General features: G+C 42.8%; 10 protein-coding genes and 1 long non-coding RNA gene across 22 annotated transcripts; 7 read left to right on the top strand and 4 right to left on the bottom strand.

Annotated features, from left to right (window-relative positions):
- The first annotated feature begins 1814 nt into the window (after positions 1-1814).
- Positions 1815-7831, top strand: LOC117897452 (probable sodium/potassium/calcium exchanger CG1090). The gene is made up of 7 exons (XM_034806297.1): positions 1815-2460; positions 5060-5281; positions 5341-5578; positions 5645-5934; positions 5991-7047; positions 7234-7422; positions 7495-7831. Exons 1-7 carry the CDS (start codon positions 2458-2460, stop codon positions 7503-7505), a joined length of 2010 nt encoding a protein of 669 aa, XP_034662188.1. The 5' UTR covers positions 1815-2457; the 3' UTR covers positions 7506-7831.
- A 3734-nt stretch (positions 7832-11565) lies between these two features.
- On the top strand, positions 11566-13961 carry LOC117897937 (sideroflexin-1-3). 2 transcript variants are annotated; one of them, XM_034807028.1, is made up of 6 exons: positions 11566-11640; positions 12330-12670; positions 12798-12915; positions 12983-13144; positions 13212-13339; positions 13412-13656. In XM_034807028.1, exons 2-6 carry the CDS (start codon positions 12358-12360, stop codon positions 13654-13656), a joined length of 966 nt encoding a protein of 321 aa, XP_034662919.1. In that variant the 5' UTR covers positions 11566-11640; positions 12330-12357. The 2 variants fall into 2 exon arrangements, with proteins under 2 accessions (XP_034662919.1, XP_034662918.1); XM_034807027.1 differs by lacking the exon at positions 11566-11640 and having other exon boundaries at positions 13412-13961.
- Positions 13962-15632: 1671 nt separating this feature from the next.
- Positions 15633-18405, bottom strand: LOC117897754. Its single transcript, XM_034806795.1, has 3 exons — positions 17786-18405; positions 17163-17715; positions 15633-17092 (listed from the first exon to the last, which is right to left on the bottom strand). Exons 1-3 carry the CDS (start codon positions 18266-18268, stop codon positions 15888-15890), a joined length of 2241 nt encoding a protein of 746 aa, XP_034662686.1. The 5' UTR covers positions 18269-18405; the 3' UTR covers positions 15633-15887.
- A 175-nt stretch (positions 18406-18580) lies between these two features.
- LOC117897143 (putative cyclin-dependent serine/threonine-protein kinase DDB_G0272797/DDB_G0274007) lies at positions 18581-20763 on the top strand. Its single transcript, XM_034805812.1, is given in 4 exon segments — positions 18581-19610; positions 19613-19696; positions 19759-20220; positions 20296-20763. Coding segments are annotated over 4 exon segments (1605 nt in total). The 5' UTR covers positions 18581-18677; the 3' UTR covers positions 20422-20763.
- On the bottom strand, positions 20675-22218 carry LOC117897144. Its single transcript, XM_034805813.1, has 3 exons — positions 22007-22218; positions 21502-21918; positions 20675-21427 (listed from the first exon to the last, which is right to left on the bottom strand). The coding sequence occupies exons 1-3, from the start codon at positions 22146-22148 to the stop codon at positions 20787-20789; spliced, it is 1200 nt and encodes a 399-aa protein (XP_034661704.1). The 5' UTR covers positions 22149-22218; the 3' UTR covers positions 20675-20786.
- A 635-nt stretch (positions 22219-22853) lies between these two features.
- LOC117897831 (acylphosphatase-2) lies at positions 22854-23551 on the top strand. Its single transcript, XM_034806893.1, has 4 exons — positions 22854-23043; positions 23096-23112; positions 23167-23276; positions 23335-23551. Exons 1-4 carry the CDS (start codon positions 22857-22859, stop codon positions 23450-23452), a joined length of 432 nt encoding a protein of 143 aa, XP_034662784.1. The 5' UTR covers positions 22854-22856; the 3' UTR covers positions 23453-23551.
- A 116-nt stretch (positions 23552-23667) lies between these two features.
- Positions 23668-28915, top strand: LOC117897830 (dipeptidyl peptidase 9). The gene is made up of 8 exons (XM_034806892.1): positions 23668-25327; positions 25395-25629; positions 25684-26240; positions 26315-26930; positions 26998-27309; positions 27397-27619; positions 27704-27896; positions 27970-28915. Exons 1-8 carry the CDS (start codon positions 24330-24332, stop codon positions 28169-28171), a joined length of 3336 nt encoding a protein of 1111 aa, XP_034662783.1. The 5' UTR covers positions 23668-24329; the 3' UTR covers positions 28172-28915.
- A 740-nt stretch (positions 28916-29655) lies between these two features.
- LOC117897827 (chromosomal protein D1) lies at positions 29656-31579 on the top strand. 2 transcript variants are annotated; one of them, XM_034806891.1, is made up of 3 exons: positions 29656-29756; positions 29903-30443; positions 30497-31579. In XM_034806891.1, the coding sequence occupies exons 2-3, from the start codon at positions 30047-30049 to the stop codon at positions 31153-31155; spliced, it is 1056 nt and encodes a 351-aa protein (XP_034662782.1). In that variant the 5' UTR covers positions 29656-29756; positions 29903-30046; the 3' UTR covers positions 31156-31579. The 2 variants fall into 2 exon arrangements, with proteins under 2 accessions (XP_034662782.1, XP_034662781.1); XM_034806890.1 differs by having other exon boundaries at positions 29659-29756; positions 29898-30443.
- A 6510-nt stretch (positions 31580-38089) lies between these two features.
- Positions 38090-258875, top strand: LOC117897826 (maternal protein pumilio). Of its 9 annotated transcripts, none has more exons than XM_034806880.1 (13): positions 38090-38161; positions 41707-42978; positions 43714-44466; positions 66378-66619; positions 66801-66927; positions 66987-67105; positions 75099-75474; positions 75849-75935; positions 249332-249787; positions 250118-250334; positions 255917-257164; positions 257229-257397; positions 257474-258875. In XM_034806880.1, the coding sequence occupies exons 2-13, from the start codon at positions 42661-42663 to the stop codon at positions 257991-257993; spliced, it is 4632 nt and encodes a 1543-aa protein (XP_034662771.1). In that variant the 5' UTR covers positions 38090-38161; positions 41707-42660; the 3' UTR covers positions 257994-258875. The 9 variants fall into 9 exon arrangements, with proteins under 9 accessions (XP_034662771.1, XP_034662774.1, XP_034662770.1 ...); XM_034806883.1 differs by lacking the exon at positions 38090-38161 and adding an exon at positions 38993-39131 and having other exon boundaries at positions 75099-75426; positions 257474-258592; XM_034806879.1 differs by lacking the exon at positions 38090-38161 and adding an exon at positions 38993-39131 and having other exon boundaries at positions 257474-258592.
- Positions 38647-39785, bottom strand: LOC117897828. 2 transcript variants are annotated; one of them, XR_004649111.1, is made up of 2 exons: positions 39360-39785; positions 38647-39035 (listed from the first exon to the last, which is right to left on the bottom strand). It is a non-coding gene; the product is annotated as an uncharacterized LOC117897828 (long non-coding RNA). The 2 variants fall into 2 exon arrangements; XR_004649110.1 differs by lacking the exon at positions 39360-39785 and adding an exon at positions 39098-39342.
- Positions 131579-133125, bottom strand: LOC117896916. Its single transcript, XM_034805455.1, has 3 exons — positions 132969-133125; positions 132114-132904; positions 131579-132052 (listed from the first exon to the last, which is right to left on the bottom strand). The coding sequence occupies exons 1-3, from the start codon at positions 133085-133087 to the stop codon at positions 131616-131618; spliced, it is 1347 nt and encodes a 448-aa protein (XP_034661346.1). The 5' UTR covers positions 133088-133125; the 3' UTR covers positions 131579-131615.
- Positions 258876-272676: the final 13801 nt, after the last annotated feature.

The raw sequence follows: 272676 nt of genomic DNA, 5'->3' as shown, positions 1-272676 counted from the left end.
TCAAACCTGAAGAAACATGTAGAGCATGAAAGACGGATATTAACATGAGTTTCGGCTTTTTTTTTTTCATTTTCAAAAAATGTACTACCCTTTCATTGAACATCTCTTTGCATGTGTATTTTTGTGAAGTCATGTAAAAAAAGACGATGGAATGCAAATGTTCAAGGATTCCTTCGGGTTTCTAGTATGCACATTTCAGGCTTTCTAAAACGGTATTTATTATTAATTTGGATGATTGAAAATGACTTAAAAATAGTTTTGAAAGTGGTGAGTTGCGGCACTACTATTTCATTGCACACAGCTGTACATACTTATGTACATATGTAATTGGGTAATTTTTTGGCCATCCGACAGAGGTTTATTTATTTAAAAAATCTACTATTCGTATTTTAAACAAATTATAAACATTCGAAAGAGATATTTTTATTAGAAATTTGCATTAATATATGGAATCAACTTTCGCTCAAATCGGAGTTATGCATAATTGATCTCCAGATAGCAAATCTCTTGGTTTTTTTCAAAATTCCGAAAAAGAAAGTTGTCCTGGAGACTTCTAAAAGTCTCCACAGAGACTTTTTGCTGAACCTTTTGATCTAATTTTCAAAGTTTTCTGTGTAATAAATGGAAACCTTTTTTGACTGAAAGCCTTTGATATGTTTGTACAAAGATCCCGTGATTGACTTTGATTTACAATCCCTTTAAGGACTCCCTTAACGAGTGACGGCTAACAAAGCCTTAATAGTTGCACGGCATTTGACACTCTATGAAAGAGAGCCAAGCCCCTCATCCAATGGCTGAGGTTCTTGAATCAAAGTCATATTTCTGCGTTACTTCTGTCAACTCAAAGCAGCAGCCGCTCTAATTTCCGGGAACTACTGCGCTCAGTTACCCGTCAAGCGAGTTTCGGAGACTGAACGTCTGCCCGACCCCGCCTTTCGGTGAGGTGATGGAAAGTGAGCAGTCCTGTGAAGTACCGACTAATAATTGAGCTATTTAACCTGTTACAATTGAATTCGGGAGAGCCGTCATATTTCTTGGTGCTGCTGGGCCGATTCGAGCCTCTAGAGCGCTCCCATTATTAATTAGCAGAATTGTCTATTTGTGAGGTGTCAACAGGTAAATCCGTCATTGTGATGCCGATTTCCACAAGTGACGATCGAAGGTGTCCTCCCCGAGCTGTCTTTGTTTTTGCAAGGGGCCCTAGTCCCGTCGGGGCACTAGCTGGCGGCTAGATCAGAGGGTGCGGCATCTAGCCATGTCACGTTGCACATCTGAGAGAGCCGATCCCGATCATCGGCATTGATTGCCGATCGTATGGCCGCAATATAAAGGATAATGTGGCAAAATCCAGACAATTGATGTCCTTTGCGGCACTTCAAATGGTGCGTCGGCTGGGAAGAGCGTTTGTTTGCTGTTTGCTATTTGCTATTGACCAGGCCAATGCACTTGACGCTTGTGGCCGAGGGAGGGCGCATATAAATAATAACCAAACAAATAAATGCGAAGCCGGGCCTTTGTTTATCTCCGTAATGCAAACTGTTTGCACGGACGGAGAATTTCGTTCAAGTTTCAGTTTGCAGCCGTTGCGCAAAGCTCCAACAGAGGGCGCGCTGCGTGGTTTCAGCCCGGCAAGTTGGCAGCTCCGCCTCAGCACCCACACCCACCCCATACAGCCAGCGCCAGCCACCACAGTCTGACATTTCCTGCCAACGCGCTCGGCTGTGGTGGGTTTCTGACACCACCTGCCTCCGCCTCCGCCTCCGCCCCAACCCGAACACGAACCCTGTTCGAAGTTGTGCGGCAGACTTGGCGACGCGCCACTAGTGCGCATTGAATTTCCAAAACTTGGCGGAGTCGGTTGACGCTGCTGCTGCTGCTCTTGATACCCTAGCATTTGAACGCGAATAAGTGCACATCGCTCGTGTCGAACCACACATACACTCACACACACCAGACACACAGAAGCACACGCACACACACATCCGCCCACCCCACCACAAGGCATAGAAACAGAATCAGAAACACCAATACACAGCAGAGCACAGCCCGTTCTCGTTCTCGTTCTGCAAATTAAAAAAAATACGGAAAAGTGAAAAACTAAATAATAACTAAACCGTCGCGTCGCGTTGCGTCGGTGCAAAAATGCATTACTAACTGTTGTGCGAAAAACAGCTGCAGCGAGTGGATCGGAGTGGAGTGAAGTGGAGTGGAGTGCAGTGATTAACGGAATAGATAGCCGAGGAGAGAACGAAAAAGTGAACTGAAAATCTCTGGCCCGGCCACATTGCCTCATATGTTTTCCAATGCAACGGTTTTCTTCTGTATCTGTTTTCCGATTCGAAATCCCATCTAACGACTCCAACTGAGAAGAGCCTGAGCGAAGCACGGAGAGAGCCTCAAGCCGAGTTTTATTGAAAAGTTTTGGCTCCATCGACAGCGCCAGCCACAATCAGCAAAATGGTAAAAAGTGATTATGAAATGAGTGGGCCTGCTCGGGGAGCGTGGGGTGTGTACACTGTGAGGTGTGGACCTAATCAGCTGAGCCCCTGTTTATCCATTCAAATTCCGAGCCCCATTTCGCCCCGTACCTTCCCCTCTGGCCCCTTTGGCTTTATGCAAATCGCAAGTCAATTGTCTACTTTCCTTTATTTATGTTCCTCCACTTGCTTTTACATCCTTTTCACGAGAATCATCTCCATTGTCTTTGCGCCGCTGAGGAAAACACGAGTGTGTATGATGTAAGCCAAGGCGCCCCAGTCCACGCCACCAACCCTGCCGACATTTCCTTCCTCATCTATTTAGTTAGCGCAGCCATTTATTTTTATAAGATGGTCGGAGGGTCGCTCGGCTGCAGCCTCCTTTTACTTTTGCGAGCGTCATTGACGACGACATCATCGTTGCCTCTCCTCCCACCACCTCCACTACCAACACCAACACCAACACCAGCACCGACACATCCCCACGACATCAGCAGCAATAGCAACAACAGCAACAACAGCAACAACAACTGTAACTAGCAGCAAAAGTCAAGCGAAAAGCGCTCCAGTCCACTCACTCGGCAGGCAACCTTACCCAACAGCGCGTAAGAGTAAAAGCTTCGTGGAAGAGAAGAAGGGGAGGGGGTCCGCGAATGTGCGAGTAAATCGATATTGTGCGGCGTGACCGAGTGGCCCACAAGGCAGGCGGCGCCTGGCCTGTGCTCTGGGTGGGGAAGGGATCACTGTAGCGCCACCCGCCCTGTGGTGGCTTTGCCAGTCACTCTCCAGCCAGACGCCGACGCCACACCATTCATCGTTTGTATATTTTTGTGGTGAGAAACGCCACTTTCTCTCGCTCTCTCTCTCTCTCTCTCTCTCTCTCTCTCTCTTCTTGTACCCTCTGACATCTGCTGCAAATTTTCGCTGTTATCACACCAGAAGCAGCAGCAGCAACAACAGCCAGAACAGCAACAGCAAAATCTGCAACAACAGCAACCAAATTGCCAATAAGAAACAAATTTATTCAAATACATTTACGAGCGTTGTTTCTACTGCCTTTCCCCGTATACTTGTCCTAGCAGTGCGCGTCGTGATTGAACGATTCCCCCGACGACGACGACTTGTAGGATATGATGTCATGCAATTTCTGTGGATCCAGACAAAGACGCCACGGAGGAAGGCCTTGGAGAGTGTGTCGTTGTAGTCTCGCTCGTTCCTGCCTATCCGACTCGTCTCGCATCGCCTCACCGGCCTTGAGCTTACTGGCTGCTGTGGGTTCAGCGCTTATCACTCTGTGCCCACGGCATTGACGCCTCTAATTACTGCAGCAAACAAATCGAAGATTTGCCATGCCTCCCCTGGCGACGAGTGTCGGGTGCGTTTGTTCCACTCTTCAAAGCCTTTGGCATTCTGGATTTCCTTGAGCCCACAAGAGCAAAGTGTGCCGTATTGAGTGTCACATCACACAACTTCAGTGGTCTCTGGCTGCACAATGGCAAATCCCTCTACCATATTCAATTTCAAGTCGGACCTATTGGTCAGCCAATCGGTCATTGTCCACGTCTGCGTACCGTACTGCGTTTCTCTTCTAGACACAAAGAAGCACTTCAGAAGGTGCATACGTTTCAACTCCGACATTGTAACTAGGGTAGCTAAGACCATCTCGTAGGCTCGTAGTTACCCGATAGATATATTCGAGATCTTACCATTTCAGAATGTTTAATATCTATGTAGCTTTCTTGAGTTCCTTAGTTCTCTGTCCATCTTAGTCAGGCAGTCAGAAGACAGTGTTTCCTTGTTGGTTTATTTTTAAACTTGTCTCTCAGGTCGGTTTAGTGTACGCCAAGAAGCGATTTCCAAATTATATATCTGACATGGGAACAATCGATCCTGCAATCTTTTCTCGTCACTTTATGTGTAATTTTTTGATAAAAAATAGTCCTACAGTATTTCTACTTTATTCTAATGCGCTAGTCACAAGGGGCAAAATCAGGAGAGACATGCAACTTATCGTTGAAAATATAAAACAAAGTTTCAGCTGCGTTCTTGATTTTCCTCTGGGATTTCCTCCCAATCAGAAACAATTTGCTCCAATTGGGGCGCTTGTTTCATCTCGGAAGAAAAGATGATGCTGTCATCCAGGGTATCACCACACCCGCAGCAAATTGACAACTTTGTTTTGCTTTTTTGTTTGCCTTATTCTACATTTGTCATAGACGTTCAGTTGGCTGGCTGCTGCTCGGTGCAGCTCAGTGCAGATGCCGGGCATGGTATCCAATTTCCACTGTCAGGCACCCAGACAAGAGCCGGCACAAAGGTACCACAAGCCAAGCCAAGTCGGTGGCAATAAACCTTATAAGCTTGCCATTTTATACGAGCTGCGAATTGCCCCCAGTCACACACTGCACACTACCCTCGCAGACCTGGATGAGTGTGCATGCACTCGGGACTGACGCCTCCAGGTGCTGCAATGTGCGCTGCGTACATAAGCCGCTCTTGTCGGAGAGGAGGTGTGGGTTGTTGGGGCTTTCACTGTCTTTGGCTAAAAGGTTGTAATCCGTGGCCTCGATTACCCTGCACAGATCGTACGTCGTCGGTCCCGTCGCGCCCGCATGTGGAACATGGGTCTGCTCTTCCTGATCTACTATTGCGTGAGCATCTACTCGGCCAAAGGCGACACCAGGGAGGGATCGGCACTGCCACTGGACGTAGGCAGCTTGGCCGAGGACGAGGGCGATGCCGAGGCTAATGGAGAAGTGAATACCGAGCTCAACCCGGAGCTCGAGACCACCACGCCGTTCTATGTGAGTACGGTATGGTTGGCATTCCACTAGCCAACTTCACCCACTTATTTCGTCCACAGGCACCGGACGCCACCGAGGCTACTCACCACCTGCATGGGGCCGTCCCGACTTGGCGTCCCAAGCGCGACAATTGCACACCGCCGGCCATCGAACAGTTCCCACAGCCCCTGATGAACAAATGGGCGCGCCAGCACGGCGGCCTCATCTTGCATATCCTGGTGGCCGTCTACACCTTCTTCGGCCTGGCCATCGTGTGCGACGAGTACTTTGTGGCCAGCCTGGACCGTTTGTGCGAAGGTGAGGACCTGCATGCAGGACCTGCAGAGATCTGGGCTCTTTACTAGCTTGAATTATTTGTTGTAGAGCTGAAGCTATCGCCGGATGTGGCTGGTGCCACGTTCATGGCTGCCGGCAGCTCGGCCCCCGAGCTGGCCACCGTGGTTATAGGTGTGTTCTTCGCCAAGGACGACATCGGCATCAGCGGCGTCATCGGCTCGGCGGTGTTCAACATTATGTTCGTGATATCCGTCTGCGCCCTGTGCTCGGGCACCGTTTGCCAGCTGAACTGGTGGCCACTGGTGCGGGACTGTTTTTTCTACTGCGTTTCCATCCTGGTCATGCTGATCATCATCTTCAACGACGTCATCTCCTGTGTAAGTGCATCGAAGCTCGCTTGTGGGCCACAACTAATCCCTGACTTTGTTCCCAGTTCGAGTCCGTGGTGATGCTGCTCTGCTATGTGGGCTACTGCGTGGCCCTACACTTCAACACGGAGCTGGAGCGCTGGGCCCTCGGCCTCAACCTACCGTTCAAGCTGCCCAGCAAGGAGGAGCAGTCGGCTCTGGTGACCTACAAGAATGTGCCCGAGAGCTCCTACACCCAGGGCAGCGCAGGACAGGGGCAGCAGCAGCAGACGAGTCTGTCCAAGGAGTCCAGCGATGTCTTGGACGCCACCGGCACACAACCCCAGAGCGACTATCAGAACTACAGCGACCCCAATGCCGGCTGGGACCCGAATTCCGCCTGGGGCGAGGAGAATCAACCGAAACCAGCGGCTGCCAGTGCAAGACCTGCCCAACCGCAGGTCGACGACTGGGGCATGGGGCAGTTTACCCAGGGACAGGGCCAGGGCCAGGAGAACATGGCCTACAACTCCGATCAGCCCGAGTCTGTGGTGACGGGTGAGGCGGCTTCGGCAGCATCGGCAGCATCGGCGTCGGCATCCGCGGGTGCTGGTGCTGGTGCGGGTGCGGGTGCGGCCAAGGGGCAAGTGGTGGCAGCCACTGAGTACTACAAGTCGACGGACAAGCAACGTGAGCCTCGGCCAGATCCGCTAATGCGACCCACGGAGGGCGGCCTGCCGGCACTGGTGGCCTGGTATGTGGTGTATCCGATCCACTTCCTGTGCAAGAAGACGATGCCCGACTGCCGGCAGCCACAGTTCCGCAACTGGTATCCGTTCACCTTCCTGCTCTCCATGGTTTGGATCTCGTTCTACTCGTACTTCATGGTGTGGATGATCACAGTGATCGGGTCCACGCTGGCCATCCCCGACACCGTGATGGGCCTGACGTTCGTGGCTGCTGGCGTTTCTGTGCCGGATGCCCTAAGCTCAATAGCCGTTATCAAAGAGGGCTACGGCGACATGGCCGTGTCGAATGCGATTGGCTCGAATGTCTTTGATATCCTAGTGTGCCTAGGTCTTCCATGGTTCATACAAACGGCCATCATAAAGCCCGGCTCGCACGTGAATGTCATCTCCAAGGGTAGGTACTCCGTATCCCCAGTGTCCCAGTGTCCCAGTGTCTGTGTCTCTTTTGTGTCTCCTTCCCCGCCCGAAGTACTGGTGTCTGTGGTATCCTGGCATGTGTGTTCTAGCTGACGTAGCAGCAGCCCCTGCCCGTCGCCTGGTCTAATCTTCGAGTGCCCTCGCCTCTCTTCCTCCATTTCAGGTCTCGCCTACTCCACACTCTCTCTCTTCTCCACGGTCGTCTTCCTGATCCTCTCGACGCATCTCAATGGCTGGAAGCTGGACAAGCGCCTGGGCATAATTCTGATGCTCTGGTACCTGTTCTTCATCACGCTGGCGTCGCTCTACGAATTGAATGTCTTCGGCTACATGAACCCACCCGAGTGTCCCAGTGAGTATCCATAACCAATCCCACACTATATATGACCAACCCCCCTAATTACTCAATTTTCCCCCCGGTCAGGCACTTACTAAGTAACCAAGAGGATACCAGCACTAAGTACCACACACACCCCATGCACATTCACATACATATTTATATTCATATTCATACCATCAGAGGAGAGTCGTGCATCAGGAACAAAACGAAGCCACCATCCACAGCCTAGCCACAACCACATGAGGAGGAGTGCAGGTTCGTCATTGTAAGAGGAACCGGTAGAGGAACTGCTCGGTCATCATTTAATGTTAATTAGTGGACAAATGGAATACTCAAATCGCGTTTTACATGGATTTTTACATTGCACCAACCGAAGAGAGAAACGATAAACCAATAAGATGATTATACATATACATATATACAGATATATAGTATACAACTATTATACATTTATTACAAAATATATATACAAAATATTTAATGATACTTAGGCAAATAACATCCCATACATATGTATGTATGTATGTACATATGTACATATGTATGTATGTGGTACATACGAGAGTATGTACGAGAGAGTACAACCACAATTAAAGTACACTTACCGGATAAATAGCACTGTAGATAGGGAGACAAATGCAATTTAAACAGAGGAACAGATTTATTTGTTGCAACTTGCAAATGGTTTTAAGGAACAAGTCGAACAGAACAACGCAGAACTTCTCACACCACAATCAAATTAATATTGCCTATGTACATACATTTATGTACGATCATTATATACATATGTACATAATAATGTGTATATCTTATAAGTATTTATCTGCATGTACATATATACTTTTGTATCGCATCGCTTTGTTACACAGTTCAACAGATCACGCTTAGTTCTATATTTTGTGTGTATTGTACCTCTTGAAGGATCTCATCTCTCTTTCACTCTCTCCAATCAATATTATTTGAATCTGTGCAATCGATACTTTGGCCGCCGGGCTGGTCGATGCAGACCAGGAGCGCATTTCCCTGCGCCACGGAACAAGAGCAACGAATTTTGTTACGTTTTCGGATGTTTTATTTTCGTTTTCATATACAACATGAAGAAAAGAAAACCAAACACAATGTATGTACAATGTATGTGTGTATATTTTGTATATTTAAATAATGCTTATTTAAACAATATTGAATTAACTTCGATTCAAACACCCCTGAAAGGTTTTGGAGTATGAGGGAAAATAGAAAGTTCAAATAGCAAAGAACAGAGGGTTTAAACGAAAGAAAATATAAGAAAAGAAAAGAAAACAATACCTTATGGCAATTAATCGCGTCAATTTTCGAATGTATGTAAATATGAACGGGAGCATAAATACATAAATACATTATAAGAATTACATACCTACATACATTACATCCCAACCTATACATACATACATACAAACATATATTTGAACACGTGAACAGTGAAAATTTAAAGTCAATTTTTGTGCAAATTGTTGTGCATAAATCGAAACAATAATTTCGAATAATTTCGAATGATTCTTGGCATAGCAAATTACTGGTTCAATTTATCGAGCTGCATTTACCACACTTTGCCCAGAACTGCTTTGCCTCTGGCCGCAAGTTCAGACGGACCTGGCCACGACACAGAATCAGTATCAGAATTAGCTGCAAGCAACGTTTAAGACAAATAAAAGTATATACATAAACATAGCATACCAAATACCTACATACATACAACATACCAAAATATATAGCATGAAGAGCACTGCACTGCTATAAGAACGCGCTCAAAACATAGTTACATACCCACATGTCTAACTAAACATAAACAAACATATTTACATAAACACACATGCATAGTGTACAAGTAATGAAACAGATACAGAAACAGATAAAAGATTGAAGTGCTTGTATACGAGGTATACGAGTATGTACATATGTATGTACATGTATACATATGATGAAGGAGCCGAAATGGAACCCCAATTAATCGAAGCCAACTTCCCAAAATCGAATTAAATGCATGCTAACGATAGTTGTAGATGAAAAACTAAGACACAACCAGATAAAATGTACGAACAATCGCCGGCTGAAACTCCCCACAAAGACAGAAATTACTATAGACATATAACTTACTACCATAAATACAATAAAATGCACACCTACTTGAACTGCTACGGCCACTACCCAGGTACAACGTTCTTCCTCCCGACCATTATCCATAAAGACAGAGTCAAGCCAGAAGTTATTCCGAACAAATTGTACATATTAAGTTAAATATGGTGCACAATCCTGTCCCCAATCTAACCTCAAGTTGCGAACTGCAACTCGAGACGAGTATGTACGCTTCCACAGGACATTATTGCAGTACTAAACAAGTTAAGTAAACAAAACTAGTTTCAGTGTTAGGTGTTTCGATTACAAACTTCAGTTAGCAGTCAGCAAACAGTTGAACAGAGTGTTACACAGTGGTATTAACTTATACGTCAGTCAGTCAGGGTTCTATTGAAATTATTTGATGTCTACCTACATAATTATATCCTTGACAGACTCAAATCAAATATATTTCGCGTTACTTTGAACTGTATCTAATGCAAATTGCAATCTATAAATGGAGTACTATATACGAGTATTTAGCAAAAATTATGCAATGATTGTCGATCATGTTTACTTAAGAGTTAAAAAAAAAACAAAAAAACACTCACGCCACACATAAGTATGTGCATACTTACGTTTATGTACATATGTATGTATGTATTTGTACAATAATTGTTAAATTTACTATTACAACTAAAATATACTGCATATACAACAACAACAACAACAACAACAAAAACACAATACACAATATATTGCCTACATATGAATGTATTTACATCCGACATTTGTGTTAATTACGACTATAATTGTTTGTGAAAACTATATTGAACCTATCAAATTTAATTATGAAGCGCGTTTAAAAATAAACTGCACACTAAAAAAACAATAAACAACATAATGAACTATTGCTAATACACAAAACTGTTGATGTTATGTTTAGTCTAACAATGAATTCCGGAAATAAATGCATAAATATACACATATAGCGTCCCAAGTGTTCTTCGTCAGCTCTTTGTGTAATGCAAAATATGGGGCTTATCAAGATAATAAATGATTAAGCGAATAATTTATTTGTAAAGAGGATTAATGCAGCTTTCACAGACTGCGCCTTGAAATCCAAGGCTATTCGAATTCCGGAAATAGTTCACGGAGCAGTTTTTCCAAATGTTTGCTTGTATGCTTTGTATTCCATATTGAGACGTGCTCAGCTATCCGGACTCCCTTTTTGAGCACATTGTAGACATTTATGTCCAACCTTCCTTCTGGCCACTCAGGATACCATCTTTTAGCCTAAATTAAGGACTTCCGTGATCTTGAACACTTCAGGGTAATACAGCTTTGACCAGTCGCCTCTATTTAAGGGGGTATCCCTCGGAATACTCATTTTAGTTTTTATGATGGCATTATTCATCAAAACAGATGAGTACCATTTCTATCGGTTTCTGTCCTGGTCGATATGTGCACTGAAGAAATAAAAATGAATGTATCCCACCATTGGGGGAGAACTGAGTAGTCCAGGCCATGGGTGGGCCATTCGCTGTTCGCAGTGGCCTCAGCAAGGCCGCCCTCTGACCCATCTCACCTGCTCGTTGGACCAAATACACATACATACTTAAGTACATATGTACATGCATACATCCATATGTGCATACTTATGTACATAGTTCTAGATTCTAGAACAATAAATATGAATATTTAATGTTATGTTGTAGTGCAAAGTATAAAAGCTCAAAAGCGTTTGGTTCCATCATAATTATCTGAGCATGAAATGGGAGGGTTGGGGTGTCTGGGAGAATGGTGAATATGCTGCTGTGATGCTTGCCAGCAGGCTGTCTAAAAGCTGGGACAACTTAAAAGTCCAGCCGCAGTTACAGTGTACTGCTCGCGCAGAAAAGCTCTCTCGCCCTTTTCCAGAGTTCTCAATGTCAACGAGGCCGAAATACAGTGGTCTCCAAAATAACCGTTACACACAAACCCCCCGTAGAAAGAACCAAACGAAAGCTTTCTGGATGGAGCAAGCAAGCAAGCAGCCGACAGCCAGCTGCTGGCCGGCGGAGGGTCGGGTCTCATTCGTTTTTCAACGGTCAAAGTGGTAGCAACTAGCAACTGTTCGTGAGTGCTGTGCGTGTGTGTAAGTGTTGTCGGGTGGAAAGATTATACAATTTGTACGCAAACACACACACCAACATTACGTAGTACGTACGGGAGTGTAAATTCAGCAACCTGTTCTCTAGTTGTGTTGAACCGCATTCTGGGCCTGGGCCCCACTGATAAGGCTTATGGATTTGTCGATTATGTTGTCGTAGCTTCCCAGTGAAATTATATAAGGGGCACGCACAGATTTCAATTCTGCATAATCGAACTGTCGATGGCAACCGAGCTGACAGCTGACAAACAAATTCAAAAATCACAATATAGTCGTAGTAGCTATGCGGTGCTGTAGAAATGTAGAATCAGATGTAGATACCAATGTGCAAATGTGTGTATGCGCACATAAACCTATACATACATAAATAGTATGACTGTATTAATGTATGTATACATGCATATGTTTTTCGAAAACAGAATCGAACGGCTCCCCGGCAGAAACTTGTTTACCAGCGAGATAAGGCAGGCCAGCAGCGTTGGGTCACAAACATCCACCGCCTCTGATAAGAAGAGGTTTGCCAGTGGAGACTGTTGCGATTTAAATAAAAACGATTTAGGAGTAAATTCAATTAGGGCAGACCAGCAGAATCCAATCCTGAATCCAATTTTAATTCCAAAGTGATATCTTATCATGTGGGAGTTAGGTTTAAATTAAATTTGTCTTATCTCAATAGGCGGGACCAACTCGCAGACTTTCCGAAAATGACCCCACTGCCCCGTGTTGATATTGATCAGCCCAAGTATGACCAGAGCACCTACGTGGGCAGGGCCAAGCATTTCTTGCTGGTCACCAATCCACTCAATGTGCTGGCCACCAACACGAAGCTGGAGCAGGCCCGCCAGATTGTGCTAAGGTACAGGGCCGGCAAGGAGGTGCCCGAGTGCCGATCCATTGAGGATGTGTGGAAAGCAAAGTACCTGTACGACTCGGCCTTCCACCCGGAGACGGGAGACAAGCAAATCATAATTGGCCGCATGTCGGCTCAAATGCCCATGAACATGCTCATCACTGGCGGTGAGTGGAACAGTAACCTGTCCAATTGTGATTCAATTGTACCATTCCGAAATTGCTTCCGCGCTCTGATTAATAAAATGAAATATGTACGAAAAATATGTTGTGAGCTAATGGTGTATGATTTTAGGCATGATGGCTTTCTACAAGAGCACAGGCGCCGTTGTCTTCTGGCAGTGGATGAATCAGACCTTCAACGCCATTGTCAATTACACAAACCGCTCGGGCACGTCGCCCCTTAGCAACTCGTAGGTACCCCCCAGTTCTGATTATGATTCGCACATATTGAGCATGTTTACCGCTCCCTCTCCGCAGGCAACTATTGACCTCGTACTGCCTGGCCACCGGCGGAGCCCTGGCCACGGCACTCTCCCTCAACCGGGCCGTGAAGAACATGAATCCACTGGTGGGTCGCATGGTGCCGCTTGTGGCTGTTGCAGCCGCCAACTGCATAAACATTCCGTGCATGCGGATGCAGTAAGTGGATCTTTAACACGAGAGGACCTACATACATAGATCCGTAATGCACTCGAAATACTTTCAGGGAGATTCGCAACGGAGTGGTATTGCTGGACGAGAAGAACGCCGAGGTGGGCGTGTCCCAGAAGGCCGCTTGTGTTGGCATATCGGCGGTAATAGTAAGTCGAATTTGCATGGCTCTTCCAGGAATGAGTAAGTCCAGTCCACCCTCAAATACATATAAGTACATACATAATAATTAATTGGCAATTAATTCTACTCAAGCTCTGACTCCAATGCTCATGAACGCGCTTGAGCGGAGGGGATTTTTAGCCAAATACCCGAAATCAAATGCTCCTATCCAAACGCTGTTCTGCGGCTTCGTCCTCATTTTTGCCACACCCCTGGGCTGTGCGTTCTTCAAGCAGCGGGCTGCCATCAAGGTGGCAAGCTTGGAAACCGAGGTGCGCGAAAATATTGAGAAGAAGCGTCCCGAACTAGACACCGTGTGGTACAACAAGGGCTTGTAAGCCGGCAAACTACGAGCTTAAAGAAGACAATATCTTGGTTAAGACTTTTTATTTATTTACTCATTGTGCATTTAGCAGGCATTTTTACGGTCATACTTATAAGGGATCATTTCTTCGCACAGCGTTTAACTTTACGTAGCCATGCATTTAGGTATGCAGTTTGTTTTACTCGTAATATTACTGCTCCTCATTGTTAGTATACCTTATACGAAACCCAACACTGATACTCCTGAATTGATGTTGTCTGTATAAACAAAAAAACAATTTGAACAAAGCCAATAAATTTCTGTTACTCGTTGAATTTGAATTGAAAAATCCAACTGGAATTGACTACGTGTTTAAGGTTTTGAGTGTGTCCATTTACCAACTCGCAATGCATTTGTCGGATGTTACACCGATGTAAAATGCATGTCGAAAGTATGTAGAAATTACATTTGCAGCAAGTAAGTTCAAACGAAAACGAGAAGGGACGTGTGAGACGCTTCTTACGCGTCACAACTTTTATACCTGGCACTCAGTACTACATCTGCAACTTAGCGGTTATTTGTCAAATTTTACATTTTTTCTTCATCTGTCATCTACCTCAACAACACTACTCACGCCAACACGCTCCTTTAGCTCGCCACCCTCCCCTAGAAACACACACTGCAGAGTCAGGCAGAGTCGCGGCAGAGGCAGCGGCAGAGGCAGCGGCAGAGACGTGTCAGGGGCAGAGGCCATAAACTGCGCGAAGCAGAGTGTGCTGCTATTAGCTGCGGGACGGGGTGGGTTTGGCCTCTGCAAATTAATTTCTTCATTGTGGCTATAATAATGATCCAATCGGATACCAATTTGGTGATCTGACAGATATGGTAATTCCCTACGGAATGGCGTTTTTAGTTTTCTGTTATCTTCAAAATTGTTTTCGCACTTTTGCGGGGGCGGAAGGGGGCGGGGCTTATTTTTGAAATACACTGGTTTCAGTGTGAGCATACAGCAGTCTGGTGCCAAAATTTGGTGGCTCTAGCTCTTAAAGTCTCTGAGAACTAGCCGACAAACAAGACGGACGGACGGACAGACGGACAGACAGACATGGCTCAATCGACTCGGCTATTGATGCTGATCAAGAATATATACTATACTTTATTGGGTCGGAAACGTTTCCTTCTGTGCGTTACATACAACCGTTATCCGCACAAATACAATATACCCTATTTACTCTTCGAGTACCGGGTATAAGAAGTTTTAGGAGAAGTAATATGAATTTCTTCCGATTTTTCATTATTTAAATGTTTCGAATTGTATACGTTCCGAACTATTTTCGCGTTATGGATATTGCAATAGTCGACATTGGCCCTCAACATTTGTATTTGCGTTTTGATTGCAGGCAGACTAAAATAATTATATAGCAGCACTTTTGCTAGACAAGAACAAGAGATGTGGTTTTTGCATATTTTCACTTTTTCTCCGTCTTCTCTTTTTAATCAACTCACATAAATAAAATAACTTAAAGAACAACCAACATAAAACTGTTCGGAAAGATGAGCTTCCGACAAGGTGGATTTATTTATATTCTGCGCGGTGAATAAGTTATTGGTCTTCCTAACAGCGTTGAGCCAAATTAAAAAGATTGATCCAAAGAGTGCAAGTATACTAGCAGACTTGCAATCGTTATACGTTGTAAGGTTACGAATGGTCTTAGTTCGTGTCCATCGAATGTAATACTCAGTAATTAGTCAGCAGCAGTCAATTAGCATTGGATCCCAGATGGCAACGCAAGCTGAACACGGACTTTAACATCAACACAAACTGGCATCAGTTCCAGCCGCTAATGCAACGATTTCTTGTGCTTTATTAGGATCACTTAGTCTGCTACAGAAAATGCATGACACTCAGCCTGAAATAGTGCATTTGTCCTTATTATTTTTGGGAATAATGCGATGCAAGTTTTTAAAATTGTAACAAATCTTCAAAATCTCGAAGTAAAAGCCAAGTGCTGCTGGTTCGACCGAGTCGGAATTCGATCAATTTAATAATCTTGTTCTTTCAATTTCGATATTCACACATTACATATGTATATGTTCTATAGCAACAATCTTCAATGCACTGTACGTATTTTCGATACAATTCAATATCTTAATGCTAAAAATTCATTTTACTCATACAAATTCTAGTTGCTCCCGGCCATAAGCCCTTTGCGCTAATTTGGCGTAAACAATGGCTATTGTACGATGCGAAAGTAATCAACATGCTTATAAAGACAGGAACTCCTCCTCCTCCTTGAAGCTCATTAACTCATCCTCGCTTAGTGGCTCCAATTTGGGTCTCTTGCGGTTTGGCTCAACCCCTCGGTTGACATGGGACACTTGCGGGGCTGCAGGTTCCTCCTGCGTCGGCCTTGCCCCGGATTCTATGTAGATTGCCAGAGGTCGTGGCAAGGCCACCAGGCGGGAGGGCAAGTCATCGAAGAGCTGTGTTTCAAGTCGGCTCAGCAATGTGGTGCGATAAAAGAGGGCTCGCAAACGTTGCCGGAACTGCTGGATGTGCTGCGAGGACTCATCATAGGATGGCGGCTCGTCGGATGGGATCTTTCGACTGTCGCCCGATACAATGCAAATAGCCCGGAATCCCATCATTGTTGACCAGTTGGGCGGCAGGAGTAGCTCGCCATGGGATGCCTGCTTGTCCCTTTTCTTTGGCAAAGTCTTCAGCATTTGGTTGTAAAACATACTCAATTGCAGGGGCATTGAAGCGCTCTGAATGGACTTCAAGCTCTTTGCCGCTGGTGGTTGATAGTTTAAGGCCTTGACCACGTAGGCCAGATTCGAGCCATCGCTGGGCATCGAAAAGAGCTTCGACGACGGTGATGACTTCAGTTGGAGATCGTAGCTATACTTGAAGTACTCATAGAACTGCAGATCTATTTCTTTTGGGTATGCCACATGGCCGTTGCTTTCGCTGGCCTCGCCCTTTCTGTTGGATATCCTTCTCGCTGCTGGTCTCGGTGGACGAGTTTGGGGCTTCGATGGATCGATGGACTCCGGATCCTTCTGCCACACTTCCAGACACTCCGCCCAATTTTCAGCCGTGACGATGTTATTTTTAAAACACTTTCGCCGAGGACAGTCCCTGACCGTTGCCGAGGGATTCTGCTCTAGGAAGCGTTTTATTACCAAAAAGCGCGTCCTGCAACTGGTCCGCGTGTGATTCCCAAGATGCGCCGCACAGTTCACCCACTGGGCATCGCCGTGCTCCGTGACAAAATTCATCAGTTTGGTGTCGTCCACCACCGACCACGGGTCGGTCTTGGTGCGTTGGGCGAGGACATTGTGGTATCGGGTACGGAGTTGCGCCAGCGAACGGTTGGGAAACAGTGTGCGTGGAAAGCTGGGGAACTTACCATTGTACTCCTCCACGGCGGCAAACAGCATAATGTCCTCGGTGGTGCTGAAGGGTGCTGCAATTAAAATATGTCCAAGATAATTGGAGAAACATTGGGGGAAGCAAGTGCATTGCGTGGTACTGACCATGGCTGATGCTTGGATGCAGGGCATACGTATAGCGTCCGATCAGAGTGGACTTGGACCTGCCAGGGAAGTGTTCCGACACCAGCTGCCAATTGACCTGGCCATTAACAGTATTCTTTTCGACGAGACGCTTTAGTGTCTCGCTGTCCTTCTCGGTCCATCGTACACTAGAGGATGGCTCTAGGTGCTGACGGAACGCCATCTGAACACGCACGAAACACTGGTAGTCCGATCGTCGACCCAACGCCGAAGCTACCTTCTCCCAGTTCTGCATGAGATTCGCTTTGGCCGCCGCCACCAGAGCTGCGTCCTCCGACGCACTCCAGTCCTCACGGCTCAGCTTCGGATGTAGATAAACCCGCCACATTGCCTCACAGCTGTAGTTGGAATGACGGAACTCCAGGTCCAGAGTACTGATCTGGTTCCAGTCGATGCTAAAGCTGCTGTCGGCGTTGACCAGCAGACTGGCCAGCGAGCGAACATGCCGCTCGATGGGCCTTCGCTTCAGAGCGTTTTTGTTTGTGGCCTTTTTACAGGCCTCATGGTCCAGCAGCTGTCAGTAGGGATATCAATTAGTCTGTGAAAGTTACTTAAAGATGGGGCTCGTTCGGGCAAAGACTCACCTGTTGCTTAATGCCCATTATCAGGTTCTTCTTGTCCAGAACTGTCCACACATGTTTGGAGCGCATATCAAAGTCCGCAGGAAACATCTCCGTGTGACTACGCGCATCGTAGTCCCCATTATTCGGACAGCTGCGGCCATCAATATCGCGGAAATACAAATTTCCCTTGAAGTGGAAGGTGGCTCCACGGCGGATCGCTCCACATATTCCATAGGTTTCAGTGCTTCCCTTAGTAGGCCTGCTAAGAGAGTGAGTTCGAGGCTTTAGGCGGCGTATTAGAATCTCCTCGTTCCGTGCATATCGAACCCGCACAGAATTCAACAGTGCCAGAACCTTAGCCCGCACTTGGTGCAGTCGTCGCTGTAGCTCATGGTTGAGCACCAGGGCATTGGACTCGCTTGGGTCTAAGGTGGCTTCCAGCAGCGATGTGATTTCTGCTAAAAGTTGATTGGGGTTTAGGTTTGCGAGGTTCTCGACATCCATCGCGCGTACATTGCTCTATTTGGAATTCCAAACTAAAATTAAATTATTTTTTTATATTTAATCGCTACAGCGAAATTGGTTGGTCGCAGAGATGAGTCCGCATTGACCAGATACTTCAGTTTTGTGTTGAATATTATAAAAAGTTACTGAATATTTTGAACTCAAAAAAGAGTTTGCCGATTGCCGAACGAACACCGAAATATAATGAGTAATATTATTTGGCTATATTTACAGCATATTTTCAAAATGAAAGGGTATATTTCGGTATATTTTTGGGTCACACGGTACATTTTATCAATAAATCCGCGGTCACACTGGCAACAACAAAAGAAAAGAGAAAAAAAACGCGTAGAAGGGAAGTTGGGGCTCATTTAATTAACAAAATTCGCTGTAAATGCGTTAACATAACATGGATGATGTCCCGGTGAAGATAGTTGAACGCTATAAACCTCCGCCACCCGTCTACCAGCTGCCACAATCGACTGTGAACCGACTGGGACTATACAAAGAAAACTACTACGAAGATCAGCCTGACTACCAATATGACTTCCAACTGGAGCGCGCCGTCCTGGGCAAGGCGCACCGTTGGCAACAGCTGCGTCAGCAGCAGAGGCAGGAGCGTGAGAAGCGTCAGGATGGACGCAAGGTGGCGCGCCAGCGTGCGGTGGAGGCCAAGCAGAAGGAAATGCTGGGAGCTGTCGACTACCCCAGCGCCGATGACTTGTCATCCTCCGATGACGAGGAGAAGGTTGAGGTGTTGGAAGATAACGAACAACAACCGACGCATCAGCGACATCCACCAGTGCCGCAACCATATGAGTCACCCGGCAACGACTCCCACTCCCACGAATCAAAGTCAATAATCTTGTGCAATTTCCACAACATTTTGCAGCCGACGATCCTGAGCACGGCACCAGTGGCCATCGCCCAGACTTTGCACAAGCGCAACAATTCGCTAAACTATGCCGACTTCGAGTACAACATGAACTCGACGCCCTTTGATAATATTGAGTTGAAGACCATCAACGATTTGGATGTGCTCGCTCAGGTGCTGCATCAGACCAAGCTGCAAGAACAGAATGAGCAACGCCAGCTTCAGCTGCAAGTGGAACAGGTTGAGAAGGGGGAGCAGGATCTGCAGAAGGAGGAGCAGGATCAAACTCAGGAGCCGAAAACGATGCGAACGTCTGCGGAGCTGACTGTAACGACGTTGGCGGAAACCAAAGCGACTCTCGACAGCGTCAATTTCCATGTTCACTGTGATGATGAATATGCCCACAAGCATGAAGATAGCAACATTCCAGCCAATGGTCGTGACCAGGCGCAAACTGTAATCACGTCCCCTATCAGACTCCTCTCTATGGAGTTTCCCAGCAGCAGCAAATCCAGTCCCATCCACAGCAACAACAGGAACAGGAGCACTTCCAGGTACCAAAAGCTACCTTTGCCGTGTGGTGCACGGTACCAAGAATTTTGTATTTCCATTGCAGGTCTATCATATGCAAGGCTACAGCAATTCCTATAGCTATCACCAACAGCAACCGCAGCAGCAGCAGCAGCATCAGGTCTACAACAATCAGAATAACTATTATGCTAATGGCTTTGGCACCCCTAAACATGTGATGCCGTCGCCATCTGTCGTGGCTTTGAGCCAGGCAGAGGCAGAGGCGGCCACCAAGTCCAAGAGTGTTCCCGACATCCTGCGGGAGCTAAAAACAGAGCTGCAGCAGGCAGAGAAGCGCCGAACCCGCCTACACAGTCACAATGAGGATCAGCAGCAGCCGCATCAGAAGCCACATCTGCCATTAAGTGTGCCTCAGCGAATGGAGCAGAATGCCTTCGGAGAGCTGGCTGGGCCGGCACAGAAGCTGGTGAAGCGCATTAGCGGCATGGGATTTCCCCTGGAGCGTGTGGCCAAGGTTGTCAGTCTCTGTGGCATCGACGACAAGAAGGTGCGGACGATCATCAGTTGTATAATCCTGCTCCTTAAAGCTAATCCCCTTCACCATCACTTCACACGTTTGCAGATAATCGAACACCTCATTCCCCTGGGCGAGCTAATGGATCTCGGCTTCGATGAAACGAAAATCTCGGCGGCGCTTATCAAGTTCGACAACAACAAGGACAAGGCGCTGGACTATTTAATCAACTAGTAAACAAATTGCAAGCTCGAACGCCACTTACCGAAAGCCATCCTGTCCTCCCTATTCCAAGACAACCGCAACCCGATAGGCGCCAGGCTCTGTTAAATATGTTTGTGTTTTTAGTTAAATGATTGCAAGTTCTCATGAGATGTTCATTGTATAAGGTGAGAGAGAGAGAGAGAGAGGGTGTGCAGCAGCCTACAGAGATGTGTGGGAAGGGGGAGGGAGGGAGGGCGATAAGTTAAACCAAATCAAAGAAAGCTAATGCTAAACGCCTAAATGTATTTCTTTAACATCATCGAAGCACCAGCAGAAATACCAGAGTAAATATATATATAAGTCCATACAGTATACACAGAATTCGTTTATAGAACTCAATTCATGCCGAGCATCAGGAGATTAATGGCATGCTCCACGTTTCCATCGGCCATGGTGAGATAGTTTACGTTCTGTGTGTGATTGATGAAGCCCATGGCGGCCATGGTGCGCAACTGCTCGGTGAAGCGATGGCGGCGATAGCATCGCGGCAGGACATCGCTGTCGTCTCCACCAGCATCGTCGTCGTCATCTACATCGTCGGCTGCTGCCTCGGCTGCCCCTGCTGCCGGTTCCACTTCCATGTTCTCCGCTGGCTGCTGGGCCAGAGACTGAAAAGCTCTGGCCAGCTCATTGCGAAACAGCTCCGAGGATATTGAGCTGCTGCCACTAGCTCCTGCTGCAGAACTGCTATTACTGCTCCCGGCAATGGGCGCAGAGGTGGTGCGTGGTCTCTCGTCACCCTGCTGGGCTTCATCCGCGTTCCGCTGAGCGATGTTTGACAGCGAATTGAACGAGGTTACATTAGCCAGAGCATTGGCCAGCTGTTGGCGGCTGATCTGTCGGATATTGGCCAGCTCATCGCGGCGATTGGCGGCGGCGGCCACCGTACCACTGCTGCCGCTGCTGCTGCTTCCGGCTCCAAGGGAATTCTCCTCTTCCGACGAGGTGGTAGACTCCGAGGCCGCTTGCTCTTGAACTACGGACATTGAAGAGTGAGATTAAGATTGAGGTTGGTATGAAAAGGGGCAGATGGGGAAATGCTTTGCTTACATTGGGTGGCAGAGCTGTTGCGGGCTAGCTCCTTGCGTATGGTTTCCACGATGAAGGGGGCCGCATCGCAGATCAGGGGATAGTCGCGCACCAGATTCTGCACTACCTCCGGCTCATGCAGCATGTTAAACAGCACAGAGTCGCGAATGAGGGCCTGTGCGCCCAGATTGCGACGAAATTCCGGGTACTCGGCCAGGATCGTCTGGAGAATGTTGAACCTACAGCTGACACTCACCTGCAGGTGCGAGGTCAGGGAGAAGAGCTCTTGTATGTGCTTCGTGTTGATCTCGGTCGCCGCTGGCGGCACATACGGCGTGTAGCGCTTGGTTTTTCGGAAGCAGTGTATTACCGCATTCGGTTTGATGGCCTTGCTCAGCGTCTCCACATCGTCGAGCACTTGTCCATGATGGCAGATCTCTGCAAGTGCGTAGTTGATGATTGAGCACATACGAAATGGCGATGCGCACTACGCGCATATGTGAAAAAGGAACGGTCGGTCACTCACCCAATTCGCTGGCATCGAACTGCAGCTGCAGCTCCTTTGTTATGATAGTCTTCAGGTATGCCACATTCTGGTCCAAATCGATGTTGTGCAGGGGATGCACATCGCTCAATTTGTTCTTCAGCAGTGCGTAAACTGTATGCATTGTTTTTATCTTTATTTTTTCTTTGATATTTAATCGCACAGCGAAATTGGTTGGTCGCAGAGATGAGTCCGCATTGACCAGATACTTCAGTTTTGTGTTGAATATTATAAAAGGTTACTGAAAGTTGTTTGCCGAACGAACACTAGAATTAGATTGTATTATTTATTTTCTTTTTTTTTTAATTTACAATTAGGGTGTACATGCAGTAGAACAAACATCGATTAATTGTATCGATACTTTGCGGGCAGAAAAATAATTTTCGAACTAAAAATACAATTAACCGAAAATTTGTATAAAAAGTAATGAAACAAATGAAAGAAATCTCAAATTTTAAAAGATTATTTAGTTCTCATAATCCGCAACAAGGATATGTTTGTCGATATACCGCCTGACACTGAAAATTAGATCGAAATATACGTTCTGATTTTCAAAATATACCGTAAATATACAATATATAATTTTTGAAATATATAAATGAAGTATTCTGAATTTCGAAAAATCAAGTGGAGACTATGTTTTAGGTGACTGCGGCCCTAGAATGAATTTTGTGGGGATCCGCCATCAACAACATCAAAAATACTTTTATTAAATTAAACGATACAAGAGACGCATCTCTAGCTCTTTTTGATCGGGTACCCGCCATATCGGTCAGTAGGCCTATCGAATAGTCGTCAGAAAAGAATAATTTTTTACAAAACAGTCATGAAAATGAATGAAAAGGAAACTCAAACAAATCCGAAAAGGAGCAAAAAGAAAATGGAGGATGAGCCAATACCGACGAACGATGTGAAAATACAAACTACGCCACATGAGAAACCGAACCCGGCGAAACCTGCCCTAGAGCAAATTCAAAAGATATTTGATTGTAAATTCGAAATATTTGGGATTGTGCAAGGTAAGGGGAGCTAAAACTATCACACTCAAAACTAAGTGCAGTTGTTTTGCAGGTGTTTCATTTCGAATGGTAAGCTTCCTATTCCAATCACAATGTCATAGATTCCTTTTCTTTCATTTCCAGTACACGATGCGGAGGGCCGAGAAGCTAGGCGTGCGTGGCTGGTGTATGAACACCCCACACAACACGGTCACGGGCCAAATACAGGGCTATGAAACAGCGTTTGAGGCCATGTATATATGTGGAAATGGCGGTAAAGTACAGACCAGTACTAAAGTATTCTCCCTGCAGGCGTCTCTGGCTTGAACACACTGGTAGTCCGACGAGTCGGATTGACAAGTGCATTTTTGGTATCACCAATGAAGTGGACACCTTTACGTTTGATTCTTTTACTATTCGAAACGAATGAAATTTACAATTGGACCATTAAAATGGCATTCAAAATATGTTTTTGGGTTCCCGTGAAACTATCGTGGTACCATCGAGCATATCGATGCGATACCCAAGTGTGGCCAAACTGGAATTTGAACAAATCCCTTCGGGATTTAACATCGTATCTTTCATTCATTGTTTTAATTTACCTGGGCAGCAAAATAATAAAATCAAAATATAATTACTTTAAATAGCCAAAATTTGACTTGGTGCAACAAATCAGAACGCTGGACGCCAGCGCTTGAGCTTGCCGCAAACGTCACCGTCTCACGGTGCGCGACTTTCACTTTTTCCTTTTTGCAAAAGAGAAGATATAAAAAAACAACAACAATATACATCAGTCGACGAAGAGCAGAGCAGAGCAGAGAGACAAGACAGAAAAGAAAGGAAGAAGAAAAAGCCGAGCCAGCATGAGTGTGGAAAATACCAGACGGACAACGACTGGACAACAAAAGCAATGCGATCCAGCTAAGAGAATATAGTGGACAAACTGATTCGAATCGCGCCCAGATTCGGCTGCAGTGCCGAATGTTAAGTGAAATAACAACAAACCATCAGCAGGCCAAGCCAGCCAGCGTGTGAGCAGCACTCGGTGTCTGTGAGTGTGTGTGTGTTATTGTGTTCGTGTGTCCCGTGTATGCGCGCGGGTGTGCGTGCGTGCGTGAGTGAGAATTTCAAAAATCAGAAGAGGGCCGCCTGCATTTTCTGCTTGTGGTGTGTTGTGCTGTGTGTGTACGTGGTTGGAGCAAAACTGCATAAATTAGGTCAATTTTTGGATTGTGGATTTGCAGCACTAGAGGGCGAGAGCGAGAGCACCCGGAGCCCAGCACAGAGCCCGACCAGAGCCAGTGAGGATGGAGAGCACTGGGAGTAGAGCCCAGTCAGCGCAACAGCAACGCAATCGTCTGGCCTCGTCCCCTAGTCCACCGTTGAATGTGAATCTCGGCGGCGGACCCAACGCAAACAGCACAAGCACCATGTACATTGAATCAGATGCGTTGTCACACCACCACCAGCAGCAGCAGCAGCCGCATGGCAGGAACAACAACAACAGTGGACACCACCGCAGCCACAGCATAACGAATGCCGCGGCCACCTCCTTTGTGAATCTCCTGGACGGGTTCACGTCCCGCGTCTCTACGGCCGTTAGTGTGGCGGGGGGAACCAGCTCGATGAGCCTGATGAGCAGCCAGAGTGCGTCCAGCACTCCGGGATCGACGCATTCCATAGCCAGCCTGACCAGCATGGGATCACTGGGGACAACAGCGAATGCCCTGTACTCCTCGATCGGCAGTGCCCTCAACTCCATAACATCGCCGATACAAGCGGCCGCTGCGGCTGCCACCGCTACCACAACCGAAGTGGTCGTGGCTGCCGCCTCAGTGATCACCAATCATCTGAGCTCCCCCACCAGCGGAACGCCGCCACATGGCCTGGGCGGAGATGATGACGAGGACTGCGACGATTGCGAGGAGGATGAAGACGATGCTGTGGACAACGATGGACACATTGCAGCGCCCACACCATCCAAGAGCTGGGCAGAGAACAAAATCATCGTTCAGGAGATGCGCAAGAAGCTCTCACCCCTCTCCTCGATGGTGCCCACCAACGTGCAGTTCCGCCATCTATCGGATGGGCGAGCCCGTTGCTACTTCGTCGGCTCGCCGCCCCAGAACTGGGAGACGACCCTCCTATTTGCCGACATCAACATGCAGCAGCAGGAGGAGCAGCAGCTGCTGATACAGCGTCAGGATGGCGACTCCGGCGTCGGCATTTCCACCACCTCCGCAGGATCCCCAACTGGAGGGCCCAGCCAGTCGTCCTTCCACTTTGGCCCTCTGCATAGACCCAAGTAGGAATTCCATGCTCCAATTTCAGGTCCGTTCTCTAGCTCAATACGGTCGCTCATTCTGTTGCAGATTATCGTGGAATCCGCTTCTGCAACAGCCCATACCCAGCGCCCATGTGAGCAGCACAAGCACCAGCACAAGTGGCGGCAGCTCCTGCCCCTACGCCAGAGAGTTTCAGCTGCTGCAGGAGCGCAAGCGTCTATCCACATGGGGCATCACCTGCTACGAGCTGCACAAGCCCTCCGGCAAGCTCGTCTTTCCATGCTTCAACGATCTGTATCAGTGTCTAGACACAGGCTACAATGTGAGTAGAGTACCTTGAGATGAGGCTGCCAATCTAACTTTCACCTCCAATCAGTCTGGCCTGCTGTTTCCCACACAACTACGCACCTGCCCGCAGTGGACCGCTTTGGATCCGCAGATTTGTCCACAGAACTCTGACATGATTGCCTACATCAGTGACTGCGATCTGTTTGTCACCCACACGCTGAGCGGGCACGAGAAGCGGCTGACGTACACGAGCAGCGGCCGGCACTCCTACCCGGACGATGCGCTAAGCGCCGGAGTTCCTTCGTATGTAATGCAGGAGGAGTTTAGTCGCTATCAGGGCTTCTGGTGGCAGCCGCACTCTGACGATGGCATCTACCGTATTGTCTACGAGGAGGTGGACGAAACGGAAGTCTCCCTGTACACGTTCCCCTCGTCAACGGCCGTCCATGGCCGGGTGGACGAGTATCGTTTCCCACGCACTGGCAGCACCAATGCCAAGTCGAAGCTCAAGCTCGTTCAGTTCGTCCTGAACGAGTCGCTGCAGATCAGCGAGATTTGCATCAAGGATCTGCCTTACTCCCTCCTGGCCGTCTTCAGTTGGCTGGAGTACATTGTTCGCGTCGGCTGGACACCAGACGCCAACTAGTGAGTAGATTTGCATTATTATTTACCGATTACCGGTTACCGATTGCCATTGACAACTGTATATTCACTTGCAGCGTTTGGGTTCAGGGACTGGACAGGAAGCAGCAGCGACTAGACCTGTTTCTCATACCGCTGGACAACTTCTGCGAGTCGTACAGCAGCCAGGTGTCCACACCCACAGACTCGATTGGGGACCACAGCTGGCGCAGCCTCTACAGTCGCACCATCACGCCGCTGCAGGTGATCTACACGGAGCAATCGGAGAGCTGGATCAATGTCCACGACATGCTCTACATCCTTGAGGTCAGCGACACTAGTGTCACCTACGTGTGGGCCTCAGAGGAGACGGGCTTCCGGCATCTGTATCTGGTCACATCCAGCCTGGTGCTGACCAATGCCAATGGTCAGTCCGATGCTGGCACACCGTCTGCTCCCCAGCAGCAGCAGCCCAGCTTTGTTGAGCAGTCGGCCCTCCAGCCGCGCATCGTCAACAAGGTGGCGCTGACCAGCGGTGAGTGGGAGGTGCTGGCGAGGAACATCTGGGTGGACAAGCCCAATCAGTTGGTCTACTTTGTGGGTCTGCGCGACACCCCCCTGGAGAAGCATCTGTATGTGGTTAGCCTGCAGAGGCCCGAGCACATACGCCTGCTAACTGAACCGGGGTACTCGTATCTCGTGGAGTTTGATGATGTACGTCCCATGATTCGGTGTCATCCACTTCCAATCTCGTTCTAATGTTCTGCCATGTGCTCCGCAGGAATGCTCGCTGATGCTGCTGGTGTATTGCAACATCCAGAGACTGCCCAGCTGCAAGGTGATGCGGGTGAATCAGACCTGCCAGAACGGCGGCGTCAACGGCATACAAATCTCGCTGATGGGATACCTGCACGAGGGCGGCAAGCCGGAGCCACAGTATTGCCCGCAAATCTTTCGGCCGCAGCTGCCGTCGGGTGACATCGTCTATGCCATGGTCTATAAGCCGCACAACTTCGAGATGGGCGTCAAGTACCCCACGGTGCTCAATGTCTACGGTGGGCCTGAGGTCCAGACCGTAAACAACACCTTCAAGGTGGGTTCGGCTGGGTATCGCTTTGGCTATCGTTTTAATCCATTGGTAATTCTGTGTCTCTGTGCATCTGTGTCTTTTGTCCGCCAGGGAAAGCATCAGCTCCGCATGCACATGCTGGCCGCTCAGGGATACTGCGTGATCTGCATTGACTCGCGCGGGTCTCGGCACCGTGGCAAGCGCTTCGAGAGCCACATACGCGGCCGGATGGGACAGGTGGAGCTCCCCGATCAGGTCGATGCCTTGCGCATCCTGGCCGACCAGCTGGGCTACATCGACATGGAGCGTGTGGCCATCCACGGCTGGTCCTACGGTCAGTCGTTGTTTATCCATTGTTCAATTAAATGGCGACAGTCGTAATGATTTCTTTGTTTGTGTTTGGTGTTTTTATTTTTAGGCGGATACCTCAGCCTGATGGGTCTGGTGCAATTTCCACAAATCTTCAAGGTTGCCATTGCCGGGGCGCCGGTCACCGATTGGAAGTATTACGACACGGGCTACACGGAACGCTATATGGATCTGCCGCACCAAAACGAAGCTGGATACGCGGCCGGATCGGTTCTCAACTACATCAACTCCTTCCCCGAAGAGTGAGTGCTTGCTTGTCCCCAATCTGCGATAGGGCTTCCCTAACCGTCACATCGATTCGATTCTCTCTTGCAGGGAAAATCGCCTGCTGCTGATCCACGGGCTGATCGACGAGAATGTGCACTTCCATCACACCTCCCGGCTGATCAGTGCTCTGAATAAGGCCAACAAGCCGTACAGTCTGCATTTGTTCCCCGAGGAGCGCCACTCGTTGCGTAACCTGGAATCGAATAAAAACTACGAAACGAAATTATTATCATTCTTGCAAAACTTATGAGACTCAAAAGGCAACAACAAACGAAAAAAGATTATCTGCTAAGGCAGACGCAGCGGCTGGGTGCGAGCAGCACTCCCCTAGCAGCAGCCAAAAAAAATCCAACCCCAGGCCCAAACTCAACCCCAAGGACCCTCCCCTTCCCTCCCTTCCATGCAAAAAGTTTTACATCAATGTCTTTATTGTTTTAATTTTGGTTTTTTGTTGAAAACTTTTTTTATATGATAAAGAAACGAGAAAAGCAAATTTGATTGGAAATTTAGAAGACGTGAAACATCAACTGTAAGTATCAGATGGAAAGGACTCTGCGCCCCGCACTCTACTTTGCCCCCCCTGCCCAACAAGTCGCATACTGTAATTAATTTGTATTTATATGTTCTATCCTGTCCAAGTTCGCCTCCCCTTCTCCTTCTGTACCGTCATACTATTAATTTGTATTTTTTGTATCTTTTGCGTAAATGTAAATTTCTCCTTTTTTTGTAATTTATAATCCTAAGTTCTGCTCTAATGTATGTGGATGTATGTGCGTGTGCGCGCGTGTGTGACTGTGTGTGTGCAAGAGAGTTCCTTAAAATAAGATTAAAAAAATATACCACAAACTTGTCATGCCCATGGAGCAGGCCATCAGTTGAAAACACTATATTCATACATATACACACATATTTACACGAATATATCTCTTTGATTAACGACTTGCAATATATACGATACAATACATAAATAAATGTTTGAATGAGTTCATGATAATAATATGTACATGCAAATATAGATATGTATATTTTTTGTTTAACAATTAAATAAACAGCTGTGTGTATCCCCAATGCCTTCTCCTCAATGGCTTCGTTGCCTGGGTACACGCTTATTTGTTTTTGGGACGGGTAAAGAGAGAATATGTTTGAAAACGACTATGAACTTACTTTCAACATAAAATAGGTCCAGCCAAGTGCAACCCATTGGTTTCTTTTGCAACTTAAACAGTAAACAATACACATCGCTTGTTCAAATAAAGCCAAGTAGTGCTTCATTCAATTTTCGAATGTCACGACAACTGATTCTCTTCGCTTTCGTCGATTCATTTCGGATTCTTTTGCATATAGCAAGCCATTGAAAAAGGTTTGATTGTCAAAAGGCATGTTTAAATTTGGATTATCATTATGGTTTTTTTCTGAGCATACTTTATCTTCAACAATTTACAAATAATTTTACAATTTAAATAAGTGGTTCAAAACGTTCGCGCGTTATTGCATTTTGGTTTCTATGCACACCAGTCGCGCATTGTTATCGGTTGCATTATTATCGTTTATTACCGGCCGGCAGACTGAAGTGCAAAATCTACAAACGAAAACCTACATTTAGGCCTTTTCCAGTTTGTTATAGGCGACATCCACTCAAATTCTGCGTGAATACACCCTTAAGAATTCCGCGCTTGGTCCAAAACACAATTATTTTCTCAAGTCGCTGAAACCTCGCACAGGCGATAGTCTCCCCTGCATATCGATAGGGAGCGAAGGCAGTGGGAAATAGAAAACAGCGAAAACCGACTCCATTGGACCATTGGTGAAGCGTGCTCGAAAGAAAAATCTGCGAGGTAAGGATATAAAGCGGGCAGGAAAATCTAGAAAATTCCGTGGACGACGCAGTGCATCTGAGCGAACTAATTTATTAAAAACTGTTTGTGCAAAGATAATACTAACTGCAGATTTTTTTCCCCTGCTTAAACCATTCGAAGCGAAGACGCACAGTGAAAGACGCAATCGAAAATAAGCGAAATTTGCGTGCGTGTGTGTGTGTATTTGTGGGGGACGCCACTGCAGAGCCGAGAGAGCGCGCGCATTCAGCGAAGAAAACACGAACAGCAATAGCAACAGCAGAACAGCCATGGAAGAGGTCGCGGTTTCGGTGAAGAAGCGCGGCAGGCCTCCAAAGAACCCTGCTGCCGCCACTAGCCAGCTAAATGCAAGTCAGAGTGTGGTGGACGCCGCAGCCACGATTCCGAAGAAGCGTGGCCGCCCACCAAAGAGTGCTAAGGTCCAGGACCAGCGCGGCAGACCGGCCAAGAAGCCAGTCAATCTAAGCGAGAGCGAAGCTGATGGTGATGACGATTCCACTGAGAATGTGGCAAAGACTGTGGCATCTCCCCAACTCGCGCCCAAGGGACGCGGTCGCCCGCGCCTCAACAACTCAGATGCTGAGGTCCCAGCCAAAACAAAGACCGCCTCGACTAAGCGCCGCAAACTGGGGCGCCCCAGAAAGCACCAGCCCAGTGAGAGCGAAGGTAAGCCAAAAAGGTGGGAGATTTCACTTTATTTTAATTTCCATATACCTTAGATGAGAAAAGCGACGATGACGATGATGATGAGATTCATCGCCCAGTGGGCCGTCCGCCGTCTGGATCCGTAAATCTCAACATTGTTCGCACCGGACGTGGCCAGGGCAGGCCTAAAACGATTAAGGATAAACGTCCAGCTGCCCCGGCAGCCGAATGGACCGGCGATGGAACTCCGCCCAAGAAGCGCGGTCGTCCTTCATCGAATAAGCCAGCCTATGTGCCAACTGGTCGTCCTCGCGGACGCCCAAAAGTCAACAAGCCTGTTGAGGAAGAAGACGATGACGACGAGGACGAGGACTCCATGGAGGAGCAGCCTGAGAAACCAGCAGCCGTTGCAACTCCACCTGTAGTCAAGAAGCGTGGACGCCCTTCAGGAGCAAATAAATCGTTGAATAAGGGAACTCCCAAGCCGCGCGGACGTCCGTCAAAAGCTAATCACAGCGCCTTGAACCACGATCAGGACGGAGACGACTCCAATGACGATGCTGCTAGAAAGAAGCCAGCCGATCCTGACCGCGGCTTTAACGACACCTACGAGGATGCATCCTTTTCGAAGGAGGACTCCAAGTCAACATGCGACGGCGACGCCGCCAATGATACCGCCGAATCCGTTGAATGTATCTCCGATACCGCAGGCCCCGAGTCGGCCACTGCCTAAGCACTCCGACACCCACATATATCAATCTTAGGAATACAACAAAAATAAGAAACAAAACCTTCGGCACGACAGATTAAACAATGCAGACAAGGATCACACAACTTTCACCACTCTGTTCAGGACAACATCCCTCTATAAAGACAAACAATAAGAAATTTGGAAATGAGAAATGTTTGTCCGTCTAGTGGTTTTGCATATTTAATTTGCTATTATTGAAGACTTTTAATTATCGTTTTAAAACACAAGTGCACAATACATACAGACACATTCACACAAATATGAATGTATTTAATTACATCTTATTTCTAAGAGAACGGAGACGAGGAAGGAAACGAAAAATGTATTTCCTTTATAAATCACTAAGAAATTATCAAAATTACATACAAAAGAAATCGTTTAAAAATTAAAATACACAACACATGTATATGTACTAGAAGACATTGTGTTTTGTTTTCTTTTTTGGTATTTAATCGCTGCAGCGAATTGGATGATCGCACGACGAACGACGATGAATCCGCATTGACCAGGTACTTCAGTTCGATGATGGGGCTGTCGATATTTTCTTGAAAAGGAATGTTCGGTGTTTCTGTCGATATTTGTTGATGAGTGTTGCTATCGATGGTTGTTGATTGTTGATGAGGGCTTCAAGGTGTTGCATTGGAAATGTTCTTTTAATTTAAACAATATGATGCTTAGTTAAAAGCGTGGTCGTGTGTAAGAGTTTAACAATATAAATAGTAGTGAAATGTCATTTAATGTCTTGATGTCTAAGTGTAGGGGTTGGTGCAAAGGCAACAGAAGGCTGCCCCAGAAAGTAGGAACAACTGAAGGTTGCTCCTCAAGATGACTTCCGTTGGCACCGAGTTAACCCGACCTGAATTAATCCAGTGTGTTTCGATTCACAACTCCATATTAGCCTCATTAATAAATTTGGCCAATTCTCTTGAAGAAAGAGGCTCTTGTGTAAGCACTAACTCCTTTGGGTCTTTAAACGATTATATTTTTTCCTGATAATATCATGTTGCTGCCAGGAGAAGATTTCGTGTTCCGAATTGTCGAGAACGTTGCAAACTTCGCAAATGCCGGTGTTTATGGCTTTGATTTTGTGTAAAAAAACGTTATCATAGGTTCGATTTATAAACAGTCTATTTATGACCTTTATGCTTTTTGCACTCCAGTCGAGAGCCCAGGTCATGGTTTGATAGGAATTTCATTATAAATTGGACCAAAATAAATTCCTTTGGATTTTGATATTTCCTTGTACTCATTGTTCCAATCCGTCTGAACTTTTATTTTAACTTTTCTGATTACTTTATCGAATGTTAGAGGTATTAAATACTTAGCCTACACTAGTAGCTGATTTGGCTAATATTTCAGTCTTTTCATTAATGGCAATGTTCTTGTGACCGGGTATCCAGTGCACAATAAAGTTGCTCGTGAAGGAATTGTCCATTTATTCATTGCTCCTCAGAGACTTTGAGGCGCCTTGGCTATCACAGAGAATTACAGTTTTAATGTATCTTTTTATATTAGTTATCTTTACTGCCGTTAACATACCTACAAGCTCTGCAAAAACAGATGAACTATTTTTAGTCCTAAACATAAAGCTAATGTTGCTAGGGTAATCTAGGATTCCTATGCCTGTCTTGTCTCCATCGATGGTTGCAATAGTGGAAACAATGTTCAATCTTGCTTAGCTTAGCTTGAATTGCATTCGCATTGCATTCTTCGTTTGAGATATCGGTTTTTTCCTGTCAAAGACTTAGAGACAAATTAAGGCTTTGGGACTGTTGTTTTATTGTTTTATTATAATTGTCGAAAAGATCACTATATTCTTGGTACACAGCTGAGTAAGCAGTCATTGCATTGGATCGAGTAACTTCATTAAACAAAGTCGGGTTCAGAAACTTTACTTTCAGTAGTTCTCTGACTGTGAGAATTTTAACTCTGTGTTCGGGAGGTAAAATATCAGCCAGACCAAAAATCAGATATGTTGATGTTTTTGGACGCACTCCCACACAACGGCGATGGCAGTCCGTCTGTGCAGTGTTAAGAGACTTGCTGTTGCTAATGTTAAGATTCGAAAAACTAGAAATGGCATGTTCCTGCTGAGATCTGAAGAAGGATTTGAAGAAGTTGGACAAAATCTTGGGTTTGAGACCCGATTTTATGATAGTTACAGCATGTAACAGAAGCTCACGTTTGTCTGATTTGTCCCTGACTTTTTGCAATGTGCGATTTGTCTGACATGCTGGCACTAATGACCCTGCCAAAGAAGGTAATTGATTCCATAATTGGGAATGTAATATTATTGCATATAACTGAGATGGTATCACGTCTTCCCCTACTCCAAAACATAACTGGCGTTTGTTGGGGTTGAAGTGAAGGCCTAGATCTTGACAGAGAAGATGAAGGCGAGAGACAAGAGCCTTGAGGCAACCCACCATTGACCTTTCCACTGAAGTTACCCAGTTTTAGGAACCTAGATGAAAAGATATTGACAATACAGTCTTTACATTGCGGGGGAATGTGTTCAAAATACATTAGCATTTGTAAAGTTTGAAGATTAACGCAGTTATATGCATTATCAATGTCTACTACTATATTTACAAAGAATTTTCACTTTTTCTGCTCACAGGCCATGGGGAGACGCTGTTTTGAGTTTTTCGTAGGCATACGACCGTTTGGGCATGCTGTTACGTTTTCCTAAGAACATATCGAGGCGACTCTTGATCATAAGATTGAGAGTTTTAGCCAATACCGAGATAAGGGAGACATGTCGATAGTCTTGATAGATATGGAGATCCTTACCCCTCTTTGGGATGGGAATGACTTTGATTGTACGCCATTGATCAGGGACTCCACATTCTGTAAATAACCTGTTGTATTCTTGTAAAAGATTAGTCAGTGAGGGCTCTTATCATGTCATACGTAATTCTATCTGTTTCCGCCCCTATCGAGAACAGCAGACAGGTCACTTAAGTTAAAGGACTCGATGTTGAGTGAAGCTGGCCTAGCAGAAAAGGTATGAACTTTCGCCAACACAGAGACCTGGCCAGAGAAAGCCAGGCTTTCCTTGAGTTTGGCTTCTGCTCAAGTAAATCGATCTTGCGGGCGTAAGCGTTTCTTTTCGCAACTTTTACTGCCTTCTTCCATTCTAATGTCAGGTTAACCGCTTTTATGTAGTGTGTCAGACTTGGAGCTCTTTGGGCCTGGATTTGTGCTTCGATATAGTTAGAGTACAACAGTTGCAATTCTGGGTTCCACCAAGTCTTGGGGCATCTATTGTTGCTCAAGGAGTAGGTGGAGGCCCTTAGGTTGTTTGTAAAGCTTTACGTGATATTTTAAATGTCTCCTAAAGGCGTAGCACCTGTTAACCTTTGAAGCAGTCTATTCTTAGCAAGAATGAACCTATGCTTCTCTTTGCCTCTCCGGAATTTCTATGGAAATAGGATGATGGTGGCTGCCTCCAACAAAAATAGAATTGCAGCTCCAGGTGACATTAGCGCTGCAGTTTGAGAAGGTCGAATCCAAAACTGAGCCACTTTGACTGTCGGTGTGACGTCTAAAGGTGACGAAAGCTGACACCAAAGAACGTGTTTCTGGCGTGTTTCCCCAGCAAAAATCACATTGCTCCTGCCGTCCAATTTCTCAACTATGTTTTGAATAGCATTTGGAAAGGTGTTTGTCTTGATGGAGGGTTCAAAATAGACTTAGACATCATCTCTATGCTTTTCCAATAGATCGTAGTTGATAAGATTTCTGTATGAGAAGATGTATGTTCTGAGAAGATGGCTATGCCATGTCCACCAAAGTTCAGGGTGTATTCTATATAATTATACCCGGTACTCGAAGAGTAAATAGGGTATATTGTATTTGTGCGAATAACGGTTGTATGTAACGCACAATTTTGCATCCAGACTTCATAGACGTGAGTACACAGACTCACACTGTTACAAGTGTATTTCAAAAATGAAAACCTTCCAAAGCTACAATTTTGAAGATACAAGAAAAACTAACGAGAAGGGACGTGTGAGACGCTTCTTACGCGTCACAACTTTTATACCCGGCACTCAGAACTCGTGAGAAGTGTTGTAGATGTAGATGACAGATGAAGAAAAAATGTAAAATTTGAGTACTGAGTACCGGGTATAAAAGTTGTGACGCGTAAGAAGCTTCTCACACATCCCTTCTCGTTTTTTTTGTATTTAATCGCTACATCGAAATTGGTTGGTCGCAGACGATGAGTCCGCATTGACCAGGTACCTTATGTTTAATCTTAGAAATATTAGTGTTTATTATTAAAAGATACATATTATTGAAAGAATGCTACAAAAAAATTGGAATTTTAGATGATATAGCATCAAAATACCTTATTCGACAAATTAATTTTCTCAGTACAAGTTCTCGACTTAAATTTTTTAAATTGGCATACAAAATGTTTTTGTTTTGTCTGGTATATATCCAGGCATCCATGGCATACATATATTCGACAAGAAAAACCGGGACTTTGAAAAGATTTTTAGAAAATAAACGGGTTTTTCTTTGCCATTTTTTCCCTGTCCGATTATGCGTTGAGTCTCAAAACATGACTTTTTTGGTTTTTCGATTAAAACTAACGGTTCTCACTTAAAAGTATGACTTTTGTTTATGATTTGGATAGGTAATACTATAAAGTTGTATAAAAAGTGAAAAAAAACGGTTGGTTTAACGCATTTCTATATACTTTTTGAGCACATTCGTACAGAGGAAATTTTTGTCCGATTATGCGATGGGGCCACTGTATATAAAGCTAAGAAATTTGGAAATGGGAAATGTGCTTGATTACATATTATTTCTAAGAGAACGAAGACGAGGAAGGAAACGAAAAATGTATTTCCTTAATAAATCACCAAGAAATTATCAAAAAACATACAAATGAAATCGTTTAAAAATTAAAATACGACGATGGAACTAACTATCGATCAAATAAACCGCCAGACCTCGGAAATATACCCTTTCATTTTCAAGATATTCCGTAAATCTTAAACCATTTCCTCAACTTTGATATTCTGTTTAATATTACCTGCTGGTTAGGACTCTCAGCTTAAACACTGTAATTTTACTCGAATCATCATTCCATTCTCCACAAGATTGGCTGATTTGTATGACTTATCTTTATTAGATTGATTGCAAAACAGGGCTAAAACAAAAAAGGTCAGCAAAAAAAAAGCGTTAAAAGTTACGTGGGTGGGAATGAAATGTTACGTCATTTGACAATTTGTTGCTGGCCAACCGATATTATAGTATAGAATGGGTACCCTATTTGCCATAACTAATATTTATATTCCAATTAACCAGCTGTTCTTAAACATTAACAATGACTTCGTCTTAGACTGACATGCTTTCCATGTATATATGTATGTATGTACCATATACCGATCTAGATACATTCTCGGCATCTATAATCAGGAACATTTCGTTGAGATGGTTTACCAACACAGATTAATTTGTTGTTGCATTGATAAGAGACAGAGATTTCCAAAAATTTTCTCAATTTGAGGATATTTTTTTTCGCAAGGAGATCATAATTCTGCTCAATTCGTGCCCATGTTGGGGAACAGTGCACTTTTAGCAGCCTGTTGCTGGCCCATATTAATTATGCTGCCATCTGGAAAATACGTAAGTAGGGATAGAATAAATCCCCATGTTGCGAGAGAGCTACATCATCCAATGGAGAAGAGAGAAAATCCTCAAGGAACAGTTCAAAAACATGCGTATGGGAGTTTCGATATCCTATATTCTGGAATATACTTTAAAAAATGTAATTTAAGAGAAGGATAAAATTCATGATATATACCATTATATACCGATATACCGTAAAAATACATTAAATATATTATTAAAACATCCCCAAAAAAGCAGGAGGGAAGGTTATTCTTAATAGCATTGCTGTGACTACAGTACCGGCACTAACCATATAGTATAGTGTCAACAGCTGCTAGGGCCATCACAATGCTTTGTTTTAATTAGACAGTCGGATTCCAAAAGTCCGTGCCAGTTCTGAAATTATTGTTAATTGATAATCGTTATAAATAATAAGAACTAATTGGTTTTACCCAATTAGTATTCTTAAAAATTTTAGAAAGTTCCACAATTGGCTACGTAACTAAACTATCCGGGAACAAGTAACTACCATAAATGATGGAAACTCTGTTTACCCAGAACGAGCACATAAACCATGTTATTGTTTCCCAATCAAGCCCGACTATCTCAATCTTCAGAGCCAATCCTTATCCCGAAGTTACGGATCTAATTGGCCGACTTCCCTTACATACATTATCATATCGACTAGAGACTCTTCACCTTGGAGACCAGCTGCGGATATTGGTACGGCCTGTTGAGAAGTTTGCGTGTCCCCACCGTTAAATTTTCAAGGTTCGAGGAGAAAATATCGACACAACAGTATATGTCATAATTCCATGCTCTTCTAGCCCATCTACCATATTTCTCTGCGAAAGACTTCCATGGAAGTACGGCTACAAAACAGAACAGAAAACTCTTCCGATATCTCTCGACGGCTTCTTTATGGTCGTTCCTGTTGCCAGGATGAGCACGAGGGCCATATTTAATAACAAACGGATACTCAACAGGTTACGGAATTGGAACCGTATTCCCTTTCGTTCAAAATTAATCAAGTGTTTCAAAAAAATCATTAAAGATTTGACAAAGGAGTTTGTACCAAAAATTAGGGTATCAGTACACCATATGGTTAGTGGTACCGGGAAGAAGCACAAGGAACTATCGTTGGAATACACTTTTGCCTCTGATATCGATTGGTCTGGCGACCACTTTCGATATGCGGCCACACTAGCCCAACAGCTGGTACGGCTCTTTTTTGGCATTTTTCCTTTGGTGGTTTTGTTTATCGTTCTCTCCGCTTCATTCATTTCAATCGTGTATCCGTGTAACAAGCGGGACAGAAAGCAGCGTTTGTAATATGTAAATTTTGTTCAAATAAGCTAAGGTGTGTGAATATGCAACGTCTAGAATATATATCCAATAATATAGAGAGATAACTCTCATGCATAAAGTTGCACTATTGCATTCATGAAACAGCAGCAGAACAGAACGAAATACAGCATGTCGTACAAACAAATTTAAAAGAGAGTCCAAATTAAAAATACTAAACAATCTATGTTGAAGTAATTGTGTGTGTGTGTATGTGCGTGCGGGACAGAATAAGCAGCAAAAGCCGCGTGCTTATGGCAAAAAAAAGTAGCTGTCGGCTGCTAAGAAGTTGATTTAAAAAAAGCCGCAAACAAAAACAAAACAAACAAATGGGCATGTATGTATGTGCGGCTCTGTGTGTGTGGCTCTCTGGCTTCTAATCAAATTTAGCATGCCTCAAATCGATTGATAAATAATGTATAAACAATTTGAATGGCCAATGCATGGCAAATTTCAATTAATTTTGAGAGACATAAATGTTGCAATGGATTCGGTTTTTTATGATAATTTCATTAATTTGTAATGATCTTTTGCATTCCGAATCGGGTGAGAATAGCACCGTCTCAGTCGCTCCCTCATGTGGTTTTTACCATAAACCATAAATGAGTATTACATTTTTAACAATTTTATGCAAAACGCCGTCTGTGCTCTTTCTCCCGTTCTCATCTCATGCTCTCCCTCTTTCGCTCTCTCTTGTTGGACATGCTCCGTTCTCTGTTGATTTCGCACGTTTGACAACACTGCTCAGGTTCTTGTTCTCTCAGCGGGTTCGTTCTGTTCTACTCGTATGTTGTTGTATTTGCCCCGTGTGTCTTTGCATTTCGCTTTTATTATCGTTCTGCGACGGACGCGACGTTGAAGAATTCTTAGCCGTATTCTTCTTCTTCATCCTGTGTAAATAATTGTAATTTAAATAACTTAAATTAAATACAAAAGCACACATTAACAGAACTTAAGCGTGTCGTGAATGGTTTTTAAGTGCATGTGTAAGTGCCAAAAATGAAAAGAAAAAGAGTTAAATTGGGTTCCCTTTCCGTATTTTTTCCTCCTGCCTCTTTTTACATTGTCATCATCAGGGTTTCCTTTTCGACTGCGGCAACCAGCGGCGGCGGCGACAGCGTGTGCCATGTGTGTGTCAGAGTGTGGTGTGTGTATCCAGACCGCTTTTTATATTTAAAAAAGTATAAAAATAGTTTGGTTTGCAATAAAGCTACAAGAAATCAAATTGTTTTTCCCCAAAAGGTAAAAATCAATTAATTTTTTGGCCGGGTCGCTGCCGACTGCGCGGTCAGAACGACTGCAAACACTGAGAAAAGAGGAAAATAATGAATATTTTATATTTTGGTGAAATATTTTTCGATTGTGCGTTTGTGTGCCAGTGCCTGTGTGTGTATATTTATCTGTTTTCTTGGATGTGTCGCCTCATTACTCGCCTTGTGCCTTGTTCCATCATTTTCTTCCTTTTCAGCGGCGGCGGCGGCCATTTGGCTTCTTCTTCTTTCTTCTTACATTTGCACTGTGCGCTCTCGTCTATGTGTGAGTGTTCGTGTACTCTCTCTCTCAATGTCCTCTCCCTCTCTGGGGACGCGTGTATTTGTGTACACGAATTTTTCCCAATAAGAACACATTGGTCGCCGTCTACCGTCTAACAACCAAACAGTAATGAAAAGAAAGATTAAATAAATAAATCAGTTCTTGATCCAATATTCAATAATTCAGTTAAATATTCATCAGCTGTATCAGAGCCTCCCTGAGCCAGCCACGCCCCCTCCTTTGCGCACTCACACTGCTCCTGTTTCGTTCTCGTGCCTTTGTTTTTCACATGTCTCTTTTACGGTTTATCTTTATGTTTGTTTTTATATTCAATGTGTGCGTGTGACTGTTCCTGTGCGTCTGTGTGTATGTTTCCAGGGGCCCTAGCAGCTCGCTCTCTCGGAGGGAGGAAACTTCTGCGATTTTCGCATTTTACTGCTGCTGCTGCACTTGCTTGCTCTGCGCTCCTCCTCTATCCATGCCATGTTGGGGCGACCTGGGCAGGAGATGCTCCTCATAAACAAGCCGACCCACAGACGACAACGTTTCGTTTCGCATACTTTTTCGTAACGTAACCTCAAAAATTGCGGCGCCCTGCCTTCTTCGTTTGCCTGCCGTAGTTCGTCGTCGTTCGTCTGCCGGCGTCGTGGTCGCTGTAGTTGCGTCTCCTTGTTGTTGTTCCTCTGTTTTTATGTGTATGTTAATTCTATATGTTTTCCATTTTCTACCTCCCGCCACCCCCTGCTTATTTGCTGCCTCTGCCAGTCGCCTCGCACTGTTTTTTCGCATTTCATTCACTATATGTGTAAAAGTATAAGCTGTAAGGAAGCCCATGTTTTAGGCTAAAGAATATTAATTATTTTGCTTAGCAACAAATTCCAGGAACGAGTGGAATAACTCTTTCCATTCAATTTATTTAAATGATGTCAGAGAATACTGTTAATTCCTACTTTTAAACCTCTGTGTAGCGGGGTATCCCATGGTCGAGACTAGCATTCCTCCCTATACTTTTTTATTTTCTGTATTTTTCGCGCATGATTCAGCTTTGCGTTGTTCTTGTTCTCTGCTTCTTCTTTTTCTCTGACTCCCTGCATTCCTCCACTTGCCTACCTCTTCTCCCTTTACAGTTTTGTTATTGTTTTCATAATGAGGAAATCAGTTCTGGCATTTGTTTTACTCATCTTTCAGTCTTAGCCTAGTGCTCAGATGCGCCAAATGTTCTTCCGACAGAAAGTTCCATACATTGTGCTGTGTGCACACCCTCGGTGCACTGTTTTACGTTTGTTTACAATAGGAAATCCGTTAAAAATTCAAATGTTGTATGTGGTTATTTTAGAGTGCATATGGACTTAGGACACAACAATGCATGCAGAACGCACCGCATTATTGAACAAGTTCATTCCGGCGGTACAGAAATGCAATAAACATGTGTTTTTTATCATTATATATTGATAAATGAGTACCGAGTATAAGATTAAAAAATTATAGTATCCACAAAATCAGTTTTGTTTGACTGCCTTAATAAGCTTAAATCGTCTTTATTTAATGCTCGTTACTAGTTTTCTTGCGCTTGTTTCGCTTGTTTCCTTCATTGTTTCTGTCGACAAATGAAAGATAAATATATTCTTACTTTCGCTGCGGTATCTTAGTATTTCATCGGCTGGTCTTCTGGTATATTTTCTGCTGTTCTGAGACAACTGCAGAAAAAGCTGGCTGCGAAATTTTGGAAAAAAAACGGGTTTATTTCGTTATCGTTTGCATGGGAATATCATCCCTAATTCGGTTTAAAGCAATTTTCTTATATGTTGCTACTGCCCCTATGCCATAGTAGGGTGGCAATAGATTGGTACTACTACTATCCCAACCAGTTTGAGGCATAGTGGAGCCTCGTTTTAAGGTAGATTTTTCGTGACTTTCCTATTTTTCCCATCTCCCCCTCTTTTTCTACAGGTACGACAGTGTCCTAACTTGACTATTAAAGATTTTAATTAATTGACATACGTTTTTCCACCGTTTTTCTCATTTCAGTTTGTGTATATTTTCATCATTAAACGTCGTGTAAATTAAAATTCATCCTAATTATAAATAACAAACAACTTCAATTCAAAACGAAGCAAATTCCACAATTCTCAAATAATAAAATCTGTAAAAATTCAACCAATTTTAACCAATTTTCCATACGTAATTACATGATAAAGTTCATTTTTGTTAAGTCCCAAACCACAACTGTGCAACTGTGTAAAATATTATTCTTAAAGTTTGTGTTTAATATTGTAAATTTTTGTAAAAAAAAAAAAAAAAATAACTTCCCGACAACAAAATAAATATTTTTTTAATATGATGTGCAAAGAATAAATAAATAAAAGCGAAGAAATCTCAAGCAAATTCTGCAAATTAATGTTTAATGTTATAAGCTAAAAAGTGTGTGTGGTTTCCCGAAAACAACAAAATCAATGAGAGAAATAATTTGTGTATAATACAGTTAATTCAGTGCATGCCAATGTGCAGATTTTAAAACGATCGAAAGTTTGAGAAGCACTAAAAACGCGAGATTGTAAAGGAACGTAAATCGTAACGGGACCACTTAAAATACGCGCCCGCTCGATCGTCCGTCGTCGTCGTCGGCGGTGGTCGTCCTCTCGTCGTATTTCTCGCAGTCTTCTTAGTTATTCACAGTTAGCAATACGCGCCCCACGTCAGCTGCGTCAGCTTTAAAAATCCGTCAAAATTGAGCTCTTAACTGCGCCTACCATTTCCATATCGACGCCCTCGCCGCAACACCATCCGCAGCAGCAGCAGCAGCACCTCCAGCAGCAGCACCACCAGCAGCAGCAGCATCATCAACAGCAGCAGCAGCAACAGCTCTACCAACAACAACAGCAGCAACAACAACATTACGGTCCAGCACCACCCTACTTTCAACACCTTCAACAACAACAGCAGCAGCAGCAACAACCACACCAACAGCAGCAACAACAACACATGAAGTTTTTGGGTGGTAACGATGATCGTAACGGACGCGGCGGCGTCGGCGTTGGATCGGAAGCTATTATAGGGTCGTCCCGGGGCGGCGGCGGTGTGTCACAGGATGCCGCCGATGCAGCCGGCGCCGCAGCTGCTGCTGCCGTCGGCTACGTCTTCCAACAACGTCCCTCGCCGGGAGGCGGTGGAGTCGGAGTGGGAGCTGGTGGCGTAGGCTCGACCTTGCACGAGGCAGCCGCCGCCGAGTACGCGGCCCACTTCGCCCAGAAGCAACAACAAACGCGTTGGGCATGCGGCGACGATGGTCATGGCATTGATGTAAGTACATATGACAATGAGTTACAGAGGGGAAAAGGATCTTTTATATGTACAATGTACATAGATCCTTGCATGTGGTTATTGAAATTCTGTTAAGAAGGCTAAGATTCTCAAGTTGTTCCGTTTATCTGGGGCCAAGTCAGGAGGATCGATCAATTGTTCCTATTAACCTCATCTATTTGTATCTATAGATTCGGTGGGATAGGTTTTGGGGTTTCGTAACCATTTTCTCTAGTGAACATTTTAGCGAGCATTTCGCTTTCTTAGCCTTCATTCTTGCTGCCAAAAACAGTCGCAGTTTCGCAATTTCTGTATGGAATGTTGCACCCACAAGGGGCATGCTAAGCGGCGGGTGGTGGCTTGTGTAAGTTCCGAAAGGTCGCTGCCTGCCCGAAACGGTTGCATAAACAGCGTATGGCACTTCTTTTCTTATTTTTATACCCGGTACTTGAAGAGTAAATAGAGAATGTATGTAACGCACAGAAGGAAACGTTTCCGACCCCATAAAGTATATATATTCTTGATCAGCATCAATAGCCGAGTCGATTGAGCCATGTCTGTCTGTCCGTCTGTCTGTCCGTCCGCCCGTCCGTCTTGTTGAGCGCCTGGATCTCAGAGACCATAAAAGCTAGAGCCACCAAATGTTGCATCGAGACTTCTGTGTGCTTACACTGTTACAAGTGTATTTCAAAAATGGTTTTTATCAACAAATATCTCTTCTCTACATTTTTTCAGAACCCGGATAAATGGAAGTACAATCCCCCCATGAATCCCGCCAACGCAGCTCCGGGCGGACAGCTGCAGCCTGGGAACGGCAGCAACGGTGGACCTGGAGCCATCGGAACCATTGGCATGGGCAGCGGACTCGGGAGCATGGGCGGTGGCAACAGCGGAGGAGGTGGTGGCTCGAGCTCGAACGGCGGACTCCACCATCCGTCAATGGCAGCAGCAGCCGCAAACATGGCTGCCATGCAACAGGCTGCAGCCGTGGCCAAGCACAACCACATGATGTCTCAGGCAGCCGCTGCCGTGGCGGCCCAGCACCAGCAGCAACAGCCACCGCATACGCAGCAGAATCAGGGGCCACCGCATCATCTGATGGGCGGAGGAAACGGCCTGGGAAATGGCAATGGCCTGGGGGTTGGTCTCAGCAATCATCAGCATCCCGGCCAGCAGCAGCATCAGCAGCAACAGCAGTCCGGCGGTCATCCGGGGCAGTACAACTCGAATCTTCTTAGTCATGCCGCTGCCCTGGGGCACATACCCCCTTACGCACAGTCGGGCAGCATGTACGATCACCATGCCGGAGCCATGCATCCGGGTATGAATGGGGGCATGCCCAAGCCACCACTCGGCCCGCCCGGCGGACCCCAAGATTACGTCTACATGGGCGGACAGCCCACGGTTCCAATGGGCGCTGCCATGATGCCGCCCCAGAACCAATACATGAACAGCTCCGTGGTGGCCGCCGCCAACCGGAATGCAGCGGTGAGTAACCGTAGCCCCTGTCCTCAGTGGCTATGATTGGTCCCTGACTGGAGTTTTTGTTACCCCTTTTGTCCCTGTGAATTGATAACTATGATTGTGGCATTCCCTGTGTATTTCAATCAATAATATTTGTCCATACGGAATAGGCCCATTTATATCGATAATACAGCTATGTTTGGTGGGTAGGAGTGTGAGAGGTAATAGCTACGAGTATTTTCCTTGATAACATGTACATATGTACATATAATACTTGAACATATTTCTGTATGGTGTTGTATGTATGTATACTCAATCGATGAGTAATGTGAAATTTGTACTTTTAATCAGCTGAATCTATTTGTGGGAATAAGATCCTGTGGGAATAATATCGCAATGTATCGTATCGGTTCGGCCAGTCCTAATCATAATACGTAGTCATTAAGCAAGCGCACTTACAAGAACTAGTGTCTGAAATGTATTACTTATCCGCTGATCAAGTTGTCCAGGTGAAAGTACTGAAGAAAGCAGGGATCATCATTATACATACCTGGTACTCTAAGTGATCACAGACTGCTGGGATTTCAAAATATTTTTTCGCGCCGCTCACTTCCGAAAAATTACGAAAATCTGTGGCTTCCACCATAAGGAAGATAAAATATACACATACAAGATACCCACTGAGTACCGGGTATACAAGTAGTGACGCATTTAAACGCGTCTCACATCGTTCACTCTCCATTTGAGGGAGAATCATTCATTATTGGAACACTTATCTCAGGCAATAGATGGCCTATAACAATAATTTTATAAGTCTCAAACATATATGGAACATTCATGAGGGGTTTCAATAAAACTTAATCAACAACGAGGAGGGACGTGTGAGACGCTTTTTACGCGTCACAACTTTTAGATCCGGTACTCAGTAGGAAATCTGTACCTTAGTGGTTTTTTTTAGTTTTTCATTTTTTTTACATATGTATGTCATCTACATCTACATCACTTCTCACGCCAACACACTCTTTTGTCTCGTGGCTTGGTGGCTCTAGATTTTATAGTCTCTGAGATCCAGGCGCTCAACAAGATGGAGGGACGGACGGACAGACAGACAGATATGGCTATATCGACTTGGATATTGATGCTGGTCAAGAATATACATATATACTTTATGGTGTCGGAAAAGTTTCCTTCTGTGCGTTACGAACATCCGTTCTTCCCCACAAATACAATATACCCTATTTACGCTTCGAGTATGTGGTATGAAAGTTGTGACGCGTAAGAAGCGTCTCACACGTCCCTACTCGTCTTTATTGGCTTTTTTCTGTTTGTTCATTTAATATGGAAAGTATTCAACGTGGTTTCAGGCGATGGTGAGCGGACTTAATGGATCATTGGTCCATTTCTTCGTCAACGTAGGAACTCAGTCTGGGGATGGTTGCTCCAGAAGTAGGAAATTTAAAAGGTATCATCATTAAACATGGCCTGGAGTTCACTTATACAGCAAAATCGCTTTTGGATTTTTCTCGCTCTGAGTCCTGAATTCCGTTTTTATTAGACAAAAAAAAAAACACTTGAATATTGAAATTCGAGTACGAAATTTGTATGTGTTTTTGTGTGCAGTACCCATGTTCCACAAGAAACAGTCATTATAGGAAGGTGCGTTTTACAAGTTAGAAATTTTTCTGAATGAATTTTGAATTCCATGGGGAGTGGAATCTAGCCGGCATAATCTGCGAATGTGAATGAGCAGCTAAAGGAACTGAGTAGTATAACATAATTACAAAAATATAAAAATGAATATAAAGATAACTCAAGAAAAAAAATGATTAGAGTAGAATATTTCATTGCTAATTTAAGAATTTTTCCACTTGTGGGCAATTGTTCTTTCTCTGTGAGTTTTCTTTTGGTTAGTTTTTCTTCTTGTTACATGGGGGGTTTGTCTTGCTGTTCTGCCTGCCATTTGTTGTTTCTTTGGATGTACGTATGTATTTTCTCGAACTCTGCGTGGTTTCTCTGCTCTTCTACTGCTAATGAACAGAGAGAGAGAGAGAGAGAAGGAGAGAGATACCATTCCGGTTGCAATATTTCAACCTTATAAAGCCAAAACATTGCACATGCCATACGGACCAGACACCAGACAGCACACAACACTTGGAGCACTCCTCAAATGTCACTCGGTGGTTGGTTGGTCAGCTTGATAACTTGAGAACTCCCTGGCCAAGTCCCCGAACCAAGCCAAACAGACTATTGGTATTTTACCTATAAACCAACAGACCAGACCAGACCCCAGCAGGCACGGCAGAGAGCACCGACAGGCATTCGCATTCAATTCACTTTGCAGTTAATGAGCAGTTTCTGCTCCTCTGCTTTCTGCTCCTCGTTATGTCACAATTGTTTATAGTAAAAACAATTTTAATTAAAGAATTTCGCTCGTTTGGTTCTTCATTCTACAAGCGCTACCTTCATCTTCCTCACTCTCTCGTTCTATCGTGCCGGTCCAGGTGATTCACATTGCACTGCAATTTCCTTTCCACTTCCTTCGCACACAAAAACACAGATAGACTGTACAAACATCGACGCAGCACGTGCATGAAACACCTTGTGCATGAGTTCAAGAGTTGGTTAGCGCACATTCGATCATGTTTTTATCAATCAATTTGTCGAGAAAAGGGTTTTAGATGCTATTTGATATTCTTTCATTCTTTTATTTGATATTCCAAAGACTGCTGTAGGGAAAGTAGGGAATCGGAACCTCTGCTGAAGCGAAACTAGGAAAACGAATGGAGTTGACAGAATTTATGCAAATTAAAATGAATGTTCACTAATAGTTCGAATATTATTATTACAAAAAAACCTTAATCACCTTAATCTTGCATTTTTCTACTTTGAAAACTGAATACAAAGAGTATGTGAATACAGACATGTATGCAAGTACATATATATTTTTGATACAACTTCCTCTGTGAAATCTCTCTCTTCCCTCGCTTAAGTAAAAATATTATTGCATTATTGCGAGACTGAAATGGCAGAAGGTAGCAGGATAGACTTCCAAACAGGACGGCAACAAAAAGCTGTTAGTCTCTTCCTGCCTCATCTCTTCGTGTTGCAATCCTAAAAAAATGTTCGCTAAAGAGAGCTTTGACAAAGTTATTGTTGCTGGTGTGTTTTCAGCTCCTGCTGTTCTCAGTATTTCCCTTTTCCTTTTGACGCTTCGCGCTGTTACCCCACTTTTGTCGAGCTTAATTTTTATACACTCTACTCAAAGAGTAACGAGAAGGGACGTGTGAGACGCTTCTTACGCGTCACAACTTTTATACCCGGCACTCAGTACTACATCTGTACCTTAGCGGTTATTTGTCAAATTTTACATTTTTTCTACATCTGTCATCTACATCTACAACAGGAGCCAACACGCTCCTTTAGCTCGCCACCTTCCCTAGAGCCAAACACTGCAGAGTCATAGCAGAGGCAGAGTGTGAATGAGAGAATGTGCAAAAAACAAATATAAGCTGCGGGACGGGGTGGGTTTAGCCACTGCAAATTAATTTCTTCATTGTGGCTATAATAATGATCCAATCGGATCCCAATTTGGTGATCTGATAGATATGGTCATTCCCTACGGAATGGCGTTTTTTTTATCTTAAAAATTGTAGATTTGGGAGGTTTTCGCACTTTTGCGGGGGCGGAAGGGGGCGGAGCTCATATTTCAAAAATACACTTGTAACAGTGTGAGCATACATAAGTCTGGATGCAAAGTTTTGGTGGCTCTAGCTTTTATAGTCTGAGATCCAGGCGCTCATAAGGACAGGCGGACGGACGGACGTACAGACAGACATGGCTCAATCGACTCGGCTATTGATGCTGATCAAGAATATATATACTTTATGGGGTCGGAAACGTTTCCTTCTGTGCGTTACATACAACCGTTTTTCCCCACAAATACAATATACCCTATTTACTCTTCGAGTACCGGGTATAAATAGGGTACATTGTACATATGTATGTATGTGTGCTCGACTGTTGATATACAATGTAACACATAGAAGGAAACGTTTTCGACCCAATAAAGGATATACATAAATATATTCTTGATCAGCATCATTCTTGATGCATTCTCAGTTCTCAGAGACTATAAGAGCTAGAGCCACCGACTGCTGTGATATCACACTGATAAAAGTGTATTTAAAAAATCTGTTTGAAAAATTTGGTGGCTCCAGCTTTTGTGGTCTCTGATATCCAGGCGCTCATCATGAATATATGCGGGTATATAAATTCATCAAGAACTATTGCACGAGGACAATTGACAATTCGTTTTGTTCCATTTCCTTTTCTTGCGAGTGCTCACTGTAGCTGTTTGCACTTGTTTGTAGAACGGGTGGTGGGAAACAGCAGCATTTTTCTAAACCGCCCCGATACCTCCTCCTACCATGTGTTTTTCCATCTCTCTCTATCCATCCCACTTCCACAAACTTGTATCTTTGCTCTCTCTGCGTGTGTCTGACGCCACTGCGCTCTCTTGTTGATGTCGTAGGTCATTGATTTGCGCTTAACAGTGGTGTATTAGGGCTGAGTGAGGTGGAAGATGTGCAAAAGAGACAAGTCGAGTGGAGTCTCGTCCCCCTTCCTCTTTTTTTGTTTGCTGATTGTTTCAGTTTTACTTTGTTGTTGCTCCCTGCATGTGGTGCATTCACATTTCTGAGCTTCTTGTTCTTCTTCTACTTCATAGTCGTCGTTGAGGCACTCTCATTACTTGCGATTCTTTCTTAAATATTCCCTGCGACTCATACCTATCCACTGCCCATTCGTTTCCTTCCTCTTCTTTATTACTTTTTTCGAATGCTGCAATGATTTATGTGTGCCTGATTTTGAGCAGAGCTTTTCCTCTTCCTCTCTCAGTCGGGGTACCATTCTGTTCTGCCAGCTTTTTCTTTCTAAATGGATAATGGTCGAAAGCGGCGTCAGCGTCGGTTTACTAATTGGAACATTTCTGTTAAGAAGCTTTTTGGAGCGTTTTCATCTCCGTTTTGTGTTGTTTGAAATTATTGTTTAACTCAAAATGCAAATATTCTTTGTTTGAGTTTTCTTTGCAAATTGATTTAAAGGCTGATTTTTTCAGAGAAAATTATAATATAACAATAAAAGAGTTACGCAAGATTTAATTAAAACAAATTAATTCTTAAATATTATTCAGTTTTGTTGTACATACTTTATAATTATACAAGAAAACTATGAAAGTAAACAGTGGTCGTTGTCGATTCTACGAAGTTCACCGAATGTGGAGTTAAAATTACTATTCCGTTCTAGGCTTAAAAACTATGTATGTACATATGTAGATACATACATATGTACATACATACATATGTACATACATACATATGTACATACATACATATGTACATACATACATATGTACATACATAAATTCATATGTATGTACATACATACAAACATATGTACATACATACATACAAACATATGTACATGCATACATACAAACATATGTACATACATACATACATATGTACATTTGTATGTAAGCGTAAAGGAACCCCTTGAATACGAGGTCTTTCTTCTATAATAGTTTGTGCGGTTTTGCTATTCTATATGTTTCTTTCGCCAACTTCTTCGTTCGCTCTTTATCTCTTTTTCTCTGCTTTTACCTTCCCTTGCCACACTCTGGCTCTCCAACGATTACGTTCCAATTGAACAAACGCCGCGCTCTGCTCTTTCTCGTTTATTCCTCCTGCTTTCCGTCTTTTCTTCGCTCTCCTTCCCAACTAATGATTGCCAATTAGCTGGAAATACTTGCAATTTTCCAACATCTAAGACGGTTGTGATGATAATGACGGAAAAAGTGATGTTTTCTTGTTGTTGCGTGTGGCCAACCAACGCGCCAAAGGCAGTGGCTGTGGGCAGAGGCACTGATTGATTTGCATTGCCGGCTAGACCTGGTTTAGTTCTCATTCTCCTGCTCGTTGCTCTCTTCTGGTTGCCACGCAAATAAATGTGAGTATTTCAGCTGTCTCTTGGAACGTTCTTCGGTACTATTTTAAAGCTGCGTTTAGATAATGAGTCTGAATCGCGTAAAGCTCTTATGTATAAGAGGAATCACGCTTTGTTCACACGCTGAATTATTTGGCATGAATCGTGGATCATAGCTGAGGGCAAAATGAGAGAAACATAGCCGAAAAGCTCAGGGCGCATGACCTTGCGCAAATATCTAAATCGATTTTATATTCTGTGAATCATTGAGATTGTATGCGTGATAAGAGATTGTGAGCATCACACGTACAAATGAATCTGCGATTCAGGCTCATCGTCTAAACGCAGCTTTGCCGGGTGGACAAGGTTTATTTTTACAAGGTTCCCGCTACTCGCATACATTTTTTCGTATCCATTTATCTCGCTTTATCCTGTCCCTAAAATCGCAGCTGAAACAAAACAGGCGACTATCGGAGGAGCACACTCTTCCAATGCCTCACCTTGTATAAATAGCCTCTGCTATTGGACAGATGCTGCGCTGCGTCACTTACAGTCTGTCTCTCTATCTCTCTGTAAGCTACCTACCTAAACACAGCGGCGAAAAAAGCCAAAACAGGACTCTGATGATGGAAGGGAGAAAACGGTGTTTTGTATGTATGTATGTACATATCTAGGCTGACTTAAGTGTAACTAGCTCCCTTCTCATTTGAATTAATTAAATACAAATTTGAACTGCAGCGGCAAATTGTTTGACAAATTAATTTTAGAGTCAGACACTGTTCTCCAAACGAAATTAATTGCCAGCAACAATCTCTTAGTAGGAGAGAGAACAGAGCCCATGTGGTTTTGCATAGAGTTTGTCATGGAATGTGATTCTTTGTTGAAAATTCGTATGTACACACATATATTGTATTGTGTATGTTTTGTATGTATTGTATGTTTTGACCATATTGAGTCTTAATAAAGCTAGTTGCGGGGCTTAGATAAAACATATTTTTACAACCAATTTCAGTTAGATATAGAAAATCTAAAATACAACAGGTCTATGAGAATACATATGTATGTATGTACATATGTACATATATTTAAGATCGTCTGGTATATGTTGGCAGGTTAGCCGCATATACATAAGAGTTAAAAGTTAAGTTGAATATTAAATGTAAGAAATATAAATATAAGAAGATCTATACCATCTACTGATACCGTGTTTCCATTTTCCTTTTCTCCTTAATGTGCTAAGGGCATACATCTTTCGACTTGTACCTCTCTTCTATGGTTTTCTTTGGTGTAATCAAACAGCTGCTTGAGCTTGGGCTTGCTAAATCATGATCACACTGCTCGGTCTCTCTTTTTGTCTCTCTCTCTCTCTCTCTCTCTCTCTCTCTCTATCTCTCTCTCTCTCTCGTTCACATCCAACAGCCACTTATCACACACAAACGCTCTCACAAATTCAAAGTTAGGAGCGAGAAACTGCCCACACAACAACAATAAAGCTCGGCTCCCGGCACGGTTCGTTCTCTTGAGAGGCTTTGCTCTCACATTACGTAAAAAAAACTATGCCAAATGCGGCTTAACGAATACAGTCTCACATTGCAGAGAGACCAGACAGCAGTGTTCAAAGCTTACGTCTTGTTGCACGTGTGTTTTGCGAGAAAAGAGTGAGATAATGGGACACTGTAGACTGAGAGCGAGCTGAGTGCTTTGCTTTCATTCCCCTTATACACTGTCTGTCATTAGCATTTCTCTCCGCTCGGCAGCATGAATTGTTGCTGATTATGTTATTGTCGCCTGCTGCTCGCTGTGCAACCACAGCTGCTGTTCTCTCACAATGTGAAACGTTCTCTCTCTCTCTCGCTATGCGTGAGATACTTTTTTGCGAGCATTAATCCGCTGAGAAGCTTTGGCCGCACCAGTTGTTCACTCGTCTGCATGGAATATACACGAAATGAAACCAGAAAATTGTTGTGTGTTGTCGATCGTTAAGCACGTTTTCTTATTGTTTCTTCTGCCGCCAATCTCTGCATTTTCCCCCTTCGCGTGAGGGTTGGAGAACAACTCAAAAGCGGACAAGTGAAAAGCAAACCCAAGCAAACCATCATGTTTTAAGGCTTTGTTCCTTTGCGTGTGTGTAGGTGGATAAATGTGAAAGTGTATCTGAAGGCGTTGTACGTACATATGTAAAGAGTTTGTTCCTGTGAAAATAGCAGCTGATTTAAAAAGGTCCAAAAATCAATAACGAAATTGTGAATAAATCATAAATCCAGAAAATGGTACAATCTTACCAATATACATATATATGTATGTACATATATACTTCTGGATGTGTGTGTGTAATCCAGTAAAATCCATAAAAAGAAGAAGCACCAGGCGGCAACACACAACAAGCGGCGAAGCCAGTGTAACGTGTTTTTCTCTCTGCCGCCTCTCTCTTTTCCAACTGCTGTTGAACTCGAGTGTGCCGTGTGTTCTTTGTGATCCTCTCTGCTCCGCTCGCGTTCCCGCTGCCGCTACCGAAGGCCTGCCTCTCCAATGATGAAATTACTGCACGACTTTATGTTGGATGCCCGCTCTGCCGAGGATGTTGCACTCACACAGGAAATGGTAAATGACAGAAAAAGCAGACAAGCTGCTCCTTCGGGGCTCTCTACATACAAATGTATAAACATATGAATGCAATCTGTCTTTATTTCTATGCTCTCTTTTGGCGAGCATGGAACTATTATTGATTGATTGAACGGTTCGTGAGAACTGAGACATCTCCACGCTTGTTCGGCTAAGGAGTTCTGTTTTTGTATACACAATCTACTTGGTTAATTTTTGAGTATATTTCTAATTGCCAAGCGGCTCTTTGTTGTAGTGTTGGTCTTGAGGTTTATCAAACGGCTTTTCATAGGTGTAATACCGATTTGCGATTTAACCCAATGATAGTTGATTGGACTGTTCCCTGGGTGAGGTAAAATGTGAACTGAAGTAGCGCATTCGTTTGCATACATAAATCGTACACACGAATCTTTTTTTTTTGTTGATTTATTCTAATAAGTGATTTTTTTATCCGGTACTCGAAGAGTAAATAGGGCATGTATGTACATAGATGGGTAACGACCAGAAGGAAACGTTTCCGACCCCACAAAGTACATACATACATAAATAGTATATTCTTGATCAGCATCAATAGCCGAGTCGTTATAGCGATGTCTGTCTGTCCGTCGTGTTTGTCGGCTAGTACACAGAAACTAAAAGAGCTAGCCACCAAATGTTGCATCCAGACTTCTGATATAACTCTAATACAAGTATATTTCAAAATATCGTTAATTATTATAATTGATATAAATAATGTAAATAATATAGTAACTGCAATACTAGTGTTTTAAAACAAAAGACGCCGCATTAAATTATACACTAGAATAAGTGGATTTGCTATAATTTTCCGCTTAAATCAAAACAGCTGTTTAAGCAACTAAAATATATCCGTAATTACAGAAATACAGATTCATTTCCAAGATCCACCTTGTACTCTCAATCGAAATCCTAATATAGACCTGTTGTCTGCCAATGTGGCTGCAAGATGTTCATTTGCTTGCTCTTTCTGAAATTGTGTTGTGTTCAATGAAATAGTAGTGGCGCACCTCATCACATTCAAAGACATTTTTGAGACACTTCCAGACTTTCAAATTAAACAAGTGATTTTGAATAGAGTGGAATGTAGGCTTTCGATAACCAAGGAAATCCCTACACATTTGCATCCCATCTTCTTGTCTTTCATAACTTTTGAAGGATTCCCTTGAAATAGGCTGTTCATTTAAATAGTAGTGCTATGTGCAAGTACTTCAAAATAATTGAAAAACACAAAAAATAAATTCGAAAAAGTCACCATCAATAAATTTAATCTATTATATTAAATATGTTGAAGAAAGAAATTTTTGGACATGGCAGTATTTTTATACCCGGTACTCGAAAATAAATAGGGTATATTGTATTTGTGCGAGTAACGGTTGTATGTAACGCACAGAAGGAAACGTTTCCGACCCAGTAAAGTATAGTATATATTCTTGATCAGCTTCAATAGACGAGTCGATAGAGCCATGTCTGTCTGTCCGTCCGTCCGTCCTGATGAGCGCCTAGTACTCAGAGACCATAAAAGCTAGAGCCACCATATTTTGCATCCAGACTGCTGTATGCTCACACTGTTACAAGTGTATTTCAAAAATGAGCCACGCCCCCTTCCGCCCCCGCGAAAGGGCGAAAACCTAAAACCTACCTAAAAGAAATCTAAAAACGCCATTCCGTAGGGAATGACCATATCTATCAGATCACCAAATTGGGATCCGATTGGATCATTATTATGGCCACAATGAAGAAATTAAACCCACCCCGTCTCGCAGCTTATATTTGTTTTTTGCACATTCTCTCATTCACACTCTGCTTCGCGCAGTGGCAGAGGCCTCCGCCTCTGACACGTCATTGCCGCGTCTCTGCCCTGACTCTACAGTGTGTCGCTCTAGGGGAGGGTGGCGAGCTAAAGGAGCGTGTTGGAGTGAGTAATGTTGTTAATGTAGATGACAGACGAAGAAAAACAAATAACCGCTAAGGTGCAGATGTAGTACTGAGTGCCGGGGATAAAAGTTGTGACGCGTAAGAAGCGTCTCACACGTCCCTTCTCGTTGTTTTTGGAGCTTTAAAAAAATTATTGTTTGCTCAAGTAGAGGATACCTAAGATTTTGATTAAAAACTAAAGCCAAGAGGTATAATGGAATTGAAAACATAGTTGAATGTGCTCTTACTATTTCAATTAACCATTTTAACTAGAAGAAGATCCCTTAAAACTGATCTTTTATGCGAAAAACGTATCTTTTAGAGGTAGGTCGAAGGTAAGGTCAAGGTCTTTAATATCCTCAAAAGTTATGAAAACAGTTTAATATCACTCTGTAAGTGTTATGACAGTTAGTATACGACTGACTAGACAGTATTTAATTGCAAGAAGTCCCAGTATGGGTCCCAATAAGTATGGGAAGAATTAACAAAGAGAATAGGTTTGACGTTCACAGAAATCAGATTAGTGTCCAAATTATGGAAAAAAACAGTATTGGGTTGAGTCCTATGAGTTCCAGTCCATATGAAGTTGTACTTCCTAGCCTTGCGTTGGATTATCACAAAATTGTGTGGGCCAGCATACTTTTTTATACATAACATTCATATTCCAGTTGGAAAACACCTTCAAAAAATATCATTCAACAAGATAATGATCAGAAATACTCAAGAAAGCTTGCCAGAAATTTGGTTTCATCTGAAAAGATTGGCGTTTTTCCATGTTCAAATCAGTCCCTGGATCTGAATGTCATCAAAATCTTATGGGGGAATGCTAAATGCATTATATGAAATGAAATTTCGGCAAACAGAGCAAAGTGAGAGCCAGTGGTTCAAAAATTATTGGCTAAAATCCTATTGAAGCTTAGGCAGGACCTTATTGATTTATTCCAGGCGGGAGCAAGGAAGTAATTACATCGAAATTGATAAAAAAAACTAAATATTAAACCTCAAGAAACATGTAGAGCATGAAAGATGGGTATTTTCCAAAAATCCACTTGAACAGCTGTTCGGTTTTTTTGTTAAAAAGGAAGATCCAAAAATCCACTGCCATTTCATTGAACAGCTGTTTTCATGGGTATTTTTGTAAAGTCATGTTAAGTCATGTTATGTATGTATGTACATATGTACATATGTTTGTATTTGCATTTGGTGGATAATTTCTATTCCCCTGATTTCCATTTATTGCAGCATCTTATCGCCCATTAGTTGAACATTAGGTAAACAAATTTTTAAGCCAGCGTTTTAAATAAAACACCATGGAAATGTGTCTAAACAAAACAGTACTGTTGTTACTGCCGATCTAAACCCGAACCCCATCGGGGGGCAGAGCTTTGACTTTGGTTTTGGTTCTGGTTCTGTCGCTGGTTGAGGAGGGGCCGCCGCCTGAGCTCCATAGATAAATCTGTTTTTGCGGTGGCTGTCGCTGCTTCTGCTTCTGCTGACTGCAGTTGATTTCGCCTTTTCTTATATTTCATTCATTCATTCTGTTTGGCTTCTGTCTACCCCTTATGCGAATTGTGGAAGGGTCTATAGGTCGATGTGTAAATGGGTAAGAAATTCTGGAACATTCGTTGGAACAAAGAATCAGTTCAGGGCAAAATTTTGGGGAAAAAAATCGACGGGACTGGGACTGCCACGGCAATCATTATTCTCATTATTGTGGGGTACCATTTAGTCGGAATAACTAAAAATTGTTGTTGTTGTTTCGTTTTGGATTTCCACACTGCCTGACAATTGTTTTTATGCATTTCACGTAGTTTAACCCCACACAAAAATAAAGTAAACTAGGGGCCACACTGAACTGTAAAGTGAGCGCAGAATCAGAGGGTGAGTTGAGTTGAGTGTGGAATCGGATGGCGCAGAAGGGAACGGAACTAGAACTACCTCTAGATGTACTAGCATTTTATGCTGTCTGTCTGCCCTCCACAGCCCTCCTCCTGTGTCTTTTTTTCGAGGGAAAATAAATATTTTCCGGTTTCAATTATATATGCGATTTGCTTTTGCTTTTGCGTTTGACCGAACGAACAGTTCCCCTGCCCATGTACCTCCATCTGCCTGTGGCCCCGTCCCCGTCCATCTGTCCCTCCTTTTGATCTATTTCACGCTTGATTGCATTGCGTCTGACTGAATGACTGAACTGAACTCGTTGACTGATTAGAAGGCCCCCGGAAAATACCATAACAGACCACGAATTCGAATGGGCTTTTAGCTAGGGGCGTGGCCGCGATGCGAACGTTGACAGTCGACCCGATAAGGGTATGGCTCTTGATATACATATGTAAATATATCCTACTTACATAGGTATGTAGAATTCATAAATACATACATATGCACATGTGTATGTAGAAATTTAACATAAATGGGAATCCAATTCGAATTTGAATAAAAATACCAAGGAAGTCATTGAGGTGACAGCAAAACTTGGGACGGGGATCTTTTTCCTGTTCGTTATAGTTCAAAGAATATTTCGCCAATGATCTCTAGTTGAGAGCTGCTTTTTAAATTCTTTCTCCCCCATATTTTTGTTAGCTTAATAATAATTTTGGAAATATTTTCAACAAGTCTCAATCCACACCCCCAAAACGTTCAGCAAAGTTGAATTTTTGCGGTCAACGTTATCACGCAGCTTCTGGCAAGAAGTAGAAGGAATAGTTGCTGCAGTAGGTTTAACGGTGCAGTGCAGTGGTTCGGCTAAAGTTTTCAATGCTTAACCAATGTCACGTGACTTGCATTCCCGTGCCCCCTTCCCCAACATGAATAAACCTCTTAAACCTTAAACATCATTCTGGAACTTTGTTATTTGTAACTTCGAATTCCGTTTATTGGATTTGGACACACCCCTTGAGTTAAATTGTCATGCCTTCCGTCCGTCCATCTCTCTGAAAATAGTCAACTGTTGTCGTCGTACCGTCCTTATCAGCTCCCTTTATCCATTACCCACTATCCTGTGTTGGCTTTCCTTCCATTCACATCACGGTCACCCCTCTTCTCGGTCTTGTTGTTGGCCAAGTTCCAGTCAACATTTCCGGCGCCTTCGTCCAACAATTGTTCGACATCCCCTGGGCATAATAAGTGAATCCGTTTTGGCCAAGGTGTCGAGATTGGCCCGTTGCACAGTCTTCACTTGAATATCTTTTCTCCCTTGTTTATTGCATAACACTCCAGTTTGGACTGCCACAGTTTTCCCATTCAATTTATGGAATGACACATACCTTCAGTAAACAGAAACTGCAAGTGGGTTTTGTTTTTTAAAGTATTGGAAAGACGAGTATTTGCAATGCCATTGGGATAAAATAACATGGAATATGGGGTATGTAAAATATAACATCATTGACTTTGAATACTTGTATGCTGTTTCGCAACATTTCTGTCTCAGTGCTTTTAAAAGTAGTACAACTATTCTTTTGAATATCCTTGTTGATATAATATAATATAAGCTTGGTTGATAGAAAAACATACATACATACACATGTATATTGAAGCTATACGCATAACAGTAGTTTTGTTATTTAGTAAATAAATATAGTTACTAGGGGTCAAGCCCAAGCCCAACTGATGAAATGATAGATTCATCTAAACAAAAAAAAGCAATAAAAGCAAAAACAGATTAAACGAGAAGGGACGTGTGAGACGCTTCTTACGCGTCACAACTTTAATACCCGGCACTCAGTACTACATCTGCACCTTAGCGGTTATTATACATTTTTTCTTCATCTGTCATCTACATCAACAACACTACTCACGCCAACACGCTCCTTTGGCTCGCCACCCTCCCCTAGAGACACACTTTGCGGAGTCAGGGCAGAGTCGCGGCTGAGGCAGCGGCAGAGTGTCAGCAGGAGCAGAGACGTGTCAGAGGCAGAGGACACAAACTGCGCGAAGCAGAGTGTGAATGGGAGAATATGTAAAAAAAAACGAATATAAGCTGCGTGACGGTGTGGGTTTGGCCACTGAAAATTAATTTCTTCATTGTGGCTATAATAATGATCCAATCGGATCCCAATCGGATGGTGATCTGATAGATATGGTCATTCCCTACGGAATGGCGGTTTTAGTTTTCTGTTATCTTCAAAATTGTGGATTTGGGAGGTTTTCGCCCTTTTGCGGGGGCGGAAGGGGGCGTGGCTCATTTTTGAAATACACTTTTAACAGTGTGAGCATACAGAAGACTGGATGCAAAATTTGGTGGCTCTAGCTTTTATGGTCTCTGAGTACTAGGCGCTCATCAGGGCGGACGGACGGACAGACAGACAGACAGACAGACAGACATGGCTCTATCGACTCGTCTATTGAAGCTGATCAAGAATATATATACTTTATGGGGTCGGAAACGTTTCCTTCTGTGCGTTTCATACAACCGTTATTCGCACAAATACAATATACTCTATTTCTCTTCGAGTACCGGATATAAAAATGATATGTACATATGTCCATACATATGTATGTATATAGTATGGACGTATGTATGTACATAGCATTTGGCTTTTCATATGCCTTTTCATGGGCTTCGAGTGTGTGTTTTTTCTTTATTTTTATTAGTTTATTTTCGTTTGCCGTTTCGTATGACACGCGAAAGGTCTTTGCACTTGACAACAACACGAAAGGAGAGGTGCCAGCAAAAAGTTTACACTGAAAGAGAACTCGAGAACCGACCGCCACAACAACAAAGTTTACCTATCCTATCCGGGTTACGCCTTGCCGTTCTTCCGTTTTTTCCGGGCACCCCGTCAACTCAGTTCCCTTGATTATTATTATGTTAAACAATATAATCTTGATACACACCTGCCTGGGACTCAAGACTTTTCTCACTTTATGGTCTTCTGTTATTATGGTTATCTGTCTTTGCTTCTTTCAAAGTCAAAGAGCGTGTTCCGAAAAGTTAATTTTTATTCTGTTTAGTATATTTCCTCTTTATGTGTCTCGGACACTGAAATTCAGAGTCAACATTAGTTCAAAATTAAATGTTGTAATTATCAAGTAAGAGGGGGGAAGGCGACCTCAGGCTAGGACTCATGTCATCCAAACAAAACGAATGAAAAGCGTCCACCTGCCTCTTGTTAAGAAGAAGTCTTGTGTCCAGATCGTATTGTGCTAGTAGCCTGCCTCTCTTTTGGCTATGCAGTTGTGGCAGTTACCTGGAGGACTGCCTCAATGTAGCTCACAGTAGTCTCCTTTACCTATACCATATTACATATTATCTCCAATCTACAATACCCAGTATTAAATGTCATGGCATTCACTTAAGAGCAATGTTTATGCAAAACATTTCTATTTTGAAGAAAGTATTTTTAGAACCTTAGAAGAGATCAATCAATATTCCTCAAGTCCAGGAGTGATTGGTGTGCCTGTAGCTTGAAGACATGGCTCCTGATCACCTTTGGTTTGAGCAGGAGCTCATTCGAATGCCAGGAGACCCGTTGTACATTGGAACTATGTCCGGGTGAATCTCGTCAGCTAATGCGACGGTGAAAATGTTTGGGGGCCCAGAATGGGACACTGGATTTAAAGACTACAATCAAAGGACGCTGCGATGCTCTTCCCTCCTCGGCCTACAATCAAAGGAAAATAATAAAACAAAATTATTCATTGAATATACTATGTTTTTATGCACTCAAACACAACAAAAATCTCGTTCGTTTTGGGTTTGTGAATGAAACACGACTGCTATGGTTAACAATAATTCTAATTATAAAACGAAAATATACAAATTAAGAAGTAATTATAAAATCTTATGAAATTATTAAGCAAACCGGTTAAGGATTGAAAATCTCTGCAGCTTATTATATGTACATACAAAGTGTTGTATTATTAGATGATTCTACTTTTGTCTGGGCATTATACTTGTAGAATATTTAAGTGTTCACCTGTCATAATGAACTGATTTGATGAGAGGTTTACCAAACTTTATAACAAAATGCATACGAATACTTCTTAATATTAAAATAGTTTACTAATTAAAATCATGTTTCTAAGAGAAAGAGTTCTGGTTACTTGTCCAAAAGTTTTGAATATTCCCTTCAGAACTTTGATTTTTAAGCGTTCTACCATAGGAATCTTTTTTAAGGGAACAATCTACGACATGGAACATGTTCCTTATTAATATTCTTTAAGTGATCTGTACATACATATGTACATTTAATCTTAACATTAAAGCCTTTTCAAAGTCCAAGGTTTAGACTTTAAACTGAGAGAGGTCCCTGTTATCTTGTTTTTTCACAAGGGCCTTAAAGATGCACTTGAATGGCGTTTGGAATTTTCAGTGGAATTTGTCCAATTGGGATTTTACATAGAGACGGAATTAGCCAAAGAGATAGCCCCGAAATTTCGGTCCAATTTCTGTAGTTCTCGTAGATCATTGCCTGTGAGTGTAGATCCCATTTAATGTGGCTGTAATGATTAGAGCTAATCCAAAGCTAATTCCAGACCAAACACGAAGAACCACTTTCGATCAATCAAAGCACATAATTTACACAAGCTTTACACTCGTGGTGGACTCTAGGCAGAACCGAACCATTTCGTAGGTTATTGCAAAATAAAGTACATTTAAAATTTTAAGGTGAGCAAAGAGAGTCAAACAAATGTCAAATTCGTTCAGAGTATATTTATATATGTTCATACATATGTATATTTATATCACTGCGGAGCTGAATTTGTAGCTAAAAGCTAAAAGACATGTTAATGTGAGAAGTGCAGATGTATTTCTGGTAAAAATGTAAAATTGTAAAATTTGAAGAAAATCATACATACCGACATACATATATAAGTATGTACATATGTATGTGCTGACTAAGTACAGGGTATAAAAGTTGTGACGCGTACGAAGCGTTTCACAAACGTCCCTACTCGTTTATAATGGTAAGAGCGACCACCATGAATTCTTCACCGCATTCAAAATATACCTTGGATATAATTTGTTAGATTCCCGACTGGTTTTTGCTACTTATTCTTTGTTCTTTTTCGATCTCTTTGCACGAGCCCATGAGCAAAAAATGGGTACTCCCACTCCCCCCAGCGCTGCTCCCACGCACCCAGCCCCCTCACCTGCCCCCCCACCAGCTCAGCAGTTTCACTCGCGCTCTCTCTGCCTTTCTCTCGGTTTCTGCTTTGCTATTGGAATTCTAAGTTTTTCTTTTCCCTTTTGTTTTCTGTCTAGTGTTTCTGTCTCTTCTTTTTTTCGTGTCGGTGTCTCTGCTTTGTAGTAATTTTCGCCTTGTTGTTCTGAGTGTCGGCTTGTGCGTCTTCCTCTCACGCATGTTTCTTTTCGATTAATACTTTTTTTTTTACAAAGAGGCCGGTTTCTGCCTAGTCTCTCCCTCTCTTCCCATATATCTCTCTGTGCTTGCGCTCCCTTTGGGTTCAGCTGAGTGTTTATGTGTGTCTGTGCGTGCTTGTGTTTCTGTCTCTTTCACAGTCAAGGACAAGTTAATGAACGATATTTTCGTCTGTGCGGATTTTCTCAGTGGGGGCCGAGTGGTCGAATAGGGTGGTGGGGTGGGGTAGAATAGGTTTGCTACTTAATCGCAATAATTGTATACTAAGCATTTTTCAATTCCTTCTGCATTCATTTTCTTCTTCTGCTAATTACACTACTCCACAAAATTTAACTTTTTATTTACGCTTCGAATCGAACCATATTTTTCTGATAGATTTGGAGCACAAACGTTCTTCTTAAGAACTTTTATTTGTTTTTAATGGCCAAAATTGGCTAACTAACTCCACAAACATGAGAAAAAAACAAAGAAATACCATTTGGAAGGTTGCTGGCCTAACTGCCAGAGTATTTCAGTGCTTGAAAAATACTGAGCAAAAAATACTAAAATACTAAACGAGAAGGGACGTGTGAGACGCTTCTTACGCGTCACAACTTTTATACCCGGTACTCAGTGCTACATCTGTACCTTAGCGGTTTTTGTCAAATTTTACATATTTTCTTCATCTGTCATTTACATCTACAACACTCACGCCAACACTCTCCTTTAGCTCGCCCCCCTCCCCTGGAGGCGCACACTGCAGATCCACGGCAGAGGCAGAGCAGAGGCAGAGGCCGCACATTGGAGAGTGTGAATGAGAGAATGTGCTAAAAACAAATATAAGCTGCGGGACGGGGTTGGTTTTGCCCCTGCAAATTAATTTCTTCATTGTGGCCATAATAATGATCCAATCGGATCCCAATTTGGTGATCAAAATTGTAGCTTTGGGAGGTTTTCGCCCTTTTGCGGTGGCGGGGCTAATTTTTGAAATACACTGGTTTCAGTGTGAGCATACAGCAGTCGGAAGGCAAAATTTGTTGGCTCTAGCTCTTATAGTCTCTGAGAACTAGCCGACAAACAGACGGACCGACAGACATAGCTTCCTGTCTGGGAAATATTAAGCTTTGATTTACAAAAATGTGGACTTTTAAAACTTACGGAAGGTGGGAAAAATGTATCCTGGCTTCTTTATTTTTTGTATGTGGGCCCATTAATTCCGCGTCGTTTAGGGTATTGCTCATTAAAATCTATAGAGAAACTCCCGATCTACACTAAACCCTTCATTTTCCGTAAAATACCGACAGAGTTTAGTATTTTTATACCCGGTACTCGAAGTGTATTGTATTTGTGCACAAAGTGGATGTGCATAGGTTTCAAAAATACCAGATTTTTAAATTCTTTAAAAAAAAATTTTGCCATAGAAATACAACAAAATTATCATTGAGCATGTTTAAAGAACCAAATCTATTAAAAAAAGGTTCGAGGCGGAAAAATGGTGTCAGGTAGTGCTATTCATTGTTCATTAAAATTGTTGCCATAAACCAAGACTTTTGTTTCTGTCACTTTATCGATTTGAGTTTTGTTGTACCGGGCATCCGATTTTTTATTCAAGAAAAATCAAAACACAGCCGTCGTAAAAATGCTAGATCAGCCACTCTGTACGTAGCTCGTGTAATCCGAAACGAATGTGCCCATTCACTTATGGTAAATGTGTATAGAAAATGTTTATTTTAGCAATAATATTGTTATTGTATGAAAATGTATGAAAAAATTTCTAATCGGATTCATCATGACAGAAGATATGTCTCATTCATAATCATATTCTGTTTTCCACTTATTGTGCGATTAAAAGAGTTCATTTAATTCATTTTGAAAAGATCGTGCATCTGTTTCATCGTCATTATGATTTTATTGTTGATTTTAGCTTGGCACCGCAATTTTTGTTTTCCTCCTCGTTTCTTACTTTTCTGTCCCTACTCTATTTTTTAAATGGTTTTATTTTAAAATGATTTCATTCTGAATTTCACTTAAATCATTTTTTTATTTTTTCGGTAGAGCTGTAAACTCGCATAAATCCATTTTCATTCATTTTCATGCAATCTCTGGCCCATATTTACGGCTAATGTTGCGTCAGCAGTTTGCTGTTGCAGTTGTTGTTAGTTTTTAACACTTATTCTTGTCTGCAATTCCCACTTTTTCGCTTGTCTACTTTTCTTCCCAAAAGTCAAGACTCTTGTTGTCCCGCTCTCCGTGTGTTATACCATCGAAGAGAGTACATTTCAAATGAGTTAAATATTTGTAACGCAGGAAAGCATCTCCAATGAAATGAATTCATAAATTGCTTTAAGGGTACAAATATTAATTTAGATGAGAGCGAAAAAATTGGCAGTATTTGTGGTACAATGGTATTTTTGTACCCGGTTCTCCAAAGAGTGTCGGAGGAGAGAGTGATAAACAGGCTGGTATTGGTGTGAGAATGTTGAGAGATTCTAAAATTCTAATAATTGATTAGCTGGAATGAGGATAAATGGAATGCTAGAATTTACATGTGAACATAACGATCGGTCTAAGTTTTTCCCATTTCTCATGGCAAGTGCGAACAGAATTAAGGCTGAGAGGGAGAGAGAGAGCCCTCCCCGCATCGATCAACGAACCCATTCGGCATACGGCAGTCTTGAATTCTCATATCGATTTTATCGCTTATGCATAGGTTACAAACATATATCATAAGATTACCTACATATGCATATGTACACATATTGTACATTGACTGAATAAAGCGTATACAATGAGAGCCTCTGCCCTTGCAATTTGTCGGTAATTACATACCGATTCCTGTAGTTCCTGGTTCTCAGCATAAAGTAATTCTGGAATCAACTCATCGCCTATGTTTCATTCCGAGTCTCTGATGCACGGTATGTCAATACTTCCGTGGCTGTGTTGAATATGAATTTTGAATTTTTGATTAGTTTTCCAACAGTCAAAATATGGGCAATACGATTTCGTAAAAGCGATGTGTCGAACGTCATTTATTGATTGATTCTTGTATAAAATTTTGAAATGAATAACCACATTGCATAGATAATTAATTAATAAATTAATAGTCGTGGTTCCACTATTCTTGCAAAAGGGTATACAATGAGAGCCTCTGCCCTTGAGTCTCTCTGCCCGTCAAAAGTTTGGACTTACGCTGGGAGGCTTCCGTGGTTATTAATGCACAAGGCACAGCGAAAAAGTCGACAGCTTTCCGTCTCATTTTCTCTCACATACAGTAATACAACCTTTCTTCCCCCTCGGCAATCCCAGTTGATAAGCGATTAAATATTTAAACTGGATGTCAGGATATGCTCAGTATGTGTGTGTTTGTGTGGGTGGATGGAGTACAGCGAGTGCCAAGGATTATTCTGTCGCATTATGACGCAAGGAAATGCCTTTGGGAATGGTTGCAAAAAGTGAGGAAAGCGGAGACAAAGACGAGAGGAATGAGCGGTGAAAAGTAAAATTACAAATTTGTTTGAAACGCTCCGTTGACATTTAATTGTCGCTGGTATTGTGTTTTTTTGTTGTCGTATGCGAGGATGTGATTTCTGTGATATTTGCACTGCCTTCCAGTGGGAATCTGCTCCCGGAATGATTGCAGTGATAATGTGCCTCATTCAATATTATTAGTGCTCTCATTCTCCTCCCAAATCGTTTTTGGCAATACGAGTTAGAGGCAATATTTTTGAAAGGAAAATTAACGTAGAAGAACATACCTGAACTAATGTAACTTCATAATATGTTTACCTTATTCTTACTCCATTCCTTCACCATCCAAACCGTTCACCGTTTTTCGGTTCACTGAAAACTTTTGGGCAAAGTTGTCATCCAATGTCGGCTAAATGTGTGGTATTCAAGTTTGCTCCCAACTGGTGGAGAGTGGACAGAAAGGGGTGAAGAGGGAGGGAGAGAGAGAAAGAGAGTAAATTAGTGAAAAATGATGAGAAAATCAAGTTGTTGACAGGGGAAAAATGTATATAACTTTGTAGCCAGAGACAGCTGTAATGCTCCGCTAAACTTGGCTCAATTTATGGACATGCAAATTATAATTTTGTCTTATTCTTTTGGCCCTTACAGATTACCACATCCACTGCCAAGAAATTGTGGGAGAAGTCGGATGGAAAAGGCACATCCAGCGCACCGGGTGGACCTCTGAACCCACTTCAGATACCCGGCGTCGGTGATCCTTCGTCGGTATGGAAGGACCACACCTGGTCCACGCAGGGCGAGAATATCCTGGTACAGCCCAGATCACGCGGCTATGCGGGACACGGTGGAGCCTCCGATACATCCAACAGCGGCAACGCGGGCATATTAAGGTTGGAATCATGTCAATGTTTAAATATATCTAAATTTATTTTAATTACTTGCCATTTTATCCCGGTTTAACAATATTTTCAAACCACTTGCTTCATTTTAAACAGACTGTTACAGACCGTTATCTTACGCTAGTGTTAGCATAATTCCAATTAATAATTAATTAAATAATTAACATTTCAGTCCCCGGGATTCACAATGCGCCAAAATGGTTGAGTATGTTTTGAGCGGATCGCCTACAAACAAGGAGAGCCCCTTGTCCGGCCTAGAGCCGCGTTTGCGCAACCTCAAGTTTGACGACAACGATAAGGTGAGTTCTCAGGTTAAATGAATCTCTGAATTTTAATTACTAATACATCAAAATTGCAGTCACATGATGATAAGGAAAAGGCTAATTCTCCGTTCGATACAAACGGCATGAAGAAGGACGATCAGGTCTCAAACACAAACGGTGTTGTTAATGGCATTGACGATGACAAGGGTTTCAAGTGAGTATAGACAACTTTCGATACCCCCGACTCTGGTTCTAGCTGGAGATCAGACCAGATCTAGACTCTGAGTAACAGAAACAGAGACAGAAACAGGTTTCCTCTCTCACCAAAGTCGTTTGTGTTTGTGGTTCTCTTCGGCCCCCTTGTTGCCCCTTGGTGTTATGATTACTGAAATTGAAATGAATTTCCAGTTCAAGGTTGCCTCTTTCTTTTTGCATATACTTTCACTCTCGATACATCACTCGGCCTCTGCGGTAAGAGTAATAGTTAGGGGTATGGAATAGAGCGCTTTTCCAGTTTAACGCTTTCATCGTGACTGGCAGTCTGCTCGGAGCATGTTGAAGTGCTTTATTTTGTGCACTACGTTTGCACATAAGTAGTTGTTTAGTCATGCATTTGATATGAGAATTTTCCAGATGAATGGTCTAATATCTTACAATTAATTTGGATACAAATATTAGTAGCAATCACTGTCGCTATTAAGAATTAAAAACTTTCAAATGATGATAATAAATAAACTCATCTACGAAAACCGAAAAAGGTCCTAGGGATATATTCAGAAGCGATACTATTCTTTCAGTAAAACCCAAAATAGTTAGACAAAATGCTGTAATTGAAAAAAAAAATAACAGTAAAAGTTTTGGAGCAGAGGCACACGTGTGTCGATATGAAGATACAAAGAGATACAAATGTACATATGCAATGGCTTATCCCATGGAGTAATTGCAGGAAGAGAGAGCTTAGGTTTGGGTACCTGTGCTAGTGCTTACACACTTGTATGCACTTGATTAAATCTGTAAGGTAATTCGTTATCTGAACTGGTACTCTGGTAAACTCTTAGTACGGTGGACATGTCTAGGCAAAAATTGTGTACCCTAAAGTCACTACCCCATCACAGAATATGCAAACATGGTAAATAGTAGTAGTAGCATAGTAGTAGCAGTATTCTATGCCCTACAAATGTTCCTTCAAACTTCAAATTGTTTCTTCAAAGTACACATGGACATACAGATCATATAAGCTAGTGGTTCGTGTCTGCACAGAAACTAAATTTACTATGGCACATACTTATGTATGTATGTACATATTCTTCTCCAGATTCATGATATGCTACATGTGTAAATCTTACTTAAATATTAACCTTGACTGTGGTTTCAGCTTGAAGCAAAACTGTTGACCCAAAACAGTGTATTGGCTGCTTTCGTGTTGCGTTCGTTTTGGGCTTAACCCATATTTCATTCATATTTCAGTTGTCTTCAATTGAAATCGCAAGATCTCCATAAACATGTACGATATAAACACTTCAAGTGATTGTTGTGTCTGCCCACGCTTTTTGTACAAGTATTTCCATTTACATTTTTTATTATTATTTTTTAATTGTTATTTATGGCAATGGGGAAAGCTCTTTTTCGTGTGGCCCACCTGCGCTTTGCGCCTCTCGAAATGGGGAAAGACGACGGACGCAACAACAGCCACGACGACGGCAACGATGACACTTTGAGATTGAGTTAAATTCGAATATTTGTGAGTAGTATGTTGCAAGAGCTACCCAGTGCCCCCAGTGGATGTAGAGTGCTTGTAGACAGGTGGTACTACTACAATGATTTGTAAACGATTTAGCTTGGATTGTGCTTTGCAGATAATGCCAATTTTTTTAAGCTTGGCGAATTTATTAGTTATTATAAATCATGATTTTAATATCTGAAACTTGCCCCCGCGTTGGTTTTAGAAAATTTAAGGTTAATCTAAGGAAACGAACACGATTTGTATGTGTTTATTAACTGCATTTTTTGTTTGTTACAATAGAAAAAAAATAAGGGAATTCATTTCAGAAATATTCTTCCTGCCGCACCGGTCACAGTTTGTGTTACAATATTTATAGAACAGAAAATAGATAATGAGTAACCAGAACGTTGCTATATTTCTGAAAACATAACCTATACGGCTAAGCCAGTCTGGAAAAACGAAATGGAGCGAGTTAGAGATGGAGAGATATAAAATTGTTGAGCGCCTGGTTCTCAGAGGCCATAAAAGCTAGAGCCATCAATATTTATTGAGAATATATAGTTTATTTGATCAGACATTGTTCTTTTGTGCGCAATCTGCATCTTCCTTATTTAAGTATACCTTCTGTAAGGGTATACATAACAAAAACACGATCAGCGCCTTTTAGGCCTAGCACGAAAAAAAGAAACAGGTCTGCGGTTGTCCGCTCTTTTGTGTCTCTTTCAATCTCTATCTCTCTCGCTGTCTCACTTAGTCATACTTGAGCAGTAGCCGGCTACTCGCTATCTCTCTATGCTTTTGTTGTTGCTGGCCTGTCTGTTGCAATTTCATTGCCGGCAACCCAAACTCGTTTCAATGCCAAACGTAATAACTGTTATGATGTAAGCAGAGGGAGAGATGGAACACAAGCAGAAGCAGTTGCAGAAGCAGCAGGAACAGAAAATGCAAACAGCGACAGCGGAAGATGTAGCAGCGTAATCAAAAACGGGGAGGGAAGTGTGAGACGCTTCTTACGCGTCACAACATTTATACCTGGTACTCAGCTCAGTATCAATAGCCGAGTCGATAGAGCCATGACTGTCTGTCCGTCCGTCCGTCCGTCCGTCCGTCCGTCTGTCCTTATGAGCGCCTGGATCTCAGACTATAAAAGCTAGAGCCACCAAATATTGCATCCAGGCTTATGTATGCTCACAAATTGGGATCCGATTGGATCATTATTATAGCCACAATGAAGAAATTAATTTGCAGTGGCTAAACCCACCCCGTCCCGCAGCTTATATATGTTTTTTACACATTCTCTCATTTACACTCTGCTTCTGCCTCTGACACGTCTCTGCCCTGACTCTGTAGTGTGTTGCTCTAGGGGAGGGTGGCGATCTAAAGGAGCGTGTTGGCGTGAGCCGTGTTGTTGATGTAGATGACAGACGAAGAAAAAAAGGTTAAGGTGCAGATGTAATACTGAGTGCCGGGTATAAAAGTTGTGACGCGTAAGAAGCGTCTCACACGTCGCTTCTCGTTTCAAATATAATAAAGATGAGGCGAACGCAACTGATGTACATACATATGTATGTACATGCAAACATACCTACCAAAATATTGTACATACACACATGAAGTAGCAAAAATAGTAAATGCAGCCAGAACTTCTCCAGGTACAAATAAAAATCAAAAGCAGCGCAGCAGAAGAACAGGAAAAGACGCGAAGAGCAAAATTTGCACTGTAAAGTTTACAGCACCAAAGAAGCAGAGCACATTTACAGAGCCAGCAAAGAGAATCAAGAAGAGATGAGACAAGAGCAAAAGCAACAACAAGGAAAAGAAACATTTTATTATATATCTTTTTTTTCACTTTTCAATAGATTTGTCGATTGGATTGCGTTTGATATTACGTTACAGTGTGGGCTTCAAATGTGTTAGTGTCTGCTGTTGAAGGCTTTTTCGTTTTCGTTTTGTTTGAAATTAAAATTGCGAAAACATTGAAAAACGTAGCTTTGCTAAAAAATAATTTGAGGAGGCAAAGTGAGACAGACAAGTGAATCACAAACTGATGCACTCATTAATTTGCTCATACATATGTACATACATATGTACATAAGCTCACTCACTCGCCGAATTTATGTCCAAGATTCGCAAAAAATTTTCTAGTGTATTCGTCCGTTCCTGGTTAAACACAAAAATCTCTCAAAATGATGCTCAGTCGATTATGTTTATTATACCCGGTACTCGGAGAGTAAATAGGGTATATTGTATTTGTGTTCGAAAGTGCATGTACATATGTATGCATGTATGTAACGCACAGAAGCAATGTGTACAATATGTACATATACACATTCATACATACATATATTCTTGATTAGCCTCAATAGCCGAGTCTATATCTGTCTGTCCGCCTGTCCTTCCGTACGTCCGTCCGTACGTCCGAACGTCCGTCCGTACGTCCGAACGTCCGTCTGTCTTGTTTGTCGGCTAGTACTCAGAGACTACAAGAGCTAAAGACACAAATTTTGGATCCAGGCTGCTGTGATAGCACACTGATACAAGTGTATTTCAATATTGCGCAGCTAGATCTTTGCTGCGAAAGTTAGAGAAAACGGTTTCAAAATTGATGGATATTAGCTTGAACGTGCACTATATAGATCGGTGGTTTATTGGTAATATGTACTAGAAGCACAAACACTATCGTCTGAAACCATGCCCTTTGACTGGCTTTTCTCTGTTACCTGCCTTCGCGGGGAAGGGTGCCTATTCTAGGCCGCTACTCAACGCGCTGTATGGAAGCTTGTCGCTCCACGCTGCCTCTGTGCCGCCGCTATTCCTCTGTGCTGTTGCCTTGGTGTATATGCTCCGCATTTCTCCGGCCAGTATGTCCACCGGTATCATACCGGAAACAGTCCTGAAGCCAGAGATGACGCTAAAAGCAGATTGTACTGGTACAAGGTGCTCCTCGCAGAGACGGCTTCCGCCTTGGCATGGACTGACGCATGTGAGTCGACGATTCTCTGAATCTGCTTCCTCTGAATTTGCCAGCTGGGCTCCAATCGCATTGCCTCAAGGACTCGGATAAGGATGCGACGTCCAGGAGGCTATCCTTCCATTTTGGACCCGATGATCAGTGGATCGCCCGCTGGTCGCTGAAGGTGAGCTCTTCGCCCACTCTCCAAGTGCAGTGTCTGCATAGGGAACTGCTTAGGAAGGTCAAGTCTATAATTGACGATCGTCCCGCTCTATTGAAGGGCATCCTAGATCCATCCTTAGCCTGTCCAATGACGAGAGGGGAGAACTACTCCAACATGTAGGATCCTCGTGCGTTCGTGTCTTGGCTCCATTCTACTGCGCAAGTCCAAAGTCAAAAGCCCGAGTCTTCAGCAATGTTTGCCAACATATTTTGGAATTGGGGCATATGCCAGTGCGAGCCTAGCTCTCACGAGGCCCTCCTTCGAGGTGTCGGGGTGTTAACACCCCAGATGGCGGCCTTTTTCCACTTGCTGTGGATCCATCCACTGCCAGGTACAGGTTTGTATGGTCCTCCTTACCACATTTTCGGCATAGCTTTGACCGGTCGGTAAGGCTCCTCCACTGCAGATAGGATAGCCTCCCTGACTTCACCAGCCATCGCGCGCGGTTGAGACAGTTCTGTCACTGCCTCTCTCTCTCTCTCTCGTTTGGGGCCTGACTTTCTTTTTTTATGGTTTATGGAAAGTGGGTTGATTATATAAGAGCATGTGGCTTTGCCCTAGGTCATAGATAGTTCAGAATATTGCCAGTGGAAAGTTGCCAATGAAATCCATGGTCATAATCGGACTGGAAAGAGAGGTAGAGGGAATGCCACATACTGTGTTGGAGACGTGGTTAGCCACCTTAGGGGAGCTATCCTCGCATGTGCACTGTCTGAGTAAACGAAAAACCTGTGTACATACATATGTACATATATATGTATAGAAAACCACGAGCTACAATCTCAGCTGGAACAAGAAGTGTGAATAATATTTCTGTTGGTTAATGGGATTTAACGTCTGATACAAACCGAACATTCGAAAATAATTGCTAGTTAATATTAGATATTTTCCAATTAGCCATTACACACTACATCACAGTTCTAGATGCTTTCAGTGTTCGTTTATGATAACTAAAACGAGAAGGAACGTGTGAGACGCTTCTTACGCGTCTCGACCTTTAATACCCAATACTCAGTCGAACATCTGTACCTTTGTGGTTTTTTTCAACTTTTCCCACTGAAAACTTCTCCATTCTGGCTATAATAATGATCCAATCGGAACCCAGTCGATGATCTGATAGATTTGGTTATTCCCTACCGAATGGCGTTTTTAGTTTTCTTTTGTCTTCAAAACAGTGGATACCACAGATGTTCGCGATTTCCGTGGTCGGAAGGGGGCGTTGCGAAATTTTGAAATACACTTGTAGCAGTGAGAGCATACAGCCATCTGGATGCAAAATATGGTGGCTCTAGCTTTTATAGTCTCTGAGAATCAGGTGCTCAACAAGACATGGCTAAATCGACTCGGCTATTGATGCTGATCAAGAATTTATGTATATCCGCACAAACACAATATTAACTCTTCGAGTAGTGGGTATAAAAAATGGGCAGCATTTTACTCGTATGCCGTTTATATGTACTAATTAATGTTAAGCTATATATTCTCTATTACTTAACGAAAGTTGTGGGCGGATGCAATAAATTCTGTTGCTTAAGTAACTAATGTCTGTGTACTCTTCTTGGTTATTCAAATTTATTGATGGTCGATAGTTTGTGGATTCTGCTATGAGTTTCTGTTCTGTTTCGCCTAGCAAAGATCGCAACTGTTCGACAGCACTAGAGTTTCTCCCAGTGCAGTAGTTTCAACAGCACTGGTTAGCATTCCTAATCATTTCGGTTCGGTTCTGCTGCTGTTGTTGTTATTACATTTGTTAAATGCGATGTGAATGACCCGACAATGAAATTATAGATGGCAATTTCTACATGCAATCGAGCTGGGTCAGAGAGGGACTGCGAGCGGCAGACAGCCGGCAGAGTGGGATACATCTAAACGGCCATTAGCTATGGCAAAGAAAGAAAAAAAATGCTCGCTTAAGGGGTCGTTGCTTTTGATACCCTTGCATGTTTCTCAATCCTGAGGAAACTGCAAATTGAACATTCTTTAGAGATTGAGATTTTGAGCAGTTCCAGTTAGCAGTAGCAGGGCATTCAAATTCGATGGTGTTCGTTCTGAGATGGAACACATCCCAAGTATATGGATTGCAGGAAATTTTCTCATTTTCCCATAAAGAGACAACGCAATTTGTTTGAAAAATCGCCTCTTTTTTTCCGGAAAAAATCAAATACATTTCTTCATTCGAAGGGGGCTTCTACTCTGTTCATACTAATTTTAGAAAGGGTATCCTATGTTTATGTAGAACAAAAATAAAACAGTTGCAAGTCATTGACTTTGCATTGAGTGGGGTTAAGTGCATTGGGTTAAGAGCGATGAATGGCTGGCTCACTGAAATGAATGGAAGCTGCTATGCAAATCTGAGTGCTTTGGAGTGCATTAATTAATCGGTAAGCTGCGAAACGATCTGGAAAACATCTGCTGCTCAGGGTTTTTGTTGTTGCTTTTTACCCGTTTATTGCTTAGATTTTATTTTGCATTTAAGCGCCGCTGCTGTCTTCATGCCGATTTCGAGTGTTATTTATGGACTTTGGGCAACAGCTTTGAGCTGACGTCATGGGCATTTGACTCGAAGTTTGTCGCTTGGGTCTTTTGTTCTTTCTTATTGTTTCGCACTCGGTAGTATTAGTGATAATTGTTTCGCTTATAATCGCATTCACAGTTTAATTAATAGAGCATTATCGTTATTCGTTCATTCATAGGAGGTGTTTGAAGATTTTGTAGATTTTATTTCTTAGTACAGTTTTAGGGTAATTGTGACAGGCTTGTTTAGTTCACGTGGTAGCAGGTCTTGGCTGCGGTGTGTGTCATGGCTAAGCGGTCGTCGCAGTGAATGTACAACTGTTGATTGATGTGAAACTGTGCTATGTTAAAGAATCTGGTGATGTTTGAGCTAAAATTGTAGTGGAAAAATTGTTGAGCTAAAATGTTATTGAAAAAATGTTGCAGTAAAATCATGTCAGAGCCGTTAGCCATTCTGAATTTTACTTTAAGAGGGACCATTTCAGAATTTGTCAACTGTTTTTTATAAACACTATATTTTGAGGACTATAGTGAATCCTCAATATTTTGGGAATTGCTGGAAATACTGTTAATTATAATGAAGTTAAGGTTAACAGTTTCCAAAAAAATGTTAGACAATTTCTGTTCATCTGGACTAGTCATAAAACTGTTAAGCTGTTTCCAGAGAAATTTCTGTAAACTGTATGTTATCTTCTGTTATTGAACATACTGTTAACAAATTAAATTATAAATAAATTAAAACTTAAATTGTGCTAATATGTTCTCTCTTTCTATTTCTCTCTTTATATTTGCAGTCGCACTCCCGGCTCGCGGCAGCCCTCGCCCGCTGAAGAGACCCTGCCACGCCCCCCAAATCTACTCGACCACTCACAGCACGGTGGATTCTCCCAATTGCCGCCTCCCTTCAACCACATGCTCATGGACCACGGACAGGGCATGGGCGTGGGCGGTGGACTGGGCGGCGGATCCGGAATGGGGGAGTGCCGCATCCATGGCAACGGCGTTGGCGGCGGTGGAGGTGGTGGGGGATATGCGACCCACCAGCAGATGGCATCACAAATGAACCAGTTGCAGCCGACAATGAAGAACGGTGTGGGTGGTGGAATGCCGATGGCGGCACAGGTAGGCCCTACAGTTTGCGATGCACCATGTAATATGAGTGCTATTCCTGTAAGTGCTTTTTAAGCGATTTAAGATTGTACCCATCGGCTACATGCATATGAACAACCAGAGCTGTGTTGTGTACACAGAACCTAAATTTATGATATTAGTTTGGTCAGCAAACAATACGCTGTAAAATCCCAGTTCTAAATCCCAATCAAACGTTCATCTTAAATTCATTGAGATCGATATTAGTACGGCCTCACTGTAAAAACTCAATGAAATATCTTTATTAGTATTTACATGTCTTAATTTGCATGTACAGAATCGTAAAAGAAAACACGATATTAATTATTTTAACACTTTTGTCCATTAAAATATCCGTACAACTTCCATTTCAAAACCCATCGAAATTATATTATTATTTTACATTATTTCCACAGTCGCCCATAATGAACCATCAAGGAGCTGGACCCAATCACATGGAATCTCCCGGCAATCTGTTGCAGCAGCAAAATTTTGATGTTCAGGTGAGTGGAGTCGATGCGAGTCCTGAAGGATGCTTGTAGATATAGTAGGATTTCCCCCGAGTGACATTCCCATTGTGATTGCAACCAAAAATTGGGTCATGTGTGTGGGGATCTGGGCTTGGACACACACACACAGAGGCAGAGAGAGAGAGGGACAGAGAGTGTGTGTATGCATATGTGGGTGAGGGCAACAGAAACAGGCTAATTCTGCACTTCCGGCGGATGCTTCTGTTACGTGAATCCTTGTTTGTTGCGTCCCATGGTAGCCATTTCCGTCTGTCAGTGCGCCAGCCGCATCCTGCGCTCGACCTCTTACCCTTTCCGTTGCATGCAATTTATTTCGAAACAAAACGGAAATCGGATTTATTAGCCACAAAATTGCTTTTAAGCTTTTGCTGCTTCTGGCTTCTGGCCGCTCGCTCAGTGGGTCTCAAACCATCGTCAGCGGCTCCGCGCCCTCTGGCATTTCCTGCGGTTACTGTCGCTGCTGACCATAGAGGATACCATTTATTTGCAGGAGGGGAGGGATGATTCGTGGAGCCGCTTTGCGACTGCTCACTGTACCGTCAATGTCATTTCTTTCGCTTGCCTTTGGGTTTTTATCTAGCAGACAGCAATAAAGAGGAGGCGCCCAGATGGGGAAAGGGAAGTGAAAGGCTTCTCTGTGCGTTTTCCAAATTGAAAATCAATATGCGATGTTGCAGTTGCTGATGCTGTTGCTCTCTCCATCTTACGGCTCTCTTTAAGTACACATACATACATACATATATGTACATATATCGCTTCTAGCTCTAGCGCTGCGTCCATGCGCTCTACAAATGTAGAGCCACAAACACTTTGTGGTTTTAACTTCCTGTCTGGGAAATATTAGGCTGTGAAATACAAAAATGTGGATTTAAAAAACGCAGGAACAGTCGGAAAAATAATATTCTTGGCTGTTCATTATACCCGGTACTCGAAGAGTAAATAGGGTATATTGTATTTGTGCGGATAACGGTTGTATGTAACGCACAGAAGGAAACGTTTCCGACCCCATAAAGTATATATATTCTTGATCAGCATCAATAGCCGAGTCTATGTCTGTCTGTCTGTCTGTCCGTCTGTCCGTCCTGATGAGCGCCTAGTACTCAGAGACTATAAGAGCTAAAGCCACAAAATTTTGCATCCATACTTCTGTGTGCTCACACTGTTACAAGTGTATTTCAAAAAAGAGCCAAGCCCCCTTCCGCCTCAGCAAAAGGGCGAAAACCTTCCAAATCTACAATTTTAAAGATAGCAGAAAACTAAAAACGCCATTCCTTAGGGAATGACCATATCTATCAGATCACCAAATTGGGATCCGGTTGGATCATTATTATAGCCACAATGAAGAAATTCATTTTCAGTGGCCAAACCCACCCCGTCCCGCAGCATTCACACTCTGCTTAAGCGCTGTTTATGGCCTCTCCCCCTGACACGTCTCTGCCTCTGCCTCTGCCGCGACTCTGCAGTGTGTGTCTATAGGGGAGGGTGGCGAGCTAAAGGAGCGTGTTGGCGTGAGCAGTGTTGTTGATGTAGATGACAGATGAAGAAAAAATGTAACATTTGACAAATAACCGCTAAAGTGCAGATGTAGTACTGAGTGCCGGGTATAAAAGTTGTGACGCGTAAGAAGCGTCTCACACGTCCCTTCTCGTTTTTTTATGTACATATGTATGTACATACAGCTGCGGCGTTTAAAATAGCACCATGAAAATCATTTTTTTCTTTGAGATATTTTGTTAAAACAATGGTTCTAATGAAGGTTCTTAAAACTATTATATCAACTATGAGGCTTAATTCAACTTATCCGAGGGAAATGTAAGGCTTTGATGGCTTTAGTTGGAAATATTTGGAAGGAAAAGAAATTATTCCGGTATTTGGGCGGAAAAAAATAGCACCAATTTCATAAAAGCTCAAAAAACTTAATATTTATCAGAAATGTTTAAAGTTTTAAAGCTTTTGGCTGAAAAAAAGGCTCAGAGTCCTGTCATAAAATGTAACCTTACTTTCGCGTCTTTCCTGGGGATTCATCTCCACAAATCTGGCAGGACCTCCAAATGTCTACCTTTTTCTTTGATTGCGTATTATAAACATGTTCTTTAAGTGTTCCCCAAAGATTTTCCCTATGGTTCATATCTGGGGACTGAGCAAGAGAAAACATTGCATAAAAGTCACTGTTTTAAAACCCCTTAGAGCTCTCTATCTGGACTGTTTTGGGTAATTACCCTGATGAAAAAACACAACTCAACGGCATTTTCTATTGCATATAAGGCAGCATTATTGTTTTATTATATAATAACAAAGCCACGTTGATTCATCATCGATTCCAGCACGGGTACTAAACCACCTCCATAAAACGAAAGGCATGCGCTTACCATGATTCTTGTCTCAGCATGGTTATTAGATTTAAATATGTGTGAAAGGGTTGTGTTTTTCATTTGGTAGTCGTTTTACATAAAATCTAAAGTTTTGGCAACAAAAAAAAAATTTGGCTTTCTCCGGATCACAGGATCTATATCCATATATATTTGGGCCAACTCCAGTGTTATTTCTACCTTGTATTTACTTTGCCCCATGGTGTCTTTGCTAAACTTATATTCTTGGAAATTTTTTAAGATCCATTTTAAGCTCTGTGGCTGGCTTTAAAGGACCCCTCTTGCACTCAGAATCCAGCTTTTTCAACCGAAATGTGGAAATTGCGCCAATTCTTTCACGAGTTTCTTGTTGGATACATGTTTTAAAGCATTACGAATCATTTTAGATGAGGAACCTACTATTTTCCGCACATAAGGATAGCTTTCTTCTTTTGGAGTTAAAGTTTTGATCCTTTGGCTTTTTTCTTCCCTAAAGTGTCTTCGACGACCCATAAAAACTAATATTTTGTAACTGTGTGTTTACAAACGACTTAAGCAACCGATTATTATATCAATTAAAAATATAATATATCAAAAAGCTCGGAAAAGTAAAAGTTTTTATGATATACAAATTTTGGTGCTATTTTTGTTGCCGTTCAATTTCGCTTCTTTTTCGAACAATTGCCTTAATAATTGAGAGCCGCCAAAGTTGTAAGAGTAAGGACACTTCTCTCCGATAGGAGACATCTCAACCTACTTTATATTACTTCAAAGTGCTAAAAATGTTGTATAGAACCCATTTTTTTAAACAACAAAGACTGTTGTACCACGCGGTGCTATTATTTGCGCCGCAACTGTACATACATGTGCATATGTGCATTCATTCCGCGTCGTCAAAATCTATGGAGAGAAGCCTGAGCTAAAATTGTATATTGTCTTTGCTTCGGGCCTCTCCCCCCGCACTCCCCCTTCAACTGTTGTCCACAAAGCAAATTGACATTTACACACTTTAGTCAACGCTGGGGCTTGAGCAATCTGCACTTCCGCTTTTTATCGCTCTCTCCACACCACATATCCTGCAGGCGTTTTCGTGTCGCTTTTGTCTCTTGCTTTACTAGGCTATAGAGAGTGAGAGAGTGAGAGCGAGAGGGAGAAGTACGTATGTACATATGTACATATGGATAGAGACGGAGCATAAAGCACAACTTTATCGTTACTCCTCTCTCACTCTGTTTGTGGATTTGTGTGCGTGTCTTTTAAGTGCGCTGCCTGCAAGTATGCTACAACAAAATTGCATCAAAGTGAAAAAGACAACACTGGGAAAAAAGTTGCTAAAACAACAGGAACAGCAGGGAAAGCCCGCAACTGCGGTCGGTATCAGATCAGATATGCGCACCAAAGTAAGTAGTTGGAATGTCATTATAGTGAAAAAAGTAACTGAAGGTGGAAGTTTAAACCTTTACAACTTTTGTACAATCACATTTCATGGAAATTTGGATATTGGATATCCTTCATTGTGTGTGCATTTATTTGCATATCCATAGGACTGAAATAATAACTGGAAAATCTATCCCTATTACAAAATTTTCCAATTCTAAAGTAGCGAACATTAATTTCAGATTTGAGTCTAGAATGGATATATGTAGTTATAACAAACTGTAGACTTTTTCATATGTTTTTTATGGCAAGCGTTTAAAATGGACTTTTTTTTTATACACGGTACTCGAAGTAAATATTGTATATATTGTATGTATTGTAAATTGCAGAGCCACGGCAGAGGCAGAGGCCGCACACTGCAGAAGCAGAGTGTAAATGAGAGAATGTGCAAAAAACAAATATATGCTGCGGGACGGGGTGGGTTTTGGCCAGTTCAAATTAATTTCTTCAGTCTGGCTATATTAATGATCCAACCGGATCCCAATTTGGTGATCTGATAGATATGGTCATTTCCAACAGGATGGCGTTAGTTTTCTTTTATCCATCTAATATCCATCTTTCATGCTCTATGTGTTTCTTGAGGTTTAATATTAAGTTTTTTATCAATTTCGATGTAATTACTTTCTTGCTCCCGCATAATTCAATAAGGTCCTGCCCAAGCTTCAATAGGATTTTAGCCAATAATTTTTGAAAAACTGGCTTTCACTGTGCTCTGGTTGCCGGAATTGCATTTATTATAATGCTTTTAGCATTCCCTTATAAGATTTTTAGGACATTCAGGTCCAGGGACTGATTTGAACATGGAAAAACGCCGACCTTTTCATATGAAACCCAATTTCCCCACCCAATTGGCGAGCTTTCTTGAGTATTTCGGATCATTATCTCGTTGAAAGATCTTTTTAAAGGTGTTTTTCAACTGGAATATGAATCTAATGTATGAAAAAGTATGCTGGCCCACACGATTTTGTGAAATGCTCCAACTAGGAGGCTAGGAAGTACCACTTCAAATGGACTGGAACTCATAGGGCTCAACCCAACATTCCCAATCCTTTTTTTTTTCAAGAATTTGGACACTTATCTGATGTCTGGGAACGCCAAACATATTCTTTTTGTTATTTCTTACCATATTAAACAATTTTACACTCATCAGTAAAAAGTTATTTTTTTTCACTGTGACACAGCTCAGCCACATGGGTTTTGCATACTTTAGCTGTATACCCCTATACTCTCAGAGCAAAACGCGAAGCTTTCTGGGGCTTTTTGCAATTTAATAATGTATATTCAGTCGTCTACTAACTGTCATTACACTTACAGAGTGATATTAAATTGTGATAACTTTTGAGGATATTGAAGACCTTGACCTTGCCTTCGACATTCCTCGACCATCTTCGACCAACCTCTAAAAGATACGTTTTTCGCATAAAAGATCAGTTTTCAGGGATATTCTTCTACTTAATACGGTTAATTACAATAGTAACTGCACATTCGACTTAGTTTTCAATTCAATTATACCTCTTGGCTTTAGTTTTTAATCAAAATCTTAGGTATCCTCTACTGGAGCAAACAATGATTTTTTCAAAGCTCCAAAAACAAAAATACAGCCTTGTACAAACATTTCTTTCTTCAACATATTTAATATAATAGAATAAGTTTATTGATGGTGACTTTTTCGAATTTATTTGTTGTGTTTTTAAATTATTTTGAAGTACTTGCACTCAGCACTACCATTTCAATGAACAGCCCATTTCAAGGGTTTCCGTCAAGAGTTATGAAAAACAAGAAGATGGAATGCAAATGTGTAGGGATTTCTTTGGGTTTTTAAAGCCTACATTCCTTTCTATTTAAAAAGGTATCACGTGTTTAATTTGAAAGTCTGGAAGTGTCTCAAAAATGTCTTTGAATGTGATGAGGTGCGGCACTTCTATTTCATTGAACACAACTGTACATAAGACGGATGCAATGGGAGCTCCAGTATCGGGGCAGCGAGCAATATGTTGACGATAATGGATAATGGAAGCTCCGACGAAATACTTCTCTCCATCCCATAACGTGCATATTTATTATTAAATTCGAGCTGATATTAACACCCGAAGGGGGAAACGGGAGCCAAGATGAAATTCTTGACGAGTTGCATGCACCAAAGAAATATGAGAAAAATATGAATAAAGGAAAAAGGGTATTGGTTGGGGTTGGGTTGGGGCATGTCCTTGCATTATAGCGACATACAATGCAACCGATTTTTGACAATGGTTATGCAATAAATATGAAGACGTACGACTAGCTTGGATGGAGGAAAGAAAAGGGAGAAAAGAAAGAAAAGACGACTCCTTTGTTCGTTCCGAAAATAAGAAAGACGAAAAATGAAACTGATAAGAAGTGAAAGAAAATGTTTGCGATGAGGATGAAAGAAATCATACACAACGAGTACGGACGTTTGTGAGACGCTTCGTATACATATGTATGTATGTATGTATGTATGTACATATGTAAAGGTATTCACATACACATGTACAAATGTTACATTATGATTTTTTCGAATTTTACATTTTACATTTGACATTTTATAATACATCTGTTATCTACATATGTTATTTACATATGTTATCTACATCACTTCTCACACCAGCACGTCCTTTTAGTTCGCCTCCCTCCCCCAGAGCCGCGCACTGCATGAGGCTGAATTTGCGAGCGAGAAAGATTGACAGCAATAAGAAAACATAAGCAAAGCTTTTGGAAGAGGTGGGGGAAGCCTATACAAATGAATTTCTTAATTCTGGCTATAATAATGATCTTAGCCGATCTTAATTCGGTGACCTGATAGTTGTCTATTTTCTACGGAAATGCGTATGTAGAACGGGGCGGGCGATATTTTGAACAGTGTGAGCATACATATGTAAGTCTGGATGCAAAACTTGGTTGCCCGACCTCTTATGGTCTCTGAGTACTAGGACCTCATAAGGACGGGCAGACAGACTGGGCCATATCGACTCGGCTATTGATGTCTATCCATTGGAATGACTAGTAAATGTTCATTCTCAGCTATAAAATAAAATAATAATTATATGTACACAATAGCTTGGCAAGTTTGGGTTCTTTACCCCTCTAAACTCGAAGAAAATGCCATTTTGTACCATGAATGAGTTATGGAGAATATACACCCACACAACAGAAAAGAAGGAGACGCATGTGCAACCCTCTAATGCCTCAGAATGCACAAGAGAATTGGATAGATTGCCATTCAAATGGCAAAGGAATCATTATTTATATGCATCAGAAGCAGCGACAGCAGGAAGGGCGAGGGCGAAGACATGCCACAGCAGAGAAGGGGGCACAGTGCCACAGAGCCATGTCAGGGATGGGCAAAGATGAAGGCCAACAGCTTGGCAAATCGTTGGAAATTAATGCAAACTGTTGCCAAACCAAAGAACCATCAATATAAATTTCTATGTGACCAAAAACGTCCTCTCCTCGACAAATGAAGAAAAATGCTAGAGAACCCAAAATCGTAAGCAAGCTAATAGCGTGAATGGAATCGGAGGAGAAACGGAGAGCAAAGCAACAAGAAAAACTAATAGGATAAGACTGAGAGAAGTGGTTTACAATAGAAATCAGAGGACTGCCGTTGAGTATTTTCATTGATCATGAAATTGTTTTAGGTTAATACATTTGGCCGATGCAGCTACCAATCTTTCAGGTTTGAATTACTCTATTTTTGGGTTCCTAAAATACAAAAAACAGCGAGAGTTGAGTCGAACATCAATCTGTCTACCTCGTCACGCACATGGTGCGCACTTTGTTGTTACATTCACGGGAATTCTCGTTTACACTCAAATAATACTTTTTGGAGTGCAAAGTATCAAGTACCTGAGTATGGCTGGTCATAGCAATTTCAAGGGAAAGGCAGTGCCGTTGCTTACTTTCAATTCGTTTTGGGCGTTTTCTTAAAAAAAAAAAAAAAAGAATATACCAATGGCCCCCGTGTACTAATCCCATTCTCCTCTCACTGTCTAACAGAAAACCGAATAAATAATTACAAGAGCTGAGGCCTAAAACATCTGAAGGCGGAAACAAAGTTTTCCTTTTCTTTTTAGATTTGTTTGACTTTCTTGTTGGCCGTTTTGTGTCTGTCTTAGCCACGCTTCATTGACTTTGTGTGTTAATCAGTCGTTCGAGCCGATTGAGGCTTTAGTTGTCTTCAACGGGTAGCTTTGCTCGGCTTTGCTTTTGCCCGATTTATGTATGTAGCTTTGACCTGAAAGTCCGCTTAATTGATTTTCAAATGGATTCTTATTTAGGATTATAATGTAACATTTGAAGAGTATTGTCCGAGTCTCTGTACGAGTATCTGTTGCGAAAGCCCAGTGTTTTTGTTGTTGATAATGTAGAGTACTACTCGGTGACTGAACGTCGAGGAGAAATACGTTTACTTTGGCGATAAGTTGAGCTTAAGCATGGTTGGTTGGAAATACTTGTTCAAAATTGTGCATCTGTATGAAAATTTCATTGTCTAAATAACACTCAACTAAAGCCAATATTAGAACAAAGTCAACTTAATGCCGAGTCATGGCATGGTTATTATGCAAATAAATTTGCTAATTTCACATTTTTGCAAGTGTTTGATTTATGCATTTCACTCAACATAAAATTGGGCAACAAACTTTGCATAGTTTTAGGAATACTGGCAAATGCATACATAAATAAAGAAAAAATACTCCAAATGAGATTAAACATATGCCCCGCGGCCGGGGAGGGAGCACGGACAACTGCCAATGGCATTTCCACATTCGATTGTGCACATTCTGTGCATAATTTATACGCAGTGTTGCAGTGTGTGAGTGTGAAATTAGCATAAAAATGCATTTAAATCAAAGGAAATGCAATGAAATGAAACATCTGTTATACTTCTCATTCCACTCATTTCCATCTGTGGCCCCTATTGTCCGTGGCATATATTAATTCTGCAATTAATTAAGCGTTAATTGGCACAAAAAGCATGAAGCTCATTACGAATGTGTGTATGGTACTTAGTAAATGAATTTGCAATTGTTTATTGCTCTGCGAATTGGCAGTTTTTCACGTAAATCTCGTAATCAGTGTCGTTACATTTCAGAAATAGATTTAAAGATAGTAGTAAGTCCAAAATTGGACTTTCCGTGATCTCTGACAGCACTTGTCGAGTAACAAAATTCTTGAGCCTCAACCTCAACTTATTGGCAGTTCCAATTCACAGCTTCGTGTTGCTTCAGTCTGAAAAGACTTTTCAGTTGCCAACGGAACCGATTCTGTTTCCCCACTATCGCTGTCTCTTATCAGGGAAGCCATAATCAAGTGGTTTGCTGTTGTATCGGTTTGGGCAGAAGATGTGGCAGTGGCAGCAGTTGGAAGGTGGAAGGTGGAAAGTGTCATCCAATGCCGTCACTTGACATTTACCGCCAATAAAGCCCAATTAGCGGTTTCCCCTTTCTCAGCTTTGGCTTCGACTTCAGCTTTAGGAAACACTCGGCCGCCTCGGTGACTGCTCTGCCGTGTGCCGACTGTCGTGTCTTCCCCTTCAAGTTTGTGTGGACACGCAAATGCTAATTAGTAAGTGGCGAATAGTTGACATCGACCAGAGAGGAGGGAGGGGTGGATGGAAGTGGGGACTGGGCGTCACAATTTTGGTATCCTAGACATTAATTAAGCGACGCCCTGATGCATGCAACACAAGTTTTGAGCCTCCGGCAATGCCTTCGAATTCGAATTAGAATTTGAATTCGTCTAATGCTTTGGTGGGTGATGTTGAGAGATGTTTTCCGTTTCAAAGGTTGAACAACTTGAAAGAACGATTAAATGCTACCAAAAGCTCTCATTTGTTTAATATTTAGTGATAACACTAATACTATGTATGTATGTTTGTTAGTCCGAAGTTCTGCCTTTGTTTTTGTATGGGCATATTAATTCACAATTTCAGGTCAGACTATCCATTGGCAACTTCTTAAGTTTTGAACGCTTTCGCCAGACGGAAAAGGTTCAAAATTGTGTGTCTTGGGGAAAAGTTCAGCAAATAATTTGGTATTAATTAACATGCCGACATCATTAAGCAGATGGCAACAGTTTGTTCGATAGTCGAATCATCTGTCTCGGCGCACGCTGGATACTGGTTGCCCCCTGGGAACTCACGGAACTACTGCCCCTGCCCCCAATCTCACTCCCCTCTCAATGTATGCATTGACAGCCCAGCCCCACCTTGCATTGGCCTTGGTGGTGTTCTAATTAAATAGGAAAATTAGAAAAAACTACGTCGTAAATTTCAGTGCGCATGGCAGTCGTGTAATACAAAACCCAGAGCGCACTTATCACACTCCAGGGGCAGACCAGGACTGCGAGATGGATTGGGATTGGGAGAAGCAGAAACAAAGAGCGATGGGGGAAAACAACCGCCCACTTCCTGGCCACTGTCCCAGCTCTGGCGCCTGCTGCCTGCCTGATGCCTGGTGTGAAATCATTTGACGACACTGCCTCTCCGCATGACGCAATTAATCAAATTAATTTGACCTGGCTGTGCCATTTATTCGTGACGGCCAGACTGGAGTAAATTCGTTTCAGACTGAACACAACAGTCGCCTGATTAGCTCATAAGTAGAGCTAAAGACATTGACCCCGAAATAATTGCTAAAGATACGTTTGCATATAGGATAAGAATGGGCGGTTAACTGGCTTGAACACGAAATTAGGTTTTTCCACAAAGAAAGGATTGCAGGAAGGTTCAGAAAGAAAGTACTATGAACTATCACAAATGGGACTGCTCATTAGTTACGAACCCTAATACCCTCGAATTGGGAAATTAAAGAAAAAAGGTACACAAACAGAAATAAAGAGAATTCGATTCTTTCAGTTCGCTTTTGCATATTTTCGATTGACCGTTTTATATAAACTTTTTCAACTTGCCTTTAGAAATGCCTTGCCTGTATTTAATTTTTATTTATTTTCATATTAAAAGCTTCGAAAAGTTCCCTGCTTAAGTTCAATATTGCCCGGGACCCAGAGAAATTTGATTTTGTTGGCCGATTAAAACCTGGTTAAAGCCGGACATTCTTAGTTCCGAATAGTTTATAGGAATGATCTCTCATTTCACGTCGGAGCATTTCACAGTCCAGGTGTCGAAAAACCTTAAATTTCTGTGTGAAAGACTGATTCTTTCCGGCCATTCCATTTATGTCACTTGCTCGTATATTTTACCGTCTTCGAATGCCTTGATATACGAGCAGCACTTGTCCGCCCTTAAATCTGTTTCTTCCTGGCTATATGATTGAGACCATATTATTCTTGGTGATTTCAACCTGCCAGGTCCTGTTTGGTGTTCGGTTAACGAATCTAATAACCATGTGCCCATGTCACGACATGGCTTTATTAGACCTGTCCCTGTCTCAAGTCAACCATGTGAAAAACCATCTGAACGCGTGCGCTGCTTTCGTAAAGCCGAGTTTACTATTGGTCCGCTATGTACTTGTGCACTGACCTTATTGAAGGCAAAGGTCGAACGAAATTTTCAACCCTTTGTTTAATAAAGCTCACTGCGTCATGATCTTCGATTAGTTAGCCGGCATTTTCACCGGGCCCTGACGGAGTTCCCGGCTGTTCCGATTCTCTGTGTGGACACTTGTTAAATTTTTCACTCTATATGTTTATTCTTCATGCTCTCCTCGCATCTGGAAGGAATCTTTTATAATTCCTTTCCATAAGAAGGTAGCCAGTCTGACCCAAAGAACTATAGAGGTATATAAAAATTATCCTCTATTCCTAAAATGTTTGAGGAAATTTTAGCTCTGCACTTGCAACTTCTCTGCATATCACTTATATCTCCAGCTCAGCACGGATTTATAAGGAGACGATTAACAACCACTTATCTTGTACAGTTGACCTCCTTTGTCATTAAAGGTTTCCAAGGAAACTTGCGGACGGATGTTATTTGCATTGATTTTAGTAAGGCATTCGATTCTGTAAACCACTCTCTTCTTGCACAAAAGCTTGACCTTCTACGGCTTCCGCCTAATCTTTTGAGATGAATTTCTAGCTAATTTCTAAAACTTCTCTTTACCTTGCCCTTCTTGCCCTGCGTACACTCAACAGGGTAACAACTGGGTGACTACCATCCTACCGTAGTAGATTACTTGGTTACTTGTAGATAGCTTTTTGTAATTTGTATGCATAACTTGATCAAGGGAGACGTAGATAGCCCTGATTTGTTGAGCCGCATAAACATTAAGGTTCCCATTAGACCCACTAGAAACGTTATTCCTTGTTCCTTCCACTTTGTAGATCGAATTATGCCTTGCATGAATTCCATGCTTGCGATCGGTTCGGTTAAACGCGCCTCGCGTAATGCGGCAGCGCCCCTCGGTAGGTTGGGCGGGAGGAGGGCTGCGTTCTGCTGGGCTCCGCATTGGCCAATTGATGGTGCAGTCATTGCCTATCAACGTCCAGAGGTGACAGATCTTGTTGGGATCGCTTGATGTCTGTCTGTTGATTTCTTTTTGTTTCGCATTATTTTGTAAAATCAAATCCATTCTAGCGAATAAACTCATTTTTTGGGCTCTTGAATTTCTTAAAGGTAAAGGCTAGTTAGCCATTGACAGCATTATGTTATTGGATTTGTGTTTGTTCCATGAAATCTGTTTCATTCCTATGATTAGCTGAGAGCTCATTTTGTTTTGGTTAAGTGTTTCTGTGGTTAAGTGGCCCACTCCAAAGACACCCACTCATCCAATCCTACATCCACTCACACTTTGTAGCTCCACCTACTCGTCCACACAACTTTCGACCCTTTGCCGTAGTTTGTCAACTTTTAGTTGGTTACGTCTGCGGAGGTTTACAACAACTTCTTCATTAATAGTTAACAAGCTTCATAATTAAGCAGGCAGACGGAGCAGGGCACAGTAGAGGAGAGGCTGAGAAAAAAGTTCCTATCGCCTGCTTTCTTTTCGACATTCTTTTTCAGCTATTTCTTTGGTAACTTTATATATGTATGTACATACCTATTTATATTTCTTTTTTCCAAGTCCTTGTCCTTTCTCCTTTGGAATTATGCTGATAAAGTAGCTTTAGCTTCGGATTTTCACCCTACAGAGTCGGAGTCGAGAGAGTCTGTCAATGACTTGTTGTTTGTTTCGTTGTTGGAGCTGTCACGAGATTTCTTGGGCAATTCTCTCAGAGCATTTTCATGTCTCACCTTTCATTCACAGACAGTTTTCCAGCTGCCAGCTGCCAGTGCGGGAATGCTCATTTTCCAGGCCACTTGTTGTTTGGCTCTGCCACTCCCCCAATCTCATTTCCCAATTTGCCGGTGCATTCATCTGCTGCAACGGCTGCACTTTGACAAGTTTTGCCATCTGATGAATAAGTAATTCAAGACGCAAGCGGAGAGCAGCATTGAGTAGAATTTAAAGTTAAATTCTTTATAAGGGGAGGAGCTATAAGCAGTAAGGACATACATTTAAATTGGCTCATTAGCAGAAGGGTTAACCACGAATGCCCCAAAGCAGGTCCCTTAACTCAATTTTCTTTGCTTTCTTGCCTGGATTTTACCCTGGGATACATCCTTTTTGTTCATTTCGTCTGGCTCATTTGAGTTTTGTTGGTCAGGAGGCTTAAACAAACTAAAAGCATGTAAAGCAACACCACTACGCCCGAACACCAACAGAATAAAAAAGGGGAAAACCACATGCAAACCCTTTACACATCCTTTAAATGGTGCTAGGCTGGCGGGTGACCGTGTGTGTAAAAGTTTTTTCATTGAAGAGAGCATAGAAACCACATGCATACATATGTACATACGTTCATATAAAGAGAGTGGAAGGAGCCCTCAGAGTTGATAAAATGTTGACAGTTTTGGGCTAGTTGTCGAAGGCTTTGAGTGGATGGATGGATGGATGTTTAGATGGATACTGGAATGATTGGTGCGGAGGCGAGTGTAATTGATAGATTGTATGGCCTCTTAAAGTTAGTCTGTTGAAAATTCAAGTACTTTAAAAGTGAAACAACTTTTGTGTGGGACGTAAAAGCGACAAAGGAGATGGGATCTCAACTAAAACGTGGAAGAAACGAGCATCACCTACATGTGGGTTCCTAATGTACTTATAGAAGGGACTATTTTATGCTTCATATATTTGTGAGCTTTGTGGTGTTCAAGCAAGGCGCAAGGGTGCCGCCGATCGAATAATGCAACAAACATGCATAATAGTAGAGCAAAAAGAACTGACGAATGAATCCAACAATTATACGAAAATGTTCGTATGAGCATGTCGTAATTAATATCAATCTCAATCTCAATCTGCTGAGGCATGGATTGATTGAAATCAAACACGGTACTAAGTTGCGAATGGAAAAGTGCATCGTGCATTTACACCCGCTTCGCTTCGTCTTCGCGCATTCGTGTACGAGCCAAATATGGAAAATTTCGCACATCCGAAAGTGCTGATTGAGGATATGGACTAAACTGACCACATTGTCATGCGATAGAATTCAAATGATATGGTACTTGACGATGTTAGGTTTTCATTGTCATGCCAGTCCTTTTCCAATTAAATGCATATTCTGATATTCAATTAGCTGGCTAGCACAACTGTACTTGATCTTCGAGGAACGCACCAAAATAAATAATTTATTTGAAAATGTCTGTGTGTGTGTGTGTGTACTGGACACACATATTATAAGCAACAATTAACCCAATTTTCGATTCTGGAAACACATTATCAAATGCCACCAATCAAACGACAATTGTGCCACGCTTGGCAACAATCACGCCAAATCCTAATTGCATACTTTCGAGGCATGTGGCCTGCGCTAGTCTAGTGGCAGTGCCAATAGCAGTGGCATTAGGAGTATGAGTGTTGTCCTATCCCGCCATATTGTAAATAATTAATGCACGGCTCCGTGCAATCAACATCAGTTAGAGTTGTCAAGCGACTTCATTTTTGTGCTCAACGGGCCATATACTCATACTCGTACCACTACTCCTATGTGGAAAATGTTGGAAAATAGTGACTACAAAACTCTACAAAATAAAAAGGATACAGAGGGAGGGAGAGAGAGAAGCATACTGCACAGCAAAGTCATAGATTTCACCGCGGTGGGCGCTCAATCAAACTGCTCTCTCTGGCATGGATATGGAATATGGGGCTGGGGCCAGGGCTGTGTGTGTGTGGCTACATTTAGCAGAGGCTACCCATGTGCATGAACACAAATCTACATCTATGTAGTATATATTCCGATTCAGTGCACTTTAATGGTTATGTTCAGACCTCCAACTACACTCCTCCTGTGCGACTGGATCTGGGAGGGAACCCTTTTCAGCGCTTTTGTACTTTGGTGTCGCTGTGCAATTTAAATATATATTTCCTTGATACTATATTTCTCCGACCAAACCAAGCGACGACTCTCTCTCCTTCCTTCCCCCATCATCCCAATGGCAGTCTCGATGAGCCTTGCATGTCACACGCAAACTTTATCTTTTTTCCACACCACCCTTCTACTCATTCTACAGCTACAGCTATCTATCTCTGCCGGCTGTCCTGATGTCTGTCTTTAACTCCATGCTCTATATTCACGCTACATTTAGTCGCAACTCTCTCTCTCGTCTGTTGCCTTTCCAGCTTTTTGCTGATGGCAGAATTTTCCCTGTGCCTGTGACCAGGAGGGTATTATAATTTTGGGACGAGTATATCCTCCATAAAAAGAGACACTTCACACCTTCGGCAGAATTTTTTATTCCAGACATTTACGGACGCGGAAGACATGAAAACATTCGAAAGATTGATGAACAACCTAGAAGGCCTTTACTACTTTGTAGATTATGCTGTTGGCCAATTTTCGGGTTTTAAGCAGCACAATTTCCCAAAGAAACTTTTCTGAAATATTTTAAACTCTTTAGCGAAGGTTGCCGTTCATTTATTGGACATTTTTAGAGCGATTGTTATTGAATCGCCCACAGACAAGATTTTGATTCCATAATCCCTCGAAAGGGTATTCGAGGGTTCTTTCCATTGATTGGTTCCATTATTCCTTTATTCATAGTTTTGTGTCCTGTCAACTAAATTTGCCGCATGTTCAAGCAGTAGAAGAAACCAGCCAAAACAAGAAAATATTCATTTGATTTTTGTATTCATACAGAAATGGGTGTTTAATGGTTCTTTATTGCCTCGCTTCGGATGCCGTGTGAAAGTTTGATGGCTTTATAGCGTTAAGCCATTAACGATTGTAATCTATCTATATGCATTCTGAATAGTTTCATTGATCACGCAAACAGACTGAAGACAGAATATATTGGCAGAGATTTTCTGTCGAGTGTTGATTTTAGCTGTGATTTGCATTTAAAATTATATTTATCAATCAATCGATTGCCTGTGAATCATTGAACTTGTGGCTACCTAAACCGATTTCACTGAACCCCCACATGGAGGTATACGATTTCTGCATTAATTCACTATTTTCAGTTTCTTTGTTGGATTTTGTTGCGCCTCCGTTTCGTTTCGGCCACGATGCGCTCCATTGGGGCGTAAAATGTTGCAGCAATGGTTGGCTTGCATAACCATTTAGAGGCTACTTAAGGCAATTTAATATATACATACATATACATATGTATATATATATGTATATTTGGTTTCGGCATTACGTGCACAGCCTTTCCTTTGCATATTACATAGGGGACTAATTAAAAATGCGCTTTGAAAAGTGAACACAAGTTTTGGACACTTTCAAGGTTCTCGGTCTGAAATTAATTAAGAGAACAAATCTTAAAGCAATGGCGAAGGTTTTATGTGGGCGCATCTTTTGTCTTTTGCCACTGCCCCTCACCGCGATCATCACCATAATCGTCGTCGTCATCTTCATTATTATCTGCATAACGATTAGCTAAGCTTTTCAAAGTGCTGGCTAATTTACACACATTCAACTTGTAATCCCCCACATAATGGCAGAGATGGAGTGAGCAAGTGGTGGCGAGAAGAGGCTGTGGTACGAGTTGGTTTGTGCATCTCATTAGGCGTGGGGCAGGAGGATGGGGATGTCGCGGATGCCTCGCATGTGTGTGTGGGTGCTATTGCATCCTTTTCGGGGCACTCTCCACACAATGAGCTCATTAGCAGACGATGAAAGAACCCCCTGAGGATGTTCTCACATTCTCTCGCATGAATCTCGAGAGTGAAGGCGCGGACGGGTTGCCCGAAACAGTTTTGCGTTCCTTTGTTTTCGATAAAATGTCATTCGTGTCGCATTTCTATTGGTTTGCGGCTGGGTGCAGGAGTAGCAGTGGCAATAGCATGCCCCCAGCAGGATCTTTTGTTGCCATTTCTTTGGCCATAATGAGAGTGCGTCTTCAAATGGCATTCTGAATGCCGCGCGAAACTCTTGGCTAGAGGATTGAGTGCAGCAGCAGCAGCAGCTGTCATTTCAACTGTCATTGTGTGACACCATCAGCATCGTCCTTTCATTCCTGTCTGTGTAGACCAGATGCGTCCGTCTCGGTGCTCGTTCGTTTCGTCTTTCACTCTTTTGATAGACGTTCGTCAATCAAAATATGAGCTGCCTTTCCTTTATCTAGTTCAACATTTTAACTCTGCTCCCCATTGTTTGGCTTTGGTTTTGTCACTTTAGTTTGTCTCTCTAATGCATCAGCTATCCTTAATTGGGGGAAAGGGCTCTTCTCTTCTGGTTGATTAGGTGGTGGGACTATATACACGTCTCCGTATGTGGGAGTCCCTCAATAATGATATATTTTGTTGCGGTCAGAGGGATTAAACATTAAAGAGTTACGATATGGATGGAAGAAGTTTGGTAGTTACATTTCTCCACGTTCCGCGTAATTACAGTGAAGAAAGAGTCTTAAAGAGTTGTCACCAGTCGTACAAGAGAGAATAAATTGAGCTAGTGGCTACGATCAAGACTCGAGGCGTGAGCGAGGCCCTGAGAAAGCACAGGCAACTGTACACCTACACTACTGGCCAAACAAATAAGTACACGGGAACAGGGCCAATTTTTTATGAAATATCTCGAAAGTGTTTGAATGCATTGCTGCCAATTGTTTATATTTTTAAAGATTACAGTTTGCAAATCATTTAAATCTAAAATTAAAGTGGGGAACCCTCGTAAAAAATAACGAGAAGGGACGTGTGAGACGCTTCTTACGCGTCATAACTTTCATACCCGGCACTCAGTACCACATCTGCACTTTAGCGGTTATTTGGTTTATTCAGAATGCGTTCAAATCAACAGTGCTTTCTAAAAATCAAGAGAAATCAAGAAATCTTCATAAACAACGGATACCCGAAACGTCCGTATTACATAAAAGGATTTGTGCCTATCTTCGTAGTCGACATCAATGTTCAGATGTACCAGGACGTACATATAGTCGGAAAAGTTCCCTTATACCGAGAAAACATTTTTTTGATGAGGCAAACATTTTCCGATTATAAAGCCATATGCCAAGGAAACCATGCATTTAAAATGGGACTTTCAAAAGGACTACAGCCCAAAGCACACCTCAAGACTGACCAATGCTAGGATTACACAAAAGACGGTGAACGCTCTGAGTTAGCCAAGTCAGTTTTCTAACTCAAATCGAATTTAAAACCTGTGGGAAGACTTATAACGTCGAATTGGTTCGGTATGGTGGCTATACCGTTAACACTCACGGGAACACTGATAATAAGGAAATAGTAGAAAAATGTTGATACGTTTTACTTTTTTGGCTTTGTGGAATTGCTGAACTTATTATTGCTTTGTTGAGTTGCTGTACTTATTATTTTGACCACCCATTTTTAATGCACTTTAGCTATAATCGGTCACAGAATACCTATTTGAAATGAAAAATGATTGTGTTAAACATTTTTATAATCTACTATAGGTTAGAAATGGATTTTTCATTTGCATTTACCAAAAAAGATTTAGGAGTCATGAAAGAAAGTTCAAAGGCGTGTACTTATTTTGTTGGCCAGTAGTGTACTTGAAACCTATTCCTAAAATCTCTTTCCACTAAAGTCACTTAACCATTACAGCAGCAAAAGCTTTAAGCTACAACACGGTTTGGTGTCTCGCTTGCCATGCGAAATGCAAACATTTAAATATCCATGACAATGCCATTCAAAAATCATAATTATGAACCTTTGGGGAAGTTTGTTAAACTCAAACTCAATTTGTTCTCCCCGACAATTGCTGCTCCCCCTTAGTGGAGCTTGTCTATGGGGTGTTCCCGAAATATATGCCATGCCATGCCATGCTCTGCTCTGCGGCCTTACGACATAATTACATTTTAATTCCACAGACAACGAAAGCAAATAATATGGGGGGAAAGATAACCAGGACAAAAACAGCATCCGCAGCAGCCACGAAATTTGAAATTTATCCAAAAGTTTGCACTCGTGAGGTCTCTTCTGGCTGGCTGAGTAGAATCTGCATGAATTATAATTATGTTTTTCATTAAAATTCACCTTGATTTCCTTGACATTTCTTTACCCTTCCTTCCCTTCTGCGCCATCACCAAACATCGCAGCAAGTTCTCCGCGCCATGTTCAACTTTTCTGAGATCTTTCTGGTTTTTATACCCGGTACTCGAAGAATAAATAGAGTATATTGTATTTGTGCACAAAGTGAATGTATGTAACGCACAGAAGGAAACGTTTCCGACCCCTTCAAGTATATATATTCTTGATCAGCATCAATAGCCGAGTCGATTGAGCCATGTCTGTCTGTCCGTCCGTCCGTCTGTCCGTCCGTCTTGTTGAGCGCCTGGATCTCAGAGACCATACAAGCTAGAGCCACCAGAACTTCTGCGTCCAGACTTCTGTATGCTCACACTGTTGCAAGTGTATTTAAAAAATGAGCCCGCCCCCTTTCGCCCCCGCAAAAGGGCGAAAACCTCCCAAACCTACAGTTTTGAAGATAAACACATTCTCTCATTCACACTCTACTTCTTCCTCTGCCGCGAGTCTGCAGTGTGTGGGTCTAGGGAAGGGCGGCGAGCTAAAGGAGCGTGTTGGTGTGAGAAGTGTTGAAGATGTAGATGACAGACGAAAATAAAATGTAAAATTTGACAAAACACCGCTAAGGTGCAGATGTAGTACTGAGTGCCGGGTATAAAAGTTGTGACGCGTAAGATGCATCTCACACGTCCCTTCTCGTTTTTTTTTTAATAGAAGTTTTACTTCCCTTCCTCTCGAATACGAGTTCGTATCCTGTATCCTTCCTCACTCTTCGTTTTCTGTGACTGCTATTGTGTGGCGATCTAGCATCTGCTCTTTTTTTTTTTTGTCTGATTTGCGTTTTTAATGAGCTGACGACTCCGTGGCAGTTGTATTTATTGAGTTTTGCATAGAACTTGTGAATTTTTAATTAAGGTTGATACGAATCGAATCGAATGAAAGCCAGATCTCAGTTCCATCAACCCCTCCACCGTTCCACAGCTCCCCAACTCTCAAGAGTCAGGTGAGACATCCATTCGCAAAAGGACAAAGTTTGTCATACAAACTACAATTTAATTTAACTTTGGATATTCTTTGTTCTCCCAGTCGCGCTCAGGTGTGCCGCTCTGTTCTGTTCTGTTCAACTGTTCAGTGCCATATCATCTGGAGTAGACTATAGAGAGTTGTGTTCTCTGCTCAAACTTCCATTTGTGCAGTTAGTGGCATTTCTGGTTTCAAGACTGCGACTCCAACTCTTATGCATTGCCAATGTCAGCTTTGCTCTGTCAGTCTTTTTGATGTTTTCTGTTGATTTTCCTCGCTCTGTCTTTCTCTTTTCTTGGGTTTCTTACAAGTTTTACTTACAAAAAAAATTTAAAAAAAATTGAGGAAAAGTTTGTTCAAAGTTTCGTGGATTGTGTTTGGGTTTCTGCAAGGTATTGAAATGATTTCTATCTGGTCTTGACGTGAAATGATGGACTGGCCTCCCTGGAGGTACAAAGCATGCTATGAAGAAATAGTTAATCATTTCAATGGGAAGTTGTGGGAATGCATTTTGGTTAAAGTGAAATATGTAACATTTTAAACTTTAAAACTACTCCCCGATGCATCTCCTTTCATTTAGATAAACCAGCAACAAGAGCAGCAAACTTCTCCCTCGCAAAAAAATTCCCCTAACTAAACTTCAGTCCACAAAAGTTCAGTTTAGATGGAGGTGGAGCGAACCATAAACAACACTGCCCGAGAAGCCAGAAACATGCAACCTGAACCAAAGTGCATCCTTTGGGTTGGTTGGTTTGGTCGAGAAATTGAAATTCTAGCTTGATGGAAAATTTCGACTTCATCTTTTTTTACTCTGGTGTGGGTTAACCCAAACTAATTGCCTTTGAGAGAGTGTGTGGACCGTGAGAGATTGAAATTGAAGTTGGCAATCATTTGCAATTAAATTAACTTTTGATGAACAATAAATAAATAAAAAAGGCAATGTGTGAAAAGAGCGAAACCTTAAGACATTTCATGAATTTCAATGGCAAACAGTTGTTGTTTTCCTCAGCTGACTTTTCCCCCGTCAGCACTATGCTTTTCTCGAGTCTCTCTGGATGCTCTCTCTCGTCGCTCGTTGTTTACTTACATGCAATTTTTATTTAATATTATGCACATGTTTCATTTATGAAATGCAAAAGTTGCAATTTTATGCAAGAAGATGGCGTCGACGTCTTCCATAAAGTTTCTTTCTCCCATTCCGTTCCTCTCTTTTCTCACATAATTTTTTGTAATACTAGTTTGGAGGATAACGGTTGCTTTTAGGAGTAGAATTTTGAATGCAATTATTTAAAAAAAATATAATAATACCATTTGTTTCGGCACTCGTTAGTATATCATGTACAATGTTTTCACATTTTCAATGAAATGAATTCAATATATTCTAGGTAAAACAGTAATCATAACAAATACATTTTCTAGATCTTTCGGGGTCCCCAAATGTTGGGTTATTGGGGTGACACAGTGTAATATTATCATCTCTCGTTTGTATTGGTTTTCGTTACTTCAATTATTTGTAATTTTCACAAATATCTACCCATCGGGGACACCGTTCTGTGAAGTTACGACAGATTTCTTCCATAGGCTTAAGCTGTCTAATTGGAGTTAATTGCTGAGCTCACTCTTCCGACCGCTCTCTTCCTTCTTTTTTTTAGTTGCCATGCAGCAATGTATGATTTAATGCACTTGGCTATGACAATAACTAACGGTTATTGTGTTACGCTTTGTTGTTCCCTCTTCTCCGTCGTTCCTCACTGGTGCCTCCTACTTGTGCCTCCTGTGTGTGTGTGTTTGCTTCATGAAGCTGCAGTAATGGCCCTTTAATAATTCTCAGTCATTTGGAAAATAACAGTACAAAGCCGTGACCATATCTCTTGCAGTAGCCGACCTCAAGCCCTGCAGTGGGGGCGGGAATAATGGCCACGTTCTCTGCCCTCTGTTGCACTTTGTTATTGGGCTTTGCCTGTGCAGTTAGCGCCTCCGTTTGACGATGTTGTTGCATCATCGTGGCTGACTTGACCCTCCCTGCCGTCCCTTAACCCATCTCCATCTACGCCCAATTCGTGTCGAACATGAACATTTGAGTTGCATGTCCCGTTTGTCTGTTGCTCTTTCTGTTGTACCTCCTCCGTTTTGCTTTTGTTCTCTTTTCGTTTTTATAACCGGTACTCGAAGAGGTAATATAGGGTATATTGTATTTGTGCGGAAACAGAAGGAAGCGTTTCCGAACCCACAAAGTATATATATTCTTGATCAGCATCAATAGCCGAGTCTATTTAGCCATGTCTGTCTGTCCGTCCGACTGTCCGTCCGTCTTGTTGAGCGCCTGGATCTCAGAGACTCTAAAAGCTAGAGCAATCAAATTTTGCATCTAAATGGCTGTATGCTCACACTGTTACAAGAGTATTTCAAATTTCGGCCGCCCCCGCAACGGTCAAAAATCTGCTGTATCCACAATTTTGAAGATAAAAGAAAACAAAAAACTCCTGTCCGTAGGGAACGACCATATCTATCAGATCACCGAATTGGGATCCGATTGGATCATTACTATCCTAGCCATTATTACCACTATTAGTGGCCAGAAGGAAGACATTAATTAGCAGTGCCCAAAACCACCCCGTCCAGCAGCTTTTTTTTTATTTTTTGCACATTCTCTCATTTTACACTCTGCTGAAGTGCGGCGAGCTAAAAGAGCGTGTTGGCGTAAGAAGCGATGTAGATGTAGATGAGAGATGTAAAAAAATGTAAAATTTGAAAGAAACCACTAAGGTACAGTTGTCCATCTGAGTACCGGTTATAAAAGTTGTGACGCTTAAGAAGCGTCTCACACTTTTTTCGCTTTCTTCTCTCTTTTTTTTTGTGGATGCCCCTTTTGCCACATTTTAAGCTGCTGCTGTTTTCCACTGTTGCATTTTATTTTCGCTTTCCGGCTCGTTGCTCTGTTTTTTCCCTTCAGCTGGAGCGTGCTCCTTCGCAGCCCCTCGTCTCTGCTCCATTTTCCATCCCATTCGGCTGTGTGGCAATTGGATTCTTAGTCATGTGATTTAACTAAGTAGACCCTGGGGTTACTCACGAGGCATAACTTTATCATTATGCAGCTGTTGATAGTCGAACAATATATCTAGTATTACCCAACGCCCTTAGAATTTAAAATAATCATTTAACATTTTTAAATTCTCTTCTCTTCTTGCAGGTGAGTTGAAAGATGCTTATATGAAGACACGGTGGAGGAAGCATAATTGTAAAAAAAATCGAAGATAAAACAACTAAATGGTAAGGGTGTACGAATAAATGTTGGGCTTGCTGTATAAGAATATAAGAAGAGAAGCCGCAAGAGATGTACAGAATTCTGCTCTCTGATTAAACCCATACATCACTTTAAAATCTGCCAGGTTTTCAACAAGTGATGTCACCCCCACAACCCTTACAATCCTAACAATGCGCATCGTCAGGGCCACAAACAAGTTTTCTCTCAACATTTTTCCCCAGAAGCCCATCAAGTACAGTTGTGCAGGAGTTTGACCAACAGATGCCACAAACTATGCAACAGTTTTTGCCAACGCAATTTCTTTTCTCCACCAGACACACAGAGCCACTGCAGGCGGGTATGGGATGGAATCCTGGGAGCTAATTAAGTTAAACAACAATCAGGACAGCCATCGTGATTCCTTGGAGTTTGGGGAGTTGGTGCCTGTGACTGGGCTTGAGTCTGGGCATTTTCATGCTTGCTTGAGGCCCTTGGCACACGAGGCGAAGGCGTAATATGATTTACAGCCCATCAAATGTGATTATCAGGAGTAACAGAGCACACTGGCAGAGAGTGCAGCATAGGTGGCTCCCATTTAGTATAGTTACAGTGCGTCCTGGCCCCCAATGCATTGTGTCTGTGCGTTGTACCAAGTTGCCCTAATTCAATTTCCATTGCACAATGCAAGGACCAAGATGAAGGCTTCACTCGGCTCCACTTTGAGTTCTGTTGCCGCTTCTGTTGCTACCGTCTGCTGCTAAGTAAAAACATAATTAATTGAATTAAATTTTCTATTTAGCCACTTCTACTGTTGTTTGTCGTGATGCCACTGCCACTTGACATTTGCCCCCATTCGCTCCTCATGCTCCTTCTGCTTCTGCTCTTCCTCCTATTGCTGTGCTTATTACTTATTTAGATATCTGCTCGTGATTGATTTGATTGTGTTTTGTTTTGTGGCTTTGGTGTCGGTTTTAGCTCTGACCACAAATTAACAGTATTTCTTGCGAGAGTATTCCATTTCAGTTGGCAATTATGCAATTAACTGCACCGCACTCACTGCTTTCAGAATACTTTACAATCACAACCTTATCTCGAATGTGTCTTTCTCTCTCTCTCTCTCTCTCTCTCTCTCTCTCTCTCTCTCTCTCTCTCTCTCTCTCTCTCTCTCTCTCTCTCTCTCTATCTCTCTCTTGTGGTATTTTTTACTTTGTAGTTGCTTGTGGTGTGGGGACTGCCAAGCAACTTGTTGCAAGTGTAAGACACAATTCCACTTGAAGCATCTCTACACATCTCGACGAGTGTAGACTTTCCCCTTGGAGGACCATAACACGATGCGCATGCGTCAGCTCTAATGACTGGAGAAATTTTCATGGAGACGGAGAGTTTATAAGAGAGAGAGAGGGAGCGAGATGACTGGTGCCGGGTGTTGTCATTCGCAGAATGACGTAACATATTTTCACTACAAATATGGATTCAAATATTACTGCAATTCTGAAAATGTTGTATTGAAAATTAACGTGATAATAAAATGAGTCTGAAGGGTTATTAATTTCCCTAAACATTTACTTTAAAAAAATCAACTGTTTCCCCTACAACTCCCACACGATTCAACAGATAAATTCTACACACAATTCCTTTTAAGAGCCTTTGTGGGCTGTGTTGGTTCTCTTTTCTATGCATTCTGTTAACTTATTCTCTCTTAAATGTCGTCGCCGGATTTTTTATCGCGCTTTCATTTTCAGCTTTTTTCATACAAAATGTGGTGCATTATCCTGATCCTTGCCTGTCACTCATTCACTTAGCTATTCACTCACTGACTAGCACAGTCACTGAGTCACTCACTCAGTTAGTCAGTCAGTCAGTCAGTCAGTCAGTAAGGGTAAATATATTCAATTTATAAACGGGTTGAGTGTAAAAAAGATAGACAGCGAAGTAGAGCGAGATTGTGTGTCATATTTTTCTAGCTGACACTTCCTGACAATTGTACCTCAAAGTTGACAAAGGAAATGGTAGACCTTTCTTGTTGGTGGCTTGATTGATGGAAGTTTATTTCTGATTTGATCTGCCTTAAGTTCAAGCAATTGGTGCGAGTAAATGCTAAAATAACCCATTGAACCATTGAATAAATTGCGTAAATTTAACGGGTCCTTGCTACCAAATTTTACTATTATACAAGATCTATTATTCCACACCTGATGCACCAAAGAAGAATGCGCGTCATTTTCGGAATGTTCTTTATAATAAGTTTACCGGTTCTTAACTTTTAGTCATTGCCATGACTATTAAAATTGCATAGATTAGAATCCAATTGAGAGCACTTCCCTCGCACTCCATAAGATTCATAGTATTAATAGCCTCCGGTCTCACTTTCCACCGAAATGAACAAATATCTCTTTAAAACGATAGAAAGTGGCTGGAAGCAAAAATGTTCTTAGTAGCCAAATAAAAATCATGATAAATCAACAGACGGAAAACTCTGAAGATGAACAAATACAAACACTGGTGGAGGAGAAGGAGGACGACGGACAGCCAGAAACCGCAAGCGGCTAAATGATTAAAAAAAGAAGACTGGGGAAATCAGAGTGGGAGAATGACGCCCATAGGATGGAGAGGGTGGGAGTAAGAGGTAAAACGTTGGCGGAGGAAAATGGCAAACAGGAAAAGCGACATTTGCTTTTGTTACTACAACATTTGGCCGAAGCCAAGCTGCCTCGAAGCCCGGAGCGAGAACAAACAACGAGGAAGTTTAAGGAGGTGGCAGGCGAGCCAGCCCGCCCAAACCGAAGCTGAAAGATTTTTGAAAGATATTCCCCGACAAAAAAAAGGCCCTGCGAAAGGACCAACAAAACGCTCCGCAATTTGCGGACAAGGGAACAATTTGTAAATGTAAACAATGACAGTCAAGTGCCGGAATCAGGAGGCGAAGCTGAGTAACAGAAACAGAATCAAAAGCAGAAGCAGAGAACCTGCTCAAAGTTGGTAGGAAAGGAAAGAAAAACAAGGGAAAGGAAAGAGAATTCGTGTTTGACTGTCCGGCTAGCGATAAGAGAACCAGCTCCCATGTCCCTGAGGTTCTATTTCACCCAGCAGAGCAGTTTCAGAAAATGAAAATTGAGCGAAAAAAACGATTAAAAACTCTATTGAGTATTAAACAAGGATGACAGAATGGCACAAGGAAAAGCAGAGTAAATAAAATACAAACGTTAAACATTAACGAAAAACAAATAAGGAGAATAACACAAAAGTGCAAGAAGTAAAATAAGATTCTAAAAGGGAAAACGGCTAGACATTCGAAAAATGAAAAAAGAAATCGAGCAAAGTAACGGCGGAAATGTTTATGTTGAACTTGAAATATGTCCCAAAAATCAAGTCAAGAAGTCCTCTGATTCATCACACAACAAATTTTAATCGAAACGTTGCGTCAAGTTCGGTTTTAATTATACCCGGTACTCGAAGAGTAAATGGGGTATATTGTATTTGTGGGGAAAAATGTAAAACACAGAAGGAAGCGTTTCCGACCCCACAAAGTATATACATTCTTGATCAGTATCAATAAACGAGTCGATATAGCCATGTCTGTCTGTCCGTCCGTCTGTCCGTCCTCAGAGACTATAAGAGATAGGGCAACCAAGTTTTACTCACACTGCTACAAGTGTATTTCAAAGTATTTCCACCGCAAAGGGCGAAAATATCCCACAGCCACAATATTGAAGATACGAGAAAACTAAAAGCCATTCCGTAGGGAATGACCATATCTATCAGATCACCGAATTGGGATCCGATTGGATCAGTATTATAGCCACAATGAAGAAATTAATTTGCATGGGCTAATCCCACCCCTTCAGCAGCTTTTTTATTTTTTGCACATTCTCTCATTCAACACTCTGCTTCGTGCAAGGTGCGGCTCTAGGGGAGGGGCGCGAGCTAAAAGACGGTGTTGACGTGAGAAGTGATGTAAATGTAGATGACATACATACATATGTAGAAAAAAAGTAAAATGTCAAATTTGAAAAAAAAAAACTAAGGTACAGATGTATTACTGAGTACGGGATATAAAATTTGTGACGCGTAAGAAGCGTCTCACACGTGCCTTCTCGTTTTTTTTTTTTCTTTATCGTCTACACTGCCCCCATTGTTTTTGCAGCCATCACAACACTCCTTTGACCTTTTCTCCCACCTAGCTACCCCTCCTCCACCATCAACCCTCTTCTATTTGCTGTTGGGGGCGGCGTTCGCTGGGTGCGTGGTTGAATGGTGCACTGATGGGGTGGAGTATGTAGGCGTGGCATATTGCCATTAAATGAAGTGTGGTCTAAACGTATCGATTTCATATTTGATTTTTATTTAATAGCGAGAAATTGAGTTTTTGGATGGCTGAGCACAAAATGAAAAAAAAAAACAAAAAAAAATAAGTATAAAACAAAACAAAAATGGTGGATGGTATTGACTGACAGAAAATGAAGGAGGAGAAGCATTGATGAAAAGCAAATAGATGAGAAATAAATCATTGTTGAATATTTTGTTAACAGCACGTAGGTTCAGAGTTCAGATTAAGATGAATCCTGAAAACGATGAGAGTATTTTCGAGTGAATATACAAAGAGATCCAAAGAGAAGAAGTAACTTTGCAGCAAAAACGATGAAGAGAAACCTCGGAAAGAGTTAATTAAACTAGGATAACAGGATAACTTAGAGATGGGAATTCTGGAGGAAATGAATAGATTAAGAAGCAAAATCTAAAAAATAACGAATTACGAATCGAAACAACTGAAGTATCTAAGGGTAGGATCATTTGTATCTTCTATTAAGTGCTATTTTGGGATATATTGCATAGAATATTCAAGGCTAATCAGTTTGGGAACAAACGTTTCAAAAGATACCATATGATAAATTTATTTGACTGTAAAAACATACATCAAACTTTTATTTACGACACACAAATGAAAAATTCTTAATAAATTTTAAATGAAATTAAAATGGCTTTTCTGGCTCAAAATTGTTTTCACTTGAACCGTTGTCAAGTGAAACTTTTTAAAGGACCATCAATAAAATCTCCATCATCTCCATCGATTTCAACTTTCCTCTGCAGCTCTTCTCAGTTTTCTGGGGAAATTTATTTGCTCATCATTTTATTTGCATTGCAAGAAAACGATATTCCTTTTTGGCCTGTTGCCGACTCGGCCCGAACAATCAATCAAATTGTCTTAAACAGAGAAAGATGTTCGCCCTGTCCGGCACGGTGCGGCTTATTGCAAGACTGCCATGCGACTGCTGATGGAGATTGCCCCAAAGCACCGCCAGTACCATTGCCTCCTCCCCCCTGGTTTCGTTTCGTATCGTTGGGTTTCGAGCGAGTCGTCCTTCTGGTGGTGCAACATTAAAACATTTTCTATCATTTCCGCCTTTGTTTGTGTGCGTCCTGTCCGAAGTCGCTCTCAGCACCGTTTGTTTGTCAACTCCATTCTCCATTCCGGACATTCTGTCTGTGGAATTTTAATTCTACTTCAATAGTATTTTTTATCCTCCTCTGCCAGCCACTACCCTGCACTACTCCTCCTGATGATTCCCTTTTGTTGGATGGCATTAAGAGGAAGTGGCGCTTAGTGTGGCTCTGGCGTATAGGAAACAGGAAATGCCAAGCCATTGAGCAGGAGCAAGCGCTTCTCCCGCCCTCGAAGTGCATTGAATGAAATGAAAGTGCTACGAGTTGGGGAAAGGAAATAACTCGGTTTGCTTAATTGAGTTGCCATTATGTTGCTTTAGGGGGTGCCGTCTGCAGCCCTTTCCTCCACACAGATCCTTAAGGTGCCAATGAAGTTGAGTGAAAGTCTCCCTTTCCTGCTCCCCAGAAAACTTTCGTTTTAAATGCCATTTCCCTTAAACACTACCGATTCTTCGTTCAAGTGGAGGCGGCTTACCTCTCACCACGTCTTTATTCAATCGAAATCTTTCCCTAACTGCCAACTGGAATTTGTCGAGGGTTTCCTTCCACACGTGTGTGGCTGCGAGCTAAATGGTGGATACGCTTTTTTAGGACAAAATATTTTACTATCTGACCCGTAAGTCCATATTCCGCAGTATTGGGAACTACTTTTCCGATGCCCCTTGGAAGAATAAATTTAATGTGCGAATATTATTATTGCATATTATTTGTCCATTTTTAGCTCCAATCAGCTCTTTCGGATAAGCGAACTATTCAATTTGTACAGTCAATTCAAAGAATTTTCCGTATGGTCCTTACAACAGGTAGCTATTGGAACCTCTTCTCTCAGAACTTCGTACTCATTACATATATAATCGGATCTTCAAAGTTTAAAAATAATTTTCCCAACAATTAGCTTACACAGCCGCCTTATAGCATTTAACTGTGTTTAGTGTTTTAGGCGGAGTTTGGAGGAGGGTAAAGCTTCCTGAAATATCCCACAGGAAAGTGTGTGGATGTACGGGGGCGAATACGACGAGTAAACGCATGAGTTTCCTATAAACTTGCCAGCAACTTCAAAGTAGAAGCTTAAGCTTATTTGAGAAAGATTCCAGCCGCGACCGCACAGTCCCCGAAAGCCATACGAAAGTTTACATTTATGGCATCTGCACCTGCTGTTGCTACTCGTCCTCGTATACGTACTGTGGATGGTGGATCCTTCCCCGTAGCCCCGCTACATGCATGTTAACCTTCAATCTTTTGACATGCCAGGCAGCAGCAGAAACAGCAGCAGCAGAGGCAGAGCACAAAGTAAAATAATACAGGAAAGCACATTGCGTATACGCCCCCATACAGCTGGGGCGAGAGGGAGTAGGAGGATCCTCAGTCGGCCACAACCTCAGATACCGCTGCCACTGCCACTACCTCTGTCTCTGTCTCTGCTGGTGCTGTTACTTCGTGTTCTTCTGGAAACCGCATTATGAAGCAGTAATATAAATGTTTATATTCTTGTATTGCGGTTATTATTAAAAACTTTTACTACACCAAAGCGAGAAACCGAAACGGAATACGGGACGAAGACGAAGACGTCCAGCGTCCCCCGTCGCAGCGCAAGCTAGCAGGAATATGTTGGGGATGTACAACTTTCACAGCAATATCTTTCTTTTCCTTAGCAATAGAGGAAGTAAGGAAGCAGGCAGGACAGGACAGGACAGGACAGGACGATGGCATAGCCTAGCGGTGTGTGCATAAGTTTGTTTGCCCTGCACTTAAGTGGCTCAAGTAGAGGAGAAAGATATTGCAGAGGATGGATAGGTGTGGGTGTGGATAGGAGGAGACACAACAAACTTTTATGTGGCAGCTAAGCAAAGCTGTGTGTTCTGTGTGGTGTTGTGTCGCACTATTAAAAACTTTCTTTGGCCCGACAAGAAACTGTAAAAAAGCAGACGACTGAACAGAAATTGTTTCATTCGATTGCTAAATTGGATTTGCCGTCGTTCGTCTTCTTCATGGACTATGTGACTTTGATAAGCCAACTATACCACTCGCAAGCACTTCGCCTCACAGTTAGAGGCTTCCTCTGCGACTGGGCCTGGGCCACAGGCCCAGGAGCTTCTTCGGAGCACCTGAAGGCATTCGCTAATACAAATTTTACTCAAAATAAAGAAAGAAATGCAACAAAATAAAGCAATTGTTTCTCTTACATTTATGAATGAATAAAGTTTTTGAAACCTTCGACGTTTGCCCTATGGTGCCGTGCGATGGGGGGTTTTCTTTGAGAGTTGAGGTGAAAATGAGTTGAATTGAGGTGAAAGGTGGGGGCATGTTGTGTGATCCCTTTTCTGGCTTAGTGATTGCACACACCCACACAGACACACAAGACACAGGTCCTTTTGTTGTGGTTTTCTCCACTTCATCATGGATTTTCACAGAGATTTTCCCATTTCCCATTCATGTGAGCATCTTCAGTCAGGTGTCTGGCTGTCTCGCTGTCGGTTCGGGTTTTTGTTTAATGAAGTTGTTTGGCAAAAGTTTATCCCCTCCGAAGCACACCCCATGCCACGTCCTCGTCCCCATTTGCCATCCGTTTTGTGTACGTGTAATGGACCATGTCGAGGCAAAGGTTTAACCCATTGATGTAACAGATTTTTGTCGGTTGCTCGACTAGGTGTTAGGTGCGGGGGCAAGGCAGCAGGTTTGAGAGGGCTCTGTGTCAAAATCGGAGAGCGAACAACAATTGCTTTGGGAACACTTTATTGCCAATCGTATTTTGTAAACTCATTTTTTCGCACCAGAAATGTTTTAATAATGATTTGCAACAGATTTCAATATTTCACGGGTAATCTTCTCGTGAATGTTGGCCCAAGTGTACTCCTTAGAATCTCGTATAGCTGAAAGTAATCCCCACAGCAACGTTTCCTTTTCTCGACTCACTTGGTCGATAATATCTTAATCCTTTTGTATAGCCAAGTACAGAGACTTTCATGCACACACATACTCGCAAACAGCCAGGCAGATAGGGAGAAGCAGTCACAGACACAGGACACAGACACTGAGGAGAACAGAACAGTTAACCATTCATTGGGCATCCTTTTGGGGTAATGAATGCGGCATACATCAATGAATGAATGTCTGAGTGAGTGAGTGGGCGAATCTGGGAATGAGACTGGGACTAGCACTGAGAATGTGACTGGGACTATTGTTGTTAAGCCTTTTGTATGAACTTGTGCTTACAACTCATTATTGTTACGCTCTTTTGCTCCACTCTACTCCACTACTCTGGACTTTCTTTCTGCTCCTTCATCTCCTCGGTCGTCGTATCCTCGTTCCTGTTCTTCGTGTTTTGTGGATGAAGCAAAAGTTTTAGTTTTCGGGACAAGTTTAACCCGAGATTCTCTTGGCTAGAAGATTTTTTGACACTCACTTGACTTCCTTCCCGTTGGCGCCATCGTTGGAGGAGGTTGGAGGCGGAAAACTTTGTTTCGAGTTGCTCTTTGGGCTGCTTTTGTTTTCAATTTAACGCTTTAATTACCCCGATGAATGAGGAAAGGGCTCGAACCTCGTGTTGAAATTCATTGACAGGCAATTTGCAGTATAGAGTGGGCTGCTCCTGGTCGGTCTGGCTGATGATGATGTGAGAGTTGTTTGTTTAATAAACTGCAGACGGTTTATTTAAAAAGCGTAATATAAATAATAATTTATGGATATTCGCCTTGTGTGTGCGTGTGAGAAAATTAATGCGACTCATTTGGGCTTGGATTTAATTAACAATGAAACATTTTGTGCGAGTATGATAAATTGCATGGAAAAGAATTGTGAAAAGCAGCTCATCATATCATTGTGATGAAAAACTGCGATGTTATTTAAACTATAGGCATAGATAACAAAAGTATTCAGATAAGAGTGACGTTTGGAACTAGTTTAAGGTACTACCAGCATACGAAATAGAGATGGGAAATGTCCGATTCACATTTAAAATAAATAAAAAATTTTCATTTGTGCATTAAATATATTTGAAATTCCGCTTCTCTGCTTCAAGTATTTGCTCTGGTCGTAAATATTAAATATCATTACAACGAAATGAGCCTCTGTATGAATGACTACTGTTTGCATTTCATGGGAGCCAACTTCCATTTACCAATTTAATTACATTTTATCAGACAGCCTCTCGACTCGATTGTCTCTTTTTCTGTCGGAAGTATTCTTGGGCTGTCGAAAAATTGATTTCCTATGAAACTGAATCCTTTTGGTGCCTCATTGCGTTGTAGACATTGTTTCAACACACTATACACAATAAATATATAAATTCTCATTAAAGTCTGCAAAATACTTATTGCATTACGTACGAGGGCGGTCTGAAAAGTAATCGGCCACATTTCTAACCGCCCATTTATGTACCCGGTTCTCGAAGAGTGTGGAAACTGGATTTATGTAACGCAGAGAAGGAAACGTTTCCGACCCCATAAAGTATATATATTCTTGATCAAAAGTTGTGACGCGTAAGAAGGTTCTCACACCTTCCTACTCGTTAATCGTTTATTAGATTAGTATTTTCTGTCAGAATATTGCTGAGAAAGTTTCAGGTTTTACCAACTCTTGTAATTTTGACGAAATTTCAGCAAGGTCACTTTTGGATTTATTGGAAATTATTTCGTGAGCTTATAAAATATTTTTTTCCGGACACATTTCTGCACCGTTTCGTAACCCGTGTATGAAACGTAGATCAACCAAAATACACCAGAAACAAAAGCTGTCAACATCCAGGGCTTCTCAGGATAATTCTTAACCAAAGTCGGCTAAGGTGGGTTTTTCAGCCAATGGCCATACAGCCATTCATTTTTTTAAATCCACGCTGTATTATCCACATTGACTACCTTCAGAATCGTAAAAATCAATAGCGAATAATATGCCAACCAGTTGGATAGATTTATGGAGACTTTGAAAAGAAACGACCACATTTGGACAAGAAACAACTTTTTTCAGCTGTTGTTAGGAAGGCCGACTATTTTTCAGCCCGCCCTCGTACAGAAATGAATTATAAGGAGATTTTAATGCGCTTTCTGCATTTTAGAACTTAAATATCGAATTTAATTACCAAATGTGGAAAACAATTCATATTGATTGATATAATATGAAATTGTGTTGCATATTCATAGCGAGTCTCCGATGGAATTGATCAACAAATACAAGTCAAACAAGCTCTTTTTCAGTTTTTAATACAAATTTAATGGAATTTTAGAATGTGGGGATTGTGGAGGCACGCCTCTGACGGCTTTTGTTACACAAATTTCAATTAAATTCCATCTTAAGAGATTAGACATTCAAAATGTGTGTCTTTTGTCTATTTAAATGCCATTCCCCCTTCGTGTGGGAGGCAGTGGTGGAAGAGGTTGACATTTTATGATTGATTGATTTCTGTTTGCTATCAATTATGCATAGCATTTTGCACGCTTCGCCAGCATTTGCTGAGCTTCTCCCTCCTATTGATTACCGACCTGTGGCCTCCCGACGACTCTCAACATGGAGCATCCTTTCATGGCCATTCCATTTCATTATTTTGTTTGAAAATATTTTAATGAAATTTCAATGATATAATAATATTTTCATTGGACTTCTGTGCAGCGCATAGCGTGTCCTGTGTCTGAAATTGATACAGTAAATTATTCATGAAATACAATTCATTTCGTTTTTAATTGCCCGACCAACTGGAGCGTGTGTCAAGTCATTCGTGGTTTAATGATAAAGGATTTAATATCCTCAAGTTGATGTGTAATATAACCTTGAAGACGAACACAGCCATTCCACTGTCTTGGGGATTTAATGTTTTTCGAGTAAATGAATGTGAACATTCAGTGAATATTGCCAGATTATTTAGAAATATTTGATCTAAACAATATTGTAACCACAAAGGCAAAAATGTTTGTGATCTTGACATCACAGAAATAAATTCATCGAATTACTATTGGAATAGTGATTATAATTATCAAATATCTAATTAGATATTCATGAACTAGTTATTGCTTTAATCCACAATTTGTTCTTTGGGTTTCAATAGCGACAGCATACATTATACACCCAAAAATAATTCTCTCTCATTATTTATTTTGCATTCCATCAACAAGCAAGGGGACAGGCTGTCAGTCTCGAGAATGGTGTCGTGGTACGTTCTGTTCCAACCCAGACGTCGAGACGAAACGAAACGACCTTCAAGTGACAACATTTATTAACACGATGTCAAAAAGACAAACAATTTTAGCTCATCAAAAAACGTATTTATAATTTATTAAAAGCATTTCTCACGCGATGAGAGAGCTTCTTGAAATGGACAAAGAGACAATCATGAGCTGCAATGACCAATCACTAATTAGAATCGCGTAATGTCATTTGATTTTGAAAATGAGCAGAAGAACAAGCAAGAAAAACGTAAGAAATAATTAGAAATAGCTTTAATTTGGTATTTTTTAGGCAATGCTAAACAGGTGCATTGACAGCCAAAAACTAGGATAGAAGAAAAGAAAATGGAAGAACTATGAATTGAAACGAGAAGGACGTGTGAGAATTTTTGAAATTCCAGCAAGTTAGCAGCCTCAATGTAGTGATCGACACAAATTCGACCAAAACATGCTCAACATGTAGGCAGCTCCGTGCGGCAAACACAAACGTATTAATATGGGATTGGATTTTAACGAAATTGGCATCTCGCATGTTATGCAATGCCCTGCGAATCCAAACAAGTTGACAGCTCATTCTGAAATTTAAGCACACATATGTACATACATGTGTATACAATCACATATGCATACTCATACTCATACGCTTATGTATGTATATTTAGCCATGGGACACACACGTCGAAAATGCAAGACCACTGAAACCTTCAAAACAACATTTGATTGACCACTCAAAAGCTGCCCCTTGACTGTTTTAGGCATTTTGTTTGTATGTGTGTGGGTTGCCAAAGCATCTCCTCTGCTTCTTCCTCTTCACAGACGTAAGCACGATTGCGCAACCAACCCACCCACACAATCACTCACTCACTCACAAATAATTGATCCCATTGTGCTTGAATTGTAGTGCGGCTCTGTGTGTGTGGGGCACGGCTGTTTGTGTGTGTTGACACACGCAGGCGGCCAGGACATGTGACAGTCGACCGTGCACGTCCCCGTTCCTGCTCTCTCCCTCTCACTCTCTCCCTCCTGCTACCACTGAAGCCGCACAATTTCTCTGCTGTTGACAGACCGCTCCCCGAATCACCCGACGATACCCCCGCTGCAGCTGCATCCCTCTTCTGGGTCCGCTCCTGTCATTGTCATAGGCGTCGACTTGCTGAAATTGGCTTTTGTACGGCGGTTGGTTGACAGAGTGAAAGAGAAAGAGAGAGAGAGATGGAGGTAGAGTGAGAGGGGTCGAGGGTCGCTTTACCAACAACAATTGTGCGAAAATATTCGTCGCTGCTCGCTTTTTGTATTCAATTTATGATTCCCAGTTATGCATGTGGCAGCAGAGCTGGTGGTACAGTAGATGGCCGACAAAAACTAATGACATGTTTGATGTTGACGTTTTTATTGATTTTTGAAGAGAGCTTTTCATTCGTCTACGCCTGCGTGTGGGTCTAAATTTTAGACTCTAAAATAAGACTCTGAAACGTGGAATGTAATTTTCGCTCTGTGAAATGCCTCGGGCTATAGTGAGACCCAATTGTATCCTTACTTTCCATACAAATCACATAAACTTTGATCTTGTTTGCAGTTTCTCAGATACTAGAACACATTTTGAAATTCCCTCATTTGAAGTGAAAATGGCAAATGTCGACATATGCGAATGCAATCCAATTCCTAGCGATTTGGTCCTTTCTTGAGTGTTTTGGATCATTATCATGTTGAAAGATCATTAAGAGAAGACTCCAGACTAGGAAATGTGTTCATATGAGCCATGGCTCATAATGTTAAAGCCAGAATTAATATGATACATATTTTCGCACAGAAGGAAAAGTTAGCGACCCCATAAAGCACACAGTGGCTCTCACCTTAAATGAACCAAATCATTTTTCAAACTTAAATGTGGTATAACTTCTGAACCGTCAAAGTCACCACTGAAAACGAAATGTATGCCGATAGAAAAATACTTAAACTTCAATGGGGATGGGGGCGAGCTAAAAGGGTGTGTTGGTGTGAGAAGTGATGTAGAAGTAACTGAAAGATGTAGAAACAATTTAAAATGAACAATTAGAAAAAAACATTATGTTAAATACAGAAAACAAAAAATGCCATTCGGTAGGGAAGAGCCATATCTTTAAGATTACCAAACTAGGATCGTTTGGATCACCATTATAGCCAGCATGAAAAATTTAATTTGCAGTGTCCAAACCCACCCTGTCCAGCAACTTTTTTTTTTTTTTGCACATTCTCTCATCCACACTCTGCTTCGTCAGTGTGTGGCTCTAGGGGAGGGGGGCGAGTTGAAAGAGAATGTTGGAATGAGAAGTGTATAAAAGTTGTGACGCGTAAGAAGCGTCTCAAACGTCCCTTCTCGTTTTCTATCTGCACTAACCACTAAAGCAAAAATAATACAAATTTAGCTAGCAAGCGTTGCAAATATTCATAAAGGGATTAATTACGATTGCTTGATTTTTTTCGACATCAAAAATGCACAAATGTCAAGGGGCTATTAAAACAAAGAGACCTTGATAAAATGGCTAAAACGCTCGTACATCGCAACACCGTTGTCTATGGTCGATTTCTAACCACCACCAGCCAGCCAGCCAAAGCCAATCGTTTGATACCCTTGCCAGTCGAGCGTTGGATACAGGAGATGTTATGGCAGGTTACACACAGCAAAGCTCGGATCGGCCGAGCAGTTGCAAATGAAAAAATGTATCCTTAAATATTATCGAGGGTGATTTTTTCTGTGAATTACAAAGCTACCAAAATTTTCAAGTCGTGAAAATTAGAATACCCGCTGCAAAGGTATGCCACCAACAGGAGTAGCAACGTTAGTAGCATCAGTGACAGAAACAGCGGCAGCCACAACAACAAGGACACAACGAAAAATCTTTCAATAAAACAATTTACTCAATTGGCTCAATGACTCGACGCGACTTTGGGAGCATCTCCCTTTTTTTTTTGCGTTTGTGTGCTGTGTTTGTGTTGCTGCAGCAGCAGCAGACAAAGGCCACAAAAAAAATAAAAAAAAAAAAAAAAAAAAAACAGATACAGCTAAAGTGTAGGAGGGTGAGTGGGAGTGGGCGAATGGTAGATTCTATTTAGTTTTGTGGCTTGCTTCATGGAAGAGCAACAACAATGTCAGCAGACTGAGCGCAGACAGATGGCAGGAGAAGCAGCAGAGTTCCAGTGAGAGGCTGCAGGAGCAGCTGCAGTACTGCCTAAACGTACCAGAAGCTTGATTCAGCGGTAATAGTCAGAACTGAATCAGTTATGGGAATTTGACTGCTAACGAAAGCTCATCAAGTTCTTCTGGGATCTCTTGCATAAAATGTTCGTGACTTTCTGTGCTTCAAGGGGATTGCGACTACCGTTGCGACTTCCGTTGCTGCTTTCTGGTTTAGCCAGTACTTAAAGCAGCAAAAGCATCAACAGTAAAGGGACAGAAGCTGACAGAGCATCAGCAGAGGGAGAAGCAGAGACACCCAAAGAGTAAAAGCAACAAAAGCCCATTGGCCTGCAGTTTTTATAAGTCCGCTGAGGGCGTCAACGATGCCGCCACAAGCACATACACTTCTTCCGCCTTCGCACACCCCGCACCGCGTAGGTTTATTCCTCTTTTTATTTACTTTCTTTCAATTTTGCCAATATTTCTGCAGCTTTTATTTTGCCACCTGCGTTTCCCCAGCGTCTCCATCGGTCCCTCTGCCCTGTCTCTGCTGGCGTCGCATTGCATGTGTGTCGTCGTAGCAGTCGTGGCAGTCGTGGCAGTCGTCGGTGTTTCTGTCGTTGTTTGGCGCCATTGTGTCCTTGTCCTATCGTTCTCCATGCTCTCTCTCTCTCTTATCTCTCTCTCCTCTTCTGCCTCTATGTACTGTTTCAATTTAGCGAATGTCGTCATAGCAGCCATTGATGCATAAATAATGGTGCAGATGTGGGTGGCATCTCAGGGTGTGTGCGGGAGAGAGAGCTGCATTCGGACTGGCTTTAACTGTCAGTCCGTCAGTCTATCATGCCGTCGTGCCAGACAGCCAGTCCGGAATGGGATGGGGGAAGGTCCCTTAGCTCCCCCGGATCACTATCCCTCGGAACTGCACTTTTAGGTAGATTTTCTTGTATGCATTTTTGTTGTTGTTTGCTTGCCTTTTTCCGCTTTGTTGTTTTGCGGACTCTGTCTGCTGAGCCATTCACAATTGTCGCTTTATTTGCTTTTCAAAACAATGTTTATCGATTGTTGCTCTGCGCAATGGCCGAAAGGACTCTCGGAATTTGTTGACATTTTTGGGAAATTAAAGTGGAAAGCGGAGCAACTGGCTTTAAGTTGTGCAGCTTTCACGAAAAATACAAGGTTTCAAACGATAAACTATCGATAGAACACACAAAGTAATGGCAACTTCAGACATCCTTCATGGGTGTATTAACATTGAGCGAGACAATTTCTCATTCCCCCCATTACGCCGGGCTCTATCGATAAACTATAATACCCCAAATCGAGCATGAAGGCCAATTGCTCTTCATTCGCCCCATAATTGCCTTAAAAGCTAGCCCAAAAATGTGCAAACTTCAAATCGAATATCCATAGAAATTTGGCAATTTTGCCACTTCTCCCAGGGCCCAGTCGCTGAGCCTCCCACTGGCGTATGCGTGTTATGCGCCTGCCAACAATCAACGATGAAATGCGATGCGATGCGATGCCAAGAATTGAGCCGCTCAGCCAGCCGGCCAGCCTTTGCCAGCCACTGCACCTGCGCTGACGTTTGTCGCCCCAGCCGCCAGTTCTAGTCGTGTGGATAATGGAACGCCATCATAGGAGTAGGCAGGTGCTGCCGGACTCCGATAGCCGCCGGACTGGGAAGCAGAAGAAGGAGCTCAAAAACTCAATTAAAATACCGGTCCTTGGCTCAGTGCGATGAATGGATGTTTGGGTGTTTGCAGGGTGCAGGTGCGAGATGCAGACCAAATGGCAGCCAATTAAATATGGCCATAAAATTTACGCATGACTTCTCACACAAAAATATGTGCAAAACCCTAATAGTGAAATTTAATAATGAAATGAATTACGAAAGGTTCTGACTGCAACAGAGAATATTCATATTCTATTCTCTCAAAAATATACAAAACCCCTTTCGACCATAAAATCCTTAACAATAAGCTGGATTTTGCCAAGACTCTCAACCAAAAACCAAACAGAATCCGCAAGGGCAGAGGCGGAGACAGACGACAATGCGCTTTGGGGCCCAAATGCAATTACAACAAACAGTCATGAGAAAGATTTTTGCCAAAGTTAAGAGTAACTAAAAGTTTTTGTATGTATGTTGGGTATTTAATGAAAACATAAGGAATTTGTCGAGACTCTGGAGAGGGTAAACTGTCTCAACAAAGTTTCCACGTTTATGATTGGGGGAGTGGTTTTGTGTCCCAGGGGGAATAAGTACTCGTATTATTCTTATGGGGCTTGTGCCATGTGTTTTTTGTAAGGGTAAGCCATCACATTATTTTCAATAACCATTAAGTAATTTTCTCGTAAGAGTTTTATGGACCTGCTGAGCATTATTCCACTTGCATCGATACATAAATCTAAATCGATAATGCAGCAGATTTATCGACATCGTAAAATATCTGGCATCCTGCATCTTCCGCTCTCCACTCTCTACTACGTGTTCTGCATGCATTTAATCCACCTAAGAATCACAGACAGAGTTTCGCTCAATCATAAACAATCAAAGAGTAGAGAAACTTTTCGCAAAATATCTCTCTAAATACGCATCCTCTCCACTCGTTCGTTGCTCGGATTTGTGCTGCGGTCAGTTGTGGCTGTGGTTCTGTCTGTGGATGTGGTTGTGTCTCTGTCTGTGTGTTTGGTTTGGGTTTGGGCTTGGGTGCGTGTCCCTGTCTGCATCGCATCCTTAAGTCGAAAAGGATTCTATAAACTCCAGCAGTTTTGCCATTGGCACTTAATAAACGAATAAAAGTAAAATATGTTCTAGTAGAGCAATACATGTTTGTGGGAGAATTGGGGAGGTAGTAAAGTGGCTCATACTTAGACCAAGCCACACCACACGACGAGACGAGTCTAGTCGAGTCGAGACACAGATGTGTATTGTATTACAGATGTGCAAATAAATAGAGCCAATTAATTATTATGAAATCCGGTTCAGTTGTTGCACTTTCAGTTCGCTTCGGACAGACAATTTCAAGTGGAATTTGAAAACCATTTATGCTAGAGGAAGTCTCTGTCTCTGAAAAGAAAAGTTCTCAAGTGCAAGTAAATATTTTGTACGAGTTTATACATTCATATATGCATGTAATGTAAGTTGGCATCACCGACCGACAGACAGCCCATCTCTCTGGTGGAAAGTGTTATGTTTGCTTTGCTTCTTAGGCAACACTCGAGAGCATGTCTTCGTCTCGCTCGCAGGTCCCAGCTGTGTGTCACAGTAAATAATTGCCTGAGATTTGTTGCCAACAGAATTTATTATACGCAGAACTTCCCTTCCCCTGGTCGTCTGTGTCGAAGCTTATTTACATTCTGCAAGGGTTGCTGCTTTGGATCTTTCGACAAAATGCGAATTCAATAAATTGCATTCGATTTTCTTTTTCTGGATTAGTGTTTGGCTACTTTTGTGGCTTTGCATAGCTGATTTCAATACGCAAAACCAAAGCAAGTATCAGCAAAAATGTCACATTAATTCCAAAATTGCAGGCCAAGTCGAATGAATGAGTCACATGTGTTATGTATGTCAAAAAAAACTTTAAGGGGATGCCCTCGTTCAGTCTGTAGCATCCAGACAACAACGTGCTCAATTAAATGGACAAAATGACAAAACAAAAAAGATTCCAACCAAAACCCAAACCCAAAGCCAGAGCAGGACTCGGCTCATCGCCGACTTGGTAAACAAACTTTCAGACTGTGTTTTGCTTTTGATGGATGCAACAAAAGCCGAATGACAATTTTTCTCTTCGTTTCGATTCTCTTCTCGTCTCTACACGGAGCATAGCGCCCCAAAAATGTTCTGGCCGTGTGGGGGGCGAAACTCTTAAGTAAATTGAATTGTTTGCAATGTGATTTTGCAAGTCCAGACACCCAGACACCAGACAAAGCTACCAGAAACATGAACAACCAAGCAGCAGAATGGTTAGTCTAAGGGGAGACCTTCCCAGCCTCATCAACGTTTTTGTGGCTTAAAATCTGTGGAATTATGAAGACATTTTCGGTTACCTTTGTCAATATTAAGTGTGGTGGAATATTTGAAAGGCTTGCTGACCTCGACAATGCTCGGGTTTGAGGAATTCTGGTGGTCCCAAAATCACATTTAAAAAATTCTAGATGGCAACATTATTAATTAGTATTTATTTTGGATACTTTTACATTTTGTAACGCTGAAATGTTTTGCGTTTTGGTAACCCCGATGTGTGGAGCATTTGGGCATATCTAAACACAAACCAATAGCTTTAATTGTTAGCAACAACAAATGCAGCAGACAAGACACATAGAAGATTAAAAAAAATGAATTTTTAGTAGAAGGCTTTCCAGGGGAATCCAATTGGCTATCCAATTTTGAAGCTGTTCCATCCCCATCGCCATCATAATCGCCATGTTGCCACGGAGCTACGCTTTGTTTTGTCGCCGTGCGGTCGCATAAATTAGCGCAACTTTAATCTGATTTTAATTGTGGGTGGTGAGGCAAGGATGAGTGCATGTGCGGGGTTGAGGAGGAGGACGTGGTCGAGGAGATTCAGCAGGGCAAGCGGTAAACCCTCGTTCTTTTGTATGGGCTTAGAATGTAAACTGTTTTCTCGTTGTTGCCGCTGTGAAATATTAATGACAACCAGAGGAGGCCAGTAGACACCCGGATGAGAGCTCCGGGACAAGGTGAGCTTAGGCAGGTTTCTATTCATTCCTTCCCCAAGCAGCTTATCTCCTGTCCGTTTCTCTCTAATCTTACCCACCCAAAACAGGACGGATCTCCTTTGGCCTGTTTGTTGTCCTGTCCAGTCATGGGTTGCCCTGTGCCCCGTGCCCGTGCCCCTTGCTTTTGCTATTTGTATTTATTTGCAAAAGTTTTGAAAAGCGTAATTTGCTCTTTTAATTTAATTTCATTTTACGTGCCATTTGCTTGCTGCAGGAGCTCCTCCCGGTTTTTACAGAAAGGGCGGGCGTAGTCTCTCTTCTATTTGCATGATGTATGCTTTATGAGTGTCCTTTTGAACTAAGCTTTGCGGGTGGGAAATGGGCGAAATGGGAATTGGTTTTAATGGCGCTTGTTTCACTCTTGGAATCGTAGTAACACTTTGCTGATTTTTTCTTGCTCTTATTTTGTTGTTGCAATAAAGACTCCTTTTTCCAAGGAGAATATCTGCTAATGAGTGTACCTTCTAACCGTTAGCAGTACTTCCTCAACTAGCTGTACCATGACACATTCAGGCACATTCTGCGAATGATGGAAACGAATTTGATTCGAATTATTACAAACATTCCATACTCGAACGGACTCATTAGTGTAGTGTCTCAGCATGTGCCCTAGTTTATTTTTCTCCATGGTTCTGTTTCTCGCGCTTTTTGAATTCTGTGCAAATATTTCAATAAATTTCGTGCAGCAACTAAAATACTTTTCCAAATGCTGCGTATGCGAAATAAAAAGGACAGGACCACCCAACAGATGGTAGAGTGGAATGGCAATAGCAGCGATACGAAATGAAACGAAATGTAATGGAAGGGAGTGGATTGGAGTCGAATGGATAATGAAGTGGAGTCAGAGGATCGGAGGGAGCAGAACACAAATTCAACAGAACAGAACGGAACGGAAGCAATCATCGTCAGGGCCTAGGAGAACCAGTTGGAGGATGAAACTCTGTCTGGACTTTGTCTCTGTGTGTGGCTGTCTGTCTCTCCCTTTCCATAGCAATCTCCCTGGCATGCAGGGACTATTCCAGCGCGTTTAAGGGGCGAATTTTTGTCGAAATAAAACCATAAAATGCTTGAAATGCCAAGCGAAAAATAGTTTTGACTGCTGCCGTTCCTGCCGCTAGGCCGCACTCAACCCATATCCATATATAGGGCTGTCTGCATCGTCAGCAGTGCGCATCCTTCCCATCTATCCATCTCTTTACCTCCCTTTCTCCATTTCTCTAGGAGTATGTGTGTGTCTCTCTGTTCCCCCACCTACAGCGAGTTTTAGGCAAACACAAAGCCATGGCATGTGCAATAGTAGTAATGACAGCGCATTTGTATATGTGTGTGTATGTGTTATCAAAGCGCAAACAATGCACTATGGGATTTTTTACCATTTCTTGCGGCAAAAATTAATAACTTATAAAGACAAACAATATTTTTAAATTAAATTTTTTGATATTACTTCATATTGGTGAGGGGAAGGTTTTTTGAAGAGATAAGCGTGGCAACGCATTTTCCGACCCCCATATATTCTTGATCAGCATCAATAGCCGAGCGGATGAGCCACGCCCCCTTCCGCCCCCGCAAAAGGGCGAAAACCTCCCAAATCTACAATTTGATTCGATTGGGATTCGATTGAAGCATTATTATAGCCACACCCCGTCCCGCAGCTTATATTTGTTTTTTACACATTCTCTCATTCACACTCTGCTTCAGATGAAAATAAAATGTTAAATTTGACAAATAACCGCTAAGGTGCAGATGTAGTACTGAGTGCCCGAGTCTCACACGTCCCTTCTCGTTTAAATTTGAAAATTAGATGATAACCTGATTTTTACATTGACATCTACAGTGGCGAGCATTTGTGGATACTTGGTTACCACTTTTCAGTTTAAGCGCCTGTAAAATCTGTAAAAGTTATACAATTCTTCTTATTCCTCTTTTAATAGCTTCTTTAGTTATTTGGCAATGAAACAAAAGAATAATTTAGACAAAAAAATATCGGCTTCATTAAAAGTTTTTAATTTTTGTCAAAAAAGGCAATGTATCCACTTTTGCACGTTTCTAATTTTTTAAATTTATAAATTTTTTAAAATGTTTTGTGCAAAGGCCCTTATCATTTATCACACTCAGAATATGCTTAGGTATATTCTCGACTAAATTTGTAATGTCCTCGCCAGATATTATGTCCACTTGGTTTGTATACGCACCTAAAGGTCATGCATTCCCTTTGGTGCGGATTCATACTTTTCCACTCGTTTTTTAAGAAAAGAACTTAGATTTTCTATTCGATTTAGATAATTTCTTTGGTTAGACTACTAGATTAGATGAAAACTCTCATTATTGGGACAATTTATCACGGTTTTAGCATATTTTTTCGGGTTCCAGATCTGCTGGCAAGTGATATCCAGTATGGGGTTAGCACAATTAAAATCTTCAAATTTCAAATTTGCCAAATTGGTCTCCAAAAGGCTAATTATTAATTAAACTGAAAAGTGGTAACCAAGTATCCACAAATGCTCGCCACTGTACATATCTACATTTGACATATACTGCAAGCAGCTTTTGTTCTTTGATTTGGATAAGTTTTAGACAGAGCACTGTATGTCAGTGCAGAGACACAGTCAATCTTCAAAGCGCATGTACATAGCTAACAGCTCTGTTAATTCAACAGTGATAAGCTCTGTTTAATTTTGGACTACATAACTGTGAAGATGCTTTTCGGATACATCGCGGTTAGGTCAGGTAGTTTTGAAAATAGGTTTTGGCCAGAAAAAATTGGTCAACCTGCCCATAGTGCAGTGCACTATGGTCCAGACGACCACTTTTCTTGGCCAAAAGGCAATTTTTAAAAGTTAAAACCAAGACGTGTTTTTTGGCGCTCTGCATTAGAAAAAGAGTGACCATCAAAGTTGCGTACCAGAAATTTGCATAGATGGCGCCACCTTCGCAAAATCAGCTGTGAAACCCAGCGGTCATTATTGAAAAGCACGTGCAGTGAAAAAGTACCAATTTTATTGCTGTTTTAAATGTCTCAAAAATTGAAAAATACGATTAACTGATCCAATTTTTTGGATGCATTTTATTCAGTAGGGTTTTTACTACGTGTTTTGTAATGTGAACGGTATCTAGTAGTTGACGATGTCTTCGTAATTTTATGTCAAAGTGTGGCCTTCAATATGTGTCAGTTCGTAGTAAAGACTAATTTTTGAGAAGGTTTTTTTAATAGAGTGTCACCTAGTCCCACCTTGAAACCTATTGTGTGTCGTAGACCAATAAATGATTGTTAAAATGTATATAGTCACAAATGCCACATTTGACCACAACTCTTAAAATTTGCATTTATAGATCATAACCTCAAATGAGAATTTTTAATGTTTTTTGCCGTTTGGAACACAATGAAGAAGAAAATGGTGAAGTAGGGTACCATTTTGCATTGCATTTAAGCCACAGTACTAATCACTAGCTATTTCGGAGGGCTAGAGTGTAGCCAGTGTAATATTGTTTTTGAAAGGAATCTGCTGAAGAGCATGCTCTGTGGGAGAAAAAATGCGATTATCTTCGATTTTTAGGTTGTTTTAATTCGTGCTACGACTTTTTTTATAGAATCTTGATCTGCTAAACATATTCCCATCCTTTTTTTGCTTCTAACATTTTGAGAAAAAAAATTAAAAACCGATTTTCCCTTAAAAAAAGGAGCTGCCACGCCCATTTTTTCAAAAAACCTTCCTCTTCATATTCTTAACTTATATCAAAAGACTAAATCAAAAAATCTTGTTCCGTTCGCGAGTTATTCAATTTGGCCAAGAAAAGTGGTCATCTGGACCATAGTGCAGTGTCCTGCAAAGTAGCAGGATACGCATCGTCTATGTGTGTGTGAGTGCGCATGTATCCATGTCTATGGCATGGCAGTTATTCAGCGTACATTTTCGAGCTTTTGTATGCGCACCGCCGTGCGGAAGTGTTGATAAACCCACATTCCCATACCTGTTCCCATCCCACGGCCTTAGTTCGCTTTGTCCTATCGCCAGCCAAAAAAGTGAACTTAATTTTCTGGTGCATACTTTTAAGGGCACAGGAAAAGCTTCCACACCTTCCAGCCCCCAGCTTCCACTGCGTGTGGAGATCATGGCAAATTAAATGCTGAATAAATATGTGTTAACTTTATGAAACTCGAACCAATGGAAAATGAATTGTTATAAATGGAAATATATTTTAGCTATCACTTAAATTTAAATTTAATTTTTAAACTCCTTGGATGTGCCTGGTTTACCATCGCACAATTTAAAACTTAAAGTTGGCTCGGTAGTCATCATCATGCTTAGAAATTTAAACCAACCAAAACTGTGTAATGGAACCCGTTTGGTGATAAGAAAACTGATGAGCAATGTGATTCACGCGTCGATACTTAAAGGAAAATTTAAAGATGAGGAAGTTCTTATTCCAAGGATTCCGATGATCCCAACGGATATGCCCTTTGAGTTTAAACGAATTCAATTCCCGATTCGTCTTGCCTTCGCAATGACGATCAACAAATCCTTGACTATTTGTGGCTTTAATCTGGAAAATGAATGTTTTTCTCATGGTCATTTGTACGTGGCATGCTCACGTGTCGGCAAACCATCCGCTTTATTTGTTCTTGCGCCTGACCAAAAAACAAAGAATGTCGTTTACCACAAAGTGCTTGAATGAAAATCCTATTACCATCGCATTGGATCATTGCAACCTATAGAAGATGCACAGCATAAATTCTTGCAAATATACTTCATGGGCAATATGGAAGAACAACTTGACAGGCGTCAAGGGATCAACACAGCTACGAAGAGAGCAATTCTCCAAGATCTGCAGCAAATGCTTCATGAACATCATGCATTGGTCAGGCTGTTCAAGACTGCTTTAGAGCGCATGCCAAGTGATTGCAATTCGGTCAAGTCAATTAAATACATTTGCAAATATGTCACGAAAGGGAGCGACATGGCGGTTTTTGGTATCCAAAACAAGTTGGTACTTTTTTGTTTCTATCTATATAAACATATTATTTTGTATCATTGTTCAAGCCTAAATTAGTTTAGCTAAAAAGTTACACGACATGCATTGACTGTTAGGCGGTGCGAAGTTCGCCGGGTCAGCTAGAACAAATAAAGCGGATGGTTTGCCGACACGTGAGCATGCCACGTACAATTGACCATGAGAAAAACGTGCATTTTCTAGATTGAGGCCACCGATCGTCAAGGATTGGCCCTATGATTTGTTGATCGTCATGGCGAAGGCAAGACGAATCGGGAATTGAATTCGTTTAAACTCAAAGGGGATATGCCGTTGGGATCATCGGAATCCTTGGAATAAGAACTTCCTCATCTTTAAATTTTCCGTTAAGTATCGACGCGAGAATCACATTGCTCATCAGTTTTCTTATCACCAAACGCGTTCCATTACACAGTTTTGGTTGGTTTAAATTTCTAAGCATGATGACTACCGAGCCAACTTTAAGTTTTAAATTGTGCGATGGTAAACCAGGCACATCCAAGGAGTTTAAAAATTCAGTTGGATAATTAGTGGCTTCTTCTTCGTTTGTTACACAGTCGATAGATTTGAATGAATACAGAGTACCTACGATTTGATTTTGAATTATAAGATTGAGGTCATCTACATCTTTATTTTTAGCGGCCAAAATTGCTCGCTCCCTTAACCATTTAGTATTTTTGTGGATAGCAATGTCGGAATATATCTGTGTTCTTCGATCATTTCCGCCCCAAATGAAGTCATTTGGAAACAGACATTGTATTTTTGAGTGTTCGCTAGAAAATGTCGTGATTCTAGTGTTTCGCCATAAAGCAGGGAGCACAATGGCTCTGGTGGCGGGACCAATAATGGCAATTTCACTTTACCACTAAGGCAGCACAAACCAGGCGTTTCACCAGCAAATTGACTCGCGATATTCCGTTGCCTAATTGCATTACGGCTTAGCTGGGAAAGATTGGATCTTCTAGGACGCGGCATTGTTATTAAAATGATTAATACAAAATTAAACAAATAAATAAAACAAATATTAAATATGATTAAACAAATAAAAATGAAAAACAAATGAACAAATGAACTTTTTCGAAAAATTTCTGAACACACACATGATGTCTTCAGAAAAAAATAAAGTTTTGGCTTTAAGGCCGCAACAAACAGGCCATAAGAAGCATTTTAAGATGCATTCTGCTCGCTACGGAAACAAATCCAACAAATCAAAAACCATGGCAATCGGTCCAGCCGTTCTCGAGTTATAAGTGTTGTAACAAATACGACTTTCTTTTATATATATAGATTTGGCATTTTCTGTGCTAAAAAGTCTAGAAATTATAACTTTTCAGAAATTAAAATAACCTTAGCAACAAAGTGGTTTCAATTTGTGAGATTTTGCCATAATTGATTATGATTACAAAACTTTTTTTGAGATGAGACATGAGGCTCGTTGCACTCAAGAAGATATTTTTGACTCCTTTAATTGCATTCCTGCTCCAATTAATAAAAATGCTCATCTTGTTCATTCACCATTTTCCATTTCCTTAAGTCTGTCTAAATATTTGTGTGGCCCAGTTAAATATTTCAGTTTTAGCAGCTCCTTTGGCTGCACTTGACACAGTTCTTGTCAAACTGTTTTGTGGGGCTCTGGCAACTTAACCGCCAACAAAATGCACACTCGCAAACACACACACAAACTCATGGCGAGTGTGTGATATGAAGGAAAACTTTTTCCGCCCGTGCATATTTTTCAATTTTCACTTTTCTCCTCCGCTCTCTGCTCTCAATAACAAAAGTTTCCCCTTTCTCGCTTGTGGTGTGTCCGAGGGTGCCAAGGACAAGTTGTGTTGTCCACGCAAGAGTTGAACAGTGAAAAATATAATAATAAAAATACATGTTTCCCCATATTCTGAATGATATATGTATGAACAGAGGGCACTTGAACGCAGGCCAGGCCTCTTCGGATGGCTCTTCTCCCATTCTCTCGCTGGTCTCTCTGGTCCTCTGGTTGAGGCGTTGGCAGTACATATTTTCCGTTTCTACCTTACTGAAGGAATTACGTAGGCTGCGGCTGGAAGGGGGCCAAAGTGTGGCAATATACTACGTGGCAGGAAATATTCTCAGTTTTATTTTCCTTCGACTCGTATTTGTTTTCAGTTGATTTTACAATATTTTTCTTATGGGAAAACTTTAACATTGCCCCACAATTCCCTCGTATTGTGCGTAAACAATACTTCAAGGCTTTTTGGTCTGGTGGGATTTGGTGGAATGTCAGGGGTCAGGCGCTGTCATCGTTTATGATATGTTGAAAATCCAGTGACAATGTCCTGGGAAACTGTATCGAATGTTGTGACAAAAAAGGCGACAGTGAAAGAGCAGAGGTCGATTGTGAGTCTGTTTCTGATATACAGCAGAATCTCACAAATTAGAACCAATTTGTTCCTGGTTTGATTCTAGTAAGAACAAACCAATCTGTTCCTGGTTTGAGTCTAATTTGTGAGAACAAACCAATTTGTTCCTGGTTTCTTAACCTAATTAAATTAAGTTGGGGAGGAGCCCCGGCACCCGAGATCATTCAATACGTTTAACATAAAGCGGGAGTTCTCCATTTTATATGAAGACAACACGATTAGATCTGAATCTGAAAATCTGAAGGATCTGTTTTCTACTGCTGCTGCTGGATGAAGCTGTAATACTATAGATTTTTGCCTCAATGCATTTAAGTTTTAGAGATTGCAACTGTTGTGTGTGTGCCACATTTAAAGTGCCTTTGCCGTTTGGCATGTGCCACATCGGACACACGTACTCGCACAAATATTCTACATCATAACTGTCACAAACCGTCACAAAACCCATTTGAAACAGAGAGCGAGCCACACAAACAGAAAAGTTGTAATCACAGCTGTCCCGCTGACCAAAGAGACCATGCCCATAGATATGATGGACTACGACATTGTACACATGTGATGATAATCATCACAATCTGAAAACTGTTGTCATCAAAGAATGTGGCACACGCATGCATTCTGTTTCTATTTATTTTTCCGGCCAAGCTGACGCAGACCTTGCAGCCATCCTCCTCAAAGCGTGTTGTTGTTATTGTTACAGTTGCAAATCTGCGTCTGTTCTGCGGTGGTTCCTGATGATGATAATGAAAATGACAACCACACATCTCATTTATCAGATGAACTCCCAGGAAGAGTATCACCAAAAAGTAGGTTAAACTCTGAGAATTTTAATATCTCACATACTATTGTGGTTCGTTTTATTATAATAACCCAAGTGAATGTGAACTCAATTTAAGTTGCAATTTTTGCAGATTCAAAACGATATTCATATACATATCATTGATTTATAAAGTTCTTAAGCCTTTTCTGGAAAACACAAAGAAATGACATTACATCTAAACATAATTATCTTTATTCCTTTGACTTGACAGCTGTTGAGAGTCGACAGATGAACTTATAAATTTCGGAAAGAATTTCGATTCAGTTTCACCTCAAAGCTAACCGATTTCGGAATGGATCTATTTCCCATCTCTTTTAGGCATCACTAAATTGCAATATTTATTTTGATGCCATGTAATGTTGTGCCTGTTAATGTTGTCCTTCTGTTGTCAAATTTAGTTAGGAATTGCTGTAGGTTAATATAGATTGACTGAGTAATGAATACATGGATTTAATGCTATAGTTTTTGTTTGTTTAATTATCACAAATATATGCAAGGAATTTGTTATTTTCCCTCCCTTTTTTCCCCCCAATGGAATCCACCCCAAATACCCTTCTGCTCCTTTGGAGGTGTGCGATTAGGTTTGTTCCATTTCGCAGGCTTGGCCCAATTTTCTATGGCATTTAATTAGCATTTCGTAATACATTTGTCGTAATGCCCGCGAGTATTTTATTTACTCGACAACGACGATGTTGTTGTTGCTGAACTTGCATTTTAATTAAATTGCCTGATTGTCCAGCGGTTTGTCCGATGATTACATGATTGTTTCTTGGGTTGTGTGCAGAGGGGCACGTTGGGATAGGGACGGTGTAATTCAAATGATGAGTGCCAAGGGGGAAAAACCCACACCTAGAAGAAGAAAATGATGTCATTAATGAACTCGAAGGATTGTGATGTACTCCAACGTAAATTCTTTTGGGATCTGGAGTTCAAGAGAAATTTAAGAATTTTGGAGGCAACTTTTAGTTCTGTATGAGTTCTACAATATGTTTTCCATTTTTACGATGGAAAATATACGAAATATACGATATTCTTTTCAGTACTCATGGTCTCTACCTGTTGTTGGATATGGCTACCTTTTTCTTTTACACTTATGTACATATGTACCTTTGGGCGGAGATAATCGACAGAAGGGCGTGGCATGACAAGTAATTGTATTGCAGACACCACCATGTTTGCTGTGGAGGGTTGACTGTTACTGTTCTCTCTCTCCTTTTTCCTTTGCTTGGACACTTGCGAATGAGTGCGTTTACCGCCCAGCACTTAACCCATTTATGCTCGCTCCCTCTCCCGATACCACACCCAGACACAAAATGGAAAAATGGGGCAAAGGTCGTCCCTTCGATTCTCCAGAGAATTGATGAACATGCAGGAGAATGGGTAGAAAAATTAGCAGGAGGAGCATGTACTCTTGTGTATTAATGTTGCGTGGATAGCTGGGTGGGTGTATTGTTAATAAATGACTGTCGCCTTCGGTATCGTTGATGATGACTGGTCTGACCATATTTAATTGCCACAAATTAATTAAATTAATGAATTGAACGTCTCATCGGATGAACGACCTCCTCCTTCTCCGTCAAGACCAGATTTCTAGTCTCATTCGTCTAAAAATTAGCCAAACCAAAAGAGTTTTTCGTTTCGTACTTGCTTTGGGGTTGGGTTTGAGGTTTTCCTTCCTTCACACGCTGACTGGCACCATGACTAATGATTTTTATGCCCGGTACTCGAGGAGTAAATAGGGTATATTGTATTTGTGTGGAAAAGTGGATGTAAAGTATATATATTTTTGATCAGCGTCAATAGCCGAGTCGATATAGCCATGTCTGTCTGTCCGTCTGTTCGTCCGTCCGTTTGTCCGTCCGTCCTTCTTGTTGAGCACCTGGATCTCAGAGAGTATAAAAGCTAGAGCGACCAAATTTTGCATCCAGATGGTTGTATGCTCACACTGTATTTCAAACACTGTATTTCACACACCCATCCGTCCTCGCAAAGCGCGAAAATCACCACAATTTTGAAGATAAAAAAAACAGAGGTGCAGATGTCCTACTGAGTACCGGGTATAAAAGTTGTGACGCGTAAGAAGCGTCCTTCTTTCACACGTCCTTCTTCGTTTTTGTGTTTTTTTGTCTCTGCTGAGAATTGGAAAATTAATTTATCTTGCAATACTTATAAGAAATTATTATGATGCACATGCGGAGAGGAAACATTAAGCGTTTCGTTTATTAGGCTTATAAACTTGATGGAAAATATGTTTTTTGTTTTGTGTGGGAGGAAGAGAAGGAACGGACTCCATCCTCACGTCCGTCGCGTATTTCCTTCCCTCTGATGGTTCTGTGAGCATTTTATGTCACTTTCATTAAAACGAAAACGGAAATGGGAAATTGGCTCTACTCACACGATTGTGTGCTCATGTGGACAGATAAATTTGGTCATCGGACATTGTAGAATATTGGTGATTCCGATGTGGGTTGGAGTGTGGGGAGTGTTTGTTAGCCATTAAATCGGCAAAATCAATTACGCCGTTGGCAGGAAAATCATCGTAAAGAGTGTTTATTGGTTCAACCAAGTTCTACTTTTTTTTGGTTCTTGGGTCCAGTTTAAAGATTTTGTGTTGGGGTTTTTTTTTGTCATAGATCAAAATTGTTTTTCTCTGACCCAGAGCCCCACTGTCGTGACCTTCGCCAACAATTTATTCTTGGCCATATAACAAAGCCATTGATCATTGGGTCGACTCAACTTCGAATGACTTTAATCGTAAATACATTTATTTATTATGACATCAGCCTTTCCCACAGCTCCTTCTCTCAGCCATAAATCATCTAAAATGGGCCAAGGACTGGCACCCACGTATCTATAGGGTCTCTTTCTCTCATTTTCTCTTAAAGTTGTTCATCTCGGTACTTGTTGCCTCAGACTCTGCCTCTGTCCAATGCCGCCATAATGCCATCTGGTGGGGATAATAAACATGGCTGCTGCTCCTCCACTCTCCTTCCGACTGGCCCTCCCCATAACCAGAACCAGAACCAGACATCTCCGCTGTCGTCGTCTAAACAATAAATGTCATATGGTTGACACATCAACACTTTATGTGTGTTTTCTCGCTTGCTACGAAAACTTCCTGCATATATCCTTGCCTCCCACTCCGACATGCCGCATTCCGCGTTCCGCTCTGCCGAGAAAATTAAAATCTTTACACGATTTTAATTTCGTTGGCCCCCAGAGTATGCAACGAATGTTGCTCCTCCTCTCCCCCTGACGTTTCATCCTTTATGTTTATATCCGCCAAATAAATAAAACAAGAAAGAACGCAAGAGTCATCGTCATTCGGAGTACAGAATACCCGCTACTCAGAGACTTTTTGTATCATTATTTATTGGATCTTTTCGGATGAGAGTTCCAGTAAGCTCTAGGAATACTGGGAATGTTAGGAACATAGAGCGACTGAAGACTCTTCCTCACATCCTGGCACTCGCTTGCGTAGCGACTCTGGCTATACACTTCGGAGAATATACATACATATGTATGTACATATGTATTCCTTTTGGTTCAAATGTCGCCAAAGAAGATGCCTGGTCTGGTCCCTCTCTCTTTTCCTATGCCTTTGTAGTTTATGGCTTCAATTTGCCCAAATGAGTCGTTAATTTTGACTTTTCATGTGGCACCCCTCTGGCATTTCTATTTCTGTGGCTTCGCTCGCCTGGAACTTTGTCTGGTTGGACATTTGGCCAGAGTAAGTTTCCTTTTTCGGGCCAATTTTATTGTAATTTTGTGGCCTTTAATTGAATTTTATTAGCATTCTTACTTATTATTTGCTCTCGCTACCTCCCTCCCTCCCTGCCACTCCCTAGGCCCAGTCTACACATTTAATTGTGCACTTTATTTGCTTGGTCTAGCACGAAAGAGAGGTGGATGAAGATGCGGAGGGTTCCGAATCGGTTTCTGGTTACTGTTTATGGGCTTCGTCTCTCGTTCTCGTTTTTCCTTACCCTCTACATCTAGTTCCTCTCCCCCAGTGATTTGGTTTCCATTCCGCTTTGTATGCTCATCTAATGAGGGTTTGCTTTAGCCAAGAGAAGAGCAGGAATATAGAAAAGAATCCCCCAAAGGAACGATCTATATCAATAGCCGCTTGTCTGTACATTAATTATTTATAATTATACGCGAGTCATTTCATTGAAGCTGTCTAAAGTTCCCTTAAGCGAACGTACACTCGTATCTGTATATTAATTTTATATATTCCTTTGAAGCATTTCTCTAATTCAAATATGTCTTTCTCTCTCTCGTTTTAGGTAAGAACTTAACCACCAATTTGAGTGTGAGAGTGGGTGAGACTTGCATTCATTTTAGTTCAAGCTCTACTAGAAATAATTAACATTTTATTAAACTTTTACTTGAATTGGACAGTAACTCGAAAACCATATTCTAAAATGGAATTTCAGGGACGATATCTTTTCGTTCTGATTCTTTCGCGATTTTTGCGCTTCTTTCGCGTCACCAACTTCACGTAACGGACCTTTTGGCCGATTCCCGGAATTCTAGGGCGTAATCTGATGCCCATTGAGGGGTGGGCACTGGTGGGGGTGGTGGGTGTGGCCCAATTATTGGACGTCGTTGGTGATGGCAGCCAGGGCTGCGATGGCTGAGAGGCCATTTCAGTGGAGCCGCCATAGGATCGGGGAAATGGATGGCGATGGGGATGGGGATCATAGAAATTGCCAAAGTCAGACTGTGGATGATTGTGCGCATCATCCAGGAAGTCCTCGACCGTGGGCATGGCCGAGATGCTGTTGTCCTGGCCACTGAATGCCACAGCACTGTCGTAGCCCTGGGCATTATCCAGGTCCGTTTCGGGCGGATAGAAGCCCCCATTTACTAGAGCTCTCCATGTAGGAGGTGGGATTGGAATTACCGCCCCTTCCCCTGCCCCTGCCGCTGCCCTCGTGCGACATCAGCATCACCTCCTCGTAATCGTCCTGTGGCTCGTCACTGTAGTCCTGAAAGTGTTCGGATGGATCGTCCTCCTCCTGATTTCCCTGGTAGTAATATGGTTTTGCTTTTGTCTGAGGAAAAGCTTGATAATCCTTTGGTCGTGTTTGGCCGATCTTCAAGGATGATTTCTTGCGCTTTCGTCGCCCTCCAAACTTGCTAAGATATTCCCGCTGAAGAGCCTCGAGGAAGCTGAGATTCAGCAGGGAGTTCTTCTCAAACTGATCCTCCTCGAGGGAACTGTCTTGCTCTTCTTCTCGCTCCCCCTCCTGCTGCTGCAAAGCAGATTTAACGTTCGGAGTGAAGAATTGTTGCAGCAATTGTTGCTTCATCGCCGGCTTCGGGATCGGCCGCTCTGTCGTTGTCGGTGTGGCGCTCAGGGATGCCGCATCCTGCAGCAACTCCTGGTTGAAGCTACCGAACAAAGCGGGCCCATAGTTGGGTGTCAGGCTGGTGGGAGCTGGTGGCATGTGTGTGGGTGCCACTGCTGTGGCCATCAGTTGCATCAGACTCGGAGACATGGAGCCCGTGCCACCGGCCGCTGTGGTATATCCCAAGAGCTGGACATGCGGCTTTCCCAGCAGCTTCAGATTGGCCGACGTTGGGGCTGGACCCGAACCCGGAGCTGAAGCTGGAGCTAGAGCCGAGTGCTGGGGAAATGTCTTGGGATATTTGTAGACGTTGTGGAAATGCGTGTGTTGACGCACCACCTCGGGCATGTGGAGGCGGATGTGGACCCTGAATCATAGCAAGAGTTGAGCTACGGAAACGATGAGAGGGGCGACTTCTCGATAGCACTTACCGCTCCGCGCTGCTTCCGCCTGGCACTGCCTGGCAGCTCCTGAAGTTTAACTCCAGGCTCCATATGAGGATGGTGGCCCATACAACGGTCGACGAGTGCTTCAGGATATCCAGGTCCATGTCGCCATGTCTTTTGTTTTGGTTGTTGTAACTGGGTATCGGGGTCTGCTGCTTTCGCATTGCGTGTCGACCACCTTGTGACGAATCTTTCTGGCCACACGCGTACTTTTATTGTCTTTCAGCCCGGAATTTCCACCGGAGCAGAGCGGATTCAATTTCAGCTCGACAGCGAATGATGCTCGCTGGACGGCAGAGATTCACGTAGAGGATGGTTGGATGGATGGATGGTTGGTTGGTGGGTTGGTGTGTGCCCCAACCTCACGTTTCCAATTGCATTCAATTTCCATTTGCAGCTTCCAATTTGTACGGCCACCTCTCTCTCGTTCTCTCTCTCTCTCTCTCTCTTTGATATGCGATACGTTTGAAAGTACAGCGACAGGAACAACAAAAGCAAAGGCAAAAACTGCACAGCAGATGCGGCTTTCCATGGGTGGAAAGACAAGACGCATGCGTAACGTTTTCAATTTCAATTTCCTTTTTGTTTTTTTCTGTTCACGCACTTGGCTCGTTTCTTGCTCCCCCTCTCTCTCTCTCCCAGCTCCATCGGTTCCTTGCTCTGTCCCTCATCGCCTCGTCGAACGAGTGAAGCCAGAGAAGTGCTGCAAGAGAGCGAGAGCTCTCTTCGCATTCCAAATGAAGACCTTGAAAAGCTAAGAAATGTCAGAAGCAGTTGAAGAAATATTGAATGAGGTGGCAAAGGAGGTAGACATGTAAAAGCAATTTAAACAGAAGAATCTAAGGAATTCCATTCCAAACCCTGAAGTTCATCTACCAGAAAGATATGTCCAAGTGTGGCCATCACTGAATTAAGCCAGAAGAATTCCTTGAGAGTTGTGTGTGGAAATCCTTGATACCCAAATGAAAATGAATATTCTCTTTGTGGTTTTGTTTGCTTTTGTGTGCTCTGTTGGAATGGTTGTGGAGGAGGCGGAGTAGTAGGAGGAGTGGGGAAAGTCAGAGACTTACTTAACCTTGGTTAAGTGCCAAAAATACTTGGTAAGCTAAACGCAGCTAAACAGAAAATGCAGTCACGAAGCTTCCCAGCCGCCACTGACGACTGCAGATGATGGCTTTCGTTTTTGTCTTTATTGGCTACTGGCTACTGGCTACTGGCTTCTGGCTGCTTTTGCTTAAACCCATAATTGCATTTTGGCAACGAGGACGACGTCGCCACCAGCAAGGAGTCAATGAGAGTGTTTTCCTCCAAGGATAACCAGAAAGTTTTCCCCGAACTTTACCTCGGAGGGAATGGTGATAAGCTGCTTAGTGGAATTTAACATTTAAGATCGAAGTGAAAGGTTCTGGTGTGCGGTTTGGTTCGGTTCGGTTCGGCGTCTGGCCACAGTCTGTGCCAAGTTTATTGCTCCTGAAGCGTTAGTTAACAAAGAAGAAAAGCAAAACGGTCAACAAATAAATAGTAACGTTCAATGCCTTTTTGCACTTACATCATCTATAATAGTCAGCGGCATTCGTCTCAGTAATCGTCTCTCCGAGTCTCTCTCGATGGTGATGATAATGCGTGAAAAGACAGCAGCAACAAAAAACCAAACAGCTAACAGCACAGCCAAAAGCCTTCCCGCCCGCCACACCACACAACTTAGGAGCTGTCGAAAAGTACTATAAAATAGAAGCTCTTCAGAAATGTAAATGGAATATGGGATACCCTGGCAATATTTTCGCATCCAGGAGGGTGCAACTGATGATACCTGCTTGGTTCAGTGCAGAACCCTCCTGAAAGTGGGCATAGACGAAGAGATTGTATACTACAAAGGGTAGCCGTGATATAAGTAGAAAATGTTAGAAAAGAAGCGAAAATGTAAGTGCGAAGAGGAACAGCAGCGTAAAGATTAACAAGTCATGATTATTAGTTTGAGGAGGAAGAAGCAATCATAGGGAGTGGTGAAGGGCGACGTAAGATGGGGATATACACACATATACATACATACATACACATTAGGGGCAGAGCGAGAGAACGGTGCCTGCCTGCAGAACGGTGCAAAGTTCTTTTATGTTGCAAAGTCTTACCAGGCATTCACAGAAAATGTTTCTTGCTTCTTCTCCTTCAAGTGTTAGTGGGAGTGGGTGATGTGACTCTCCATTGACCTTTTTAAGTGGTTTTTGGTCTTGGCAAAAGTTTTCCGGCATTCGCTCGCTGATGGTGTTGCTTCCTTCCTTATAGCCATTATCGGGTACGTGTTGCTGCTAATGTTGCCAGCAACATCACGCGATGCATCTGTTGACCTCAGTGTGTGGTGGGTATGAGTTGTGCAGCAACATGATGTTGCAGTAGGGATGGTGAAGTAGATCAGCCAAACTGGTTTGCGCGCAACATGTTGCCAGCCTGACCTTGGCCTTCACTGAGCTTGGCAACATGATGTGGGCCAAGTCTGTTGCGTCGTTTGTATGGTAATGAGAGACTCTCTCTCTCCTCCCCTGCCTCCCACGACCATCTGCTGACCATCCATTGGTTTGTGTCTTTACTTAAAGCACGGGTCATTGTCTGGCTGACAGCCTAGAGCTGGGCATGTTGCGTGACTGGAAATTAACACAAAACCTTTGAACTGATGAGGTCTATTTACTATTTCAGGTTTTTCGTACACTCGCTATTTGGGGTCGTGATGGTACGTGTCGTGTCCCACATGTACCCATCTCTACTTCCATGCATTGCTGTGCTTCCTCCTTTCGTACTCTTTCTCTGTCCATGTCTATCTACTCCACTGTTTGCCGTCTCTTGTTCGGCTGTTACGCATTTCGCGCTTAAGTTTAATTGTTGTTTATTCGAGCATTGGCTTTACTATTATTTTAAATACCATCATCAGCGTCGTCGTCGTCGTCATCAAAGTTTGTCTGAGTTTCCACCTGGGTCATTGTCCACTGTGATCGTCCGTCTACCTCTTCCTATCTTTGGGGAGTCTCTTTCCCTTTTCCTTTTCCCCCTTTTTCCGCCTTTTGCGTTTACCTTTTCATTCACCTTTAATTGCAATTTGTAGGCCCCGGACTTATGATTGGCGGCGGCGTTGACTATTCCTAGAAATCATTAAACTATGATGTCACGTTTTGGGTGTTAGTTCTCTCTCCCTCTTTCGGCCAGCTCTTCCCCTCTTTCCCCTCTTCTCTTTTGGCCTGTTGCTATGGCTTTGTGTCACATCCGGCGGCGGCAGCTTGGTGTTTTCGGCTTTCAGCTTTGTTTGTTTAGCAAGTAGTGTTCTCTCCACTCTGTTCCATTTCATTCGAGTATTATTATCTGTATGACTGTGGAAGTGGCCCCCTCTATGGACCAATTGCACTACTCGAACTTATACTTGGTTACTCGAGATACATACATACATATACATTTATTGCATGACAATTAAAGAGGGCCGAGCAGCTACAACTGTGCAGAGCTCCTCGAACTGCATTGAAAAACTGCCAGTAATTTGCCATCGATCTCATTTATCCCAAGTTCCGCCAACAATTTGCACAGAGTTCTTCCAAGTACACGTCCAGGTCCAGGTCCAGGTCCAGGTCCCAGGTCCCAGTCTCTGTCAACTGGAAAGGAAAAGGAAAAAGCGAACCCAACCCCCCAATCGCAAAAATGGGTGGAAAAACAAACACAACAGTGGGAAAGGGAAAACACGGTAGGAAAAATGGGACAAAATAGAACAACAACTTTGGCCACACAGCCAAAGCCATTTGAATAATTACAATGGATGGCAATAAATTAAAGCAAATGTTGCGATTTCTCTTTCAGATACACTCACAGAAAAGTTGCTTCGATTGTCCAATCATTAGCTGGTTCTACAAAGTACATGTACATACCACTACGATAGCTTTTCTTTTGCTTCCAGCCTACAGAATTCAGTATTCGAAACTATTAGTATTCGAGACCCCCCTACAATATTAGATATTTATTCCTCAGTGAGCCCCAGCGCCGCTTCAATTTCTCAAAAGTTTTGCAATGTTTCCGAGAACATCGATGCAAACACACAATCCACTTAAATGACCAGAAGACCACCTCCCTACTCCTCGTGAGCCGACTCCTCCAATAGCAACTTCCAACTGGTTGACAGTCGTCTGCCTCAACATCTGTGCCTCCTTGCGTGGCTTCCTGGTTGGGTTCGGTGCTCTGTTTTTGTACCCGGTACTCGAAGAGTAAATACGGTTTATTGCACTCGTGGTGAGAAGTGAATGTATGTAACGCACAGAAGGAAACGTTTCCGACCCCAGAAAGTATATACATACATACATATATTTCTGATCTGCTGTATCCACAATTTTAAAGATAAGAGAAAACTAAAAAGAGGACTTCCGTAGGGACTAAAGGGAGTGACTAAATCTATCAGGTCACCGAATTGGGATTAGATCATTATTATAGCCAGAATGAAGAAAATAAGTTGAACTGGCTTCTTTTTTGTTGCTCATTCGTTCTTGCTCGCATCCGCTGCCTCAAGCTGTGTGTGTCACTGGGGAAGTGTTGGCGGGAGAAGCGATGTACATAGATGTAGATGTAAATGTAAAATATAAAATGTCAAATCCGAAAAAAATCGCTAGGGGACAGACAACTGACTGAGTTCCGGGTATAAAAGTTTTGACGCGTACGAAGCGTCTCACAAACGTTCCTACTCGTTTTTTTTTGGTGCCTGGTGTGGTCCACTGAGATTTGCAATGGGACACCGAACATGCAAAGACATTATCTCCATGTCTGTCCACACTTTTTCTCTTTCTTTTTCTCTTGGTGCTCTGCTGACTGGTGCTGGCTAAGGCATTTTTGTCCAAGCTGTAAATGTCAGTAACAAGATTTTCCTGGCCCTCGTCCATGCTCTCGCCCTGCCCCTGGCCGTGGCACTGCTCTTTTTCCGCCATGGCAGATCTGGTTTTTCCTACGCTGCCTGCAGCATTCTCATACGTATGAATTTTCCATCGCCCCGTCCAAGCTAGCATTTTTCTTGTCTTTTTTTTTGGGGCCAATGGCCAATGCTGCGTTGTGTTCTGTTTTTTCTGCCGGGTTTCTGCCCGACCCGCAACGTTCTAAGCAAACTTTACACGCTCTAAAAAACAGTCGATAGAATGCAACAAGTCGAACATTAAGCCGCACGATAATTAGCATCATAATCACTTTTGCTATGATTTACTTTTTGCTTCTTGTTTTGTTTTTATGGTTTTATGTACCAGGTTCATCGAACGGATTCGCTTGGTTTTCCTCTCTTTTTTGTGATTTTCTTTAACCTTTTTAATGACTGCCCAAGCGTTGATTCGATTCGATTCGATTCGATTCCGCCGAACCGGGATGGTTCGTGCCGCTAATGTCTATTTGATTAATTAAATTAATCACTCGCTTGTACGAGCTGTACAGATCATCAATATGAAAATCAATAAAGAAAGAAATCAACGCATAAACGAAACTATAAATAAAATTGATGAGGGCCCCGCTCCTTAGGGGTCCACTTTGGGTCCACTCTGTGATATTTGCAACACATTTTTTTTTTTTTCGTTCTGTTTTATCGAATTTGTCTATAATATTTTGATGGGTTTCTTGACTGGAATTACGTCAGAGTCTGCTTGAGTTTTCGCAAGGGGGAATTATTAATGAAACGATAAAATAATGAGGGAGAACGTACTGTGATTAAAGACATATTTTTAATGGAGTATTAAGAGGAAAAGGGATTTGATTTTTTCTTGAGATGCTAATTATGTATGTACTTCCATCTCAATATCCTGCACCCAACATCAACTTGATTCTTATTTTTCGAGCTCGCTTTCAACATTAATTAGAAATGTTTACTAATCTAAACTTAATCTATCGCAGAGCCACAGAGCCGGTAGAGTGTAATCTGAAAAGGAGAAATTTAAAAGAACAACATTATAAAGCTCAAAACCGAAACCCCGAACCGAACTCTGGACTGGAGTTGCTGAAGTGACTGCAAAACTGTCTACTCCTATTTTCATCTGTGCGCCGTGCACCACACGTACGCACGCACACTGACATGAACCAACACACAATTTGTAAAAACAACACTCGAGTTGAACTTTAAGTAAACATGAAGCGAAAACTACATAAATGAGTTTGCTAAAAACTCGGCACGAAAGAGTTGTCGTCTCTTTCTCTCCCCAAATTCAGAAAAAGAATTGGATGTAAAAGGAACGGAATAAAATAGTCGACGCTGTGTGTACCCTGGAAATAAAAGCTAAGCTTATTATACATTTTATGGGTTTAGATTAATTATATTTTGCAATCAATCGGTGTATAAAATCATAAGATCATAAAATAATAACAAATTGAGATTCATAATACCTTCGAATGCAAAGTAGAGTGAAAGGGCAATTGGAATAGGAAGAGGAATAGGAGAGAGATGAACCGAAAAAAAGTTCGTCTCGGTGTGAATGACACAGCAACGAGAATGCTTTGCTCTGGTGGAACGCTCTTGTGCCTGTCTGTCTGTCTCAGTGTCTGGCGGGTGTTTGGGTGTTCCTTTTCCACCGTGTCCACATGTTCTCACACTCACGAGTGGTGGACACTCTCCGCGCGGGGGAGAAGCGAAGAGACGAAAAGAGGGACGGACGGACTGCTAGGAGAGTTGTTGTTGGATTGTGCTTTTATGCTGTGACACTTTTGTAGACTCACCCAGACCCCAGTCAGTGCCCAGTGCATCCGCCCAGAGCTGTGTGTATGCTTCAGCTTCACCTAACCACACTCGTGATATCAAAAAACTTTGCCGACATGTAGAAGAAGAACAAGGCGAAAAAGATAGAGAAGAGCACTGATGATAGCACTGATGTGTGAAGAGGATTGTGGGGAGGTTGGGGCGGAGGGAGAGTTGACAACTCTGGTTTGTTTACTCTGCCGCCCTTTGCCGCTTTGTCGCCGCAGGGCGATTCCAATTATTGTCTAAGCATTTTCACGCCAACCATTTGATTGATGCGCACAATAATTATAAATATTTAAACATAATGCTTCAAATTTTGTTTTGCATCAACATTTATATTTTCCTTTATCTTTATCCGTCACCCAGTATAGCCGTCTCATTCTAAACATCATTAGGCGGAAGAAAAATTGTACGTAGGTTTTCGGTCCGCGTCGCTCATTATGGATGGTATCGTTGGGAAGTAATCTAATGTGACTTTTGTGTCTTTCACTGGCCTGTCTGTCTGGCTGGCTGCATGGCTGCTTGCTCGCCATGTCGGGGCGAAACCAACTGGAAAATCTGCAATGACGAGGCGACGATGGAGACAATTTGATTTGAGGGCAGCGACGACAGCTTTTCACGACTTTAATGGGTTAACATTAAGCGACTTGTCGCAGAAAATTTACATGCAAATTGTTAACTCACTTTGCACGTGTCTCCCCACCTCACCCACTTGAAGTGTTTGTCTTGACTCGAATAGTGTCGTGGTCTATCAGGGTAACACGGTGGGAATGCGACTTGGAATTCGGCAATAAGCTTAAGAAATCAGCCACAGATTAAAGTTTGTAGCCAGACTGCGTGACTGCAGTAAAGGGAAATTCAAATTCCCCTGAAATTATGTTAAAAGATTTCGAACGACAATTTAAAACTGAATTTGATCACGGAATCTCGGTGGATGAGACGCTGAACTTTTCAAACCATGTTTAATGCAATAGAAGGTGCATTCTATTTGGAGCTAGTGTGGCTACGAGTGCAGTTCCAGGTGAAACCTCAAATATAGGATACGATTATAATCGCCAAATATCGAATATTATAAAAAAAAAATGTTGGTATGTATTCGTTTACAATTTGGAAAATAAATCATTTCCGAATATATTCCTCTTCATTTTTCGTTCGGATTTTATGCATCTGTCATGCGCTTAAATCGTTTTGGATTGTGGACAAACCAATATTCTCGATCATGATTCAGGGATTTTTGACATCCCATTCACCCCAAATACAATTTCAATTATGTAAGTCTGCTACAACACCCAATGGATGGCGGGGCGAATTTAATGTTTTTTAATTTCTTGTCGTTTTTATTTTATTTTTGCTAAATCATATCACAATCAATTATAAAACTATTAAGAGCTGTGCGCCACAGCTCGAACACGCATAGAAACGCCCGTTCATCCGCACCCCTCTTGGACTCCGCGGAGCCCATTCCGTTCCTCATTCCACCTCCCAGCAGGGCTGTGCTGTGGCCATTAAGCTTGTCATCAAACGTTACAAATTAATTACATTCGCAGCGAGAGAGTTTCCCGCCAAAGGGAACCGTTCGCATTTCTGTTCCCGGTCCAATCCCATTCCCATTCCGCTGGCATTGCCATCCTGGTAGTTGTTCCTATTTCTCGTTCCGTACGCTCCATTAAAACTAAAAAATGCAATTACATATAACGCCTGGGGGGCTGTGCAATGAGGAGGCAACAGAAACAGCAGCAGCAGCAGCCACCAGCAGGACAGCACAGCACAGGACCAAGGAGCAGCCGAAGGATGATGCTGATGAGTTGATGAAACAACGTTAGCCCGTTCCTCATGGCCATGTCCTGGTCCTACCCTGCTCCCCTGTGCTGCTTCTCCTGCTGCTGTCTTTCATTTCTAGCCTGTTATTGGCATTGGGAGGACGCGCGTCCCTGCCGGCAATGAGATGTCTCTGCACATTTTTAATTGCATTTGTCAGTTGTTAGTTGGTTAGTTAGTTGCAAGTAAAAAATATTAATGCATTTTGCGACCAGGAAATGGAAAACTTTATCTAAAAGCTTTCGCAATTTATCAACTAAAAAATACGATCGACGAAAGTCAAGGATACAAAGTTTATTTCGGTGTTAACCATCCAACATACTCCAGCATCCATCACTAAACTAGAAATTAAACTGATTTAGGCCACCTTAATAAGCTATTCCTAATGGTCCTAGATTCCGATCAAGTTTTAATTGGACTCCAAGCAATTTTCACGCATTTCCAAGCCGGTTTCCAACCTCTGGGCAACGATTATTCGTAACCCTTTCACAACATTCAGATGGAACTTTAGCTCCTCATTTATGTTTATCCTTCATTATTTTTCATTCTCGTTGAGATTTACTGTTGCTTACATTTCCGCAACCTTTTGACGGATGAAATACAAACAAAATGTGAATTTTTCTGCGGTTGGACAGCACGGCACGCATTTTCCCCAACAGCAGCAGCAGTAGCCGCAGATGCCGTTGGTTGGGTTGGGGTAGAATGGGTGGTGGGGTGGCTTAAAATTGAATGAAAATAACTGGCACTATCTACTGGGGCGTTAGTCCGAACCGTTGCAGCTGCAAAGTTGCCACTGTTGCCGTTGCCGTTGCATCTCGGTTCAGTTCGTTCCCCAGATAAGACGCGAGTGACATCCTGGAAGGCGATGAGCGCTCGGATGCCGACAGAATGACGACACTTTTGTGTGTGCGTGTGACTGTATCTGTGCCTGTGGATATCTGGCTGTGCCTCCTGTTGCTCTTCTTGCCGCTGGTGCCCCCTTCCCACGGTGTGCGTGTGTCTGTGTTTTTAGGAGTTTATTATCATTACTCTGCCATATGGCGAAAATATCCCCCGAAAGGCGGGGGAGGGACATTGCCTGACGTCAGCGTCAGCAAGAGACGCCCGTCATCATCATCATCATTATCATCATCGTCGTAGTCGCCTTCGCTGTCGCCATGATTGTTGCTCTGTTTACACTGAATGTCCTCGCTGCTATATTACGTTCCCCACCTCTCAGGACCCCGACCGATGACACTTTTCAGACCCTCCCTACCCTACCCCTTCTTGTTTTGTGGTCTGTGTCTGGCTCTCGTCATCATCATCATCATCATCATTATTATTATCATCAATGCTATCTGCATAACTCGCTGGCGGTGGAGGAGGAATTGTGGAGAGTGGGATACGAGTGAGTCTCTGGAGGAGGGGCGGAACGGTTTTCGGGGTTAACTGCCAGCTTGCGTTTTCCATGTTTTTAATAGTTTTAAGTGTGTGCAAAAGAGACAGAGAGAGAGAGAGAGAGAAAGAGGGAGAGAAAGGGAGAAGGAAAGAGCGAAAGAGACAGGGCTGCTGTCATGTTGCGCAAATTTTCTAAAACGTTTTTGTGTAAATGTAGCGCAAATTTCTCCCATTCCATTTCCCTCTTCCTAGCCCCCACCCTCCTCCTGTGCCTGTTCGTGGCGCGCAGTTCAAGTCCTGAGCGCGTGTGTTTTCATAATGCGCCATAAAGTATGCAATGTTATTTTGCGCTTGATGAATTTTTCCACGTTGCGCAGTTTTGCAATAACCCAACCGCTAACACACCCCATCCACCTTTCTACCCAGCCACCCACTCAGTCGCTAGTCCACACATCCACCCACCTACAACGATGTTGTGCGGGTAATAGTGTAAAGTGGCTTTCATGCAAAAGTGAATTAATGTGTATATAACGCCCAGGAGTAGAGCAGACCTTCGCAACATCAGCAAACGAAAATGGAAAATGGCAAGAAATGCTCTCAAAGTGATTTAAACTTTTCGTTTAACTTTGGAGGTGTTGGGAGCATCCAAACTACTGTTTGTGATCGTTTGTACTAGTTGGACATCAGAGAGTTGTGAAAGAAAAGAAGGAATGAATACTACTCGTACTATTTGGTGGATTCCTTTTCTATCATTCAGGGAGAATGTGGAACGGTGGAACGGTATTGGCTGTGAACCAAAGTGCTCATGGGAACGATTGGGTAGGAACTATTTCGTAGACTAATCAATGAAAAGCCAATAAAAGCGGATATGTACGTATGTATATATGTATGTATGTATGTACATACAATGTAAATAGTCCAACTATTTTTTCGCGATATTATTTTATTATTTTCTATCCCAAGAAATTGTTGAAAAATTTTCAAATTGAAAAAAAGTATAAATAAATGTTGGTTTAAATCCATTTTTGAGGCAGGTTTCGCTAAATTCGGGTTTAGAATCGTTTCAGAAAATAAACTTGAAGTGGGGAAACATAACATGGGTTGAGTAAACTCCTCAGCGAATGGTGTAAGGCCATTATTCGTATTACATAAGTATGATATGCTGCAAGTTCTTAGCACGTTCTAATTAATTAAGCACCTCAACCATAAACTATCAATCTGGGGATGCTCTCTTTGCTCTAAATCATTCACCACCACCAACACACATGCCCTTCCCCTCTGCACATTATCATCCTTTCGCACTTCTCGTTTCTCCTCCTTGCTCCTTACATTCCAGAGATATTCCGTGTGCAGGAGGAGGGGAAGCTAAAGCATCAACTAGCACTCAATTCCAGAAAGCAGCAAAAGTTGCTCCAATTAATTTCAACTCCCGATGCTAACCCTTTGTGGTGGGGTTCGCGAGTTCTTCCCCTCTGAGAGATGAAATAATAGAAAAAATTCATCGCGTTTCGCCTCGTGTCACTGTGTCTCGCTCTCTACAGTGTCCTGTTCCTGTTCATTCCAGTGGTTTTTTGTTGTGCGGAAGCTTTTAGCATACATATTAGATAGAGTTTACACGTAAACGTACTTCATTATTATCCAGACGAGTGTGTCGCATGCACAAACATGCCCGAAAAAACCACCAGAGAACGGTTCAGCTTCTCTTCGCGTGTCTTTGCCGTTTTCCTGTTTCTCTATCTTCCTCAGCCGCTCCTCCTTTGTTGGCTCCCAAAGAGCGGAGGCAAGAAAGAGTGGCTCAGTATCGTGGGGTGTAGTGTGGGGTGAGTAGAGAAAAAATAAATACATTAAAATGCTAGCGGGTAAAATGAAGATACAAACAAACGCATTAATACGTGACGCTGAAACATTATTAGAAAATGTGTCTCGATGCTGGTTACTTCTTCTTCCGCTCTCCCTTCCCCAGCAGGACCATGGGATGGGAATGAGCTGGGCAGGGTGAAGGCGAGTGGTTAAAAGGAGTGTACGTGCGTCTATGCTGTCGAGTCTTTGGCAATATATTTTAGAATTTGTTCGCCCCCTTTTCCATTTTTGCAGCATCTGAATGTGCGGTTTGAGTCTCAACTAGAGATGGGAGCGTAACTGGTGATCGTACTAGGAATGTGCGTGAAACATCTCTTCAGTTCCCAAATTCCTTGCTCCTACTTCCTGGGTTTTAAGCTGCTTTGACATTGCTTTAGCTTTGCTCTGTTTCTGTATCAGCTGTTGTTAGTGATGGGAAATCTGCAAATATCAAAGTTTGAAAATGAGAAATGCTTGTCGTTTATGTAATTTCGTTGATTCCCTTTCGATTAAGCTCGCCCAACTTTATCTTTCCTGTCTCTTGGCATGCCTGGATCTCTCCGTGAGTCACGCGCACATCTCTCGCTCTCCCTCTCTCTCAGTTTCGATGGTTTTACTCTTCTCTCTCTATCTCTGGCTGTCTTTGTCGCCTTTCTGCTTACTTGCTGTCATGTCTGCTGCGCATACTTTTAATATGAATTTAGTCCTTTGAGCCCGGGCTGTGTCCTTGTCTAGCAATAAGGGGTTCCACGTCCCAACTCTCTACCTCCTCCTGTCTGCGATAGCAGTGTTGCACTTGCGTTTTCGATGTGTTTTTCTTTTTCTCTCGCCAATTTTACTTTTGGGCTTGCCGCACGTTTGTTCAATATGTCAATATTACATGCAGAGCCGAGAATCCTGCTGCTCCTGCAGAGACGGGACTCCACAACCCCCACCATACCCCGTCCGAGTGAAATACTGGTGCGCGTCTTGGCAAGGGACATCCTTTGCCCTTCTCTTCTAATTGACTTAATCAAATAACTTAGCATTCACTTATTTTGCCCGTTCCTTTACCTCTTGACACTTTTTTTATCCTCTTGTGGGCGGTCTTCTTTGGTGCATCTATGGTCCTCTTTTTCTCGCCTTTTTACGGTTTGTTTTGTGCACCATTAAACATGACTTTATTTTTATACCCGGTACTCGAAGAGTAAATAGGGTATATTGTATTTGTGGGGAATAACGGTTGTATGTAACGCACAGAAGGAAACGTTTCCGACCCCATAAAGTATATATATTCTTGATCAGCATCAATAGCCGAGTCGATAGAGCCATGTCTATCTGTCCGTCTGTCCGTCCGTCCGTCCGTCTTGTTGAGCGCCTGGATCTCAGAGACTATAAAAGCTAGAGCCACCAAATTTTGCATCCATACTTCTGTATGCTCACACTGTTACAAGTGTATTTCAAAAATGAGCCCCGCCCCCTTCCTCCCCCGCAAAAGGGCGAAAACCTCCCTAATCAATACAATTTTGAAGATAAAAGAAAACTAAAAACGCCATTCCGTAGGGAATGACCATATCTATCAGATCACCAAATTGGGATACGATTGGATCATTATTAAAGCCACAATAAAGAAATTAATTTGCAGTGGCTAAACCCACCTCGTCCCACAGCTTATATTTGTTTTTACATATTCTCTCATTCACACTCTGCTTCGCGCAGTTTATGTCCTCTGCCCCTGACACGTCTCTGCCTCTGCCGTGACTCTGCCATGACTCTGTAGTGTGTGTCTCTAGGGGAGGGTGGCGAGCTAAAGGAGCGTGTTGGCGTGAGTGTTGTTGTTGATGTAGATGACAGATGAAGAACAAATTTGACAAATAACCGCTGAAGTGCAGATGTAGTACTGAGTGCGGGGTATAAAAGTTGTGACGCGTAAGAAGCGTCTCACACGTCCCTTCTCGTTTTTTTTATGTATTCATAAATACATACGCATACGTATAAAAGTTATGTCGCGTAAGGAGCGTCTTACGAACGTTCCGACTCGTTTTTGTGTGCTTCTTATTTTGGCAAAATGTTGCTATTGTGCATGTATTGTACATGGTAGATAGTTGCTGCTGTTTGCGACCAAGTGAAACTTAGCTCGAGAGACGACTTCCAGACTTCCAGCTGATTCAAGAGAGTGCGGGAAGAAAGAACAAAGACGGAGTAAAATAGGCTGAGAGTAAAGTGATTATTTCTCAAGTTTTTCAGAGATCGAGAGAAAGAAAGGACTATAATAAGTGTTAAAAATTGAACTAGAATGGGATGGTGAAAAAAGAGAGGAAAGTGTATAATGCGCCTACATTTTATGCTGCCAACACGATTATTTAGGAGCCTGTAAAATATCCATCCTAAGCAATCCAATTACTTATGCCCAGCCCACGTTCTCTACCCATTCGTGTGACATAAAAAACTCTTTCGACTATCGACTTGTTGACTTAACTTTCTGCTGTTTCGGCTGCTTTTGTTGGCCGCTCCCATGAGTCCTCCTACATCCCACATCCCCTTTTAATCCCAACCAACCGTCAGAGTGTGACCTAGTGAGAGGAGGTTAGGGGGGACCCCATCCTTATGGAGAGAGCAAACAGCATAGCATATTTCCCAAACTTCATTGCCTACTTTTTGGTCATCTAATCACGGTCGTAGAGGGATAGAGCACGACGAGTAGCCGTATACCATGGGTATACCGCTTACCAATTCTATTAAAATTCTTTCTCAAAAAAGGACACACACACGCACAGAAAAGTATTAAATTACTGTAAAATCTCGTGTGTCCCATTCTGTAACTCGCTCTGTGTTTGCACAGTGTCCTTGTCCAGGCCAAAAGAAAATTATATGTCCAACCCCACTGCGAACCTTCACCGACTCCACCTCCGACATCCGTAGTCCGGCAAAGTGTGAAGTCATCGCTTTATAATCAAGTTTTCCTTTCAAGTTTTTTCCTCTCCTTTTCGGTTTCTCCTCCAGTGTTTCCTTTTTGTTTCCTCCATATGTTCGATCAAATTGTCGCCTGCCCAGTGCGAGGACGCAGGATACACACTGCTCTACATGTCCCCATCCCCCATCTCTCTCCTCTGTGCCTTTGGGTATGTCTTTAGTCCTTAGCCGTTTACTTACTTCTGGGCAGACGAAAACGACGACTGCGTCCTGACTGCAGGCTGCCATGAAAATTAAATTGACCGTAGCTGCCTAAAGCCATTAAAGTCGAAAGCGACCGAACGCTTTCCCTTCTTCCCTCCTCTTCCATTGCAATAGAATCAATGCATTGGTTTGAATAAGTGATGAATATGCAATGCCCTCTCTTGGTGCTGAGTAATTGTCTAATTATGAAGGAGGAAAGAAATTGAAACTGAAACTGAAACTGAAACCTTCTTGCCGATATAACAATAATTATCGAATACAAATGATGAATCAGACCCAATTGAACTGGTGTTTCTGCCTCCAGAAAGTACACTTATTACAGATAAATCACAAAAAGATTAGATTACCCGAAATGTATTTGTTCCCCTTGAGTCGTTCCTATATTTCCTTGCGAAGGGCATTCAAAAAGTGCATGTGCATCGGAAAGCAACCATCAGTTGGGTAAAATAAATACATCGGAAAGCCTTAGAAAAGGCTGACAAGCTTCTTCCTAGGAATCGCTTTGCCTTGCACCGATTCAGCACTAAAGCAGGACAAATTTAGTTTGCCTGCTCCTCCTTGGGGTGCCAGCCAACATATATTGTAGGAATGGCCACTGGATTGATGGCGATGGGTATGGGGATGTTGTTGGGGGGTGTGTCAACTGTTTGGTTGCGGTCTATTTGAGGCGGCTCCGATGACATCAGCAGAGACAAAGGCCAAAGCAGCAAGCGGCATATGGGGCTGGATGGGGAGAGAATGAAATGCTGCTGCATATTTGAGTAACTGCTGCTGCTGCTCTGAAAATTCCATTGATTTCCCCCCGATTTGTCCTCGGCTTTCTCCCCAAACAAATTCCAAATGAGTTGCCTCTCATCTGTGTAGGCGTGGGCCGGGCCTTGGTTGCCTTTAAGCATGCTTCAATATTTGTCGATGACACTGGCTCATTTTTGGGCCGTGTCATTGAAGTGTCACTTTCACTTTACTTTTCCTGTTTACCTTCTTTTATCCCCTGTCTCTCACTCTCTCTCTATCTCTCTCTGTCTCACCCCCTGCTTTCATAATTTCCACTGCATATTTTTTGCGGTTGGGTAGCTTCTCGTTGCTGATTAAATCTGCACATTCTCTCAGCCGCAGAGAATTTCCTTTTAATTTTCCGGCTTTTTTGCACTTTCCTCGTGTTTACTTTTAATTTGGTTAAATGAGGCATAAGTGAACACCGAACACGAGTAGCTCCAGCAACAGCAACGGGAACAAAGGCAACAACACCAACAGAAACGGCAGTAACAAAAACACTGAAACACATTTTTTAAGTGCGTTATAATTTTTAACCAAGTTAAGAGCGAGCATGAAAGTGGATAATGAAAGAAGATGGAATTCCATCGGAATTTTGGGTTGGCTCCCTTTTAGCAGTTCAAGCCGGGATAATTTTTATACCCGGTACTCGAAGAGTAAATAGGGTATATTGTATTTGTGCACATAACGGTTGTATGTAACGCACAGAAGGAAACGTTTCCGACCCCATAAAGTATATATATTCTTGATCAGCATCAATAGCCGAGTCTCTGTCTGTCTGTCTGTCTGTCCGTCTGTCCGTCTGTCCGTCTGTCCGTCCTGATGAGCGCCTAGTACTCAGAGACTATAAGAGCTAGAGCCACAAAATTTTGCATCCAGACTTCTGTATGCTCACACTGTTACAAGTGTATTTCAAAAATGAGCCACGCCCCCTTCCGCCTCCGCAAAAGGGCGAAAACCTCCCAAATCTACAATTTTGAAGATAGCAGAAAACTAAAAACGCCATTCCGTAGGGAATGACCATATCTATCAGATCACCAAATTGGGTTCCGATTGGATCACTATTATGGCCACAATGAAGAAGTTAATTAGCAGTGGCCAAACCCACCCCGTCCCGCAGCTTGTATTTGATTTTTGCAAATTCTCTCATTCACACTCTGCTTCGCGCAGTGTGTGGTGGGTGCCCCTGCCGTTCCTCCGCCTCTGCCATAGCCGTGGCTAAACCCACCCCGTCCCGCAGCTTATATTTGTTTTTTTCACATTTTCTCATTCACACTCTGCTTCTGCTGTGTGCGGCCACTGCCTCTGCCGCGAGTCCGCAGTGTGTGGGTCTAGGGAAGGGGGGCGAGCTAACGAAGCGTGTTGGCGTGAGAAGTCTTGTAGATGTAGATGACAGATGAAGAAAAAATGTTAAATATGACAAAACACCGCTAAGGTGCAGATGGAGTACTGAGTGCCGGGTATAAAAGTTGTGACGCGTAAGAAGCGTCTCACACGTCCCTTCTCGTTTTAAACTAATTTCCCCCTGTAAGTATTATATAAAATATCATATCGAATCGGATCTACATTGAATTGGATTCTAAATGTTGGATTTCTAGTTCTAAAGTCAGGAACTCTGTTTTCTGTGTCAGAAATATTCACGACTATGGTTTAGGCTAAGCATTTGACACTCTGTTGCAATGATCACGACTCCCCTCAGTGCTTTGCCAATAACGTGACTGTACTCGGGCCTAATCAATGTTCTACTTTCACCAGTCACAGTGTCAAAATCAGTAAGCGTGACTCCAAGAATACAATCAATCTGCTCAGTCGTCTTAGCTTATCTTCTCGAATTCTGCTTGAAAACAGCAAAGTGCTCAGATTGTAACATTCACAAAAATAGCACAAATGACACAGATCGCATGCGTGACTGTACTTTGTCGATAAATCTCTTTATTGCCGTATATGTACGTATGAGTGAGCAACAGCTTTTCCCATTGCCATTTTCAATCAGTCAACAATGCAGCCATAGGAAGAAAGCTCCGGACTAAATCTAGTTCCCCTTAATTGGTGCTGACAATGCCTGGCGGTAAGTGCGTGACTGACGACTGTGCACCGATCAATGCACACAGATGGCAAACTATTGGAATGTTTCAATAAAACGGAACCTCAAGGAACGTTCCAGCTCCCCAAGTCCCATGCAGTCGCTAAGAGAAACTCAAAAGATGAATACAATTTCAAGGTGCGACAGCTGCATTATCTTTTATTGCAATGTTCATTGTTTTTGTTCCATGTGCAATCGCATTGTTGCGATTTAAAATTCGCTTTGTTTAAATACTTTTGCGGGTACCATTTTGTTGTTTCATTTTATTTGCTTCATTTCTGTTTTGTTTTTTAACTGCTTCATGTGCCAATTTTAAGCTTAATTGAAGCAAAAAGGCTTTGTTTTCTGTTGTGCTGCACCTTAGCTCATGCGGGTATCGTAATTTAGGGATCAGCCTCAGATGCATTTTATAGATCATTACCAGAAGTATTACAAATTTAGTTTAACCACTGAAAAATGTCTATTTTGACGAGCTTCATATAGGTAGATAGGTTTATTTACTTATAGATTTTCTAAAGTATTTGTGTATTCGTCTATGGGCTGCACTCAGCTTTGACATTCATTTCATTTACAGTGTCAGGCACTCGTCGTTGTGTTGGCTGCCTTCCAGTTTGAGCCAAATATCCATGAAATATTTGCTCTTGGTTTTGCTGCGTCTGTTGTTTTTGTTTACTTTTCTGGCCCCGAGTTTTTTGTGTCCTACGTGTTTGAAGCCATCAAAATTGCATTTGCTGCCTGGTCTGCCTGCCGGCCTGGCATTGAAAATATCTGTTAGATGGAAGGTCGCCCTCGAATGCGAGGCAGGTGAAAAAAGATTTACATTTAATTCATTTAAACTAATTTCATTTTCGTTGGCAGGATACATTTCACATCATGTTCTTCGTTGTATGTTATTATTATGTTTTAAATAGAATGTACGTTTTTATCTGAACATTGAATCGAGTATTTGAATCGAATTTAATTATCGATAAATAAATGTGCGAATTTAAATGGTAGTCTTCATTGCCCCTCTCTCTCTCTCCCTGGCTCGTTGTCTGCACTTATTTATTTATTTTCCTTGCGCAATAATTCAATTAAAAGTGTTCTTTTATTTTGATTTGTTTTCCGTTTGCTGTTTGTTTCTGTGTGCCTCTGTACAGTGTACAAAAAACAACAAAAACAGCAACATGGCTCTGATCCGGGGGGCCCAAAAAAATTGACAACAAAATGCATAATTGAAAAATCATAAAAAAGATTGAAAGCGAGTGAGGAAACAGAGCACAAAACGGAAACAGGCACAAAAAAACGCCAATTCGTGGAGCAAAAATGTCAAACATTGTACCAAACGTCAATTAAACATTCGAGACGAAAAGGAGAGGAGCGAAAAAGAGAACAAATAGATGGGATACCACTGGATGGAGAGAGATAGATGGCAGTGGGAGTGGTCGAGAGGTTGAGAGCCGGTCAACAATCAAAATCAAATTGATTTTTAATTAATTTTCGCCACATTTTTCCTCCCGTTCACTCCTCTCAGTCCAGTCTCTCGCACGAGTCCGTCCCCCTCTTTGGGGAAAAAATGTGAGAAGTGATTGAAGTAAATGAATGAGAATTGCTCTGAATTGGTTGACTATCCGACCGACCTACCGACTGAGGTGGATGGCAGGCAGCATCGGTGGCTGGGTTCAGTGGCGAGGTCTTGTCTTGTCAACTATTATAAATTCAATTTAGATATGCCATCCACCGATGAATGGAGGGGCCAGTCGGTGCAGATGAGCATTGGCTGTGATGTTCTGATGAATGAACCAAATGGAGATGGTTGAGATAGTTGAGTACAAAACGAGGCAGGAGTAGGGATGTACGGGAATGAGGGTATTGTGAACGGAACTATGGCAACCGAATTCTAAGTGAGAGATTCATTAAGTCTCTTCTCACAGAGAAACAAGAAATTCTGACCGTTGCTTAATGAATAAAAGAAATTCTAAACAACGATTTTGATAACTTTTTATACCCGGTACTCGAAGAGTAAATATTGTATATTTATTATATATTTATTTGTGCACAAAGTGAATTTATGTAACGCACAGAAGAAAACGTTTCCGACCCCATAAAGTATATATATTCTTGTTCAGCATCAATAGCCGAGTCGATTGAGCCATGTGTGTCTGTCCGTTCGTCTGTCCGTCCGTCTTGTTGAGCGCCTGGATCTCAGATGCCATAATAGCTAGAGCCACCAAATTTTGCATCCACACTTCTGTATGCTCACACTGTTACAAGTGTATTTTAAAAATGAGCCCCGCCCCTTCCCCTCGCAAAAGGGTTAAAACCTCCCAAAGCTACAATTTTGAAGATAAAAGAAAACTAAAAACGCCATTCCGTAGGGATCCGATTGGATCATTATTATAGCCAAAATAGAGAAATTAATTTCCAGTGGCTAAACCCACCCCGTCCCGCAGCTTTTGTTTGTTTTTTGCACATTCTCTCATTCACACTCTGCTTCTGCAGTGTGAGGCGTCTGCCTCTGCCGCGTCTCTGCCGTGACTTTGCAGTGTGTTGCTCTAGGGGAGGGTGGCTAGCTAAAAGAGTGTGTTGGCGTGAGAAGTGTTGTAAATGTAGATGACAGATGAAGAAAAAATGTAAAATTTTACAAAAAACCACTAAGGTACAGATGTAGTATTGAGTACCGGGTATAACATAGGTGACGCGTAAGAAGCGTCTCACACGTCCCTTCTCGTTCAAAACTAAAAACTTCAACTAATAACGAAATATTAACAAACAACAAATGATAACAATTAAATATCAACAAAATACACAAAAAATTAAGAGTATAGTTATATTATATTCATTTAACATTTTGTAATGCCTGCTACGTATTTTATAATCCTTGAAGCTGGCAACGCTGAACTTTCAACACACAAAAACACAAACACACAAAACACACATCAAAAATGCGGGCAAAAACTTACCACACATTTTTGGTTTTTTACATTTCCAACTACAATTATACATACATATATACGGAAAAAGTTGAATTAAAAAAAAATTCTCTTTTTCATAAGTATTTGAGGACGTTATTCAATTACCTGACAACCCTGCAGGCCGGAGTCTCGACACCCACTCAACTCAGCCGACTGACACACTTGAAACCTGTGTGCAACAACGCGGCCCCCTTCTCTCCCCGTTCACCATTCAGCGTCCTCCAGTTGTGTGTCGTATCTGGTGGGGCACTTAACTTTAGTGTGAATTGTAAATAAAATTGAATGCATAGTCAGAGGAATGCACTGCAAGCACACACAGATGCACACGTGTACATCTGTATGTGTATATGCACACACGCCTGCACGCGTTAAGTTATCGTTATCGATAGACCCTTGACAGACTAAACGAAATTATTTTGCAAAACAAAAACCGCAGCAAACAGCGACAGCTCAGGGGTAAATTTATGGGGCCACATAATTAAAATTAAATGCGACAAGTAAACAAGAAAAGCCAACAAATAAAGGGTGAAATGATTGCGTGAATACCCTTTTAAATTACAAGTACTTACTTACAGTACTACGATAGCCAAGGAATGAAAACCCTTTGATGAAACAATTAAAATAATCGAACTATCGGATGAAATAATTATGATGAAGAAAATCCTTGAATTCGTTGGTCTCAAAAACGCTTGAGTTTGCGAATGTAGAAAGATCATAATCAAATGGAACCAGGCTAACCGCCTTGCTTTGATGAGAGTTGCATAGATGTGGAGGCTGGAAAAAGACGAGTCTGGTAATAGTTACAGACAAAACGCTAATTAGCATAGACAGATTAACGGTAACCACTGACAGATACATTTACAAATTTGGCTGATTTAGACAGAAAAAGAGAAGCAGGATGTCAGTCTTGGGATACAAAGACAAAGTTGCAAAACAAAGACTAAAATAAAAGAGCCCTCTTTGTAGAGAGCAAGCAAACTGTGCAAAAAACCTTTGTAAATTTATGCAGCACTTCTAATTAATTACTGTCGGATAGAACACACAATCCCGACAGCGGTCGGGCCTCAAACGGCTAATTGCTGTAACAGGAGAGATAGGAGATTCCAGATCCAAAGATTGGCTTGTCGAGATGGGGTTTATCCTTCCCTCTGAGTCTCTCTTCCTTCTTCACTCACTGTGTGAGTGCCAAGAGAGAGCCAAGGAGCGCAAGCTGTGCCCAAATGCAGTTAGGCAGGTCGCGGTTCGTGGGGAGGCTTGAAAATATTTTTAGGCCAAGGCGTCCCATTCGGTGAGAACCCGATAATGATGATGATGATTTAGATTTTAATTTTCATGATCATTATGTGTGCTGATGCCATACGAATGTATTTCGTGCGGTTAACGAACTCGAATCAAAGCTGTTTGACTGGAATACTCAAATGCTCTGAGAGCAGCAGCAGAGAGCACAACAAGCAGCTGCACAACAGTGCGAGAGCGAGACGTCTCAAGCTTGACTGGCAGCTTTTTTGAATGTCATTGCCGCGGCCAGAGAGGGAGAGCGCGAGATCACCAGCAACGCTCTCTCGCAGTGTTCATAATTCTCTTGTGCTGCTGCTGCTGCTGCTGCTGCTGCCTGCTGCCGCTGCTGTGCTAATTTCTCATGTGTTCCGTCCGTTGAACTTGTGGGCTACAAAAACAAAGAGCCGCATCACGTGAGAGTGGAGCAGAGTGGAGCATCGGAGAGGGAGGGGAGAAACAGATCGGAGGCAGCAACAAGAAACCACCTCTTAATTACCAAGAAGCGCCCATACCATGTTGCTGCAACATGGTTACGGTTTGCAACAAGCAGTTTTTTATTGCCTCTCCCCCCCTGTGTGGGTCTTAGCTCTGTCCGTTTCTGCATTCTCCTCTCGAATGTTGATTCGATTCCGTTAGATTCTTCCTGCTGCAGAAAATGTTTTCTCGTCTTGTTCCCATTTGGAAGACTGCTGATAATGATGGCCATAATGATGATGATGATGATGATGGATATTCCATTTAGTTCCAGCGATTTTCCAGTTTTCATAAATGGAGACGAGGTTTCCTTCTGCCATATCTCTCCTCTCCCTCTCCTCTGTAGATCCTCGCGCATGAAATCCGCTTATGTAGCAGATTCTACCCTGTACTCGTGGAGTGCGAGGATGTCTTGAATTTGTGTAGACAAATGTATTGTGAAATAGCCACAAAGAACCTTCAGATGGGATAACTGCTTGACATAAGGACTCGCCTGAATATAACCCAAGCTAACCAAAACCTAGAAACAGAACGATTTGGCACAAGTAAATATTTTTCCCATCTGAATCTATGTACAATGATCTGATCAGTATAGTAGTAGAGGATACCTTTTAGTCTTTTCATCTTATTGTCTCTTCTTTTTCACGCTGAAAAAGATTCGATCTGGCTTTAATGTGTATGTTGCCAGGTACTACGAACCTTACTTAATTCGTAATTTAGTGCGCTTCGAGTTTGCTGCTGATCTGCTTCGTGTTTTATGCCCCTCTCATCACCCCCTCCCGCTCTTTGTGGTTCTCGGCTTAATTTGTTTAGTCACACTTTGTTGGAGAAGTCAACAAACTCGGCATGGGTTTGCTTAACTCCAGGTTATTTTCGTTGGTTTATGATCATTAAAATGCTTACAAGGCGTCTGAAACTTGTCATCCAGTTGTGTGTATAATTAATGAATCTCGGTTTGGTTAGAATCGCTTTATTTTTTCCTTTCATCTATGTATATATGTACTATATATGTATGTACATATGTATGCTTTGTTGCTGGTGAAATTGAGTTAATGGGCAAGCGCCTTTGGATGTGGGAAAGAGAGGGGTGCCAAACGGTTGGCTAACATTTTTGACGTTGTCTTTAGAATTTTAATTTTTCCTTTGAGCGCTATTCCCGTAGGACAAATATTATACAATATGTATGAATATTTTAGTTATTTTGAGCATCTATGTATGTTGTATGTGTTTATGTAACTGTAAATTTCTTTAGAACATTTGATTTAATTTATAAAAAGATATTGTCAGCCGTTTTATAACTATTGTTTATTGATACATACATATGTATAAATGTAGATACATATTTACATACATACATATGTATGTATAAAACATAAACCATAAAAGTGTTGTTTATAGAATTCCCTTAACTATGGTAAAGCTAAAGTTATGCATTGAGTAAGACCTGGGCCTGTACGGCAACCACTGGTCATGCATATTTTGGATTCTTGGGGCAAGAGAATATGTAAATAGTAATATTAAATTCAGAAAGGAAATATAAACACAAAATGTATATTCCAGAATACTGTTTCAAAAAAGCTATGGGATAAAATGTAAAAGCTGTTTAAACAAGTTCTTGAATTAAATTGTGTTGGTTTTGTTAAAGTTTAAATATTTTTCCATCAGTTATACGTTTTAGACGCTACAATGCTTAAGTTTAAGCTGCAGGCCTCTGCATGTACACCAACTCCGAATTGCTCCTAGGTTTTAGGGAATTCAAACCTCCTCCAAACGCCCATCACCCCTAGTTGGCAACCTGTTAACTTTTGTTTTTAACCAAATTGTGCGCTTCCTTGCCAGCGCCTGAGCCAAACAATGCCACAGAATTTATCTATGCAACGCGCACTCCATACCCACCCAGCCCCACTGCACCCCTTCGGCTCTGGTAACCTTCGGCACGCGAAATTCTACAAAAGATAACTGCGCTTTTCTTTCTTTCGAACAACTGGCAATGCTGTTGCTTGCCGTTGTGGCAGCGGCGCGGCGTATAAGAGTCGCCACTGTCAGTCTCCAAAACAAAAAGCAACAGTTCGCTCTCTCTCGCAGTCAGCGTTCTTTCTCGCTCACACTTTTAGTTCGGGGTGTGCCGCGACGGAAAAACGTCAACAACAAGTGTTTTTCGCCCAACTCTACAATGGAAAAGTCTCCAAACGCGCTCTCCCGTTTCATACAGTTCTCTCGCTCTCTCTCTCTCTCTCTCCCTCTGCCGCTCTTCTACTGAACGAATGCATTCGTTGGGGGATTGATTCGGCAGTGGTGGTGGCGGTGGTGCTCTGCTTCGTTTATGGGCCTCGTTCGTTTCGCATCGCTTCGTTTCTTTCCTCTTCTTTGGTGTGGTTCGTGTTTGTGTTCGTTCCTCTTCGCTCGGCACGTTCGTCAACTTCAGAATCAGTTCGCAGTCCGCCAGTTCGCGACGAACTTTTGAACATAACGGTTGTCCGGTTTCCGTATCACATACTTCGCCGTAAAGCCGTAACGCCGTAACGCCGTGGTCTCGTCGTGAATTGCCTGCAGTGTAAACGATTTTCGTGTTTCATTTATTGTGCTCAGCACAAGCATCTTCCCTATCTGCCCCCAAGTGCTTACCTTACCTTACCTTACCTTACCCCTAGTGCAATGGTACAAAAGCCCCAACATTGTATTGTACAATTGTCGTAAAGAAAATTCCAAATTTTCTGAACAGTGCCTCCTGTATAAATTCAACTCAAAATTAAAAGTGTAAAACCTCACTCCAATTGCGGGAAATGAATGCAAAGTAAAAGAAGAATACATCACACATCGTAAATCGCAAAGAAGAGAAGAGATTTTATTGTGGATGAATTGTGCGTGTCATTTAATTGATTTCAAGGATTGCCAAATGGCAAAAGTAAATTGAAACTGTCCTCGCCGGCGTTGTCTGAGGATTAAAAGTGCAGATTATAACACCCGACACCGACACCAACACCGAATCCACGAGCCCAAACCCGAACCCAAAGAGTTCCCATTCAGTTGTTGGGCTCCTCTTGGGTCTTCCTCTCATCACTTCTGCGGCCGGAGTGGCACGTCTGTCTGACGACGCAGAGAGGCGGCTTAAAAATAATTAAAGTACGCTGACCAAAAAAAAAATTATATTTTTCAATTCCACAAACACTGAGTCAACAGTTTATTCACTTGCATCAATCGCACAGTGAAATGTTTTGTGCACAGAAAAACAAATTGCAATAAGAAGCAACAAAAATACAAAAAAATAAAAGTTTAACAACTAAAGCTAAAGTAAAACAAATCTGTTTCCCATTTATCGTTTGTATTTGTCCGGTATAATCAACCGGAAAGTGCTGCTGCCACAATAAGAGCAACGCATAAAACCACAACAATCACAAACTCAAGCGATAAAAACAAAATGGTAGTTTTGGAAACTGCCAGCGCCCTACTGGGCGGACCATATGCCCAGGGCGCACCCGCCTTAAAAATGGTACAAAAGCGCTACATTGGATTACATCAGTGGCTGGGACCAATTCGCAGCAAAGAGCTAAAGGAGCATATTGTAAGTGCCATTTCACAATACGATGATATTGAAGAGAGTAAGAATTATGTATGAGTAAGCCGAGATCCCAAACATTATTATTATCCAGTCGCTATTAACACAGCACCCTCCTTAATTTCAATTTCATTTTCAATCGAATCGCAACAAATGTCTTGTAATTGTTTCCGTTGATTGTCTTCTTTGTTTGCTTACATCATTTTGTTCAATGAACTACCATTTCCGCTTTGTTGTTTCGATGCCAGGATTAAATGACAGTGTGATTTATTATTCCAAATACCTTGATTTTAATTCGTGTTTCAATTTACGCATTAATTTCTTGGCATCTATGAGCATCTTGGTTATTTTGAGGGTTGTCTAAAAGACAACTTGTCCGAGGGATACAATTCCAGCGAGCGCAAAGAGTCCATAATTAGTGTGTGCCTGTGTTTTGGTCAGTAAATTTATGGCCCAGGCTTAAACAGCATATGAATTATGCTTTCGGCCACAACCGAATGAGTGCGGAGATAGAGAGAGAGAGGGAGCAGTGTGGTACGAAAGTGAATTTTCCAATTGAGTGATTTATGCGCTTTGAAAAATCTATGTAAAGTGGTTAAAACAGAACACCTAGAGAGTGGAGTGTGTGTGTGATCAATACGTAATCACAGTACACACTCGCTAAAAGCAAAAAACATCTAAAAATCGTTTCGATTTCAATTTTCCTGTTCGCAAGTTCGGCATCTGGTGGAAATTACGACAATAATAAGCTAAATAATAAGTACATGTTTATAACTTGTTAAGAATGTAAAGCAATCTGCTAACCTCAACACACCCCATGCACCACACCACCCACAGATTACGTATTCGACGTGTGTGTGTTGTGCACTCGGGTTTCCATTCCCATTTTCTCCCATACTTGGCTCTCGACTCGTTACTAGACGACACTTGAGAAGGGATACCGGTGGCGGGGAGAGGAATGAGTCAAACGGTAGATGTCATTGTCAAATGACTGTATGACACTCTGATGGTAATTAGATGGAAACTCTAGCCAAGGAACGCACGCCAACGGGTGGAAAGGCTTTGGTTATGCAAGTGGATAGACACAGGCTTGATAATGGATCAGATCAATAGGAGGAAATTAAAATTAAAGAGTTTTAAGTGGCTTGGAATACATTTGAATATCTTTCCACCATTTAAATACTCTTTAATAATACCCATAAAGTGATCTTCTCTCTGCAATCTAAGACCCATCCCCACAATTCTCTTTCCATGCAACATATTTTGCTCTCCAACTTTTCAAATAGATTAACTTCAGGCGAAACTTCTCGACAACTGCAATCTGCTGCTGCTGCTGCTGCTGCTGCTGCTCATGTCTTGCGTTGACCTGCTTAATAGGCCCACAGAGCCGCAGAGCGGCAGTGGCAGTCACAACCACAGACGGCCAAAACCACAGGCTGCCTCAGGCAACAGCTGTCGTGAGGCGCACCACTCAGTGGGTTAGCAAGCCTCCACAAGTGGCCGTGGCCATGTCTATCCTCTTCTATTCTCCCCTATCCATCCACCCATCTATCTATCTATCCATCTTTTCCGACTCCGACTCCAACTGCACCTCAAACTCCGACTTAGAGTTGGAAACTTCACACAAGTTAAACACTGAAAAGTGCTCGAGGCCGACAAGAGGCAGGCGGCAGGCAGAGGCTTTTCTCAAAAGGAAAAACTTATTTTGTTGTTGCCTTTTCCAAATGTCATTACAACAGTTGCTCTCCCTCTGTCCCTTGGATTAACTTAGCCCTTAACTAAGTTTCGATTGCGCTTTTTCTTCTTCCATCTCCTAACTTTGTTGTTGAGCATCTATCTATCTATGTATGTACGTCTCTCGACCCCTTTTTCCACTCTTTTTCGCTTCTTTTTGGTTCTGCTCAAGTGCGTTTTGGGGGAGTTGTAGGAATCGAAAAAGGAGCTGCAGTGAGTCGTAAGTCGCGAGTTCGACGTCCCATCGTCAATTAAATCACGCAACTTTCTATGAAATTAGCCCGCGAAAATCAAACATGACTCTTACTTGGGTGGGGGGCACGCGACGCCCACTGATGTGCGGCTTGGCAATTACCCTTGCCATTACACAATGCACCTTCAATCCCCCAGATCTAATCATTTCCTTCTTCACTATGATCCGCATTGTGTTTTTGCAATATGTATTGAAAATGTTTGCTTTGTTGTTGTTTGCTTTGTTCTGGATTCAGTCGAAGGTTTTTTGAATACTCTTTCGATATTGCTTGGGGGAATGCTGGAATGGTCCGGCATTCCTTTCGTTTACAAGTTAAGAGATCATTTCCAAATGCATTTCGCCAGCAGAGCATATGAAATTCGTATCACTCTGGCTGGCTCTGACTGGCGTTCTTCGTACTCATTTCTACTAAGTTTTCTTGCTTACCTTGCAAATTGCAATTTCGAAACATAATTTCAATTATGTAGGTAGCAGTGTGTGTGCGTCTGCATGAGGACCAGCGTGCCACACGTGTCTCAGTCCTCTCCCTACCTCTGTCTCCTGTCTTCTTTTCCTTCTGCTCATCCTCCTATTCCCTCTATATCTATATCTGGTTTGTTGTGTGAACTTTGGTTGGTGTTTGTTTCATTTATTTATTTTCGCTGAAAGTGCATTCTTTTTTCACCTTCTACTGCAGTTCTCTCTTCCTCTCGTCCCCTATGCTCTCTTGCAGTTTTCATGAATTAAAAGTTAATAAAAAAACCTACAGGTAGCTCTTATTTATTTTTAATACTTATTTTTATGCGCGCTGCGTGTAAAATTGCAGCAAAATAAAGAAAAAAGTAGTAGGAAAATGTATCTTTTTCCCCTTCATTTTGCGGGTCTGTGCAGCAGATTTTATGCATTTTTAATAACAAAGGCGAGATGCAGCAGCAGCAGCAGTAGAAGAATTTTTCGTTGGCTGTGGTGAAAATTGTAGCAAATTACGTGCCATGAACTCGCATTCAGGGGAAAGCCGGGGGAACTCGGGGAAGTAGAAGATGAGACCCTGATTTTCCCCTCCCTCTCTGCCACTGACCAAAGATGTGTTTGTTGCAATGTGTGGAAGGAAAACTGCGGCATTAACGACTTTATGTCGAGAGGGAGAAAAGCGGTGAAAATGCATGAAGAGAAAAGATTGTGGATAAGTTTGTCGTGGCTGGGCTTTGATTCGGTTTTTCTTGTTTTCTATACGGAGCTCGAAGAGTAAATCGGGGATATTGTATTTGTGGTCGGAGCAATGTGCGTAACTCACAGAAAGAAACGTGTCCGACCCTATAAAGTATGTACATTTGTTAAGTCTTGATCAGCATCTATAGCAAGGTCGATATATGTAGTTATGTCTGTTTGTCCGTCTGTCCGTCCGTCAGTCCAAATTAAGATCGGCTCAGCTCCCCTTCCATCAGCTTTGCTTAAGCTTGCTTGTTGTTCATTTTTTCTCGCTCTGGGGGAGGGTGGCGAGCCAAAAGGGCATTTTGTTGTGAATGTAGATGTAGATGACAAATGTAGAAAAAATTTAAAGTGTAAGATTTGAAAAAATCACTGAGTACCGGATATAAAAGTTGTGACGCGTACGCAGCGTCTCACAAACGTTCCTACTCGTTTCGCCTCGGAACGTGGATGGAGTTTGGTGCGGTTTGGTTTTCTTTGTTTGGTTGCAGGTGAAAACTGGAGCAAAACCAGTGGCGGATTCAGGGCGTGGGGGAAAAACTCTCTTGAGTAAAACAGCAGCAGCAGAAAGAAGAGCAGAATCAAACATGACTTTGATTGCACTTCCGATGGCATTGTAATTACAATTTAAGCTAGAAAATACCATTGAATGCTGAGTCCTTTATCCTTGTGTATCGGCAACATTATCACAAGAGCTATCTGCTCCATGAGAATGTAATTTTATGAGACTCTCTCTCTCCCTGTCTCCTACTTTGTGAACTAATCCAATCAAGTGCAGCCAACAGTTGCATCTTCCTCCTTTTCCCGGGCCATCGAAAGTTCCCCACCTGTGACCAAGCCGTGGACCAGCGTGCCGCAGCTTTCCCAACAGTCCGACAGTAATGAACTTAACTCAATCCCAATATCCAGCCAGTCGAGAACTGTGCAATCGATGGCCACTCATTATGTAGTCTTTGCCTCCCAGCCAACAGTGGGAATTTTGTAATTAATTTTCTGTCAACGTTCGCAGAAAAACATTTAAAGAAAAAAGCAATGCTCTGGCTGAGGCAGGGGCTGAGCCAGAGAACGAAAAGGAAATCAAACTCTTGTCTTATTATACCCAGTACTCGAAGAGGAAATAGGGTATATTGTATTTGTGGTGGAAAGTGGATGGATGTAACGCAAAGAATCAAACGTTTCCGATTCTATAAAGTATATGTATAAATTCTTGATCAGCCTGGTCGATATAGCCATAACTGTCTGTCCGTACGTCTTGATGAGCGCCTGGATATCGGAGACTATAAAAACTAGATGCCAAATGTTGAGAACATTTAAAATGTAAAGTATAAAATTTGAAAAAAAACGCTTAGGTAAAAAGATGTTCTGAGTAGCGGGTATAAAAGCTGTGACGCGTACGAAGCGTCTGACAAACGTTCCTACTCGTTTTATTGTATAATTGTGTCCAAGGTCCGGTCACGTGTTTTCATTTCGAGAGAGAAAGATATTGGAGTATGGAGTGGCGAACGAGAACGTTAAGCGAGCGTTAAATGTGGTGTGAAGAGGAGCAAACAATAAAGTTATTAAGAACATGTGTTGTCTGTCGTCTACCAATTTATACTCACTCCTTCCCACCAGCCTACGCCCTTCTTCAGCGTCGGACAACATCTTGTGTTTATGGCTTAAAGTTGCGAGAGACACTCCCGCTTAAAGCTGGACACTTCAGGACCCAGGACTGTCCACTAACTTGATTATCCTTTGCCCTGAAAAATACAGAAAACGGAGAAAAGCGAAAAGCGAAAAGGGGAACAGGAAAAGCATTGACTGTGGGATCACATGGGTTGGGTGTGTTTGGCTGAGCGGAAGCGAAGAAAGTCGACCGAAGTTGACATGAGGGTAACGTTACCATTCTGACATTCCCATTGCTGTCCTGTGACATCGAAACAGAAGTTGAACTTTAAGTTTGCGGTTGCGTTGTGACAACCTTCAAAGCATTTTCCCTTCAAAGAATTAGAATCTCTCCCATGACAGAGAGGGGAGAGAGAGGTAAATAGCAATCTTCAGTCAAAAGTTTTTCTTTATCTCAAACTGCAAATTGGGTTAATTAAAAACCGCTCGAGGTCATACGTAAGTCATTGCCCATAAAGAGAGGAGGGAAAAACACGAGAAAGAAAAGAAACCAAGAGCGAGAGCCAGGAAAAAATGAGCTAAAAAGATGTGACAAACTTTTTCAATTAAACTTAATTTTCATTCTTTTTCCACCCAGAATCCCCACAACCCATCACCCATCACCCATTGCCATCTTTGGCATCCACTGTGCTTTAAACGTTGACAAAAAAGCGTCACAAATTGAATTTTGATCGATATATAATGCATAGAAGAGGGATGAGACGGGGGTCACAGGACATCCACTGCCACTGCCACTGCCACTGCCCAACCTCCTGCAGGGGAGAACGGGGCAGAGACCAGAGAGCTCTAGGCATGGAAAGCAAAATGACAGCAAATTAGCAGAGGCATAAAAAAAGGTCTCGTACCCAACCCCGAAAGTGCTCTCTGGGGCTGAGGCTGGGGCTGGGTCCTTAGGTGGGGTGGAAAAACCGATGAAAAGTTTTCTCTTTTGCGTGCGATGGAAGGAGTGAAAAATATACACATAAATGGGCATGTGCATGGATAGCTTTAGAGCCCTCGGTGTCTGAAATAATTGTGGATTGGTACATGGAGGGAAATGCGTAAACATCGAATGATTTCCAGGGAACATTCGAATGAAAATCGAATTATGTATATCTAAAGCACAAGCGCACAATCTGGAATTGCTAATTAAATGAGCGACTCTCTTCAAATTTGTTAGGCTACACTTTTTCCTGAAACAAAGGTGCGCTGAAGGGATTCCCTATCAACCACATTCTGAAATTTGTGGGATACAAGAGAGGTTGTTACATTTAACCATCAGCTGAAAACAAGAGAACATTTTGGCTTTCGCAGTCCCTTTACTTCCCACTTTTCAGTGTTGGCATTCCTCTCTTTTTTGATCTCTTCCACCCACTAAATAGGAATACGAGCACTCTACGAGTCCCATGGGAACCGAAACATGCTGCTGCACATTCTGTTTGCCTCTGCGACGGTTTTTTGTTGCTGTTAGTAAATGTATTTGCCGAATGTTTGACACACAAAACGCAGACATCGGGGTAGCAGCTCCCTCACCCTATTCCTCTAACCGATTAAATCATCCATGGCTCATAGCCCATAGCCCTGCTCTGCTGTGCACTGCACTGCACTGCACTTCCTCCTCTCCTCTTCACTCTGTCTTCTGTCACTGGGTTTTTCCCTTTCATTTTATTGGGCGCCATATTTTGTTGTAGCCGCCGTCTGTAGAGACATGTTCAACATTTAGCAAATAAAACAAAATGGAATACTTTTGAGTAAAATAGAAAATTCACGCGCCAGTTTATTGAACCACACACATACGTATGCGAACGTGCGGGGGAAACGGAGGGGGTGGCAACGGGAAAATTCCATTCGCAAGCGAAAAATATTTGAATGAAAAGTAAGCAAAAGTAGCCGATTTCCTCCTCCTCCCCCACTGGCAAGCTCTGGGCGAGTGGCTGTCTCCGCTTCTGCTTCCTATCCCAAAAGAGTTTGTTCCCCCATTTACCCGGCTCGTTCAGAGAGTGTCATCCATCTGCCACGCTCCGCTGTGTGTGTCTGTGTGTGTGGGAATGTTGCAAATGCAACACAAGTATTTGTGTGCCTGTATGTGAGCTGCTCCCTCTTTCATCAAATGTTGGCCATCATTTTCCCTCTGGTCTGGGTCTGGGTCTATTTGCCAGCCGCTGTTTGTTGCATTCTCGCTGCCTGTGCGATTCCTGCCGCTGCCGCTGCCGCTGCCGCTGCCTCTGCCTCTGACTCTCATGTACCAATCGATAATTTTCCGCTCAAATGTGCGGAAAATTTCTTAGCCCCAACATTACCTCCCCCACATTATGCCATGCCAAAACATGCAGCATTTATGGTTTTAAGGTCGTTAAAGTGCATTAAATAATTGTCAAAATGTTGGGCTAATGTTTGGATGGGATTCGATTTGTGACTCTGTCTAAAAATAACACTCAACGCAAATCAATTTGCAATCACTTCGCAAACGAAGCAAAGAATTGGCGCAAATATCAAAAGAATTAAATGTTTATGCTCAACAAATAGCGAATTGAGGCAAATCTCCCCAATGCCTTCATCAATCTACATTTAGTTCCTTAAATCAAATAAACCCAAACCCATTTGTTTGTTGTTAACGCTCAATGAAATTGTTGAAGTCCACTCCAAAAACTGTTCAACAAACAATTTGTGTGTATTTATTTTGTTCTTATTTATGTTGAGATATTCAAAGCAATTATATAATGTTTTTATAAGCATTCTTTGGCCACTTTAATAATTCAAATATTTCATCATAGGCATCACTCGACAGCATTTCTTTTCCAACTCTTATTTTCATATTTGCTCGATTTTTGTGGCTCACTCGAATGTCAATGTCAATGACCTCAAAGACCTGAAGTAGTTTTCTGCTTCTGCTGGTGCCAGTGCTTCGGTGTTGGTGGCTTTAGCCACATATGTGCGTGTGTGTGTGTGCGTGTGTGTGTGTGTGTGTTGGCCGAGCTTAAAAACGTGTCCAAAAGTCAGCTGCTGTTGCTGGTACCCTCTGGCCCATTTCATTTGAATGCCTGCCTGGCCTCCGTCTGTGACTCGTCCCGTCCGTCTGTGAGTCTTCTGTGTGCATGGCCAGTGGCTAGAAAATCGTGTTAGAAAAATATTACGACTTGATTCTTCTTGGGTAATTCTTTAGGTGTTTTCCGCTTTGGTTCGTTTTTTATGGCATGGCCAAGAGCTACAAGTCAGTAAGTCAATTGTCAACACTTGGAGTACATTTCTCCCCTCTCTCTGCGTCTCGTGAGTGCGTTCGCATTTTTCGGTGACAATAAATTGAAGAACTGGTTTGGGAATTCATGGAGATCCGTAAGACGTCGGGGAGTATTGTTTCTTATATTATTTTTATGATTATTTTGCCATTGCAAAGTTGACTAAACTTTCGGATGATTGCTGTTTGATTTCATTGTAATGGGTTTGCAGGGGTATGCCACAAAAGGCTTTGTGATTTATGCGATATTTATGCAGCAACAATTGTTGTGGCACTTACAACCGAAATGCAGCAAATCCCCCGGCAATTTGTAAGTCAATTTAAATATTCTTTGTAATTTCTTTATGATTTATTTATGATATTTCTCTCACTTTAGTATTAAGTAATAAATAGCAATCCTCCAAAACACTCGACCCAGTTAGGGATCACCATTATGGAGGACCGACCGACGCAACCATGACTGTCACAAGACCAAACCAAACACAATTATTCCGTAATATAAAACCACATAGAATGGAATGGGAATGATGAACTGGTTTTTTATACTCGGTACCCGAAGGTACATTGTTTTTGTGCAGAAAATGTAACGCATAGAAGGAAACGTTGCACACATATGGATATTCTTGATCAGCATCAATAGGCGAGTCAATATAGTCATGTCTGTCTGTCCGTCCGTCCATAGGAGACCATAGGAGCTACAGTCGCCGAGCCAAAAGGGCGTGTTGGCGGGAATTGATGCAGATGAAAAATGTAGAAAAAATGTAAAATGTTAAATTCGAAAAAAAACCTCCAAGGCACCGAGTATAAACGTTGTGACGCGTACGCAGCGTCGCACAAACGTTCCTACTCGTTTTTGTTATAAATAAATGGCAAATATTTATTTTGCCCTTTCCCCATTACTTTAATTAGTGAAATATTTAATGCACTGCGTCCCGTCCCACTGTCCTCTGTCCTCTGTCGCTACTCCACTCCCTGTGGAACCCTTTTTAGAGAGGCGAATAGAAGGAAAGGATTACAACAGAGAACAAAAAAAATGGAGTGGAAGTGGCAACATTTCCGGCTTCCGCGAAACTGTTTCCTGGCCAACGATAAAATACATTTTTCTTTTTCACTCTCAAAGCTAATGTGTGTGCGTGTGTCGATGGGCGTAGGGTTTTCCCCTCGAAACGGAGCCGTTAATTTGGGCTTTGCCTTTTGTAAAATTTGCGCAAGTGAATTCTTTTTTTTTCGCTCTCTTTTCAATTTTTGTGTTGATTCTTTTCTTTTTATACAACACATACACATACATATGTACATTTGTATATATATTTCTTTTCGTTGCTGTTAAAAATTGTCTGCACTTAAATTGAAATTAACGAGGCGTACATTTTTTGGTAAAAGATCAGAGCTTCAGCCAAAAAATGAAATAAAGGGAAAGGGAAAGAAAGGATACACTTTCTTTATCGTATTTTTGGGCTGCTTCTTTCGGTTTGATTCTTTGGCTTTAATTGGGCGCTAAGTGTGGAAATTTAATGCGTTTCATGTTGGTCGGTGGAGAGGCAAAGGCAAAGGCAACGGCAACGGCAAAGAACCAAAGGAACCCTGCCAGAGCGAACCCAAGAACTGCTGTCAGTAAGAATTATTGTGCCTGTAATGCAATGCGCCGCGCTGCGGAACGGTGGCGGCTGGGATGGGTTTCTGGTGGAGAGGGCGTGGCATGTCACACCCACACAAACAGAGAGAGAGCGCAGCAGCGCCGCTTCGGTGGAAATAAAAAGCCGCAAGGATTTATCACTCTGGCATCGCTCTCATCCTTGCCTCTCAGTGGCGGCCTCCTTCGCATCGGCTGTGCTCTGTGTCGTGTTCCGAGAGGAGATAGCCTCAGACCAAGACCCAAGACCCCAGACACATTTCATGCTAACAAGCTGGTGCCTTGGCTGCCCTCAGACAGTCCTTCCCGCTCCCCACTCCGGCCAACACTCTGACTCTCTCCCAACTGCCGACTCTTGCGGTTGGCTTGCATGAGCTCTGCATGCAAGTTACTTACCTTTTGGCTTCCAGAGTAAGGGCGGGGGCAGGAGGCAGGAGGCAGTGGGAGATGGCAGCTTAAAATGCTCTTCTGCCATCTGTCGTAGCATATGTAAAAGGTATTATGGCTAAAAGCAAAAATATTGCATTCGACAGTGCAATTTGTTAGCTACGACTATTTGAATGATGTTCTCCGATACGGAGCGGAGCGGAGCGCAGCCATGGCGATGCGGGTTACAGATACGGGGATACGGGGATACGCTAGATACCACAGCAGTAGGTGGAAGCAAGAGGGAAGGGGCAAGAGGAGTGCAAAACTTGGCCATATTGAGTTAAGTGCGTTTTGGATTTGATTTTGGTTCTGACTGACTTTGTTGGTCGATCATTTCTCTCTCTCTCTGTCTCTGTCTCTCTGGGTGTGTCTCTGTCTCTACATTTGTTGTGTGCTCTGCTGCCCAGCCATTGATTGGTAGTTAACCCAGTCAAGAAGTCGGGGAAATAGCTGCAGCATCGTTTGTATCTGCATTTGAGGGATACCAGCATGCGGGCAGGGCAGGCATCAATTATTTATCGGAGTCAATGTGTGTGTGCGACTAAGTACCAGTAATTGGTGGAGTTTTGTTGAGTGTGTGTACACGACCTGGAAATATAAATTAATCCAACAGATACATACCTAAGCTGGGAATTACTTACGGAAGGAATCAAAAGTATCCGTCAGATGCGATCCCTATTCCATGGTATCATTAGCCGTAATGCTGAATGCTGAAATGCTGAAATGCTCCGAAAATACCTGTTTGGATTTCTCGGAAGTATTCTCCAGCTACGTGTAACGCATCTGACAGATACGTTTGGCAGCCATGCCCACAAACTGAAGAAAAAGTCCAAAAACTCCATCCAGCCTATGCGCCCGGACGTGTCGTTGCTGCCACCGCGTGCCACGTTTGAAAAGAGAGACACTCCGCTGGCACACACACGAAACTGTCAAAGTATCTTAGAGATACTTTGCCATTCCCCCATACTCTCTCTCTCTCTCTCTGCATTTCTCTCTCTCTCTGTGTGTGCAGTAAATGTGTCACGTAAGAACAATTACGACGACTCACACGACAGACAAACTGTGCCACACACACGTCAGAGGCCAACCTCGGAGATATTGTCATAATTCATAAATGGGAATGGGAAAAAGCGACTACTGAAGGTGGAGCTGCTTTTCAGACAAAAGTTACCCACTGTTGAGCATTCGTAATGAACACTAGAATTCATTGCATTTAGCTCCGAAAAAAGAGAGACACTTTCACCCATTAAGTATCTGCGCATCCGTGTATCCGTCCATCTGTGTGCGGCTACAAATATTTTGTGTTGAATAGGAACGACGCCAAACATGGAAAAGAATTGCAGTTGCTATTTTCCATTGCATTTCCAGTTGCAATTCCAATTCCCACCGTTTTCCATCCTCAACATGATTATCATCACGAGAGATCATTAAGCGTTTAACCCACTTTTCCCGGCTGGCGTTTCCACTGTCGCTGCTGTTTGCTGCTGTTGCTCTTTTGTGCCCATTCTGCACATTCTAAGCTCCATTTCCTCATTGTCTGCTTGGAGGAGAGGCAGTGGGGAAGGGGTATGGTGGAAGGTCTTTCAAATGGGGAAAACGAACAACTAACATTTTATGTTCAGGCGAGCAAATTTTTGTGCGATCCCGAGGGAAAACAATTTGCTGGAAAATGCATTTTCCTCGGAAATGGCAAACCCACAACGGATGGATAGCCAAAAAGGCGGTGGCGTAGGGTAGGGAGCCTCCTGCTGCTGCTGCTGCTGCTGCTCATCCGAGCAATTCATAACTTTGCACTTGCAAATTATTTAAGCAAATTATGCGCCTTGATGCTGCTGGAGCTGTTGATGGTGATGGTGATGGGTGCCAGTGCCAGGGCCAGTGCCACTTCATCAGCCGCTTAGTAGCCGGAGGGCCTTTTGTAAGAGAAGTACAAGGCACCCACGCATCCACCCAACCACCCACAGCGGCCTGCTTTCGCATTCGCATTGGCATTCATAATCGTTTAGAGCCAAAAGTATAAAAATGAGCGGAGTAGAGTAAAGCTTTTGCTGCAAAATAGGGATTAAAGCAGGAAGGAAATGTTGGAAATCTGTTTGGACACCCGAAAAAAATAGGAGAAAAGAGAAGAGCGGGGGAAAATGTGAACCGAAAGTTGAGTTCATCCAAGTTTTACTTGAACACTTTCCAAGATGGATCAAGTTGAGTGTGCAACGGGTGAAATATGCTTAAATTCTTAGCAATTTTGGCATGGAAAAGGCTCTAAGGAAGATAAAGATACTTGAATGTGTTGGTATTATGTGATGATAATCGCTCCTTGCGGAATCCTCATGTGAATACAAATTGAATAGAATCCAAAGAGCATTTAATTCAGTTATTCATGTACTCCCCTTCGAGTCCTTGGAGTCCTGTATTCCACCTCAATTTCAAGCGCCATAAGAACTCTAAACAGGAGCATATTGCTCACTTGCCAGCCATGCCACTCAGCCGCCAATCCACCGGGATGTGAACCCTTCCAGCAGCCAACCCCTGCCGATGCTGGTTTATGGCCGAGACGACTTCGCTGACAAGCGTGTAATCTCGACATAAGTGGAACAGCAATGCAGGAAGCAGTCACCACACCACACCACAGTAAGCCACAAGAAAAAATTAAGTGAAATGAGGAGGCACAAGGCGGACAGGGCGTGGCATCAGTTTGTAACCCTTCCTGCAGGCAATGCCACACGGGTAGGCAGCGGCACGTGGACCAGACACGTGTCAGGGAAAATGTTATCGAAAGGCATGCAGGCCCAAGGAACAGACCCAAGGTCCGCCCCTCGGGCTCCGCTGTCACCATGTGTCAAAGCGTAGAGCCCTTTATGTTGATGTCCCATAAAAATTCACTCTCTTTAAGATTGCAATCCAAACAGTTTTCGTTCCGACATATTGAAATGGAAACCACCGAACCCATCCCAGCTCACGGCTCACAGACAACTTGTAGGAGTAGAGAAAAATAATATTGACTCTCGGGGTTGTTGGGAAATATTATTAGGGATAAGCTTTGAGGAAGTGTTTCCCATGTTAAAGAATTCCCCCATGGGAACTCCTGGAATAATGGAAGGGGGGAACCGTAACCGAAATAATGGAATTCCATAAATGGAAATTTTCATTTTCTCCCTATTAAAAGATTCTTTAAGACAAACTTTCCTTTTCCTTTTTGCTGATCGCATAAATTTTCCCACTCTTGGAATCCGCCTCAGCGATGGAATACATAAATATGATTTCCGTGTCACGTGCAAGAACTTTTGTTTGTTTTACCTTCACTCCCTCGCCCACACACACACACACACACACAGCCTTCCACCTTCCAGCTCACCCGACTCCCATTTCCATCAATGACAAATAAGCAAAGAAAACTTTCTACCCCTTCCCTTCGATTTCATCCACATCGATTCCTCAGCTTCCCCCCTCATGGTTCTGGCACAGCTGTGCAACATTTTGTGGTCATGTTGACAGAGGAGCAGGGCAGAGGGCGGAGAAGAGGATGCTTTGGGGAAAACATGTGTGTGAAATCACTTGAAACGTACAAGAAAGCCACCCTCCGCCTGCCTGCTGCCTGCTGCCTGCATTCCCCTAGTATCTGATGGATACAGATAGGAAACATACGATGCTGCCTCTGCCTCTGCTTCTGCTTCTGCTTCTGTTGCTCACTTTGGCCACCGCACAATTTATATAATGATGTCGCACTTTTGCTTTTCTCTCTCTCCCTCTGGTAACTCGAGGGAATATCAATTTTGTTATTCTGGCTGTGCGTTTTGTTGTTGTTTTGTTTTGTTGTTGCTTTTGGCAATAACTATTTATTAGATACACAGATACATTGTATCCGCTGCTGCGTGCCTTTGCTTTCTTTCAGTTTGGTTTGCTTTGACTTCGCTTCTCACTTCGACTGCCACTGCCACTGCCACGGCGACTCTCTCTCAGTTCCTCTAAAATGCAATTTTATAGCTGTCAGGGGAATTTAACGCCAAGCGCGAAAAGGCCAAAACCTTAGAGTTCCCTACCATCCACCATCTCCCCTTCGCCACTGCCCATTCCCCCCGTGTCATGTTGTGCCTGCCTCTGCTCCACTTGCCCCATGCCCATCTTTTGCCTTTTGTTTGCGCTGCGCTAGTTTTCGGCTAACGATAAAGTGTCAAGATATTCCTTTTTTCACTCCATTGTTTTTTTTTTTGGCAGAAGGGTGTCGGCAGGGTGTGGGCTGGCTGGGGCTGGGGCTGGGGCATGCCACGACACTTGCAACAAACAATTTTTTTTGCTTTTCGGTGTTATGCATTGCGTGCAAAGCGTAAACAAAGGGAATACCATGAGGGGCAGGGAGAGGATACAAAAGTGGATGGGAGAAAAAAATAACTCTGAGCCAATATAGAAAGAACTTCCGCTCCTCCAACCCCATCCCCCCCTCCTTCCATTCGATTCCATACCCATCTATGAACTCTCCGCACTGCGTGTGCAGATAATAAAACTAAATAAATTGATGGTCTTTGTGCAGAAACTGACAAGTTGCAGGCAGCAGTAGCAGTAGCAGTAGCAGCAACGAAAATTGTTCGATGGCCATAGATGGGATTCAAAATACATACCTACATACGTGTGTACATATATGTATGTACGGACTGTACATAAGGACAAATGGATATAGGAAAAATATTCAAACCACCACACCATCTTCCCCATCTTCCCCATTTTCCCCATCCTTCATCATCAAGAGAGATTGACCAGCAACACAACACACCACACAGTAGATAGCCCAGATAGATACACAGATATTTAGTTAGTTGGGTGCATGCATCCATGGCTGTAGATAGCTGTAGATATTGACAGATAGATAGCTGGAGAGCCCCGGGCTCAGTCATTTATCATCCCAAACAAATGGAAAGCGCATTGCAGGAGACACACAACCGACCAAAGGGAAGAGCAGCAGATAGGTCGCTGGATAAGAAAGGTGAGCCACACAGGCTGAGAGTGCGGCCAAAGCCATGATAAATGGCTGAATACATCTCTGATCAAATATCCTTCGAGACAAATATCTAGAGGATAATCCAATAATTGCCTCTATGGCTAATGCTCTCCCACACGAGCGTTTGCCATTTGAGGCCTTGGCAAAATAGTGTGCTGCCAACTTATTGCAAAATGTTCAGTAATCAGCCGTAATGGGGGGATAAAATCCTCCCACCCGTGAGGCCAGCCCAGGGTACTGTTAACACACTTTCCATTTGCTACACTCAAGGCCTTCGCTTCCCATCCGAGAGCTGTGCCGTTTCATGGGCATGAATCAAGCACAAAAACGTAATTAAAACATAAACAGAAAGCTGAGTGAGCCAGAGATCCAGGCATCCCAGAGCGCAAAACAAACCAAAGGCAAAAACCGCACAGATGAGCCGCCACCACACAAACAACAACAAAAACAGACTCACAGGCAGACATACAAATATATTTCAACAAAAATATCTTTCTAGCCGAGGGCTAAGTAAATTACAAAAACCAAGCAAAACGAGAAGGGACGCTTGTGAGACGCGAAGCAACTTTGATACCCGGTACTCAGTCAGTATATCTGTACCTGTACATCTACATCACTTCAACCTTTTAGCTCACACCAACAAAGAAAGAAAATGATCCAATCTCGGTCCAATTCGGTGATCTGACAGATATGGTCATTCCCCACGGAATTACATTGGTTTTTAGTTAAGTGTATTTACAGCAGATTTTCGCCCTTTGTGGAGGCGGAAGGGGGCGGGGCTAAATTTGAAAATACACTTGTAATAGTGTGATATCCCAGCCATCTCATGCAGAATTTAGTGGCTCTAGCTTTTATGGTCTCTGATATCCAGGCGCTCATCAAGACGGACGGACAGACGGACATAGCTATATCGACTCGTCTATTGATGCTGATCCTTCTGATCTGATTCAAAATACAAATTACTCTTCGAGTACCTTTTATAAAATCACAACCAACGGGTGGTGGAGAAGAGAACCCCCTAACGAGGCTGCACTTTGCCACAAACATCACAAAAATATTTAAATGAAATGAATTAAAAATGTCTATTAAAAAATGGGAGACAGGTGAAAAGAGTGGCAGAACAGGGTAGGCGGGGGGAGAGCGACTCCACTGGCCCGGGAAATTAAACTTTTGGTTAAATTTTAAAAGGAAAGAGTAGGAATGGAAGAAGACGCTTCGTACGCGTCACAACTTTTATACCCGGTACTTAGTCAGTATATCTGTACTTCGAATTTGACATTGTCACGTGTCATCTACATCTACGTCACTTCTCACACCAAAACGTCAGCCACCCTCCCCCAGAACGGGACACTGCATGAGGCAGAGTGAGACAAAAGGACAGCAACAAGCAAGCACAAGCCAAGCTGTAAGAAAGGGTGGGGGAAGCCACTGCAATTGAATTTCTTCATTCTGGCTACAAAAATGATCTGAGCCAATCTTAATTCGTGGATCTGATAGATATGGCCATTCTCTTTAGTTTTCTCTTATCTTTAAAATTGTGGAAATGAGAGATATTCGACCATTGTGTGGGCGGAAGGCGGATGTACTTTACCCACCCCACGTTGCTCCGACCACAAATACAATATACTTTATTACCTCTTGGAGTACCGGGGATAAAAAGGCTTAAATAAATTAAGTGTAACCGAAAAATTAAATTTATCTTACAAAAAATAAAATCCCGCAAGTAAAAACCAGAGAAACGGAATTAAAAACCAGCTGATGGCAAAAATCAAAGGATATCCGGATAGGGAAACTCCCCTCCCCCTTCCACGTGGGAGTGGGCGGAGCTTGTATTTCGTGGTGTGGGAGAGTACGGGTAAGACGAAGGGAACTGCCGGGGTTATCAAAAATTTAAAAGCTTTTCGTGTATTTCTCGCCAAGGGGCGGGAACAGCTCCACGGATGCGGATACACGGATATGTAAATGATATTTTCGAGTGTGCGCCAACGTCAAACGCAGCCATGCCACATGCTGCCCCATGCCCTATGCCCCAGCCACCTCCCACTGCGATTCTTCGCCCGCTCTCTCTCTCTCTCTCTCTTTAAGCACCCACCAACATTGCGGTCAGAAAGGCCACAGGGCAAGCGGCACATTGGTTGTTTCTGTTCTGTTTTATAAGCCGCTTTGCCGGCCAATTCGCTGACTGTCCGCCGCGCCTCTGCTGCCTTTCCTCTCATCTCATCTCGGGTTCTCCCACCCCCACCACCACTCCCTCACTCCGCTTTATAGGCATTTTAAATTTTCCATTGCCTGGATTTTCAGCATTTTACAAGCCATGAATGTTTTAATAACCCTACCCTGTCCTTCCCTGCCCTATCCTGCTCCTCATGGGCGGCGCCTCATCCTGCTCTGCGCACCGAAAACGCCAGCGACAATTTTCCCGTCAATATTTATGAGAAGAGACCAAATTGAAGTTGACAAGCTGCTCCTACGGTCAGTAGAGGCCCACAGCCAGAGCTAGAGCACTCCCGGGTCTGATAGCGCCTCTTCTGACTCGCCTCAGACCCGGGGTTCTTGTTTCGCCTGATTTATGGCAGGTTCTTGATAGAGAACCTCTTCGCCAGCTCTTGGAAGGAAAGGATAACGCGGAGTGCAGTATTCCTTTGTTTGGCTTTAAATACGAATATTTAATCTGACTTTTGAGACGTTGAAGAGAGTTAGAAGTTGGGAGAGAGCACAGAAGCAGCAGAGAGAAAATTCTATGAATATTCTAACCCTGTGAGATTATGATTTGGTATTCTGTAGAGACACTTGAAACAGCTGAGACTTTTTAAGACCACGCCAAGGATAGCTTTTGTTTTGGTAGCAGTGAATGAATGAAGAATGAATGAATTCATTCATTTATTACATTGTTAAACATCTGAGAATTCATTGAAACACTCGTGGGGAAGCAATCTGTTTTCCATCAGAGCTAGATAGATGGATTTTTAAAGATCCAAATCAACCCATTTGCACCGCATCGAAATGGGTTTTTGGTTTCATTTCCTAAGCCGGAAAGGCTTTTAGCCCACCGAATTTCCCACCGAATGTCGTTATAAATCCTTCTCACTTCCCCCTTTCCACCGCAACCGTATTTATTTGTCAACATATCTGAAATTGCTTTTTCCAAAACCATTTCTCACTCTTTTATCCGTCTCTTCTCTTCTCGTTGCAGGTAGGTGAAAATGTACGTAACTTGTAGGGATTTGGGATATGGACTCGCTCTCTTTTTGGGGCTCGTGATGTATACACAGATGGTGTGTGCCCCCGGAATTGGTTTATTTATTAACAATTGCAGACTGTTTTATATAATTTGTGCTAAACAAAATCCGTGGCCCATGTGCGTCACTGGAGCGCGGTGGGGAGAGCAGGTATCAGGTTCGAGGGAGAGGACGCAATACCAATTAAATTGTATTTACCAAACCTGTGGCTAAGCATTTTGTTTGGGCAATTAGTGGCGCTCCACGAGCAGATGGACAGAGAACAGAACACCCACCCCCAGGAACGAGAAGTACCTGCTACCCACAGATACTCTGCAAAGAGAAAGAGTCTCATAAATTTGGCTGAGAAGAAGATGAATATTATTTTGCCTATTATTTAGAAATCGTACAGCAGATATAGATATGGGTGTGTATAATCATTAAACCCAAGATATATTGAGGTATTTATGAGGTGGCTAGTGAGGGGCTTAGTCATCCACCGATTTTGGGCGGGGACAGCACCGTCATCGTTGCGATTAGCTGAATACCCTGTTCGCAGAAGGGGTATATATGGCAGAGACATACGAATATATGTTTGATATAGTGCTACACAGAACCACCAAATGTTTCGGTTTATTTGTCACAAATTCTTTGGTTTATTTATAGTCGCAGGACTATTTATATACCAAACACTCAAACCTATTAAAATGTTTAATTTATGTGAAAGAAATATTTAGCTTATTCGGCGGAGGGAGGAGCAGCGACTAAATTTAAAATTGGTAAACTTAAACGCAGCTGATTTTTATTTCCATTTAAATGCAGAAATCTCAAGTTTTGTTTTTTGAGAATTTTTGGGTTCAGTAAACGCATTTTGGTAGGCCTCAAAGACCATACCCATACCGGTATTCATATTCGTACATCATTTGCATAACAAATGTCGCAGTTCAACGAAATGTGGGCTGTGATGTCTGAATGGTAGATAGACAGATGGACAGATGGATGGACAGGCCATTTTATAGAAATTTGTTGGCCCGCCGGCCTCCTCGTGAAGGATTGTTGTCGTCTGAAGCACAAAGCAAATGGGAATTAAAAGCAATAAAACACACATTAATTAAACAAGTTGATAATTTATCTGCTATCTTTGGAAACAAGTCGGACAGCTTTTGATTTGATTGCTTGAGACAAGAGTTTGTGGCATGACTGATGAAAATACTAGAAAGAATAAACAAGAAATTGTTCCTTTGACCCCAAATAGAGTTTACTTCGTATTTGCAGTGCTTTTTGGTGTCTTTAATCTCCCATTAAGCCCCTCTAAAGATATATCCAAGCAAATCCACACAACACCAGTGTTTGGCAAATTCAGTCCGAGGCGGTCCGAGAGTCATCTTTCTGGCCGGGCTCGAAAGCAATAAAAGAAATCTTAATCCATAGCAAGTTCTACCAGAAAGAAAAATGTCAAGACCATAAACAAACGAAAACTTAAATAGGAAACGTGTTCGGTATGGGATCATTAAAAAGTAGATGAGACGAGCAATAGGGGGTAAAAATTCCCCAAAATATCGACATAACAAATGATGTTGAAAATGAAGTACATTTGATTAAAAAATACATTTCTTGCATTATTCAAACGTCTGGAACGAATGAGTGAAACGAATTGGATTACATGACATTTATTGCATTCGAGTTACATGTGGAGCGTTTTGGTCAATTCAATTACATCGGGTGAGGCTCTGGCCAACACTTTTCGCTTGCCTCACTGTGTGGCAGCCACAGAGACACTAACGAACGTTTGTAGGAACCGCAGTGGAAAATAATGCACATGCTTCAACTGATGTGGCAAACCTCGCTGAAAGTTTGCATCACAAATATCACAATATTTTGACTTGTGTTTTTTTTAATTAGAATCCATTTTTGACTTCGGTGGTTTTTGGGCTTTGTTTTTTTTGTTGCTTCTTTTGTTAATTTGTTGCCAGCATTCGCAATCGGATTCGCATGTTTTATTATTATTTTTGTTGGTATTGATTACGGCTGGACGATTGCAATTGTTGTTATTGCTGGTCAGCCAGAAAGAGTTAAATAATGAAGTGGATATGTAGAGAGCTACACAATAACAAACGGTAATCAAACGGAAGCGGTCGGCTTGCTCGTGGGTTGGCCAATTTCCGGTTGGTCGACACCAAACGCTTATGTAAATGTGCTTCGAATGAGTGAGCACTCCCCAATGCAATCTCCATAATCACGATCGGTCGAGCATCATTCAATTAGAAACTGCTGAGGCGTCATAATGATGTATAATCGCCTCTAATGATAACTTCTTCGATATATTTATCAAATCGGTTTAGAATATTCGTCAGCAATTTATTAATGACAAAAGTTTAAGTTTATATACAAAACATAAGATCTATGCAGGTTTGAATGACTTGTGTCTTACAACTTTTACACGTGGCTGGTTAAACTAATATTTCTTCTAGAATGTTTTAAAATAAAAATGTAGGACAACATTGCTACATTATTGTCCGCTTAGGCTTTTCTTTAGTTACTCCATGTGAAATCAATCTCCTAGTGCCACCTCAGATGCTCCAATTTGATCGAAGCCACACGTCACCTCAGCCCCGTCAAAGCTTAATTTATCTGGGAGACATGCGAAGTTGCCATTCATTTAGAAAGCTTCCCATTCTCGCAAAACCTGAGTGAGTAGGAAGAATTCTGAATTCGCAGAGCAATGGAAAAAGAAGCGATAGGCGATAGAGAGCGGAAGAACCGGTTGAGCGTGGTGGTGGTGGTGCGAACGACTGACTGACTGGATGGAGTCTTCTTTGCGCGACTCTTCCAAATGGGTGTCAATGCTAAAAACGCGACGGCGACCGTCAAACGAAATGAAACCGGTTCTCCAGAAGCGTCGCTCCGTTCGTGCCTGTGTTGGGCAGGGTATGTGTATGCGGGGTGTTCGATGGTACCGTTAAGCACAGCGGTCAACATAACGGTGAAGCAAAGAAGCAAAAGAATCAACTTCTATTCTTTGGCATTGGCTTGGCATTGCTTTTGCTTTGCTTGGGTTCAGATTCTTTCGCGTTGCCATTTTCCGTTTGCTTTTGCATTTTCGGATTCTTGGATTCTTAGCTGGATCTGCATCTTGCTCATTTTATCTCTGTCTCACTCTCTCTCTCTCTCTCTCTCTCTCTCTCTCTCTCTCTCTCTCTATTTTCATCTCTTTCTGTGCTCGGGTTCAGCTTTCTTTTCATTGAAGCCAAAGCTGCATGAAGCAAAATCTTGTTTGTTTGTTTTTTTGGCCAATTATTTTCGCTTGGCCTTTACAGCATTGCACATTTCTGTCTGGCTCGGATGGGTTGGGTTCGGCTCTGGCTTGGACTTGGGCTTGGCCTGACCTGATTCTTAGACTCTCTTACCTCTCTTACTCGGATTGAGGTACAATCCGTCGGTGCCCCCGATGCGCACTACGACGACGGCGACGACTCCTGTTACAACTCCGGTTCTGGGGTTTTGTTCATGCCTTTGCGCTTTTTGCGGTAGTTGCAGCAAATCTGTTGGATTTTTGTTCTACCTCTTCTTTCACTCTTCACTCGGCTTCCTCTTGCCTGTTTCGTTGTTGTTTTGGCTTAACGCTTTTTGACCTTAATGCTCGAAGAAAGGCTTCAGGCATGGTGGCTTTTGGAAGGGAACAGGTGAGACGGCTTTAAAGGGTGTCGCCTGTTCTGTCCAGTCGTGTCCTTTCCTGACCTGACCTGAAGTTAGTGCAAATTGAAACTGTCAGTCAAACAGGCGAGCGCACCCCGACCTCTGTCTTCGTCCCTGTACCTGTCCCTGTCAGCTCTCACTTCACTCTGACCCCGACAGCAGCATCGGGTTGACAATGTCAGTCCATATTATCCATGGAGAGCAGTCAAGACAGCGCAAGCCAATACAAATTGGTGCACCTAATCCCAAGTTGGCCAACAGAAAATCTTACATTGAGCACATTGTCTTACATTCCTTAAAACCAAATTTATGTACAAAATGAAACCGCTGACTTTGAAAAAAAACATTAAGAAAAATACAAGTTTTTAAAACTACATTTCATTAAAAAATAAAATTCATTAAGTAAAAAAAGCAAAATTCATTAAAAAATAAGTGATGTAGATGTAGGTGTAGATAACAGATGTAGAAAAAAGTGTCAAATGTAAAATACGAAAAAATCATTAAAGTTTTGACGCGTACGAAGCGTCTCACAAACGTCTCTACTCGTTTTTATATGAAGTTTGACAGAAATGTTATTACTAACATGTTAAACCACATACATAACTGAAAACTCTGTTCAATCTCGAAAAACAGACGACAAGAAATGACTAAGACAGAAACAGAGGAAGACCAAAATAAATGATGCACTGTCTCATTTCTTGCTGGCCAAAAATATTCTACAATAGTTTCGTATATTCTTTTTGGAATTTTTACCAGGTACAAAAAAGGCGGCCAACACGTGGGCGTAGTTTCAAATTATAATTATGCTTGTTGTCAGTCTGATTTGACACTTTCTTCATGGGGCTCTAGACTCTAGAGCATGCGAGAGCAAGAGATCTTGACGGGGAGGTTGCGCTCATAATGGGTGGATGGCGGCAATCCTTAGTCATAGTTGTGCTGTTTTGTTGAATGTAACGTTTAGACAATATGGCCAAGGAAATGTGGATTCCGATTGTTGTTTGTGTTTTTCCTCTGGGTTGTCGGTTTTGTGCGTCATATGCGTCAGGTTCTTTTTCTGATTTTGGCACTGAAAGAGCCTCACGATACAAATGAAAAAAGAAATTGTCGACGCCAGGAGGGAAAACAAGAAGAGAAAAAATACATACTTATGCACACATGTACATATGTATGTATGAATGTGTTTGCCACCACGTTATTTTGTTTATGTTTTGATCTCAAAAACTCGATCAAGTCACGCTTTGGGGTTTTATTATTCTCTGTCTACGTCTTAGACTGAACTTGACCTCAAAATGTGATTTACTTATTGGATAAACGATTCCGAACGGATTCCATTTGCTCGAATGTATCTCAAACGAAACTTTAAACATACATACTAAAGATTCAAATCTTAGAAATCTTAAATAAGAGTTGTATACAAACTTCCGAATTCCAAATTGTTGTTTCTGTATAATATTTATGTATGTATATTTGGTGAATTCATAAATTTGACTAATTTAGCTAGTTTTGTGGTGCAGTTCCGTTCGGTTCACAACCAACTCCAATCACTATTTAGATGCATTCAGCTTCGGCGTGGATTCGCCTTAAATTATCCATCTAGTTGGAAGGTTTTTTCACTACTATCTAGTACACCTCTTACACATTCCCTACTATCCTCTCTTTGAAAGATAGTATGGGAGCACATAATAGGAAAAAAGGTCGCAGCTTAAAAGTTTAATAAAGTTTCGTTCCTTTTCGCTACTCCAAAGCACAACCCAAAAAACTTGCAGTAACGGTAAATTGTCTCGCATACGAAACAATGGCACAATGAAAAAAGAACGGGAAAGCAAGTATAGACGAGCGCGACGGTGTCCGAAGAGGGGGTTTACGGGTAAAAAGGTAGCTAGCTTCATGGCATGACACTCAAAAGTATTTTGTATGTCAATTGCTATTCAAGCTACTCACGAGAACGATGGGTGGAGAGGCGTCACGCAGTGGAAAAAAGAAGAAGGAAGAGGGAGGAGGAGAGAGTGCCGGCAAAGTGCCGCAAAAGTTGATGAGCACACTTTTTAGAGCCAAGAAGTTGGCTACCGAATAAGGAGAGCGGGCAGAACACGGTATAGGTGGGTTTGGCCAGAGAGGAGTGCTGGAGGGGGAGAACTGGTGTGTCGTCGTTGAGGGTCACCCTTCAGTTTGTTAATTAAATTCACGGCAAGTGTAAAAGAGCGGCAGAGGGAGAGCGGGAGATGCAGATACTCGCATCGGAGAAACAGTTCGAAAGAAAAAACGGTTGATAAATTTAAATTAGCGCCCACTGTGTAGAGCAAAACAACGACAAAGACAATGACAACAAGAAAGAAGAGAATAAGAGGAGAGCTAGTCAATGGAGAAGGAGACATGCCATACATTAATTGAGAGAAACGACTTTTCTATATCCTTTTCTTTATTAAAAATATGTTTATGCATACACATGTAGTTACAACTTTACATACATGGTAGAAAGTTGTACAATGATTTCTCTTAAAAATGGGTATACTCGTAGATTGACGAAAATATGAGTTTTTGTTGTTTTCAAATTTAATTAAATCCCATTAATTTCCATTAAATGTACCATATAAATGTACATACATACATATGTATGTATGTACGCATGGTAGATAGAATCGACCATAAATCAAACTTGCTGTTGCAAAATTCTGGTAGAGTGTATATCATCTTCGAAAAGAGTATGACAGAAAAGGAGTCAGTGATGTAATCTAGGGGCAGAGCAGAAGCCGATCAGAGCAGAGCGTGTGCCAGAGAGCAGAGGCTTGGACATGTTTCGAAGCCGCCAGAAAAGTGTGAAGAGAGAGAGAGGGAGAGAGGCGATGATGATGATGATGATGATGAGAGAGGCCCACAGCGCTATGTGTGGCTTGCTTATGCTGATTACCACACAGCAAAGAAATGACAAAGACAAGAGGAGCAACACACAAAAGCAAAACAAAATTAAATAAAACAAAGCGAAAGAAATTATGCTGCTCAACCGCAAAGTGGCTCGGAATCGAGTTCTCTTTCTTCTTTCCTTACATTTGTTGTTGCTCATTCAAATGATATCATTATCATTATATGTATGTACATTTGAAGTATGTGCGAGTATCGTACTTCCTCTGCTGTTCCCCTCTTGCACCCCTTTCTAGAGTGGCGGCATAGAGTGCGTTTCTTTTGGTCATTGAACCATTGAACCCAAAAGTTCACTGAACCTTCCTTCCAAATTGAAGGGAGGACCCCGACCTCGAACCCCGACTTTCGTGCAATTTTGAAGGGAACTTTGCTTTCCAATGCCTCCAACTAACTACTGATATTACAATATGGGTCAAGTCAAGACTAAAGACAAGTCAACCTTTCTAAAGTTAGTTGGGGAACTGGTTTTTGTGTGTTTATGCAACTTCAGTTAAATTTGTGGAATTTTATGGGCCACTTGGATTTTCGTAAACTGTGCGATTATCATTTCAAAATATAAAATAATAAAATGTACAACATTCAATCAGATTTCATATCCTTCATTCGTCAGTCCAGTCTCTGCATGTCGCTAACTATAATCCATGCTGACAAAAGGGTGCTATATAATTTCACTAAAAGCCTTTTGCTATCCCCGAGACATGTATAATCCCAGCTTTTCTTTAAGTATTAAAATCGCCATCAAGCTATTGAGAACTCCCTCCTTCTACTCCCTAGATTCACCGCGTCCCTGTCTGGACCTGTGTCTGTTGTCTGTTGTCTGCTGTTGGTAAAAAGGCGTTGATGATGATAATGGACAGCAGCACAGAGTACACACGGGGGTGGGCGGTTGTTTGGCTGGGTGTTTGGGGGATTGGAAGAATATGAATATAGAACATGCACAACAATGGGAGAGGGGTGGTGGTGGTAGGGGTTGGTGTACCACAAGGAGCCACAAGAGCGAGCTGCCAGGAATGCGAACGCATTTTGATGGATGACATTGATTGATGATGATTAATAATGTGAATTTTTATTGCTTTTCATCAAGCCGCAATGCTTCATCTCCTCCACCGCATTGGCTGTTTAAATACATTAGCGCTGGGCACTTGTCTCGTGCAGATAACACCTGCAGTTAGCCAGATAGCATACAACCAGGGAACTCCACTTCCCATCTCCCAAATCTCTCTGCATGTCATGCACTCGTACCACTTCCATTCATCCGTCCACCCTTCCTCCGTCTGCGTCTCCATCTCAGTCTCTTCTAGCACTTTGTTACGTTCATTATTTCACTTGGATGCGGCGCAAACTCATCAAGGCAGAACCCCAAACGGGGTGCCCAACCTGGTCCTCTCTGGTCTGGACCTGGACCCTGCCTGCTTCCACCTTCTTTGCTGCCACGCATATTTTTCGCTCAATTAAAAAGCATAAAATTACATTTTCGCTTAAATAAATTTTGGTCCCGTCCATCACCCTCTTCCCCTATCTGTCCACCAGGTCCTCCGCTCCATCCTCAATCCCCATCCCGAATTCACTTTGATCAGACTTGGCCTGGCCAGTGGCCACACTGTCCATCATATTTTAGGCACACGTTCTTAGCACACCTTACTGAATGGAAACTTTTATTGTTGGCCTTCTCATCTTTGGATGCACCTTTATCAGATTATCAGACAAACTAAAATTAAAACTTATTCCATCAGTTGTGACTCGGTTGAAAACTAGATCCAATGCATTTCCTGATGTCACATAATTCTACATATTGGTTCCTAGGCTGCTTTGAAAGGGGTTCATTGGCAGTAGCCTAACGGTCAATCATCTTAAATAAATGATGTTTTTGAGGTTCCAACGTGCACACCCGAACCCGTGTTAAGCCCCGTCCTTGCCCGCAATAAGCTTTCCTTCCCCTAGTTTGATGTTATACCCGGTACTCGAACAGTACTCGCAAGTGGACGCTCAGAAGGAAACGTTTCTTGCAGTCTGCCAATTCAATGTTTGAGCGTTATCCTTTGTATTGTTTTAATGTCTTTGGACATACTGACTTAGTACCGGGTATAAAAGTTGTGACGCCTACGTCTTACACGTCCATCCTCGTTACTTCTCGTACCCTCTTTGATAGCTTTAATAAAATGTTTCGCGGTTTCTGTTGCTCGACAGTTTTTCGTGCTCTTTTTTTGTTGCTTTGGGGTGGCTCGGGCACGGCAAATCATTTATTTTGTTTACGGTAAGCAAACCGCAGAACATTTCGTCATAAACCAAAAGCAGCACAACCCCCAGCTCGACCACCTGCGCAAGAGACTCCCCAAATATTAGCCAACTTGACCCCGTTCAAGCTGCTAATTTAATATTTATAAATTTGTTTAACAAAACAGAATATTTCGGCACTGCCACATGGCGTGTACTTAATTACATTCTGGGCTTTACAAGTTGTTAATTTTTCCCGTGCTCTGCCAATAAATTAATAAGCAAACCCACACACACACACCCGAAATAAAAGTTTCAAAAAAGAAAGAGAACAAACAGCAAATAAATATGAAACCGTGCTAAGGGTGAGTGTGTGTTATGGGAAGGGGGGGAGCATGGAGTGGGGTCGGGTGGGGAACGTGCCCTTTTCATGGCTGGTCTCAGCTGAAAATTTCAAATCCTTAGCTCAGTTTAATGAAGCATCGCTCGAGAGCCATCCAGCCAGCCAGCCAGCCAGCCAGCCAGTAGTAGTCCTGCTTAAGTATGCCAATAAGTGGCGAGGCCTGCAGGGTACACATTGAGAGGCGTGGAGGAGGGGGGGGCTTTAAAGGACACAACCAATTTGTTGCTGCTTCTCTCTTGGGTCGAGGTAGGGTTGCCATAGTCACATATGAATTTTTAAGTGCAAACATAATAAGCAGCTTAATGAACACACACAAACAGCCACACACACACAGAGCGGAGCAGGGCATCGTACACGTGCCACTCGCACTTGGTGGTCCCCATCCCCCAACCACCCACTCATTTCCACTTCAGGAGGGACAACCCTTTTGCGTATGCAAGTCTGGTCCCATGAATTTAACACGTGTGCGAGTGCGTGATATTGCGATACGCCAAAATAGACACATAGAGAGAGAGAGAGAGAGAGAGAGAGAGAGAGAGAGAGAGAGAGAGAGAGAGAGAGATGGGGCAATATAGAGAGAGTGAAAGGGAGTGTGTGGCGTTGCCAGCATACACAAGAGTTTTTCTCTCGCCAAACTTTATCATCGTTAACACTTTAAGGGATCTACTCTGCCGAACACCGCTCCTTTCCGCCCCCCACCAACATCTTTGTTGTTGTTGTCGTTGTCAGTCAGCGTTGAAAATACCACAAAGAACTGTCAAAGTTGTCGTCATCCTACCCACTGCTTCCCCTTCCCTTGCCCTCTCCCTTCCTCTTGAGCATCATCATCATCATCATCTGGAGGATTGTCATCATATCATTTCATTCCATACCCTTGTCGTGGGTGGATTTTTCTGGTGTTGCTTCTTGTCCCTTTGGTTTCTTTGTCCTTGCGCCCTTGTGTCCTGTCTCCGTCTCTCTCTCTCTCCCTCCTCCTGTTTCCATTTGTTGTTGTTTCTCTTATTTTATGCTCGCACAATTTGCATTTTAATTATTTAAGAGAATTTTGATTAAAAAATATGTACTCAAGTATGTACATACATATGTATGTACATACATATGAATGTATGTATGTATGTGTGAAAATATGTACGTACAGTGTACACTGCTCTACAGGCAGGAGATATGATTTTGCCTGGCTTATTTGAGGAGCATTACCTTAAATATTTGTAAAATAGATTTCTGATGTATTTTCACACATTTTTCACGCATGGGGGTGAATAATACATTCAGAGATACTAATATACAAACATTAACTTAAACTTTCTCAGTAAAGGATATTCATAATTCGTTGTGCATTGTTTGCACTGATTTTGCCTTGTCCGCCTATCAGCGGCCTATCCCTCCTCTTGGCTGCTGGCATCATCTCATCCAGAGCATCCACGAAGGATTAAGCCGATGCTAAGAGCTGCGCCTCTACCCTCCCGTCCACCTTCTTCGTTATGATGTTTTATTCATGTGACGTGGCCGCGTTAATTTTGACACTTTCATCAAATGCTCTTTCATCAGCTGAAAATTTCGTTCATTTGAAATTCGTTTTTTTGATTTAAGCAGCTCGTGGTGGGAGCGGAAAAGTGTTTAAAATTCCGACTTGGTTGCGCATTAGAGGCCAACTCTTTGTTCGTTTTCGTTTCCGAGTGGGACATGGACATTTTACAGGCGGTGCCCAATTTATGAGGCCCCCAAACATTATTCAAAGTGACAGCCCCCACGAAAACGACGACAACGAGTAGGATAAGAGGCAGCCCTCTCATGCCGCCCTTCTCCTTGGAGACTACATGTCAAGTGGCTCGCTCTGGCGCTGGCTACTGGCAGACAGTGCAGCAATTTAGATACAGATACATCCCCTCTGCGGCCATCACCTATCACCGTTTCTTCTCCTAAAGTAAAAAAAATAGAGAGGTAAAAAGAATACAGAAGCAATAAACATTTTTACAGCCATAAATTCCTTGAGGCACTCTCCCGTCTCCCAGCCCATTCTCCCTCGTCTATGGTTTTCCTCACTTACTAAATTCTTCATAAATTTCTTATTTTTATTACATTTTTGAACTTACGAAATTGTTCGAAATGCTCTCCAACGCTCTGTTGTTATTGCCTCTTGTTGCATCTGAAATACAATTTTAATATCTAATATTTTATGGTTTTTCTTCTCTCTTTGCAGGTAAGTTCCATCCTTCAACGAACGCTCCCTCCCCCTTTACATGAGGGGAAAACACATGTATAAATGCATTGGAGGTTGTGTCCTATTCGGTGGATTGGAACTTTCCAGGAAAACAACTCCGTTTGATGAGTCACTCCCTTAAGTTATTTATAGATCCTTTAGCATCGTTTTGGCATTGTTGGTTCACTTTGACCATTGACAGCTAATTTAGAAATTTTCCATTTCAATTTATGGTTTGTGTTCTTCAGTTGACCGACAATTCTGCGAGTCTGCTGTGCTTAATATACCCGGTACTCGAAGAGGAAATGGCGTATAGTGTATTTGTGGGGAAAAGTAAATGAATTAAGTATACATATTCTTGATCGGTGATGTAGAAAAAACTGAAAATGAAAACGTAAAATTCTAAAAAAAAAAAAAAAAAACACTAAGGTACAGAAATACTGACCCAGTACGAAGCGTCTCACAAACGTTCCAACTCGTTTTAAGGTGCCTCTTTAATACTCAATTTTGAAAACGGAAAAAGCGCACGAAAAAAAATGCCAAGCACCTTGGGCTATTTTTGGCAAATGCATGTACCTTATTACAGCATTAACGAGCTGTGTATAAGTACGCTTAAAATTATAATTATTATCACTACTTCGACTGCAGCAATTTTTCGTTGTTAATATTTATTGCACCCTTTCCTGAAGGCCGATATAAGCAGTAGTAGCAGTCAGTGTGCCACGCAGTAGAAATTTATGATTACGATTATTGCGTAGACAGGACCAGCGATCTAAAGAAACCTTTAATCAGTTGCCGATCTCTGCAAAGATGGAATCTGCTGTTTCCACAATTTCAAGATAAGAGAAATCTAAAAAAGATTTAAATATATATTTTGATTTGTCAATAGATGTGTTAGGGGAGAGTATTTATTAGTTTGGCGTTACTCTTATTTTGCCTTTTACTCCTTCACTTTTGTTGGTATTCTCGATTTTGTTTCGATTTTCCTTGGTTTTGAGTTCATGGCGTATAATTAATGTCTACTTAAGTGAAATGACAGTCGGTCCGCCGTTCAGCCGTTCAGCCGTTCAGCCGTCCATCCCCCTCCCCCACCATTCCTTCGTATATGCCTCCGCTTCGTCTGCCTCTGAGTTGGCTGGTTTAATTACTCACTAAGCAGACAGAATATGAGAGGGATGGCGATGGTGCAAGACTGTTCATAAGTAAAATCGGGCGAGCAGTGCGCAGTCAACAGTTCCTGCTAAAAATATCTCATCACCGCACACACCTGCACGCCGGACAGCCGAATGGCCGGACAGCTGCTCGGCGCGCTGCGTCGTCTAACGTTCGCGGTTGGTCTTTGCGCTGAGGTAGAAATGTATTTTTAATTTGGAAATGAAATTTCACAGCTTTTTTCCACTCTATAAGTATTTGTGAGCGATTCGATTCATTCATGTGTGTGTTTGTTTCGGTGTTCGTATTCATTTTCCTGATATTATTGTTCATCTTCTTGCGTTTAGTTTTTGATGATGGAAAATATTTGTTGTTTGGCCAGAGCATGGCAGGCAATTTACACATTGTTTGAAATTACGAGACGAATGTATTTATATATCTATTTGGGTATACTATGGGTGTGCAGCACCTACTCCGCCACGTTTACAGAGCGGTAGAGGCTGGAGAATTTTTAGATTTTTAATGACAAGCAGAGGAGGAGAATATTTCTAAACGAAACTTGTGTCTTACCTACCAGTATGACAGGCTAATTTGGGCCTTCGTCTGTAGACAACACACTGAATATGTGATGTGATTTCTCACAATTGACCTCTTGACACGTCTGCCGCCCGGCTTCCCGTGGTCCACTCATCCACTCGTCATATTCATCATTTTGTGGGGTTCTGTTGATAAATTGAATTAATCCAACAAAACATAGACATCTACAAAAGCAGATGCAGAGATACAGGCACTGTGGTCAGGGGGAGGTGGAAAGAGACAAAGTTTTGAATTCGGAATTGGTTGACATTGTTGTCGCTTGTCACCACCCATACACCCACTTACGGTTTTAATGGGTAAAGCGACAACGAAGAACGGTCAGGAGGAGACGAGGCTTGCCCTCTCATTATCGCTGGGCAATTGTCAGTCAAATGAGTTTGAATCCCTTTCCTCTTACCCTCGCCATTGGTGCTGCTGCACCATTGCCAGAACAGCGACAGGTACAGTTGTGCTCTATGATATTTCAATTAAAATGTTCCTTTGAGTGTGATGGATCTTCCACCCGCATACGAGGAGAGAGGATGATGACAGCATTTCCGTTTAACCAAAGCTCCCGCAGCAACAGTGGCAGTGGCAGCATAAAAATTCAATTAGTGTGGCCAGGCATATGCAAAACATAATGCAAATAGCAGGGGGACAGACCTCCTGTCCGTGTGCCTCTCTGCCTCACATGTCTCTCCTTCGGTGGCTTTCGTTTATTATTTTTTCTGCTTTGTCCCGCCTTAAATGGATTTTGATTGAGTTTAATTAAATTTTATTAGGTTTTGTCACCCTCCGGTGCATACATTTGTACATTCGTACTTACAAACCTCCCCTACATACGATGGACGATGCTGTGCGTCCGGACCAGCCGCTTCTTGTTGTACCATAAACATTGGCTTTAGGGGGTCATCTTCTGCTGGAATCACAGCACTTGCCTCTGTTGGGTGGGGGGCAAATGGACAAATGGACAGTCGTGTGTGGGGTGTGGTGAGGTTGTAGACTTGGGGTTCTGTGAGTGTGGTGGGTGGGGGCAGTGGGGGACGTACGTATAAAGTTTCACTCATTCAATTCAGATTCGTTTGTCCACTGGCCTGGCACTGCATTCACGTCCATTTACGATGTGTTTATTGAGTCTTTGGTGGCCTTTGAATTTCACATCGTCCCTCCTTCATCTCTACTCGTATAACCAGCCACACATTCTCGCCCCTTCCCCTTCACCATCACCCCTCTTGTGCGTTCAATGAAGTTGTCTCTGGTTTTTCTTCTCGTTTGGAATTGAATTGATGCATTGAGCTGTCTTTTTATAACTCTTAAAATGATTTCGTTTGTTCGTTTTTCTTTCGCTTGCAACCTGCAAAAAAGCTGATTGAGACCAAATGTCTTTTTGAAGCGAGTTTCGAGTACTGGAACCGTTTAGATTGGTGTCTGGTTGGGTCTTTAAACAAGTGTCTCTAATGATTTTATTTCACTGCGGACTGATTGAATCGTGGCTCCCCGAGTTCAGTGTGTGATATGCAGTAAGACATGTTTAGATCTAGTCACACTTTTGTCGCCTACTCCTTTTCCTAAACCAAAACCCAAACTCAATTCAAAATCGGTTGACAGAGTTACCTCCTCGAAGAGGCATTCAGCTTTATGAGTGATTTTCAGGACACTACTCAAGAGGCAGTCGACTACTCGACTAACTCTAGTAAGCACTAAAAGGAGACGCAGACACTCGTAGAAAAGAGACAGACAGACAGATGGTGGGGGTGGAATACGTGGAGGAGTACCTTTGTTCACGCTGTTCCGGTGTTGGGGTTTACGAGCCGCAATTTTATACAAATTTAAGCCCTTAAAGATGACATTTTGATCTGTTTTGATTTCCCCAGAGAGGGAGAGAGGGAGAGAGTGAGGGGGCAGGAGCAGGAGCAGTGTCTGTGTTGTGGGTCCTTGCAGTCCTGTAACGTGATTTCTTCCTCGCCTCTTTTTTTCTCTGTCTTCACCCTCGTGGACTTATTTTGGTTAACGTGTTTTTTCATACATATACTTCCCCCGCATATGTATTGGTGGAGTTTATTGCTTGTCGGTCTGTCTGCCTGTGGGTGTGTGTGGGTGGTTGGAACGGACATGTGAGGAAGGGTCGTCGACGTCGTCTTCTCTCATATCCTTGATACATAAAATATGTTTGATGGTTTCGCCATGCTCATATGTCAAAGGTTAGCGCACGTGCTCGGGTCTCTCTCTCTCTCTCTCTCTCTCTCTCTGTCCCTGTTGTCGGATTGGAAAATCGAAATTTAATATTATATACGTATACATATACGATATTTGCAAGGGGAGAGCGAGGGTTATTGGACTAGTATGAGTATTTACAGATACATTTACTGATCCATTTGAGGGATTACTTTGATTGTTATAGAATACTTTGGGGGCACACCTCGGCCCCTCTTTGTGGATGTTGTGGTTGCACCAAAAATGGGTATTGTTGCATGTTGAATTATTTCACCGATAGCCAAATGATGCTTACAGCAATTCCCAGAATATGTGTAGATAGAGATAGATAGACCTCCGTTTCCGACATTTTTCAATTAGCCGCTGGCTTAGAGAGAGAGCGAGAGAGAGAGAAAACATAATGACAATTGATTGTCATTGTCAGGCGATAGGCAGGCGGAAAGATAGGCAACAAATCAATTATGGCCTCGAACAGACTCCTCGTTCCAATTCCGTTTCTTTATCAGCCACAATTGTCACGTTTGTTGGTGCACCTTTTTGTGGTACAATTCGATAATTGGAGAGCTCTTCGCCATGTACCGATAGAAAGTTTAGAGTGGGAAATCTTCAAGTGGAAATCATTTCAACAGCAAAAGTTAATTTCTGTTTATTGTGAAATGTGAGACAAGAGGGGGAGAGGGCGGACAAGTGTCAGGCAGGCAGAGAGAGAGAGTGGAACACATTCGAGTGTTATTTCTGTGTGTAGCCGCAAATGAGAAACATTGTTATCGCGCCTCCACCTCCACCTTCACCTCGAACTCTTCTTCAGATTCGGCTCCGACCCGCCCATTGTGCGAGTAGTTTTCTTTATCTTTGCCGCAATGTCACCGACAATCGGTTTGCAAACAAACAATGCACACACTATCCATACCACTTATGTACAAATGTACATATCTATCTCTCTAAATTTACCCAAGCCCAAACCAAAGGCAATTACCTGTTTAATATCTGCCCCAAAGAGTCTTGAACAAGCTTCAATATTAATTGCGCTAAAAATAAAAGTGCACAGGCAATGAATCGCAATCCACACACTTATTAGTTAATGCATTAATGGTATTATGTGTGCTGTCCGATCGAGAGAAGCCTTCCCCCCTCTAGGTCGTTCCATAATCAGCTGATCCATCAGTAACATCAGCGTAGAGCAAGATGTGGGAGCAATCTCTACACAGAACTGCTAGTCAAACAATGCGACACTCGAGGATTTTATCTGGCAACAGAAGCTATTCGCTCTATTTGCTCAGATAAAACTGTCTGGGCTTAGAGCTGCCTCTCCCGTACAGTGGTGCTCTGGGGATGGCGGGGATGCTCCGTTTGCACATTGTTCGCACAGATTCTTTGCCATTTTCCTATGGTGGTTGGCTGTGCCACAGACATGAACTGATTTTTCTGGCTGCTGCTGCTGTTGCAACTTTTCCCGTACTTGACTCCCCAATGATCCCCAACACCCAACACCCAACACCCAACCCCTACAACCCTCGTCACATTAATGTCTCTATAGCTGTCAGTTTAGGCCCTGGCCTGGTCTGGGCAGGTGCTCCAATGTGAAGTGAGGGGGCTGTGAGGCGCTTATCAGTGGAAACATTCTCTAGCGGCGGCAGCAGCGGCTGTTTAACGGGCTGCCACGGAGGTTGGGGCACGGGGATTTGGGTCGGTGTTGGGCCTGGGCTGGGACTTGCCTCCCTCCCTCCATCCCTCTCGCTTTTAATATTCGCTTTTTTTGCTTTTGCCGGATAGTTGCGGGGTGTAAATGTGTGTAACTTGCCACACTTTCAACACCTCGAGAAGCTTTAAACAAAAAAGAAAAGAAAAAGTAAACGCAAAGAAAAGTTTCAATCTGTTTTGGGCTTTGGATGTGTGTGTGTGTGTGTGTGTGTGTGTGCGTACGTGGGCCCTTCGAGGCGCATGTGTAATTTTTGAAATGAACAACTTTTTGGCATTAAATTGCCAGTGATTTTCTTTGTTCCTCCGCACTGTCTGCTGCCGATTCCGCTGGCACTGCTTGCTCTTTCCCCGGCACAACAATTAATCATCTAGTCAGCACCTCTGGTGGATTCCTCTGGTACTCCTCGCACTCGCTCCGCATGTAGGCTCCCTCCCTCCCTTTCCTTGCGGCTGGGACAAACATGTGTCGTCGTCATCCTCGTCTTCGTCATCTGTGTGTTCGTTGGCAGCCGCCATCTGATCTCCCTCCCGTTTTTTTCAACACCACTGACGCCTGACTAATCGCTAAACAATTGTTTAACATTAAAACGGCCACATAATCACATTAATTAGCATTTTCGTTGCGCCTTGCCGTTGGGCCTTCCCTTTCCTTCCTCTCCTCCCCCATTGTTGATGGTTTCTGTGGCAAGTGCTGCCAAAAATGTGTTGCTCTTGTTGCTCTTTCCCACAAGACACGGACACGGTTGCTTTGATTAATTTGATGGGTGTAGCCGCTGATGCTGCTGGTATTTACTTGCCGATTTACAATGTGTGACGCGTGGGCCTGAATAGCACACAAAACATAGGTTTTCAACAGCCGAGAACGTGAATGTCAGATCAATCTTGGCTTCAAGAATAGGTGGAGTGTCCTTTGTATGGTTACCAATCTTTAAGTTCAAGTTCAAGATCAAGCGGTTCTTTCAGACCGCTCACTTAAAATGAAGCAGCTGTGGTCATTAAGCTTCATTAGATACGAACTTTCACTCACTTTTATTTTAAAGTAGACTCGTAAATAATTGATGCGAAGTCAAACGAGTGGGGACGTTTTTTGAGACGCTTCGTAAGCGTCAGAACTTTTATACCCGGTACTCGTTCAGTATATAAGTACATTAACATTACATAGCCTCAATGCGATACATACATATACATACATATGTATTTAACCTCATGTTTTTTCTAGTTTTACATTTTACATTTCTTCGAGGTCTGTCATCTACATCACTTCTCACGCCAACACGCCTTTTTAGGGTGGCCCCTACCCCAGTAACGCACACTGCGTGAGGCAGAGTGTGCGAGCGGGAGAGAAGGACAACAAAAGGCAAGCATAAGGCGGAAGGGGCGGGGGAAATTGTCAAATACACTAGTAACAGTGCGATATCCCAGCCATCTGGATGCTATTTACTCTTCGAGTACCGGGTATAAAAACGTTTCATTACTTTTCACTGAAAACCATGAATTTAAGGTACAAATAAAGTTTTGCTCCCAACAAGGGACTCGCATTCGGTTTGTTCTATAAAACGAAGTGATTTGAATCTAACTGAAGGATGTATAGCCTAGAAAGGATTAAAGAGTCAAGAGATTCATGCAGCGTTGCTCTTGCTTAAATTTCCCATCAAAAACTAGTTTAATTCTGAATAATCGGAACTAATGTACAAAACTGTTCCATTGTGACCACTTAATTGCATTTCATTCCACAAGGTTCAGTGGTTCAGTGGTTCAGTGAACTAGTTCCAATAGTTTTGTTTGCACTGTACACGCTTTCTGTCTTCCTCTCTCTCTCTCTCTCTCTAAGCCTCTCTACCTCTCTCTACTTAAACATCAATTTATGTTTACCAACGCGCAATTATTGTTTCCTATTTGTTTACTACTTTCATATGCATAATTACTGATATAATTTCCATTTAATTGCAATTAAATTTTTGCGTAATTTGCGTTGTTAAACAACGAGAAAAACAACAACCGAAATCTGTTCAAACATTGAACACTTATTGCGTTGTTTGGGGCTTCTGCTCTGCTGCTAATGTTTTGTGGAAAAGTTGCTAAATAATTGTTTTTGTTTAGGGCGAACGATGCGGAGAGGCTCTAGAAAGATAAATTGTAAAGAGTTAATTTATGGGAGCCAATGCTTGGCCAAGAGCGGGAGCAAATGGATTGATTGTTGGGAAGGAGAATGTGGAAAAGGAGGAGATCTCTGAGTGGAGCGACGGGGCACTTAATAAATTGGTCATCATTACAAGTTTTAGGCACTTTAATTGTTTCCATTCGAAATGCTAATGGAGTGGAGTGTAGCCCTTATGTACACGAAGATTCTTTTTCAGGGTGGACTTACCACGGGTACGGGTACGGGTACGGGTACACTAGTGTACACTGTGTACATCTTGGGAGATCTCTTTGCTTAATTAACATGATTTATGGCAGAAATAAAAGTCAGTCTTGTTTTACACGAAGCATTTTGCACAACTTTCATATGAAAAATTGAACATACAATAATCAACGCGCAATACACGAGAGGCGGGCAGACAGATGGACAAACCATTGGCTTGGTCATGCAAATAGAAGGCTTTCTAACGTCTCCGTAGAAAGATTATAAATAATTGAATCATTTATTGCAGTCGTGTGCAATTTTGTATCTAATTATAATTAAGCCCCGAGTCACAGCCCCACCGCGCCCCACCAATCGCGCTCTCCGAATCTCCATGTGGCTCGCTCTCTCCCCTTCCTTATCCGAATCCATCTCACTCGCTCTGCCGATGCATATGTACATATGTATACATATGTATGTACATATTATGTACGTACATAACGACGAGTATATATCATTTGTATGTGTATAGTATACGACGATGCAATCATAATTGTCATAAATTATAAGAGGCAAGTGGCAACTGTTTGGGGTTGGGAAATGTGGAATATGGGAAACATTCTGCACATTCTTTTGCCTAATTTTCAGCTAATTCTGCACCTGTCCGTTCTCATTTCTCATGCACTTTTGCCGCAAATTCTATTATGTATGCGACAATGAATGGAACTATCTGTTGCACTCAATGGATTTTAAATGGAATTCATTATTTCTACCATATTTCAGCTTTCACCATCATCGTGTCATCGACTCCTCCACCCAATTAATGGCCGGCATAATGATAATCTCAAACCAAATTACACTTAAAGTTAATAACATTTGTATTTATTTGACCGCACTGATTTAATTTCATCACTTATGTTTATTTATTCTTCCCAGATCCCCAGATTTGTTCTCTATTTTTTGTGTTTCTGCGCCATTTCTCTCTCATCTTTTTTGTTTCATTAGTTTTTGATGTTCTCCTCAGTGCTGTGCTCTGCTCTGACCCTATTAATATGCCCCGAACGTGGTGGCGGTATAAATTCTTCTGTGTAATTTATTATTGTCTTGCCATTTGTTCAGTTAATCAAGCTTATTAAAGAAGGCGACACTAACAGCCGAGGAGTAAACAACATGAGCCGACAATCTGGGCACTGGCCATGGCTACCTGAGTTCCCCTAGAGTCTCTCGGGACTGTGGAGAACGAACAGCAGTCGACATATATAGAGATTCTCGGCTATATGTATGTTCTTTGCAGTATATGCTGTAAAAACATCTGCTGTTCTCCCTCCGATTGCTTTGCAATTTGTTTCGGTTATTTTTCGTGGCAGCAAATTGCTGGGGCCCTGTCCTATGCCATCCCATCCCACCCTCCGTACCTGTCTCTGTATCTGTCTCTGCATCTGATGTTCCTGCCGCTGTTGCAGCTTCATGTTCGACTGCAATTAATGTGGACACTTAATTAATCATAAAAATTGGCGAAAAGTGTTTACGACTCATTTAAATTGACAAATGTTGTGTGGGCTGCTGTGGCCATGTTCGTCTCCTTCTTGTTGCATCATCATCATCGCATCATCATCACGCACAAGAAGAAATACCGATCTGACCTGATTATTCTGTGCGCCGCCCTTTCCCTTTCTGACAGTTTCTTGTGAAAGTTATTCATAAGCAGTGCTAATAATTTTCTGATTATGATAACAAAACTCATTTATTTCCCTTCTCGAGGTCGTCCGGCATCGTCTTTCTGCTTCGTCAACATGCTCATAGAGCAGCGCCGACCCGACCATCTGGCATCTGGCGTCTGTCTTGTCTTTTGCATACTAATTCGATGATTTTCGACAAAAGACTGACTGATGGCTGCCTGCTAGTATCCCCATAGATAGATCACTGGATTAGATACTCTATGACTCGTCGGGGTTCGGTGCTTTGGTGCCCTTACAATGCCAGATTTGTATTGGTATTCTAATCAGCAGCTGCGATGAGGGTTTATTCTGTGTGTTCTGGAACGAATCCTGAGATATTTGATGCCAATTAAAAAGTATTACGCGCAGTGAGGGTTTCTCTCTGGGGTGTCTGGTGGCTGTAACTTATGTCTTGCTTGTCCTTTGTCTTTGCTTTAATTTATTTGAATGTATTTGATGCGTAATGGAGCACTCCCATACCGTAAATATAGAGATTAAATATCCAAATATTGCAGTGGAGTTGTTTCACTTTTCACATGATTCATTCTTCACGAATGATTGTGGAATTGTGGTGTCACTTATCGTATATGACCTAATATTATCTTGATGTATGTATGTACACATGTATGTATGTATGTACATATGTATGTATGTCTGTATGTGTGCGGGACCCAAACAATCAACAAGCAGTAAGTAAGTACATCCCCCATTGGGTTAACCCATCATAACTGGCCCTCTTATTCAATCTGAACGGATTATTATTTCCGCTTGATCTTTAATCTCATAGCTCATATCACATGGCGACCCACTCGTTGGTTCTTTTGTGAGTTGAGTTGAGTTGAGTGCCACACCCATTGCAGTGGCAGATTGCCAGCCGCCCTCTAATTATGCGATACATCACAAATACCCAAATTTCAACTGGAACATTCCACTCTCCTCCTCTCCTCTCCTCTCCTCTCCTCTCCTCTCCTCTCCTCTCCTCTCCTTCCACTCATTGGCCTCTAATGCCGCGCACGTACTAAGGTCTCTACTGCCATCCCATCCCATCCAATTGTCTCTCTCATCCCATGACAACCCATAGCCCATGGAATACGCACTAATTTTATGGCTTAATATACTCACCCAATGGGGGGTCAGGGATGCGGAGATTGTGTAACCATGTGCGGGGTGGTGTTCGGGGTTAGAATGGATTCTGGTGCTCCAGCGCGAAATTGGCACTCAACGTCATTGTCGTTGACGTCGTCGCCGTCGCCGTCGCCATTGCCATCTCCCCTCATCCTCATCCTCATCCTATTCCTCGAGAGCTGTCACTCATTTGCTCATTCCACAGCCTCCTCCAATGTCCCCTGTCCTCTGTCCGATCGTCCATTTACCATGCATTGCGTACGAGCGAAGGGAAGAGCAACAACAAATATAAAGAAGAAAAATATTTGTCACGGCAGCTTGGAATTCTTAATTTTATTACACTTTTTTTTGGCGTGCGAGACAGAGTCTTGGCAGGAGTCGGAGAAGGAGGACAGTGACAGGGACACGACGCCAGTGGAAGGCGTTTCTAAGATGAGGGTTTGGCCTCTTTTTTTTTTTTTATGGCTCGGTCGGTGTATCGCCTCCTTGCCCCTGGCCGGATTCCTGCATGCAAATTTGGTCTTGTCGGAAATGACATTTTCATGCGTAAATTGAAATGTGAGCGACGTGTTTGGGGATTTGTGTGTTGCTGGTGCTTCCACTCTCTGTGTTTGTATCCCCCTGCTCTCTTTATTTTGTCACTCCCCTGAGGCCGCCCATTGGTGATGGAAAGACAGATCCAGCGCAGAGCAAAACTAAATTGTCATTGCTGTTAATTGCTATTTTTTTTGTCACACAGCTCTGTTAGTCATGCCTTGAGGGGCTTTACCGTACTTAAACCCATCTCTCCTTTATGTACCATACATGAGTAGATCTTAACTTTCCATTGCAATTACAATACAATTTCTTCTCTCGTTTTCCTTTTAGGTAAGTGATATTTCCCCCAGACTGTGCGAACCAAAGATTCAAAGGAACAGCAAGTCGAGATGGCACATTATTTAGCAGCTAAGTCCCGATGGCGTACCGTTTTTAATTATAACTTATTACAAAAAACTCGTCAACTCGTCAGGCTGGAATTGGGTCAGGCGCAGAGTCGAGAGAACACGAACGCCGCCAGATAAGGGCAAATTTCTATAACGTTTCCTGTGTTTCCCGATAAAAACAATGAACAAAATTCACTGACGATAAGGCAGCAACAGAAAGAGCAACAGAAAGAGCAGAGCATATTGCGAACTCGGCCCACACATCCGCCCAAAGGAGGAGCCAGGGCCAGATACAGAGTTGGCATATTAGAATTTCTCGAAGCGAAACATTCTTCACCCACATATAAAATATGCAGGCCAGGCCAGAGTGGGAGCGGGAGCTGGAGCTGGAGGGAAAACCTTTTTAGACTTTAGTTTGCCCGGGAAAATTGAATTTCCTGCTATTGACTTTGGGGGAAGGCCCCGAAAGCGGCCAACAGAACTTTCATATGGTGGGCATAGGAAGCATAAGCAGAAGAAGAAACAGCATAAAAAAGCACTGAAATGTCAAAGCAAAAATGGAAAATGGAAAAGAACACCGAAATGAAAACGGAGAACAAGCCGCGAATGATGTCTGCAAGCGAGTCTGATTTTTATTTGTCAAATTCTCTCTCCTACTTCGACTCTTCTTTATTTTTTTGCAGTTTTGTTCTAATATTTTTGTTTTTGTGAGCGACCCCGCCAACATTCAATAAAAATTCAATTGAAAATTGAATTGGTTTTCACTCGATGCTGGAAGGATAGGATTCCAGCAACCAACCAACCATCCATCCATCCGTCTCCATCCTGATTAGACATTGCAACTTCGTAAACACTGCAAAAATTGCCAATAATATTATATTTGAATACACATGTATTGTACATATGTGCAGTACATCTGTATGTATAAGTATGTACAGAGTTAGCTGTAGGCAGAAGTGGAGTCATTCAAGTGACGAATTAGCTGCAGTCCCTTCTACTCGACTGAAGGCAGTCCGGAAAGGATAGTTGGATTAATCGACACAATTTACAATTTGTTTAAGCACATACAAAAATACCCACAAAATCAACAGAAATCATAGTCTCTGCCCGCATATTCACACATTTCTGAGAATGCATAAAAATGCATAAAAAAAGCTTTCCATTGGCATAATATTTATTTATGCCTGTGCGGAATTGGATTTTTATACGATTCGAATCGTCGAGAAATATTTGCTGTTTGCTTGAATTATGAATTGTTAGTGCCACCGCATTTAAGTGTGTTGAAAATAAAAATCCCATATCATACGCGCTGTGGTGGCTGGGCTAATGAAGAGGATGATGAGGAGCTTATCGCTGGCAGCCGCCGGCTCCGCTCTGCTCTGTGGTTTCACCCGTTTCCGCTCAGCACGCGGGGCTTATCGATTAAATTCATATCATTAGCACGTCATAAGCGACAACAAAAAAGGAAAATATATACAAAGGGATATGCATAGAGGGAGAGATTGGATGAAAGCGAGAATAAAAGAGAATGGGACGTGTGAGACGCGTCTTCCGCGTCACAACTATTATACCCGGTACTCAGTAAATTTTATATTTTTTACATTTTTTCTACATACGTATTTCATCCACATCTACATCACTACTCACACCAACACGCTCTTTCCGCTCGCCCTCCTACTTTAGAGCCGCACACTGCTCGAAGCAGAGTGTGGAATGAGAGAATGTGCAAACAATAAAAGGATGCTGTCAGGGGTGGGGTTGGCGATTGAAAATTAATTTCTTCATTCTGGCTGATCCAATCTGATCCCAATTAGGTGATCTCATAGATTCCCTACGGAAGGGCATTTTTATACCCGGTACTCGAAGAGTAAATAGGGTATATTGTATTTGTGCACAAAAGAGTATGCATGCAACGCACAGAAGGAAACATTTCCGACCGCATAAAGTATATTTATTCTTGATCAGCATCAACAGCCGAGTCGACATAGCCATGTTTGTCATTCCGTCTGTCCGTCCGTCCGTGCGTCTTGTTGAGCATACAAATCTCAGTATAAAAGTTGTATACTGGGTATCGTTATACCGGGGATAACGAGTAGGAATGTGAGACGCTTCGTAAGCGTAGCAACTTATACGCAGTCAGTATGTACATATGTATTTAATATATTAACATGCATGCATTTTCTAAGGAATGGCGGTTTCTCTTGAAAATTGTGGAAGTGAGAGATATTCTCCCTTCGTTTGGTGGTGGCGGAAGGGGGCGGGACAACATTTTAAAACACACTTGTAAAAGTGTGATAGCGCATGAGTCTTCACACAACATTTGGTGGCTCTAGCTCTTATAGTCTCTGATACGGCCGGACAGACGGACAGACAGACGGACAGACAGACAAAGACTCGGCTATTCATGCTGATCAAGAATGTGTATACCTTATGGGGGTTCGGTAGCGTTTCCTTCTGTGTTTTACGCACACTGCTCCGACCACAATTACAATATACCCTATTTACTCTTCGAGTACCGGGTATATAAATTTAAATACAGGAAGAAGGGAATGGGAATGGGGGGACTCTGAAGCTATTTACGATCATTTTCTGTGTGCTAGGAAAAAAAACCCCTCCTAGAAGACAGTCACAGACAAACTGTATTATCCAAAAGCTGCGTAGATATGGGTTTGAAGGTGCTCCACGGGAGATGGACGAGAAAATACATTAATAAAATAGAATTTGTGTCTGTAACAAACAGTCAACAAACGAAGTTCCCTGCCTGCAAACCCCTTTTCATTATCAATATGCAAATGGGGAATAGGCCACCAAAGAAAAAAAGGTGAGGACAACAGCCAAAAGTGAGCAAAAGTCGCGCGAATTAAAGGCGAAATTGATGATAATGGAAGCAGCGGCAGTTGTCCGTCCTCGTCCCGTCACTTCCTATTCCTCCCCCTCTCTGGCAGCAGTCAGCGAGTCACGTTAAACGGAAATGGCAATGTCTAGACTCTAGACTATGGACTATGGACTTTTGGACTCCCAGGCTAGTAGAGGGTCCTGCCCGTTGGAGCTCTTTGGAGGCGGGTAAACAACCGCAAAACATTTGCCACGGCACAAAAGGTTTCAGTTTCGGTTGTTTTTTGTTCACTTCTTCCACGTTTGCCTTCTTTCCGCCTACAAACTTTTGTGGGGATAACAGAAAATAGAAAATAACGAAGCGCAGCCAGGATCCCAGTATCCCAGGATCCCCTGCAAATCCCGAAAAAGCCTTCCCTGTTGGGTCTTTGTGTGGAGTTTTCTGTGCTCAAAACTCCAGAGTTGGTCCAGTCCTATCGTGTTACAAATCCCAAAAACGATTGCCTCGAACGTGCCTGGACCTATTCGGTGTGTTAAAATGTATGCGGCTGCTGCTGCTCCTGTTGCTGCGCCGTTTGCATTTTTTAGTTGACCAAAAATGGTTTCCAAACTGCCAAGGGAATTGATATATATGTACATATGTATGTACAATATGTTTTGGCATCTTGGAAGCGCATATCTGGAACTACAGTTCTATCTGCTTGTATCTGTAAAATGTATAAACTTATACCCGGTTCGGCTTTAAAATTCCCACAAATTCTCTGCAGTAGGATTTCTTCTTTAGATTTCTCTAGAATTTTCAACTGATAAATGCTTCATTTTGCATTTTGATTTCATTTCCGGTTTCCTTCGTTTGTAGCAACCCAAAAAACAAAAATTGTCAATTTCCGTTTCATCATGCAAGGAGACAATGCTGCACCATGGGGAATTTTACCACTGTTTGTGCCAAAAATGAATAATTTACAAACAAACTAAGTTTGTATGATTAGTTTTGTGATATTAGTTCATATTAGTGAAAGGAAGGTATGCTGAAAAAATGGGCGTGTAAAGGCTAATTTTTATTTTATTTTTAAACTGTATTAAACCAAAAATTAATGGAATACGTGGGAGACGTGGGAATTTGTATACCCGGTACTCAGTAGTACATCTGTACCTTAGTGGTTTTTTTCAAAGTTTACATTTTACATGTTACATACACAACTTTTCATGCCATCACGCTCTTTAAGCTCTTTTACCCTTATTACCCTTTTGCCCCTCAAAACTTCTACCCCGCTACAATGCAAATTGGCATCCTCTTTTGCAACTTATGTAATTGGTCACTGCAAACACAGTGCAAACAAGTCAGAATTTTCAAACCTTAGGTTATATCACGAAAATTTAAATCTGCGAAGATGCAAAAATGCGCAAGAAAAGATGACAAACATTTGATCAAGAATTAAATACTCCACAATATCCATTCATTTTTATGCTTCCGGGAGTTGTCAGACACTTTGTAGGCCTCTTTTTAGAACAAATTTTTTGTCACAAATATAGACTTGTTAAAAAACTAGCCATTAAACATATCAGGTGAATTTTTATCATTTCAATCTCACAAACACATTTAAAATACCTGTCTGAATGGAGCCCATTGTAAAAAATGAACTTTTTTGCAATTTTAACATGATGAAAAACAGCTGACTTTGACAGCTGTTATCTTAACAGGGGTGCGCACTGTTACTTGGTGTTATTCTTATGAATATCGGTTAAAAAAATATTATTTTATCGACTTATGAAAACTGATTTTTGTCCAGAAAAGGTGGTTAAACTCCCCAGAGTGCAATGTGGCGGAGTGGGAGCCTCATCTGGTTATGCTAAACAATTTCTCAAGGGAAAAACGTACTTTTATGTGCAGAAGGATTCCACGTTCACTCCCTCCATTATTTCTATATTTCGCATATGTGTATTTCGTACATTTTATAAGCTGCACATTTCTCTTCATTCTCATTCCGTCTCTCTCTCTCGCTTCTCCCTTTTCCCGCCCGTCTTCCGGTGGCAACATTTGTTACGTTTCTTCTGGCTGTCTGCTCGTTATATTTTCCCATTTCTTTGCCACGTTTACCTGCTGGCAATTGCAGTTGTCAGTCTCGTGATATGGTGTTCCTTCAGCATTTGGGTTGGCTGTGGGCTGTGCGCTGTGGACTGTGTGTCCTCTCGCTGTATTTGTAGAGCGTGTACGAGCTACTACATGGCTATGCATATGACAGATTACAGCTAGCAGAGCGCCGTACTGTAAGCTCAGAGCGTCCCAATGTGGACCTCAGCCACTTTCCCGCTGCACTCCGCTGAGTCAGCTATTCCCGCCGGAGTGGCTCCTGCTCCATCATCGTCTCTCTCGTCCTCTTTGGCTGTCGTTGTCAGGGTTGTCTACTCAACGACTCATAATTTCACTTGAGCACCATAAATGCCAGCAGTCAGTCGGCAGTTTCCATCCTAGCCTCCATCGTACCTCCTCCCTCCCTTGTTGGATCCCAACAAACATTTGCCTAAACGCCAGGACCAAAACAAACAGTGTAGAGCGGACAGCGGACAGCGGACAGAGGACAGCGGACAGAGGACTGCAGGCAGCAACTCTGTATTTCCATCTGTGTGGCTGTGTGTATCCCTAAGATACGGCAAACAATGAGGCGATCCAATTGCAATTGCATTTTCTTTCTCTTGTTTTCTTTTTCTTTGCCAGCAGTCCTCGCTCCTCCCCGCCAGTCTCCCGTGACTGTACGGGATTGTCCGGGCCTGCATCCGGGTTTTGTTTCCTGCGCCGCAAATGCCAAAAATAATCGTTGGAAAGATCCTAGATCCTAGATCAATTCTATGCACGATGTACATTTGAATCCTCTTATTCTGAACATCTATCACAAGAGAGAGTATCCAAACAGTCGACTGTTTCCATTTACACACGCATGGAACTGCTCTTGGCTGTTTGGCGGCAATCTCAGCCATTTCCCTCGGGCGTGAGCCAGAGCCAGAGCCAGAGCTCTTGGAGCGCTTGGTTACCTGGTTCCCGCTTCGTACTCTTGCTTTAGGGGATGGGACGTCGGACACCCTGTTGACTGTGGGTCTGGAGTTGAAAAAATAGATACAAACACACACACACACACACACACACACACACAGGACAAATGTGATCCTTTTTGTTGGTCGTACTTCATGCTCCATCTCTCTCATCCTCCCATCCGCCCTCCCCCTCCCCACCTCTCTTCTTTTGTCTTGCCGTGTCTGGGGTTTTCGTCCATTCTTCCTTCTCCTTCTCGTACTGCTTCTGCTCTGCTCCTGCAGCCTTCTGCCTTCTGCCTGCCTGCCCGCTGTTATTACTTACTCGCGCATCGTTAAAGTGACTTCCGGCCATGTTTTCCCTTCACCCCCCTCGCTCTCTCTCCCGCTCTACCGTATGTGCGCTTCGTCATATGAATTCGTGTGTGTGTGTGTGTGTGTGTGTTATGGTAATGGCACTTGCTGTTTTTTCTTGCCCTCTTCTGACGCATAGCATACATTACGGGGTCCCTGCCTTACTGTCTGCCGCTGCCGGCTGGCTGGCTGGCTGGCTGGCTGGCTGGCTGTTCGCTAAATTATGCAGAGCCTTTGCCTTTTGGCCCGGACTCCTGCAAAAGGTGACGAAATATTACAATTTAACCTTCCCTCCCTTTCAGTTTATCTCTTCTTCTTCTGCCTGTGTGTGTGTGCGCTCGGCAAATTTCCGGCTAACAAAATGATAGACAAAGTTGTAAAGTGAAATATGAGATTTACTTTTCATGATTTAAAGGCTTCAAGTCTCTGCTGTCAGAGTGTGGGCGGGGGAGTACAATACGAAATGCAAATAATAAATAACACAAATTAATTGCCGGCCGGAAGTAAATAGTCAATAATGTACATACATATGTATATGTATATATTTATGTATACATAAATACATATGTATGCATATTATGGATAAATATTTGCTTTGTGGCGATGCCAATTTTTTGCGATTTATGTTTGGTTGAAAGTTTCCCGGAGAGGGAGAGGGAGAGGGAGAGTGGGAGAGCAAAGAGTGTGTCGTGCCCGAAGTGAGATAAAAATAGCAGGCCAAACCAGAAGCCATGCCTCTCGCACGCTGCGTTTGGTGTGCGTTTTATTTATGTCCAGAATCCAGAATGGCAATCTCATTGGGAATTATCAATGGAATGTAGGGAATAATAAGATGGAGGGGGTACAGACTGTTTATATTTAATGGGCAGCTGCATTGACAGAAGATCCTCAGATAAGGACCAGGACTGGCAAAGCCGTTGCATACTTTAGGGCTCCACTTCCCGAATGGGATGCAAAAAATGCTGGAAACCATTAATGCTGCAAGGAGGAGAGGCGTCAGACCAGTTCATAGACAAATGCCAAGTCGTAGCAGCGAAAAAGTTTGTCAAACACCCAGGGATACACAGAGAGAGAGTGAGAGAGAGGCTGGGAGAAGGGAGAGTCGCGGTAACAACTGCAAGTGACTTCCTTGCTGCTGCTGCAGAGTTGAAAAAAGTTGAAAAAATTCGTGTGACAAATAAGCAAAAGTTGCGAAACGGAGCGGCGGCAGGAAGCAAAAGACACTGTGAGAAGAGGAGGGGGGCGGGAATGGTAGTGGGCGGACACTTTGCACTGCAATTTGCACTTCATTGCCAGCCGCGGCAGCGCATCAACGGCAGCGACAGGGACAGGGGCAGGGGCAGCGGCTGCCGCGGGAGCGTTGAAGCGTTTTGGTCTCCTTCACAAAGCACTTTGTAAATTTTTTAAGTGCCATGAAAAAAGAAGGGAACGAACGAACTAAGGAAGGATGGAGGAAGGAGGCAGGGCAGAGATGCTGCCTCTTTTTCTCTCTCTCGCGAGGAGCGAAGAGTGTGGTGTCGTCGTCTGCGGAAATTGCTTTGTTGTAAACTGTACCGGGCTGACAGGGCTGGGCAGGGCATGACCATGAAAAGCGCTAGAAAAGGCGGCCATAAAGTGGAGCGAGAGAGAGAGGAGGTGTGGGAATGGAATGGCAACGAGATGTACGACAAAACTGTCAAAGGGAAGACAGCAGCAGCGGCCGGCCGTGCAAGTGAAGGGGAAGAAAGCGGCCGGCGAGCACCTCGCAGCCTCCTTCCCGTTCTTCCTTTTCTCATATTTTTCGCCATTTTAATTAGGTATCCAGTGCCTCCATCTAGCCACCATAGTGGCTGCAACTGGACTCTATCTCTCCGCCAAAAAGTGTCTTTTAGAGCGGGGTTCTTTCATCGCTGAATTTACCAATTAAAATGTAATCTTTTTTTCGTTCTTTTAGTTGCATTTTGGCATTTTCATGAAACTTTCATGTTCTCCAGCCTAGTCGCGAACTATGCCTGTGTGTGTGTGTGTGTTGTGACTCTTTGTGTGCGTGCAAATACCACATAATTTAATTTCCACAAACAACAAAACCGCAGCATGTCCACTTGCAGCGCCGAACCCGATCTCTGCCCCTGATGACAGCAGCAGAAAATATTCCCGTATTCCCGCAAAAAATATGCCATTTATTTTTGTGTTTTTTGTGCTCTTTGTTTTTGGATGGCGTTAAAAAACCGATGGGAAAACCCAACCGCAGGAATACATGTCACCAAAGGGCAGAAGCGGAAAAATTCGTTATCCCAAATCCGCTCCCGTGTTCCCGTCCTCGGTAAGCGGTCGGTCTCTGGAATCTGGAATGCGCCATGAATTTATTGTTGTGTTTTCGTGGCATTTATGACCAAATCGCATTCACCAAATTGATATTCTAAGCGCGTAAAAATGTACATAAATGTGTGTACATGCTGCAAGTACATATGAAAGTACATACATGTACCATATAGAATGTATGTCTATATGGAAATACATGTATCTTTTATGTGGCTGAATGATTCTGAAAGTGGGTGCTGGTGGGGGCAAGATATGTGTGGCGGGCATTAAAAATAAATGTTGCACACTTTGCGGTGCTCGCCGCATACTCGTCCATCGCATAAAATCCAAAAATGTCGGCGGTTTCACTCGCCATTTTATAGCCCAGAATTTGTAAGAGTGCACATTAGTGTGTGTTTGCGTGTGTGTGTGTGTGTGTGTGTGTGTGTGTGTGAGAGGGAGGTTCTAAATGGGTTGCCTGTCACGCCCAACGTAGGAAGGGCCTGAATGAACATTCGAGGATTTTCGGTATTCAAGTTGAAGGCAATTGACAAAGATTTCCATGTGGCCCCCTCCAGTGTGGAACGTACCACACACAGATACTCGTATGTTTACATCTATATTGCCATCTAGAATCCATTACGAAGGGATGCACATTAAGATAAGAAATCATTCGAGAGCGCCCATAAAGGTAAATTCTTTTAAAAAATGAAATTGATCGAAAATATATTGAACCAATAGAAATGTAAATACATTTCCCGAATAATTCTGATTCTGAATGCCTTTCAAGCTGCAGACAATTTAAGATGCTTAATTAGCAGCAGGATTTATTCTGCAGGCATTTCGTAGAGGGCCAAGAAATCTGTTTTCTCATTTCAACTGAAGGCTGAATGCGTTTTAATTGGACAGAAATGGGCTCAACTATGCATCAGAATCAGCAGCAGCAGCAGCAGCAGCAGCAGCAGCGACTGACACAGACCAACAACTGACCAAAAAGTTTTCAATAAATTTGGTTTGGGCTGGCTGGCTGGTCGGGGCGGAGCCTCAAACAAACTGCAACAAAACGGTGTTATAAATAGGGCCAGCAGAGAAATCGTTTGCCAACAGAGGCAGCAGCAGCAGTGGCAGCGGCAGCGGCAGCGGCAGCGGCAGCTGCTCTTCTCTGCCTCTCGCTTTCGCAGAATTATGACATTCTTGTTTGTAGAAATTGCATTTTTATTTCGCCATGCTCTAGTAAAAGTGTTGAAAGATTTCAATTATCCTAGCCATGGGTGTCTCGGCCTCCATCCATCTCTATCCACCTCCTCGCCAAGATGCTGATGACTCATCTCATCGGACATGGGGCAGTGGGCAACAACATCAGCATCAGCATCAGCGTCACACTCAATTAGATTCCAATTCTTTGGGCTGGGCCCGAAACAAGTTCAAGTTGTGATACTTTGGCTCAGCGTCTGCATAAATGTCGGGGCAGGAGAAAAACTTTTAATTCCACAACAATAAACACTTGAAATCACATTAGGACGAAACTTGTTCTAGGCTTTGCCTTTTATACACTTGCTTTGGCTTGGGGCTTGGATGCTATGCCAACACTTTGGCGATGTCCACATGGAGTCTCATTCCTTTCAAATAAAAAGGGTATCTGATGGTTCGTCCTTAAGCTTCTCCTTGCTGGCAGACATGTGAGGCTAAAGCGCCCAAAAGACGTCTCTAGAATGCAACATCAATCAAATTTGGCTTTCAAGTCGCGTACGCGGCAATTTGTTTGTATAGAAAATGTTGAGACTTTTCATCCCCATCCCCCAGCAGCGAGAGGGGGTCGCTCTGCTTATTTTCCCATTTGTTGTACAACTTTTAATGTATTTTGGGCACGTCTAACCGCACTCAGCGCTGGAGCAAGGAGCTGAGCTGCAGGGAGCTCCTGCCATGGATATGCCTATTGGTATCGACATCCTCATCGCAATAATCGTCATCATCATCGTCTTCCACATCGGGTTCATCAGCTTCGAAATCAACACCCTTTGGCCGGGTGGTTATGTTTCGGCTGCTTGCTCCCATTACTTGTAATAATATTTTAGCAATTTTATTTGTTGTCATGTCACATATGCCAGTGTCATGTCAGGGTGGGTCCTTTAGTCCTTTAGTCCTTCTCCTGCTCTGGCTCCTGCTCTGGCTCCTGCTCTGGCTCCTGCTCTGGCTCCTGCTCCTGCCCACTCTTCGGGCCACGTCCTCCTGCTGGAGCCTGTCTCCTTTGACACTCGCTCGCTTCCCCTTTAAAGGCGAAATAAATTTGCATTTTTATGCCAGGGCATGCCTAGGACAAGGCTTCCTTCCCCCGCCTGCCCCCGGCTGGCAGCTGTCGAAGAGAAATTGATTTGATGCAAATTAATGACAGCTTCTTGTCAATTTCATCAAGTTGAGTTGTGGCCGCGTCGCAACGAATTTCCCATACTCTTCAAAGCGAATAACGATTATTGTTTATGTGGTTTTCTGCATGGAGTATCTATGCATCTGCAGGGTACACATATTTGTTATTAAATGGTGCCTGGTCTAGTCGGAATAGGGTATGTATTTTTCATAGTTTTCTCTTTGAACTCAAGATGCCGGTCTCCTTCGCTTCTCCCATATTGTATTTCTTCCTCCTTTGCTTTATAGATTTAAGCAAATTTTGTAATGGATTTTTAAGTAGGCCTTTAAATTAGGCAGAAGAAAAGCAATTTATTCAAATGATTCCCGACAGGGAGGCCGATCTGCTGCCAGTCAGTTAGTCTTGTCCTTGTGGCTGCTGTTTCTTTTTTGTCCTTTACGGCTCACGGACAATTAATCAAAATTTAATTTGTCTTCTCATTCTAGGTAAGTCCTCGCCATCGATCACAGCGCCATGAGACCACAGCCATATTTTGAGACCGGAAACGGAGAAACATGAAGTCGGCATAATTATTTTCCAATTCAATCAGAGGACGACTCTAAGCTCCTTTTGCCCTCGCTCCCGTCCCCGTCCCCGCCCCGTCCCCGGCCAAGCTTAAGCCTAAGCCACATTGAGCGGGATTAGGCGCTAACTGCCAAAATGTGATTACATTGAAGGGCCACAGAAGGTCCACCTCCTACTCCTCCGACAACGACGATTGTCCCCCGTCCGTGGCCCATAAATTAATCAACAGACGTAGAAAAATTGCCCTACTGGCTCCTCACTGGCTCTTCCGGCTTCCACTTTCTCCTTCAAATCGCACACAGTGAGAGAGAAAGCATTTCTATTAATAATGACCAACGATGAATCTCGTCGCAAAAGAAAAACGAAAACGAAACCGAAAACAGGAAAACAGGAACGGCAACGGCCACAAAATCTCCTCATGGCTGCGCGTAAAATTCTCTCGGCTTCCTCTAGGCTCTCCGGTTTTTTTAAGCCACAAATGGCATTTAATTCACTTTCAACGCTTTTGGGCGGCTACAGCACCTGACCAACATCCTGGGTGTCCCTTTTCGCTCCCTCCTTCTCGCTGTCTCTTGGGCGCTCCTTCGTCCTGTGCGTAATTCGTATTACGTATTTACTTTATTAATTTAAGTGTTTTGGCCCCAAGGCCAAGACTCGCTGGAGCTTGAGCACATACACCCCCCCTACTGCCCCTCGTCCTTCTGTGCCATCTCCTCTTGGATGTCCGCTTCCCTGTTATGATGTTATGAGGGCCGTAAATAATTTTTCTGGGACACAGCTCCTCATCATTTTATTCTATTAAAGCCAAATATTTACACAGGAAGAACTGAGCTCCTGTTCGCAGGCAAATGACTAACAGAAAAACACAGAGCCAGCAACTGGAGGAGGTTGAGTGCTTTCGCAGGAACTGGCGGGTGGGGAGTGCTTTTAGGCCCGGTTTTAGTCGATTCGGTTTTAGCTGGGTGCGTTCAAATATGACAAAAGGCCACACACCCCCGTCCAGTCCCCCAGTCCCCCAGTCCCCACATCCACACAGACACTCGGTGAGGGCTTGGGCGGAACTCGTGTCTGTGTGGACTCTGCTGGGTGGACCCTCCCCGGGGTTTATTAGAAGTAATGACATGCAGCTTGTTAGCCAAAGAGAACGCAGGAGTGGGGGAGTGGGGACCGGGATAGAACAGGGAATGTTGGACATAGTTATTACCAAGTATTGTTAACTGTGGGCGACGCCACATGCCACCGACTGCAGGTGGAAATGGCTCTGAGCTGAGGCCGGGGCTGCTACGTCCTCTAAATGAATGTTAACTGCCGGACATACGACAAACTGAGGACATTTTCACAAGGCCACTAGCTATAAAGGGGAAGTCTCTGTCTCTGTCTCTGTCTCCTTTATATCATCTCCAAGGACAGCTTGAACGAACAGGGACTTTGGGTTTTGCTCGACGCAGATTGTGGAGTATTTATTTGAAAACTTTCATTAATTTATATTTTATGTCGATTAACCAGACAATAAATATGTAGCTCACATTCAAAAGTTACTAAAGTTACCTGCATTGTAAACGATTTTAAACTTCCTTTCGACCCACTGAGTTTTCCAAGCAAAAATTTAAATTATTCATTAAAATTCGCATATTTTCAGCCCCATTCTATGCCATAGCCATAGCCCATCCATCATGTTCGTTTTAATTGCCCTGCGAAGTTCTATTTACATTTGTCTCCCCCTGGGAGACTCTCTTTCTCTTTCTCGTTCTCTGTTCATTTAATTGCGCTGCTCTTTCCGGTGGCGCAATGAACCAAAAAACTGAAAAAGGTGAGTGAAGAAATTGCTGCGGGTCCTTAGCAAATATATGTATGTCCTGGCAGTGTCTCCACCTCCACCTCCGCCCAAGTTCCTTTTCGGGGGAAGCCCACATTAAACGCTTTTGACATACACAAAGAGTGACTGAGGCAAACAACGAAAAAAGCATTTTGTTTGTCAAATGTTTGTCATTTGTAAATGTCAAACGGCGGTCGAGCATATTTTGCATACATGCAAGAGAGAGAGAGAGAGAGAGAGCTAGAGAGAGACAGGGAGAATCTCTCTCTCCCGTTCTCTCCTTCTGTGCCTGGTCCATCCATCCAAAGTCAGTTCTGAAGTGTTCTTTCAAGTTTTTGGCCCGCATTACTGTGTTGAGGGCTGCCCGATCAAAGGAGCCACAACTCATCTCTGAAGGGAGTATGGGGACAGCCTGGGAATGTCGTCAGCCTCTCAGTCAGCCTCCCAACCCCCAGTCTAAAATTATGAGACATATTTTGTGCCTTGTGTCAGTGGGCGGTCTCTTGTCTGCGGATCTCGGCTTTCGGCTCTCGGTGCTCTCTGTCCATATAGAAATCTGACATTTAAATATTTACTTGCGTCAACTTGTGACATTTTACTCATTACACCGGGCAACTCGCTAATGGGTCTGGGGTTCAGCACGGACTTGTTTCGGTTTTCTCGGTGGTCGTTTGTCGTTTGTCGGTTTGTCGGTTGTGGGACTTCATCCCTTTTGGCAGTGAGAAAGGAAACTTTTGTCATGCGCTTCCCAGGCATCAGGCACTTTCATATTCATAAGCTTTGGCATAAGTTTGACAGTTTTCCGGCGTTTCAGTGAACCCCCAACCCCATTTCCGTCCGGTCTGAATGTTTAGATTTATTTCCCCACTCACTGCTAGAAGATGTTCGAGTTGATTGGAGTTTCCGCAACGGGGGAAGCGACTGGCTGGGCTCCGTTCCTTCATTTATCAATGCTTCCGGTGGATCATTGTTCTTTCTTATCCGCCTTCAAGTTCCATGCTCCTCGCTCATCTCACTGACTGACTGCCTGACTGATGTCAGACAGCTGTCTTTTATGTCTCTTCTGTGTGCATCTCCTTCTCTGTTCAGCCTCAGCCTCAGCCTCATTCTCATTCTTATCCTGTCCTGAAGCCGGCTCTTTCCTGGCTGCGCCTGTCACTGGCCTTGAGGGCAGGTATAAATGCTGTTGTAAATGTATTTTTAAATGTAATAAGATTATTACTTAATTAGTGCAACTTTATGGATGCCCACGGGTGGGGGCGAATGCGAAGGAGGCCTCAGGGTAGGCTTTTAACTGCCGGGATTTAATAGCTAATTTATTTCTTCGTGCTTCTGTAATTATGTGTCTGTGTGTGTGTGTTTGTGTGTGTTTGTGCGGGCAGGGGCGGGTTACACCCCATATGTCTGAAGTGGAAAACCAAAGCCAGAGAGCGGATAACAGTAGGATGCAATACGGAAGTATTGGATCACAAAAAAATAAGAGATAATAAATTAAGAGTCAAATTATGTACTCGAAGAGTAAATAGGGTATATTGTATTTGTGCGAAAACGGTTGTATGTATGTAACGCACAGAAGGAAACGTTTCCGACCCCATAAAGTATATATATTCTTGATCAGCATCAATAGCCGAGTCGATTGAGCCATGTCTGGCTGTCCGTCCTGATGAGCGCCTGATCCAGCGCCTAGTAAATTTGGCATCCAGACTTCTGTATGCTCACAAAAGTATTTCAAAAATGAGCCCCGCCCCCTTCCGCCAAAAATGGCAAAACCTCCTAAAGCTACAATTTTGAAGATAAAAGAAAACTAAAAACGCCTTTCCGTATCTATCAGATCACCAAATTGGGATCCGATTGGACCATTTTATAACCAGAATGAAGAGTTTAATTTGCATTGGCTAAATTGGCTTTAACATTTGACGAAAAACCGTTAAGGTACAGATGTTCTAAAATAAAAGTTGTGACGTCTCTCACACGTCCTTTCTCGTTATGATTTGATGCAAATGTCCATCGATACCCTAGGTACAAGCTCCTGCTGCAATTCATTCACCGTTAAACTGTCTCTCTCTCTATCATTGTCTCTTTAAGGTGGTACTGACTGTGATTAAAGCGGAGAACTCGAGACTAAGCCAACAAAAGTCTTGATTAATTAAAAATAGAAAGGGAGAGAGAGACAAACCCCATAAAAATACATGCATACATATGCATGTACACACTTCTATGTGTGCATGGATGTACACATGTCAGTTTTAAGGGTCAAAAATATTACTTTCCATAATAGTATCAGAGCACTGGTAGAGGCAGGAGCAGACCCAGAGAGGAGCAAGGAATTCGATGGTTGAACAGCATTTTCATTAATGCCCAGGCACGAACTTGACTTGACCTCGCTCCCCCTCTCTCTCTCCATCGCTCTCTTTCGCTCTCCTTCTCTCTATGTGCTTCCTCCAGTCTATATTTTTGCATCTTTTGTTACCATTTTTGCCTGTGTGCCTCTTACAGAGTGGTGCTTAAGGGCTCAACAAACACAAAAAGTCAAGACATTTACAGTGCACTTCAGAGGCGGAGGAGCCTGTCCTCCACATGCCCCTCTCTCGCTCTCTCACTCTCTCTCTCTCTCCCCCTCACTAGCCCCTGTCTCTGGCGAGGCAAATGAACCTTAAAACAAATCATTATTAAAGGGGCCTTCATGTCCTCTGCATCCCATCTCTTTCTCCGTCCAACTGCTTCATATTTCTAATTATGTAAAAAACTTTGCCATGTTGCACTCCCCAAGAAAGGGACTCTCACTGGTTTCCAACCTTTCTTTCGCTTTGCCCGGGGAAAATTGTAGTTGAACATAACGATTCCAGGAGAGACCCGTCCCGGCCGGCCGGCCCTTACCCTCATGTCGGAAAGTGAAATGCCCAGCATGCCGGGACTCGCATGGCCTGGATCATGCACAATGCAGGAAGGAGGCGGCGAGGTGGCGTGTCTGCGGCTCTGTTGATTTTCCAACGGCAATTTTGTACATATCACAGTGCGTCTGCCTGCACGACGTGTACCTACACATGACGTTTGTTTGTTTGTGTGTGTTGTGTGTGTGTGTGTGTGTGTATATATATGTGTGGGTGTGTACTCTTACTTGTTGCAGGCGAGGCGCCAGTTAGTGGTTGAAGAGAGTGGGGGGGTAGGGCAGCAGTCAACAAAGCGTCTATGAAAAAAGACCGGAAAACAAAGGCTCAAACTTTGGCAATGTGCGAATAGCTTCGAAGGGAGAACACTGCAGGCATTCTGCTCTGCCTGGCACTCTGCTGGCATCCCTGGCCAACTTTTCCCCGCCCTGCTGCTGCTGCTGCTGCTCCTGCTGCTGCTCAAGCTTTGGACCTACTTCTATCCCTATTTCCACTCGCACAGCTCTCGTTGGGCTTTCAAATTGTTTTTGATTGAAATTTAAACAAAAATGTGTTGCCTGCACTTGACAACAACAACAACAACAACAGCAACAGCAACAGCAGAAGCAGCAGCAACGGCAACGGCTAGTACGGGAACTCCAACGAACAAACACAACAGATTCAAGCAATAGACTTGGAGCGAGGAGAACACACAAAATCTGTACACACTTACTGGTCTTGAAACTTGCCTGAAACTGCGTTAAACGAAATCGATTCGGAGTGAAATCTCAATTGCAATCATTGAAACCCAACCAGCATTTGCGATGTCTGTGTCACGACAGAGACTTAATAATAGTTCCATCCCTAGTCTTTAAGCGTAGGCCGCTGACTGAGAGTGCCGCTGAGTGACTCTCTCCGCTGCGCTGAGGGAGGGTCTTGCTACCTGCGAGCTGCTAACTGTGCTCATGGTGGAAAAAAGAGAGACGAGCGAGAAGCAAAGCATTCATTTCGGCCTCTTTACAGTTTCTTTCCCGTTTCTCCTTCCGTGTGCGAATATTCTCTGCCAGTGCTTGTGCTCGTACTTACAGGGCATTTATTGCGTGTACTTTTGCTACCTGGATGGAGGAACGCTGCTGTTGCGGGCCTTGGGTAATGTTTACACTGCGTGCATTAATGTGGGTGCGTGTGTGCGTGTGTGCGCGTGTGTATTGTGTGCATGGAAAAAGCTTATAAAGTTCCAGGAAAATAAAGAAAAGGGCAACAAGGCAACGCACATGCCTTCAGCACTCACCTTTCCCGCCTTGTGGCGGTAGAACATGAAAGCGAAATTCCTTTTATTACTCTTTATTGTTGTTGCTGTTGCTGTTGCTGTTAAGCATCTGCCGCCGTTTCAATGAAATTGTTTATCAAGTTGAACTCTGGGAAATTATGTAAAATATGTTTTGCGGTTCCTCTTTTGTTCGAAACCGAAATTGTTCTGCGCATGAAACGTGCGAAACACAGCAACAAAAACCAAACAAATTTCAATTTTCTACTTGAGCTGCGGAGCATCTTTGGCACCCCACCCCACCAGCGTCTGCTACACCTTCATCCCACCCCCACCGCTGCACTTATCTATGCCTCTGGCTGCTCGAAAATGCATTGTTGTAGGCCATAATCCCCAGCAACTATTGCGAAATCTCTGCACAGAAATCACATGGCTGGTCAGGGCCTTCCGGCTTCAGTAGGGGTCGGTCCCGATCCGGATCCGGTCTTCCCGTCCTCCCGCTTAAGCTCTTGTAACTGAAAGGCTCATCATCAGCATTAGAGTCGGCATCGGATCGGAATCAGCGTCATTGTGGCAGAGCCAAGTCTCTCGACGTCCCGCTGGTCCCTCTTCTGCCATGCACCCGCCAATGTGCGGTGGATTGCAGCTTTCGCCTGACCCCATGGGCTGCTTCTATTATTCCGATTAGACCGGATTTTAGACCCACAACTAGGGACGGCACAGTGGATAATTCTGATAGATTTTCGGGACAGATTGCAAAAGAGTACTTAGATCTCAAATACTCGAACATTCTCTCTCCTCTCATGCATCTCTCTGCATTGCATTCTCTCGCCTGCTGCGGATCCACCAAACACTTACTCGGACATAATTCAATTTGGATTCACACAGAAAATGTTCGTCGTTGAATTTCCATGCCCATTGTTCCTGCGGAATTGTTAAATGCCTTCGCTGCCAAATGAACAAGTTTTGCCATTGAAATCAAATGAGTCATAAGAGTTTTCGAGTTTTCAGCCGAACGGGGGAGAGGCCGCATCGAGCGAGAGCCATTTTCTTGGTCTGCTCGGTCTTTTTTCCGTTGCTTTTTCCGTCGGGCAGTTGAAACAATAAATAAATGTGAAATCGACCCTGACTGAGACGGCAGGGGCGGGAGGAGGCAGGACCCGGGCCACAGAGCTACTGAATTTCTGGTTTCTGGTCAACTGGACAGCCCTCAGACCCTCGGATCCCTCCTGCGGTGGGCGGCCCATTCATAACACAGGGCAGCGTCGAAGGTCGCCAAGAGAATCCTCATCATCGTCATCACACTTTGCGGTGACTCTCTGCCTCTCGCTCTTCGCTCTTTCCCGTGTCCATCCCGTATCCTTCTGCCATTCCCCTGTCTGTCCGTCTGTCCCTCTTGCTGCCGGACATTGGCAGCCGTTTTGCATTGTTTTTGGTCATTCGTTTGGCGTCACTCGCATTTACCATTGTTACTACACTCCTTCCTCTGCCTCTTAGTCTGTCTCTCTTCCTCCTACTCCCTGTTGTTGTGTTTGTTCAGCCATTGAGTTGATGATTTCCGTATGCATGGCCCATTTTATGCACAACTTCCGGAAATTTTCATTGTGGTTTTGCAAGCGGATGTGCCAGGGAGTTGCAGTAGGACCCACCCATAGAGGGGCATGTGGAAGTTTCATAACAGTTTCACTTTCGGACAAAAAAATATTTGTAAAAAATTATTATTTTATTTTATTTTTGAACTGGCCAAAATTTAGCGAAAGCAATCCAATTTTTGGTGCTGGTAAAATAAATATGCATCAAATATGCAACAGACAGAAGCAGAAACAGAGAGCGAACCGGAATTTGCAGCACAATTTGCATACAAACAAAATCCTGGCAATCCCTCTGGACAGAGTCCAAGGAGCAAAAACTAAATATTAATAATGTGCCAAAAAGTATGCTGCCGTTTTTGACATGTTCTCCCTGGGTCCATCCTGCATCCTCTCTGGGCTCCCGCTTCCACTGGTGCACTAGTCTGGCCTGGTCTGCCATCTGGCCTGCGTGACCGGATATGGAGATTATGTAACCGCATTTCCGGCTGCCGCTTGTGCAAAATGGCGGCTCGCAGCAGCAGCTACAGGAACAGGAGCAGCAACAGAAACAGCAGGCCACACCTGACACTGACGTTTATGCTCAGTCAGGCGCTTAACTGCACTGCCGGATGGCCAACTCCAACTCCAACTCCACATCCCAACTCCCCGTCCATCCCTCACAGGAGGCAGCTCCAGTCGCTCTGTGTGCAATCGCATTTGTGCCATTGCTTTGCGGTCGACTCGGTTTACACTAAATGCGCTTTTGTGGTTTTCGCCATCGATTCCAGCATAGCAGCATCAGCAGCAGGAGCTGCTGATGGAGCGCCAGTGGAGAAGGTGCGGCCAGCGCCTGTATAAAAAGCCTTTGTGATGGGACCGAACAGGTAGTGGTGAAAGGCTTTTCCATTGAACGTAAACCAAAATGTTATTCATTGGCCGAATGGGGGCATATTGTTGGAGTCCATATTGCCATGGAATGGATCCAGGATTCTCCTACGAACAACCATAATTTAGTTAAAATGTTCGGTCCATTCGGTGGAGAGGCTTCCCTTTAGGCCTTGCACTCTGCATCCGTTTTTTCTGGGCTTCACCTTTCTCTGCCTCTGCAAAAGCCTCTCCAACTGGCTGGTTAAGATTCTGTTCCATCTTTGGACTCTTCGAAATCCTGCTGTGTTCTCCCATTGTCCTGTGGGCCGGGGCCATTGTTGCTGTTGGCTCTTATTGTGGTTGCCATTATCATCAAGCTGTCATGTTAAATGACATTTGCCATATTTCATATACATACATGCACACATCCACCATGTGATATCGTATTCTATTGTGTATTGTGAATACAAAAAAAATATATATGTGTGTGTGTGTGTCCTGGTGCGCTGCTTCCTTTGACCATAGAAAATGAGCCATGTGAACTGTTGCGGCTGTTGTAGCCGCACAACAAAAGCGGGGGCGAACAGAACAGAACAGAACAGGAACAGACCCGAAAGGAAAAGCTGGAAGAGAAGGAGCAGAGAGAAGCAACTCCTTTAGCGCTCTTTCTCTCTCTCTCTCTCTCTCTCTCTCTCTCTCGTGCCGTTTCCATTGTGTCCGGGAGAATCCTGTTGTCCTGTCTCGTCTCCGTTTGTGGCATGTGTCAGCTTGCCATCTCAGCTCAGGCTCCCTTTTTTTATTGTGCTGCTTTTGATATTTATTTTCCATTTACATGCATTTCATCATTTGTCGCTTCCCGTTTGTCGTCTCCCTTTGGGTCGTTGCCTGCTTAAAAGTTTAATTGTCCTGCGATTTAGTCTAGGACTTTAGCTTATCTTGAATCTCTATCGCACTCTGCACACCGCACACCCCCTCAGGCATCCCTTTCAGCCTGCTGTCAGGGGCAGAGAACTACATATTTAAATTCCTTGTGCCTGCCAGAGACGCCGCACTGCACTATGGTCCAGATGACCACTTTTCTTGGCCAAATTGAATAACTCGCGAACGGAACAAGATTTTTTGATTTAGTCTTTTGATATAAGTTAAGAATAGGGAGAGGGTGATTTTTTGAAAAAATGGGCGTGGCATCTCCTTTTTTTTTAAGGAAAAATCGGTTTTTAATTTTTTTTTTTTCTCAAAAAAGTTAGAAGCAAAAAAAGGATGGGAATATGTTTAGCAGATCAAGAAAAAAAAAGTCGTAGCACGAGTTAAAACAACCTAAAAATCTAAGATAATCGCATTTTTTCTGCCACAGAACATGCTCTTCAGCAGTTTCCATTATAAAACAATATTACCCTGGCTACACTCTAGCCCCCCAAAATAGCTAGTGACTAATACTGTGGCTTAAATGCAATGCAAAATGGTACCCTACTTCACAATTTTCTTCTTCATTGTGTTCCAAAGGGCAAAAAACATTGAAAATTCTCATTTGAGGTTATGATCTATAAATGCAAATTGTGAGAGTTGTGGTCAAATGTGGCATTTGTGACTATATACATTTTAACAATCATTTATTGGTCTACGACACACAATAGGTTTCAAGGTGGGACTAGGTGGCACTCTATTAAAAAACCCTTCTCAAAAATTAGTCTTTACTACGAACTGACACGTATTAAGGCCTCACTTTGACATACAATTACGAAGACATCGCCAACCACTAGATGCCGTTCGCATTACAGAACACGTAGTAAAAACCCTACTGAATAAAATGCATCAAAAAAAATTGGATCAGTTAATCGTATTTTTCAATTTATGAGACATTTAAAACATCAATAAAATTGGTACTTTTTCACTGCACGTGGTGTGCAATAATGACCGCTGGGTTTCACAGCTGATTTTGCGAAGGTGGCGCCATCTATGCAAATTTCTGGTACGCAACTTTGATGGTCACTCTTTTTCTAATGCAGAGCGCCAAAAACCACGTCTTGGTTTTAACTTTTAAAAATTGCCTTTTGGCCAAGAAAAGTGGTCATCTGGACCATAGTGCGCCGCACTGTGTGGTATGCACACAGTATGTGTATGTATGTATGTGTGTCGGTTGAATGCATATGTATTGTATATTCGCTCCTTTGTCATAGCATATTTCTGGGCAAAAAGCAATTAACTCTGTCGACTATGCTGCTCATGTGCCTGGGCTCTATCCTCTGTCCTCTCTGCAATTCAATCCGCCTTCAATCTATTTGTGCGAAACTATATTAAAAATGCTCAAGCCGGATATTACGAGAATGCCCACAACCGATTGATGGCTCGGCCCACAACCATAAAATAATTGCCGCATACTTTGCGGCGAACGCACAGTCATCCCCCCAGGAGCCAAGCGGCAAACAACAAAAAAACATCAAAAGTTCTGCAATCCCCCGCCTCGTCCCCATCCCCATCCCCGTCCCCAGCCCCAGTCCCCAGTATGCCAGTAAACGTTTCTACTTTGCATACTTCGGGTCTCTACCAGGATGTGGACTCGTACCCGAGCTGAGGCACAAAAACCGCCAACGACAGCACCGCAGACGACGCTCCAGCAGCAACCTCATGGCAAATTAGTTTAAGAAATTGCCTGAAGGTGGCGCCCTGCTATCTGTCTACCCGTGCCAGCTACCCCTCCTCCTAGCACCCTGCAAGCTACCCTCAAAATGTTTTATGCACAAAGCGGAAGATTCGCGAGCATAAAATGAAATAAATTCCAGCAGACTCTGGTGCTGCGAGGTGCCCGAGGTGTGGGACGGATGAACAATATTTCTAGATGAAATTGACAGCTCCAGAGCTCAGGTTAAAATGGAAAGTGATGTATGTATATGGTGTATACATATGTACATGTATGTATGTTTCCATGTTCATGGGGGACTATCGCTGCCAAAAACGAGTTCTCTTTGAAGGACAAGGAGCGCAAAGTCTATGGCTAACTGCTTGTAATCCTGGTAACTCTATTCATCATATTCATCATTCATTGGTCTGTGAATTCATGGGAGTGTGTTGCCTATCTTACACAATTTTAAGCCATGTTCCCTAGTTGTTGGCTTTTCTTTGCCTTTGCCTTGGTTTTCTCTGTGGAGGGAGTCATTGAATTACCCGCCTTGCGCTCAGGCGCTCCCCATCTGCTTTTCCTTTTCCTTTTTTACTTGGCTCAGCTGCCAAAGCAACAGCAACAGCCGCCAAATGTAATTATCAAAAGTTTCCACTATTTTCCGAGCAGCCGCGAGAGCAAAACCGAAAGAAAACCCAAAGGAAAGCGGCAAGGTAAGGTAGCTTTAGGAGAGTTGTCAGCCTCAGGCTTGTGGCTTGTTATTCTGTTTGTGTCTGCCAGACGCCAAAGTACAAAAAAGGAGCAACAAAAAATAAATTCAAATAAAAAGACGAAAATTAAATTCGTTTCAACTGCAGACTCAGTTGCACAGTTTCTCCAGTTGCTCCAGCCACAGCCACAGGCACAGTTACAGTTACAGCTCCAGCTTCATATTCCGGATAATGCTATTGCCTGTGCTCTGCTCCTCTATGTTTGCCATGACAATTTGAGGCCCAGAAGCATGCTCTCTGCCCCTTCTGGCCCTTCCGGCACTTCTGGCACTTTGCTTCTTGGAGATTTGCCATATGAATTGGGACAGAAGATGCTTGTTTGCCTATTTATTACAATTTAATGCCAATTCTTTGCTGTTGCCTGCTGGCTGCTGCCGGCTGGCTTCTGGTTGCTGCTGCTCTTGTGGAGGCTGGAAGGCAGCGGCTTATTAATCTGTCATGCAAAATTACTGCGACATGGAATCCCTTGATTGCCTCGCAGTATTGCGTCACAAAATGCTGAAAGCTGACACATTCGAATGAATAAATCAGGACTTTTCTGAGCGTCAAAAATGTGTTATTACTAGTATTTCTCCTTCCAATCATCCCTTTAAAATGATGGAAATTATTAACATCCTCCGAATACATGAGAAGAGCTCAAGGTTGGAGCACTTGGGAATGATTGGGAAAATAAAGAGAATATTCCCAGAATGTGCAGATCCCTCGTTTGTCCCGAAAAAAAAGTCCCTGATGCGTTTGACAAGTGAATAACAAAATAATTGCCAACAGGGCTTTTGCAACCAAAGGAATTGTGCAACAATAAACGTATAAAAACAAGAGCAAGGGAAGGGAGACGGAAAACAGTTTCCCAACGATAATAAAAATACGCACAACAGCTACAAGATGGAAAATAGAAATGCAAAGTGAATGGAAATGCAAGGATAATGAAAAAAACGAAGCACAAAAAAGCGATGATGCAAATGTAAACGAGTTTCGAAAGGAGAAAATGAAACTGAAATAAATATTTTGTGATATTTTACCAATTCCAATGCAATGGGTCGACAGGCCGTCAAGCCGTCACTCCGTCGATGGTGCATTGTTAAATATTCATGTCAGAGAATATGTCATTTTATTTCTATATCGTACATACAGTACATATGTAAATAGGCATATAATATGCATGCGCACACATCTTCGATTCTCTGGGGCAATCCAGACAATTCATACATATGTGAACCTTTCCACTGCTCGTCACCAGTTACCCCTGCAGGCTTGATGCCTTGCGGTGTATTTTAAGGCTCGTTTGCTCTGGGCATGATTTTTAAATATTCAACAACAGATTTTTTGTGCTGGCCAAGTGTTTGAACAGGTTGGCGCGAAAGTTTGATGATGTGTGGCGAAGAGGCTTCCGGGGAGACATTCGTGAAATGTAATTTGCGTGGCTCAGAGTTTAAAGAGGATAATATTCCAAAGCGTACTTTTAAGAACATCACTCGAAGGCATTAGTATGAGAATCGGGTGGGGCACAGCCAACTCAAAAATCACTTACCGATTGGCAATTTGCGTGCCGGGCGCCATGCATCGACACTTGGCCCCAGTCCCCCAATGTCAGCCTCAGTGCCAATCCTAGTCGTAGTCTCAGTCTTTGCCATAGCAACGAGGCAATTGTGGGTGTGGCAAATCCTGTTAGCAACCGCTGTGAACACAACTCGGGGCAACATCCTGGCTGGGTACGGGTACAGGAACGGGTCCGGGTCCAGGTCCGGGTCTGGTTGTTGTGTTATCGCTTATGTTGTCTCTTACGGTCTGTTGCATTCTGTACAAATTTGCGCCGCAGGTCCACAAATTTGTGCAACGAAGCGTTCCCCCCCCCCCTCCCGCCCCTTCCCTCCGGCACTCTCTCACCAAAGAAAACTTTTCTAATAATTTGCTCGTTTTCTAATTTTCAAGTGTTGCCAGGCGTCTTTCGGCTTTCGGTTTTCGCTTTTCAGTTTTCTTTTCTGGAGGAGGCCGGCCAGCTTCTGCAATCACTTTCGCTTGATGCTATTCGAGTTTGATCCGGGTTCGCAGATTTGGGTTTGGGTGTGGGCTATCGGGTTTGAGTGGCCAAAAATAAATGTCCTTAATTTTGTGCTCGGGCCAAAGTTTGTGTCCAGCTTCGGGATAAGCCATATGCTCAAAGGGAAATCAAGGAAAAGCCCCAATAAAAATTACCAATATTTACTCTACAAAATGACAAACCAGACCAGACCCTTTTGTCCTCCCAGCATCCCCTCTGCCTGGCCAAATCCCTTGTCAACTTTGCTACTTAATAAAATATGAGTGCCAAAGTGGAAGACAGGACAAACACGAAATATCCAAGGACGTGCCACTAATGGCGGGCCCGAGCTCAAGTGCTCTCCCAGACGTTTCCCCAGAAGTACCAGGTACGAAAAAGGAGAAGAGAAGAAAGACCGAAAAAGGGAGAAAAGGAGAAAAAACGAGGAAGGACGTGTGAGACGCTTTTTACGCGTCACATCTTCTATACCCGGTACTCAGTAGGACATCAAATTTAACATTTTACATTTGTTCTACATATGTCATCTACATCTACATCACTTCTCACACCAACACACCCTTTTAAGTCGCCGTAGAATGAGAGAATTTGCAAAAAAATAAAAAAGCTTCTTGACGGGGTGGGGGTAGCCACTGCAAATTAATTTCTTCATTCTGGCTATAATAATTATCCAATCTAATCTCAATTCGGTGATCTGATAGAAATGGGCATTCCCTACGGAATGCCATCTTTAGTTTTCTATTATTATTAAAATTGTGGATACAGCAGATTTTCGCAGGGGCTGGGCGGGGCTGCTTTTGAAATACACTGGTATCAGTCTTATATCACACCAGTCTGGAGGGAAAATTTGGCGGCTCTAGCTCTTTTGTCTCTGAGAATTAGCCGACAAACAAGTCGGACGGACGGACAGACAGACATTGCTAAATAGACTCGGCTATTGATGCTGATCAAGAATATATATTCTTTATGGGGTCTGCGTAATACAACATACCCTTCTTACTCTTCGCGTACCGGGTATAAAAACACATTAGAAAAGGGATAAAAAAATAAATAGAAAACTCGAATAGAAGGCATTACATTTGCCAGACGGCTGTCGTCCTGTCGTTGGGTGGCGGACTACCATGTTTGCCATGTCCTTTCGATGAGTTCGCCCTCTAAAAATGACATTTCCATCCTGCCCCCTCGCCCCGCACTCTCAAGGACATAATGCGTCTCGCATAAACTGTTGATTTTTATTGAGGTTCGTGCCAGATCTACGAGGTATCTCTCTCTCAGCTTCCCTCAAGTCGCAGGTGTGACTCCTGGGCCGGCCACTCTCCATCTCTATCGGTGGGGTTGGGGGCCAAGTCACTCCATCAGAGTTTCTATTGACACATGTCAAAGTCTGACCACTTGCAGGACCACTGCAAGGTCGCCAAGGAAGCAATTTTTTGTTGTGGCTTAGCATTAGTGTTGAATTTATGTCCCTTATACGGCCTCCCCCCACTTACACACTCTTTCTTTTCCCTGTGTGTGTGCGTGTGCAGTTTACGACTAAATAAAACTTGAGCGCCATCATCCCCCGAGCCACCCAATCCCCATTGTGGCGACTTTGTTGCTGTGTTATTATATGTTTTGGCTAATGTTTATGTATGTGTGTCATCCCAGGAGAGGGATGGAGAACCAGAGCAGTGGGTAAACCGGGAGTAGCTCTCGTGCCATTCCGTGTAGTGGGAGGGAATATTGCACCACAATGTAGCTATGCCAGTGCTGAGTAGAGGGATTTATTTATGGCTTATCGTTCATAAGAAAGGAGTCTTGATTAGCTGCTGTTGCATTCCGTTGTTCCAAATAAATCAATTTTACGTTCCATTCCGATGTATTCCTTTATTTAACTAATGTTTTTTCGTTCCTCGTTTTTATTTGCAGGTAAGTGACGATATGCTTTCGCTTGCTTTTAATCAAAATCAAGTAAGATTTTTGTTTTCTTTTACTTTTTAATTTAATTTAATTTGACTTGTTATTGAGTGGGTGGTGTTGGCTTCAATTAGTGCTGGCATCAAATGTCACACCTCACATGCCGCAAGCGGGGCTGTGTACAGCTTTGTTGGTCTGTCTGTCCGGCAGTCCCAGCTTCATAAATCAATCAAATTGGTGCGAGCCCGGCTCGCTCGGCCCGACTAGAGCTGGAGCTGGAGTCTGAAGTCTGAAGTCTGGAGTCCGGCGATTTGTGGGGCCTTGTGGCGCAGCGATTGACGGCACGAGATTTGCAACATTTCCGGCGCATGACGCAAAGCAGTTAATTTGTCAAATGTCTGCACTTTATCACCCATATCTGTGGGGGCCTCTGCAGCCAAATCTCGCCTCACCTCGTCCCTCCTCCATGCCCATGTCCATGTCCATGTCCATGAAAACGCATTACGCACTCAGACATTTTGGGGGCTTCGCATACACATTTCGTATCTGTGAAATTTTGAGCCAAAGTGCAATCAGTGCAGTGGCGCATTCCCCACAGGAGTGGAGCAGACAGACATTGGAGTAGACGATGAAAATATCAGACAAGACCAGGACCAGGACCAGGGTGGACCCAGAGCTAAAAACCGAAGTCAGAGCCAGACTATACCAGCTAGTACTGGGAGTGACAATCCTGTGCATTGTCAGCTGGCCTCGGGGGAGAACTGTTAGAAAAACTCACTGGCAAAGCAATTTAAAGTTGCATCCATAACATCGGCAACAGCAACAACAACTGGGCAGAACATTGGCCTGGGGAAATTTCACTGGCTAATGTTCTTCTCCCTGTTGTTGCCTTTGTTCCTGCAGCTGCAGCTCTGCTGAAGCTTCTGCTTCAGGTCCTGTCCCAAAAGTCCTTGCGCAGTCAACAGGCCGTCAGAGTCAGATTCGTATTTGGATTTGGATTCGGAATCAGCAGAGTTGAAGGGAAGGGAGTCGGACGGTGGAGAGGGAGAGGGAGGGATGGTGTGGGAGTCTGAGAATCATTGCCCGAAAATCCTAATTAGAAAAGTGCTTGCCTGATAACTCACTTTTTGGTCTCTGCTCGCTGGTGTGGGCGGGGGTTTGTAATGCATCCTGGCAGGACTCATCTGTGCGTGTGTGCATGCGTGTGACCATTTAATAGCCCTGAAAAGTAGCAACCATTAGGTGACTGAGTGAGGCCTTCTGCTGGGGCTGGAACTGGGGCTGGGCCTGGGGCTGGAGCTGGGACTGAGACATACGCAGAAAGTGCAACAAATTAAATCTATTATCCTGGCCGCACTAATTGTCCTGTTAAGAGTTGAGGCAATTCGGGAGTGGGTAAAGCCCCTCCGCGCGCTTCCCCAAGAGATTACTAGCCATTTCCATATAAACTTTGGCCCGACACCAAAACGGGCCACAGGGACACAAAAAATATGTCATCAAAATGTCATTACGTGGGTGGGCGACAACATATGCATGGAATACGAATAGGATCAGGATTTGGATCTGAAACAGCACTGGGGACTGCTGAGACTAGTGACTAGTGGGATTCGGATTCGGATTGGAATTGGCAATTCGTTGTGACAGCCAAAGGGGGTTAGGGCTTGAAATTCTAACAAAAACTCCCACTCCTTTGTCAATTGTTGGCAAACAATAATTGGGGGCAGCCAGTCAGTTGCCCCCCTCCCATCCCCCTGACGAGTTATTATGCAAATGATAGCGGGGGAGCCCGTGGGCTGCGGGAAGCGTCTAAAAAATTACCATTTTATGCAACAGCCTGCACATAATTTGACAGCAACAGCCACCGGAAAAACTGCAACCTTAAATTAAAGCTGAAGCTCAGCCCATGACAGGGGAAAATCAACGCGCCCAACACAGGGTGGGGGAGGGATGCAGCTGAGAGGGCTGAGTTCTGTTGCCACCACCACCACCAACACCAAGACCACAACCCTAGCCGGGTCTCTGCCCCTTTGTGCAATGTTGTATGCATTTTTGGTCAGTGTGGTGGGCATTTTGTCGGCGACAGGGACAATGACTGTGGACAGCAGCTGCAGCAGCAGCAGCAGCAGCAGCAGCGAAAGGGTGACAGTGATACCGAAACATGAGGAGTGGGGTTGGAAGCGAGAATAGTGAATGTGGGAGAGGTATTTCCTCCACTGCACAACAACTGCCGTTGTGGGATTCTCTCTAATGACAACCACACGTCATCAACGGTGTCCCAGCCTTGTCCCTGTCCCTGTCCCTGTACCTCATCGTTGTCGTTGCCTTTGTCGTTGCTGCAAACGCCCGTTTCTGACACGCCCACAAGTGAATCCATAGATGCATATACATATGTATGTATGTATGTACATATTCTGTACATATATGCATAGGCATACATGCATGGAGAGCCATGTATCAGTGGCATGCAAATTTTTTGGCAGGCAGCAGCGTGCAGGCAGCCATCCCCAACATCATCATCAGAGGGCGTAGCAGGAGCCAAGGACTCGTTGTTGTTGACTCATTTGCATTATCGCATCTAATCATTGTCATCATCAACAACAATGTTGCTCGTTAGCCTTGTTGCAGCATCAAAAAGGGGAGCCCTGCCCTGCCTCACTGTTTATTCAGCTACTCCACTTGACTCCACTTTGCAACCGGGAATGGCTTCTATTTAGTTGTGTTTTAGTTTGCGATTTGCGAGCAGAAAAAAAGTGGTGCAAATGGCAGCCCAACGATGCGAACTGCAGTTAAAATGCATTTGCAATTTGTTGCAATTGCCGCATTTGGCAGTTTAGAATTTAGAGTGCAATTCCCCCCGCTGTTGCAGTTGCAATTGCAGCTGCAATGCTGCACTTGTAATTTGTGCAATTTGTCACTGCATTTAATTTCCTACTCGATTGCACTGCTCTGCGTATGCGTGCGAGAGGAAAGGCAGAGTTTCACTTTGCCCCCCGTCTCCCAGTCTCCCACCTCCCCCACTGGCGGATCCCATTAGCTGTGTCAAACCTTTTCCGGGTGAAAGCCGCCCCATCCGCTTAATTAGATTTATTTTGTGGCAACTATTTTCAACTGAAATTGATACTTGTCCCAAACAAAAATACATTTTGTGGATCGATCCGACTGAACAGACAGTATCCCGAATACTGTTGCTGCTGATTAAAGCATACCCCTGGCAGCACACATTACGGTGACTCCTGGAAACCCAATGCACTATGGGCAATTCGACCTACAAAAGAAGAAGAAAATTACAAAAGAGGATGTCAATTCCCATTGCATTTAAGCGGTAGTACCTGTCACTAGTTTTCAGAACGATTCAGGATCTTCCAAGTTCAAAGTAAGAGATATTCGGAATCGTTTTTCGATTAATTTGTAAAATTGCACGGGAAACTTGAAACAAATCCAAAGAAATGTGAAGATTGGCTAAATTCAGAAGCTACTGAACGGGATGGGGGTAGCCACTGCAAGCCAATGGCTATAATAATGATCCAATCTGCTCCCCATTCGGTAATCTGATTGATATGGTCCTTCCCTACGGAATTGCGTTTTTATATTTATCTTATCTTCAAAATTGTGTGAGCATACAGAATCAGGTAGAAACATTTGGTGGCTCTAGCTTTTATAGTCTCTGAGAACTAGCCGACAAACAAGACGGACGGACGGACAGACAGATAGATATAGACTCGACTCTTGATGCTTATCAACAATATTTCCTTCTGTGCGTTACATATGTACATCCACTTTGTGCAGAAAATGTACTCTTCAAGTACCGGGTATAATAATGTTGTTTCGTTAGAAAGTTTTTAGTTTGTGCCACAATAAGTGGCCAATTTCCCCATAGTGCAATGGATTCTGGTTGATGGAATCGTGAATTCTGCCTGTTGCCAGGATAACTGTCATGGCCTGTAGCCGGAGCCCAAGTCCTGTCCTAAGCTCAGCTTATCCCTCTAAGACTGCAAATCTCGACTAGAAATACAATTGTGATTGTCTTTGACATTAATGGCCCATACACACACACACACACACACACTCACAAACACTCGCACACACACAAATGAGTCTCGTTCGTGACATTAAAGTCAGTTTTACGTAGTTTTTTTTGGTCTGCTCTGCTCCCTGCCTAATTTGCATGCAGAAGCAATGGCAATGCGAAAATATTTATGCACAATTAAATCAAGTAAAAGGAAAGAATAAATTCAGCACACACACACACTCTTGGGATGCAGACAAAAGCAGCTGCCCATTTTGCTAGGCTATGGAAAAAAATGCAAAGGACATTAAAGCCGAGCGAATATGTGTGTGTATGAGCGCGAGTGTATGTGTGAGAGTGTGTGTGTATGAACAATGGATAACGCAGTAGTTGACCCACATTTACCATCTCTTCCCCTCTCTCTCCCTGTCCCTCCCCTCCCTGAAGTGTGTGCCAGTTTTTAATATTTCTTGACTTTTTCGTTGCTCTTGATTTGCTGCAAATTTCGCTTGCCTGTTTTCTCTTCCTCCTCCTTGTCCTCCTGCATCTCTCTCTCACTGTTTCTCTCACTGTTTCGCTCTCTGTGTCGGAGCTTAATGTGCATTAAGCATGTGCTTGCCTTTGTGGTAGTCCGTACTTGTCCGTGTGTTTGTGTCCGTGTGTGTGTGCGCTTTGCTGCATGTGTTTCGGTCTGTCTGTGCTCGCTAATTAAGTGGCATTATGTGCCTCCGCTTCTGTCTCTGATGCTTTTACCACTGCCACTGGTCCTGTTCCACATCCTGCCTCTTGTTAGTATTTCATGATGGCCACAGATTTTTCCATTTTATTTCTCTTCTCCCCTAGATCTTTATATTTTGATCTTTAGATTTTCCGGAAAGCTTTGAATGCTAATTCCACTTATTGATAGAAGGATAGACAGGCCTTTAATCCATATATTATTACAGAATGTTCTCATAAATTATTATTGGTGAATGGAAGAAAAAAGGGAAATATGCAGCAGTAAAATTTCAAGCTGTTTTCAAAGTGATAACTTCTCGTTAGATACAGTTGTGTTCAATGAAATAGTAGTGCCGCACGCCATCACTTTCACAACTATTTTTGAGACCCTTCCAGTCTTTCAAATTAAACAATTTATACCTTTTTGAAAAGATTGGAACGTAAGCATTATAATCCCGATAAAATCTTATTCCATTTGTATTCCATCTTCTTGTTTTACATGAATTTAGAAAAATACCCATGAAAACTGCTGTTCAATAAAATAGTAGTGCTGGGTGCAAGTATTAAAAAAAAATTAAAAAACAAATTAAATCAATTCAAAAGAGTTACCATCAGTAAGCTTAGTTTATATATTGAATATTTTGATGAAAGAAATGTTTGAATATAGCGGTACTTTTGTTTTTGGAGCGTAGAAGTAATCATTGAACGGCCCAATATGGGAGACTATAGAATTAGACTAAAACCTAAAATCCGGAGGTATAATGGAATTCAAAACTAATTTGAATGTGCTTTTACTGTTATATTTAATAGTTTCAATTAAAAAAAGCACCCTGAAAAATGATTTTTTATGCGAAAAAATTATCTTTTAGTAGATGGTCGAAGATGGTCGAAGGCAAGGTCAAGGTCTTCAATATCCTCAAAAATTATGAAAACAATTTTATATCACACTGTAAGTGTTATGACAGCTCGTTGACGAATGACTTCATATTATTTAATTGCAAGAAGTCCCAGAAAGCTACGCGTTTGTCTCTGAGAGTATAGGGGTATACAGCTAAAGTTTGCAAGACCGCATGTGGCTGAGCTGTGTCGCAGTGACAAAAAAATACTTTTGACTGATGAGTGTAAAGTTGTATAATATGGTAAGAAATAACAAAAAGAATAGGTTTGGCGTTCACAGACATCAGATTAGTGTTCAAATTCTTGAAAAAAACGGTATTGGGCATGTTGGGCTGATCCTTATGAGCTCCAGTCCACATGAAGTGGTACTTCCTAGCCTCCTAGTTGGAGCATTTTACAAAATTGTGTGGGCCAGCATGCTTTTTCATACATTACATTCATATTCCAGTTGAAAAAAACCTTTGAAAAGGAGCTTTCAACAAGATAATGATCCTAAATACTCAAGAAAGCTCGCCAACTGGGTGGGGAAATTGGGTTTCATCTGAAAAGATCGGCGTTTTTCGATGTTCAAATCAGTCCCTGGATCTGAATGTTTTCAAAATCTTATGGGGAAATGCCAAATGCATTATAATAAATGCAATTCCGGCATCCAGAGTAAGGTTAGAGCCAGTGGTTGAAAAAGGATTGGCTAAAATCCTATTGGAGCTTGGGCAGGACCTTATTAATTCGTTCCAGGCGGGAGTAAGGAAGTAACTAAATCAAAATTATTAAAAAACTAAATATTAAACCTCAAGAAACATGTAGAATATGAAAGATAGGTATTAACTTAAGTTTCGGTTTTTTTTTCGATTTTCAAAAAATTCACTACTATTTCATTGAACAACAGTTTTCATGGGTATTTTTGTAAAGTCATGTAAATCAAGAAGATGGAATGCAATTAATCCAAAATTCCTTCTGGTTTGTAATGTGTACATTCCAGGCTTTCTAAAAAGGTATCACTTGATTAATTTGGATGATTGAAAATGTCTTAAAAATAGTTTTGAAAGTGGTGAGGTGCGGCACTACTATTTCATTGAACACAGCTGTATATAAAAAATAAGTTTTTTTAGTGTCTCTGGGGAAATGGAAGTGCGATGGTGGGATGGGTGTCCCACTGCCCGCCAATGCCGATTCTAGCACTTATAAACTGAAATTTATGGCCACACCCGACACACAAACATGTTGTTCAGCCTATGGCATTTGGCTGCTGACATTGAGGCCCTCCCCCAGCCTCCATGGCACCTCATGTTACCCCCTGTGATATGCAGAGCGACTAAAAAGCTCACAAAGTTCATTAGCAACAAAGGCAATTTTTGCCGCATCGAACAGCATCGCGGATTTCGCGAACGACTAATGCAATAAATTTCAGTGCAACTAATTAAATATTTAATATGCATTTTGCCAAAAACACAAACAAAACGAGAAGCGACGTGTGAGACGCTTCTTACGCGTCACAACTTTTATACCCGGCACTTAGTACTACATCTGCACCTTAGCGGTTATTTGTCAAATTTTACATTTTTGGGAGGTTTTCGCCTTTTTGCGGGGGCGGGGCTAAATTTTGAAATACACTGGTTTCAGTGTAAGCATACAGCAGTCTGGATGCAAAATTTGGTGGCTCTAGCTCATATAGTCTCTGAGAACTTGCCGACAAACAAGACGGACAGACGGACGGACGGACAGACGGACAGACAGACATGGCTCTATCGACTCGGCTATTGATGCTGATCAAGAGTATATGTATGTACCTTATGGGGTCGGAAACGTATCCTTCTGTGCGTTACATACAACCGTTGTTCGCACAAATACAATATACCCTATTTACTCTTCAAGTACCGGGTATAAAAAGGGACACACGAAAAGAACGCGCGCTAATGTAAATGTAATTTGATTGTATTTACAAACACAACCGCAACAATCTGTTCGAAATTAAATATGGCATACGCACACACACTTGTACGTTTAGGGGTATGCTAGGGCGTGGCAGCCGCCATCTGTTAATAAACCCGATAAGGGCCCTCACTACTCGCACACAGATATGTCCATTTAAATGTGGAAAAAATATTTATATTCGCGATAAGCGAGAAAAATAACATCGAGTACGCAGATAAGGCTTCAATATACATATCTATCTATGTATATGTACATATATAAATATGTACATACATACATATGTACATATAAATACAATGTCAATGTATATCATACATTTCTATAAATATACATATTTCCATTAATTTTTGTTTCAGTCAGCCGCTTAAGTGCACACAAATGCATAAATAGATTCCATTTATGAGCTCTAAAATTGCGATAGAAACGGATAACACAAAGTTCGATGCCATTCGACGTTAGCAACAATTGAAAATGGTGTTACGAATGGTTTTAAGTGGATCCAATCAACCACCAACACAAACACAAACGGTTGATTGAATTTCTCTAGCAGCAATGAGAAGATTTAAAATGAAACAATTTCCTCCTTTCCATCTTTAATCTTTGATAGGTTTGTTATGCCCAGTGCTGTTTCTCCACATGCCAGTTGAGTGGTTCTCCAAGATTGTTTTCGGGGCAGCAATCCATAACGGAGCGCAGCAGCGGCATTGTGGCAACGATGACAACTTATCGCGCCTTGCCGCAATCCTATTTGCTTTTTCCCGATTAGTTTGCTTTTGTTTCTCGCGTTGTAACGCACAATTTTCATGGCTATGAAGCGTGAAACATGGAAAAGCGAAGCACGGCACCATAGCGCCAAGAAATAATAAGTTTAATTAACTTTTTTCAGCTGCTTTGGCTCGTTTTTTGTAATTTTCCCAGTCTCTACCTTTTGGATTGTTCTGTTTGGAGCGGTGTTTTTTTTTGTGGTTTGCACGTTAGTCAGCCACGATCCGAAACGCTATCGAAACTGCAAGCAGTAAGATGCAAGCTGTGCTTGCTCAAGTGTTGCGGCAACTTTCATTTGAAAGCAGGAAACTGCTTGCAATGCTGCTGAAACATCAACATCATCGTCGACGATTTTGTGTGTCATTTATTGTTTGGCCAATTGAATGAAGGTCCAGCCCAATTTGTTCCATGGATTAGAAAGGGTCTAATATGCAATCAGAAAATATGCCAATGAATGTACAAATATTCCATATGTACATATATGGAATAAGCCCTGGGCTTAGAGAACAGGCAGACTGGCAGGGGCAGGGGGAGTGTAGAGTCCTGACATCGTAATCAAAACTTATGCACGTGTGTGCTGGTCAGCAGCTCGTCCACGGCTGCAGCAATAGTTTAATGTTCAGCAAAATATGTTTTGTGTGGAAATTCTACAGCTTTCAATTTCCTTTCCCGCAGCCCCGTGCATATGGGTATATATGCTGATAATAGTGTTAATTATGCGCCTGTCAATATGCCAAACGTTTTCAGTCTGGAATATGCTCACTCTCCACCTCTCAGAAGGCCTCTCCCTGACTTTGGATGTGGGGGGGGCAAAACCATCGGGCAAACTAATTGAAGTTTGCATTTAGCACAGTGACAAAACATTTGTACAAATCCACAAACAATTGCGGGGTAAGGCTTGACAAAGCCATTCTACAAGTTATCGCAGCTGTTTAGCTCTAGGGCAGAGCAAAGCCACACCAGACCAGACCAGACTAGAACAGACCAGACCCCTACACACAGAGAGATGTTCAGATATGGCAACACACAATTTTCAATTTTAATTAAAGTTCAAACTTTGGCAATTATCTGGGTGGATGGGGGTGGGGGGGAGCTGTGTTGCCAAATTAAGCGCATCATAATTTGCATATGATTATCGAGAGAGAGAGAGAGAGAGAGAGAGAGAGAAATGAGAGAGACGGGAGACGGGAGAGGGACGGATGCGCAGTTGTGAAGGGCCGGGCCATTGATGACATGACCATTTGACCGAGCTCAAGTATTATTTGTAATTAAGTGATTTTAACTAGAAATGCTAGTAAATGGGAAATAAATACATACATATATTTATGTGCATGATAATTGGGTGGGGATATCTCTAATTTCTATTCTTCCTCCGCTCTGTAATTATTTAGTTTACTTTTGATGTAACAAATTTAGGAAATCCACGCCGAATTCATTCACCTATGTATGTATACTAAAAAAAAAACGAGAACGTGTGAGACGTGTGACACGCTACTTACGCGTCACCACTTTTATATTTAAATTTTTTCTTCTGACGTTTTACATTTTCTTTACATCTGTCATCGACACACTACACGAAGCAGAGTGTGAAATGAGAGAATAAGCAAAAAACAAAAAAAGCTGCTGGACGGTGTGGGCTTAGCCACTGAAATTAATTTCTTCATTCTGGCCATAATAATGATCCAATCTAATCTCAATTGTGTGAGCAGATTTTCGGCCTTTCTTATAGTCTCTGAGAACTAGACGACATTTACATTCACAACCTCTAATAATCCCCATTTAATCCGAGCAATTTTCTCCCATTTTTCTCTTTGTAGGTAAGTTGCGACCACCCAAGTCCCATCCCCCTTGACACTATTCACCCAAATGCTGTAAGTACTGATAGTCGCCATTCCACACACTAAAAGAAACAAAATAGATGACCGACAAAAATGGAATCGAAAATCATTTTACAGCTCTCTCGTTGTATGTACGGGTTGACAAATGAAAAATGTAACAAGCTTTGCATTGGCACAAGACAGGGGCAAATGGGGGAATCCAAAATTCCGCAGATCCATTCAAATCCAGTTACAATCTGTTAGGCCTTGTGCGGGAGGGAGCTGCAGCTGGAGCTGGAGCAGGAGGTGGCCAGGGCGTACTCCCGTTCCGAGCAACATAAAAATGCCATCATACGGGTAGGACCAGTGCCAGTGCCAATGCCAGTGCATGGCATTTAATGTGAAAGTAAAAAATAAACACTAAAAAAATACTTTTGCTCCTCGACAACATGCAACATTTGGAAACATTTTTCAAGTTCCCAACGAGACGAGCCATAATAAAAATGGATTGTGTACCTACTACAATATATGGCACACAATGTTTATACATATGTACATATGTACATATATACTAAGTACATACATACATTTGTATGAATGAATGTATAGTTGTTATGTGAACGTGCTCATGTGTATTGTTTTTACAAATTAAATTGTAGTCGCAGTCCGATTTAGGTTTTGTTTATTTTTCGTGTTTCTGTTAGTTTCGTGCGTGTTGCGGTCTCATAAAACTCTGGTGTTCCCCGAGACTGCCAGGGGCAGCCATTTTGGATTAGTCCTGGTGGCAGTAAAAGGAAATCAAAGTTTATGACATTCACTGGGCATTTACACTTGTGTGGTGTATGTATGTACGGCAGTGGATCGAAGTGGATGGAGGGGAGAGGTCCCCTGACCATGCAGAAGATTCAAGTGGATATAGCAGGAAAGTCGCTCAAGTTTATTGGTGTCTGGCCGCAGTAACTATAATCGTTTAGTAAAGGACCTAACTCTAAAATTTAAAGGCCTCAAACAATGATTTGAAACAGTAGCGAAAGAACAGTAAAGAGAAAGTTGATCGAAGCGTAATCTTCACCATTTAATTGAATTAGTTTTAAAGGTTGAAATACTTGAAAAAATATATTTTTTGCATTTCTGTTTAGGTGTGACTTACTTTCATGTTCCCCTTCATCTTCCCCTCTCTTTGGCAAGGCAATCATATCAAACAAATTGTTGACAAAATTCCAACAAAATAAATAAATAATAATAAAACTGCTGAGGTCATTAAATCAAGTCCACGCAAACACTCACATCCAACCCACCCAGTAACTCCCACCTGGGCACCCACAAAATCAACGCAAATTACAATAACTAAATGCTAGAAAAGCCCGTACTAGAACAAGGGGAGGAAGTCCGTGCAGTAAGTAGTTCGTTTCTGACGCTAAATAAATAAATTGTTAAAATATTCACGCACATAGAAAAGAGTGGGAGAGAGGAAAGAGAAGGAGATGGCACATACATAAGTGTGAAGGAAATTTCCATAAATCACATTTCAGTGGGGGAAACTTTTCGCGTGACAAAAATCAACAAATGTGGTTAATAAATATAGAAAAAACCCAGGAAAATACAAAGTCAAAATTCTCGTACCCAAAAAAAAAACAAAATCAAAAAAGGAGCCGACCGACCCGGCATGAACTTCCCGTGGCATGGCAGGGGGGGGTAGGGGCGTGTTTTGGAGGCGTGACAAAAGTTTATAGCAAAAGTTAAACTGAACTTAAGGAAGCATAGAGAGAGGGGAGTATCCCCCATCCAGATCCCACACTTTCCCTCTGCTCATGTAAATCACTTCTGAAGCAAACTTTTGCCGCCAAACGTTGCTTGAAATTTATGCAAATGTTGCTGCTTCTGTTGCTACTGTTGTTGTTGCTTTCTCACCCGCCCCCGTAGCACTGGCACTGGCACGGGCACTGGCACTGGCACTGGCACCTGGCGGCGATGGCAATTGTCGTTGACATTTTCACCTGCTTTTCTCGATAAAAAAGGGAAAACTTTTTACCCGCGAAAAAAGAAGAAAAAAATAACCAAAAAGAAAAGCAAAATAACTGCTTAAATTGTTTTTAAATATTTCCTCACACTTGGAAGAGTGTTGGCTGGTTGTGGGTGAGTGGGTGGGAGTGGCGAGAGGGGGAGAGTGCGATAAAGGGGGACCCCGCGCCAGGCCCATTTCCCACATTTGATTGACACTATCCGTGTGGGCTTTATGAGAACTTTTGTGTTGATTTATGTTTGAAGCATTCTGATACGTTCCTGGCATTAATAGTTGCCCTTCCCCATCCTATTCGACGCAGAAGGTCGTTTGTTTGGTTAGTAAAGCCCCAAAAGGTTGGCCAGATAACGTGACAGCAAATCGATAAATACTGAAATGCGTTCAATTGTTGGTTTTTACGACTGCAGCAAAAGTACAAGAATGGAAAAGGGAGTTGAACTGAGAAGTGGAAATGCGGGGACGGAAAATGTAACCTATGATTCATTAGGCGTCGGTTCATGTACAATCAGACACCTGGAGAACTCTCTAAACGGGTAGAGGAAGATTTCTAATAATATGGAAATGATGAAGAAATTTACGATTATAACAAACTAAAGGAAAGACCAATGGGTGTGATGTGAACATAAACTTGAAGCCTTAATGCATGTCTCAGATGAATATCTGTAGAAGGGATTCTCCGTTGCCATCTCTACTCTTACCTAATGGCATTTGGCGTCCAAGTTTAAAATGCTTCCTGCTCAGAGAAAGAGAGAGAGAGAGAGAGAGAGAGAGAGAGAGAGAGAGAGAGAGAGAGAGAGAGAGAGAGAGAGCGCACTTCGCGTATTCGTGTAGAAGCTTAATTTCATTTAGCTTTGCTCTCCTTCTTGTGCATTTATCTCATGGTCGTCGTACGCCGCCTCGACAACACGCCCACAAATGGGCATTCAGAAGATGGAGGTGGAGGTGGCTGTGCAACGCCAGTGGGTGCCTACTCATTATGTTCTAGACGGAGAAGGAATTCCAAAGAGCAGCAGGGCACCCATTAAAAATGTATTGTGTGGCAGGAGGCATGTGGCAGGAGGTACAGATGCGAGTGCAGCCAGAACGTTGCCTACTTTTGTGGGCGTCGTCTAGTTCCTACGCACGGCAGGGAGGAACGGAACGGAACGGAACATGAGTGAGGCACGGAAAATGCTTCTCCACCTTCGCGTTTGCCTTGCCATCGCCTCGGCCACCTTCCATGTCTCGATGTGTGTTTGTCTTTTGTTTGCTTTTTGCCGTGGAAAATCAGGCTATCGATTTTCTCGCATGCCCAGGAGCAGCCGAGGAGGCAGCGGTGCAGGCGTGGCTGGTTACTTGCGCTTTTTTAAGTCCACTTTCTGTTGACTCTGCACACCCCACATTCCACCCATGGTCCTCGGCCAGGACTTTAAGCAGATTTCCATCAGGAAGAAAACTTTACACTAAAATGGAAATTGAATTTGAAAATGCTGCAAATCCGCTGGCCGAGCCCGTCAGTCTGTCAGTCCGTCAGCCTGTCTGTCAGTCAAAGTGCTTGACAGCTTGGACACTTGGTTTGGGTTATTTAATTTGCAAATAGAAACTAATTTACTGGCAATTAGCAGCCCAAAGAGTAGCTGGAGGGGCAAGCAAACACACCCCGGGGGGCACGGCTCCGGATGGATGGGAATGGGGATGCCGGGTTGCCGGGTTGCTTTCCGAGCATCCCATCGGGTTCACCCTGGCCGCCCTGCAGGTTTGTTTAGCAATTAATGATTTGCAGTTAATTTGAAGAGCAAGTCAAGCATGAAATCGAATTTCAGACGCTGGGCACGTAGCAATCATAACCAAAAAGTGTGGCAAAAGTGTTACCGACCTGCACACACTGAGCACATCCCAGGGTTGTCTGTGCTTGGCTGTGTGTCGGAAGTGACGTCGATACTCCTGTCAATTAATGACCAACCCACAAAGTCGATAGAGAGGAAGCAGTACAAGCCATGGAGTATCTCGGGGGAGGCGGTCACGTACTCGGAAGTGAGCAAATGAAACAGCAATGAAGCGAATTGAAGCTGCCATTGAAAAGTGGCTAGAAAAATGTTGACTTAGCTTCCCATTGTGCAGATCTATTTCTATGCGATCAGTTTTAGGCATACTCAACCAATTCCCATCACAAAGGCCGCCCGAATGTACACTGAAATGGATAATAAAATCGCTTATCGATTGCCTTAATTAATTGACATTCAATTATTAAACTAAAAAGAAAACATAATAATTATGCACGGAACATATCGCTGTCGCAATCTGTGTGTGTCATTTCCGGGACCCTCCTACCATCCCACCAAAGCCCCAAACCCCCCTCCAAAGTCAGGCACGTGGCGGGGCGTGGCTGACCGGAGCGGGATCTCTATTTTTCGGTTGAAAAGCTGTCAGCGCAATTTGCCAGGGACATCGAAAATCAATGGTAAAAACAGGCACAATTGGCCCTGAAAAACCTGTGAAAACTTTGAACCTTGGCAGGTGTCCTGTCCCGCAGAAACAGATATGCGGGACGCTGGACAGGGGGAAACCGATTTTAATTGAAATTACGTGCATCCTGTCCCAGGCACAGACTTCATTCAATCAACTTGTGCAGCTGGAAAAGCCTTTAAAGGGACACAGAAAAGGAGCCCGAGCCACAGATCGCAATCAGCAGAGACGCTGAGAGAAGTGCCAAATAAAAGCCCCTAATTGACTTTCTAATAGTTCGGCAAATAGTTTCGTTCATTCGCAACGAAAGTATGCAACAAAGCTTGTCAGACAATCAAAGTTTGGTGTTGCACACTGAACACTGAACACTGAACTCACCCACAGCCCCCGCCACAGAGCCCCGCAAGAATCTTTGCCACACACAAAAATTTCTCTTTTCACTTTTTTCCTCTTTGCCAGAGATGCTGTGCTGGACGACTTGTTTGTTACGGCAAATAGTTTTAATGGGCGGCGGTTTTCCGGCGATGCGAGCCGAGCAGTCAAACTTTTCCCGAGCAAGACAATGCCTAGGCATGAGGCATGAGGCAGGAGTAGCAGAGGGTGAAGGGAGTAGAGAGGAGCGGGCTGGCCTGGGCAGGGCTCACTTCAATTTAAAGCAATTTGTTATGAAGTTCAAAGGCATCTGCGTGGTTTTACTTCCCTTGCAATTTGCAAGGCAATTAAACCTGACGGCGGCAGTGGCGGTGGCTGCTGTTGAAGTTTGTCCTCCCACCTTCGTGCTGCGGCATACAACGTTGCGTATGCGCAATGTTCGGCTTCGGCTGGAACGAACTGACATAAAAACTGCATAAATAAATCATTTGGGCAGGGGAAACCCCTCCCAGTTCCCATACCCATTCCACGTTCCCTTTACTCTCCGTGTAATTCCGTGATTGCGCATTTATAGCTTCATTTTCCTCAAACATTTTTACGTCCAATTTGTTGTAGGAGCAGGAACAGGAAACACGGGGGGTGAGCCTTTGTGGAGATGCTTCCTTTTGTGGTCATTTGCTGCGTCTTTTGAACCCAAAGCGCCCGCTTATCGAACATTTGTCCTGCGGCATTGGGCCATATTTTACTTTAAATGTCCTCCCCATGCAAATAGGGCCCTGCTATGAGCTCGGACTCAATGTGCCTTCAGCCTCCATGCCAACAGCCCCTCCATATATCAACATAGCATTTACCGCTCCACAAATTAAGGTCACATTTACTTAACACTCGCCCAGTTCTCCATTCTCTGCTCTCCATTCTCGATTCTCGATTCTCCTTTCTCTTCTTCATCATTAAATAAAGCAAACAAAAACGAAAACCGAACCGAACCGAAGCGAACCGAAACCAAACCAGACCAAACGTAAAAAGGAAATTGCGTAATTTCATTAATAAAATAACACTGAAAAGGAAATGGACCGCATTTTGGTGCTGTGGTGGTTTGTGGTTCCTGCCTGTGGTGTCGGGGATTTTATACAATCAGTTCTGGCACTGGGGCAACTGCAATGAACTCCATCTTATACATAGTACATCTGAGCAAAAGAGAAAGAGCTTCCACAGTTTACGGCTGGTAATGAACTCAAATTAAACAAATTAAATTCCCCCCGTAACCAACTCACAGTTTAGTTGCTTGATTAACCGACCAACTATTCCGCCGACTTGCTTGTCATCGATTTGCAAACTCCTTTCCGAACACATTATTGAGTGACGCAAAGTAGCTCAACCTATTTCCCAGGGCTCTGTGCTCGGTTCACACCCTGCGACATCCTTGAGTGCATTAAATGTATTGAAGGAACACGAGGCGGAAAGGTAAAATATCAAATTCCGAGCAAGACTTGTCCCGGCAACGCGCAACTGGAAGTTTCACCAACTTATGAAATGCAAGGCAAAGGTGGGGCGTAAATAGAAACTACAATGTAAGTCGGGGGCCCACCTTAAGGTGGGTCTTAGTAGGCCATCTCTATCCCAGGGTTTGGCTTATCCTTCGCCCTATCCTTCTCCTTCTTTGGTGCGCCTCTTGTGGCTCACGTTTCAGCTGGAAATTGCGAGTAACGAGGAAAATTAAAAAGCAATATACAAACAGCAGTCACGCACACACACAGAGAACAACAGTCGCAGCAGGGAAGGATGAAAAAAAGCCCAAACTCGAATTAAAGAAAGTCCTGCCTGCCATCTGTGTGTGTGTGTGTGTGTGTGCGTGTGTGGGTGTGTCCAAGGCCTAAAAGTAGGCATCAAAAGCACACGCGTGCGGTCATTAAGTAATTCGGTTTAATGGCCAGCGCGGGCGCTGGACCCAACCTGCCTGCGAGGACTTCAGACTACTTGTTGGCTTTTGCCCGAATGGACTGAATGGCAACAACACAGTGTCCACTAGGCAGAGGCAGTGACAGGGGACAGGGGACAAGAGGCAACAGAACAGAAGCCTGCCTAATGAGCCATACAGCGAGAACGTTCCAAAAGTGCTCTAATGTTTGTTTGTGGCATTAATTTTGTTTACAAGTCGTTTGTGCACTCACCCCTGAGGATGAGAATAGGGATTGGAGGGGGGCTTAGGTGGCATTCTCATGCTTATTTGCCATGTGGGCAACTGTCACTGGCTGCCTGTCCATTCATTAGCGGGGCTCGGCTACCACAATCGAGGAGGAGCGCCTGCTCTGCTCCATCATTCATATTCAATTGGCGTTCTGTTTTTATTGCGCCTTGAAATAGACTACAAATATTTGCAGGGCACTCGTTCCTGTACCCTTTCTTCGGTGGGGGTTTGCAGATGGGGGTGGAAATGGACACTTCCTTGAGAAGAACACTTAATTGATTGCCTTGCAGCTGGGCTTGAGGGTGAATGGGCTGTGGGCTGAGGGCAGGGTCTGACTGCGTAATTGATATTTAATTAAAGCGCAGCTCAGTCGAAGCAGTTTCCGAGTCACGAGGAGTGTCCTGCTGTCAGGGAGATGAGGCATGGGGATGGTGCACCGAGTAGTGTGGAAAGCTACTTGAAAGTGGTCGTCGTCATTGCAGGCGCCGGGATGGACTGACGAGGCCACCGATAGTGAGTAATGGCAGCCATCTAAAGACACTAATGGCCACAGCGGAAAGTTCCAGCTACCAGCTCCAGCTCCAGCTCCATCTTCAGAAATTAAAGTTGAGTTCTGGAAAATGCAAAAACGCAATTAATTTGGCGTAAAATCACCTCTGAGTCAATTGATTAAATTATTTGTAGGTGATCCATGACTCTGCCAGGTGAAAGTTTTAACAAATGAAAGAAACACGTATTCATTGTTAGGTTATTCTGTTATTTACAGAGAGTGTGTATATGTATACAAATTATAACCACAATTATTTTAAGCGGCACTGCGCGAATCGATCTCGGCTGATTTCGGCTAATTCCAATTGCAGCTAATGTTACGACAGTTCCACTGTTCCACTTTTTTCTCTGCTGTTTCTCTGCTGTTGCGCCAGTGCACTGTTAATCTCGTTCTGCTGTTGCTGCAGTTCACTGTTACTCTCCGCCTGCTGTTACTGGATCTCTGCTGTTGTTCTGCTCTCAATCTCACTCTGCTAGTACTGCTGAAACCGTTTCTCTTCTGTTAGTCTCATTCTCGTTCGTTGCTGCTGCTGCTGCTGTTGCTGTTCTGTTTCGTTAGCCGCGATTGCAATTCCGACTGTTTCAATGTATTGAATACTCGTTATTAAGTCAAAGTACTTCGTTCGAGCCAAAAGCAGAATAACAGAGACGTGACTGCAACCGACGGGACACTCATTACTTCTACCAACAATAAGAACAAATTTTGGTAAAAAATGGGTAAAAACTAATTGGGATCACTTGAGAACCATTCGTTTTCCGATGGACTTGAACAACAGCCACACTTGATGAAGCCGAAGCCAAAACCCCTGGCAACAACCGATAGAAACTATGTCAATTGGCCGAGTCGGGGCAAGCATAGGGCAGAAAACAGAAAGCATAAAACGGAGACCGAACAAAAGAAGGAAACACAATCCAATTGCAGCAAATCAAGCCGAAACAACTTTGTGTATGAGCTCCATCCTCTCCACTTGAAACTTTCCGACAAGGTGGGCGGCGGAGTTAGTCCAGGCTCTACTGCCATTGCCAGTGCCACTGCCAGTGCCACTGCCACTGCTGGTGCCTTTTTGCTGGCCATAATTATAAATCAACTAGCGAGTGTTCCCCACCTGCTGCCTGCCTGCTCCCAACTAACTAATCCACTCAGGCAAAAAGGCACAAAGCAACATTAAAAGCGGCAACTTTGCTCCACCTCCAACTCCACCTCCATCTCCCCCTTGTGCTTGTGCTTTTGCTTGCCTTTGCGACCCACTTGCAACAAGTTGGGGTTGGGCCACAAGGGGCAGATATTCCTATAGTTGGTTGGCTCACTTTCACTCTACGGGCGTCGCAGAACAGCAACAGCAACAGAACTGAGAGAGTGCACAGGAATGGTGTGGCGGACTGGCAAACAGTCCTTCCTGAGTCAGGTTCAGAGTCACAGTGCCGGGCATTTCCCCTGTGTATGACATCAGCTATAATTTCCATTACGAGTCGAGCGCTGAAAATTGTACACCAGGGAGCTTATTAAGCACGCGTCCTTCCCTTCCCTGTCCGTCCCTTCGCAGTGGAGTAATGTAATGTGCAAATGAAATGAAATAAAAATGTCAGAGACAAGAGAGAACAGAAAAATATTTAAGAAATCCATTACAGCATTTTCCATGGCTTTCCATTCACTTGTTGCCGCCATTTTAAGGCTGAAGCGGCGAATTCTTTGCCCCGGAACTTCCTGAAATGCGCTATTAGTGGTCTCTGAATAATTTCAAGCATGGATAATCTTGAGTGTAATCTCTTCTAGTCGTAAATTCTGCCACTGTCCAAGCCATTTGCGTGAATCACAGAAGTCTCTCGCAAGCAGTATGTAGGACGGGGAAGGAAGGTCCTGGCAGAACTTACTCGGCACTCGTCAACTAAATCAAAGAATTGCATTCTTTACGGGCGTGAAATTACATTATGTTCTCGCTCTCTCTCTTCCCTTAGCTGCCTTCGTATCCATAGCACACACACACACACACACACAATTTCCCTTTGTTTTCAATTTCGTTTTAATAATCAAAAAGGGGAATGGCGGGGGAGAAGTGGCCATGGCCATGGCAACCGACCTGGGGTGGAGCTCCACCCGTGGGGCTCTGATTTCAACGCTTTTTCGGCTTCTGATTATTATTTCATGGCGAGCCTTAGCTCCAGCCCGGAGTCTCGAGTGCGCCGCTCTCACGCGTTCACGCGCCTAAAAGTATCCAGGCCATGATATTTGCTTTTTATCGCCATTACAGCAACAGCACATCGACTCACCAGTAAATCCCAAACGCTCCACTCGTTTCGGATCTCGGGTTTCGCGTTTGGGTTCCGGGGAAGTTGGTGTCGAATTCCTATTTCGTTTTTTTCCAGAAGTTTTGCGTGTTATTATTATTTTAACTTTGCAATCTTTTTCCGGCACGTTTCGTTTTATTTGACTCTTTCCTCTGCCTTTTGCCTGCACCATTCATCAATAATTCACATTGATTTCTTTCCCACTGTTGTGCTGCTCCTCGTCCTCCGCCTCCTCCTAGTCCTCAATGCCTACACCTGAATGTTGGCCAAGTTGCTTGCCGCTCTTGCTTGGTTTTCATTTTCATTTCAACTCTCCCCGTGAACAATTGACAGGAGTGGCTACCCCATAGAGTTGGGGATGCCCCGCAGATTCATGGCAGATTCTTGTTTAAGCAATTCAAACTGTTATGCATGCGCCGCTCAGAGTTGGTCCTGGGGAAGGGGAATGCTAATATACGGCGGGGTTGCCAGACCAGCAGCCAGCATTGGCTCCAAAGTACAGCTCCCATCGTGTTCCCATCTTTGGCTGCCATCTTATGTTTCAACATTTTTTAAGACTGGCCTTAAAGACTGCTGCAAGAGGCAACAATTGTTACCAGTTTTTCCATTCGTTTGTTGTCGCAGTCTTTTCTTGCAACGCCCGAGTAGCCGTCGCTACTGGCAGTGATATGGCAACACTGCAGCAGACAGGCACAGGCAACATCCCACATCCATTCATCCATCCATCCATCCATCCATCCATCCATCGGATGGCAAGCAGAACACTCAGTCATGCGTTCCCCCGCTCGGTGTGTGCTCTGCTCTGCTCTGCTGTGCTCCTTGTGGTTTTCCTTCTTTTGCATACCCTTCATGCTCCTGCCCCCATGTGTCCATGTGTGAGTGAGTATCGTATGTTGATTTGATTGGATTTGATTTAATTTTCCAATTGAAAACACTTTATCATGTTTCCACGTGTGTGTTTGTGCAGGCAGCCCCATCCCATAAAGTGTGGAACAACACAAGATATTACAAATGCACACGAAACCAGTATCCAGTATCCAGTATCCAGAATCCAGAATCCCCATGGATGCGGCGGATACTTGATACTCGCATGATGTACAAACGCGACCCGGACGGGGCACTGTTGCACCCTATTACACGACAGATTCTCGTAAGCCAAGACGAATGGGCCAGGGCCCTATGAGAAATGATTCCAGCAACAGAGACTGCCAGATGATGCTTTGCATGCGTCAGCGGGCAGACCAGATTAGAATGGATTAGAATGGAATGGGAGGGAGGAAGGGAAGCCGAATAGGTATAGACATGTTTATGGACAGTAAATGTGTGTTGGCAAAATCTGTGTTGTAAAATCATCGAGTTAGAGACCGAAATAATCGAATTGTAATCGATTTCGTGTTCTACATGGCATTCCTGAAAGGTGTAAAGACAAAATGTTTTTGTGGCAGCTGTCAAACTGGAAAGCTGTTCAAAAACTAATCAAACCGAGTTCCAAGTCGCTCGAGAATGATTTACAGTTTAATCAATCCGAAGCAAGTGCCAACGGGTTGCATGGACACTGTGTATATTTTGCGATTCAGGACAGATGTGAGCACTTGGCAGCATCCCGAAGAGCTCTCGTTTGCCCGATCAATCGATAGCCAACCCGCAACTAACTCTCTGACTTTCGCTTTCTCTCCATCAGCAATTGTTCCGCTCGCAGAATCCAGGCCTTGCAGCAGCTGCCTCAAATGCAGCAGCCGCCGCAGCCGCGGCCGCAGCGGCCACATCCGCAAGCAGCGCTGTGGGGGCACCGCCCGGCGCTCCCAACGGTTCGCTGCAGCAGTCGCAGCAGCAGCAGCAGCAGCAGCAGCAACAGCAGCAGCAAATGCAACTGGCCGCTGCCTCGCAACAGTTTCTGGCCGCCCAGCAGGCGCAACAGAATGCGGCATATGCCGCGCAACAGGCAGCCCCGTACGTCATCAACCCGGGACAGGAGGCGGCCCCCTACATGGGCATGATAGCCGCTGCCCAGATGCCGCAGTACTACGGGGTGGCTCCGTGGGGCATGTATCCAGGCAATCTGATCCCACAGCAGGGCACCCAGCCGCGTCGCCCCCTCACGCCCTCGCAGCAGGGAGCCGAGAACCAGCCATATCAGGTGAGTTGTCCTTCCTTCCTTCCCACGCCGACCCCTCGGATGATCGAAGCCGCGCTTTGTATATACATATCTACATACATACATATGTACAGTATGTACACGCACATCTAAGCATTATGTACAACCACGAAATCGAGTGGGGGAGTGCCTGGGCTCAACAAGGGACCATGTAAATTGTGTGCACCTGCCGCCGCCGATACAAGGCTGTCCCTTGTACAGGGTCTCCCTGCTCTATTCTCTGTTCTCAATTCTCCCAACATTAACAATAACAAATGTAACCCTGTACAAATGAAACCAACCACAACGAAATCTGTGTAAAATATCGTCCAGGTCATACCGGCCTTCCTCGATCACACTGGCTCGCTCCTGATGGGAGGACCCCGCACCGGCACACCCATGCGACTGGTTAGCCCCGCCCCTGTACTGGTGCCGCCGGGCGCCGCCCGTGCCGGACCCCCGCAGCCGCAGGGCCCCCAACTGTACCAGCCGCAGCCGCAGACAGCTCAACAGAATCTCTACTCGCAGCAGAATGGTTCCAGTGTCGGAGGTAAGTCCACTCACTACTCACAACTCACAACTCACAGCCATCATCCCAGCAGTAATTAATAGCCAGTGTAATTAGTGTAAAGTGTTGCATACATATCTTCAACATCATCCCACTCCTGTATAGCCTGTAAAGTCACTAAACCTGGGGTTCATCCGGCAACTCGCATCGTAAGTCATTGCACATTATGATAGTGCTGAAGGATTTCAGGAGGGACTCAATCCAATTAGTGGATGTAACACAATATACCATACTTCCGCAGGACAACTATGATAATTCTCTCTGCTGTTTCGCCAGTAAACTCTTTTTATTTTTCCAAACATAATGCCATTTCAGACTCCACTCCACTCCACTCCACTTCACAATTCCTTCGACTGACTTGGGTTCCATTTGCTGGAAAGTTTGATATTCAAAGCGAGTGTCCAACCATTAGACGGGGCATGGGACCTACCTCCCTATTGATTGATAATATTTAAGCACAAATAGGTCGCTGGCTAGAGGAGGTGTGTCGCTCCCCAAAATTATATTTCCCATCAGTTGACTGGCAGGCAGCTCACTCCAGCCCACTCCAAGTCTATTTCAGACAAGTTGGCAGCACAAACTGGGGAAATTCTGTACATTGTACTTCAGCAGAGGGAGGCGGCGTCAGCTCTGCACTTGATGATGTGTCTTGCCGGTTGCCGGTGTCTGCGTGGCCAAAAATAACATTTTGCAATAGAAGTTGAGCTCCAAAAAGCTCCGAGCCTGCGGGGCAGCGGGGCAGCGGTGGAGGAGCAGTGCTGGCTGGATGAAAGGAAAATGTCGACGTTGGCTTATCATTGTTGCTGCAATCCATTGTTGTAAATTTATAGAATTTCAAATTATAATTAATAACAGCAGCAGCAGCAGTCGTCGGGCAATGAAAGTTTACACTTTGTGCTCAAACTGTCAGCCGTAGCTCCTCCCCCTGCCCCTCCCTGGTCGCCACTTTCCCCATGTCAGTTTCTCAATTACCGGGAAACAGACGAAAAGTGTTCGGGTAATGAACATTGCACGTTGAATGAAATTGCATTTGTTGTACGTATGTTTTAATTTGGTTTCGTTCAAAGTTGTTGCACAAACTTGAACCGACGGACTGTTCTGTTCTGTTCTGTTCTGTTATGGCTAGTTTTAAAGCGCACAGATCGGACGTGGACATGGACATGGAGATGGAGATGGAGATGGACAGCAGCAGCTCCATTAACTCCATTAACAATCGGGCGAAATCAATTATTACGCTTTCCGCCAACAGTTTTCTGAGCTGTCCAACGGCTGTCTGCCTGCTTCTCCCTCGGCTTTTACCGCATGCAAAAATGCCCGCACCGAGGCATTAATGGACGGTGCAATCCCGGCCATTATTATATCGTTAATTCATTTTGCCTCATATGGCAGTTTAATGAAGTTTTCTACCCTCCGCACAGCCAGGCCACTGTTCCACGTGACGTATGAGTGATTACGCATTTCAATTGTGCGAGTACACTGCCATCGGACTGTCGTAATTGTTTCTTGTTTCCCAGCTCACTTTCCAGAGACTTGACTTTAAGCCGAGTTAAAGCTCTGTGCCTGTTCCTGTGCCTGTGCCTGTGCCTGGCCCTGGCCCTCCCATTCAAATCGATTCGATTGCGAATTGGAATTCAATCAAATCTATTCCTAGATGCAAGGCAAGCTCCTTCGACATGCTTCAGTGGAATACGGCGATGCAGGTGATTAGGCTAAGGGTCTCTCGAGTGGTGTACCAGATGCACTGATCCACATATCCACCTCCGCATCCGCATCCGCAACCGCATCCGCATCCGAATTCACATCCCACATTCACTGCCAATTCCACTTGCAGCACATTCGCATCTCAATTACAATTAGCACATTGGGCCCACAGTTTGTCCTCCTCTCGCACAAATCCACACTAACAAGTGGGGCAGCAGCAGCAGCAGCAGCAGCAACCCACTCATTATGTTGTGCAATCGATGGCCCCTCTCCAGCGCTCTTGCTGCATCTGTGTGCAATGTCAAAAAGGCTTTTTAATGGAGATTATATTGTTTTAAGTGGCTGACTAAAGGAGAACAGCAGAACAGCTGCACCAGAGTGGGTGGAGGATGGAGAGAGGAATCCTTTTCTGTCTCAGAGACAAGCTGCAATTACAAACGTTAATGCACCTTGGCCCGGGTCTGAAGGGTTGCTCGTTGGACAATTTGGAACACGCAGTGGCAGACGACGTCGACAGGGGCTGAGGGCTGAGGGCTGGGGAACGAGAGATGGCTGCTTGACTTTGCAGCCGCCAAACCCATTTTTGGGGGTTGCCTTGAAAGCAGCGGGGGGAGCAGCAGGCAACAGCAGGCAGCATCCTCCTTTGCCGGTTGGCTAAATTATTATGTACACCTTTCGCATGTTGGCAACATGTGATTGCATCGAAGGCGGCACACACCCGCACAGCGAGAGGGAAAGTAAAAGCACCATGCCACCGTGCCACACATCCACCCAGCCAAGCACTTTGCACATCTCAATGTAGCACATTGTTCACCCTGCAACAACCACATTGAGCCGCTCTCTGCATCTGGCTTTTGTGCAAATGAATTCGTTTATTTTGTAAAATGTCAGCTGCTGTGTTGGCTTACAGCGGCACCAAGGGAAGGGGGCACAGGCGGCACAAAAGGCGGCACAAAAGGCGGCAGATTGGCGGTGTCGCTTGGTGTTGCACTCTGCCAGCAGGCTTGCTCCTGCCCCAGTCTTGTGGCGTGCGTGCGCGCACCTTACGCTTAATGACAGTCTCACCGACGCTTGCAACACGGAAAAAGCGTAGCGTGGCGTAGTAAATGGGAAGGGGATCGAGGAGGGAGCATTGGTACAGTGTTTAGGCTATTTGCTCCTTACTTTTCAACATTTCGGGAGTTATCCTTCAACAGCAGCCAGAAATTTAATTGTGCGCAGAGGAAAGTTTTTTGCAGTTCTCGCCGAGGCGGGGCGGCGGCAGGAGGTGGTTGCAAAATAGGAAATGCGAATGCGATGCTTAATAAATGACAGAAACACTTGGCCTGCCAGAGGGCCAGAGGGGCAGAGTAAAAGTTCTTAATTCCTGCATTTAAATTGCAACTAATTTCGCGCCTCATGGAAGCAGAAGGAAAGATAGAGTCAGAGAGGCAGTGGTCCTGAGAGAGAGTGAGCGACTGAATTCCATTTCAAATGCAGACGATGCCGGGGGCGGATATACACAAACAATTTGCTCATTGCTCGAAACGTCGCGGATGAGGAGTAGAAGTAGGAGGAGGAGGCTGCTGTTCCGCATCCTGCTTGTTTTACCTACAGGCCTCGACTCCGCTGCGCCATTCACTTGGCTTGGGATGGGTCTCGGTCTAGCCCCAGACTGGATCTGTTTTTATTTTGGTGGGGGTCTGGTGCGTGTAGTTGCACAATTTAAAAGAGAATTATTCATGCAATTTGCTTGTGGGCGGCACAGACACACGGCAGTCGCCTCTCTGTCTAAGCTCAAGTGAGAGTGAGAGCGAGAGCGAGAGTGTGATGGGATGGGATGGGGCGAGTGGGAAAGCGAGCGGTGCCCCGCGTTGGGGATACACTTTTCCAAATGAAACTGCAGCCATCACATGTCCATGTCTACACACGGACGTATATATGCATGTGTGTATTGAATATGCATGTGTGTATGTGCATGTGCGAGTGAGTGGACTGGAGGGGGTGGAATTAAAAGACGCCAAGTTTATTGCAGGCGACATTTTGTGGTTTATGCACACGTTCCGCACACAGCCGCGTGACGAGGGGCAGGCAGAGGACACTTGGTTCGCCCTTGGCTTAATGTAATGATTTTATGAATTATAAATGCACACACGTGCCCATTATGCACACGTTTCACTCGCACTCGCACTCGCACTCACCCTCTCCCTTGCTCTCTCTCCAAGAGAGAAGAAATGCCCGAGGCCTTATAATTTCCAGTCTTTTAAGAGTCGGTAGAGAGAGCGAGACACGGGAAACTACCATTACGGGGCCGAGGCAACTTTGTAAGCGCTGTTAAGTAGGCTATAAAAAAGAACAGTTTAGGGGCCACCATCCAGAGGACATAATGTGAAATGTAATTAGTGTTGAAGCCTCTGAAAGCAAGAACTTTACACACCCTTCATCTGGAGAGTGGATGAGCTTTACCACCAATGAAATGGCAAGCCAGAGGTGCACCTCAGCCAGCTGGCGTTCTGCTGGAATATTTCTCCAGAATTCAATTGGCTAAATGACTCTTTCAGCAGAAGAGTGTGCCCCCAGTTGCCATTCACCATTCAAGCACTCGGCTCTCAGCTCTCAGCTCTCAGCCATGGAACCGCTTAACTCCCCCACCTGGGAGCCACTTACTTCGGTGCTGTGGCAACCCCTTTGGCCGCAGCTGCTGGCCCTGCATTAGTTGTTGGATAACTTTCTGTGTCAACGAAGTGCACACGTGGCCATGCCTCGCCCTCTATTTATGGCATGTTCCCTGCCCAAAGGGAACCTCCTCCCACTTTGCTTCTCGGCCAATATAAATTTGTGCAATTAATATTGTGTCCCAATCCCTTCTGAAATTCTCTCCACACTGTTGCAAGCTGCAACTGCCGATGGCGATGCCTGGATGCTGCATACTCTGAGGGGTGTCCGGGTGGATCGCCTTGTCCTGCCTTGCCTTGCCTTGCCTTGCCTTGCCTTGCCCCATGTCTCGTACCGACAACTTTCGCTTTTCGTCGAGTTTCACATTTCAAACTTATTGCTCCATGGGTTGGGTCGGGGGTTGGTGAGTTCCGAGTAGCAATAGGAGATTCTTCCTCTGTAAATCTGTCACTGTCACTTCTGCACGAGTCTCCCCTTGTCTGTGAGGCCCCGACCTGATGGCAAATCAAATGCCAGTAACAGATTACAGCATCAATCAAGTTGCCACCGTCTTCGTCTTTTGCCCTGTCTAGCATCCTTTTACATCCCTCTGGGTGTGTGTCGGTAAACGGCTCGTGTGTGTGTGCACCATTAATGCGGTACATTATGGCTTAGATAGATGGGCAGGAGCAGAGTCAAAGGCAGAGGACTCAGATGTTGCAGCATTTGAAATGCCAACTGGCCAACGAGGACTAAGCCACCCACGCAGATGCGCCTCGAAGCTCGAAGCTCGAATCAGGCAATTAAGTTTTACAGGCGCCGTAAAGACACTCCACTTCACTCCACTCGAAATCCTGCCGCTCTGCTCGATTAATTACGAGAGGGCGACTATTGCAATGGTCAATTGTGCCACAGTTTTATATCCAACATCAAACTGAGACCGTAAACCGTAAACTGAACAACTAAAGGCTAGAACTGGCTTCCATAACTATACTATAAATATATACTTGCATCCTTTGATCCTTCTTCTTTCCCTAAGGCCATGAAAATAATCATATTTGTAGCAAACCCAGCCTTAACCAGACCTGAACCGTAGAATCAATGCTTCCAATATATGAACCACCGCAGCTCTATGTACTTCTGGCTGTCCCAGACATAACGAGGGAACATTTAGCCCCAGATTATAACGAAACTCCACTTATTCCACTCTGTGGTTCTTTCTTTTGCAGGCCTCGCCCTGAACACTAACTCGTTGACGGGTCGACGGGACTCCTTCGATCGTTCCACATCCGCCTTCAGTCCCTCGGCGATGGACTACACCAGCGGCGGAGTGGCGGCCGCCAATGCGGTCAACAGCACAGTGGCCCAGGCTGCGGCAGTGGCCGCTGCTGCCGCCGCTGCACGTGCCAAGTGGCCAGGAGCAATGTCGAGCGCCGGAGCCTATGGGGCCTTGGGAGCAGCAGCCGCTGCTGCAGCGGCCAACGCCTCGGCGAGTCCGATCGGAGCTCCGCTGACGCCACCGCCGTCGGCCCAGTCCTGTCTGCTGGGCAACCGGGCTCCGGGCGCAGAGTCCCGACAGCGACAGCTTGCCGTTGGCCTTCCGGCCACTGCTGCGGCTGCCCAGGCGGCCGTCAACAATATGTTCGGGTCCAACAGCTCGCTGTTCTCGAGCCACCTGGCCATTCCGGGAACTGCTGCGGCGGCAGCTGCGGCGGCGGCAGCAGCCAACTCTCGGCAGGTGGTCGCAGCTGCTGCTGTGGCGGCGGCTGCTGCCGGGGCGGCTGGAGCTGCAGGACCCCCGCAGCCGGGTAGGTCTCGACTTCTGGAGGACTTCCGGAACCAGCGCTACCCCAATCTGCAGCTGCGCGACCTGCTCAACCACATCGTCGAGTTCTCGCAGGACCAGCACGGATCGCGCTTTATCCAACAGAAGCTTGAGCGGGCCACAGCCGCTGAGAAGCAGATGGTGTTTAGCGAGATCCTGGGCGCCGCCTACAGCCTCATGACGGACGTGTTCGGCAATTATGTCATCCAAAAGTTCTTCGAGTTCGGCACGCCCGAGCAGAAGAACACTCTGGGCATGCAGGTCAAGGGCCATGTGCTGCAGTTGGCCTTGCAAATGTACGGCTGCCGCGTGATCCAGAAGGCCCTAGAAAGCATCTCTCCCGAGCAGCAGCAGGAGATCGTGCACGAGCTGGACGGGCACGTGCTGAAGTGTGTGAAGGACCAAAACGGCAACCATGTGGTGCAGAAGTGCATCGAGTGCGTCGATCCCGTGGCCCTGCAGTTCATCATCAATGCCTTCAAGGGGCAAGTCTACTCGCTGAGCACCCATCCCTACGGGTGTCGCGTTATCCAGCGCATCCTCGAGCACTGCACAGCCGAGCAGACCACGCCCATCCTTGACGAACTTCACGAGAACACCGAGCAGTTGATTCAGGACCAGTACGGCAACTACGTCATACAGCACGTGCTGGGTAAGTCCTCCAGCGAATCTTTGCAGAAGCAGCACTAACCTTGATTTTCCTTTCATGCGTATAGAGCACGGCAAGCAGGAGGACAAGTCCATTCTAATCAACAGTGTGCGCGGCAAGGTTCTGGTGCTCTCGCAGCACAAATTCGCCTCGAACGTCGTGGAGAAGTGCGTCACCCATGCAACACGCGGCGAGCGCACTGGCCTCATCGACGAGGTGTGCACCTTCAATGACAAGTAAGTGTCGCCAGCTGATGGCGGATCCTAAACTCAGTGAAGTGAGACTGACCTTTTTTCCCTTGCACCAATGCAGCGCCTTACACGTAATGATGAAGGACCAGTATGCCAACTATGTGGTCCAGAAGATGATCGATGTGTCCGAGCCGACGCAGCTTAAGAAGCTGATGACCAAGATACGGCCCCACATGACTGCCTTGCGCAAGTATACCTATGGGAAGCACATCAACGCCAAGCTGGAGAAATACTACATGAAAATAACGCCCATATCTGTGGCGGGAGCCGTCAGCGGTGCCGGAAGCGCAGCACCGACCACATCCACATGCTCGATTGCAGCGAGCAGTGCTTCCCCTGCCACCGCATCCTCTGCAGTCTCGCTGGACAACAGCAACAGCAACAGCACCAACTCCTCTTCGACCACCACCAGCATCGCCTCGCCAACGATTTGCTCCGTGCAGGAGAATGGCAACGCCATGATTGTCGAACCATCATCGCCAGCTGTGTCCGAGTCATCGTCTTCGTCTCCTGTGGTGGCTGCTGTCAACAGCGGCCTTGGGCCCATTGGACCACCCACAACCGCCAATGGTGTCCTTTAAAGACAAACAAAGAATAAATTATGCGGTCGATGTAGTAAACATAAACAACATTATCCTCCTTCTCGAATTGAGGTTTAGTTTTTAGTCTGCCATTTTCCAGAGGGTGGAGAGCAGAGAGCAGAGAAAAGAGAGCAAAGAGCAATGAGCAAAGGAGACGAGCCAAAAGCTAAAGCATACTATAAATAAATACATATAAATGTAGTCTAACTTATTGAAAAAGCAGCCGAATCGAGCTGCAATCAGAAGAGAACCAGTCCCTCGCCGGGCCATCGAAGAATTGTAAAGAAAGAACTAGCTCACGCACGCACGCACGCAAGCTCGCAGGACTCACGCACGCAAGCATACACGAATGCTTCTCGAATACGAGTGAAAGCAAACCCCCGAGCAATCACACACGCGATGTGGAATCAGCTTCTATAGCGCTCGATCGATCGCAGAGACAGAGTGCTCGAAAAAGGAAGAACGAGAGAAAGGAAACTCAAAACTAAGATTTGTATTTTTACGAACAAAAAGTAAATAGCACATAAATGAACGGAAGATTTCAAGCGAAATATTTGTACAATGCGATCGCATGTTTAAGTTTAACAAAAAAACAAAAGGAACGAATGAAAAACAAAGAAATTATTATGAATGTAATTGTCAAAGAAGCAAATTGTCTGCGTACACTTTCGTTGTAACTTTGTAAATTAATGATTATATAGCAAGCCTATCTGTAAATGATTAATGTTTCGACTGTAAATTGATAAGAGGACAACCGAAGAGCCGCAAATTGAAGGAGATTGCGGTGTAGCGAGTAGAAAGTAGCGAGTAGCGAGAGAGAACGCGAGAAAGAGAGAACGGCAGCACGAATATGCGTAGAATTTACAAGTGCGGTCAGAGGAACCATTTCAAATATACATACATACGATACGTTTATATAACGAATAGCAACATAAACCACACATAATGTAGAATGTAGAGTAAATATGTTAATGGAGCCAGCAGCTACCAAAACAATATGAAACCGGAAACACACGCATACACACAGGCAGACAGACGTTCGCAACACACACTCTCACTCACCACATTGAACGACTCTTCGACTCATTCGCGCTGCTTTTGCACTTTGTAAAATGTTGTATAAAAAAAACCCAAAACTACAAACCATGTAATGTATCGATGTAACCATGTAATTTTTCAATTTTTTCACATGTAAAATTTAACTGTTATGTAAAATTCTCATTAATTTTAACTGAACTATTTCTTGTAAAAAAATATGTACTTGCTGTGTATAGAGAGGGAAACGAAACCGATTACCATAACGATAGCGAAAAACCATGAAAAACCTACGGGACTCACACGCACGCACATCATACACATACACCTACATTGAAACACCTGTAAACACCTACATACATACAATTACACGTGAAACACTCATACTCGTACACATGCATGCGCATTCTAGGAAGCAAGCTAATATTATTATTATTATTATCACTTTTGTATACATATGTATGTACTTTGTAAATTTTTTGATTTTAAGTCACTGTAACCACATACCACTTATGTACTATTCTATTCTAACCTATTCTACACGCATGTATTTTTAATTGTACACATCCTACATGGACCCACGCACCCCGCGCACGCAAGATGGTGGTGGGTGGGCGCCAGTAGAGAGAATCGAACCCCCCCAACCTTGTTTAGATAAGTAAGCCCAACTGATTACCGAGTTATGATTTTTTTAATTGAAGATGATGATTTTTCAGCGATTTTTACTACTTGTACGAAACAACAAACAATAGAGGTAGAAAGAGGGCTGAAAAAACAATTATACGAAAAACCTATCAAATAAACCAAGCGAATGCAAATTTGTACTTGTTCCCATTTTTGGTTTCCCAAATTGCCAGTCAGTCATTGTCAGCCCACCTTACTGTACGATTTACATAGTATGTATTCATACGAATATGTTTAAAAAAAAATCCTGCTGCTGTCTGCAGTGGTTGCTTAAGACTTCAGAAAGTGCTTACTGTCCCTGCGCGACTTGAATCGCAATCGCTGTGCAACAGAATCAACATCTATGAGCCTCATTTCCCATCCTCCCTCCCACATAAGTGTATAGAATTGTTTTAGCACGTTATTGAAACACTTGTAAATTGCAAACAAAAATTGTATATGTATACATACATATGTATGAACATTGTAAAAAGTAACCAACAATACCAAGAGTACCAAGAATTTTGTACATTTTTTATATAAATTTAGACTATTTCGGGACGCCTTATTCCAAATACTAAAATACTGAATACTGAAATGAGAGATGTTAAAAAAAATATCGAATTTAGACCTTTTGTCGGTTTCGTCGAAACACTGAAGTATCCATTTAAAACGATTTTCGGAGATGAATCTAAAGTGTATTAATGCATACATATTTTTCTACACAAAATTTCGCTGTCGTGTTTTTGCCGTTGTTGTTGTCGTGTCATCATCATCCTTGTCCTCTTCGTGTTTTGTATATAACAAAAGTTAGGCCAATCATGGACCATTTGTAACTATACATTTCTGTACCCCCCTTCAACAGACCTGATACATACATACATACATACATATGTACATACATACACACCCGCAATAAACCGCCAGAGCTAAGAACGGCTCTTCGGGATATCTGGACATCGGTATGTCTGGGCAAGTGAGCGCATTTCAAGCGACGGCGCGAGCAGTAGTTTGGTATTATTCGTTTTGTATTTTTAGTTATTAACTAATCAACTGCCTGTCTCTAGAGCGCAATGCACTGATAATTTTAATTCATATAATCCATATAGGAATCCCCATTGTATGTAGGAACCTCGACAGTCTTCTGTATTGTAAGAGATATGTATGTACGTACACTTGTATGTACATGCTAGACGTTACACGTTCTTTGCATTTGACTCCAAACACACGCACACACGCAAACCCACATCCCATAAAGCAACTATATAAGGAGGTCTCGTCGGCAAAAATAGGCAGCACGTACGAGTGAAAAGTGCGAGTGAAAGGGCTCTCGCTGTAAGTGTGAGGGCAACGACAATGGAATGTACTGATTAACCGTTTGAAGGCAATGTGAAAAAAACATAATAAACATAATAATTGTTTCATAATTTATTTTTAATAGTTTGCTACATGATAGTAGTCTTTGTTTTGAAAAAAAAACATTTAGAAAAAATTTGACAAAAAATTTTGTCCGCAACCAACCGTCCGCGTCGACAAGCAAACGAGCACTCAAAATAGGCAGAAATAGCGAGTAACTCTGCCAATGACGAGACCTCCCTATATAGTTTCTTCATGCATCCGCCCTAACATTCACAAAAACAGAAACACATACATACACACAGCAAGCTGCTTAGTCGTAATCATAAGTGTAAGCCTGCAACTCTATATATACAAACATAGAAACATATATATACTACATATATACAACAAACAAAAAAACAGATATAAAACATATGTATTACTTTTAGCTTTGAGGTCGAGACGTATAGCAACGTTTTTAAATATGTATGTATATGTACATAAACTGTAAATGCTAATACAGAGGCAGCGACACATTGAAATTTACACGCAAGGTGGCGTATTCTACAAGCGCCCAGTTTTTACAGTAACCTTTTTTTGGAACGCATGTAGATCACTCGAAGAAACAAGTCGGAACCCAGTAGAAATGTAGTGTAACTTTTACAAGATCCATGTAAACTTGACTCATGAAGTGTAATGTGTTTTGTGTGCCACTGGCCCACGAGGTCGGACAGTCAAATACAAGAGGTTACGGAAACCCAATGAAAATTGTACATTTTTCTTTGCGAACTTTATTGTAAAAACGAAATAGGAAAAAAAAAATTAATAACGATATTTATTTTGAAAAGGCATATACACATTACCGATTTGTAAAGTATAATTATAGTATAGACTCTATACTATAGACACAGCAGCAGCAGAAATTTGTAACATTTTTCGACAGCAGAACCGTGTAGACTAAGCTAAGGACTAAGGACATAGCTAAAAACCATACACTGAATAAAAAATTTGTAATTTGTTGTAAAAAGAAAGTACGAATCGAGCGAAGATGGACGGACACTGGATGGGCAGGCATTTCCTGAAGACGTTAAGAAAACCTATAAATTATATAAATAAAATATACTAATATATACATACATATAAATATAAATTATAAAGGATAATTACAAGATGTATTTTGTAGTTACACACACACACTCGAACCCTTGGAAACCAATCCAGGTATACAAGCAGAGCAAACCCTTAGTTTTGTAAACGTTTGCAATTGGCGAGCAATTGGCAGAAGTTACGAGTACAAGTAGGAGTACGAGTATATACATACAAAATTTTGGAACACATTTGAGCATTTGATTTACATATGCATTAGACTCTTATGTTTATTATGATGATACAAAATATGATTAACGCTAATTTCTTTGTGAAAAAAAATAAAACAAGTTTATTATGTAGCAAAACGCAAACGTTTTATTTCTCAATTTTATCGAATCAATTGGCCCTTCTTCTTTACCCAACACGCACAGTACACACAAATGGATTCGGAATAAAAACTCGAGATCGAGCTCTATATTATTAAGTTTACTGCTTCAAGTTCCGCTTCAAGTTTCAAATAAATTGGATTCAATGGAAGGCTGCGATGACATAAAAACTAAAATCAAAATTGATATTAAAACGACATGAAAGAAAAAAATAACATAGCATTATGTATACATAAAAAAAAAATATATATACATACATATATACGTACATATATAAATAACACACTAACCAATACCTACAGCCCTCCCCGACACCAACAAAACGGCACAACAAACGTGAGGTGAGCGTCAAGCTTGAGGCGAGGCATTTTATAAGACGCATTTTTTATATATGATTAGACTAGCTGTCTATATGATATGTACACCCAAGAAATGATCAACTTTTATAATGAGAGCCAGTAAGTAAACAAGAAATATTTTTTTAACAGCCATGGCAAGCACAACTTTTACCAGGCCGTCAATTTTAACAAGATTATACATACGATACGAGTACTAAAAAAGAATACCTACTAGCCTAAAACCAAAAACCAAAACCAAAACAAAAGCAAAAAGCAACAATAAAATTCATACCATACACCATTTATCATGTAGTAGAATTTTTCCAAATTGTAGAAATGTATACATAAATATATTTAGATTTGTCCTTGCACTCTCGAAGTTCGGGTAGGGTATGCATAAACTGGTCATTCCTTGTAATCAGTCATATAAATGGCGAGAACTACAATAAAACAAGCGAAAGTCTTTTGAAAATCCATCAAAACAAATACCAACCAACGTACAGTATAAAAACATAGTTTTATTGTACATAGGGAGAACCAGGAAGGCCAATGCATTCTCGTATTTAACAGCAAGATGTATGTAGGTGTTGGAAAGTGGAGGGTCGAACTATTGAAAAAAGCAATCAATTACCTCGAGCCAGTTATATTCCCTGAATTCCCTTTTCTAACCCTTCAAGGACCACATCTTACGATCTTCCACTTGACTTTTGGGGTGCTCAAAGAAGCCGCTCATGACCAATGCTTGAACTCCTTTATATACTTATGTATGTATACATACATATGTATGTATGTTAAAATCCCATAGCCTCAACAATCTGCACTCATTTCACAAGAAGAAAAACTTGATTTAAGTTATACAAAGATATTAACGAGAAGAACCCTAAACGTTATTAACCACACATGTACGAACGAAAGATGAACATAACTAATGAACAAAACTTGTAACTAAATACTTCTAAATATTGAATAAAACGATATAAAAAATGTAAATCGCCCAAGTACGCTTTTGATTTTGTTTTATTTGGCATGTTACATCAATAAAGTAAAAGTCAGCATTATTGGATCGTTTTTAGGTCAAGAATAGAGCTCCTTCTCCTTATCCTGCATGTTGATCATCGTCTGCTGCTGCTTGTTATTATACCCGGTTCTCGAAGAGTAAATAGGGTAATTGTATTTGTGCACAAAGTGAATGTATGTAACGCACAGAAGGAAACGTCTCCGACCCCATAAAGTATATATATTCTTGATCAGCATCAATAGCCGAGTCGATTGGGCCATGTCTGTCTGTCCGTCCGTCTGTCCGTCCGTCCGTCTTGTTTGTCGGCTAGTTCTCAGAGACTATAAAAGCAAGAGACACCAAATGTTGCATCCAGACTGCTATATGCTCACATTGAAACCAGTGTATTTCAAAAATAAGCCCAATGGCTCAACATAATTCAAATCTGATGAATGGACTAGCAGGTCTAGTACCTGGAAGTGAAAAATAAACAATTTTTTTTTGTTTAACCTGCGTTTATATTTATTCGTTCATTAACGGACGATTTAAAACACAGGAAAATCAATTAAAAACATGTGCTAAAATATGAAAATAAAAAAACCCTTCGTGAATAGGTAAATACAAAGAAAACTTACGCAATCTACTAATAATCTTACTGCAGTAATTTTTTAGCTTATTTTCTGTTGGTTCTGAATTATTTAATAACTACCTCTGGTAGGTTTATAACTATAATTGTTCCCTATGAAAATAATTAGAAAGTCAGGGATAAGGAGATTTCAGGAGAACAAGGTATGGGACTTGGTTTGTTATGGAACCTTTTTGAAGGAATGAGTGTCGCGTAAATCAGGAGAAAAACCTGATCCGAAACGCATAGCCCATCGATCTAAACAGCGTCCTGATGGCATATTTAAATGTAAAACATTTCGGAGATATTTATATGTCCTTGACGAGTAAAACCTTATATTTTGCGCAATTACTTTCTGAGTGGGGGTAAATTTATTTGACCCTTTTAAAAGCATGGTAGATATGGCTTTTGCTTCCGGAGACACATGAGACATATTTGCTATTAAGTGAAGAAAACTGGGTTTGCGCACGGGTTGACGTTTGGTGCGAGCTATAACCTTTCTAAAGTTATTATATCGTATCTTCTGCTTGTTATATTGTTCCTCTTTTTTTTGTTTTTCTGCCAATAGTTCAAAACATTTTTTTCGGTAATATGTCTCGTTATGCTCTTTTTCTGCGCAATTACTACATCGTTCGATGTCAATAGATTCAGTATTTTCTAATGTATCTTTATCAGGCGTTACTGCAGGTATTGTATTATTAATAATGTTTTTATAATTATTTGATTTCAAACTGTTTTCTATTGATTTGTTATCTAACGAATTTCTTAAAAATGAATTCTCATCACAAGTTCTTGCATTCAATGGAGCCAATACGGAATTATCAGACAAGTTCAATGTTGGAATTGCTCCATTGTTCAAACCATTCTTCCCTAACCACTGGGCCTCAAAATGACGTTCGCAAATTAGTGAAGTTCTTTTCATAATCATTCTATCCAAATTACACGCCTCAACCCACTTATTGAAGAAAAATAGATACGATGGAAAAGAGAATAACCTCACAGGAAAATCAGTCGAGCTCTCTATATTTCCTAAACGGCAGGAGGATATAATGCATTTTCCATTGGATTTTGGCTTGTGTTCATGATTAGCAGACGGCTCGTTTTTGTCTTCAGCTTCGCAAATTTCTATAACGCTCGATTCACTACATTCCAATGGATCTACATCAGAGGTATCTGTGTCGGAATCTTGCTCTAATTCGTTCGATATTTCCTTATTATTATCCGCATTGCCCGGTTTTACTCTCTTTGAGTTCATACTATTTTCTGTTTGTTTATTGCTAGCTGAATTTCCTGAAAATAAATTCTCATTACAAGTACCAGTGTTCGATGGTTCAAGGTTTAATGTTGGTATTGCTTTAGCTTTTAATTTACGCTTGCCAAAAAACTTGGCCTCAAAATGGCGCTCGCAAATGCGTGCTCTGGGTTTATATTCATTTTTGTCAAAATTACAAACCTCAGCCCATTTACCGAAGAATAATTTATCTTTTGGAAATCTGAATAATCGAATAGAGGACTCTTTCGAAGTATTTCTATATCCACAACCGCAAGAAGATATAATGCACTTGAGACCGGCTCTCCGGATGTCTTTTTGGCTGGCATGCGCATCTAAATTTTTTCCATCTTCGCATATTTCTTTATCATTCGATTCATTATCATTAGTTTTCAATCCATTTCTTTCAGGCGTGTCTGTTTCGGACTCTTTCTCTAGATCGTTTGATTTTTTATACTGTAAATCGGCAAGTTTGACTAAAGTTATTTTCATTCGGTTTTCTAATCCGTTTTTGCCTATAGTATTCTCTGACAAATCATTATCATCACATTTATTAATTTGTAATGGATCATCATCAGCTGTTTCTGTTTCGGCCTCTTGCTCAAAATCGATCGATATTATTAGTTCATTAATATTGTCCTCATCGGCCTCTTTGATTCCCTTTGATGTCATCCGATTTTCTATTGGTTTGTTGTCTACTCTATTTTCTGAGACTGATCTGGGACAGTCTGTAACTAAGCAGCTTGGGTTCATGTTCAAAGTTGACCTTAATGGCGACGTTTTCCATATTAAGGCGGGTAGGTCATCATCATTGTTGTTTTTACCAGAAATACGAGCATTCAATGGTTTCAGAATGGAATGGATTAATGTTGGAACCGTTCCGGGCTTTAATCGAAGATTTCCAATACATCTGGGCTCAAAATGCCGTGCGCAAACTCGTGAAGTTTTTCTGATCATGTTTCTATCCAATTGACAAGACTCAATCCATTTGTCAAATAACACTGGATCCGTCGGAAATCTGAATAATTTAACAGGGGATTCTTTCGAACTATTTCTATATCCACGTCCGCAGGACCCAATAATGCATTTGGCTCCGGCAATTCGGTGGTCTTTTTGCAATAGATCTACCACATTCTAATGGCTTAACATTTGACTTCAGATTTTCAATTTCTGTTTCGGACTCTTGCTCTAATTCTTTCGATATTTTATGATTATTGTCCACACCGGCTATTTGATTTTCTATTGGTTTCTTGTCAACTGGATGGTCTGAGAATGTTCTCGATTTTGATGTTGATGTTGGACTGTCTGTAGCTAAGCAGCTTTGGTTCATGTTGACGGTCGACCTTGATGAAGACGTTTGCCATGTTAAGGGGGGTAGGTGATCATTGGTGTTTTTTCCAAAAATATCTGCATTCAATGGTGTCAGCAGGGAAAGGTTTAATGTTGGAACCGATCCGGGCTTTAATCCAACCTTTCCTAAACAATCGGCATCAAAATGTCGTTCGCAAACTCTTGCAGTACTTTTGACCATCTTTCTTTCCAAATCACAAGACTCAATCCATTGGTCATACGTAAATTGATCCGAAGGAAATTGGAATAATCTAATAGGGGAATCTTTTGGACTATTGCAGGACGGAATAATGCATTTGATACTGCTCTTTTGGAAGTTTGTTTCCATAGTAGGCAATAATAATAATAGTGCATGAATTAAACAGCAGCCGCCCGTACTTACAGAGAAACTTTCTGAAATGCAGCCAAAGGTTTAAATATGTAAAACAAACATGTTCAACGATACTAAGGGTCCTAGGATACCCACTGGTGGATCGGAAAAGAGTGGTTTGAGATAGTTGTGCGGTTAGGAAAGTGCCTGCTAAGAAGTCACGGGATCCAGACCAGAATCTTCAATACAGCGCGCAATACGGTGTTTGGGGCGATAGCCCGGCAGAGGCATCAAGAGAATGCCTGAATAAATGTAAGAAAATAAACCAACGTTTTAATCGGTTCAATAAATCACTTACAAAGCGATGTGTGTGCGTGTGTAGATGGGTGGCTTGCAGCGGCAGCCCAATTACTTTGCAAGCGAGATGGCTTCAATAGTTTCGGTAAGTCGCTGCAAGAGAGGTAGAAAAACGAATGACAATTTAAAAGTTCAATGAGGTAGAACTTATCAGCGTAAAACCACTTATCAAAAAACTCCTAGAGTGGTCAAAGGGACCTAAAACTGGCTGCCTAATCAGTATGGGGGATTGGCTCCCAGTGAGAGAGTTTGGCGTTGGCTCTCTTGAGCATTGAACGCAAAGCGACTCTCGCAAAAACAAAGTTTGGTTTCCTTTTCAAGTCTGCTTCGTAATTTCATGTGTGCGGTGCCACATCCATACATGATGGCAATGTGTGTATTCATTCTCGACTTCATAAGCGTTTTCATTTTTAGCGCTTGAGACGTTTGACACTTTTGTGTTGCTTCTGAGCCACATACCATTCCAAATGAATACCCTCAAGACTTTATGAAGAAGCTTGCCCCACAATATCAAAATAAATATATTTTGTGTGACCTTTATATTCTTTATATAATTTAGGATGAAAGGGGTAACGGATATAAACATCTGATATGTATACAAATAATGAATAACGGCAATTGACTTGGCGTAATATTTGTAAATACGAAACCAACTTGAAAAGGAATATACCCGGCACTCAGTACTACATCTGCAACTTAGCGGTTATTTGTCAAATTTTACATTTTTTCTTCATCTGTCATCTACATCAACAACACTACTCAAGCCAACACGCTCCTTTAGCTCGCCACCCTCCCCTAGAGACACACTTTGCAGAGTCAGGGCAGAGTCGCGGCAGAGGCAGCGGCAGAGACGTGTCAGGGGCAAAGGCCATAAACTGCGCGAAGCAGAGTTTGAATGCTGCTACTGCAAATTAATTTCTTCATTGTGGCTATAATAATGATCCAATCGGATCCCAATTTGGTGATCTGATAGATAAGGTCATTCCCTACGGAATGGCGTTTTTAGTTTTCTGCTATCTTCAAAATTGTAGATTTGGGAGGTTTTCGCCCTTTTGCGGAGGCGGAAGGGGGCGTGGCTCATTTTTGAAATACACTGGTTTCAGTGTGAGCATACAGCAGTCTGGAGCCAAAATTTGGTGGCTCTAGCTCTTATAGTCTCTGAGAACTAGCCGACAAACAAGAAGGACGGACGGACGGACGGACAGACAGACATTCACTTTGTGCACAAATACAATATACCCTATTTACTCTTCGAGTACCGGGTATAAAAACAAACAAATTCTTTTTTGGCACAGCTGCCATGTCTCCACTTATAACTCTATGCTGACGGTAAACTGTTGCATGTCTCTTCCATTGTGTCAGTTCCTAGTGCAGTAGCCGTTCACTTCGGCTTTACGGTCACCGTGCGCAGTAAAGAACGCAATTAAAGAGCACAAAAGTGGACCAGAAACAGAAGAAGAAACACCAACAGGAACAGCACAGAGGAGGACAAAGGCAGAGCCTAGATTAAATCTTTGTGGGTTCAGAGAGCTGCAGTTGGACGTAGTGCTCCTGAGCTGTGCAAATGTTTCTTCAATTTTTATACCCGGTAAACGAAGAGTCAATGGGGTCTATTGTATTTGTGGCGGAAAGTAGATGGTGAATTTATGTTACGCACATAAGGAAACGTTTCGGACACCATAAAGTATATATATTCTTGATCAGCATCAATAGACGAGTCGATAGAGTCATGTCTGTCTGTCCGTCCGTCCGTCTGTCCGTCCGTCTTGTTTGTCGGCTAGTTCTCAGAGACTATAAGAGCTAGAGCCACCAAATTTTGCATCCAGACTGCTATATGCTCACATTGAAACCAGTGTATTTCAAAAATAAGCCCAATGGCTCAACATAATTCAAATCTGATGAATGGACTAGCAGGTCTAGTACCTGGAAGTGAAAAATAAACAATTTTTTTTTGTTTAACCTGCGTTTATATTTATTCGTTCATTAACGGACGATTTAAAACACAGGAAAATCAATTAAAAACATGTGCTAAAATATGAAAATAAAAAAACCCTTCGTGAATAGGTAAATACAAAGAAAACTTACGCAATCTACTAATAATCTTACTGCAGTAATTTTTTAGCTTATTTTCTGTTGGTTCTGAATTATTTAATAACTACCTCTGGTAGGTTTATAACTATAATTGTTCCCTATGAAAATCCGTAGAAAGTCAGGGAAAAGGAGATTTCAGGAGAACAAGGTATGGGACTTGGTTTGTTATGGAACCTTTTTGAAGGAATGAGTGTCGCGTAAACCAGGAGAAAAACCTGATCCGAAACGCATAGCCCATCGATCTAAACAGCGTCCTGATGGCATATTTAAATGTAAAACATTTCGGAGATATTTATATGTCCTTGACGAGTAAAACCTTATATTTTGCGCAATTACTTTCTGAGTGGGGGTAAATTTATTTGACCCTTTTAAAAGCATGGTAGATATGGCTTTTGCTTCCGGAGACACATGAGACATATTTGCTATTAAGTGAAGAAAACTGGGTTTGCGCACGGGTTGACGTTTGGTGCGAGCTATAACCTTTCTAAAGTTATTATATCGTATCTTCTGCTTGTTATATTGTTCCTCTTTTTTTTGTTTTTCTGCCAATAGTTCAAAACATTTTTTTCGGTAATATGTCTCGTTATGCTCTTTTTCTGCGCAATTACTACATCGTTCAATGTCAATAGATTCAGTATTTTCTAATGTATCTTTATCGGGCGTTACTGCAGGTATTGTATTATTAATAATGTTTTTATAATTATTTGATTTCAAACTGTTTTCTATTGATTTGTTATCTAACGAATTTCTTAAAAATGAATTCTCATCACAAGTTCTTGCATTCAATGGAGCCAATACGGAATTATCAGACAAGTTCAATGTTGGAATTGCTCCATTGTTCAAACCATTCTTCCCTAACCACTGGGCCTCAAAATGACGTTCGCAAATTAGTGAAGTTCTTTTCACAATCATTCTATCCAAATTACACGCCTCAACCCACTTATTGAAGAATAATAGATACGATGGAAAAGAGAATAACCTCACAGGAAAATCGGTCGAGCTCTCTATATTTCCTAAACGGCAGGAGGGTATAATGCATTTTCCATTGGATTTTTGCTTGTGTTCATGATTAGCAGACGGCTCGTTTTTGTTTTCAGCTTCGCAAATTTCTATAGCACTTGAATCACTACATTCAAATGGGTCTACATCAGAGGTATCTGTGTCGAAATCTTGCTCTAATTCGTTCGATATTTCCTTAATATTATCCACATGGCCCAGTTTTACTCTCTTTGAGTTCATACTATTTTCTGTTTGTTTATTGCTAGCTGAATTTCCTGAAAATAAATTCTCATCACAAGTACCAGAGTTCGATGGTTCAATGTTTAATGTTGGTATTGCTTTAGCTTTTAATTTACGCTTTCCGAGACCGGCTCTCCGGATGTCTTTTCGGCTGCCATGCGCATCTATATTTTTTTCATCTTCGCAGATTTCTTTTTCATTATTTTCTAATCTATTTCCATCAGGCGTGTCTGTTTCGGACTCTTTCTCTAGGTCGTTTGATTTTTTATACTGTAAATCGGCCAGTTTGACTAAAGTTATTTTCATTCGGGTTTCTAATCCATTTTTGCCTATAGTATTCTCTGACAAATCATTATCATCACATTTATTAATTTGTAATGGATCATCATCAGCTGTTTCTGTTTCGGCCTCTCGTTCAAAATCGATCGATATTATTCGTTCATTATTATTGTCCTCATCGGCCACTTTGATTCCCTTTGATGTCATCCGATTTTCTGTTGGTTTGTCTACTTTTTTTTCTGAGAATGGTTTTGTCGATGTCACCCATGATCTGCGACTGTCTGTAACTAAGCAGCTTTGGTTCATGTTCACGGTCGACCTTGATGGAGACGTTTCCAATATCAAGGGGGGTAGGTGATCATCATTGTTGTTTTTACCACACGTAGAAGCATCCAAGGGTTTCAGAATGGAATGGATTAATGTTGGAACCGTTCCGGGCTTTAATCGAATCCTTCCAATACATCTGGGCTCAAAATGCCGTGCGCAAACTCGTGAAGTTTTTCTGATCATGTTTTTATCCAATTGACAAGTCTCAATCCATTTGTCAAATAACACTGGATCCCTCGGAAAACTGAATAATTTAACAGGGTATTCTTTCGAACTATTTCTATATCCACTTCCGCACGACCTAATAATGCATTTGTTTCCATTTGATCTACCACTTTTTAATGGCTGAACATCAGACTTCAGATTTTCCATTTCTGTTTTGGACTCTTGCTCTAATTCTTTCGATATTTTATGATTATTGTCCACATCGTCTATTTGATTTTCAATTGATCTGTTGTCAACTGTTGTAGCAGACAACTTTTTTTTAGTTTCCGTTTCGGTCGCTAGCTTACAAAAAACGAAATCAATAGATTTACCAATTTCCAATGGCTTAACATTAGACTTCAGATTTTCAATTTCTGTTTCGGACTCTTGCTCTAATTCTTTCGATATTTTATGATTATTGTCCCCATCGTCTATTTGATTTTCTATTGGTCTGTTGTCAACTGTATGGTCTGAGAATGTTCTCGATGTGGATGTTGATGTTGGACTGTCTGTAACTAAGCAGCTTTGGTTCATGTTCACGGTCGACCTTGATGGAGACGTTTCCAATATCAAGGGGGGTAGGTGATCATCATTGTTGTTTTTACCACACGTAGAAGCATCCAATGGTTTCAGAATGGAATGGATTAATGTTGGAACCGTTCCGTGCTTTAATCGAATCTTTCCAACACATCTGGGCTCAAAATGCCGTGCGCAAACTCTTGCAGTTTTTCTGATCATGTTTCTATCCAATTGACAAGACTCAATCCATTTGTCAAATAGCACTG

This window comes from Drosophila subobscura, chromosome O (genome assembly GCF_008121235.1).
Source record: "Drosophila subobscura isolate 14011-0131.10 chromosome O, UCBerk_Dsub_1.0, whole genome shotgun sequence".
Classification (NCBI taxonomy): domain Eukaryota; kingdom Metazoa; phylum Arthropoda; class Insecta; order Diptera; family Drosophilidae; genus Drosophila; species Drosophila subobscura.
The sequence above is the reverse complement of the archived record's forward strand: the minus strand, read 5'-3'. Positions and strand labels throughout refer to the sequence as shown.

Excerpts from the sequence above, each read along its gene's own strand:
- LOC117897937 (XM_034807027.1), top strand. The coding sequence starts at position 12,358 with ATGACCCCACTGCCCCGTGTTGATATTGATCAGCCCAAGTATGACCAG. Across the intron at positions 12,671-12,797 it reads GAACATGCTCATCACTGGCG|GCATGATGGCTTTCTACAAG; the intron begins GTGAGTGGAACA and ends GTATGATTTTAG. Across the intron at positions 12,916-12,982 it reads ACGTCGCCCCTTAGCAACTC|GCAACTATTGACCTCGTACT; the intron begins GTAGGTACCCCC and ends CCCTCTCCGCAG.
- LOC117897826 (XM_034806880.1), top strand. The coding sequence starts at position 42,661 with ATGAAGTTTTTGGGTGGTAACGATGATCGTAACGGACGCGGCGGCGTC. Across the intron at positions 75,936-249,331 it reads AGCAAAATTTTGATGTTCAG|CAATTGTTCCGCTCGCAGAA; the intron begins GTGAGTGGAGTC and ends TCTCTCCATCAG. Across the intron at positions 257,398-257,473 it reads GTGTGCACCTTCAATGACAA|CGCCTTACACGTAATGATGA; the intron begins GTAAGTGTCGCC and ends GCACCAATGCAG.
- LOC117896916 (XM_034805455.1), bottom strand. The coding sequence starts at position 133,087 with ATGGACCTGGATATCCTGAAGCACTCGTCGACCGTTGTATGGGCCACC. Across the intron at positions 132,905-132,968 it reads GGCGGAAGCAGCGCGGAGCG|GGTCCACATCCGCCTCCACA; the intron begins GTAAGTGCTATC and ends GCTATGATTCAG. Across the intron at positions 132,053-132,113 it reads GCTGATGTCGCACGAGGGCA|TAAATGGGGGCTTCTATCCG; the intron begins GCGGCAGGGGCA and ends GGAGAGCTCTAG.
- LOC117897831 (XM_034806893.1), top strand. The coding sequence starts at position 22,857 with ATGAATGAAAAGGAAACTCAAACAAATCCGAAAAGGAGCAAAAAGAAA. Across the intron at positions 23,277-23,334 it reads GAAACAGCGTTTGAGGCCAT|GCGTCTCTGGCTTGAACACA; the intron begins GTATATATGTGG and ends TTCTCCCTGCAG.
- LOC117897452 (XM_034806297.1), top strand. Across the intron at positions 5,282-5,340 it reads AGACCACCACGCCGTTCTAT|GCACCGGACGCCACCGAGGC; the intron begins GTGAGTACGGTA and ends TTTCGTCCACAG. Across the intron at positions 7,048-7,233 it reads CGTGAATGTCATCTCCAAGG|GTCTCGCCTACTCCACACTC; the intron begins GTAGGTACTCCG and ends CCTCCATTTCAG.
- LOC117897827 (XM_034806891.1), top strand. The coding sequence starts at position 30,047 with ATGGAAGAGGTCGCGGTTTCGGTGAAGAAGCGCGGCAGGCCTCCAAAG. Across the intron at positions 30,444-30,496 it reads CCAGCCCAGTGAGAGCGAAG|ATGAGAAAAGCGACGATGAC; the intron begins GTAAGCCAAAAA and ends CATATACCTTAG.
- LOC117897144 (XM_034805813.1), bottom strand. The coding sequence starts at position 22,148 with ATGCATACAGTTTACGCACTGCTGAAGAACAAATTGAGCGATGTGCAT. Across the intron at positions 21,919-22,006 it reads GTTCGATGCCAGCGAATTGG|AGATCTGCCATCATGGACAA; the intron begins GTGAGTGACCGA and ends ACGCACTTGCAG. Across the intron at positions 21,428-21,501 it reads CAACAGCTCTGCCACCCAAT|TTCAAGAGCAAGCGGCCTCG; the intron begins GTAAGCAAAGCA and ends CAATGTCCGTAG.
- LOC117897830 (XM_034806892.1), top strand. The coding sequence starts at position 24,330 with ATGGAGAGCACTGGGAGTAGAGCCCAGTCAGCGCAACAGCAACGCAAT. Across the intron at positions 25,630-25,683 it reads GTCTAGACACAGGCTACAAT|TCTGGCCTGCTGTTTCCCAC; the intron begins GTGAGTAGAGTA and ends ACCTCCAATCAG. Across the intron at positions 27,620-27,703 it reads CATCCACGGCTGGTCCTACG|GCGGATACCTCAGCCTGATG; the intron begins GTCAGTCGTTGT and ends TTTTATTTTTAG.
- LOC117897754 (XM_034806795.1), bottom strand. The coding sequence starts at position 18,268 with ATGGATGTCGAGAACCTCGCAAACCTAAACCCCAATCAACTTTTAGCA. Across the intron at positions 17,716-17,785 it reads TAATGGGCATTAAGCAACAG|CTGCTGGACCATGAGGCCTG; the intron begins GTGAGTCTTTGC and ends CCCTACTGACAG. Across the intron at positions 17,093-17,162 it reads GCATCCAAGCATCAGCCATG|CACCCTTCAGCACCACCGAG; the intron begins GTCAGTACCACG and ends TTTTAATTGCAG.